The 288,358-nt window shown below is 35.3% G+C and overlaps 2 protein-coding genes across 4 annotated transcripts; one reads left to right on the forward strand and one right to left on the reverse strand.

Moving 5' to 3' along the window:
- Positions 1-3,119: 3,119 nt before the first annotated feature.
- On the forward strand, positions 3,120-4,092 carry LOC149535816 (uncharacterized). Its single transcript, XM_089805225.1, has 3 exons — positions 3,120-3,494; positions 3,585-3,652; positions 3,747-4,092. The coding sequence occupies exons 1-3, from the start codon at positions 3,434-3,436 to the stop codon at positions 3,921-3,923; spliced, it is 306 nt and encodes a 101-aa protein (XP_089661351.1). The 5' UTR covers positions 3,120-3,433; the 3' UTR covers positions 3,924-4,092.
- A 114,257-nt stretch (positions 4,093-118,349) lies between these two features.
- On the reverse strand, positions 118,350-233,878 carry LOC149535817 (HNH endonuclease). Of its 3 annotated transcripts, XR_016356775.1 has the most exons (5): positions 233,439-233,875; positions 233,220-233,257; positions 143,610-143,694; positions 120,462-120,793; positions 118,350-118,604 (listed from the first exon to the last, which is right to left on the reverse strand). XR_016356775.1 is itself a non-coding variant. In XM_089803567.1 (4 exons), the coding sequence occupies exons 1-4, from the start codon at positions 233,806-233,808 to the stop codon at positions 118,522-118,524; spliced, it is 576 nt and encodes a 191-aa protein (XP_089659693.1). In that variant the 5' UTR covers positions 233,809-233,874; the 3' UTR covers positions 118,350-118,521. The 3 variants fall into 3 exon arrangements, 2 of the variants coding, with proteins under 2 accessions (XP_089659693.1, XP_089659692.1); XM_089803567.1 differs by lacking the exon at positions 120,462-120,793 and having other exon boundaries at positions 233,439-233,874; XM_089803566.1 differs by lacking the exons at positions 118,350-118,604; positions 120,462-120,793; positions 143,610-143,694 and adding an exon at positions 203,441-203,769 and having other exon boundaries at positions 233,439-233,878.
- Positions 233,879-288,358: the final 54,480 nt, after the last annotated feature.

Consider the following 288,358-nt stretch of genomic DNA (forward strand, 5'->3'; position numbering starts at 1 on the left):
ATATATTTGTTTGACGAGAAAAAAACTCCGTATTTTCAGCATTTTTAAAAAATTAAAAAATAGACTTTAAAAATTAAAAAATAAATAAAAATTACAGACATAAACTTCATCTAATTTTACACATTTCATTAGTTTACATCATCTTCAAATTCTAAGTGCAAATGCCACTTTTATGTCGTTAAAGTTGAAGACCTTAAATTCTAATATCACTTTTCCTATATAAAAGGTGACACAGGTTTGTGCTTTTACCCTAGAGTTAGGTTGAGAATTAGGGTTAGGGTTAGGGTTATAGCTAGGTTTAGAATTAGTGTTAGGGTCAGGGTTAGAATTTGAGTTAAAGTTGGAGTTAGGGTTCAATTTCAAGTTAGAGTTAGAGTTAGGGTTAGAGTTAGAATTGGAGTTAAAGTTAGTGTTAGAGTTAGGGTTAGGGTTGGAATTAGGGTTAGGGTTAGAATTAGGATTAGAGTTAGGGTTATATTTAGGGTTAGGGTTAGAGTTAGAATTAGAGTTATTTTTAGAGTTAGGGTTAGGGTTAGGGTTAGGGTTAGCATTAGGGTTAGGGTTACAATTAGAGTTAGAGTTAGGGTTAGGATTAGAGTCAAATTTAGGGTTTATGTTATTGTTATAGTTAAAGTTATTTTTGGGATTACTACTATTAGAGTTGACATTAGTGCTATTATTACACACTAAGTTAGTGTTATGGCAATTGTTAGGTTAATTTTTTATGTGGGTTAGTTCTATTAAAATACTCATGCTTAGTGCTACTGTGACACATATTATTATATATTTTTATAATGTACTCACTCCTTTTCCCATCCCTTCCCACTCTCTCTCTAGATTACCTTTAATCACTACTCTCTCTCCATCTATAATCTCTAGATACACCCCATAATCTCTCTTTCTCTCTCTCCTTACTCTCTAGATATAACTCCATCTCTCTCTCTCTCTCTCTCTCTCCGCTCTCTATTTCTCTAACTCTAACTATAAGTCTAACTCTATCTCTAATTCTAACCCTAACCCTAAATTCTAACCCTAACCCTAACCCTAAATTCCAACCCTAACTCTAAATCTAAATCTAACTCTAACCCTAACCCTTACTCTAACTCTAGCACTAACTCTAACTCTAACTCTAACTCTAATTGTAACCCTAACAATAACAATAACCCTAACTCTAGCTCGAATTCTGCCCCTAACCCTAACCTAACCTTATATATAACCCTTTAACCCTACTTCTAATCCTAACCCAAAACCATAAGCCTAACCGTAACTCTAACCCTAACCCTAACTCTAACTCTAACACTAGCTCTAGCTATAACTCGAATCCTAACCATAACTCTAACTCTAACACTAGCTCTAGCTTAACCCTAACTCTAACTCTAATTATAACCCTCATCCTAACCCTAACCCTAATTTTAACCCTAACTCTAACTCTAACTCTATCTCTAACTCTAACTCTAGTTGTAACCCTAACCCTAATGCTAACCCAAACTTTAACTATAGCCTTAATGCTAATGCTAACTCTGGCCCTAACCTTGATTCTAACCCTAACTCTAATTATAACTATAACCCTAACTCTAATTCTAACCCTGACTCTAGTTGTAATCCTAACTCTAATCTTAACTCAAACCCTAATTCTAACCCTAACCCTAACTCTAACTCTAACTTTAACTCTAATCCAAACCCTAACCCTAATCCTAACTCTATCTCCAATTCTAACCCTAACCTTGACCTTGACCCTAATTCTAACTCTAACCCCAATCCTAACCCTAACCCTAACCCTAACGATAATTGTAACTCTATTCTTAACCCTAACCCTAACCTAATTCTAATTCTAACCTTAACTCTCACCCTAACTCTAACTCTAACCCTAGCTCTAATTCTAACTAACTCTAACTCTGATTTTAACACTAACTCTAACTCAAACCCTAACTCTAACTCTAATTCTAACCCTTACCCTAACCCTAATTGTAACCCTAATTCTATCCTTAACTGTAACCCTAATTCTAATCCTAACTCTAACTCTAACCCTAATCCTAACTCTAACTCTAATCCTAAACCTAACCCTAACCCTAACCCTAACCCTAACTCTAACTCTATCTCTAATTCTAACCCTAACCCTAACCCCAACTCTAACTCTATCTCTAACTCTAATTGAACTACACATTTAAGTGTGTGTAAGAGGAAAAGACCAATAAACACATTTAGAAAGTCTAAGAGATGGCATAAGGATTGCAAAAGTCCCTTGTTTGGAGGAAATACAGTAAGTTGATGGAAAATGGTATATTTTGATTTTATTTGAATTTATTTGTCACATGTTTGAGCAAATAATTAGGACTAATTGTTGTAGGAAGATGAAAATTAACCTAATTCACCTTAGTTAAATAGTGGGTAGAATTATTAGATAGAAATAGATGTTAGTAGGGTAGGATCTAGGGATCAATTAGGAGTAAATTAAATAGGAGTTGATTTATGGTGGGTTGGAGAGAATTAAGTTGTGTTAGGGAAATAAATAAATAAAGTTTATTTAAAAGGGAATTTTCAGAGCAAACATGTATTAAATTTAATATAAAACATGAGAGAATAGTATTTGAATTTAAAATCTTGAATGCTTTAAGAAAATGAACATATTTAATTGAACGTATAAATGACCACTCAATGAATAAGCATGCGTCTAAACTCGTGCAATGAGATGCAATTTGTCTAATTCACATGAAGGTTGAACCCAACCAAAAACTTGAAGTATATGAATCTTGATGGATGACTTCAACATCACATACGATCATTCCAACCAATTATACTTGAAAAATTAAACAACAATTGTGACACTTTTCTATCTTTCAAGATAACTTCATCTAATAAATAAGGAAACACTTTTCTATCTTTCAAGATAACTTCATCTAATAAATAAGCTTTCCTGTGAAATTAAATGTTGAATATACCTTAAAAGTTTATTGATATAGTTCCTCTCTTCTACTATTTAGTTGGTTGTCCTCAATGCACCTAGTTTTTGAGCAACTTTACTATGTTCTCCTAGGGTACTCAAACCACGTGTACCAACTAATGCTTTGGGCATTGCAATTTTATTTATTTAATAAGATCACGGTTTTCCTATTGGAATTGTGGCGGTGATAGGTAAGAGCACGGGCTGAGAACTAACGAACCAGAACATTAGCTCCCCTCCTCTCATATGATCGTCAGCCGGTAAACTAAAAGCCCTAAAATCCCTCATCACGCGCCCGCCCTTTATTTGCCACGATTACCACTATTTCTCATGAAGGCATTTATCGCGGGCCTCATTTGCTGTTGCAAAACACGCTTCATTAATTACACATTATCACTGTTTTTCTCCTCATAATCACATTCCTAGCAATAAATTTGCGAAGGAGGAGTTAAATTCTAGCAAAGATTTATCTTTGCTCTACCTGCAGGTCCAATGGCTCGTTTGCTTCTCTTTCTTGTTGCAGCGTATGGAGTATTGTGCACTGCAGCCACAGGTAAGTTCAAATTTATCCTCTTTAGTTGTGAGAATCGATCCTTGACCTCTTAATAACACAGATCCAGCTTGCCTTTTCCTTTCTTAACAGAATCTGCAAATTTAACTGTCAAGGAGTTGTCTCGCTCGGAATATCGGTCTGTTACGGGGTTATTTGAGGTGAGCCTCATAAAAGTCTTCAGTTCGAATCCCGGGAAGTTTCAACGGCTTAAATCTCACCGTTCTTTGGTATTATTTGATTCATCATGTGCAGGAACACGCAAATAAGGAGAATGAGCGTCAAACTACGGAAAGATTTCCGTCGGAAGAAAGGAATGCAAATATACACCGAAAAATTGCTGAATTTTATCTGGACTATGCAGATCCCCAACCTAATAAGGATCACGCCAGCTCTGCACCGCATACTCCTCCACCGGTAAAGCATGCATAGTACTGAAATCTCAATTGTAAATATTTACTGTATGTGTGATTTTGCTCTAGGAGATTCGAACCCTGGCGTTTGTGTTCAGTGTTTGATCTCTGACGATATGTGTATATCTCTTTGGACAAGAGAAACGTGTAAACTATTTAATAAAACAGAAGTTAAATTTAGCGTCAAATTGGTTTTTGATGGGGCTTGTTAGCCAATGCTCAGCTTTTTTTCTTACCGTCTAATTCCAATTTTTCAAATTATATATTAAATTTCGACATTGGAAGAGACTTCTATTATATTATATTACTGGTATTAGTCTCACAGACTACTTTTGATGTGATTTGAATATCCGACTTTTTTCCATCAGCATTTTTAATAATGCTTTATGATGCATTATAATAATAATAATAATAATAATAAAGTTAGGGAAGCAAATATATTATAACTATATGACAAAGAGCGTTCTTATTTTAATAAATTCCAGATTTCAACTCAAAAATATCTTAAAGAGAACGTCTCTGTGAAGAGTAGTTCTTATAAAGAGAATCTACAGCGAGATCTTAGATTTTTTTACTACCATCCACAACATAGATCTTAAAAAGTATTTATAAGAAGAGTAAATATTATAGACTCTTTCTATGGAGGCATTAATAAAATTGTATCGTATTGAATATTATTTGTTTATTTATATTATTATTTTATATAAAGAAATTAAAGGTGAGGAATTTTAGTTAATAAATTATAGTGAACATATATGATTTGTTTTCTATCTTTAGATGCAAGAGTTCTAAATGTCCTTTTTTATATGAACTATCTTACAAACAAATAAGCTATAGTTGTAAGAGGCTTGAATCCTTTTAATCATCACAATTTCATTATTTATGTAAGAAATGAGACTTTGACAGAACATTATATAAACTCCTATATGGTTATCATTTCTTACTTTATTCAGTATTTACTTAAACATTCATTCATCTTAGGATAAGAACAACCACTTTTTAACTTAGATCTCAAGTAAAAAGTAGTCACTTTCATTTATGTTAATCCACATTATAGGAGTTAGGGTAAGAGACCAAACTTTATCCAATCTCTCCTATTCATTTCACTACTAATTCCAAGTGATAACACAATTTCAACATATTATTTTTACCATTTCCAATTTAAAAGATAATGTTGAAATCCATACAAATCAATTGCATTTACTACCCATCTTAATTTTGTATTGATCTATTTTAATTATGTATTAGGTAGGTTTTGTTTAGGGGGAAATGGGAGACCCTTTAATAGGACTGTAGATCTCTCAATTCTGAGGCCCACGAACAAAGGAATTTCCAAATATGATTTCACTTATGATCCAAATTAGATTAGCTAGGACCCAAAAGAAGAAGAGTGTTGATACTAAATTCAAATATAAAGAGGAATGCAATACAAGGAAATGTGCTCTTTAGCCCTTGAAAGGATCATGTGATTGTGGAATTGAACTAATTGCTTAAATAATGTAAATCTAGATGTCATTTGAAGACAATTATCCCAATTAAGATGTAAATCTAGGGTAAAGATATGAAAGGAAATAAAATATAAATGACACCTTGAAATGCGTAGAGGAAGATGTATTTTCACTTCAAAACTAGCAGATCTAAACTGTATCTGAATATCTGACCGCGAATCTCGGTTGGAAACAACGAAAGGAAAAAAAACCCATAAATATCCCCGCAAATGGAGATTAAAGGACTCAATCAACTTGGGAAAATGTCCTACAACCATGTTGATATAGTTCGGTGATCTAAAATTGACTTCTCTAGAAAGCTCTCAAAAAGTAGGTTCCAGATCCGCAATCGTTTCACTGACAACCTGCAAATCAACAAAAAAGAAAGGTTTTGGAGATTGGGTTTGATGAGGACTTGCCTTGGTCAAGCCTTAGGATAAGGAATTAACCATAATTGAGTAATGTAAATGTAAATGACTAAACTTGACAAAATAAATGTTAGGATTCACCTTGTTTGAAACCCTTGTCTGTAAGGATTTTGTATGTAAATGTATTGTAGATCTTGAATTAGGAATGTAGGGTATCTCCACTTTTGCAACGGATTTACCACAATCCCATCATGGTGCCATGGATACAAAAATGCTTCAGTGAAGAAGATGTTGAATGCTTCAATATAGATCTCCTCCCTTGATGGCCAACAATAGCTAGATCTTGAAGAGGAAATGATCTTGAATTAGGAATGTAGGGTATCTCCACTTTTTGCAACGGATCTACCATAATCCCATCATGGTGCCATGGATATAAAAATGCATCAATGAAGAAGATGATGAATGCTTCAATGCAGATCTCCTCCCTTGATGGCCAACAATAGCTAGATCTTGAAGAGGAAATGCTCACAAAGGATCTTTCAACACTAGATAGAAATATCCTTGCTTAAATGCTTGAAAAACTTGAATACTTAAACTCCTTGAATGCAAAAGGTAGAAATCTGGATTTGAGAGCAAGAGTTTAAGTTAATGATCTTGTGTTTATGAGTGAGATATGAATGAAGCCTCCAAGTCTCCTTATATATGAGTTTTCTGGTGGGAAAATAATACAGACTGATTGGATAACAATAAAAAACTAATTAAACCCACGAGGCCTTTCAAGCCTCGAGCTTTGAGACCTCTAGGGACTAGGTTGGGTTGACCTAGTCTAGAATAGGTCAACCTAAGTTGACCTAGTCCTAGAGATTGGGTTTGGAAAGCCACAGACAAAAGGGACAAATACTAGAAGGAAAGAGGTGGAAAGAGGAAGAAGAGGAGAGGGAAATGGAGATTGAGCACATGCATATCAATGGTCCAAAGAGGGTATTATGAAGAGGAAGCTAAAAGGTCGTAGAAGGCAAGTGCATCCATTTTAAGACAGTATAGGTTTAACCCTTAACTTCACATATTTACTAACCATATTCCATTCACTAATTGCTTCCATTCTACCATTCATTCTATAACATCTTATTAACTTTTAGTAAAGCACAATGTTCTTTTATTCACTATAATATATTATTATTATCATCACTTGATCATAAATGTAAAGAAATATACATGTCATAACATCATCATTACTTCATTAAATTTTTGAAATAATACAACATGTTCACTCTTCCCTTCTTTTCTCGTAGAGATAACCTCATCCCGTTTGCATAGCTTTGCATATCCCTTTAACTAATTCAAATTACAAAACATTACACTTATTTGTTCTAATGTAATGCAACATTAGGATGGCATTAGGAATTTTAGACTCAAGGGATAATCTACAGGAAACCATACAAAGCCATTCATGAAATATGAGCAGCACCTCAAAAAAATTACCACCCAATCGCATGGAAACATAAATGGTTCACTCCCCCAAGCTGGCAGATGAGACCATGATCCACATATGTTTTAATGCAATCTAAAGTATAGGTTTAACCCAACCGGACATTCAACATACAAGGGAAAATATTCATACGAACTTCTAGAGGCTACCAAACAAGAGTGAGGGCTTAGAATGCAACTAGGTGAGTGTCATCACACTTTGCTTGATTTTGGGATTAACCTCTTGAATTAATGACACATGTCACATCGCATAACTTCTACATGATGCTATGTAGTTCGAGGACAAGTGTGGCCCAAATATCTCTTATTTTGATCAATGTGTGAATCCCAAACCCTTATAAGTTGTGACTCATTCATTTATTAATGGTTCCACTTTATTACAAACTTACATGTAGAGGCAACCTACGCAAGGCCCTGGTCTTTAGTACAAAGGACCCTCTAGCAATCAATTATGGGCCCTAGCACCTATGGTGAGTCACTCGCCTAGGGAGCCTAACTAACCCTACTCAACATGCAAATGGGATGTATGATCACACAAAGAAGACATCAAAATATCCAACATGAAGGTTTAGAAAGCAATAATGGGTCGCATACTTGTAGGATGAACCCAAACCCTAACCCTAACATGTAGGGTTTCTAAAACAACATAAGAAATATTCATCCTAGCAAAAGCATAATACAAATAATATAGCGAACAACATGATTAACCACTTTAGTACTCATGAGCCTCTAGCAACCTTAAGAAAACTAGGAATTACAACAATTTAGTCAAGGGGGAAGAGGGAGGTCCACACAATTAAAACATTTATATAAATATCCAATATTAAATATCAATATAACAATACCATGTTATTAATCAACAATATTATTGATTAGCCATTAACATTCAACATTTAATAGTAATTAATATTATTTTATTATTGTCTAATGTTAATTGTACTTTCACTAAATATGGTAGAGTTTAATCTAGAAAGGTGTATTAAATTAAAGTGGGAAGAAAATAGGCAAGAGCCTACAACACAATGGTAAATAGTGAGCCTCTATTACAATATTAATAAATTTTTAACTTCTTTTAAATATTATTAAATAATAATTACATCTACATACAAAATTATAATTAACTAAATTTAATGTGTGCAAGCACTAAGCTAATACCTAACACTTGTTTTTACTTATAGGTTCTTATGTTTTATTTATTTATTTACATTTATTTTATATTTGAAAAATAAAGACTTTGTATTTTCATTTAAATTTAATTTTAAAAATGAAACTATCCATTTTCTTACTATAATATTCAAACTTTTTTTTAATCTAGTTTTAATTCAAACGAATTAAATTTGCATATATAATATTTGAATAGATTTATTCTTTTTCCCAAACTTAATTCTTTTACTCTAAAAGGTATTTGTTGCTCTCATTGATTTATTTCATCTATTTACTTTTTCCAGGTCTTAAATTCAACTATGTTTCCAATGTTTATTTTTAATTTATTTCATGGTGAACTATAGCTTTATAATCAGATTTACTATTATTTTTCTTTACACGCACAACATAAAATTTATACAAGTAAATATTTTTTTAAATAACATTAATTATTAAGACAATACAAGACGCCACTGGTCCAACATAAATCTAATATAAAAATCCTATTTAATTGAGCTTGGAGAAGACTCGCATAAGTTGCAACCACCTCCCTCCCTTCATTCCTAATATGACAAAGAATTCTTAAATTGTTTGATCTTCTACCCCTCCACACCCAGATCAAATTTATAATTTCTCATATAATTGTGTTTGTTATGAGAGTTTCCTAACAGTGCAACTACATGGTTGATTTAATAAATGTATGTATTTATTAAATAAACTAATCTGTTTTTGTTTTTGTTTTTTTTGTTGTTGTTGTTGACTTTAATAGATTTTTACTCTTCAACATGATATTCCTGTTTTTGTTGTTGTTGTTGTTGTTGTTGTTGACTTTAATAGATTTTTTCTCTTCAACGTGATATTCCTGTTGTTGTTGTTGTTGTTGTCGTTGTTGTCATTGTTGTTGTTGTTGACTTTAATAGATTTTTACTCTTCAACATGATATTCATAGGGTATTGGTTTCAAGGAATACAAATAGCCTAATAGTTAAGAATAACTCCTTTTAACTCATAGGTCAAGCTTGTGAATCCCTTAACTAAGTTCACACATTTCTTTTTATACTAATTATCACTATACCTACTCCAAAACTAGATTTGCTTACTCATATGCAAGTGGCATGTTGGTAGTTTACTAGCTTAACTATTGGGAAGTTAGTGGTTCAAGTCTCTTGAAGCTAGGATATGTTTTTATTTTGATTATTATTTTTATCTTGCTTTATTTATTTTAGTATTTAACACACTTGTTTAATGCAACCATATAACAATACAATTAACTAATTACCATAGTCACAATAATGTGTATATTTATTTGGACATATATGTGAGCACCCATATATACTCGGTAAATATACGTAAAACATCAATTTAGAATATCATGCAATAACAAAAGGAAACATATATAACTCACATGAAAATCCCAATATCAAGATCATGAACACATAATTCTAGACACCTAATTCCACTAATCAAATCATCAAATGAAATGATAACACATAATCCCCCAAACCAGGTGACTTGACTTCATATCATAGTTCTAGGGATATACGGGTGCCTATATGAATCCTAATGCCATCTCCTTATCAACAACAACATGTTCGAGGATTTTAGCAAGGTGAAGTCGATGTCTAGTATTGCACATACTTACATCACCAACCGACAACGTTCAATGCATATAGATAGTGACAAGCAATGAAGGAGTGTGACATCATGTAAATCTCCCATAGGAGTGACTACGACAACTTCCCCTTATCCAAAAGATATGCCAAATAGAGAATACATATGCATAAGACATGATGGGTGGGTTAGGTTTTAACTTAAAACCAAATCATAATCATTGATTAAAAGAAATCATATCTACTTTGATAACATTCATATAAACAATATCTCCAACCGAGATACTAAAAGTATGGTGTAAATGTGTTCTAATATGACACTTATTGGTAAACAAATTTTTCATTGTGAAATAATCTTCAAAACTCACCCTATTCGCACTATGAACAATGACAATTGTTTCAACAATTTGAAAGATTCCAATCAATCACTATTATATTGCAATCTTTGTCTGCATTTGAGAGAGGCAAATCATTGGTATGATTTGAGTATTTGGGTATTTGGGATTTTTCTATACTTTTCACCTAAAAGCACAGAAGGATAGAAACCATAAAACTAAAACGAGATAAACATAAGAAACCCCAATGATAGAGATATGGATACCAAACAGGATTTCAGAAAAAAGATAATGATTACAAAGGGGTGTTTAGTGCAAGATGCAATGATAATGAAGAAATGGGTAGAAAACCTTGATGTACGAAAAGATGCACTACTCAGTACATTCACATCAACATACCAAGAAGTCAATGTGTTTCATCATATCAAGATAACATATCGATTTCCCCATTACATAAATGATTACCAACTTAACATACAAGAAGCAAGTAATGATAACTAATAAACACATTCAAGATATACAACTAAATGCATTTATCATCATTCCTTTTCAAAGTATACATATTCAAAAGAATTATTGCATATGGTAGAGACCCAGATGAAAATTCTCCATTTTTTTCCCCTTTGATAAATAGTCTCTCCCCACTTTACAATACATACTACCTCATATTTATACGCTCTCAAAGATAGCCACCTAGAAGTTACTCTTTCAGGTTGGTAACTAATTAAGTTTGGTAGTTATCTATGTTTCTATAACCAACCCCAACTTTTTATAAAGTAAAAGTCAAACTCTTAACTTTGGTTACAATAAGTGATTTAAGTCACTTTTACAAAGTGAGAACTCCAGATACCGACTTTTAAAAATGGAAGCAATTCATTAGTTTTGCTAATGTGAACTTAACATGTACATCAATTATTAGATACTAAGAAAATGAATTCCAACTACTTTTGATAGATGTATTTTTCATTCTACAAATTCAATCTTCCAAAGTGTTTGCAAGATTTCACCTTTCCCATTTCATTCCTCAGGAAAGAACTTCCAGCTTAATTTTATTGACTAACAAATGAAAATTTATACAATAGCTTGACTCAACAACATTCCTAAATGATTGCTAATTAGATTGAGCAAGTTACTTCATGATTGACAACACACACATAAACTTGATAGCTAACATAAACTTATGGACACCTAACTCTTAACACATCTACAATAAGAACTTGATTCAAACTAGAACTCTTTGACTCACACCTAAACTAAACTTATGTTGCCAACAACTCAACAAGGTTTGCCACATATGCAACAATTATTATTGACTGGTATTGGAACATTAACTCCAACATCCCCACTTAATGTGACAACTAAAGGAAACATTATGTAGAAACAATACTTTGAAAATATATCATAAAGGATTAAGAATTTTTCATAGCTATTCAGCTATCATCTAGCTCTGAAACACCATTGGACACACCATCTCCACATGAAATATCTCATAACCCTTGTAAAGGTACAATGCCAAGCTTCCAGAGTTTCAGATCTCCCCGAACTATTGGCCACACCATCTCCATATGGAATGCCTCATAACCCTCGTAAAGGTATAGCTTCTCCAATCCTATAGCACCTCAAACTATTTGAGCATTCATCTAGTCTCTACTACATCCTTTCTTCTTTTCAGAGCATAAACTTCTTCAAAATAAAACAAGATCTTCATTTTCAATAATGTCATCATCACTAACCAAATCAGGGATTCAACATGAACAACTATATTTGCTGATTCTTTAATTTTACCTTTGAGACGGTCATTTCCATGAAGTTTACAATTCATTACAATATGTCCTGCCTTTTTACAATAGAAACATTCAGTTTCATTCTAACCATTCTCTTTCTCATATTGTTCTTTGAATATAATGCATGAATGGGTTGAGTATTTTCTCTTGAATCTCTTGTAACTATTCTCTTTTCTTCAAGCAAGAGTGTTGGAATCACATCTTCTAAAGTCTGTGAAGACATTTGACTGAGAGTAAAAAAAACATTACTATGTTTTGAAGCCAAACTATTTAGCAAGATAGCTTTAACATCATATTTATCAATTACAACATCAACTTTAGCAAGTTGTTTGATTAGAGATCTCAAATTACTAATGTGGTTAGACATAGTAATTTCGTCAAACATTTTAAAACTGAATAGCTACAACTTTAATTAAAGTTTTACATTTGTTGTTTTTGCTCCAAAAAACTTAGTTAGTCCATCCCAATTTTTTTTAAAGATGATTTCTCTAAATCAACATGATGTAGTTTTGAATCTAAAAGAGAAAGACCAATAATAGACTTAGCTTTCTCATCTCTGTTTTCCCTATCAATCTTCTTTCTAGCATTTGTAGCTACTATTTTAGTGCCATTAACTATGCCCCATAAACTTTTATTCATCAATTGCATTTGTATTTTCACTTTCCATGTATGAAAATTTTGACCATTATATTTTCTACAGGGGTATCCATTTCAAAATTTCTAAAATAAAAATATGAAGATACCTTCCAATGTTGGACAACAAAAAAAACTGCAATAGCACGAGACTTACATTCTCATAGTAGCAACTTCCTTTGAAATGGAGATGGCTCTAATAACATATTGGAAAATAGAACAAAATAAACAAAACAGAGAAAGAAAGAACTTACAACTTAATTTTATTGAATAATAGATGCAAAATTATACAATAGTTTGACTCAACAACATTCCTAAAGGATTTATAATTAGATTGACTACAAACTACTCCATGATTGACAACACACACATAAACTTGACAATTAATAGAAACTTATGGACACTTAACTCAACACATTTACAATAAGAACTTGATTCAAACTAAAACTCTTTGACTCACACCTAAACTAAACTTGTGTTGCCAGCAACTCAACAAGGTTTGTCACATGTGCAACAATTATTATTGACTTCTATTGGAACATTAACTCTAACATTACATACCGTATAACTTTTGCATTTCATTAGCTGATATTCCTATGATGCTTTTGAGAGATGTCCAAACCTGTTTGAAGTCTTTTAATATGGCACACCCATTGATAATGCTAGCAAACTTTGGAAGATAACTACATATATACCATTTACAATTGCTTGAAATATCTTAGGCCTTTGATCCACATATTCCTTACACCTATGCTGGATACCAACATTAAATTAAAATAGGAATGCTCCTTTATAAACTTGGATTTGGTCAACAAATCCATTTGCAAATAGCTTAAACATCACACACTAAGGCTTCATTCCTAAACTAAAAGTATTAAATAGTCAAAATTGAATTATCTCTTAGAAGGCGTTGTGTCAAACCATTTAGTTGTATTGCCTCTACATTCAGCTTCTCAAGACATTTGTTCAAACAATTGGTACATTGTTTGTGATTCAACATCCTCCATAGATGTCTATGTTGTGATTCAACATCCTCCATGTGTGTCTATGAGAGCTATGTCCATGCTAGATAGAGATCTCAATACCTATGTGCTCTAATGGATGTCTATGCTCTACCTTAATCTCCTTTATGTACCATAAATCTGAATAATCTCATAGTAAAATATTGCCAAACAATTTACCTGTGCTTCAAAGTTTCCATTTGGTGCAACAAGTAAGATCATGAAAGGAGCTATTGAATCTCACCTTTATGCAGTCAACTGATAGAAATTGCTTGAAAGATCTTAAAAAGACATTTCAACTAGTCTGTTTCATGCATATCCTTGCAATTATTGTCATCTATGACACTATCTCTTTGAGGCATCCTATTAAGAAAATATGTATTATGATCGTGGCTCCATAATGTGTATGCCCGTCTACCAGAACACTGTCAATTTCATGTCATCTACTCATTGCATCTTTTTGAAGGCTTCGAGCTCCTAATGTAGATGTTCTCCAATCATTACATCCACATCTTGAAACAATTTTGACTCATTTTGTTAAAGGATTCATCACCACCTTTTTCATCTTTATTGAGAAGGTTGCTTATATGGATGGTGGTTCGAGTTTGACATTTTGTCAAACATGTCACTCGCATGTTATCTAGCTATCATGTTTTGGGTGTATATGTGAAGCCCAACAGTCATTCTTTTATTATGCATATTTTATTATGTTTTTCCCTCCAATTGTTCGTCTCTTCATTTCCTTTGAGACCCTATAAATAAGTATTGGAGGTTCATTATTATGTATTGTATTCGAAGAGTTGAAGCAACAGTTGTAATGTAAAATTCAGATATTCACATTAATAGAGATTTTCCCTGCAGTGTGGACATAGCCACAATTTGTGGTGAGCCATGATAAAATCATGTGTTTGCATTTTCTTTTCTTTTGCTTGTTCTGTTCATTTCCAGTTTTCACTTTTAGCGAACTTCACAATTGGTATCAAAGCTTGGCGTAGGAGCTGAAATTGATTTCGATGTTTGAAAATCTGGAGTCATGGAAGATTTGCGAGTGCAAAAATTCTTGGGACAGAATTTCAGTTTGTGGAAAGTTCAAATGCATTCATTGCTAGTCAAGTAAGACTTGGTGGTAGCAATTGATGGAAAAGCAAAGAAATTGGCTACAATGAAGGATGAAGAGTGGGATAAAATAGATGAGAAAACAAAGGCAACCATATTTCTTTCTTTATCACAAAACATTTTATTCAATGTTCACAACGAATCTTCAACAAAGTAAGTTTGGGATAAACTTCAAAGTATGTACGAAATGGCCTCAGCTACAAATAAATTATTTATTATGAAGAAGCTCTATAAGTTGAAAATGAAGGATGGGACTGCGATGTCAAATCATATAAATGATTTGAACACTTTACTATGCCAAGCAACTTTCGTTGGCATGACACAAAATGATGAATCTAAAGCTATCATCTTGTTGTGTTCATTACCGGACGGCTAGGATCTCATTGTTACAGCAGTTAGTACTTCTAACTCCTCAAAGAGAAAGCTAGTCTATGATGAAGTTATGACAACTCTACTTAGTGAGGATATGAGGAGAAGCAATAAAGAATTCTCATCCGATGAAGCCTTGACAACGGTCAGCACTGAAAATAAAGGAAAAAGCCAAAATAGAGGAAGGAACAATAATCACAAAAGATCAAAATCAGCTAAGTGCTCAAAGTCAAGGGAAAAGAAAGGAGGAGACTGTTGGTTTTGTGGCAAAAGTGGTCATGTAAAAAAGGATTGTATACAAGAATGAGTGCGAGAAAGTCAAGCCAACATCATCTATGACAAAGATGATAGCGTGCTGATTTTATCTACAACCGAGACCACTTCAAGAAGGTAAGTTTGGTGAAGTATACTTGGGTGATAATAAGGCATGTGAAATAATAGGAAAAAGAGATATTTTATTATCTTTGAAAGGAGGCGGTAAATGGCTATTAAAAAATGTGCGTCATGTTCCAAAACTAAAGAGAAATCTGATTTTTGTAAGTCAACTATATGCACAACGTTTTCACACCTCTCTAACGAATTCATGGAAAGTCACAAAAGGATCCATGTTAATTGCAAAAGGAGACAAGATTGGGAGTTTGTATATTGTAGAAAATATCAGTGAAGTGGGGGCTGCCATGTTAGTTGAAGATAGCAATTTAGAATTGTGGCATCAAAGGCTCAGTCACAAGAGCAAAAAGGGCCTTGTTGTTATGCATAAAAAGGAGCAATTACCGGGGCTGAAATTAGTTGACTTACAATTTTGTGAACATTGTCTCTATGGAAAATAGAAGCGAGTCAGCTTCTTGAGGACCCGACATGAAAAGAAAGGTACTCCTTTGGCACTTGTTTATTCTGATGTGTTCGGATCCACCGAGGAAACCTCTATTGGAGGAGAAAACTTCTTCATCACCTTCCTTGATGATTGCACAAGAAATGTATGGATTTACATATTGCATAAGAAATCTGATGTTTTTAGCAAGTTTAAAATCTTTAAGGCTTTAATTGAGAATCAATCTAGCCACAAAATAAAGTGCTTGCAAATGGATAATGGCCGAGAGTTTTGTTCATTGGAGTTTGATTCATTTTGTGCAGATAATGGCATCCGTAGAATTAAGATTATTCCATTCAGCCTGCAAGAAAATGGAGCAGTGGAGAGGATGAATAGAACAATCCTTGAGAAATCTCATTGTATGCTATCTAATGTCAGTTTAGGCAAGGAGTTTTGGGCAGAGGCATGTGATACAGCAGTATATTTAACCAACCAAAGTCCCTCTTCTTAGTTGGACTTTGGCATACCTAAGGAAGAGTGGCTGGGAAAGAAAATCTCATATTCTTACATCTAGGTGTTTGGATGTGAAGCTTATGTACATATTCTGAAAGAGAAAAGACAAAAGCTTGATCCAAAACTACAAAAAGGTATTTTTGTGGGCTATGGTGAAGACCAGTTCGGTTTCAGAATATGGGATCCAGTTGGAAAGAAAATCATCAGAAGTAGAGATGTTGTCTTTAACGAGAAGGTATTTCCAACATTACACAAAGAAGAAAACACAGTGTATGTGATATGCACCTTTTCTCTATTTTTGATAATAATAATGCTGGTAGAAATCAGAATCTTGTCTCTCCAAATGTTCTATCTCCCACCTCAGTCTTAGCCCCTGCCCCTCTGTCCTCTTCTTCTACTAGTATGTGGGATCAAGATCATGAACATGATGGATAAACTTCTGATTATCACAGTCACAGTGACAACATCCTAACTTCAAATTTAAATCAAAGTAGAGATTGCAGTAGTCTGTTTCAACATACAGAATCACTTGGAACAGAGTACAGTTAGACAGAAGGAGACACACAGTTTCACCTAGGAAATGGACTTCAAACCAATGACAATATAGATAATGTTTATGGTGGATGACGTCACTTGTATGAACAGGCATCTAATAACAGTACAGAAAATCGCAGGCATGATTCCCCATTACACTACGATACACATGTTATTTCCAAAGATCCCTGCATTGGAAACGTTGGCCGACGGGATACTTCAACCGCAGACAGGGATGCTATGTCAAGGATGCATAAAGTGGTTTCTACTTGGCCAGGAAATGCCCAAATTGATCTTCAGCAGCTCACCCGCGGCTTCCCTTCTTCCTCCCATGATTCACAATACCATGAACATGAGCAAACAAGAGTTCACTCACGGCACTCCAGTTCCCTGTCATATTTCGCAGGATGCCAGAACAGTTCACAAACCATCGCATGAGGAGGTCTCTGATTGTCAAGCAGAGCACGCAGGGAATATGCAATTGGATCACCGCCAGCATGAGCCAAACCTTCAGATGGTTGAAAGAACACGGCCACAACAAAAAGTTAACACTGGTCATGCAAGAGGACAGAAAAATATTAACTCAGGTTGCCAGCATGATCAAAGCATTGAACTGCACCTACCTGCGGATGGACAACCTAAATACTTTCAACGACGGGTTCATCAATCTCCTATGCACATAGATGAAGTGCATTCTCACTCAAATCAAATCCCTCACGCCGAGCCTGGGCACCACTTTCAATTTGGTCTCCACACATCCAAAGGATCAAGGTCTTTGTAATCTTCCACTGCAGGTTTCTGATATTCAGTAAGGTAGTAGTGTTCCTCACTCACGGCTATTAGCACATGAAGAAAATATCAACAGTAAGCACAACATAGAGGTTTGTGTAAACAATTCATCTGCCAGGGCCCAATTTACAAGTGAGCAGAGTCACTCACACAGCAGTGATTCAAATGTGGGAATTGTGCAAACAAATACTAATCACTGTAATTGAACCTCTTCAAAGGGCAGTGATTTTGAACTCCACACAAACTCTCAGGATAAATAAAAGGGACATGCTGATTATAATGAAAATGCTCAAGGATGGAGGAAATCTACAAGACAGAGAAGGCTTCCTGCCCGATTCTCTGATTATGAACTCCTATACTCTAAAGAAGCAGAGCCGGAACTCTTGCTTTCAGACCAAGTAGAACCAACTAGCTTCAAAGAAGCATGCAAAGCATTGGATTCTCACAAATGGGAGGCAGCGATGCAAGAAGAGATGGATTCTCTGATGCAAAATAATATTTGGGAATTGGTTCCTTCGCCACCAAATTGGAAAGCACTCAAAAATCGATGGATTTATCGGTTGAAAGATGAAGGTAAAAATCAAAAGCGGTATAAAGCCAGGCTGGTTGTTAAAGGTTTCAATCAACAAAAGGGCATAGACTTCAATGAGATCTTTTCTCCCATGGTCAAGATGATTACGATCTGGTCTATTCTTGGTTTAGTTGCGGCTCATGATCTTGAACTTGAGCAGTTGGATGTCAAAACAACATTTCTTCATGGTGATCTGAATGAAGAAATCTACATGATGCAGCCTGAGGGATTTATCAAACGTGGTAAAGAAAACTTATATTGCAGATTGAGGAAGAGCTTGTATGGTCTCAGACAAGCTCCGAGGTAGTGGTATCTCAAGTTTGATTGATTCATGACTAAACATAATCTCATTCAGTGTGAATTTGATCCATATGTCTACTACAAGAAGTTACCTGATTGTTCATTTATTCTTTTATTGCTCTATGTTGATGGCATGCTTGTCACCAGCTCATCTATGAAGCTGATTTCAGAATTGAAAGCAAAGATGTCAAAAAGGTTTGCCATGAAAGACTTAGGGGCAGTGAAACAGAGACTTGGCATGGACATTATCTGTGATAGACACAAGAGGGAACTAAAGCTTTCTCAAGAACACTATGTTCTCAAGGTACTAGAAAGATGTGGCATGGCGGATGCCAAACCGGTCAGCACTCCTCTTGTTGATCATTTCAGATTGTCTTTAGCCATGTGTCCCAAGACACAAGAAGAACAAGATTGCATAAAAAACATCCCTTATTCTTCAGCAGTCAGAAGTCTTATGTATGCAATGGTTTGCACTCGTTCAAATATTGCCCAAGCAATGGGGGTTGTCAGTAGGTTCATGAGCAATTCGAGTAAACAACATTGGGATGCGGTTAAGTGGATCTTAAGATATCTTAAGGGCACTTCTGATTTTGTATTGTGTTTTGGTGGCAAAGACACTTCACTCAGAGGTTATACGGATTTAGATATGGCTGGAAATTTAGACAATAGAAGATCTACTACTAGTTATGTTTTTAACATTTGCTGGAGCAGCGATCAGTTGGGCATCAAAGTTGCAACAAGTGGTCTCACTTTCCACTACTGAGGCTAAATACATTGCTCTCACCGAAGGAGCAAAAGAGTTGATTTGGTTGCAATGTCTATTTGGTGATTTTGATTGTCCTCAACAAGGATAACCTTTTATTGTGATAGCAAAAGTGCCATTGACTTAGCCAAAAATGCAATGTTTCATAGCAGGACTAAGCATATTGAGGTTCGCTATCATTTCATTTGAAGTAAACTTGACGAGGGCAAACTTCGATTCTTGAAGATCAACACCAAGGAGAATCCAGCTGATGCACTTACCAAGGTTGTTCCACAAGAGAAGTTTGAGTTTTGTTGAGCTTCTCTTGGCATTGTAAAGAAATAACAGTAAGGGATTTCTGGGGAGACTCATACATTACCGCTATTGGACTTCAAGTGGGGGTTTGTTGGGTGTATATGTGAAGCCCAACAGTCATTCTTTTATTATGCATATTTTATTATGTTTTTCCCTCCAATTGTTCGTCTCTTCATTTCCTTTGAGACTCTATAAATAAGTATTGGAGGTTCATTATTATGTATTGTATTCGAAGAGCTAAAGCAACAACTATAATGTAAAATTTAGATATTCACATTAATATAGATCTTCCCTACAATGTGGACGTAGCCACAATTTGTGGTGAACCATGATAAAATCATGTGTTTGTGTTTTCTTTTCTTTTGCTTGTTCTATTCATTTCCAGTTTGCACTTCCAGTGAACTTCACATCATGCACTTTGAATTCCTCCTAAGATTCATTAAATTGCAAATGTTCCTTCATCATTTTACATCTTCAATCTTTACATAACATGACTTGCATCATTTCCTCTGAGGTGTACATAGATTGGGTGTCCGATTAACATTTGTTAACTAACTATGGTGACCACTATACACCATCATATCAAATTCATTATCTCCAGCAGCTCTAATTCCACCTTAGATATGCACGAAAGCATTTTTCATCATCATTAGTTGTTAAAATGATTTTGGGACATGTCAATTGTTTTGTGTTGCATTTCATGAGACCCCTGTTCTTGACAGTTGCATGCTTGCAATACCCACTATTTGTGTTTGATCCTCAAGTTTTTGAAGCTTTTCTATAAATCTGTAATGTGCATATTATGCAACTGCACACTCTATGAGACTTATACTTCTCTGAGAAATTATGCATGGCATTTGGGTATCATTTGATTAATTCCTTTGCATTGCTCAATTCCTCCACTTTCAATTGTATTCTTCTTAAAACTTGCAATAAGGTAGTATTTCAAACAAGCTAACTAACAACTTGGATTTTGAAGCCGAGAGGCTTTCTACAGTGGAAGCATTCATCAATGTAAACATTTGGTTGTTCTAATAAAATTTGAGATTTACTTGAATGTTTTATAAAATGGTGAGCTGGTAGAATGATGAGTTGACAGGTCACACTTATTTATATTTTAAAAATTAGTAATAATTCATAGTCTGTCCATGTGTCCATACAACTATAAAGAAGGATGTTTGTGTAACTGCAAATATTGTAGAGCCACTTGCTAGAACTAATAAAGAAAGATACACAGATAAAGAAACTTCTTACTTTTTAAATTGAAATTGAAGATGTTTCTACTTTCTCTTTTTCTAATGCGAATATTAGAAAAATATCTTTTAGTAAATACGTAAATAAAAAATATATAACAACTTATTATTTTCCAATGTCTTATTTTTAAAAAGTTTACAAAAGATCTAAAAAAGCTTATAGGAAAATAAGATATTTCTAAATTTTTCCATTGCATGATATTTCTAAATTATTTATCCTATATACAAGATACAAATTGCTTTAATGTTAAATGAATCTATTGTGCTAAACACATTGCATCGAGAATGCTACTAGCTTATATATATTCAAAGGATATCTCTCAACTTATTTTATATATATAGAACATGTATATAAGCTAGTTTAAATTTAAAATGTAGGACGGAGATGGGAGCGAGTTGGATGACTTCCAATTACAACATGGCCTAAAATTTAATAAATGATTGACCATTTTATCCCTCAAAGTTGTATGTTTTTTTTTTTTAGTATTTTAACTAAAAACAAATTTGAAATTTAGGTAAGGTAAATAAGAGAAACAATACTAAAATAGTAGTCTAAACAACATAAAACACATGATCCATAGTAGAAATATAAACAATATGTTTGATCCCATAAGAGTATCGTTAGAGCATCACAGAAGCATCATATAAAATATGATCCAATGCATGATACAAAAGAAAGATCCAAACATCATATGCAAATTCCAATCACATAGTAGTGTCACAAGGGTGGCATTAAGGATAGAGATATGCCTAAACTATTAAGATTTTTTATTGTATGAATATAAATGTGCTATCTCATATCTATAGTTAATTATTCATTTCGTCAACCTAATCAAATCACACGACTCTTTATCTCACAATAGATACTTTCATTAATAGCAGGTTGCCAAGTAGATAGGAGAATTGGTATAGATTACAAAATATTCTTTTGCACCAAGAATGTTTGAGGGTCTTAATTTTTAAACCTACAATAAACCTTATAGTATCATGCAATCTCATTCCCTTATATAAATATCACTCTCAAGTTATTTACCAAGTAATATAGCAATTAGCAATTAGGAACAAAAATTAAAGGAATACATATCAAGCATTCAAATGATAACTCTAAGCACTACCAATTATATGTCCAAGTTAGAGGGGCATTATATCCCTTGCACCTAGAATTTGACTTACTCTTGGAAGTCATCATTTTGTTTTTATCATTCTTATTGGTTATTGTTGGTTATTTTTGCTCCCATTCATCTTATCAAAGATAACTAGTTTGAGAATTTTTTAAAAGGTTGAAATCTATCACAATAGGTTAACATTACAAATTTGTGGCTAACTTTCTTGTTATGCATATTTTTTCATTTCTCTATTTTGCAAGGTTCCCTTTTTGCCCCTTACTAAATGAATAAATCATTATGCTCTACCACATGTTTCCATTCCATTCAGTGATGGTAATACAGTGCTTTCCAGGGTTTCAATACCCGAAATAATGCTACGCAATAGGTGTAGATAGCTAAATTTGATTACATCACTAGGTAATCTTATTTAGTCATCTTCTAGGGTATTATTGATTAAATATTAAATATTAAATTAATTAATCATCATCCCCTAGTTACTTAATTTATTTAGTTAACTATAGTCCAATTGATAAAACCAAATGACAACCCAAAGTCAAATTATCATTAAATCCCTATTTCTCTATTAAATTAAATAATTGCATAAATCTATTTTATTTAATCAAACATCCCCTTTTATTAAATAAACCATTTAATAAAACAATCCCAAACCCCTAACCATTCCTAAAACCCTATCATTACCCAAATCCAACTCATTCACCCATACTAACCCTGCTTAGCTAGCTAATTAACCTACCCCAATAATGTCAAACCACTTGCATCCTAATACCATCCTATGCCAAGCATGATCCCCCTCCTAAACATACGCACGACTTTAAGTATGGGTTAAGACTTTCTAACTCAAGCCAAAGACAAAGTCCTCCCCATGCTCTTACATGAATTAATGACCCTTTAAATGACTCTTACATCCCTCTTCCACACTCCTCCTTCATAACTCACTTTGACCACCTATATTTTGACCCTCTTCCCCTATCCAATCCCATTGTGACACTTGTCACAAAGCTATGGCTTTGAAGAAGCACAATCCATGTGCTTCCTCTTCCTTTCATTCTAGTGACCCCTCATTAAAATTCCATCTTTACATCTTGGCCCTCCATCTCCCTACCCCTTAGCCTATAAATTAGACCCTTCAACTCTCACAAATCACCCACTTTTTTATGCAAACTTATAATGTCCCTTTGAAGAACAAATCATCAAACTCACCCCATACACCATGTTTTCCCCTTTTAAGGCTCCTATCTAGTGAAGGCTTGAGGCACGTTTGAGCATACATCCATCATCGCTTGGACACATTGAAACATCAAGGTCGCACTTGGGGAGTTCACCATTCTTGGTTTTCCTTCCTATACAGTATTTCCTTTGTCTTATCATGCATACTGTTATTTTATTTAGATGTGTGAATGTTAGATTAGTTTTGATATTCATGGCACACTAATTTCATAGCATATAATCGAATGTTAACATTTTTTTTAATCCCTCCCCATGTTTTCTTCTGCTATTTATCATGGAGAACTATGTTGATCATTTGATTTCAAGGGTTTTCCTCTTCCAACAGGTGTTGTGGGCCCATGCTAATACTACATTTCTCAAGGTTGATGTCATGCATCTTTTTTTATGATCAACAGACATGGTTTATTTCATGTTTTTGCAACATCTTGTTGGAGATTCTTGCAAAATAATGACAGTCAACGAATCGACTCTATAGGTTTGCGTAGGTGGGTTAACATTACATATTATCCCATCCCCAACAATTTTTTTGATAGAAGCATGATTTTATTATTTGCATCCACAACATGTTTCCAAGGTTGGTTCTCTAATGTGAAATCACTTTTTGGGCCTTATATTTATGACACTCTAGTATATTCCATGCTTGTTTACTGACTTTCAAGGATCAAATCTACCAAATTTATCCTTCTATTAGCTAGGTGTATTTATTTGGCTTTTTCCGGTCACTTCCAAGAGCAAGTTGTACAAAGATTGGATTTTATTCTAATATTTCTTAAAATGTCTCCTCTGTAATCTAACTCCACTATGGTTGGAGTCTGAACTTCACGATGTATTTGAGTTATGCATGAACTCTTTAACTGGCAATATATTGTAAATATTATTTATTCTTCTTTATTTTACTCATGACTACATTATTCTCTACATCTTTAACTTCCTTTTACCTTTCATTACTGAAATATCTTCTTTTTTAACCTCTTCTTTCCATTCTACTATCTTGTGCATTTCATTTTCCTTCTTGTTAATATTTCTTTTCTATTTTCTCAGTTTGTATGTCGCATTTGACTTGTTGGCAATTGTTGTGTAGTGAAATTCCTTTTCATTTCACAATCTGATTAGTTCTAACCTACATAAAAAATATTGAAAGGTAGATTAGAGTTAAGATCTGTCTAGTTGGGTGTTTTATTGATGTTTAGTGCACTTATAGGTAGAGAGAGTAACCACATAACAATTTGGTGCATCTCCCTTTTAGCTCTTAATTTCATGCAATCCTTCTCTCTTTTCCTCAAAAATTTTGGTTTAGGTGCATCTTGATTGTAAGGAAGTTGACCCTCTCCAAAGATTCAACCTCAAAGTGCAAGTCCCACACTTGGAGTTTATTTCCATGTTACACAAGGTCGCTCAGGGATAGCTATCAAGCATAGGTGCAAATTTTTGTGTCAATGGTTACTAACCCAAGAAAATGTCTATCACAAATAAACATAGTTTTCTCTTATGAATTGAAAGTGAAAATCCTCTTTCGAGAAGTTATCATAATGTATCATGTCTATACACATATCTATTATCATGTGTTAACTATCAAGACCTATATAATCAAATAGTTTTATTTCTACTTCGTATTTTCTTCGAAAGATACTTTTTTACTTGATATTTCTAAAATTGATTATATGTATTAAAGTATACTTTTTTCCTAGCCTTCATAGTTAAATCAAGAAACTATACCATGAAAAAATTTAAGTTGATATTCCTAAATGATACACAAGATGAACATCCTTGAGATAGATCAATATTTTTATACAACCAATCTTGACCACCAATTAACTTCTATCTTTTATTTAACTAATGTAAGAGACCTAGTACTCAGATACAAATTTTGGGTCCTAAGTTCTTAAGAGAAAATAGAAGTCCTATTAGTAACACTATCACATTAGAAAACATAATAGACATGTTATTTGGAAGACAATAATACAACTTGTTATAGACACTTATTTTACACTATACCCAAAAAAGATCACTACTATTACTTAAATATGTACAAACTTTAGGTTTTTCTCACACACTTCTATTTTACTTCTAGATTCCAAAGTGGCTAAGGAGAAGCCCATTCATGAGTAAGAATAAATTTATTAGGTGAAAGCATATCCTACTTATCTTACCTAATCCTTTGGTTATAATTATTTCCTTAATTAGTTGTCTTAAGTACTCATTTTGAATGAATTTAACTTACCATACCATCTCCTAACAATGTACAAAATTAAAACTTACCTTTCAACATGTGTTCTTACTAAAATGAAGTACAATTTTTACATTATCAATTTTATTTCTAACATACTATTGAATTTACTCTTTTACAAGACATTTTGAGTTTCTTACAACTGAAGTGATAATCATCATCTCTTTTCTATTTGATCTATTTTTTAAAAAGGACACATTTTATGCTATTCTATGGCCCTATATTATTCTTACTTCCATACTTCTATTTGAGCTACCCAATTCTCAATCTCTTCTTAAGTGAAACCCATTTGTTTCCTAAAATATAGGGAGAGAGGGACTTGTTGAATAGAAATAACCTACTGGTGACTACTTTAAAATATTTTAAACCTTTACCTTAGAGAGAGAGAGAGAGAGAGAGGTGATATAGTCTGCATTGCTCTATAGATAATTTCATAGTACTTGAACTTCACTATCTGAAAATTTTGTTTTTGAGTGCATGTGCCCTTAAAACCTTTTCACTACTTGAGGTACTAGTAGATGGTGAGTATTCATCATCATCATCTTACATAGAATCACATGCATATCTTATTATGATTAACCATGGACAAAAATAATAGTTACATGCAAATATAACCAATATCAAAAAACAATAAAGCACATAGAAGAGAACACAAGACACAAAGAATTAATATGGTTCGCCCAATCCCATTTTTCTATTGGATGGCTTATTCTAGCCCTAATTTTGTAAACAGTAAAAAACTTGTACAAAAAGGCTTAGGGTTAGGGTTTTCATAATGTATGGTGATATTATAGCTTCTTACGGTAGTATTAAGCTATAATGGATTGTGGATTGTAATCAATGGATAGTAATAATATTATACTTGTTGTTGGTGGATGTAGCCCAAGGGTTGGGTGAACCACATTAAATATTGGTGTCTTGTGTTCTCTTATGTGTGATCTATGATATTTTGATAGTGGTTATATTTGCACGTAATTGTTATTTATGTTTGTGGTGAATCCTAACAATCTATAGAGAGGGGGGTGAAAGATATACAAGGGGGCGGGGGGTGGGGGTGGGGGGGGTGGTTGGGCGGGGAGGGGGTGGGGGTGGGGGGTAGGGGTGATAGAGTTCACATTTCTCTATGGATAATTTTAAACACTTGTTACTTCTCTATCTAAAAATATGAGTTCATGTGCACTAAGACCTCATGTCACTACTTGAGCTACTAGTAGATGGTGAGTATTCATCATCATCATCATCATCATCATCATCATCATCTGACATAGGCTCATATGCATATCTTACTTCTTTCATTTTTTTCTTTCCCCTTCCTAGCTCTTTGAGTTCTTATCTATAACTTCTTTCATGGGTCCTAGAAGCTCTTCCCACTCTTTTCCATTAACGAGGTGTGATTTGTCTCTTAATCCTAAGTAATTTATTAATAGTTTCATTCTTAACAAAATTCAACTAGGTTCTCCATAGCTAGTTTTCTTCTTAATCGCTACAATATTTTCTCCTCAAATAAACATTTTGCAATTAGATGATATACAGTCAAATTTTTCTCTCAGTCAATCATTTAATCTCGTGATTGACCATATATATGACCAAAGGGTTGAAATATAGATCTAGTGGAAGAATAGTATTATATTTATCAAGTGTACCCTAAGGGGTTGTAAGACCCCTTAAGAAAAACTTGATGGTCGTAATGTGTCCCACAAGGTCATAAGGGTTTATCTAATGTCCCTTCTGAGAAGTTTAAAGACCCCTTATAGCCTCTTTTGACACTTTATGGATCTAATATTATTATTCCACCAAATCTAGATTTCAACCCTTTTGTGAGTCTATAGTCTCAATCACATGCCTAAAGGATTGACCAAGAGAAAATTATGATTGTACATCAATTGATTACAAAATGTTCAATTGAGGAGAATAAATTGTAGCAATCAAGAAAAAAATTGGCTATGGAGAATTTGGTTATGAATTTTATTAAGAATGAAACTATTAATGAACTACTCAGTATTAATTTAAAAATCCCACCTGGTTAATGGAAAAGGGTGGGAAGAGTTTCTTGGACCATAACAAAGGTTACAGATAAGAACCTTAAGAGCTACGAAGGGGAAAGTGGCAAAGGAAAGAAGTAAGATATTCATGTGAGCTTATGTCGAATGATGATGATCGTGATTAATAGTCATCATCTACTAATAGTCCAAGTAGTGATAGAAGATCTTCAAAGAACATGTACTCATAAATAAAAATTTAAGGGATCTTATGGGATCTTATGGGCTCCTAATGTCCCTTTTGATACACTAGGAGCTCTCATGACCCAATTCAATACATTAGAGCCAACAAATCTCTAGAAGCACTTATATTTGTCAATGAAGGAGATACTCCCTTTGGATATGCAATAATCTTACATATCTCACCTCAATTGATGTCACCAATTCTAATTTTTTCTCCCAAATAGACCTTCTTGTCCTTTTATAGTACCTACATGAAAACAAAAATTAGACATCTAATGATAAGCTCGACAGATACTTTGAAAAAGAAGGTGTTCTAAAACACAACTTAACATGATATTATAAAAAGATATAGGGGGATGACAACATATAAAGCATTCTATTTGTCAAAAATCATATCAAATCCAACTTAATTCAAAAATGTTATTTGTATCTTGACTTGATACCTTTGTCCATCTTTACCAATCTAATCTTGTTCTTTCTCTTGACACTTCGAAGAATTTTGTGAATTAGGATTCAATGGTTGTACATAAGCTTCATGAGAAATCCAAAATAAATATTTATCTTATGCAAACAATAGTATTTACAAAAAAAAGATACTAATGACAAAACTATATACACCATTAACATGTGAAGCCATAACTACATACTTAAACCCAAATACTTATACAAACATTTGTTACAATGAAAACAAGCTCATGTATAAAAGTGACAAAATGATTGCAACATATGAAATTAAGTGTACCACATAGGATAATGATGGTTGCATTTCCATGCCCTCCAAATCTAGTGGTGGTGGCATGTTGATAAACTCTAATTATCCTTGAGATTGTTGAGATTGGGAAGATCTAGTTAACACTAACCTTGGTTGCACTTAACACATGATATGCATGTGAGTTTATGTTAGATAATGATGATGATGAATCCTCGACATCTAAAAGTAGCTCAGTTAGTGATAGAAAGTCATCAATGCACATGTACTTAAACAACATTTTAAGGGATCTTATGGGATCTTAATGGGTCCTAAGGTCCCTTTTGACATACTAGGATCCCTCATGACCCCTTTAGACAAATTAGAGCATCTAGAAGCACTTATATTTGTCAATGGAGGAGATACACCCATTAGTGAATTTTCAATAACTTTATATCTAGTGGCAGAGAGGAATGATAGGGGTATGGAAGGAGAGAGATAAAATGGGGGCTAGGGGTATGAGAGAGAGAGAGAGAGAGAGAGAGAGAGAGAGAGAGAGAGAGAGAGAGAGAGATTTTGATGAAGATGACACCTACAACTACTAGACTATCATGGAAAAATTGTGAGAAGATGGCACCTCCAACTACTAGAATGTCATGGAAAACTTATGATAAAGATGGAACCTCCAACTACTCGACTATCATAAAAAAATTGTGATAAAGATGGCACCTACAACTACTAGACTATCATGGAAAACTTGTTATGAAGATAGAATTTACAACTACTAGACTATCATGGAACACGATTTTATCAACAGAGAGAGAGAGAGAGAGAGAGAGAGAGAGAGAGAGAGAGAGAGAGAGAGAGAGAGAGAGAGAGAAATTGGGGAACCTCCACAATTATATCCATACATTCACAAGAGCACTTATCAACATGTTTTATTGTTTCAAGATCTACACTAATTTGCCTATCAATTTTGAGCATCAATTTTTCTAGCATCTCGGCAAGAGCTCCAATCATTTGTCTGGCCATTCAAAAAGGAAATATTGTTGTAGTTTTCCTTTTTCCAATGGAAATGTACCCTTATCTCAATTTCAAACCCTTCTTCCTCCTATTTTTGTCATACACACAAAAACCTACCACTAAATTTTCCTACATGATAAAGATCAAAGAGAAAGTTGACATTTGAATTGGCTTTTGAATGTTTGTATAAAACCCATTGTACGTCATCCCTCCACCACACTCCTTCTCTAGTGAGATTTGGGCATCCTTTGTTTTCCTTACAATATTTTTTCTAATTACTATCAAAAATATTCTTAACTAGATGATGAAGCGATTGAAAAATGTGATAGGTCTGATGTGTCCCATGCATGGCTCATATAAAGTGTGAAACTTAAGATTTAGAAATTTGTTATAGTTCTCTAGTTAATCCAATCATTTATTTGATGAAATCAATCCATTTTTGGGTAGTTGCTTCATTGACTAAGCCTAGTTAGACCTATTAGGCCTCTGAGCAATTGACATTACATTTACATAGACATATTCTAGCCACGTTATTGCTAGTATAGTTTTTCAATAAATAATGTGATCATATTATGTCTAGTATGACAGTTTAGTCATATGAAGCATAACACAATTGTGTTTTTCTAACAAAATATCTTGACCATGTTTAGGCTTGTTAATAGGCCTGTTAAACTATCCAATAGCTTGGGTTTATGTTCTCCCTCCATTTTTTGTTACTTTAAATGCTTTTAATCTTTTAAGATCAATTCTCGTCTTTGACTTCATGATGTTTGCAAATGGTGAATTGGGTATCTCTAAAATTACCATCATAATCTCACAAGTTTTCTTACCTTTTTAACTATATTTTTAAAACAAATTGGAAACGATTAGGATTTTGGAGTTAACTTTTCTATATCAATGTCTTGATAGTCTTCTCAAATACATGTCTACCATTTTTTTAATAACTTTTGATCTACTTAACCAAATGGAAAATAAATTACATATTATTGTTCTATACTTGATTATATACAATTTTTATAAGTTTAAATTATTTTGATGCAAGTTATGCTCAACACACAAAGAGGTACCAGAATTTAAGGATAGTGTCACTTCAAAAAATCATAGAAAAAAAATACTCGTCAAAAAATTGTGAAAAAATTCACAACTTCTAGATCTCACTCTTACCTATCATCGTACCAAAGGCTTTTAAAAATAGTAAATATAACTATAGATTTTTTTGGGCACACAAAAATGACTATGTTATGTTTTTCAGCAAAAAATAAGAATGTTTTTTCATGTGCATGGGGTTGACCCTCTTAATGTTATCTATTTTTTAAAAACCTTAGTATTTTGAAAAATAGATTCAAATTACTACACATTTTGTGTTTTACATATTTTCTCATTTTGAGTGCATGATCCCTAAATGGGTCTTCCAAGATCAAGTTTACCTTATTTTAGAAAAAAAGGTGTCCACTTATTATTAGAATCTGAAAAGATTAATAATCCAGAAAACTAGTGCAAAGAGTAAATATCTAAACTATGAATGCAAATGATACAAAATCAAAATAGCATCATAGAGTTAGTCTCCAAGAGAGTAATGCAAATGCTGGAAGCAAAAATGCATTAAGAGGGTGCAAAAATAAGAGATACAAATACAAGCCAGGTAGCATGCTTATGTAGGCTAGGAAGAGGGAGGAGGTGGCAACACCAACCAATGAGGAGAAACCATCTATTGGACTAAAGATAGCAAGGTATCTTCCTAAGATAGCTAATGGATGGTCACATGTAGGAAGGTGACACCTCACAACCATTCACCTAATAAGACATGCTTTATTAACCTAAGCGAGATTATTAAAAGTGTAGTAAAAACCTAGCAAAATAGGAAAAATAAAAAACTACACTAACACCCCTCCATAAGCGAAGCTTGGGAGGAAGCTAACCTAGCAAAGCTATGAAAGCAGGAAAATGGGTCCCGGCAACAAGGCCTGATCAGGTACCCAATACAAGAAAAAGAACTAGATGAAGGAAACTAAGCCTCCAATCTAGGAAATGTCCCAAAGAGAGGAACAAAAAAGAGCATGAAGCATCTCCGAAGCATGAAGCTGCAAACACTGTCAAAAGAAACTGCTGGAACCCCCACTAAAATAGTGCATGACTAGGTAGAGAAGACAAAGTTTGAAGAGCTGATCAATCAAAGAGGTGACCTCCAAAGGTAGGAATGAATGAGTGTTTATATAGTAGATGAACCATCTCACCGAAATGCATAGGTGCCTAGCCACTGCATCCGCCTAGTACATAGGAACAAAAATTGAATACGTAGATCACTCAACCGAACCAAGGAAGCAATAGAGCCAACAGGTGAACCCCCCCATAATGTTGAATAGGGAGAGGGGTGACACGAACACTGAAATGAAATGCCAAAAACATCTGCAAGAAGAAGAATCAGGAACACCAATAGTGCAACAGAAGTACAAGCACAGGATAAAGGGCGGTGTCACCGACACACTGCATGGGCTAATGTCATGGAAGAAAAATTCACTTGACAAAGGTGGATGAGCACAAAATGGCAAAACATCATGACCCCCCATGGCACTTTATAACTGAGTGCAAGTACAAACAAACATAAGGTGTATAAGATCCCAGATATGCAAAAGCAGGCACTGTATCTCAGTGTGTTTACAGAAAAAGGAATGCAATAGAACAAAAGCATACAATGCTCAGAAGTCAGAAAGAAGAGTGAGCCAAAAGAACAGAAGAAGAGATTCCAAGACCTATAGAATCCAAGTAATCCACCAAAGTGCAAAAGTGCAAAACTCGAAGGAGAAAGAACATGGAGCAGAATCTAGATAAAAGACCTCTGCAACTGAATAACTCATAGAACCATCTTTCCAACGATATCTGGCGAGCCCAAAAAAGAGTCTGAATGAGCGAGATATGGCTCCCGAAAGGCAAAATAGAACATCTGGCTTTGACTACCAAAATAGGCAACCAGACTATAGCAAAAATCAAAAAAACATGTACCATCATCTCCGTCTCAGAACCAGCTTTCCGATGCATTTTTTGGATCGAAAAAATACATCTGTATGCTCAAGTTATGGAAGAAAAACTGACAGGGCCTCCTCATGAAGAGCATATGCTAAAAGTGAAACTTGGGCACAATAATCAAGAAAAAAATAGCACCACTGCGATCTACTCAAAAAATCATGCACTTTCAAAAAAAGAATCGCCTTGATACAAGGTCGTATGAGAAAGTTATGATCCTCTGAAGTTTCCAAAATGAGAACTGTGCACAATCACGACTGAGAATTTGCAATTTCTGAAGAATTCATGCATGAAAATCAAAAAACAACTCCACTAGTGGATAGAGCACAAAAAAATAGCCAAGTTCATAATAAGAATCATCAAAATCGGAGTCTGTATGAGCAAGAACGAGACATTTGAAAACTGCATTCAAATCTGCGATTGCCAACGGAAAGGGGTATGGCTGTAGCTTTGTATGCTCGATTCTGCAAAATATACAGCTTGCATGCAAAATCTAAAAGATACCCAGATAGTTTTTCGGGGCTGCGAACAAAACCCAGAAAGCGTTTTTCTTTTTGATGTATAGAAGATGTTGTTGTAGTGTAAATTGGACGCCTTTAACAGTAAAAAATGGCTCCAAAAATCAAAAACCGACCCCAGTAAAATATGATAAGCAAATGTTGGATCAGCTTCCTAAGTCCATCAATGGCATGTTGAAACCTGCAATACCGATTGAAAACTCCAAATATGCAAGTTGGTTGTCAGATTTGAGATTGAAACCCCAGAGAAAAACCGTTTTTGTCAAAACTTTTCTGATTCTCAGGATCATCCAAAGATGCAAGGGAAGAGCATACTTCATTTTTCAAAAAACTACAATAAAGTTCATTTGCCCCCCCCCGAATCTCTCAAATAAAGAAACTAAAATCTACTCTTGCACATAGAAAAGCTCTAATACCATGTTAGAATCTGAAAAGATTAATAACCCAGAAAACTAGTGTAAAGAGTAAATATCTAAACTATGAATGCAAATGATACAAAATCAAAATAGCATCATAGAGTTAGTCTCCAAGAGAGTAATGCAAATGCTGGAAGCAAAATAGCATTAAGAGGGTGCAAAAATAAGAGATACAAATACAAGCCAGGTAGCATGCTTATGTAGGCTAGGAAGAGGGAGGAGGTGGCAACACCAACCAATGAGGAGCAACCATCTATTGGACTAAAGATAGCAAGGTATCTTCCTATGATAGCTAAGGGATGCTCACATGTAGGAAGGTGACACCTCACAACCATTCACCTAATAAGACATGCTTTATTAACCTAAGTGAGATTATTAAAAGTGTAGTAAAAACTTAGCAAAATAGGAAAAATAAAAAAATACACTAACACTTATACCCCCCCTTTTCACACCATCTTCGTGTACACACCCCATGACGTAATGCTTGAGGAAGGATCTAACCACCTAGGTCCTCCCTTTCTTTCATCCAATCACTCAAAATCTATTTTTCGCACTATGATGACTATGCCTTCAGTTATGTTCCTAATTTTCAAGAGTTGAAACCTATTTTGGGACCTTGAGGGAATCTCGTGGGTTCTAGGCCCTAACTCTTCGGTCCTATGTCTGGATTGATTTGAGATGTTGATTTTCATTTCCAATTGACATGCAAAAGAAATTTAATTTTGACTCTTTTATAAACCCATCTATTTTCTTCATATGGTACCATGCATTCACAATAAACACTCACTCTTAAGTCTTCAAGAATCCAAGTTCTCAAGCACTTAAACATTGAAGAAATTTCTCCATTGAAAATCAAGGATTAAAGCATTCAATTAATTGAAGGAGTGTATCTAGCATTCAAGATCTTCCTCAATCCATTCAAGGTCTTTTGTTTCATCTTCTACATCCATTCATCATCTTATTGATCCAATTCAATTGGTGAAGTTAATTCATTGCATTCAATTTGGGAGATCCTACTGTTGTAAGGTGAATTTGTGAATTTACTTTACATCTCCATTATTTTAATTTAAGTTTATTTCCTAAACTGAGGTTTGACCAAGGAAAACCCCCCATAAAAAAATAAAATTTATTCTTCTTGTAGGTTTCATATCTTGAAAAGGAAAATAAGTTGTAGATCTGAATGCCCTCTTCATGGAACTTTAGCTTTGTGAAATTAGATTTAGGTTTCAACATTGTTGATTAGGTTCATAGTTCTTCCCTACATAGGGAAAATTCATCCCTGCTGAGCAAACTCTACCAAATAGCCAAATATTTTTTGGGTTTGAAAGATCTCATGGTTTCAAGTTTGAGGCTTTGATTGTTTTTTGATTGGTGTTACATAGAAATCAAAAAGTTAGTTTCAAAGTTCCTCATTCCTAAGGTGATTCTTATGATTTCATTCATTACTTTCATATATATATATTTCCTACATCTAGAATCTTATTTTCATAGCTCCTGCTAAATCTAGGGTTTCAAGGACTTTTGTATTCCTTCTCTAATTCTATTACAACTAGATCTTGGCTTGCAGAAGTTCTCCTTTATCCTTTGGTTAGCACTAATCTTCCTTGAACTAGTTACCTTAGAATTGGGATTGAAGGGATCAACTTCCTTGAGTTCCCTCTTGAGTATTTAGGGTTATGTGATGAACTTAGGTTTACCTTCCTTGATTCACATTTTTCCCTATACATATTTGGTGGACCTAGCTTGTGCTCGAGAGAGAGAGAGAGAGAGAGAGAGAGAGAGAGAGTTTGATTGCGTTATCTTGTGATCTATCTTTGTATATTATATGCATTATTTCTCATTATATTGCATTTTATGCTACATGAGTTAGCTCATGTTATAAGGTGAGATTCCATTTGTGTCATCTTTCCTTTCTGTGTGTATGAGCTTTATTTTGTTAATCCCTACCTATAGAATTCTCGTTAGGAGAATTAATAGACTCATGGTTTCCTTTGATCTAGGATCCTATTCTCCTCTCTTTAGGAACCTTCGTCCTATGGTTTTTTATGATCATAATCCTTTGATGGAGCATGACTCATTTCATTCATCTCATGATGAAGCTAAGGTTTTAAGGGTTCCTCCTAAACAAGTTCAAAAGCTTGCTCCTTATATAGATAAAAGTGCATGATTGGATTCTTCAAAGAAATCATAATATTGATGATATTTATACTTTTGATATCCTTAAGAATGTGATATGTAATGATGAACATGGTGTTCCACCCATTTTATTTCCTATCATGAGTCTTCATATTCCTTCTCTACTTATGAGTGTTCCACCCATTTTATTTCCTACCTCACAACCTTCATACAATAGTGTTCCTTGCACTTATCTTAATCCTCTTGTTGTGGTTCCTAGTGTCCCACCTATAATACCCTCTATTCCAACTAATTCATACACTATTCCTAGTTTGTCGAATTTGTCTAGTGTAGGAGCACCTAAGAATTTAAGTATTGAACCTTAATTTTTTTGGACTACTAGGACCTTACAGTGGTCATGGAGTGAATAGAAGTTATTTGAGAATCCCAATAGGTATTTTGATCTTATTTAGTAAGGTATGAATTGATTTGTGCCAAGTTTGGCAAGATGTTTATCATTTGGACAAAAAATTATCAAATGTGCCAAAATGGGGAAAATATGCAAAATAGTGTTGTAATGGCTAGGATGAAATGATTAGGTGTTAGAAACATTAGGATTAGATAAAAATATAAATTTTCACCTTTATTTTGTATGTGAGCAATGTAGGAGGATAAATTGCACAAGTTGCAAAAAGTTGTTATGACAAATTTTACAACTTTCCAAAAGCTCTCGACAACTTTTGGGCAAGAAATTATATTTCATGTCCAGCTGGTTATGGACTCACACTAATAGTTGAGACATGTGAAACTAACATGTTTAATGTCCCCAAAGGTATTTTATTAATATTGGTTTCCATTTTGAGAAAGTTTTGAATTGAAAAGTGATGATAGTTTTTGGTTTTTCTTGTATGGTCACATTGTTCCACAAGCAAATCGTGTGACAATGATTGGAAATAGATTTTTGTTGATGTGCATAGTTATATTAGTGTATTATATTTAATCTAGTATTTTTGGTGTTTGATTTTATATATTTTTCCTTGTTCAAATAAATTAAAAACCTTGCAGTGCATTTAACTAGATTAAATTAGGGTTCTTCTCAAATAATGTCTCATTCTTGAAACTGAGTCGTGGAATTGTCACATACATTGGAGGTCTTTGAGAGAAGAGTATGTACATTATATACTCTTTAATTCTAAGGAAAAAATTTCAATCGTGTATTTTTAATCTCGTGGCTTAGGAAAGCACAGTGAGTGATAGTTAGCTGATTCTTGTAGGGGTGGATTGGTAAACACAAACCAATGATTCAGAAGTATGGAATGAGTATAAAACAAATTGGGTGGAATCTTGGACATTGTTGAATCGATTTTGGTGGAATTTCATTTCTTTGACTAAGTTTCAGCATAAATAAGCCTAAAAGAGCCTAAATGTAACATTCCTCCTTGAATCTAAAGAAAATTTGACTTTCTAACCAAGGAATTTTACCAAATAGTTGGCATGCATGAGACTACTATTAATTAAATGACTCAATGTATTTGAGTTTAACAATCATAATCCAATCTAACCATCACTGAATAGCATATGTGATTTAATGTTTACAAGGTTCATAATATTGATATGTTAGGTACATCAAATCACAACAAACTAATCATGCAACAAAATTAATAAAGACAAAGATACAGTTGGATTTATATATGCATGGAGTATCATAAGGAAACAACTCAGACATTAAAAATGTTATGGAAATATAACACTTAGTCTGGTTTTACCTAATAACTGTCATACAGTAGTATAGATATTCATATCTTAGAAAGTGATAACTCAAAACACACACTCTTATTGCACCATTATTGTAAATATGAGCTTACAATAGTCTTACAGCCTTCCAATTGAAAGATTCAATAGCAAATATTATATTAAATGTAAGGAATGGGGTGTGGCACCTGTAGTTACAATAATCGTAGATTCTTCAAAGCCCTTGCTGAATATGATGTGTTGTTAGGAAATTATCTACAACAATGAATGGTGTTACTACCACCTTAACCGCATTGGATTCTATTTTTGCCCTGCTTGTAGGTGATACTTGTGATGGCACCCTTGTAATCCTAGAGTTAGAATGACACAGCTATGTTGGATCACTACCGAGATCACCCAACAATCTGATAACCCTATCATTTTGTGTATTTCCTACATGTAGTTTATACTAGCTATGAGCTATAGATATGTAGTTGTATGTGATTCTGACTATGGCACACCCGACCTATATGTATTCCCTAATACTTGTAGATCTGCTACCAGGCTACTCCCACTCCTAGACATAAAACAATGCCACTGCAAAAACAAATTTGTTGTTATATTTACCTCTTAACTAGAAGTGCCTGCCAACTTTGTCTATCATCCCAACACCCACATCTACCTGCAAAGAACTATATATGTCAAGCAACTTTACGTTGGAATGTCTTAATGGGAAGAGTGCTTCTGAGAGGGGGGGTAAATCAGAAGTACTGGCCTTTTTGTATATTTTAATTCCTTAATAACATATAACTAAAATTAACATGCATGCATATAAACATTAAACAATCATGAGAAGCAAACATGCATCACCACATAACACTTGAGATTTTGGTGACCTAGAAACCCTCCAGGAATAAGAAGGTAAAATTGGGGTGGGAATGATACCCACGAAATTACTGCAACAATTGATTTCAACCACTTCTGATGATTTGCCATGTTAAAGGCCTACCCTATTAAAGGCTACAACACACTGTTAAATGTGACCCTATTAAAGGATTTCTAAACCCTGTTAGGAGTGTGCCTTGTTAGAGGACTTAAGAACATTCAACTTAGAATGCCACCCTTTTAAAGGATTTCTATAAGGTTGTTAAACCCACCTAACTCAATAGGATTTCCAAATTCCTAATACAATTGTGAGAGAGTATTAGAATAATACACCTGATCTAATGCAATCTCTAATGTTGATCTCAGGCTCTTAATCTTCTCTTCTATCACTAATCTCTACAAGATCTAATCTGCTGATTGTGTTACTTGTTCTATTCTGATCAACTAGATAATCTTTGACACTAATGTTCTGTAACGACCTTAATAATAGGCTTTGCTTTTCCTTCTTCTCTCTACGCTATTCAATGGCGTCAAGACTCCCTTATAAAGATTAGTGGTTCATTATGCATCCTTGATTCAAATGTTCCCACTCAAACCTTTGAAATTCACCCATTGGCTACATGCAATCTCCAATTTTTTGATTGGCTGCATGTGGATCGCATAAGTGGTTGTGAGGATTCAATCTTATCCTTTTATCTTGTCATGAGTCATGCATAACCATTTTACATCTTTGTTTGTGATTGCACAAACTCTTATGCTAATCCTGCGTTGCTCGACACATGAAGTAATACTGATGCTCAGCACCATCTATTCTAGATTTCTTGGCATCCACTGTGTTTCCTACATTACTCAGCACCTATAGAATTACTGTGTCACTTGGCACCTATCAACTTCCTGCATTGCTCGGCTTCTACTGATTCCTGAATCACTCGACTCCTGTTGGATCCTGAGTCACTCAACACATGTTGAATTCTGTATAGCTTAGCATATACTATAATGTGTTCTTCTCGACAGCAACTGTAGTTTGCTCGACACATAAAGAAATTCTAGCTCGGCTTCCATTGTGTACTCGACATGTATAGTGAAGATGGTTAGGTGTTTTGACACTCATTTGTCAATCTTACTTATTTGATCAACAATCTCCCCCTTTGACATGAGTTTCAAAAACACTTAACTGATCATTCATGATCCAATCCTTGTGTGTCCATTCTTTACTTACAAAATTTTTAAAAAAATATTGTGAACAACAATATACCTTATGACTCCCCCTGAGTTGATTATGCCTTATCATGTCATGAATAATGATATCTTGTTCCATTGTGCCTGATGTTCTTTATTTTTGTCTTGTTCTTGCCTTCTGATCCTGTTTGTTTTCTATTTCTGTCCTATTCTTGCCTTTTGATCCTGTTTGTTTTCTATTTATGTACTATTCTTGCCTTCTGATCCTGTTTGTTGTATCAAATTTGTTTGATGACCCTGTCTCCATGTGATTACCAAAATTTGCATGTCCCTTGACTCCTTTATTGCTATTTACAATCAATCAACTTCAAGCTGATCAAAATTTCAAAATTTGGCAATTGAATTGTGCTCCCCTTCAATTTATTCTCCTTTAATATATCTCCCCCTTACAATATTATCTCCTTTATTATCTCCCCCTTTTTGACACTGATGTCAAAGGGTTCTAAATAGTAATGCCATGCTTGGCCAAAAATGTCTTATTTACCTCAAGGAGTATTTTGAGAGCTGCATCCCAGTTATTTAATGCAATATCCAATGATTTGTGTTGGATTGCAAGCTCTGCTACTAGATCAACAACTCCTTCATGTGTAGAAATGTTTGGATCCTTCTTCAGGACTGTTTCAACATACATTTACTCCTTGTGTAATATCTCCAAGTGAGGAGTAATTGAAGCTTGTATTTGCATCAGCTTTTCTTTAATAGTGGCCCGTTCTGCTGATAATGCAGCTAATTCCCTCTGAGTGTGAAGCATTTGAGTAAAATGCTTTTCACTCTGTACAAGATTTGAGGGTAGTTGCATATAGGAGAGCTTAAGTTTACTCTCAAGGTTCAAAATTTTCTGATTTATTTCTTGTGTGAACCTGGAAAAATCACACAATTTGCTATAAAGGGAAAAGATATTCCCCAGTACAATCTTTACCTTATCCAATTTCTTGGCTAGGTCAACCTATCCCAAAATAATATTATTAGCTATCTTTTGGTTGACCTTGCCTAGAAACTTCTTTTCTAACCATTCCATGAGTTTTACATTAGTATCATGGTCTTCATTATTCACTTGGTCAACTATATCAAATAGTTGCTAGAGGATTGGCCTGCTTGAATCTGGAGGTTGTAGGTTGAATGCATCCATTAATATATCTTTGATCTCATTCATTGCCTACTTGTATTTGAAGTCTTTCCTCATTGTCTCTTGCCTCCTTCTTTTATCCAATACACTGTGTATTTCATTCATCTTTTCTTCAGTTAGAGTGCTTAAATCATAATAGGGTATTTGAATTTCTTCATAAGGCTCAGGAATACCATAATGAATGGTCCTAACTACCCTAGTAGAACTTGAGCTTGGTGTACTGACTTGTACAATCAACATGTCAGTGCTCGTCTTTTGAACAAGTTTGCTAGGAGTTCCTATTTTTGGCAATTCAACCAAAGTTTGTATTGCAGACTCCTCCTTATCCTGTGTTTCTTCCTTATCCTCTTCTTGTACCACTACTGCTAGGGATGTACTTGTTATCTGTACTAGTGTACCTGTGACTTCCCCTACTATTGCACTCAGCTCCTAATGAGCTTGCATGGCTATTCTTGGTGGTGATGGAGGTGGTAGAAATGGAAGTATTCTAGTGGTTTGAGTGATTTGAGGTGGTTCTTGTGGTGGTACCTCACCTTTCTTGATTTTATCTACTAAATTTTGGAGCTCATAAACACTAACCATTATGGGACTTGTACACAATTGTTCTTGAAGAGTTGTTTGGTCAAGGATCTTAGTGAGATCCTCTGTAGTTAATGGGTTGATGTTTTGATTTTTGGTGTTAGTAACATCCTTAATCTTTATGATTTTTGCAAGTGTGATGAAAGAGTGAGGAGGACTAGGAGGTGGAAGTTGTGTGTCTTGCACACTTTACTGCTCATCAGTACCCCTGTCTTCATCTTTTCCTTCCTCCTCTTCAACCTTTTTCTCTACTTCTGTCTTCTCTTCTCTCCACTTTCTTCTTTCTTCTAGTTTAGTTGTAGCTTCTTCTTTGTATTCCTCCTCAAGAACATCTTTAGTTTTCTTAAACAAATTCTTCCACGATCTTGTTGTCCTTTGTACAACTTCTTCAATCTTGTTCTGTAAAATGGAGAATGCCCTATACTTAGGTGTAAACCTTTTATTATGCCTTTTGACTGCTTTAATTATTTGTTCCTTTGTCAAATTAGGCAGTATACTTCCTAGGGTTGATTCCCTCATTTCTTTCTCCATTTCCAAATAGAAATGTCATCTGTCTTCTACAATTTTAGATAATTCCTTTGGCAATTGTCCATCTAGTTCAAGAGGTGTATACTTGAACTGTGCCATCATTGCATAGACTGATTCTTCTATCCTATTGTGTTCCTCTTTGGTGAACTTATTGAAATCAATCTTTTTCATGACACTTAAGTCTCCATTCCTTATCTTTTCACATAATATATCAACTGAAGACTTAGGAGGATGACTTACCTTTTCAGATTGATCTTCCTCATTAGTATCTAGTTAAGCCATATATCTTCTTCTTTTCCTTGGCTCTTTCTGTGCTTTCTTGGTTGTGTTCTTCTTTGTGGCTTCCTCTTTGGATTTTTGTGTGGAGGCCCTTGTTGTAGCTCTTGTTGTTGGCTTCTTGGGTGTTTGCATGGTAGCTTTCTTTGGTTTAGGCTGAGGAGCAGGAGGTTTCTTTTCCTTCCTTTTGATGACTTTGCCTTTGATGGGTGCTTCCTTGGCTTCTTCTTCCTCGGCACTCTCATCTTTTTCTTCACCTTGGCCTTGTGTCAATTAAGGTGGCCCTTGTTCTGGCTCATCTTCATCTTTCTCATCATTACCTTCTTCTTCATCACTACTGATCTCCTCTACTTCTCCTGTTGCACTTTTTTCTTCAACACCAAATTTCTTATTTATCTTCTTCACCAACTTTTCTTTCTTCTTCACTATTGTGGTTGTCTTAAGGTCTGTTACCACCCTTGATCTGACAACATCATAGGTTCCAAATGCCTTTGCAGTTTTATCCATTTCCTCTACAAGTAATGTTGTAATAGCTACAGAAGCTTGATCAACATCAAGCTCATATCCCAATGGTCTATGCCATCTTGCTCTTGGAAGGACTGCTTGGATATAAGTATAGAAAATATCAACAAGAAAGCATATGTCATTTATATGTTTTTCTACTAGTGAAATTGGTATCGTTATTCTCCTTTTCATTGTATTCTTGAAATCATCAAAATATACAGTCATTTGATCATTAAAACTGTCTCCCGTTTGTGCAATAAAATCATTTATCTTATCAACAATTGTTTTGTTCTGACTCCAATTGACTTTTCCAAATGAAGGGAAATCCTTCATCACATAAAAGAACATACAAACTAATACTGACACAAATTTGCATTGTGCTGCCTTGGATTTTCTAATAGCTCCAAGATTTTCATTAATCTGTTGCAACATGAGCTCTGCGAGGTCATAGGTGTGGTATTTCTTTACAAGCTTATATGCCACATCCACTGCTATGCAGGGTACACTATTCAACCTGCTAGATTGATAAATTTTTTGTGATATGATCCTCACAGCAAAATCTAGAAGGGGTTCAGTAATGGTCTCAATTGTCAAGCCTCTATTATTCCATTTTTCACCTATGTTTTTCTCAATGTTTTCTCTCTTGTCACTTCTGAGTGTCTTGGGCCGATCTAGGGTTGGAAAACTTGTGACCCTATGAACCATTTTCTTAGTAATTTTAACTGGTCCTTTCTCTAACCAGAATGATCCATCATGGATTCTACTAAGTATTATATGTATCTACTCAGTTTTGAATACGATTGGAAAAACTAGGGCTTTGGTTAAACCCTTCTTCTCTATGATTGAAAATTCATCCTTTAATATACCGTTGTCACAAAGTTTGTCAAAGGCATTAAAGATTTCCAAGTCTCCTATGGCTCCGATTTTGCAGTTATAACACTTTTGCACATCCTGAACCATAACAATTTGTTCAGGGATGGCGGATAGGGCACCAACAGGATCATTTTTCTATGCAACTTTTGGGATTGGCCTAAATTCAGGTTGCTTAACCTCGTTACTAACAAGCTGAATCTCATGGCTTTCCTTCCCTTTGGTGGACTTTGAACTAGACACCATTTTTAACCGACTAGGGTTTGATATTTAAAATAAGTTTCTCAAATTGTACAACTCGGCACCTGAAGGAAATACCTGGTTAAAATGCTTAAATCACTTGGGTAGATGTTGAATCACTTCAAATTGCTGGTTGAATGCCCAAAAATTGCTCAGTCATGCTTCTAGTAATCGCTCTTCATTTGAATGGCTCAAAATGAATCAATTTTCACCTTTATGCATCTCAAAAAACTTGCATTTAATACATTTTTGTACCTTCACCTATCACTCGGCATCCAAAGGTTTTCAACTCGACATCCTCTCCATTTTACTCGATATCGATTCTCACTCAGCATCTACTAACTTTGTTAATAACTCGGCAACCACTGTAGTTTTACTCGGCTTCCAATAAACTTCTTCACTCGGCATCCAAAGCAATCTTACTCGGTAACCAAAGACAGCTCAACATCATCATTCAAATTTTGTCTCGGCATCTTATCTCATGTAGATTTATACTTTGCAGTGATTCTTCACTATTTAGGGCTGATGTATGATACTTCCTTATATGTATTAGCCCCATAGGCTTATCTTGAGATTAGTTGGATGAGATATGATCACTTGACCTCTTGGGTGAAGTGACCCTTCCTTTGGATGTACTATGTCCATCCTTTTTATACCATGTCTTCTTTATGTCTGTTATGATGTGTGCCTCTTCATTAACCTTTTCTGTGCCCTTATTTACTTTAGTCTTAGGTGCCTTGGCCTTTGTTGGACAATTTTTGCTGACAGGTCCAGTTTTCAAGCAACTGAAGCAAGTAGTTTGGTTCATCCATCTTTTATAGTTTCCCTTGAAATGTGTTCTGATGCAATTCTGGGGTATGTGTCCATACTCTTGACAATAGTGAAAGCTTTGCCATGTATTCTAGTCTCAATTTTAATGGTGTACATAGTTTTCCCTCCTTACATGCTAATTTGGTGTCCACATAGGCTTTGATCTACACTCAAAGGTTCTATGTCCATACTTCTTGAAATTATGGCAATTTTCATCAAATCTTTGTGTCCTTGTGACATTAGACCTACAGTCTTGTGTCATGTGTTCTTGCTTATTACACTTGTGACAGTAACCCTTGCTTTTGGGTGTATTTGGCTGATTGATCCTTCTACTCCTGCAAACATTAGCAGTATGACCCTTTTTATTGCAATAATGACAAGAGGGCTTAGAATCCTTACCTTTGCCACTTCTTTGCTCAGCATTCTTTGATGATTCACCAACTTCAGTGCTGGTGTATCCAAGTCCTGATGTATCATGGGCTGATCTTGGGGATTTCAGCAACTGTTCAAAGTACTTGATAGCTTCACTTGACTTGTTGAGATTCTCTATTTTTTCTTTTTCTCTCTCCAATTCATTCTACAGTCGTTCATTCTGCATCCTCAAGGTAGAGATCTCAATATCTTTCAGATTGAGTTCATGATGAAGATTCATCAATTGGGCAAGTGTATCCATCTACATGTTTGAGATCCTTGTTAGTTCAGTAGACTTTTCTTCAAGTATATTTGCAAGATTCCTTTTGTCATCTTCAAGCATGACTCTGTCCTCAACTGTTCTTTTCTTTTGCTCAATGATTTCAAATAACATTATGGCCTGTGATTCATGTTCCATCTTGAGAGATCTTATCTCTTCTGCTTGTACTCTGCTTTTCTCCATTAGTTCTGCTATTGCTGCATAAAATTCTTTAGAATCTCCTTTGGAAAATACTTGTGTGGTGTCAATCTCCTTGTAGTGAATATCATTTTCAGCTATAGCTATTTCCTTCCTTCTTTTTAAGGATTTTCTTAATTCCTCTCTAGCTTCCTCTACCTTGTGTAGAGCGAGATGCACATCAATCACCTGGTTCTCAATGATCTTCCCAAGTTTGAAGACTTCCATCTTCAGATCTTTTCCTCCAAGCTGTTAGTAGGCTTCTTCTTGAGAGAACTTGGCTTTGATACCAATTGTTGGAATGTCTTAATGGAAAGAGTGCTTCTGAGAGGGAGGATGAATCGGAAGTACTGGCCTTTTTGTATATTTTAAATCTTTAATAACATATAACTGAAATTAACATGTATGCATATAAACATTAAACAATTATGAGAAGCAAACATGCATCACCACATAACACTTGAGATTTTGGTGACCCAGAAACCCTCCAGGAATAAGAAGGTAAAATTGGGGTGGGGATGATACCCACGAAATTACTACAACAATTGATTTCAACCACTTCTGATGGTTTTCCCTTTTAAAGGCTACAACACATTGTTAAATGTGACCCTATTAAAGGATTTCTACACCCTATTAGGAGTGTGCCTTGTTAGAGGACTTAAGAACATTAAACTTAGAATGCCACCCTATTAAAAGATTTCTATAAGGCTGTTAAACCCACCTAACTCAATAGGATTTCAAAATTCCTAATACAATTGTGTGAGATTATTAGAATAATACACCTGATCTAATGCAATCTCTAATGTTGATCTCAGGCTCTTGATCTACTCTTCTATCACTGATCTCTGCAAGATCTGATCTGTTGATTGTGTTCCTTGTTCTGTTCTGATCAACTAGATGTGTAAATGTCCTCCTTTCCACTAAATCTTTGACACCAATGTTTTGTAACAACCTTAATAATAGGCTCTACTTTTCCTTCTTCTCTCTACTCTATTTAATGGCATCAAGACTCCCTTATAAAGATTAGTGGTTCGTTATGCATCCTTGATTCAAATGTTCCCATTCAAACCCTTGAAATTCACTCATTGGTTGCATGCAATCTCCAATTTTTTGATTGGCTCCCTGTGGATTGCATAGGTGGTTGTGAGGATTTGATCTTATCCTTTTATCTTATCATGATTCATGTATAACCATTTTACATCTTTGTTTGTAATTGAACAAACTCTTATGCTAATCTTGCTTTGCTCGGCACATGAAGTAATATTGATGCTCAAAACCATCTATTCTGGATTGTTTGACGTCCACTATGTTTCTTGTGTTACTCAGCACCTATAGAATTACTATGTCACTCGGCACCTATTAACTTCCTACATTTCTCGGCTTCTACTGATTCTTGAATCACTCGGCTCCTGTTGGATCCTGAGTCACTTGGCACATGTTGAATTTTGTATAGCTTGGCATATACTGTAATGTGTTCTACTCGATAGCAGCTGTAGTTTTCTCAGCACTATCTATGACTCAGCACATAAAGAAATTTTAGCTCGGCTTCCATTGTGTACTCGGTATGTATAGTGAAGATGGTTAAGTGTGTTGACACTCATTTGTAAATCTTACTTATTTGATCAACACTTTAGGGATTTCATTCACCACTTCTGCTTCATGTCCTGAAACTTCAACAATCAAAAAATAATGCATTAAGGCAACTCATATTTTTGAACCTGTAATGTGAGCATTAGGTTTACGTCTAGACTCACTTTTTCCTTAAGGGATTTCATCCTTAGGAAATACCCAATCACATTTAAGAAACCTTTAGGATTTATAAAATAACATATATTCATTGTGACAATTCCAATGTAGCTCTACGCTTTTATAACTTCTATATGAGGGAAGACACAAACAACTAGGCAATGTGGGATTAAAATCCAATTTCATCTTTTAGTCACTTAAGTGACTTTATAACTTAATAACATTAAAATATTTAAATAAATCACTTAAGTCACTTAAACTTTAATATCTCTTGAAATATTTACTTGATTTTCATACCGTCTGAAATAGGAATCTCTCCTCATAATTCCCCATGTGACCAAATACACTTTCTAAAAATAGAAAGGGTCCATCTCTAATACTCCTAACTTACTATACATAGCAAGTATGGAAAATGGAATCCAAATAACATCGAACAAAGGCCAAATCCATAAGTCGCTGAATGTTGGAGATGAACCAATCCTCAGAAGACCCTCTAACCATCCTCATTAGCCTACGATGATCCAATATTAGGCTAATCCCTAAAATACTGATGCTGGAAACCAATGGGGACATTATAGTCCTCCCTTCTCGAGATTGCTTGCCCCCAAGCAATCCAGCAATAGCAGTGAACTACAACCTCCAGTTGGATCCCAAATGAAGTAGTACATGTCACCCCTGTTAACACTGAACCAACTACATACCACTAACATCATCAGGACCAACAACATAACCTGCAGTATAGCACTCAAAACTTGTGCTAATGATGTAGGAGTTAGAATATCACCAGAAGAATTCCCCACAAGAAATATGATCATCCTAGTTCTCACCCATATAATATAAACTAGAACGGAATTCGGATCAACAATCCCTTGAAGAGACATAGCTACAAGAGAACCATATGCACTTATGCCAACTATATCAACCATAGGTGTAGCCACATCAAAATTTGCAGACATAGGAACATTATTAACTGTTGCAACACAAAAATGAATCTTTAGAGATGGTGAAAATTGAGCCCTACTCCACTCAGGTGAGTGATCAACCTCAAACTCAAACAACAGATTGTCATAAGACAATGTTGCATCCATGTAAAACGTAGGATTATCCATGAAGTGAACATCCACACTTTGTTGATTGATAGTATAACATGACTTTATCACTGCATCACTCACCTCATCAACAATAACAAGTTTATTGTCATCGAAGCACACATATACAATCGCATGCATACTGCTAAACTCCTCAATGGATGGATCAACTGACATAGAAGTGGTTGTTGATATGACAGTATCATCACATGCTCCTACTCCCACAATCGTTGCATTGCCATCAAATACATGATCTGGGGAACTCATGCCAACAACTGCATCATCTAAATTAACCTAACATAAATCCTCATCACATTCCACCTCAAGTGTTCCCAACTCATGCAGTGTCTCATAAGAAATGTCCCACAAATTTGAAGTTGCAACTATATCATCACCTTGCACTCTTAGAAAAAGTGATATCATTCTCTTCTCAAATCTCATCTTTGAAATCAATTAGGTCATCCATTTTTTATTTTGATTCATCTCAGTCACTAGCACATCCAACTATTTCCCAATACCTTGTATCTCATAATCTCCCTCCATTAGTGGAGAAGTACGCCCTCTGTGGGTGTAATGAATACTAAAGCTTCTATCACCATCCATGACACTAAAAACCAAGTTCTCTACTTGTGGGTCAAGAGAAAAGTGATGAGCACTCCTCACAATGTAATGCTGATAAAAACACCCAATCTTTTTCAAGAGCTCATCATTGTCAAACTGGAAATCAAAAGATGGCTCCAATCTCTAACTCTAAACTATTAGTCAGGTAGGATCTTGGGTAACCCCCTCAGCAAGCCCAACCACCAAATCCCTATTGGGAAGCATTGTAGCCAAGGTCTCTACAATCTTCCTCACCAATCGTCAAATAGCGCGTGAGCCTTGAATGAGAGCACTCTCAGATATACTGAATGAAACCTCTCACAAATCTAAGCTCTCAAGAAAATATTCCATGAATGACTCAGTGCAGTAGAAATTATACGTAGAAGCGTCAATTTGCTCCCCCGCAATCCACAGCTGATCTCTTTGAAAATGTGATAATGTGCACTGTCCCATGCTACCAATTGTATGAGAAGAAGAAAATAGATTCACTTCTAGTAGAGGGAAGAAAATGAACATGAGATATTGTCTCCACTGATGCTCTCACTTCCTCTGTACATACTACACTTATATCCTAGATGAAGGTTTTCGCCACATCGTCACATCCCTCATCCTCAACTGTAGAAGAAAACTCACCACCAACCACAATATGTAACTGAACAAGGTTTGGGGTTGGTGTTGGGTGTACCTATTCTAACTCCACAGTAACCTCACCCAACTATGACTGTGACTCTTGAAGAGCCAACTAAGTATACTGAAGAGAGTTCACCATCACCTCAAGCTCCTGGGTGAGCTCAACCACCACCTCCTCTTTCCCTAACAATGCCTCATAGTAGGTGCTACCCCACTTCAGAAGGTAATCTCTATCATCAACCAACTGAGAGTAACTATGCTTCAAGATCCTAACAACCTCTCAAAGCACATGAACCTCTGCTAGGGAAAAACTACTATCACCGTGCTCATTTGACACTAGAGCACCAAAACTAGATGTAGCTAGCATATGCCATATAGTATCATAATGATCAAGAGATCAATAAATGTCACTATCACTCACCTTTAGCTAAGAAGTCACATGATGCCTTTATAACCCCTAACTCTTATGCAAGCTCTATGTGTCACTAACTATACTATGATAGGAAACTAAATTAGAACCATCCACCACAAGATCACTCATATATGTGCTATCATCCTTGCACAAATTTGCATCTGAGATACAACTACTATGTACCTCAAATAACTCCCTCGAAGAAATAGAAGCCCTCGCAATCTCAATAGTAAGATCCTGTAAATATTGATTTCGGGACTCATCCAAAATCTTATAAGAGTCGTCACCCAATATCTAACAAGGGATATCATAACCAGTGCAAATCATAACATCATCCAATGAATCAATAGAGGTGTCCACATTGTCTGCATCCCCATTACCTAATAGAGTCTCAACTGCTATCACCTAACTCTGCACACATGGCTTTATGCTAGGCCATGAAACAATAATGCTAGAGCATGAACCCACATCTACTGACTCTGTTGTAACACCCAATTCACTAGCATCACAGCTAGGTGACTCCACACATGCATCGATCCCACCTGAGGGAGCAACTAACTCTTGCATTGGAGCAACACAATGGAAAATCCCATACAAATTTCCAATAATAATTCCCTCCTCACAAGAGCTTGAAGTATCAGTAGTAATACCTGCATCAATTGTTTCTGCACTAACTGCAACAACTCTAGGGGCCTCAACATGTTGAAGCTTGGTGCCACTATCTACCAAGGGTACTAACACATCGACTGATCTCTGTAAAAAGGGTCCACTATAAATACTACAAATAGGACTAGCAAGTCTTGTACTAAATACGGGTACATCTACATCATGGACACTTGTCAAGGAAGACTGAAACTCCCTTCGTTGCAACCTCAATGTTGACCTTCTAAAGGTAGAAGCTATATACTTCACTGTCCTCTCAACTATCTCTAGATCTGATAAGCTCTCTGTCAACCTCTATTGATGAAGTTTAAGTTTTTCCATACTCTCTTGCAAGGCTTTCATTTTCTTGCTAAATTCCTCATTACTCCACCTGCTTCTAGAACTACCAGTCCTCCTATGTTTGTCCATAGGAAACAAAAATTAGAGTGTTGGTCACTCCAAATGCACAACAAACTAAAAATAAAATAACTTTCCTACTACCACCGCCAGTTCCTAGAAAACATACATGTTATTCCCCTCTAATAGAAAATTGAGAACTATAAACACCATTACTCCATTTATAACTCCACAACTAAACTTTGAATGAACCTTTGACTGTACCCAATAGGATGGCTGAATTTATAATGTCTTTAACTCATTCTCAGTTGACAATTTTTGGATAAAAATCAGTCTATAAATATTCTATTTTCCCACAAGATGGTAGGTCTTGTGGCTCTGATACCACTATAACATTCCTCCTTGAATCTGAAGAAAAATTGACTTTCTAACCAAGGAATTTTACCAAATAGTTGGCATGCATGAGACTATTGTTAATTAAATGACTCAATGTATTCAAATTTAACAATCATAATTCAATCTAAACATCACTGACCAGCATATGTGATTTCGTAATACTGATATGTTAGGTACATCAAATCACAACAAAGTAATCATGCAACTAGCTTAATAAAGACCAAGATATAATCGGATTTATATATGCACGGAGTATCATAAGGAACCAACTCAAACATTAAAAAGTTTATAGAAATATAACACTCAATCTAGTTTCATCAAATAAGTATCATACAACAGTATAGATATTCATATCTCAAAAAGTGATAACTCAAAACACACTCTTATTGCACCAGTATTGAAAATATGAACATACATCAGTCTTATAGCCTTTTGATTGAAAGATTTGATAGCAAATATTATATTATATTTAAGGAAGGGGGTGTGGTACTTGCAGTTACAATGCTCATGGATTCTTCAGAGCCCTTGTTGAATATGATGTACTATCAGGAAGTTATTTGCAGCAACGAATGGTGTTATTGCCACCTTAACCGCATGGGATTCTATTTTTGCCCTACCTTTAGGTGATACTTGTGATGGTGCCCCTACAATCCTAGAGTTAGAATGGCACATCTACATTGGGTCACTGCCGAGATCACCCAACAATCTAACAACCCTGTCACTCTCTGTATTTCCTACGTGGAGTTTATACTGGCTACAAACTATAGATATGTAGTTGTATGTGATTTTGACTATGGCACACCTGACCTGTATGTATTCCCTAACACTTGTAGATCTGTTACCAAGCTACTTCCACTCGTAGATGTGAAATAATGCCACTACAAAATGAATTTACTATTATATTTACCTCTCAACTATAAGTGTCTTCCAACTCTGTCTATCATCCCAGCATCCACATCTGCCTACCAAGAACTATATATGTCAAGTAACTTTAGGGATTTCATTCACCACTTCTACTTCATACCGTGAAACTTCAACAATTAGAAAACCAATGCATTAACCCAACTCATATTTCTGAACCTGCAATGTGAGCACTAGGTTTGCATCTAGACTCCTTTTTTCCTTGAGGGATTTCATCCTTAGCAAATACCCAATCACATTTAAGCAACCTTTAGTATTTATAAAACAACATATATTCATTATGACAAGTCCAATGTAGCTCAATGCTTTTATAACCTCGATATAAGGGAAGACATAAAAAACTAGACAATGTGGGATTAAAAGCCAATTTCATCTTTTAGTCACTTAAGTGACTTTATAACTTAATAACATTAAAATATTTAAATAAATCACTTAAGTCACTTAAACTTTAATATCTCTTGAAATATTTATCTGATTTCCATACCATCTGAAATAGGAACCTCTCCTCATAATTCCCCATGTGACCAAATACACTTTCTAAAAATAGAAAGGGTCCATCTCTAATACCCTTGACTTACTATACATAGTAATTATGGAAAATGGAGTCCAAATGACATTGACCGAAGGCCAAATCCATAAATTGTTGAATGTGGGAGATGAACCAATCCTCAAAAGACCTTCTAACCATCCTCATTAGCCTACGAGGATCCAATATTAGGCTAATCCCTGAAATACTGATGCTGGCAACCAATGGGGACATTACACTAAACTAGGGTTTGGAAGTGTACAGAGAGGTAGAGGCTTGGAACCTACAAAATTTTGCAAAACTCCTAAATGGTTATCATGAATGGGAATTGGTTTAGTATATCCTTTGGTGAAATTTTGAACTAAGGCCCAAAAATCCAAAACAGAGGCCTAATTAGAGACCTAAAAGGCTCGAAGGCCTAATTGACCAAAATAAGATAACTATAGGAAAATGAGAGAAAGAAATAATTTTCTTGGAGTATTTCCAAGTTTTGTACATGGAATTAGTAACTTCTACACTCCTACAAGACACCCTACAAGAAATGGAGGTTTGAGCATGAAGTAACATAGAAGCCTTTGAATACAAGAACAAGTAATCTTTTGAATTGGTAGAACACCCTAGGACTAAGGCTTGTTAAGTAAGGTATTGTACCCATTGAGGGATGGATTCTTGAGGGGATTGACATAGGCTCAGACTAAGGAAAGAGCCTAGAGGACTAAAGAGTGGGGAAAAACCCTAGGGTGACCCTATTAGTGTCATTACCACCTATTTCATCTAATGATTTCATTATAATTATTCTTGCTCACATTTTTCCTTAAACAACTTGCTTCCCTTACTCATTCCAAGTTCAATGTTCCTACATGTGCTATGGATAGTCCTTTTTGCTTTGATTTTATCCATACCACTTCTCCTCAACAAGTTGATATGCCTTGTCTTGATACTTATAATGATAAGGGTGACTCTGTGACTCATCTTAATACTTTTCAAGTTCTATGTATTGATTATTCTCATGATCATAGGATTTTAGCTAATTTTTTTTCCCGCACCTCTTGTGACAAGGATTTGCAACAATATTTCTCTTTTCCAACTTATTGTATTGATTCCTTCCACAAACTTTCCAATGTTTTTATCCAACAGTTTTAGCATAGCATTGGTCCTCAAGTGTCTTTGACTAATTTGATGCATTGTAAACAAGGTCTTGAGGAAAAAGTGATTGATTTTATTGGTAGGTTTAAGCATTTGCATGCTTAGATTTTTTAACATGTGCTTGATATTGATATTCAACATACGTTTATTGCAAATTTATAAAAATACATTAGAGATAAGATTATGCTTACTCAATTTACCTCTTTTTCATAACTTTGTGCAGTGTTTTATCATTATCAATTACAACTGACTCATTCTGAAAGCACTACTCCAGTGACTCTTGAACTTGTTGACAAGAGTGATGTCGCTCCTAGTCTCAACAAATTTCACAAACCTAACAACTATGCCAAGATCAAAAAATCAACATATACACTAGATGAACAAGTAGTTGTTGCATTCAAATATGCCACTTCTTTGTCCCCTCTCTTTTTGAATGAATTGTAAGTTTACTCATCTTTCTAAGTCTTTGAATTCAATTATGGGAACGATAGCTAGTGCTAATATTATTAGACTCCTTATTAGAACACTTCTTCCTTATACTACATCAAGTCCACTTTGATCCTAAAGTATTTTGTCAATATCATCATTAACCTAACCATGATATTGAGGCATGTTTTACTATGAAACATAAGATTCAAGACTTGATTATTTCTAATGCTTTATTTTTTTGATAGTCATGCTAATGGAAATTAATTTTTGGCACCTCTTAATCAAAATCTTCAAATCTGTACTAATCCCTTACCTCAACATACTAATGATATGATTTCTCGATCCTCTTCTCTTATTCCCTTGATCTAGACATTGCTTATGATAACCTATTGGAAGAGAATGATTGTAATTTTAATATTGTTGAACATGTACCTAAACCTCCACCTCCACCCAAGAAAAAAGTTTAACCTAAGACAAAAAGTATCCTTAAGTTTGATAGAGACCTCACTATTTTAGTTTATGATTCTAACCTTTTTCACACTCCTAAAGGTCCTCTTTATATTGCTACTAAGATTTCTAAGTATCTTTCTTATGGTTGTCTTCTTTATCCTACTTTTATGGTTAATGTTATCACTGAAGAACATCTTTTTGCTAAGTAGTTGCACCTTTATTTATATGATTCAACTAATACTTAGATTTAGACTTGCAATGGTTTCTTTTATCCTGCTCATGGTTTCATCTCATTGTATATTGAACTATGTGATAAAGTGGAGAATAATACCTTTTTTTTCATTCCTACTTTCGATCAATTCCAACTGAAGCTTGGTTTACCTTAGTTAACTTCTATGCAATCCATCATTTCTCCTATTCATCAATGTGATAAATTATCTTATGGTGGATACATTAAGATCATCAATCATAGCCTTTATCATCCTTCTAGGCCTCAAAACTATGCTACTCTTGATTTCTTTTGGCCTTCTATCCCTACTTCACCTACTACTTGTCATGATTACCTTTTTCAATCCTATCAAGCTCATAAAATTCAAAAGATTTCTGAGTTAAGTGTGCCTATATAGATTTCTCATGGTCTTTCTTGTTGGTGTTTGAAACTACTAAGCAACAAAATGCCCAATACCAAAATGACAATACTCATATAACCTAAGGATTAGCCAATTCCCATGAACAATTACATGAGTAAACCACTTGGACCCAACTTCAACAAAACCAAGGATGTTTTCCTACGCTTTAGGCTCTACAAGACCAAGGTGGGTATACCTAGGGATGATTCTAATGCGAACTAATGTATTACAACTATCTTAGTTTCATTCTGGTTTTCATCTTTTATCCTCATGCACATATATAGTTTACCAATTTCTTTAATGGTTTCAAGTCTATATACATACCCTATAAGCAAATCTGGTCCTAATTCTCCTAGAATTTACAAGTGTTTTTGAAAATAGTAGCTACCTATGACTCAGAAAACTAAATGTAAATGAGTGGTGACCAGCATTACAAGCTTGAACAAAATAGTATAAGAATGATTTTGAATTTAAAATAGTTTTAACATGTAGAGGCAAAATTTAGTCTCAATCATCTCTGATTTATAAGACCAGTACCTTATCCATTGGGCACAAAGAGTCACTTATTGGTAGGAGAACTTGTTCATTTAACTTGTAACTAAATATATCAACTATAATCACCTATTTCCATTCTTACATGATATCCTCTTCATAAATTCATGAATTCTACGAATTTATAGAAGCATTTACATAATCCATTGAATTAAAAGCAACAATATAACCAATATACACCCCATCCAGGATGCATTGAATCAAATGAACATTATTCAAATGATCTCAAAACTAATAAACTCATAAAATGGAGACAGAAAATGGTGACACAGATTCGGTGTAAATACACCTTTGTATTATCCTTTTTGCTAACTAATACAATAACCAATAGAAACTCAGTAAAGAGCCCAAAAAATCATATTGATTCTACATTTCTATTTGTCATCAAAAAAGGACATGACTAAAAATAAACTCAAAAAAACCACATATGACTGGACTGAATGTACTTTCTTATAAACTAAAAACATACAAAATTTTTGGACCCTCACAATGCCTTGAAAACTCATTTATATAACATGAGTTGCAACAAGCAAAGGGCAATTGTGATTGACAGGTGTCCTTTTACAACAATGAGTATAACAACTTTTTCCAAAATATCTGGACACCTCTTTTCAAAAAGAAACAAAGAAAAACAGTTACAGATGACAGCTGGAGCATAAAATCTTCAATTTTATCTTTTTCTCTAACTGCTTCCTATTGGTAAAGCTTTGATTTCTGTGATTGCTTCCCAAACAATAACTTCTCTTTTGGTGGGCCATTCTCTAGTCTTGGTTGTTGCTAACTCACCAACAGATTTCTACCATCTGGCATTAGTAATCACCTTACCCTCTGTAGTAAACCTATTCATTTCAATTTCAATCTTGAATAGGGTGTCAATAACTTCATTGAAAATACACTCATCAATATAATCTTGGAAAATGGATGCCACATGTGGCAAGTCTACAATATGGTCAAAAGAACTAGACCATTCATTGAAATCCCTCACTTTGCTATCAGAATCAAGAACAAAAAGAATTAAAGAATGAAAACCACTTGTTAATACTTTCATTTTATTTTGTATGGCTGCTAGTTTCCCTGTGAAAAATTTCAATAGGTCTTTCACCTTGTCCATACCCTCTTTTACAGAAATAACTTTATCTGGGAGATCTGGCTTTTTGGCTAACAAGGGTATCAATCTGTCAAAGAATTGCATATATGGTCCCCATTGTTGAAAAATTGGCTCAAGCCATCCAATTGCATCCTTGCATACCAGCTCCATAGATTGTAGACTTATAAATGCATTATAAGCATCTTGAGATATTCTATTCAAAGTGCTTATTTTATGGCTTAACACATTCATCATAACACTTTTCTTAGTTACATTGTTAGATTTAGGAGCCTTTGTTTCCACATTGTCTATAGGTATTGGCACTGATACCCCTATAGGTACCTCCTCTATTTGGGCCTCTGCCTTTGTAGTGTGCCTTTCTTCTTCCACCTACCTGGGTGCATGTTCTGCCTCAGTTCCTACCTTGAGGGATGCTATTTCTATTTCTAAGCTTTGAATTTTCCCCTCCAACTCTTCTATTCTCTGTTTTTGTACATGGCTCATTTTGAGCTCCTCTTCATACAATTTTTTGATGTCAAGACACTCATTGTACACTGCAGCTAGCTTATCCTCAATTTCTTCCACCTTTACCTCATTCATGAGAGCAAAGTGTTTGACCAAGCTAGAAATTTCTTTCCCAGTAGTGTTCTCCAATCTCCACACAATCATGTTGCCCTGTGCAGTTTCCTATATATCCATCATTCTAGGCTTTTTGGTGTCAGGGGCCACACTCCACACTGCTAGGGTTTTTGTGTCTATGTTAAATCCTAACCCTCTCTTTAATCCTTCACTGCTAGTGGCTTCATAACTAATGGCCTTGTCTTTTCTTCTTATTTGGTCCAGAACAAAAGCCCTCTCAATAATCCAATGCAGTATTAGAATCATACCACTCCTATGTACCAACTCCCTGGCTTCTGCAGGGGTCATTGTCTCACTCTCATGATCATAGGCTAATAGTTTGTCAACTAACTCTTTGTTCTTCTATGGATCCTCTCCTAGCATGAGACTCAATGTGAGCTCATTTTATTTTATTTTGTAAAGAAAACTTTTAAACTCTGATGATTTAATGAAATCGTCATCTTCCATGAACTTTTTAGATTGAATGAGTCTGTCATCCAATCTTGATGCTGCAATTTGAAGATCAGTAGAGGCCTTTCCTGCCTCTGTAGCCTTTGATGTAAATAATTTTTCCTAATATCAGCAAAATACTCACTATTTCCTGGCATCACTTGTAAGGCTTTACTTAGCACCCTCTCCGAGATGTGCATTGTCTTTTTCCTTTTATTTCCTTTGGGCATCCAAGCTAAAGTTGATGGTTGCTCCTCTTCCAACTCAATCTCCAACTGCACATCTAGCTTAGGGGATTCTCTATTTATAGTGGCTTCCTCTCCCTCTGGCTCATGTGGCATTTGTGAAATGATGTAATAAAAAATATCCACCATTTTTCTTAGGTTACCAGGGTATGGAAACTCTGTATAAAAACCCTTAAAGTCAGGGTTGGTCCTTTTCAAAGCCTCTTCTACTTTCCTTATCTCCTCATACTTCATTAATAGCTCATCAAGCTCCCCTATTGCTACTATATTGGCAATTAAATCTTCTATAGGGATTGGCTTTCTTGGAGGCAGGATGTATCCCCTAATGGCCTTGACCTCATTAGTAATGTAGTTTTCAGGGTCATACATCCTGTAAGGCCCAGTAGCAAATTTGTACTAGCTTAAGTACTCACTCAACTCCTCATATGCATTCTTTCCTATCTCAAAATCTCTCACTTCAAGGTTCTACAAAAAAAAGTAGGCTTGTGCAGAGAAGGAGGGATCATTTCTTTATTCATCCATAAAAACTACCAAAAGAACTTAATAATGGCCAATCTAGGGGATAAATATTTAGGTAGAAGGTGAAAAGTCTATCAGCATGCATAGACTCTCATCAATGTGCACTCTTTGAATAAAAAGATGCTTCCCAAGTTATGATCTAATTTGGTTTTTTCATCTAAAAATGAGGGCCTAAGAAAAGTCTTCAAAACATTTGGTTCCCTAAAGAAAGTATGGTCTAATTGCCTCATGATAACAGAACTGAATAAATTTAAAAATACAAGTGCATTTGAATAATGAAAGTTTTTATCTCAAATTTGAGTCCATAGTTACATAGGTAACTCACCAAATTCATTAGAGGTTTGATCAATGAAGTCTGGGCTAATGTAACCAATGTTGTGATACAGGATAAGGTGCATCAACAATAACTAATGGTGGACCTTGAAATTCTTCATTTCTCCCTTTTTTGCACTGACAAGCTGATTGTTCATGCTATCCATGATAAAAGACACACAATCATATTCTTTATGGTGGAAGGGATCTTGTATATCACATGCCATCAAGAACAGGGAACCATAGACACAATCCTTTGCACCATCACTTCCTAGAACTTTGTGCAGCCCATATACTGTGTTCTTGAAATAATTCTTGAATCTGCTTAAGGGAAAAAAATCCCCCACCTTCCTTGGAATCATCCCTGCCTTTTTCACATTATAAGGGATGTGGGGAAACATGACATCGTTTAAAAAGGAGGACATATTGCTCCCAAATTTTCTTTACAAGTCTTCAAGATCAATAGGCACATGCATCTACCCTTCCTATCCAAAAGCTTCTATAAAACAAGTTCTATCTAGTGTGTACAAAAAGCTCCCATTATATCTTTGAAATGTTTTGGTGAATTTATCAATGCTTTCAACAGGTCCATGTCAACAAATACTTCTGGAAAAATCAGCTTTTCCATGTTTTTGTTCCATGGGTTGTAGGAATTTATCAATGCTTTCAACAGGTCCACGTCAACAAATACTTCTGGAATAATCAACTTTGCCATGTTTTCTTTCAATGGGTTACAGACTGGCACATTTTCTATTCTGTTCTGATAGAAATATAGAAACAAATTGAGGCCATCAATTCTAGGGAATTGTGCATCCCTAACCAAGAAATAAGGGTCTCTGAATATGTGGTTGTTTGCTAAAATAGTGTTTGACGACCCTAGAAAGAGTTCCAACCAATCTTCAGCATGCTTGTTGGGCTTTCTAACCCTCAATTTTTTCTCAGTTTTGGCAGCACCCTTCTTCCTTTTGCCTTCTATTGTGACTTCTACAACATCATCACCTTCATCTTCAACCTCAACCTCTTCTTCAAGAACCTCTTCAACCTCCTTGTCAGTCATTTTTTCTGCAAATTATACTTTGAATTCTTGCACAACAATAGAGAAATCACAAGGCTATGGATGCTTGGATAAAATTTTCAGAGCAAGAACACAACTTCTTCAGAGTGGCAATATTCTGGACATTCAATCAAATATTTATGTTTTAATCATTCAATCCACCAGCTTTTAATTAATTCTACATGCACGAGTGTTTAATACCACCTTCGTAGGCTGACAACAAGGGATATCAACCATGAAATTTGATCCTAATGTCCTTTTCAATGTTTTATTTTACTTGGCCATGGTGATTTTGTCCTTTTCTGAACTGGCATTACACTTCAGCAGCTTTCTTTTCAAACTCTGGTCTTCCACTCTTACACTAAGTCTAGGTCTTTCAATCTTTGTAACCTCAAAAACACCTTTGGCAAGCATTTATCTTCTTTTGATGATAGTTCAGATCATCCCAAGCATAAAAGTGTAAGGGCCCTTTTTAAAAATGCATTGGAATTTCCTTTACACCTTTACACAACCCTTTACACTGTAGAATTTCGAGCCTTCACAACTGACATCTTCACTCTTACGCATCAAACATTCCTCTTATGAGCATAAAACCCTTGCTATAACCTTCTCTTTACCCTCTATGCTCATACACACACATATTCGCAGAAACCTTTTAAAAATTCCTTTATGTTGTTTCACTAACTTCATTACCCAGGACATCGTAACTCTTTAAACATTCATCCTCCGGTCATATGATCTAGGCTTTACCCATGGCACCGTAATGCCTCTTATCTTTTATTTATTCCTCCTTTATGTTTGCATGAGTTACCTTATCCTTGTAACACCAAAAAAATTTTACAGATAGCATCCCGCTCTTATGTTTCTCCTTTCTCGTAGAAGCGTAAAGCCTTGTCTTCATTCCTTCACCTTTCCTTTTACGCTCATATGCTTAAACCTAATTCGTAACCATTGAGAAAGGATGAAATAGCTCTTCATTCATATGATTACTTTGCAAGCGTAAAGGCATAATGATGAAATTTCATTTTTCACTAATCAATGACCCAGATTTGTAGCATAAACAAATAGAAAATAACATCGTCGTTGATTTTTAGCACATGCAAAATTAAGAACTTAAGTTGTCTGCCACACAGGTTTGGCCCATCTGATGTTTGTGATGTGTCACCATTTGATTCACTTACACCAGGGTCCATTTGACAACTCAACAGGTCCCACTTTAAACAATCACTATTATAATTTGGCTTTACGGTTGTCTGCAAGCCCAAGGAACGTATGCACATAAACACAACCGAATCTCACCTTCACTCTTATGAATTCCTTTTACTCATAAAATCATAAAACACTTTATGCATTCTTACAAACCATTCCTTTACACCATGCCATGGTATTACACTCTTACGCTATTCATTAGAACATAGATGCATTGATGACAACTCAAAACCTTTCCGTCCCTTCTCTCAACTATTTATTTGTAGTCCCATAAAGCAGCACGACACATCTTCTTCAAAACCTTTTATGATCACACGCTCAACACTATATCGTATGACTAGGGATACCTCTTCAAGCTTCTTTCACTCATCTGCTCAACTGTTCACCATAAAGTCGTAAAACCATTTTCAAAGCATAAAAAGCCTTTATGTTTCTTTGCTCAAAGACAAAACGTATGATCGGGGAGACTCTAAATGAATTGTTCCCTTATTACGAAACAAAAAAATGTATGCCCATAAAAAAAAACTTCTTCACACTCTTACGCTGCATTATAAAACACGACCACAGAAACATGAGGAAGAAGGTATTTTTCTCTTACGTGAAACCCTACATTGTAAGACTGTAAAGAGAAAAATTTAAGCACTTTACAAATCTTTTCAAAAATTTGAAAGGAGACCTAGGGTTTTTTCACACTTAGGGTATTTCAATCGCTGTGTTGAGAGACAAAACTTTGAGAATTTAATAGAATTCGACAACACATGAATTAGGGCATGACTAGGGTAACCTAAAAATATGAAAATTATGAGGAATGAAACCCTAATCTGCAAAATAAAATGACCTAATTGATTTTTCACCAAAATTTTAGACTTTTTCTCTAATGTGAAAAATCAAACCAACATTTCCTATACATTCCACACCTATTTCCTCCAATTCTTCCATTTCCATCGACCAACCACATCCTACATGTAATGATCCTTCTAGTTTGGTCCTTTGTGAACTATCTCTCAATGAGATGTTACCTATAATTGTTGATCATTCTTCTAAAAAAAAATGGTCAGACTAAGCATAATTGACATGCTTGTTAACATTGAAAGAATCATCAAGCTTGTGCTAAAGCTCATATGCATGCTTCTCATCATCCCATGTTTGTAGAGGAATTTAATCATACTAATGACATAAATAAATGTGATATTATTATTTTAGATGTTATTGCTATTAATCTTGGTGAAGAAGATACATTAGATGGTGATGAGCATGAGATTATTAATTTTGGTCTTCCTAACATTCTTTCTATGTAGCCTACACTTGCATATAGTCTTGAGCATGGTGACTCCCACGAGGTTCCTTCTTTAGACTTATCTATTGATCCTAATGTGTTGTATCTTTCTCCGCCTACAAGTTTCCCACCTTCTCTACATACTATTCACTTAGATTGGGGAGGATGGAAATGTTCTTCAATGAATTCTCTATCATAGTATCTTTTGTGTGTTTGTCTATTGTGATGTTCTTCCTTTGTTTTGTGTTTGCTATGTTTTTATTTATATTTCTTTAGACAACAGTTGTTTCTTTATTGCCCCAAGATGATAAGGGAACCAAAATGTTGTAGCATTATTCTAGTTGTATATCACTTCTTCTACATGTTGTTATATGTTATGTTAGTCGTCTAGTGTGGAGTCTGATCAGTCCCCAAGTGGGAGATTGCTAGTTTGTGGTGACTAATCAGGGAAGTACTATATATATTTCATAAATTCTTTGGGGTTTGAGGCATCACCCTAAAAAAAAAAATTGGCACTACTCGCCTATTTGCCACTAAATTTTGGGTTAATATTTTCCAATTTATGGCTGATATGTTGTAACCCTAAAGCAAAAAAAAACTTATATAAAAGGGCTTAGGGTTAGGGATTGTTTCATAGTGAGTGATGCAAAAATTGGTTCATGTAGTGGTATTGAGCTATAAGGGATTATGGATTGTAATAACTGGATCATAATAATATTGGACTTGCTATTTGGTGGATGTAGCCCAGGGATTGGGTGAAGCATGTTAAATCTTGGTGTTTTGTATTCTTTTCTACAATCTATTAATTTCTGATATTGTTTATATTTGCATGTAATTTTTATTTATATCTGAGGTTTAATCCTAACAAGTGGTATCAGAGTGAGGTTGTTTTTAGTTATCCTCTATAGGAAAGTCTCACAGTTAAGTAGAAGTGATGGCAGACGAGGGTACGCTGAGGTTTGACAAGTTTAATGGGCAAAACTTTCAGTTATGGAAGATGCAAATGGAAGACTATCTTTATCAGAAAGATTTATCGAAGTCGTTGGAAGGAAAAACCAAGAATTAGGGATCTATGTCAAATAATGACTAGGATCTTCTGGAAAGAAAGGCAGTTGGAAGAATTTGATTATGCCTGACACCATCGATGGCATTTAATATTACAAAACAAAAGATGATAGAAGATTTGATTCAAACCCTAGCAAAACTGTATGAAGAGCCCTCCACTTCAAAAAAGGTATTTCTCATGAAGCATTTATTTAATATGAAAATAGCATAAGGTGGATCTATTGCAGATCATTTAAATGAGTTTAATATTATTACTAATCAGTTAACTTCTATGGATATCAATTTTGATGAAGAAATTAGGGCTCTCTTGATTTTGAGTTCTTTGCCTAAAAGTTGGAATAGCTTGGTAATGGTTGTGAGTAATTATGTTCCTGAATCTAGTACCCTAAAATATGGTGATGTGATCAGTGTTATTTTGAGTGAGGAAACTCGTAGGAAATCCTTAGGTGGATCTACATCAGGAAGTTCTTTGAATGCACAAAGCAGAGGTAGAATGACTAAGAGAGGAAGTAATTGTGAAAATTGTAGGAAATCAAGGGAAAAGTCAAAAGGAAGGAGGTATCAATCGAGAGGACCGAACAACTGTTGGCACCGTGGGAAACCAAGGCATAAAAAGAAAGATTGTTGGAGTCAAAAAAAAATGAGATAAACCAGATGGAGTCAAGGAGGCATATGTGGTAAGTAACAAATCCAAAGAGAATTTTTCGCTTCTACCATTAAAAAGTGTTGATGATTCATGGGTTTTAGATTCTGGTGCTTTATTTCATGCTACAACTCATAGAGGTTATTTCATTGATTATGTCCAAGGGGATTTTGGACTTGTTTATTTGGGGGATAATGAACCTTGTTAGATTGTTGGAAAGGGAAAAGTTAAGATTAAGTTGCAGAATGGGAATCATTGGCTACTACATGAGGTAAGACATGTTCCAGGGATGAGTAGGAATTTAATTTCAGCAAAGCAACTCAGTGATGAGGGTTGTGTAGTTACTTTTAATGATAGAAATTGGAAAGTTTCAAAAGGTTCCCTAGTAATAGCAAAAGGTCTGAAATTAGGCACCTTATATCTTTGTACAGGTCATATTGTTCCTTCTATTTTAATTGTTTCAACAAAAAAAAATGTTTAGGACCAGTTGTTGTAGTTGAGCAGGGAGAACAAATAGCTACTGTGAATTCTGATACAACACTATGGCACAATAGACTTGGGCACATGAGTGAGAAAGGTATGAAAGCACTTCATTTAAAGAAAGTTTTACCAAGTCTGAAATGTGTTAATATGGATTTCTATGAAAGTTGTGTATATGGAAAACAAAAGAGAGTGAGTTTTGTGAAGACTGGGAAGGAAAATGAAAAGGAAAAATTAGAACTTGTGCAAACCAATGCATGGCGACCGACTCAAGTATCTTCCCTTGGTGGCTCTCATTATTATGTTACATTTATTGATGATGCAACTAGAAGAGTATGGGTTTATTTCCTTGGATAAAAATCTGATGTATTTCAAACTTTTAAGAAATGGAAATGCATGGTTGAAAATGAGACTGGTAAGATATTAAAATATCTTAGATCTGATAATGATGGTGATTATTGTAATCATAAATTTGAAGATTATTGCTCCACTAATGGCATTCAGAGATAGAAAACTATTCAGAGGACTCCACAGGAAAATAGAGTGGTTGAACGCATGAACATGACTATAATGGAGTGTGCAAGAAGCATGAGGTTGCATGTTGGGTTGCCCTTACACATGTGGATGGAGGATGTCAATACTACTGTATATTTGATTAATAGAAGTCCCTCTAATCCTTTGGGTTGTGGTATTCCAGAGGAAGCATGAACTAGTAAGAAGGTGAGTTATTCTTTTCTCAAAACCTTCGATTATGAAGCATTTGCTCATATAGATTTCAAAAATAGAACCAAGTTGGACGCTAAGTCAAAGAAATGTATATTTTTTGGATATGGCATTAATGAATTTGGTTATAGGATTTGGGATTTTAAAAATCATAAAATTGTAAGAAGTAGGGATGTCATATTCAATGAGAAAGTGTTGTACAAAGATCTGTTGCAGCAACATGAGAAGAAAGAAAATGATTATGTAGTGTTGGATGATACTCCAAAAGATGATGTTGCATCCATTCCTTATGATGCGACACAACCATAACAAAAAATACCACACACACCAGTAAATGTTACATGGTCAACAATGAAAATTAGACCTCCAAAAATATTTTCTCCCTCTTTGTATTCTATTTTACTTACCGATGCTGGTGAATCTGAATGTTATGATGAAGTTGTGTAGGTGGATACTAAGATTCAGTGGGAGTCTATAATGAAAGAAGAAATAGACTCTTTGCTAAAAAATAAGACTTGGGATTTATGCAAATTGCCTACAGGTAAAAGATCTTTACAAAATAAGTGAGTTTACAGGTTAAAAGAAGAGGATGCAGGTAAGAAAATATTTAAAGCCAAGTTAGTTGTAAAAGGATTTGCACAGAAAAAGAACATTGATTTTGATGAGATATTTTATCTTGTTGTTAAAATGACTTCTATCAGTATTGTTTTTAGTCTTGTGGCTACTAAAGATTTGCATTTAGAATAACTTGATCTTAAAACAACCTTCCTTCATGGTGATTTGGATGAAGAGATATATATGGCTTAGCCACAGGGATTTCAAGTCAAAGGTAAGGAGAACATATTGTGCAGATCGAAGAAAAGTTTATATTGCTTGAAGCAAGCATCTCGGCAATGATATCTGAAATTTGATAGTTTTATGCATGAGCATGGATATAGTAGGTGTCATTCAAATCATTTTGTTTATTTTAAGATGTTGGATGATGATAGCTACATTATTTTATGTTTATATGTTGATCATATGCTTGTAGTTGGGTCTAACATGGATCACATTAAGGGGTTGAAACGCCAGTTAGAACATGCATTTGCTATGAAGGATTTTGGGGAAGAAAAAAAATCCTTAGTATGAAGATTTGCAGAAATGGGAAGAACAGGAAATTGATGCTATCTTAAGCTGATTATGTTGAGAAGGTGTTGCAATGTTTCTCTATGGAGAATGCTAAAGTTTTCAGCACACCTTCACCTGGTCATTTGAAGTTGACTAAGGAGATGTGTCCCAAGACACAAGAAGAGGAGGATAAGATGTCCAAGGTACCCTATTCTTTAGTGGTAGGAAGCTTGATGTATGTTATGGTATGTACAAGGTAAAATATTGCACATGTAGTGGGAGTCATTAGTAGATATGAGTCATCCAGGAATTGACCATTGGAATGTAGTACAATGGATTCTCAAATATTTGAGAGGAACATCCAATAAGTGTTTAGACTTTGGGGGCTCTACTACTGACTTATAGAGCTATGTTGACTCAAATTTGGTAGGAGATATTGATACCAGGTGGAATACTATAGGTTATATATTTACTGTTGGTGGGGCAACGGTGAGCTGAGTTTCTAGGTTATAGAAGATTAATGCTTTATCCACTATAGAGGCAGAGTATGTTGCTACTACAAAGGCAGCCAAGGAGATGATATGGCTTTAGTTCTTAGAAGAATTAGGACACCCTTAGAGGGATAATTATTTGTTTACAAATAGTCAGAGTGCCATTCATCTTGCAAAGAATTTAGCTCTGCATTCAAAGACTAAACACATTCAATTGTGATACCATTTCATTCGGTCAATTTAAGATGATGGGCAGTTAAAGCTGGATAAGATACATACAAATGATAATCTAGCGGATATGTTTACAAAGGTAGTGACAAGGGAGAAGCTGAATTCCTCTTTAGCTTCGGTTGGTCTTCTAGACTAAACTAGAATACAAGAATAGTAGAGTCCAAGGGGGTTTGATCTAGTGGGAGCCTCATGGTGTAGCGGCATAGCTATAGGATTAGTCTCCAAGTGGGACATTGTGGTCTAGTGTGGAGTCTAATCAGTCCTCAAGTGGGAGATTGTTAGTTTGTGGTGACTAATCAGGGAAGTACTGTACATACTTCATATATTCTTTGAAAAAAAAAAATTGGTACTATTCGTCGATTCGCCACTAAAGTTTGGCCTAATATTTGCCAATTTATGGACGATATGTTGTAATCCTAAAGTGGCAAAAATACTTGTATAAAAGGGCTTAGGGTTAGGGGTTTTTTCATAGTGAGTGATGCGAAAATTGGTTCTTGTAGTGGTATAGAGATGTAAGGGATTACGGATTGTAATCAGGTTGTAATCACTGGATCGTATAATATTGGACTTGTTTGGTGGATGTAGCCTAGGGATTGGGTGAACCACATTAAATCTTAGTGTCTTGTGTTATTTTCTATGATTTATTATTTTTAGATATTGTTTATATTTGCATGTAATTGTTATTTATGTCTGAGGTTTAATCCTAACAATGTTGTACATGTGCCATTGTTTGTAACTATATCCTTGTGATAGTATGTTTGGATTTGTGACATGGTAGCACCAAGTCTTTTTTGGTCTCCATGATGGTAGTCCAAAAAGACTCTTCGCCATAACTCTTACATATCTTTCTTCCATTTTTGAAGAATTATGGTATTTCATACTATATAATACTTACATATTATTTGAAGATCATACTAACCCCAAAGTTAGTAGAATCCCTTTGTGCTCTTTAAATGTTATGTGATTATTTCCATTGATTTGTCCTCTCTTGGGGGCATTTCACAATGGAAACATATCTTTGTGAATGTATGTATACTCTATTAAAGTCATTTCTCTTGTTAAATTTTTAGCAAAGACTTTAACATACGGACATACACTCTTCTCATTTTTCTTTCAATCGTGGACTAGTAAATACTTTCAAATTGGACACTTAGTATACCTCCTAGGTTGAAAAACATGTAGTGTGTCCTTGCCCATTTAGGGATTTAGTGCATCCCTTCCCAATTAGATATGTAGTGTGTCTTTGATAGGCTAATCAAGGTTGTAGTACATCCCTGCTTGGCCCTTATCTTGGTTCCACTCTTAGGGTCCCATGATCAAATAGATCTAAAGTGCAATTTTTATGTTTATTCGACCTAAGAGAGATAGTTAATTATGACTCCTTTATAAACTCATCCATTTTCTTCATTCGGTATGATGCATTAACAATATATACTTGTGCTTAAGTCTTCAAGCATTAAAGTCCTTAAGGACTCAAGTAATTCCTCCATTAAATATTAGGGATTCAAGAATTCAAAAAACTGAAGCAGATTATCTAGCATTCAAGATCTCCCTTAATCTATTCAAGGTCATTTATTGCATCTTCTACATCCGTTCATCATCCTCTTGATCTAACTCAATTGGTGAAGTGAGCTCATTGGATTTAATTTTAAAGATCCTTCTATTGTAAGGTGAATTCATGCATTTACTTTACATTTCAACATTTCCATAATTTTAATTCAAGGTTAATTCCTAAGCTAGGGTTTGACCTAGGCAAACCAACCATTAACAAACAAAAACAATTTTTATTATAGGTTATAGATCTTAGAAAGGAAAATGGGTTGTGAATATGAACACCTTTTTTCCAAATATTTGCAAGTGCAAAATAAAATTTAGGTTCAAACACTGTCGATCAGGGTTGTAGTTCTTCCTACACAGGGAAAATTAATCTCTACTAAGAAATGTTGACTCTATCAAACATCTAAATGATTTATGGGTTTCAAAGATATTGTAATTTCAAGTTTGGAGCTTTGATTGTTTGTCAAAAGGAGTTACACTGATATCAGAAAATTAGTTTCAAAGATTCTCGTTCCTAAGGTGAGTCTTCTTATTTCCCTCATTAGTTTGGTATATCTATTTCCTACATCAAGCATCTTGTTTTCATAGCTCTTTCAATATTTAGGGTTTTAACAACTTTCTATATCTTCTCTAATTTTATCACCACAAGATCTTGTCTTGCATTAGTGTTCCTTTATCACTTAGTTGGTACTAATCTTCCTTGACTTAGTTACTTTTGAATTGAGATTGAAAGGATCAACTTCCTTGACTTCCCCCTTTGACTATTTAGGGTTATGTAACAAACTTAGGTTTGCCTTCCTTGACTCACATTTTCCCCTATACAAGTGGCTCATTAATTTGAGTTTTAAATTCTTTGACAAGGTTACTCCTAAAAGGATAAATATCCTTGAAGGGCTAGAGTTAAATCCCTTAACTAGGTAACTCCTAATAGGGTCTTCTCTTGATTGAACCTTATTGTCATCTATTAGGCATTTAGCTAGGCTTACTTTAGAAGAGTAAAAATACTTGTGGGTTTTAATGGTGTACCTTCAATAAGATTAGTTTGATCAAATTATTATTATTTTCAATTGGACATTAACACTGGTTGATTATGTTTAAGTCATACATACATACATATGCATATACATATACATATACATATACATATACATTGTGTGTGTGCGCACCAAGATGGTGTGCAAAAAGGAGGTATAAGTGGACGATTTTTTTTGCAATTAGATAAACCTAATCTTGGAACACTCATTTGAGGTTCATGCACTCAAAATGAGAAAATGTGTAAAATACAAGGAGTGTAATACTCTATATATAGTTTTTAAACTAATAAGGCTTTTAAAAATTTAATAAAATTAAGAAGGTCAAACCTCGCGTGCACAAAAAAATGCTCCTTTTTTTGGCTTAAAAATATAACATAGTTGTTTCCATGTGCTCAAAAAAACATATAGTTATATTTATTATTCTTAAAAACCCTTTGGTAGGATAATGGATAAGAGTGATATCTTGAAGTTGTGTATTTTTTAATAATTTTCAACCGAGTAGTTTTCTTTCTATGATTTTTTGAAGTGACTCCATCCTAAAATTCTGGTACCTCTCCATGCACTGGGCATAGCTTGCATCAAAATAATCTAAAATTGACATTTTTTTATAAATGTGTATAGAATTAAGTGTAGTAAAATAATATGTAATTTATTTTCCATTTGGTTAAGTAGATCAAAATATATTAAGAAAATGGTAGACGCATGTCTAAGAAGACTTTCAAGAAATTAAAATAGAAAAAATAACTTCACAATGTTAATCTTGTGCAAAAATAAATAAAATTATATGGTTAGAAAGGTAAGAAAATGTGTGAGATTATGGTAGTAATTTTAGAGATACCCACTTTACCATTTACAAATTGATGAAGTCAAAGACAAGAATTGATCTTAAAAGATGAAAAAAAATTCTAAACCAAAAAAAATGGAGGGAAAGCATCAACCCAAGCCTTTAGGTAGTTTAACATGCCTATTACCAAGCCTAAACATGATTGTGTTATGCTTCATATGACTAATACTAGACATATTAATGCAATCACATTATATTTTGTAATACTATACTGCCAATAATGTCATCGTGTTATATATATGTAAAAGTAAAGTCAATTGTTCATATGCATAATATGTCTACTTAGGCTCAATTAATGAAGCAACTACCCAAAAATGGATTGATTTCATCAAAGAAAAGATGGGATCAACTAGGGCACTATAAAAAGGTTATAAATCCCGACTTTCACTCTTTTAATGAGCCATGCATGGGATACATTAGAACCATCACATTTTTCAATCAATTCATCATTAGGTTTAGAATATTGTGAAAGTAATCAAAAAAATATTGTAAGGAAAATATCTGTATAGTAGGTTTTATTGTGAGAGTGTGGTGGAGGGATGATGCACAATGGGTTTTATACAAATATTCAAATGTCAATTCTCTTAAGGAAAGTTTAGCTTCTAGAACTAAGACTATGAATCTTTGAATCATTTCATTTGTTGTTCATGTAAATGAAGACTCTTACAAGGTAGACCTAATTGCAATGCAAAAATACAATGTAAGACTAGGATATAGGAGAGAGATTCTTGTGGTTGAACTAGAAGATAAATCATCTTCTAAAGAAATGATAAAGACTTCCTATGAAAGCTCTAAGGTATGTTGATTCATTTTAGTCAACTTTCTCTTTAATTTTTCTCATGTAGGAAAATTCAATGATGAGTTTTTGTGTATGTCAAGAATAGGAGGAAGAAGGGTTTGAAATTGAGTTGAGGGTGCATTACCATGACAAATAAGGAAACCTACAACAATATTCTTCTTGAATGGCCAAACAAATTATTGGATCTCTTATTGAGATGAAAGAAAAATTGATGCTTGGCGTTGATAGCCAATTTAGTTTAGATCTTGAAATAATGAAATCTGTTGATAAGTGATATGGTGAAAGTATGGATATAATTGTACAGGTGGTATCTTCTTTGTAGTTTTTTCATGAAAATCTAGTAAATGTGGGTCTTATCTTCATCACAAGTTTTCCATGTCAATCTTGTAGTTGGAGGTGTCATCTTCATCACAAGTTTTCCATGTCAATCTTGTAGTTGGAGGTGTCATCTTCATCACAAGTTTTCCATGAAAGTATAGTATTTGTAGGTGTCATCTTCATCAAAAAAATTCCTCTATCTCTCTCTCTCTCACACACACACACTCTCTCCCACTCCCCTTATACCCCTATCCCCCATTTTATTTCTCTCCTTCCTGACCCCTATCATTTGTTTCTCTCTCTCTCTAAATATTATCTTATTGCATATCCAATGGTTGTATCTCCACCATTGAAAAATATAAGTACTTCCAATAATTTTTTGGCTCTAATGTGTCATGACGAATCCTAGTGTGTCAAAATGGACATTAGAACCCCTTAAGATCCTATAAGATACATTTAAATGGTGTTTCTAAGTACATGTACACTGAAGAAATTTTGTCACTACTTGAGATACGAGTAGATGGTGAGTATTCATCATCATCATCTAATATAGGCTTGCATGCATATCATGTGTTAAGTGCAACAAAGGTGAATGTTAACTAGTTCTTACCCATCTCAACAATGTAAGAATCAAAACATGCCAATATGCCACCACCACTAGATTTGGAGGGCATGAAAATGCAACCATTATTGTCATATGTGGTACACATAATTTCATATATTGCAATCATTTTGTCACTTGTATACATGATATTTTTTCCATTGTCAAAAATGCTTGTATAAGTATGTAGTTATGACTCTACATGTTGATGGGGTATGTAGTTTTTCATTAGTGTTGGTTTGTTGTAAATATTGTTGTTTCCACAAAATAAATATTTCTTTTAGGTTTCTCATGAAGGTTCTATAAAACCATTGATTCCTAGTTCACAAAAAAATTTAGTAGTGTTGTTATATAGATTTGTCTTTTAATAAAAAGAAATAATTAAAAACTTCTATGCCCAAATTTGCAAGACAAAAATAATTTTCCAACAGTTGAGGAATCTTAACTTCTTTAATTCCTCTTTGAGTTTTGGTAAGGTTCAACTCTCTTATTAGATATTCAATCAAAACTTCCTTCTAAATGGGAATTACTTTTAACCAAAAAGTAGTAAGGCTTCCCATCTATTCTTGGATAGAGGGATAATTGGATAAACACCAATTAAATAAAAAAGAAAGAATAATACGGAGAGAACACATAGTTTCTCTATCAATCACTTCTCAGAAAGGCATACAAAACATAAAACTTATTTAACATATACACAATATATCATCCAACATCAGAAAGATATTTCAACAGTTCGGTATCAATTCAATACTAAATCAACAGCAAACAATCCAAAGCATATAATCTTCAAATAGTCAGATCTTTCTCATTTCAAAAAGAACAATCTTGTTCAAGTACAATGTTGGAAAACTTAAAACATTTGCATAGCTATTCAAAACTAGATTAAAGTTCACAATATGATATCCATCAAATACTCCCAACCCTCAATAGGAATTAATTGATTGCTTAGCACATTGTACCTTTTTCATTACTAAGCAAGAATTGGTCCTTTCAAACACTATATTTGTTCTCTCAAGGAGGTTATCCTCTTCTTTAGAGTCCCAATTAATAATTACTTTGATGATAAATCTGCTTTATCTTCTTTATACTAGAGACATCAATATCCAAATTTAAATGGAAAAGTCTAATCTAGGAAATGGTGAACCTGCTATATTCTCTCCTTCAAACTTCTAGCTCATCTCCACAATCTTCCCAATAGTCCTCAACATTAGGATTATACAAAAATTCCACACGAGAATCAAATAAGCTATGAGCTATCCCTTTGCTATCAAAGTCATGCCTAGTAATAGGATCCAAGATGGAAATTGACTAAATCTAAATTTATGCACATAGCATCCTCCATACTCTTAACGATTAGCTTACCTAGCTTAAGTAGAAAAATAACATCAAAAAATTCATCAGTTGAGAATTTATTTATGATTGAGACAAATTGTTAGGATACCTCAGCCAATATGAAACAATCAAGGGAGAACCTAGGGAGTCTCAAAGGTTCTTCATCAAATCACCCACCCTTACGTAGGTAAACTTGGGAAATTGTGTATAAATGCTACCAAAGGTTTGGACAAATTTTAGAGATTCAGAAGAAAACCTATGGTGAGGAGAACCTTTTAATTTGAAACACAACTTCCTTGAAAAAGTGTCATGAACCCTCTTAAAACTATCCAAAACTTTATCTCTATGCAACATAGGGTAGTAATTATATATTGTGATATTTTCTATCCAAGGTTCATGGGGTAAGTACTACAAATCTTGTGTACTGGCCAGCATATATGTCAAGTAGGAAGACATATAAAAATATTTCTTCATACTTTAAGCTCTTCTAAGCTGACTTCTTAAAGAACTAGCAATCAATTTAGCCCAGTCTAAAAATTGAGATCCTTTCAAAACAATTTGAATTTAAAAATACATCAACTCCTCAAAAGAAGATACATCTAGGGAGCCACAAATTTGATGCAACAAGACCATGACATCATGAACCTGAGGAGTCATCTGACCTTTCTTCAAGACCTTAGGAAATCTAGAGCCACCTTTATCAGCAGTTACAGTCTAGCTCTTCGCAATGGCATTTCTATAAACATCTGCCTTCTCTGAAAATCTAGCCCATGATAAAGGAGGAGTCAAATCTAAAAATTCTTGTTATTCAAGATGGAACAACTTAGACACGATCTCCCTAGAGGTATTTAGCAGTATGCTTTTATCTTTCTTCAAAATATTTCCACTAGGTATATCATATCTTTGAATGTATTCCTGAATAAACTCTGGACATGGGTAGGGTTGTGGGAAATTGGAGGCCATAAGAAAGTTAGCGTCTAAGACTTTGGTAGAGAAGGGTTGTGTTAATTTCTCACACAATCTCTATGTTACCCCACCTAAATCAACCCTAAAAGATCTGTGTCTGATACAATAGGAGATTTACTACACAAACTATAGGTATTCCTAGGAATGTGTAGAGTAGACTTCATGGTTTAAAATTCCCTCCCATTGCTTGAAATTCAAAATAGAAAACATAATTTCTTTTGCTAACAGGTGAAAGGAAAAATCTTGAAGGGTTCAAGAATTATCTAAATAGAAAATATTATCACGACTATGAAGGAAAGTTCCCTTCTTCAGACTCCTATTGTCAACACTCAATCAACTGAAGAAAAATATGTCTTCAAAGAAGGGAAATTTCACTCTTATATAATTTGTAGCTAAATTAGGGCATTAATCATGAGAAGGACATAATTAATTAAACATGCCACAGGAAAAGGAGGATTTGACAAGGTGGCACCTGACAATAAATGTGAAGCGAGTAACACAAATGATATGTTACCTCCACACGTGCCAAACTTCTCTTTCGTCCTTTAAAAATAACTCTCAGTATGATATTTGATGATTGCCTTACTTCAATTTATTAACCATTTGTGATTTATAATGTCACACACAATCCGTGTTAGACCCAAAAAGGCATCTGGCTATAGCACATCTTTTAAGAATCAGACTCTATGGCTCGAAACGATACGGACCATCAACCATATTGCATGTAGACTGAAAATAGTTTGAAGTGATGAACCTTTTGAACTTAGTTCAAATAGTAAAAAGGGTATGAATGGTTCAAGAGCTATCAAAGAAAAATAGATTACCAAGAACTTTCCTTAACCAAAATGTTTACAAGGGAAACTTGGGGGTTAGACTTGATCAACGATGAGCTTGAGGAAAGAAGGAAATGAAAGGATGAGGTTTGTGAATAATTGATGAAAATGTTATCATACCTCGAATTACATTTGACTCTTGGTAGAACTGATGGTTCAACATAAACATTTGAAAACAAGAGTGAACCAAAAATAAAGAATAAAAATGGTAACTCTAAAAGTTACAAACTAACATTGGCTTTGTCTGGGGACTAGTTTTTGACTAATAACTAGAGAAATTAGAAACTCAAGAAGCTAGACCTAAAGCAAGAAAAACAAAAGGTAGAAATGAAAACAAAAAACAGGTTCCTAGGCTAAATATGTGCAAAAAAGAATGACCAACTCCAATACTTGAATAGCTTCAAATCCTACCCATTGTAGGTATGTAGTAGGCTCTCACCATCTAGATATGACAACTTCACAGCATTGGATCCAATCAGTTCAAGCATCTTGAAATGAACTTTCCATAATGATTCAAATTTGCCATGACTCCCTTTCTTCTCATTTCATTTATCCCATAAAAGGACTTCATCACCAGGCATAAACTTCCTTGGCCTTACATTCTGATCAAAAATATTTTTCACCTTTATCTGAAGTTCTATGATTATATCCACCATTTTATTCCTCTCTTCTTCCAGTTTTGTTAAGTACATAATCCTCTTCTCCAAGGATGACTAGAAGAAGGAATCTTCTATTCTCATTTGCAATATTTTAGCAGCAAGATTTGAAGGCAAAGAGACATGTGCATTAATTCCATACACCAGTTCGAATGGAGACATACCTATTTCCCTCGTAGGAGAAGTCATGTCTACCCATAGCACTTCATATAGTTTCTTATGTCAATCCCTACCGTTACTACTTAATAGTTTCTTCATGATGGAGACCAAGTTTTTATTACTTGACTCGACTTGACCATTTCCCTGTGGGAAATAATTTGAAGCATGTGCTAGGGTAACTCCATTTTCATAGAAGAACATAGTGATTTCTTTAGAAGAAAACTAAGAGGTATTATCAGCAACTATCTTTGTAGGCACTCTGAACCTTGTTAGAATATGATTCATAAGAAAGTTGCAAGTTACTTGAATGTTTGCTTTCTTGGTCAGAATAGCTTTGACCAACTTAGTGAAATAGTCAGTTTCCATTAGGATAAACATATGCCCTACACTAGATATCGGATTTATAGGTCCAATGAAATCGATGCCCCATTGTTTAAAAGGTTCATCGATAACCACTGGTCTAAGAGATAATTTTGCTAATTGAGGCTTGCCTATAAATAATAGGCATTTTTCACACTCCTTGACATACAAATAAGCATTTTGGAACATCTTGTGCCAATAAAAGCAATTCCTAAGAATTTTATAGGCTGTAACAGAAGAGAAGAAATGACCTCCACATACTTCTTGGTGAAACAACTTGAGAAATTTCTTTTGTTGAGCTTCATCAACACATCTCAGGTAAGTCCCATTTATCCCTCTTTTCTACAACATGCCTTGAGCAATTACATATTTCATAGCTTTTAATCTCAAATATCTTCTCTCTTTGGGAGTGATTCCTTCAGGATAATCTCCATATGTCAGGAAATATGCTCCTTTGAAAAATCATGAGTCGGTAAGACTTACCAACAAAACTTGTGGTGATTCTTCCTCCTTGGCTGTAATGGAAATGTTTTTAGCAATCAACTTGCATAGGCCCTTTCCTCTTACCAAGTTTTTCAATTTTATATCAATGTCATATTCTTGTAGTTTAACCACCCAAGTAGCCCTTTTATTTAGTCCCACATCCTATTGAGTTAAAATACTTTTCACAAAAGTTTTAGGAACATAAACAACAAAATGAGAACGTAGAATAAAATACCTAAATTGCTTAACTGCCTTTACTACCACAAAGTCATTCTTTTCAATGAGTGGATACTTCAATTTATGCTTTTTCAAAGGTACACTCATGAGTGAAATAGGGGATTCCATAACTTGACTATTTTTCTATGTTAGGATGCCCAACAACGTATGCTCAAATGCATAACAATAAATGATGAAGTCTTTTTTAAAATCAGAAGTCACCAAGGTGGTAGCTAGAGCAATAGATCTATTAATATCCTCAAATGCTTTCTTCCCTTCCCCATTCCACCTAAAGACTTCTTTCTCACTCATCATCTTTATTATGTCTTTGGTGAGTTCATAAAAATCTAGCATGAAAGCTAGAAGAAAGTTAACTTGGCCAAAAAAAGATTTGACTCCACTTTTATTCACCAAAAGACTTAGTTGTCGAATAACCTTCACCCTCTCAGGATCTATCTGAATTCCCTTCTTTGACATAATGTGTCCTAGCAACTTCCCTTCTTCAACAAAGAAAATTGAATTTTTAGGATTCAGGGATATCCCATGTTCCCTGCATCTCTAAAGAACGGTAAGTAAATCTTTAAAGTGATTGTTTCTCTTCTTAGGGAACACAATTAGGTCATCAAAATAGATTAAATGATTTTGACTCTAAGGTCTTTAAAAGAGGAAGTCGTGCCTTGCTAAAAAGTGGCATCAATGTTGATGAGGCCAAAAGGAATTCTATTGTAAGCAAATGTGCCCCAGGGAGTTATGAAAGTTGTTTTGTGTTGATCTACCTCTGCTACACTGATTTGGTAGTAACCTGGAAAACCATCAAGTATTGACATCATTTCTGCTCCTACAAATTTTTGAAGAAAATGGTCCATTATGGGAAGTGCATGGTTATCTTTGAGGCTAGCTTGATACAGGTTGCAAAAATCCATACAAATCCTTATTTCTCCATTTTTCTTCCACATCGAGACAATATTAGCTACCCAAGTAGAGTGGTAGATGGGATAAATGACTCATGCTTTGAGCATCTTTTCTACCTCCCTAAAAATAGCTTCAAAAACTTTAGGGTTGTAACTTCTCAACTTTTGCCTAAAGGGGACAACTTCTGGTTTCAATAGAATAGACTATCCATACTCTCCATTCCTAAAAAATTTCAAATCATCATAATTCCAAAAAAAAAATCCTTAAAATTAGTTAATAATGATTCGAGTTCATCTTTTTCTTCTAAAGAACATGCTTTCCCAATAGTAATCCACTTCTGATCATCACTACTTCTGACATTGATCTTATCATATTCTCTGTTTACTTCAAGGTCTAGCCCCTTTTTTGCTATAAAACCTTCACTCTTCCATGAAAAAATATTTTCAGGATAAACTAACCCATGAGGGATTCAATTTCCTTTTAACTAAACTATCTCCTATCCATTAGAGGTATCTAAGTGATCTTCACTTAGTATTTTCAAGGAACCTTCAAAATAGGAATCAGCAAAACATCTTGTGTAGACCATGAACTATTCAATATGCTTATCATTGTCAAATACCTACCAATGATTTACATTATCGGGCACACTAGGATGGTAAACCATCTCAATCTTGTATTGCTTTTGAACAAATTATGGATGTGGGAGGATTAAGGAAGCTGATACTGCTAAAGAATATGCTTGAGAGTTCTCAGTTCTAGGAATTTCTTTGATATTGAATGCATTAAAGAGCTCAATACTATCCCAGACTAAGTTTCGATACTGTTTAAGCTAGTCATTCTTCATAGCATAAAGACCTTGAATCTTTTTAAAAATTAGTTCAGCATCTCCTTTCATAGTGAGTGATTTTATTCCTTTCACCTTTTCTTCATACAATCCCAAAAGAAGGGCTTTGTACTCTGAAGTATTATTGGTGTTATGAAAATCTAACTTGAAAGAATGTGTTGACATGTATCCTTTAGGGGAAATTAGGAAAACACCGACTCCTGATCCAAAACTATAGCAACTTCCATCAAATTCCATATTCCACATTTCTTCTTCCTCCAACAGATCTATCTCTTCTTTAGATTGAATAAAGTAATTACCAAACTGGCATTCCTAATACAAAATTTGAGATTTTGGATCGTCAGAAGGAAACACTGTGTATTTATTTTTCTCCTTAGGAATTAACTGGACCTTCTTGTTACCAATAAAAATAACTACTTCAGACTAGTCCATCTTTATCTCACCACTCATGTCTCTACAAAATCTTTGACTAAGTAACATACCATAATTCGTTGGTATCTCGACCACCAAGATAGTTTGTTTTAGCCTCTTGTTTGGGCATGCTGCTAAGACTACGTATGCATCTTTCACCTAACCTATTAGAGGTACTTGTTTACCATCCATAGAATAGAATTTCCTATAATTCTTGGTAAGAGTCAATCCTAAGCCTTTGGCAATGGAAGAGGGCATCACATTATCAAATGCACCAGAGTCAGTGATGCAATTACTGAGTTTCCTCCCATTGAGTAACAAAAAGATATAAAAAGGATTAGCTTTCCTGTCTTGATTATTTGTCTCAGGGATCATCAGGATCTCAAGATCTACAGTTTTCTCTGGGGTATGGTAATTAGTTGAGACAAGTGTCTCGACAGAATCAGAAGTTTCTCCAATGAGTTGTAAATTATTACATGGTTTGCCTTTTATAAACTCAACTAGTCTATCTAGTTCCTTAGGATAAGATTTTAAGTAATCAATAGTAGATATGGTAACAGTAGAAGATTTACAAAAATGAACTAAATCAAAGGAAGTAGAAGAACTTGAATTTACAATGCTCTTTGTAGAGGGAACATTTTTAGTACCTTTGGGAGGATCCTTGGTAGGCTACGAAGAATCTTTCACTTTCATACCTTGCGAACTCAAGCTTGCTCCAAGAGTAAATTTGGATGCCCTTTGAGCTCTTGACAATAGAACATGAGGGATCATTTGTGGATAATAGAACATCTCCACTTCGGTCTAATTCAGACTTGAATTCTAGAAAGAATGCATCTGAAGTACTTGTTTCAGATGAATCTGATTCTACCTTAGTAATAATTCCATGTTGACCTTCAGTTTTTTTCATCTGTAAGTGCCTTAGCCAGTATGTACATATTTCACCATCATGATCTGTAGTAAGATGAAAAGAACACATCACTTCTTTACTAGGAGGGGCTTCAATCTATAATTTATTCTATAGACCAGGTAGCTGCTAAGCACCTCTTCCTTACTACACGGGGAAACTATTCCATCTAGGTTGATTCAGATATTGGTTTAGATAAATACCAGGTCTAGCGTATTGTCTCTTCAAGGTGATAACAACATTAACTAACCTTTGGACTACAGGATCTGTACTTGTGGAGGCCTGAGGGTTTGAAATTTGTACATCCCTTCTCCATTTTCCTGTGATTATCAAGTCATCCTCTAATTCAATAGCTAGTCTTTGGGCAGTAGCCAAATCAACTAGTACATTCCTTCTTATATGAAAATAAATATTAGGATTCATCACTCTCATGAAGAATCCTTTCTTATTTTCAGCACTGGGTCTTCAAGCTGTAGGAATTCTTTCTAGAAGTTTTTTATATTTAGACACAAATTCTCTCATAGGCTCATGTATTTCCTTCTTGAGCTGCGACAATTGGATAAGAAGAGAGTTCTTGTCACTAGGGGTTTTGAAACATACTTCAAATGTACAAGTCATGGTATCCCAACTCGTTATTGAGGCATATGGGAGAGGATTAAACCAATCAGCAGCAACATTAGTGAAGGTTTGTACAAAGATTCATACAATGCCATCTTCAGGAGGGACATCTATAGTTCCACAAGCTTCTTTGAAAGAGCTTAAATGATCTTCGGCTAGAACTTTTCCATCTCCTCTAAATTTGGGCAAAAAGTCTTTAGCACCCTTGGGCATGGCTCCAAGGTTCGCCCCAAGTTGGGGAGGTCCATTTTGTTGGCCCCAGAAAGCCATAATTGGAAGGATGATATTCAAAGGTTGGATATTTAAAATAGAGGAGGTAGTAGTACCAGGGATATTAAGGGCTTGTAAAACCTAGGAAGGTTGTGCTGGTGGTGGCGATGTAGGCCTACTAACTAACTAGACTTTCTTCTTTCTTCTGAGAGTGTGATCAGGTTTGAAATCAATCAACCTTAAAGCTTCAAATTCATTGTCAGTTAAACCTCTATTGAGCCAATCTATTTACTATGGTAGCTTCTTGAATTGCAACAACTCCTCTCAATTGCTCACCAATTCCCTCCTCCCTTTCTAGGGTTCTAGCAACTTGTAAGTATTATTGGTTACTTGTCCTTTCCTTCCAAGTTTCTACATTCAAATCAGATATGATATCTTCCTGGGTGTCATTAAAGCCAAGATTGGATTGAAGAATAGGAAAAATATCATAATGTGGCAGTATCATATTGGAGCATAATATCAACTTTTTAAATAGTAAAATACTAGATCTTCTCTGCTCGAATCCCCAGTAGAGTAACCAAAAATTTGTTGGTATATAGATTTGTCTTCTAATAATAATAAAAAATTAAGAACTTCTATGACTAAATTTTCAAAAAAAATACAATTTTCCAACAATTGAGGAATCTTAACTTCTTTAATTCCTCTCTGAATTTTGGTAAGTTTTAGCTCCCTTATTAGATATTCAATCAAAACTTCATTCTAAATGAGAATTACTTTTAACCAGAAAGTAGTAAGGCTTCCCATCTATTCTTGGATAGAGGGATAATCGGATAAACACTAATTAAATAAATAGGAAAGAATAAAACGGAGAGAATGCATAGTTTCTCTAGTAATCACTTCTTAAAAAGGCATATAGAACATAAAACTTATTTAACATATACATAATATATCATCCAACATTAGAAAGATATTTCAACAGTTTGGTATTGATTCAATACTAAATCAACATCGAACAATCCAAAGCATATAATCTTTGAATAATCAGATCTTTCCCATTTCAAAAAAAACAATCATGTTCAAGTACAATGCTAGAAAAATTAAAACATTTACATAGCTATTCAAACCTATATTAAAGTTCATAGTGTGATATCCATCAAAAACTCCCAACCCTCAACACTACTGAGTTTCTAGTTTAAATAAAGATATGTATGAGAATCTCCATCAAAACCTGATTCTTAGATAGTTTTAAAATAGTTAAGAAAACCAAGACTTAAATGGGTACACAGACCCTTCAAGTAACCGATTTAAAACTTAAAAATAAAAAGAGAATAAAGTAAAGATTCCCTAGAGAGAATCATCATTATGTTTCTTTAACATCTCTTCTTCTTCCTTATTGTCATCTTGTGCAGGAGGTCCTTGCGCCAGTTTCCAAACTTTGTACACATCAATGAATTATGACATGGCATTCTTGTTTAGGCTTTTATGCTTTGTCAGACATTCTTCCATGTATCCCTATCCTATTTCATTCTAATGACACTTTCCAAGTGTTTCAGAAGCTACTTGCTACAGCTGATAACCATAGTTTCAATTTTAGCAAGCTTGGTAAGATTTGTCATGGTCCAGTCATCTCCACTTTTGATTGCTTATAATGGTTCTTCATATTGCTTAACTAGTGTTTCTATATCTGAACCTCCTTTGAAAGGGGCCAAGGAGACTAAACTAACAATTTTCATGTTTTTATTCACACCATCTTGAATTTTTTTAATTTTTTCTCAAAAGATTGAACACGGGAAATAGCAGAACCATAATTAGAGATTGGCCAAGCTATGTTCTTCTACAATATATAAATTAGCCCTACATCAACCATCTACAGATTATTTTCCTCTAGGAACTTATCAAGACCATACTCCTCCACATCTGTTAGTTGTGTAACCATAGCAAACAATCTTTCATATTCCGCTTTCCAAACTATCATCTAAATATGAACCTCACCTATTACTACTTCAGCAAGAGTAAATACCTTATGCAGGTCTCATACACACTTAGTAAAGATATTTATCACACAAGCAGTCCAATTATGGATGACAGAGATCAAGGCTTTCACCTTTTAAAAATCATCCATAAGTTATTGGTTTTCAGGTACACTGGATCAAATGTGAGCTAAGATGAACTATCAATCACAACACTTTGCCCTTTTAATGATCTAATGTACTCCACCATCGTATGGATTTCTTCCTTTAGTCTCTTCTTCTCAGCACCATCCTTTTGTGATTGTGGGATAATTTGTTTTGTGGATGATTCCACCCAATGCTCCTTTGTTTCTCTATAAATCACCCCCAGATTAGTACGAGTAATCTCAAATTTACTCAGGTCTAATGTAGCAATATCATCTTTCAAGTTATAAATCATCACTTTAGCAATATTGTTACCTGTTTTTTGGTCAAATACTATCCCAGATGAACTTTTAGTCCTTTTAGATTTAGCAGCTCTAGCGGTGTAGTTACTCACGATGTTATCAATGCGGAAGCACATAGGGACCAAACTCCTTTTCTTATTAACTGAGGCCACTAGCCACTTGGGTGTGGAATTCAAAGCCTTTTGAAGTTCCTTGTCTTTAATTGTAGTGTTCAAGTTCTCCATCCACTGTAGAGAAGTTCCTAATGTCATCTAAGTTCGTTGAAGGTTATCTATCAGGACACCTCCAGAATCATTTCCAGGCTTGCTATCAACCTGAATGGCTTCACTTGACCCAATAGACGTTGCCATATTGCTTCTTCTCTTAGAACGAACCTTTTTCACCAAAGGAGAATTACTACTTTGCACCTTCTTAACTTTTGTGGATCCCCTATTACCTATAGGTTTGAAATGAACATCAAAATAGTAATCAATTGATTGCTCAGCATGTTGTACCTTTTTCATTATTAACCAAGAATTGGTGCTTTCAAACATTGTCTTTGTTCTCTCAAGGAGGTTATCCTATTGTTCAAATTTCCAATTAATAATTACTTTGCTAGAAATTAAAGATTGTGTTATTTGAGTGCCTATTAAATCTGTTTTATCTTCTTTTATACTAGAGACATCAATATCCAAATTTAAATGGAAAAGTCTAATATGGGAAATGGTGAACCTACTATAGTCTCTCCTCCAAACTTTTAGCTCATCTACACAATCTTCTCAATAGTCTTCAACATTAGGATTATGCAAAAACTTCACACGAGAATCAAATAGGCTATGAACTATCCCTTTTCTATCAAAGTCTTGCCTAGTGTAATAGGATTCAAGATGGAAATTGATTAAATCTGAACTTATGCACATATTGTACTCCATACTCTTCACGATTAGCTTACCTAGCTTGAGCGGAAAAATAACATCAAAAACTTCATTAGTTATGAATTTATTTATGATTGAGAAAAGTTGTTGGGATACTTCAATCAATATGAAATAATCAAGGGAGAACATAGGGAGTCTCAAAGATTCTTCATCAAAACCACCCACCCTCACATAGGTAAACTTGGGAAATTGGGTATAAATGCTACCAAAGGTTTGGGCAAATTTTAGAGATTCGAAAGAAAACCTATGGTGGGGAGAAGCTTTTAATTCAAAACCTACGATAGGGAGAACCTTTTAATTCAAAACACAACTTCCCTAAAAAAGTGTCATGAACACTCTTGAAACTATCCAAAACTTTATCCCTATGCAACACAAGGTAATAATTAGATATTGTGATGTTTTATGTCTAGTGTTCATGGGGTAAGTGCCACAAATCTTGTGTACTATTCAGCATATATATCAATTAGGAAGACATATAAAAATCTTTCTTCATACTTAAAAGCTCCTCTGATCTAACTTCTTAAAGAATTGGTAATCAATTTAGCCCAGTCTAAAAATTGAGATCCTTTCAAAATAATTTGAATATAAAAAAAGCATCCATTCCTCAAAAGATGCATCTAGGGAGCCACAAATTTGATGCAACAGTACCATGACATCATGTGTCATGTCCCCTAATTATGGTAATTAAATAGATTTAATTATTATAAATAAATATATATTAAATTATTATAATTTCATGGTGAATAAATACAATTATAAAAATATGTTTAAATGATTTAATATATAATTAAAGAATAAAGAATAATATATTATTGATATAATAAAATATGTAACTAGGTAATAACTGATAAAATGATGTGGTCAAAATTAATAGTAATAATAATATAATAACAATAATGTTATAGTAAAATTTATTATCATATTATGATATTACATTAATCTGAGAATTAAAATATTTGGATTAATAATCTAAATATATAAAGTGAATATATTATGTAGTATAGGAAATAATATTAATATTAATATTATCAATATAATTGATTTTATCTATATTATTAATATAATATAATCATATTGATGATTATCAATATAATACAATTATCATTAGAAAGGACACAACTCTTCTTATTTCAAAATATATAAAGGAGTACAGAATCTCATGAAAGGACATAGAAGAATATATGAGAAGAAAATATTGTAAAATATATGCAGAGTCAGGATTTCTAAACTAATGTCCTAAATGGGGACATTACATCATGAACCTAAGGAGTCATCTGATCTTTCTTTAGGACCTTGGGCAACCTAGAGCCACCTTTATAAAGAGTTGTAGTCTAGCTCTTCATAATGGAATTTCTATAAACATCTACATTCTCTAAAAATCTAGCCCACGATAAAGTAGGAGTCAAATCTACAAATTCTTGTTCTTCAAGATGGAACAACTTAGACACGGTCTTCCTAGAAATATTCAACAGTATGCTTTTATCTTTCTTCTAAATATTTCCACTAGGTATATTGTATCTTTGAATGCATTCCTGAATAAACTCTGGACATGGATAGGTTTGTGGGAAATCGGAGGCAATAAGAATGTTAGTGTCTAAGACTTTGGTAGAGAAGGGTTGTGCTAGTTTCTCACACAATCTTTCATTACTCCACCTAAATCAACACCTAAAAGTGTTGGAATTACAATAGGAAAGATAAAATTCTAAGGTGGGGGAAGGGGGGTGAATTAGTAGTTTAAAATTTGACCAATAAAAATTTTACCACACATCCATCTCATGCATTCAATGAGTAAATTGAAATAACATGTAAAGCACATACATCTAAAACATGTAAGTAAGCATTTACACATATATGAGACCGGAAATGATTACCTAGAAACCCTTCAATGAGAAGGTAAAACTGGGGTGGAAATGACACCCACAAATCTTCACTAATGCAGTAATAAAGTGTATCCAATGAAGGTTACAATGTTTTGATCATGAGACATGATCTACCTTGTGAAAGGTATGCCCTGTTAAAGGCTTACAAAGACTTTTAGGTCTCACTCTATTAAAGGATTTCAACACCCTATTAGAAGTGTGCCTTGTCAAGTCCTTTAACTCAAAATTAAGTAAGCACCTTGTTAGAGGATTTCAATACAGCCTGTTAGGACTACTCTGTTAAGAGATTTTACTAATTCACCTACTAGAATGATTCAGCAATGATCCTATGGTTAGCATTTGATTGCTTGATAATAGATCACCTCTAAACTGATGTCTTCTCAATCCTTCTTGATCAGATGTCTCTCTGTTATATGCTCTTCCTTTCCTTTATTCTCCTTTAACTAATTATGCAATCCAATTTTAGATTATAACTCCTTAGTCACCATGAATGCTCTATTTATGTATGAAAACTTCTCTATACTCTCCTTCATTAACCTTCTTCATACACTAGATAGTTTAAGGTTTGTCCTCCTTAAGAAGACATAGGTGACTTAGGGTTAGGTATGAATCAACGACTATGATTCATCCATTTTTCCACTTAAACCTTCCTTTTTTTTGATTGGATACACGTAATTGCATTGGGAATCCAACTTAAGATTCATCCTTATATCCAAAATATCATAATTCAATCTTTAGTCGACTCAAAAATGGTTTACATAATTGTTTGTGCCGTTACAAAAAACTATCACAAAATTGTGTTATAATATCGTAATTCAATCTTTAGTCAACTAAAAAATGGTTTACATAGTTGTTTGTGCCATTACAAACAACTATAACAAAACTATGTCACTCGGCATCTGAAGTCTCTGATGCTCAACATATACTAAATTCTTTACTAAGACTCAGCATCTATGTCACTTGGCATGCACTGCTTGCTCAACACTTGCATCACTTGACATGCACTATCTTCTCAAAACTTGATTGACTCGGCACATGAGTGGCTCGGCACTCACTGTGGACTCTGCATGCTCTATTATTTGCATGTTGTGCTTGTTATGTATTACTTGTTTGGCATGAACTAAGTAAATGACATAAGTGTGCAGACACTCATTTGTCAAAACCAATCTAAGATCAACAATCTCCCCCTTTGACATGAGTGTCAAAAACACTTGGTCATGCATTAATATCCTTATCCTTACAAGTATAACATATCTCTTATATCTCTTATTCGACATATGTACAAAACCTCAAAATTTCAAAATTTTGCAACAACTTAGATATCTCAAAATCTGATAACTCTCCCTAAGTTGATAGTCTATTTTGTATCCAAAAATTTGTACTCTTGTTGAGTAAGTATGTCTCAACTAATGCTTTTTGACTTCATGTTGTTTCTATATTTGCTCTCCCTTAGCTATATCTCCCCTTTTTGCACATATCTCCCCCTTTTTACACTCTTGCTATATCTCCCCCTTTTTGACACTTATGTCAATGAGTTATAAACTAATAGTGTGTTTTTCCAAAAAGGATTTATGGACATCTAGTATTATCTTGAGAGCTACATCCTAGTTTTCACATGCTACATCCAAAGACTTGATTTGGATGGCTAGCTTGGCAACAAGGTGGACCAGGTCATCTAATGTTGAAAGATTTGGGTCTTTCTTCATGAGTGTTTCAGTGTAGCTTAACTTCTTGTGCAAGATTTCCATTTGTGGGGTGAGTGTTGTTTGAATACTAATTAGTTGTTCCCTTATATTGGCTTCATTTGCTGACAATGTAGCTAACTGACTGAGGGTTTGTAGCAATGTTCTGAAGTGTTTCTCACTTTGAGTTGGATTCATAGGTAGTTTTACACCCAATGAATTAATCTGACTGTCCAAGCTCAAAATGTGACTTTTGATTCTTGTGTGAAGAGTGTTGGATTGCACAATTTAGTGTGTAGTGAGAAGATATTCTCAAGTACCTTCTACACACCCTCAACCTTAGTTGCCAATGCAACTTGTGTTAGTTTATCTCACCTGATATCTTTTCATTTACTTTGCTCTAAAAATTCTTTTCTAACCATTCTAATAACTTAGAATTTGTATCTAGGTCTACATTACTAACCTTCTCCACTATGTTTGTCAATTGTTCAATCAGTGGCTCGGTCTCATCTCGAGTCGGTAGACTGAATGCATCTAAAAAGATGTCTTTGATGTCCAACAATGTTTGCTTCCACTTGTGCTCCCTTCTAAGCATTTATTGATGCTTCTTTCTTTCTATGGCTTGTTGCAAAATGCCCATCTACTCTATAGTCATTGTGTCATAGTCAGATTTCGGTAACACAATCTCTTCATCAAGGCTCACATCTCCATATTGAATCACTTCTTTAGCCTTTGATGAGCTTGGACTCAACACTGAGATCTACAATGATGTTGCATATGTACTCAATTTCTAAAGAGTATGGCTTGAAGGTGTGCCAAATACTGGTAAGGTTACCAGGGCTTGAATAGCTACTTCCTCTTTCACCTTTGGAGTCAACTAGGTCTCTTCAGGCTTGTCCTTGTGTTCCACAATGCCTTGTGATGCACCTTGTACTTGTGTTGTAGGTGCAAATAAGTCTATCTGACCTGTTTGACTCTATTACTATAGTGGCTTGATTCTCCATTATGTTCTTCTCAACTGTATCAACCTTTTCTGATTTAACTTTAGGTACTTTATCCAAAGGTTGTACACTAGTGACTTGAGGGGTGATAGTAGGTGGTTCTTGTGTATTCACCTCTTCCCTTGGAGTATTAGTCATTATTGTATGTAGTTCATCTACACTCAACACAACAAGATTATCACATAATTTTTCCTATAGTGTAGACTGAACTAGTATCTTCTTAAGATATTCCTCTGTAAGGGGACTGATGTTCTAAACTATGACATCAAAAACATCCTTCATTGTTACTATTTCAGTATTCTCACTTGTTACATGTTAAGGACTGACATTATGCAATTGTGTATTTGGTACACTCTGTTCCTCTTGTTGCTCTACCTCAATTGTTGCTTTGTCATCTGTTTGCATTTTTGTCCCTCCCTCAACAGTCTTTTTATCATCTTCCTCATCATCTTTCACCTCTATGGGCTCCTTTTTACCTTCCTTCATTGTAGCAAGCCCATATGTTACTTTCCACATTTGTGTGGACTTCTTAACAACATCTTCGATATTATTTTGCAAAATGCTAAAGGCTCTATATTTAGGTACAACCCTAACTGCATATTTCTCCATAGCCTTACCAATTTGTACCTTATTGAATTCAAGCATGACTTGGGCAAGTGAAGTCTCCTTTATTTGTCTCTCCAAGTTCAAAAAAGAATGCTACTTTTCCTCAACTCTCTCATATAGATTTTTGGCATAGAGTTAGCAATTTCTAGTGGGGCTTTCTTAAAATTTTCCATCATGGCATATATAGCTTCCTCCACTTGATTCTTTTCTACTTTACCAAGATTATCAAAATCAACATGAGAGAATCCTGACAAGTCTACTAGCACAAAAAGATCAATAGAGTATGATTAGAATAACAATATGATATTCAATTCAATTTAATTGATATATTGATACAATAGTACACCAGAGGTGCCTGTATATAAAGGTCTCTATGATGCATGTAGAATGTCTAGGAGTTAGCCATATGATAAGCTCCACAACTAAGCACATGTCTACCACGAATGGGTTATCCTCCATTAAGCACAAGAGTTAGTGCGATGATGAGAGGATAAGCCTACAAAGGTGTGTCACATAAAATTATGTTGTAGACACCATGTGCTAAATTGAGAGTGCGAACAACTATATTGTCAACATGACAACTCAGTTGATTATGAAAACTCTAGTGTTGTAGACACCATGTGTTAAATTAGAGTTTCTTACTCCTATGTTGTCAACATGACAACTCATATAAGTATGCAAACTCCTAGGTGTCTAACCTAATAAATAATAAAATAATGCATTTATCCTAAGTAAACTTAAGTAAAGTGTAAATAATAATTATTTAGACTAACACCCCCCATTAAATGCAACTTAAAAGAACGCACTTAAGCTCACAAAAGCTAAGATGAAATGCAGAATGGGTCCCGGCTACTAGGCCATGTTAGGTACCCAAGTACAATGCAATGTTGAAATGCAATAAAATGCAATCTCTGTGCAATTGGAGAAAGAGTGAAAACCTCATGGGAAAAACCCTCCTCCAAAAAGAGAGATATGTACAATATAGAAAAGATACATGAATGAATGGAGTAATCAAGACCCCCCCATTATGACATACATCAAGCATATATACTAGAGAATCCCTTAATGAAATCCCCCCTTAGTGAAGGATCTCAGAATGATAAGTGTCTAAAGACAAAAGATAATCCAATGCTGGCAAATAATGTTTCTCCCTTTAGGAAGAAGATACACCATGTATAGGTGCAAATATGCTTCCTACTATGGATAGGAAGGTGGAAGAGGGATCTACATGTAGTATGTGTTGGATGCTACCTCTAAAGTAGTCTATCCAAACTAACTTCTATAACCAATTATTCCATCGGATATCTCAAATCTAATATTGTTTTTGTTTCTAGGATTAAATGAATCGTGCATATCATGTACATTCATCTAATTAGAATTCTTAGTTCCTTTGCATCTTTTTCTAACCAGAGGATTAGATAACTTTCTCAAGCCAGCCTATCATTCATCAATTCTAACCTTAAGCACAAGTTCTAGTGTTCACAAATTGGAAGTCCTGAAAACACTTTGATTATTTTCTTTTCCTTCTTTCTCATTATTCAAAGGAATCAAAACAAACTTTCTTCCATCCATCTCAATTGTAATAATACTCTGTATGTAATAATGAATAGCTCCTATGTCAAATTGTCATGGTCTTCCAAGAAAAACATGACAAGCACTCATGTCGACCACATCACCTAAAGCTTGGCCCTTAAAAGCTCCAATACTAAAATTAACTAAGCATTCTTCATTATTGTTCATTCTAGAGATCAAAGATTTATCACCGCCTTCAATAGGATATTCCATGGTTACAACAAAGACAATCTCTTCTTCTTTTCCAACAGAATCTTCATTAGTAACACCTTCTTCTGCAATGTAGCATGTTTTCTTATTTTCTTTGTGGTTCTTTTTCTTATCTTTCTTTCCCTTTTCAAGACATTTGACAAAGAGATGTCCAATATTTTAGTAGTTAAAGCTTTGTACTTCCCACTTCCTCTAGGAAATCTTCTAGGAAGTATCATCTCTGGTTCTAAATCAAAATTTTGTTCATAAGTGGATGAACTACAAGAACCTTCTCTTCATAGATGCAGTGCAAGTAGCTTCTATTTTATACTATTATCAAAGTTATTAAGATCAAAAAAATGCCTATCAACAAATCCAATGTAATAGCACGAGTTCTTAAAGATCTTACCTCTTGAATAGATGAGGCTCTAATAGCATGTTTAGATGTCAAGGATCTTGTAATCTTGTTTACCACATCATCTTTAACAAGTTTTCCACCAACGGCTCTGATAGCAGCAACTACATCCATGATCTTTTGGTTGTATCGTTCAATGTTCACGTCTTCCATCATCCTCTTCTCATCATATTTTCCTTTCAAGTTGTTCACCTTTTTCTTTTGTACATATTCATCTCCTTCATTGATTGTCTTCAGTTTCTCCCATATGTCATGAGTTGTGTCCAGGTCTTTAAGATCAACATATTTTTCATCTGAAAAAGTACTTGCAATGGCATCCATTGTAGTTATAAGTTCTTTTTATACCCTCAACTAGTCATCGTTAAGAGTTCTTGCTATATCCTCAACATGATTCTGGTATTTGTCTCCTATACCTCTGCGATATAGCTTCATACTTCCACATCATAATTGATAGTTTTCTCTTGAGAACTTAGGAGCATCCTTCATCATCTTGGATCTTTACCTCAAGTTGTTAGAATGACACAATAGAGGACCAAATATTTGATAGCAATTGTTGGTCCTAAGTGATTAGATTACTGAGAGGGGGGTGAATTAGATATCAGCAAATCAAATAATTTTTCACCTTTTAAACCATTAATCAATAATCAAACTTAAAGCATCAAATGAAACATCCAACACATAAAATCATTCATGCATTTGACATAGATATTTTGGTTATGAAAAAACCCAACTTGGATCATAATTGTGGTGTGGATTAGTAGCCAAAAATAATGTGTACTCTTTTCAAATACAACCTATTATGAGATTAACCCTATTAGGAGTTTACAAACTCACGATTAAGTACCTTTCTATTAGGAGATTTACCTCTAGCCCTAATAGGAGCAATCTTGTTAAAGGACTTTAAACACTAAGGCCTATTTGGTTGCAGGCATAGCAGTGGATATTGGGAATAGGAATGGCTATTCCAATAACAGTTATTTTTTGAAATGAGTAGAAGCTCATTTTAGAGGCAAAATGGGAATATGTATTCATATTCCCTATTCCAATTGACAAACCAAATGAAAAATAGAAAATTTATTCCAAATTTTATATTCCTATTCCAGCAACCAAACGGGTCCTAAGTAAAGTGCCACCATGTTAAAGGATTTAAATCGCAGTCCTGTTAGGATCCACCCAATTAAGAGATTTCACATGTTGTAAATATTGGAGAACAACTGAAAGATTGATCTATGAAATAGCACTACCTTTGCATGTTTAGATCCATTTAAGCTCTTTTACTCTTTTCTACCCACTTCTCTTCTCTTTGGTTAGATTCACATTCCATTTTTTCACACACCAACTTGACCATGATCAACAACATCAAACATGTCCTTGTTATACTCATTTTTTATGTTTCCACCAACATAAAATAACCCTAAATGTATTACAATTGGGAAATTCAAATATCTCACTCAGATCCAACCGTCATAAGATGTTCTCTTAAGTTACAAGTCACTTTACATGATCACTCCACTAATTCCTAGTATTATGCGCCAAACGTCAAACACATTTTGCCTTGTCATGAGCTTCCTCAAAAAATTGATCTTGATCACTATAATATGTGACACCATTTCCATCTATATAGCTATGTCACGTGATTACAATTGACTCATCCAAGTCATTGCAATCTTGACTACTTTCAATGATTCTACTCAATTGATCATAACTCAAGAACTCTTTCTTTCCTAACCTATTTTTCTCTTCTTTAACATGTCTATCACAACTTCATTGGCCACATGTCTAACCTGAAACTATATTACTTATCATCTTTTAATCTTGGAAATGCTTCACCTATCTTCACAATTAGTTGTTATTGTAACCAAATCAATTTCACTATCTATGGAACATCCTCTTTCGATTGTTCGACTCCACTCATCATATATTTGACAAACCAATCAGATAACATATTAGTTGTCACTAATTGCTCCCAGTACTTGCAATGTTACTTCATCAATCATCTTTTTCTTCTCTTCACTAGCTACATCAACTAAATTATACTTGGAACCATATTATACAATCTTAAATTGGAAGAACTTCAATATAATGATGGTTTAGGACCCATTTAATGTGATTCATCATAAATTGCATTTAATTTGCATTATCCTCTTCTCTTGTCTTCTCAATCCTACTAGAAAAAATTGGGGTAGGAACAAATTAATCCTCCTTGGTATTCCTATTTCATGGCACAAATCTCCAGGTAGGACGTGTTCACTTGGGTCCTCCTTTCCCTTCCTCTAATAACTCGAAATCTATTTTTTGTACTAAAACTAGGTTTTCTCAAGATATGTACCTGATTTCATGATGCCAAGACCTATTTGAGGACCCTAAGGGGATCTAGGGGTTTCTGGACCTGGTTAGTGTTACATAGTGTGTCCCCTACTAGTGTGGATCTATTTTTGGGTCCTCCTTTAGGGCCAGAGTCAAGGTTGTTCTAAGGTGTTATTTTGGTGTCCAGTCGGTCGGTAGGAGAAAGCTTATTCTAAGCTCTTTATAAGACTGTCCATTTGCCTCATTTTGTATCCATACAAAATCAATCCACTACATCCAAAATCAATTCATTGTATATACCAAGCATTCTATCTCAAGCACTCAAGTATTCTTCAAGTATTCAAGGCATTCAAACAAGTTCTCCATTGAAGATCAAGGATTCAAGCAAAAGAAATATTTTATGCAAGATCTAGCATTTTCAAGATTCAAGATCTTCTTGCATACATTTGAGGTCTTTTGTTGCGATTTCTACATCCATCCTTCCATTCATTCCTAAGGCAAATTTCAAGCACATTGATTCAACAAGGTTTTGATCTACTTTGATTTCTTTTCCTATGGTTTTTGAAGTTGAGTGAAGGTTATTATATCTACATACTTGATTACATTCTAAATTTAAAAGAAAAATTGTAGATTTACATTACTTTAAATTAGATCTGCTTCTACTACTTGCTAGAATTCTATTACATCCAAAATTTTGGCTCAATCTAAAACTATTCATATAATTGTTGAGGTTCCTATGAAGTTAATTCATAGGTAAAATTAGTTACTATCATGTGAAAGGGTAAGATGGTCAATCGAATTAAAATTTCATATGAAGTTGGCATGATAGTTAATCGTTTTGATGCTACTATATTGTTATCTTGAAATCTGAGAAAGTTGGTTATTCATCATGGAAATTAGTATGGTGGTTAGCCATTATGATGGTTTATGAATAATAACTTCTTATGGTAAATATGATATAATCATGGAGAATTCCCTTGCAGGAGCACGGCGAAGGTGGCAGCATTTCCAGAAAGGAATTTGGCGTGGGGGGCACCACCATCACTCGGCAAAGAGGTACGAGCCCTGAACCACCATGGCTAAGGGTAAACGACTAGGCAAGCAAGAGTGTACATTGGACAACCATGAGCTAACCTATTAAATTACATCATTTAATAGTAAAAGAGATCACTAAGCATGAATTGAAATTTGAGCAAGTTTTGTACCTTTGTAATTGTGTTGTTGGTTGGAGCCTCTTGATGTATAAACATGCCTTATCATATCAACATCATGATACCTACATATCTATACATGTACATACATGTATATGTACATATGTAAACCAATTTTATATATAAGTACGTATACGCATACTTGATATTTGGCATATACACAAGAAATATATGGTTGGGGTTTACACATGTACATGTATATGCATACATACATATATAGGTATTTGTAGATTCCATGATGTTATATACTAAGACAATATCATTATTTCTTTCACCTTGGCTATTGGTTTAATATTATCTCATGTGTGGCCACCTTTCATATTTCTATATTTTTCTATCAAGCTCCATAGTTTGAGATAGCCATTATAATATTTGTGCAAATGACTTCTTGTGTACATTGTAACTCCTCCACCGCTACCCTCTTCTTGTAATGGAGATAAGGTGTGAGTTATTTATTTATTAGTCCACCGCTACTTGGGAGGCAACCCTTCTCTTCTTGTAGTTTTTCTGAGCTCATATTTCCTTGCAAGAACTCTTTCTCATGCCTCAAGCCGAATGCAATCTTCCTTAGAATAAACTATCATGGATTCTTGCTTATTATAAAGGATATCAAGAGCATGGAAGCATATCAATGATGTTACCAGTAGGTCAGATAACAATCATCGCATGGCAACCTATTATTCACAAGTCGAGCTAGACATGGCACTAATACACTTATAGGTCATGGAATTGTTACTTATGATTTAATGTCATATTTTCTCTGTTCTTGGGTGCTAAAGAATCAATGATGTAAAATTAGTTTTTGGATTTTCATTATCCATCCTTCATCATGAATGAAGCAAAAATGTCATAAATAAGACACATAATGTTGTTAAAGAAGTTAATAGAATTTTATGAATATCTTTGTTTACCCTGCATATCGGGTATTACTGATAATACAAACCCGCAATTATAAATTGTCATCACTTTGAATGATAAGCGATCAAATTGCTAATGGCATAGTTTGTGTATGATTAATTGAAGCAACCATCGATGTATATTACTTTACATGAGACATTGATCTGATTTGTGTAGAGGTATTGACCATATACATCTGAGACAAGATCAGTTTGAATGGAAACAAATCTGAATTACTAAAATGATACTTGCATTGTACATGGTTCAAAATCTCCTAGGATACACCCAAGGTTGGAAGGGTCAAGCATTCATGGATGGGGATGAAAAAAAAACCCTACAAGAACAAACATATGTCAATATATGAAAGTAATAAAATGATAAAATTGTATATACCAAGTCAACTCATGGTAGATCAAAGTTTAGATTTTGGTGCCTAGTCGAGTGGTGGGATTGATACTCTAGTACCAGGATGCTCAGTGGATGGACAAGGTGTTCCATGTCTATTTTCGAGTAGGGAGGGTCTTTCTCGTTAGAGATTGCATGGTGATAAGTAATGTTTGTGGTTGGTGGTTAAGCCCCTAAAAATATTTCCCTCTCTACAAGATGTCAAGGCATGCACTAGACAAAGATTTTTATGCATTGAAACATTTGTTCGTAATAGGTATTTTACTTTTATGATGTTTATACAAGTAGAAGATATGATGGATTGATTTATATCATCGATTTGGTTATTTCCTTTAATGAAAGAAACTTTTCTCGTCAATGTAATTTGTAGCCAGTTAGATCATTTGATCTTCCAAATGAACATGGAATATATCTATATGCAAGAGATGGGTTTATCTGATGGATTGTTATTTCAGTCCTTCATTTATGTGAATAATAAATATGAGCATATTTTCTAACTAAATGTTATTGCCATAGTTAGCAATGGAAGGAAAAGGGATGATATAGTGGTATTTGATGCCCTAAATGATACAATGGTATTTGATGCCCTAAATGATACAGTGGTATTTGATGCCCTAAATAATACTAGTATTTGATGCCCTAAATGATTTCATGGTATTTGATGATAATTATCATTTCAATATAGTGGTATAGCTAATTATTCCTAGGCAGTATTTATGGACTACCCTGGGTTTTGCAGAAGCATCCCTAGACGGATTTCAATTTTGAATACTACAGTATGAAGATTTTAAATTCCTTATTAAATTCATTGATGGTGTCTTCAATTGTTAGTTATGAACTTTTTGTTTAACTGATTATACTCATTAATCTCATTCACATGTACATAATTGATCTAACTAACTTCCTATGAATATGAAGTAATCACAATATTTCTTTGATATGCTAGTTGTTAGTTAAGATCCAAGAAAAGTGGTCATTACAAATTCTCTATTTTTTATTTCAATTTCATGGTTAATTCCTAAACTAGTTTGACGAAGGAAAACCCCCCGTCAACAAAACAACTATTTTTCTTGCATGTTATGGATTTCAGAAGAAAAAAAATAGAGCACAGATTAGGATACCAAATTTCTTAGAACTTTGAAGATTTGAAAATTATTTCATGATCAAACATTATAGAGAAAGGACGCAATGTGGCCCTTCCAAATCGACCTTACTCCTCTAGGTCAACCCCACCAAAACAAATAGACCCTGGCAAAAAGTGTAAAGATTTATGGGTTTTGCAAATCTTGTTGTTATGGGTGTAGCATCTGAGTTTTAGCACTTTTATTCAACATTCAATAGCCCTTTTATATATTTTTATTTTGAGGTGGGTCATCTTCCCTTCTTTATTTCAATGTGCATTTCTATTCATCTATATTTTAGCTTTGCATATTTTCCTTCATAAAAAACCCTCTATTTGTGGGGAGAGGGGGAAGTAATTCCCAACAATTCACCCTCCGTATTAGGCTATGAAATGATACTTTATCTTGTATTAATTAGTCCTACATTAGTAGGTCAATCTTGGTTTTCACCCTTCATTTGTTCTTAAGGTAGTGGGTTCATTTCCCCCTACACATACTAAGAACACTAGGTCGATAATTGACATCAATGAAAACACAAAAACTAATCATCATGTAATCAAATCATCACTTCTTCTTTAAATCATTGCTCATCCTACCAACCTCATCAATTATGCCAAAACAGTTGAAATTATTTCCCCTCTGATCCTAACTACTAATAGCCTCATTACTATTTTTCTAGTCTACATTATAAACTACATAAGATTGTAATTTGGATCTTTCACTACGACCTCTTCCTTCATGCTTTGTTTCAAACACTTTTTTCAATATTTTTTCCTACCTTAATGCAAACTAGTATGTTTATTTAATAATAGTGATTCTAACTAGACTCAACTCCACTTGAATGCTTGGCCTCAACCTATTAAGGTAAAAAAGTAACTTTCCACTTGTCATCTTCTGCATGACCTATTTTGATGACAACTCAATAGAACTCTTTTGTATGCTATTGAATAGATCTTTTCATTAGCTTCAACCTTTGCATTCCCTTCAAAAAATCAAGCTCATAATTGATGCGAATGAATTGTCTCTTCAATTTCTTGACCATCTGATCCTATCTTATGATTTTATCCTTTCCTCTTCTATTTCGCTCCAGTTGAATCTCCTACCACTAAAGTTTTGTATGACCCTTAACTATGGTCTTTCCAAGTTTGACTCTCTCACAATCTTTGATATCTTAAAATGAAAAGTATTATTCCATATCATTGATCAAATTGGTTAATTTGTCTAGATTAATATTTCCCAAAAATGTACGGACTTTGATTTGAGGCCTCTTCTAGATTTACTTCTGGCACTTCTTGTTTTATGTGCCCTTCTTCAAATTCCTCCTCACTTTTCTCTTTTGTTTCAATATTCATTCATCTACAAATATCCTCCTTTAATGCTCTAAATTTTCTCTAGAGGGCTCTAAAACTCTTTTTTGTCATACCTCAAGATATTCAAAGGAAGTTTCTTTGCGAGCCATTTTCGCACTTATCACTCAAATCGGAAACCACAACCATGAAGCAAATTGCCTCACATTTAATGATCTTCTAAACACTCAGAAAAACTTGGCCCAGATACCACTTGAATAAGGGTATTCCTATTAATAACACAAATACACAATAAAAAAAAATAATAATAACAAGAAGTTACATGAACAAAAACTTGGCTTCTTATTATCTCCAAAAGTAAGGAATTTAAAATTTTCAAAAATTTAATATGAAAAGTCACATGGGTATTCCCCTTGCAATATTATGCAGGCCAAAACCACCATATATCTATCCTCAACTAACTTAGACAACCCTATGGGCCTTCCTTATATAGGATATTTTCCACTATCTAAGAAGGTTCTAGAAATATTAGCCCTAGACCCTAAGATCAACCAACCCTAAAATATTTGCATCATTCCTATTTTATTACATTGACTAGGCCCCAGCAACTTTCAGAACTCAAAAAAAATTGAATTTCATTTTTGCCCATTCAATTGTCGTGCCTTCTAAAGTTCATAACTCATCTCTAGTTGCTCTGATTGACTAGTATGACCCCATTTGTAAAATTTTGCAAAGAGCTCTATAGTATCTAATACATGCAAGCTCCAGAGAACTGAGGTTTGAACGCTTTTCTGACCCTCTAAAGCCTTAAAAACTAAGTTTAAAAAATTTATACAATGTTGTCAATGAGAAAAAAACTCAATAAATTCACAAAAAAACTAGATATTACAATAAAACTTTACTAGCAAGCTGATATATCTAAAATAAACCTCTAGGGATGAAATCAGAACATTCAGAGCTTGAACGACCAACTTACTAAAACTATTAAGCTTCAATAAATATTAACATTGCATTGAGATAACCCTTACTGAAAGACAACATAGAAATATTTTTGGGTGATGCAAGATTGATCTCATGCACAGGATGCTCCTGCATCAATTTGATACAATCCCCACAAAAGCCTCTCAAAAGGAACTATTTCTAGGCAACTAGGCCTCCTCAATAGAACTTAACCACTCCTAAATGTCTTATCAGCTTGACATTGACTAAACACTTACTAACTTGTAGCATCAACTTCAAATAGAATCAAGAAAATAAAGTCAATGAATAATCACATACCAACTCCACTAACTTACTCTTACTTTGAATCATGTAAATTATCCTCACTCACATACCTTAGGTGGATCACAAAGGATAACATTTCCCAACGCATGGGAACATCACTACCAAACCATAACTTATGTAATAAACATTCAAATGTATCATTCTTTTGAAATGCAATAATAGACATGACTGCATCAATCAACAACAATACTTCTCCCATGTTTTAGAACATCTTTCATTATTTTCAATGATCCATCACAAGATTCATCAAAAAAATGACAAACATTTTCATGAGGCATTTACTTATAGCTCACTTCAAAGGACACATCAAACCACCTTAAACTCCAACTAATTTGTTCAACCATTGTATCATGTAGATTGATTTCATTCTAATTTTCTTATTTCAATTAGATGCACAAATCATTCATAACCTTTCCAAATTTTCAAATTATTCCAATCTCTCTAGTCAAATTTAGATAACTTTGAGAGTTTTCCCCAATTTTTAGCCCGACCGAAAGGTTGAATTAAAAGTTATGCCCTTTTGTTCCAAAACTAGTAATTGAAAATCACTCAAACACAAATAGTAGACCTAGGGCATTAAATAAATTTCCAAATACATATCCATTCAAATCTGACAAAATGAAATTGAAAGAGCAATAAAATCCCTAAGTAATGGAATTTTCCAACAATTGAATTTAGAGAAATGAATAAATCTTTCCAAAACCCCCTCACCTTTTAGAGTTTCTAGACAATTTTGAAAGAAATGCACCATTCTCTCACCATGCTTAATATCCAAATCGCAAAAAAAAGTTTAAAATGAAGTAAACCTCAATTGATCCAAGAACAAATTCAATCCATTCCAACGATATAATAAGTTTTGATTAGCTAGTTTGGCATGGAAATAATATTAAAAATTAATGTTTTTTATTAAATTGCTTCCTTGAAAACTTTACCAAATGTGTAGCATCAACCCAAAGAGGGCATTTTAAACCTATTACAATCGCTTTCAACCAATTCCAAGTTGGTTGATTTATTTCAACTCAATTTAACAACCTTTAATGCAAACGTTGCAAAAGCAACTTTTGCCAATTTTTTGACAACTTGGTGCCTTCACCACGTTATGGACCTTATAACATCTAAAATGTGCCAAATATGGCATAGAGGAATAAAGAATTGGTTTGTATGTTTTTCCATCACTATTGACCAAGTTGACTAAATTTAACCATTTAGTCTTACAGTGCAATTTTGGCTTATTAGCCTTACAACGTGTCTTAAATGATTACAAGTAAACATCAAAACAATCAAAAAGGCCTTATTACATATTTGATACAAAAACTAGAAGAAAAAATCCTTCATAGGTCCTCTGATCCATGAGTTCTCCTGCACCATACTCTTGGGGAACAAAGGATTCAATTCCTTTGACGAATATCCTTCTTTCTAGTCTTCCAATTCATTTGTGCAAGGATCTTGATTGTTTGCATCCATTCACTTTTGGCTTCTTGTTGTACCTTTTGTCACTCAAGTGGTGCTCGATCTCATGGTTTTGAGATAACATGCATCTCCATGTCCTCAAAGGTATCTTCTACATAGAATCCCTTCACACCTGCAAATAATTGATTATAATTTTGATAACAAAGCCTTCGTTGGTAGGTTCATCATTTGTTCAACTTGTCTCATAGTGGCATCCTTTCTCATTATTTCATTAGCCATCACTATAGCAACTCCTTTGTTACCAGCATCAATCGCCTCATAAGCAATACTACCTTCTTTTTGGTCATTAAGAACAACCGCATCATGAACATCAATAGGGTCAAATATTGACTCTTCAATTAACAAACAACCATATTCATCTTCTTGTCGATATTGGACCATAGGTTCACACTATACTTACTCCTTGTGCCACCATATCTTCGTGTTTTCTCCTTTTAGCAATGATCTTTCTTATAGGCCACTTGATTCTTGGTCTAATTCATAATTACCACGATTGATTAACCCATTTTATGTAGCCATATTTGCATTCTTCCAAACTTTTTTTAAGCCCTTATAATTCCATTATTCATCATCTTTGTTCTTCTTTCCTTTTCCTAATCTATTCTCTCTTCTTCCTCCTTGCTATTGTTCTTTTTCTCATTTCCTTTCTGCATCCCAAAACACTTTCCATTCATCCAAAAAATTTCTCTCTATCAATGTCAACTTCATCCTTGCCCCACCTCGTTCTTTCTCCTCTACCTTGTCATTTCCAAACCATTGACCAGATTCTCTCCTCAACATCTTCAAAGGCTACTAAAATACACAATCTTCATCATAACATAATGTCATATTTCAACTATGTTTGGTAGCAATGCCCATAAAAGGTTATCAAGACAAACTATTTTTAGGCAACTAGGTCTCTTTGATGACACTTAACCACACTCAAATGACTTATCATCTTGAAACTGGATCCTTGCTCAGCAATTAGGTCCATAATGTCTTATCAACTAGTAATATAGTAGTGCATTTCTTTGATGTCACTTAACCACTCCCAAATATCTCATGGTTTTATTTGTCGATTTCAGGGCTTTCAATCTACTCTTTTACAGTTGCATGATTAAATCTCCCAAAATTGGGAGCCAATCCTATTTGGTAAAGTAGAGAATGTTTCAAGACTTGTCATGTTTGTGTTATTGAAAAAGCCTACTTCATGGTACGAGTGTTTCTTCTTAGCATGATATTGTTAGAATGAAAGGTTTATCCCAAGTGGTTGCTCAACATTCGCCCTATGTAGAGACTATTTTTTATGGTTATCCTTCTAGCGAAGCTAAGGTTGATGGCATCTCTATTGATACTTTTGTTTTTGATTATGTTCAGGTGGTAGTTGACGAAAGTCCCTCTTTGGATATTTATGTTTGTGTTTGTCCTGCTAGACCCTCCCAAGTTTCGGGTCTTATTAGGCAATCTACTGAAATTATTCATCTTGTCCCTCCTTGATTGTTTTCATTGTTCAGGCATCGATTGATAGTTACTTGGTTGTCCCGAGTCCTGGATGTGATGTTTATGTTAGACCCACCTCAATATCTTAGGCTTCTTTTGGTCTTACTTTTATATATGTTGTCAATGCTACATACCAACTATTGATCTTCCCTCCCAAGTTGTGGGTACTTTTGTTTTTTCACTATGTTGTTTGGGAATCTGTTGTTCCTAAGGTCAAAGAGAGTTGTATTACTATTAAAAGCAACAAATAAAAATCTACTTGATCCTCCTTTGACATGACCCATTGTTCCCATAAGGGGAAGTCTAAGGTTAAATCTTAATTATGTTTTGCGGGATTAGGTCGATCACCCCTCTTGCCCTTTTCCTTTTCTAGTTACAAGATGGTTATTCATGACAATTCTTCTTCTTGATTTATAGTAGCTTGTCCTAGGGAGTGGGGAGGATTTATGGTTGCTCCCACTTTGTCTTTGGCTCTGGCCTATCCTATTTGGACATGTTTCATGTAGTGTGTAGTCCTGTATATTTTTAGCTCTTGAGTATCTAGACCCCTCTATGATGTAATGGATTTTGAGGTCCCTTCAAACCCTATTTTCACTTAATCAAAAACTTGACATTGGATAAGCAGTTACTAGCTTGTATCAACAACTTCAAATGGAATCAAGAAAGAGTCAATGATTGATCACAAGCCAATTCCAACAACTTACTTTGCATTGTGTAAAGTATCCTAACTCTCATACCTTAGGCTTATACTAAAGGGTAACCTTTCCCAATGCTTAGGAACATCACAACCAAACCATAACATCTACAATACTTATTCAAGGATATCATTCTTTTGAAATGCTATAATAAACATGACTATGCCAATCAACAAGAAGACTTCTTGGATGTTTTATGACATCTTTCATTTCTTTGAATGATTTATCATAGGATTGATGAGAGAAATAGCAAGCATATTAATGAGGAATTTTCGTATACCTCAATTCACGCTTAAACCACTATGGACTTCAAATAATTTGTTCAACCTTTGTATCATGTAGATGGTTCTCATTCTAATTTTCTTATTTTGATTAGCCACACACAGTGAGTAATAGCTTTTACAAAATTGCAATCGTATGGCCAAAGGGAATCTATGGTTAGTTGAATCTAGGGGAGTGATAAGGAATTTCAATGGTTTGTTTTTGCCAATAAGGCCTCTCCTGGGTACCTAGTCAAACCATCTTGTTGAGGCCATGGGAGCTTTTCAAATCCTGAAAGTTGCTAGAGAGGTTAACTTTATGAATATTTGGATTAAAGGGGAATCTAACAATATTATTGAATACTTGAAAGGGGTTGATAAGGGTTATTGTTCCATTGACAATATAATTTATCAATCTAAAGAGATAATCTAATCCTTTACAATATAATTTGTTACTTATGTTGTCCCTTCACAAATTTTGATGAATTTTTTTAATACCATTTTTTTCATTTTATGTTACCTTCATTACTATCTTAAGCTTGGTTTTGCAAATTAGTGTATTATCCTAGGTCTGTTGTTGGTTGCCATGGTGGGTGAATGAAGAAGAATTGAGCCCGCAAGCTAACATAATTCAAGAGATTATCCAACCATTTGATTCAAGCTTAGAAAAGGAGGGGTTGCCCTTTTCCTTGAGGGGTTTCTTGGCTTTGATGCAAAAGTTACTAAATCTTTTGTTGAAGGGTGGGATAATGGAAATCTTTCCCTATTCGATGTGTCAAGTTGGTTGGATAAGAATTGATAGTGAAGGGTACTAGTTTACCTATGGAGGGCATGGAGTTTTATCGTGATAAGAAACTTTTAGACACGGTGAAGAAATTCCTTGAATTCAAGTGGGAATGGAAGAAGTTGGTCGAGGTGCATAAAACCAATTTTGTGCCTGATCAAATCAAGGATACTTGGAGGGAGGTGTTGAAACCAATCATGGAGTACTTTACTTCTAAAAAAAGGTTCACTCACATTTACAATGATCACTTGGTAATGATTAATAATTTTAGGCGCAAACTCTACAATTCCTTTCCATGAGGCATTGATAGTGAAGGGTACTATTTTACCTATGGAGGGCATGGAGTTTAATCATGATAAGAAACTTTTAGAGCCAATGAAGAAATTCCCTGAATTCAAGTGGGAAAGCAAGAAGTTGGTCAAGATGAATAATACCAATTTTGTGCCTAATCAAATCAAGAATACTTGGAGGGAGGTGTTGAAACCAATCATGGAGTACATTACCTCTAACAAAAGGTTCAGTCACATTTACGACTATCACTTGGTAATGCTTAATAATTTTAAGCACAAACTCTGCATTTCCTTTCCTTGTACCTTTTGTCCTCTTTCAATGTCGGTATTATTGACCATAATGTTAGCCCTACCAAGTGCCTTGTGCTTCACCAATGGATAATTCTTCTTACATTTTAACATTTTAGGAATAGGGTTCCCCCTTCTCCTCCTAAGGTTCCACTAGGCCAAAATTTTGGTACTAATAGTAGTTTTAGTGAAGATGAGACTGGGTAGGTAATTGATTGATGCAAAGGATACCCCCCACTGGAAGAAGCCTAAACAACCTCCTAAAATCATTTGCAATCCTAAGGATAAGGTTAAAGGGTTGGTTGTTGATAGTTATTTTAAATTTTTGAAATGTACCCTGGTCAAGGGGAAGAAAGAGAGGTTGAGTCCCCCAGAAGAATCTTGTTTCCATTGATGTTGGCAAGGACACTAGTGTTAGCCTTGCTCTTGTTGATTATGTGTCCTCGAATGAGAAGGAAGCCTCCCTCCCTAGTGATTCTTGTCCTTCCCCTCATAAGATTTGTGTTTATATCTGTAAGAATTCTTTATCAATAGACTTTATCATGGAAAGCCTTGAAGCAAAGGTCAGAGGTATCTTTTGGGTTTTGAAATTGGCCAAGGTGAGCTCCCTCGACTCTTTCAGAGTTATTAGGTGGGTGTACCATGAACTCAAGAGTCTCCTTTTGAAGTATAGAGCTCTCTACTCTAAACTTAAAGAAATGAAATTTAAGGTGGATGACTCGGCTACCCAAAGGGTTACCATTGTGAAACCTTCCTTTGGTTCTAGGGGAAGGAAAGATGATTTTGATAACTATACTCTTTGGAAGAAAATTGACCAGAATATGTCATTAATTTTCTTAAGAAAAATGTGGAGGCCACTGAATCGACCAAGAAGCATTATGATAGCAAGACTGAGGAGTTGAATGAAAAAAGTGTTGAATGTGAGTCAACTCTGAGGAAAATTATAAAGCATACTCACAGATTCGGGAAGTCATCTACGGAGAACATGGACACCTTGGTTTCTAAGCTACAAGGGATCCATTAGTACAAGGTAGTGGTGGACGTTGATTTAGAGAAGGATGCAGGTGCAGAGGAGATCGAAAGTCACAGTAAAAGGACCAACATTAGCTATAGGATGAACACCTATGTTATACACTAAAATGTTGTTAATTTTAGTAAAGCTATGTAGAGTGTGAATATTTTGGAAGAGGAAGCTAGAGAGACTTTGAAGAACCTAGCTCGATTTTGTCTCTCTATCTTTGTTATCTTTTTACTTGTGGTTCTTATGTGTTATCTTTTTTGGTTGTTTTTGGTTGTTCCTTTCCTATGTTATCTAGTTTTAGTCAATTGCTCATACATGGTTGTCTCTTAGTTTTATAATGTTGAGCTTTACTGATTATCTATTGTAATATGATGTAAAGAGTTCTATGGACCCTTCAAAAAATGTTTTTACCATAGTCAAAAATGCTTTTGAAATTCCATTATATTCCAATTGTTATTGTTGGGTTTTAGATAGCCTATTTATGGGGCTTCTCTCTAACTTTTAGCCCAATCCAACAATTAAATTAAAAGTTATGCCATTCTTTTCTAAACTAGTAGTGAAAATTAGCCAAATGCGTAAACAATAGACCTAAGCAATCAAATAATTTCCAAAGACAAATCCATTTAATATGAAACAAAAAGAAATTCAAAGAGCACTAAAGAAACCTTAAGTTACAAAAATCTCCATCAGTTGAATAGGGACAAATGAATAAATCTTTTCAAAATCCTTACATTTGAGGGTTTCTAGACTGTTTTGAAAGAAATGCACCATTCTCTAACCAAGCTTAATGGACAGATGTCAAACAAAGTTTAAACTGAAATAAACTCTTCTTACTTTGATTTTCAGTTGATCCAAGAATAAATTCAATCCATTCCAAGGAGATAATAACTTTTGATTAATGACTTTAGTAAGGAAATGACATAAAAAATTAGTGTTTTTAAAAAATGTATTCCTTCAAACTCAATTAGATGCCTACCCTCGACCCAAAGAGGGCATTTTAAACCTAGTATACTCAGTTTCAACCAAACTCAACCAATTCCAAGCTTGTTTATTTGTTTAAACTCGACAACCTATTATTCAAATGTAACAAAAGCAAGTTTTGCAACATTTTACAATTTTGTTAAAGCTTAATGTCTTGACCACATTATGTACCTAAAGACATCTAAAATGTGTTAAAACTAGCTTAGAAGAATCAAGAACGTGACTTTTATGTTTTTCTATCACCACTGACCATGTTGATAAAGTTTGACCTTTAGGTCTTACAATGTAATTTTGGCTTATCAGCCCTAAGATGACTTCAAATGATTACAAGTAAGCATGAAAATGGTCAAAAAGACCTTATTACATATTTGATTCAAAAACTAAAAGCAAAAATTCTTCATAGGTTCTCTAATTCATGGGTGCTCCTCCACCAAATATCTATAAATGCCTTACATGATCAACCTTGTTTGATTGTCTATGTCATTAGACACATATACAATTGATATAATTCATTATACAATACTATATAGATTGAATTGAACATAGACTCCATTGCAATTCAACCACTTTGATTTTATGGAATAAACTTGAGTGTATCTTAAGCATACCTTTCAAGCCTTTATATGCAACTATGATGCCTTTGTAAACAACCACCATGTGAATGTCAATTCTTTGTACACATCTTAACATTTGTATGCAACTTTCAAACCTTAGACAACAAGTTCGACATTAATGACAACAAAACATTCATATGTACAGCAACACTTTGTTGTTTACTAGAAGTTATTAATCATTATTCTAGTTAAGAGTGTTTGCATCTCTAATGCAAATACGCAGGGAAACTAGGTTGATTTGCCTACAACCTAGAACAAAAACCCAAACTTCTAGCTTCTAGACAACCACTTGTCCCCAAACTTGAACTACTCAATTTTCACTTTGACATTCTCATATATCTCAAACAATTCCCACGTAATTTATTTAACAAGATCTTAAAGTAATGCCTATACTTGGTGCCTACACACTAGGGTTTCAAACTAGGTTTGAGATGATTCACAAATCTAGAGAGCGGATCCAAGGATCTCCTGCTACCTTATAAAATTGCAAATCATTGATTCATAATTGTTTTTGAATGGTTTCAACCCATTTGTGCATTCTTGTCCAAAATAGACCTAGTTGAAAATTAGGTTGACGTAATAGATTTTTTGCATGTATCTCTCCAAATATCCAAAGGATCCTAAAAACTATTTGGATTTTATGATACCATTTTGAAAGAACTTCAAAACTACCAAATTGTAGTTCCCAACTTCAACATTTGATAGGCAAACTATCACAGGGCTAATTAGGTCTACTTTCCAAAGCAAAACAGCTTTAACACTTTGATTTTCTCAAACCAACCTATGTAGAAGTGAAGCCACACTCTATATTCTCCAAATCTACCATTACATATCACATATCTACCCTTCAAAGTTAATTATTAGCCAATCTTTACTCTGTCACTAGTCTGTTAAATAGGGATGCCCAGTTAGGGCTTTATTGTTTGCACTCCAGTCCAAACTTCCCTACCTATATCTCTTTGAAACATGTAATATACATCATCCCCTTGCATTCGTACAAAGTTCATTAGATTCCCAATTTGAAATCCCAAGGGAAGCCCGAATTTAGTTTAAAACTATGGAATAGTGACGGTTTGGGCCCAGAATCGATAAATTTGATGTCTCCCTCAAGGCTCAACCAAATCGATTCAAATAAGTTTTAGGGTGTTCTTACCTCATGTCATTATCTATTCGAATAGTCTACTTAATTAGATCAATACAATTAGATTAAAGGCACATGTAAAAACATTAAATTTGCAAGAAAATTCCAAATGCTTTATTCCTTCAAATCCTCAAATACAACTTTGATATGATTTGACCTAAAAGGCCTTAAATAGACCAAATCTAACACCCCCAACTGAAATTTGAACCTTTTGGTTGTTGGAGAGAGATTGGCAGTAGGATTCAAAACATTGTCTTAGTGCAAAGGTGTTATGTGTGGAGGCTTAGTACTTAGTAAGTCAGTCATACGAACTCGGAATGTCTTAATTTCAAAGGTGGACATTCATGTTGGATATATCAACCTGCCAGTTGAGGCTCAATGCCATATCATGAGTATTTGTGAAGTTATTATGGATTTTTGGTGTAAAATTTGGTATAAAAACTTCAAGCTCGGTTTTGAAGGCTTTAGAGGCTCTGGATGGGCTTTGAAATGAGGTTGACTATAGCTTGCACAAGCTGTGGATCAAAAGATGACAATTTCAAAATGGGGTTATAAAAGCCAATTGGGTGAACAGTTCGCAAGTTATGGTCTTACGAAGTTGGGCCACCTAAAAAGTCCAAAATAAATGTCATTATTGTTTTGAGCCGACTTAGTATGTACTTTTAGGGTTCATTGGCTTAAAGGGTTAGGGTTTGATGTCTAGAAACTTCCTGGAGAGTGCAAAATTCTATATAAGGAAAGCATGTAGATTGTCTAAGACAACTCAGGGTGATAGCTCGCAACTCTATCTTACATATTATTGTAAGAAAAATGTTCATGTGGATTTGCATATTGTATTCCAAAATTATGTAATTCCACATTTGCCACGACAATAAGAAGCTCGTATTTTGTTCTCACAAATTGTTGTTTCTTTGTTTCTATTATTTATGTGGTATTAAAGGGAGCACTCTTCATCACTTTGTGTCATGGTGCTAGAGAAATTATTATGGTTTAGTGCATAGTACTCATTTAGGTGTACACCCCCCCTGTCTCTCTTTGTGGTGATACATTGTTGTCGTTGTAAAGGTTTGTTGATCCATAAAGGGAGAGCCTACACCCAAATCTGGTATCAAGGCTTGAGATGTTATGTTTGGGCATTAATGGAGGAGGTCAAGCAGTGGTTTCTTTCTTCTATAGTCTCAAAATCATACTAGAAACTATTATGGGCAAATGAGAGTAGCCTTACCATTTAAGATGAACATTCTACATATATGCTTTTAGTCACTCAGGCAAAGTGTAGTGGTAGAGAATTCCAAGGAGGCACAAGTATTGAACGATGTTTTTAGAGTAGTGCAAACAAGTGTGAAGTGGAGCAACGAGGTAGTGGCAGCTTGAAGTGTGAGCTATTGTGACTTGAGTCCCCAATCAAGGTAAGGGTCTAGGTCTTGCTCTGAGTTGTCATCTCGAGCTCACCAAAGAGTCAAGGTTGTGTCAAAAATTTCCAACAGCACAAAGTATGAGGTGCATAGGGTGTGTATTGATGTTCCAAGAGTGGATGCAGACCTAGCAGTGAGGACTTGTATAGAGTGTTTGTGTAGTGAAATTGATGTAACCCAAGCTAGGGGCCATTTGTTGAAATCAACAAAGCTACTTATTTGCCCCCTTAACTATTGTGTTCATTGTTGTTGAGAACCATTCTACATGCAAGAAGATATTGTGTTTTTTTAATAAGTGTGTGTGCAGGCGCTTGAGCTTGGATCTTTAATGGAAGGCATAATCTAGGTTCTCTCAAAGCGAGGAGATCGCCAATGTCATGCGGGGTGAAAACCTAGCCCTGTTACTATTAGTATGAGTCAAACTAGGGCAGAAGCATCTTGGGAGTGAACTGAGAACATGTGGAAGTATGAAGACAAGGTTTTGGAGTTCTTAGAAAGGGACTCTAATCTACATCTTTAAACATCCAGACAAGCATTGGGTACCTCCGCAACATTGTATGGATAGTATTGTCGTTGTTGAGGACGTCACATGTTTTAGAGTGGGGGAGGATGGAGGGATTTGTTGATCCGTAAAGGGGGAGGCTACACCCAAATGTTGTGTCTAGGCCCGAGATGCTAAATTTGGGCATTTAAAGCGGACATCAAGCAATCGTTACCATCTTCCATAGTCTCAAAATAACACCATAAACTATTGTGGATGAATAAGAGTAACTGAATTTTTCAAGACTAACATTCTATAGAGTTTCTTTTATTCACTCGGGCAAAGTGTCATGGTGGTGAAATCCAAGGAAGTACAAAATAACATTCAGTGAATGAGGTGTTCAAAGTAGTGTAGAGCAATGTGAAGTGGAGCAACGAGGTATTGGTATTTTTAAGTGTGAAGTAGTCTGACTTGAAGCCCTTAGTCGGGCTAGGGCCAAGGGTCTTGTCCCAAGTAAGTCACCATAAATTCGGTGTTGCGTGCACGAGTTCCAACAACACAAGGTGTTGGGGTTGTGGAATCTATGAGCGGAGCTACAACTAGGGTGTAAGGTGCATAGAGTGTGTTAGAGTTCCAATAGTGGATGCAGACTTAGGGGTGAGAACTTGTATATTGTGCTTGGCTAGTACTTGAGTAGTGATCAATGACATAATTGAAATTGATGTAGTCTAGGCCAAGGGCCATTAGTTGAAATCAATAAAGCTACGTATTTGCCCCAACTACTATGCTCGTTATTGTTGTCAATCAATTTGTCGTGCAAGAAGATATTGTGTGTATTAACAAGTCTTTGTGCAAGTGCTTAAGATTGGATCTTTGGTGGAAGGCATAGTCTAGGTTCTCTTGGAGTGGGGAGATCGTCAATTTCACGCTAGATAAAAATCTAGCCTAGCAACAATCATTTAGGTGTATTCTCCCTCTTCTCAGTTCACCACATTTGATCCATCTCATGATTAGTAAGTCTTTTTTCTTGTGCCACCTAATGTATGCAATAGTAAGGTCATTCCTGTTATATTTACCTTTGTGTCTTCGTGTATTGTAGCACCTATGTGCACTTTCTTGTGCATGTGCAATGTTACATTTTTTATGATGTCTTACTAAAAAAAAAGTCAATTGTCAAACCATTTCCTATGGCTTCAAGCATTACATTGTACAAACAACCAAAAAATTAAATACTCATTTAATCCATCACATTTACCTATACATCATTATCATAGATCATTTTTTTCATGCCTCTCCCTTTGATTCATCGCTCATATTTATATCCTAAACAATTATCCTTGACTAAATCTAGTTGTTGTCACTTATCCCCTCACCAATTGCTAACACCACTACACATCTATTCCTTCATTCATCCATTTCCAAAGTACACTTCTGTCTTTAGTCCAATCTGCCCTTTCAAATGATCATCCCTAAACTAGATCTAAAGCCAACATTAATAATCATTGATCACTAAAGATAAACAATGGAAAGGGATTGGACAAGAGATCAGCCCAAAGGAGAAGACAACAATATAAAGCTAAAATATAAACTAAGAAACTTAAAGAGAAATAAGATAATTAAAAGGAAACAAAAGGGGAGGAAGTGAATATCATTGCAAAAGATCAATTAACAGATTTGACAAGGTTTTATCCAAATATATTTGTATAATTTCATAAAAATGCATGCATATTAACTCAAGCACAAACAATAAACTTAATATAGCTTGAAACACTCCAAAATTTTACACCACATTGCTTCCACAAATGAAGATTTTGTCTCGTAGCCATATTATGACATTTTTTTTGTGACACCCAACCCTAGATGAAGCAATGAAAAGGTCAAGAACAAAAGGGCATCATTTCCATAGTACAAGGATACCCTAGTACACAATTCATGAATGGTCAAGTATTTGGCTAAAACATAAACTAAAACGTAAATCTTATCAAGGGGGACATTTGGGAGTTTTTTTTTTTTTTTTGAAGTGTCCCCATTGGTAAGGTTTGTGTTTTAGTTTACGTTTTACACATATTTGAATGCTCAAGCTTTCATCTTTTTTGATGACACATGCTACATTTCTAGGTTCAATGGAAAAAAACTAAGAATTCCAATTTGATTCTTGATGATTGAAACTTGACTACAGTGAGATAAACAATTTTAGAAGTTAATGTAGTGTCTCCCATTTGATTTATGTAAGTCATCTCGATGGATGCTACCTTGATGATCTTGCTTTGTGAGTGATCGTGATTTGGACCCGTGAGTGGTCTACACCCTTGAAGCGTTTTGTTTATGTTATTGTATCAACTGGATTAGTTTGTGTTTATGCCTAATTCATGAGTTTATGATTTATTTGGTGGTTTTACTAAGGTTTGTGCCAATAGTAACCTAGATTGATATGGCATCACGATGTTGTGTCATAATTACCCTAAGATATGAATAGTGGTTGCACTATGTATTATTTGTCCTACTGCACTAGACTAGGTTCCTATAGCAGAATTTACTCATGTTTGACCATGTTGACTAATGTGTTTATTGTACGTTAATTGTTGTTGAGTAACTAGTATTTATTTCCATTATTAAATGCTTAGAATAATTGAAAATGATCTATCCATATTAGATTTATGGAATTATGTGCTACGATATTTACCTTTTTCATTTCAGTAATTTATACAAAATGGGATATTTAAAAAATTATTTAAATAAAATTGATTAGATGCTTTAATTGCGTGATTTTACGTACTTGTTGCTTCGGCTATGATATATTGTGCATCTATACTTGATTGTGTTAGTTTACCGTGCAGGACTTATATCCCTGGCAGTGGCACATGGAATTAGTGATCAAACCTTTCATGTTGAGTCAATATCGTTCGTGTATGGGAGATGTATCTTTTATTATTATTTTAACCCTCTCATCATTAGTAAATCTGGATTCATAATGCATTATGTGATTACACATATGAGAATGTCTATGCATTTAGAATTCAGCAGTGGTCGTGGAAAAAACGAAATTAAATGATGTTTAATGGGTTAGAGGAATTTTTATTATTTGATTTAGTCTTTATTGTATTGTCAGCTAATTGTCATAGTTGAATTACTTTAATTGGAATCACCTATTTTATTTTGGGCTAAGGGAGCTAATTAGATTATCTAATTTAAATAATATAATTTATATGTCACTTTGCAAAAGTGCATATATTGGCCAAAAAGTGAGTTTATTCTCACTTCTCTCCTCTATTTCATGGTTTTGGAGGAAATTCCTCATAACCCTCTTTGAAAATTCTGAATTTTGCTCGTTGTGGGAGTTTGGCTTGTCGAATCGTCTCAAAATTGATCTTGATGGATTCGTATCAAGATTACTCCACTATGCTAATGATTTCATCTAATTTGGTGTCCCCGTTATTTTATAGTGGTAATTCTTGTTTTTCCCTTTTGGCTGCAAGGTGGAGCTTTTTGGTTTTAATGATTTTACTTTGTAATAGCTTTCTATTCTTGTTGCTAAATGTTAGGGAGTGGAGAACTAGTCATTTCTATCACCCAGTTGGACGGGGGTGAGCATATCTATTTTGTTGGAAATTAAAAATGCAAGTTTAGGCATTGCTATGCTGTCAATTTTTACATGGTTGCTTGGAGGTCAAATTTTATTGATATTCCTTAGTGTGGGCCTATTTTTATCAATGAATTTTTGTTTTCGTCGAATTCCAAGATGCTTTAATTTTGGGTGTTTTTGACATTGTCTCGTTTTGTGTACCAACTGGTTTTCACTCATTTCTCCATTTGGCTTATTTAAAGTCAAAATCTTGTAGCCCTTGCTTTCAAGATTAGGATCATGGAATTGGAATGGTTATAGGACATTCCAAGGCATTTTAATTCCTAATCCAAACTCGTGTTTCCATTGTGGATTTTGTGGACTTGTCTTTTACCATATTCATCGAAATTTGAATTTTGACCCTATTTAGTGAATTGTATTGGACTCTTGGCCTTGTGAGCTCATCCTTGAGTTGGGATTTTAGTTTCATCTCTTTATTATTAGTTTGAATTTTGGGCTTTTTTAATTCTTGCATCGTTTTGTCTGCCACCCATATTTTGTTGGGATTTTGGCATTGTCTCCTTGGATTGTGGAAATGGATTGTATTTCATGTTTCCTTATATGTTATGTTTTTACTTTGTGGGCATTGGGATTCATGTTGACTCCATACTCCCGGATTTAGGCTGGTTGAGTGAGTTCATGATAGTTAGCAATGTATTGCATTATTGGGATTCATGTAGAATCCATAATCCTAGATATAGATCGGTTGAGTGAGATTGTTATGCTTGTTTCATTTGTTGCATTTCTCATATCCAACCCTTGATTGGTATTATGTGATTACATTCGTGAAGTTGGTTGTGCCCCCACACGAGTATGTGCACGTGTGTATGACAGGATCTTGCAAGACCCAAACTCCCAGATATAGGTCGATTGAGGGATTGTTCATTTAGAGGTTTTGGGAACTTGTGTTGCCTTTGGGCACTCATTGTGTGATGAGCACGAGTATGTAGGGTAGGCGATGGAGTGGCTTCTCTCATTACCTAATTCTAGGGTCGACAAGGTTTTGTGAAGAGGTTTTAAATAAGTGATAACTAAATTAACTAACTAGTAATAAACTTAAATAAGATAAGGGCACACCTAAAAGTTCTATGATGCGTCGGTGCAAGGGTGTGGTGTCTACACATTCTATAGTCTTCTGCGAAAGCTGTTGCGAGGACACAGTGTGATGATTTCATGAGGGATTTGTTCCACACCACATTTAGCTTGGGCTTTTTAGTGCCAAGCAACTTACACTCCACTTGAGTCCCTATATAGTTATCCTTTGTGGGTCTGACCAGTGACCTGATGTACTGCATCGTATTCATAATCATATAGTTGTTGGTATTCTTGATTGGCGTGAGTGTTAGTCATGGGTGATTGTGTTTTATGATTGTGGTCAAGTCATTATCTCCATGAGCACAATGGGTGTGGACCTATGGGTACTACGTGGTTGGGAGGTGTAGCTACTTATATCACTGCTAGGGATTGGTGTATAGAGATGGTCTACTTACAATTTGAGGTCAATGCTAGATATTCACTTGGTAATTCAATGTATCTGGAGTATGTTCTCTTGTGATTTATGTTTTACTTTGGATGCATTGATGTCATCTTAGTTTATATTTAGTATGTTACTTGATGCATTGCTTTATAATGATGTTGTATCGTAGTCCTTAGTTGAGACTTCTTACCACTGTTTTGGATTAGTGATGTTATGGGTAGATTAGCATGCTACATATTTCTTATTTCATGTGACGTTAATGGATGGTCTATTGGTAAGAACAATCTCATGAGACAACTCCAACTATCTTGTTAGCAATTTGAGATTCATGGTCAAGGGTATGGTTAAGGCCATTGAGGTCTCATGATGCCATTATCGTAGGGCGGAAACAAGCACGGTTGATTGGATTTGGTTTCATCGTATGTTTGTATTATATCTATGTATTTGTGTTAATCTTGTTATACTTCATTGCGTTATTTATCATGGTTTAGAGTAGCATGTTTTAATTTGAATTATCTTCGTCTTCTCTATGCATTTGATGCTCGAGTGTTTGTTCTAGTACTCCCTAGTGTGGAGGTTCCAAACTTATTTGCATCCTAGTTTAGCCTTTTAACCTTATTGTTGTTCCTGGGCGACACTAGAACAACATCTTGTACGGTACTGGTAAAGTATTGCCCTTAGTTGGAGGAAGTATCATAAGATACTAGTGAAGTATCGCACCACAGTTATATGAAATGTTGTACAATACTGGTAAAGTATCACCCTCAGTTGGAGGAAGTATCATAAGATATTGATGAAGTATCGCACCACAATTATATGAAATGTCGTACAATATTGGTGAAGTATCACATCATAGTATTGAGAAGTATCGCACGATAATTGTGTGAATTATTGCACAAATTCTTTAGGAGGTTGGGTCATATATAAAATATATCATTTAAGTGGCATACTCTTCTTTCTTTACTCTTCAGAAGAGAGAGAATAGTATGCCACTTAAAATATATTTTATATATACGACGATTCATTTCAGATAGGTTTCAGCTCTATAGGAGTTGAGATGAAAATTCCACGCTTTAAAAGTTTACAGGATTTCAAACTTAGCCTAATTTTAGGCTGGCTATTCACGAATTCATTCATGCTCTATGCATTTGGTAAATGAACTTCTATGGTTTAATCATTTAGGAATCTGTGTTTGGGATTTAAAATGAACATCATCACCAAGCTATTATATTAATGGAATGAATCTTGTATGTTTAGCTCATGTAGATGGAAATGAATGATGTGGTAGTAAGTGAAGAACACTTGGGGATCTTTCGTTGACTAGTGAGTTAAGTCTTCCGTTGCAATCTCTTTTATGTTTGTTGTTGCATGTTTCTATGCTTTATCTCTCTTTTTTATTAAATAAATAAATAATAATAATTTTGTTTGTTTTTGCTTATCCTTGTTTCCAAGGATCTCCGGGCGGGACATTACAATTTCAATGTTAATTTAATATAGTTTACAGCTTTTGATCATCTGACAATGGCTACTTAACTGTTTAGAATGTAACATAAGTTTATTTTACATCAGAAATTTTAACTTTGAATTATCCTGAGTACAGGGATGCAGACTGAAATGAAATATTTTTAGCAAAAGAAAATTCAAACGCTCCCCCAAGACACCAATCCTTGCTGACTCCTGCTATAAATACAGATCTACTATTTCTGTACCATCTTAAGCACAAACTCAGACAAATAGTTATTTTAAAATAAATAGAACAAATGAAATTGTAACAAGAATAACCTGAAAATTGTAAACTTTGTATTATTTCTGTAAATGATGAGATTAATCCGACTTCAATTCATCTCATGAAAATGAAGCTGAATAATATAATTGTTGATTGATGGAACAAAAATATCTACTGTATTCTGCAGCCTCCTCGCTCCTGTCCATGATGCACATTGCCATAGGCTGACAGTTCTACGAAGTCCATGTCTCTTCCTGCCAGTTCATATTTTCATGATTAAGTATTAAAGAAAAAATGAATCTAGAAAATCTCAAAAAATGAAATAAAAAACATTCCTCTAATAATCAATTCCAGTATCTACTGAAATAATTAATAAAGCCAGATACCATCTAGAATAATTTCAATATTATTTCAGCTAGATAATAGCAGAACACAAACAACTAAGAAAGACTGGTAAAATCCATTGATGTCTCACTTTTATTGGACTGATTATTAAATATTGAACAAACTCAAATGCAATACTAGTTATGAGGTGTTGATATTGAACTTCCAGCTACCAAATAATCACTACAAAAACAACATTCAATTTTGGAAACAGATTAACTACCATTGAAAAAAAACGGGTATACTTGAAACTAACATACTCAAAATGCAAATCTTGACTATGAATAACAAAGTTATTGTATGTAGAATTATCCAACAATGTGATGCCTACGCATACCAAACTCGTGCAGATATTTCACTTCCACAGGACCACCCTATTTTCCAATCAAGCTTTCTGCAACTACAATCAGCACCTATATTCTTGTTCCTCACACATAAAATGCCATTACATGCTTCTATTTTTATTTTCCAAGCTGAAATGAATATATTACATGGCATTGTGCCCCAAGCTTGGACCAATGGTTTAACAAAAACAAGTATACTGTTTCGAACAACTGCAGCCTACTTAACACACAGACGGTTGTTCCATAACTCTCCATAAGTTGGGCGAGTATCCCAGGTCAGCGAGTAGGGTCAGCCCTGCCGGGTTCAGGTCGGCAAGCAGGGTCAGTCCTGCCAATTTTAATTTATGATAGCGAAAGGGTGAAGGCAAGGGTAAATCTTCATAAAAATTTCACAGGTTTTGTCGCTTTGCCGAGTCACGACCGAGTCCGAGCCGGCTCACTAGTCAAGTTACCCTTGCCGGGTCAAGGCCAGGTCCAAGTCTGGGAACTTTGCACAGAACTATCTAATAAATTATCAAAAACCAACAGATGATATCATGTAGAATTCACTTTGCAACTAACTATTGCTTTCTATAATCCATTACTTCTTAGGATATTTTCTTCTCATTGTCCAGTATTGCTTCATCTTCCTTCAGCTCTTCCAATATGCTTCAAGAAATAGGTCCACTGTCTTGTACCCTACCATAATCCACAAGCGTTGGCCCACCCACCACTGACAGGCACCACCTTCCCCTTCATTCGCCACTCCACCTCAGGTCAGATCTGCTACGCGGCAGCATTACAAGCCCCCCATGTGGCACAATCACAGCCACATCAGTGGGGCCCCTCCACGCAGATGGTTTGCGACAGTTGGCAGCAATTCCACGCCCAAACTGCTTACATAGGCGCCACTTCAGCAGCAAAAAATCCATGTCAGCACCATCTTCACAGTTTGTACATTCCGTCAGACCACTCTTTTCCTGACAAGTGGAATTCGGCAAATATAAAATTGGCAGCTATCTGAACGTCATCTACAGGGGTTATTGGCTTTCCATGACAACCATATCACTTCCAATTTGATCACTTTGTTTGCGGACATCAGTAAATTGTTGAAATTTAGTTTGATTTTGCAGCCTGCCTTTTGAGGCCCATAACTTTTGTATTAGGTATAATAGATCAACAGACATCATTGTTAACTGTGAGTATTCAGCTTGAACATACTGCTCCTATTGCACTATTTGATGTATCTTTATCAGCTAACTGTTCTATCTAATACAAAAAGGGCCTGCAGTGGTCCAATCAGCAAACAAAACAATACCAAGTATGGATGGAATAGACATAGAAAACCTATATACAATGAAAACTACCCACTAAGAAATCATATCTATTGCTGTTTGATCCAACCTGCCCATGCAGTGGTCCATCCGACCATCTGACGACAGCGACATCAGCCACAACTGAATTAGGAGCTACAGTTCCTTCTCGAACTACCACTGCAATGGGTATCAGTGCCTCTGGAGCTGCTGCAACAGGTACTTGTTCTTCTTCCTGTTCTCTCCTCCTTTGTGTCTGTAGCTCTGCCATAAAATTCTCCAAGCCATCTCAAATGGAGAACGCTGAGCTGATCTTCTTGTCCATGTATAGCCATGTGATATCTCATTGACATAAACCCTGACCTGCCCATCGCCCAGTAGTCTTTCAAACTTTTTCCTTGTGATCCTGATAGTAATTGTAACCTGCAATGCAATGTTATCTCTAATGAGTCTCCTCAGAGACTCAATAAGCAATCTATTACATCCATTAAACAATTCATCATTCTTATATTTTCATAATAGCTAAGAAATCCAATTGTTAATATAGACAGAAAAAAATGGCTTCCTTTACGCACTAGATCTTACCCACAGCTATTTCCCATGGATGGATGTTACAACCTAAGTTAAATCCAAACATTTTCCAAACATCTTTAGCAAAATGGAAATAGAAAAAGACATGAACAATAATTTCAGGAATTCCACAAATTGGACACAAATTGGGTTCACCATAGTTGGCAGAGATAGGTAATTTAAGAAGCAAAAAGACCCCGTATGAAACATCATTTTTGGGGCTCTATAGGTCTGGACCAAATGCAAGACAGAGTGGACTGCCAACCTAAGCAGTTAAAGCCAGAGTTCCAGAATGAGATGAGGTGACCCAAGACATTGTTACTGTCAGCAAGGGTGGAATAGATGCTTTTAGCTTTGACGGAGGGAAAGGAAGAGCCATCAGGCCACTGGAAAGTGGTGAATCTATCATCTAATGTCTCAAAGGTTTTTGGTAAGTTTTAAGAGCTGCATGCATCTCTCCACATAGAATATGTTCTCCATTGTGTAGGGGGGATGTTGAATTCTGTACTGAGATCAGTCCATGTGGTCAACTGTTCATTCCTTATGATATAATTCAAGATTCCTACACCTTTATTAGCCCAGGTTCTAGACGAATAGCCTTAGATGAGTTGCAAGTGGTCTGTCTTTGTACTTCACGTTCCACCAGATAGATTGTTCACCACAGATTTTGATGATGAAGTCTATGATGTCATTATGAGTAATATGTGCCCTTACTATTTCCCATGCTTTTGATATTGATTTGAAGAAATCAGAACCTGATGGTTGAATTGACCAGCAATAATATCACAGAATGGGATGCCTGTCCATGCATGGCCTTGACTAGGAACAGACCTAGTAATATTATGTCTGGTCAATACTTTACATGGTTACTTTGCTGCTAAGGAAATCTCGTGTTCTCAGGTTCTTTAAACCCAAAGATCCCTTTTGATTTGCTCAGTGCACCAAGACCATCTGACTGGATGTTTCTTTTTCTTCCCCTTACCATCCGACCACAGAAAATCTCTAATTGTTTTTTTGATGGTATTAAACTGGTACTGGTTGAAAAGCCATGCAGAACAATAGTATATGTTATATGATGAGACGATATTTTGACATACTTTTATTCTGCCAGCCATGGTAAGATAGTGGTTGTTCCAGCTTTCTGTTTTTAAATCCAGTTTCTTTTTAATCCAGTTCCACATATCCCTGAGATTTGGGCTAATGGCAAAGGGTATACCAATGTATCTGACCTGATGTGTGCTTGTCAAACCACTCGGGTGTTTTTTAACTCCATCCTAGCATGACTGATTTGGGGACATAGCGAGATGTGACTGACTTGTGGCATCTTCATCCAAGGGCATGGCGAGACATGAGCGGATTTCAGGGACATCATCATCATACTATATTTGGATTCTACTTCCTCATTCCTATTCAGATTGGGAAGCGTTCTTGCAATTGTACTTGGTTTATCTTCCTCCAAAGGGGACAAATGTTGTTTGTTGGCATTGGATTATGTTTTTCCTTCAAGAACCCACTATCCTTGCAAGAAAATGTTCATAATGGGGTAGGCGGGCAATATTGTCTCCTTGAATTCTTCCTATAAGGGGAACACTTGATTGTATATACATGATGTACATAGTCCTTGGGGGGTTTTTGGGGGGATTTTAGTCCTCCATCCATGCATCTTGTGTGTTTTCAAAGGGGAGTTTTCTCTCATCGGATTTTCTCCGTTTCTCCGCTTTATTAATATTGTATTGCATTTGCATTGTAAATGGGTGCCTAAGATGGCCTAGTAATCGGAACCTATCTTGAATTGTGAGCATAAGTGCATTCCCCTAAGTTGCACTTAACAGGGGGTGTCGATGTAATTCAATATTCACTAATTACACTTCAATTAAGCTTACCTAGGATAATGCAAACATAAAAGTTTGCATATGAGACACTTGAAATTGTGCACTTTAATTGGCACATGGTCTAGAAAAAATTCCACTTTAGGTGGAAATAGTTGTTATCACATCTCTCCTTTATGTATTGTCTCCACCTTTAGTGCATTTATCACTTAATATCCTCACATTGTTGCCAATATTTCATGGTACAATGGACGATGGTCCACCTTTGGTGGACATGTGCTTCCATTTTATGTGGGTGATAAGCTAGCTTCTCCGTATCATGTACTCTTATTGCCTTGCTTCTTTAAAGCAAATGGTCCTACATTGTACTCATCTATTATCATTCATTACAACGATCATATGATGAGAATACAGCTTATTCCTTAGTTACCGATTTGTGAAACGAATCCGATTTGGGCACGTGAATTGGATCCGTGGATTCATAATTTTTTATTTTTCCCAATTATGATTTATGGAGGATTCGTGTATATATATGTGCATTATATATACTAAAAAATGAGAGAAATATACATAATTCTAAAACTAAATCATTTCAAAGTATGAATCTATGATTTTAAATCATATCATAGTATGAATCTATGCTTTTGGTATAAGTATATGGATCAAAACCATTGTGATTATAAGAAAATAATCAAAAAATCAAACTATATATATATATATATATATATATATATATATATATATATATATATATATATATATATATATATATATATATATATATATATATATATATATATATATATATATATATATATATTCTGGAAGAATCCGAACGAGTCCAACCACGGATCCGGATCCAGCCACTAGGGCACGAGTCCAGTAACTAAGGTTTATTCTTGTCCATCTTCTCTTTTGTTTGTCTTACTCATTGGGCTTCTAGATCTTCGCATACTGCCTTAGGGAAATTCTTACAGTACAAAATCCAAAATTGTTGAATACCTACATACTTCAACAATTTAAATTAATCACATTATTTTCTATGGCAAAGAGCAAGCCATAGGTCTCTTCCTATTGAATTTTTATATGGAATCGTTCTCTGGCCAAGGGTAGATTGGATTTAGAACTAACAAAGTATAAACCATTTTTGTGTTTTTTAATATTATTTGCATAACATAGCAAACTGTAGAAAAAATATTTAAAATGTACTTCAATTCTCACAAAACTAACTAGTTGCTTTTTGCACTAAAAGCTCACAATTCACATTACAAAGTTGCTTTTATAACCATGAGCCCATTACAAGAACACAAAGAAGTCTATGATATAAACAAGGGCCAGTAAGGGGCACAAAAGAGCATTTGGCACACAAGGACACGTATAGGCCTAGTATTTTCAGCAAGTAGCAAGTTAGCCTTGCAAAAAACTATGGTCGATACTCAGTGTTGTTAATGTGAGATTTATTCCACTAAAACATGCAGAATCAAACACTTAATGTTTCGAAGTGAAACACCAAATATTCAATCCTCTCTTGATATAAGGTCATCACTCATGCTAAGCTTGCAAAGTAAGATCATGAAATGACTTCAAGGTTCCCGTCAAATGTGATTTGTTGGTAATGAGAGCATCTCAGAAAGCCATCTGAGATCAGTATGTACATCATGTATCCAATGATTTCCTCAATAGCTTCTAATAGGCGAATACAAGTACATACTACTATGCCATAAAAGCATAAACAAACATAGTTGATTTCAAACAATTAAAACCTTAAAGGAAAGTGATTTCAGTTACATATCCAACAAATTTCAGCAGCATTATGACCATATAGAATTAATATTCTAGAAGCATAAAACTAGAAAAATGAGATAGGATATAAAAGACAGATATACATGGGGAAAACTCTTCCAAGTAAAAAAATCCCACACGACAAAAACATTGAGCCAATGTACCATTTAACAACAAGTCACAATAAATTTTTAGGCTCTAAGCCTTCACATGAAGATTTACATCTTGTCCCATCCTAAAGAATATCTAGCAGCACAACCTTGTAAAATAAACTCCTTCACCCTCTCACACTCTATAAATCAGCAAAGGCGCCAATGTAAAGCCTACCCCTAGTTTGTTTTTCATGTTCTATTGCCGAACTCTTTTAGGCCAATTTTATGGTTATGTTTTATGATTGTGGTACTTGGTTACCAAATTTGATTGGATGTTATTTCAAACTCAATTTATATATGTGACGAGTTACTCGGTTATTTCATGTATTCATGATTAATTTTTCGATGATGATATATGTATGCTCATATAGAGATTTCAATTACTTCGTGATTAGTTAGATGAATGATTTATATGTAATTTCTATGGTTTCTTACCCCATACTTGCATGTCTATGGTGTACTTGTATGTTTTACTTTATGACTGATGTTTCTGATGTGGTTGGGGGGGGGAGTAGTAGTCACTTGCTAGTCGGAATTTACACGGTGCACCACTCTTCGCCATTGCCTGTTTAGTTTAGATTTATAGGTATATGTACATGCTCGACTTTTATGCAGATTGCAGGTACCGAGCATCGACTTCCCTGAATTGCCAGGACGAGCGTACCCTATCACAGTATCTCAATAGTAAAAAAGGGGAGATAGTCCTTGAGTCCAAATCCTAACCTTAAGCCAATTGTCCTAGAAAGTAGGACAAGTATCTGAGTTTCACCCTTCTGAATTCGTCAAGTGACATAAATTCATGATTTTGACCCTTAGTTTGAATCTGTGCTCTGTTCCTTATAATGGGTTTTCGTATCTAGTTTTGTGGGTCTGTTGTGATTTTCAGTTATAATTAAATCAAAATCAAAAAAGTATTAAATGATTTGATTTAATGAAAAATTTATAAATAAAAAATTAATATTTAATTAATTGAGAAATTAAAGAAATAAAAGAAATAAATTTAAAAATTCAATTAAAGTTTTAATTTTGGCGTAATTTTATTTATTTAATTTAATAATATTTTATTTAGGAGTTTCATTTTTATAATAAACTCGAAATATTATCATTAGTTAAATTAATAAATATTTTATTAAAGTCATCTTGCGATTTGATAAAAGAGAGAAAAAATAAATAAAGTTTATTTTAATTAAAATGCAAAAAGTTTGCACATGAAATTAAAATATAATAAAATAATTAAGAAAATGTTCTGTGTGATTGCAAAACCAAAACCCTAAGAGGGAGAAAGCTCTTTCTTAAAAAATTAGAGCTCATTTCTCCACACACAAATTTGGAGGAGCCAATTTCCGGGAAGAGGGTTTTCGAAAGCAAGGAAATTTGCTTGCAAGCGCTAAGTATCCAATCATTTATCATCAGATCCAAGTAGGATCTTGTCAATTTTACGCAGTAGTTTCTTCTTTTGAAATCTCTCTCTTCTCCATGTCTGAATTGATTTGTTTTTGGAATTTAATTTCGTTTGAAACCCTTCTTTGAGAAAAGGAATTTAATTTGGTTTGAAACCCTTCTTTGAGAAAAGTTGATTTTCATTATGGAATCGTCTATTAATTAAATCAATTTGAAAACCTTGTTTGTGGATACTCGTTTTGGATAAATGGAATGGATTTAGAAAATTATAATTTGGGTAGGATTTGAAAAAGAGAATCAAGAATTTTATATAAAAAATTCGATTGGTTGTATGTAGTTCTCCTATCAGATCTACATCATAATTTTATCAAAAAAAATACAATAATATAATTAACACAGTAATTAAAAATTACTGTGGTAATATATTATAAAATTGTTTGTATGCTGCAGGGGGTAGTCATTTATTTGGTTTTAATAAAAAAACCAAAATTTAAAAAAAGATTTAATAGTTTAAAGGTGGGCGGGGCCACCAATTCCCCACCCACCCTGCGGTTGCAAATGCAGGCCACACAACAGCCTGCTGTTGTCGTAGCAACAGGTATTGTCGTAAGGTAGTACGTTGCTGCTGTTGCAGTAGTGGCGTATTGCATCATGTACCACCGGTCAGTGGGCCATAAACGCTTAGGGTATTCTAATTTAGTTTTTTTTATTAAATTAAAATTTATAATTTAGTTTATTGAATAATAATTAATTTAATAATATTGTTATTATTAATTTTAATATGCAGTTATTATATTATGAAATTTAAATATTTGGTATTATTAATAATTTAATATTAAAATATTATTTTATTAATAAGATTATAAATATTATAATTAATAATTAATAATTATTATCAAATGTTGATAATAATATTTAATTACAATGATGGTTTAATACTAGTTTTTTATTAAACATTTTATTAATTACTTTATTAATAATATTTTAATGAAGTAAATTGATAATTGTAATTCTACTGGGAAAATCGATTGTTTTAATTAAACTCGGATTTTTGTTTAGATGGTTCAATTTTATATTTAAAACTAATTCCTAATTCTAAGAAACTCTGGATTAATTGTGAATTCGAATACATTAATATTTATGACACTTGGAAAATGAAAACTTGAGCCTATCTATAAATCAAAATCTTATGTTTTTAAAACCAAATGAATTATGAAAAAGACTTGTTATATACTTGATGTGATGTATGGTTTGCTGGTGTTTGATTTGGGTCTGACTTAGTACATTGACCAGTCAGGTTGTTTACCAAAGGCTTGGGGGTTTTTGTTCTATGATGATATACTTGATGTGATGTATGGTTTGCTGGTGTTTGATTCGGGTCTAACTTAGTACGTTGACCAGTCAGGTTGATTACCAAAGACTTGGGGTTTTTTGTTCTATGATGATGTTTTGGTTATTATTTGGTCATGATCTTTTATACCCGACCATGGTGATGTATTCACGTATTTTTTATGATGAGTTTGATCAATTGTTTGCTAATGTTTTCTAGTTTCTTGTATAGAACTGAGGTGAATGGTACGATTTCCCTTGTGTAATCTTTGAATTTCCGATCGGTTATCTTTTGGTGCTTTCCAATTGCTTGCATAGGACTGAGATGAATATTGTGTTTTATCTATAGGTGTTTTCCAATTGCTTGTATAGGACTGAGTTGAATGTTATGATTTTTCTTTAGGTACATTCTAGTTGCTTATAAAGGACTGAGGTGAAAATTGTCATTTTTATGAGTTGTACTTTTCATGAGCTTAGGGTAGGTAATCTATGTGTACGTTGGGAAATGGCTTGCAATGCAGGCCGAAGCCATAAAGAGGTTGCCTAGGTAACCCATTGTAAGTTGTTTTAATAAGTGATAACATTTCATTAAATAAGAGTAAAACAAATTAATAAGAGTCAGTGTTTTCCTCACCCATACCTCGAGTGCTAGTACAGGCTAGGATGGGAGTAGAGAGGATGCTTGGTTGTGACCTCACTTCGTTAGTATGCCTTGTATGTGCGAAAGGATGCTAATGTTGTATAGACACTAAGGGGCCAGAATCCAAAGAGGCTACCGGGGTAACCTTAGAGTTGGCTCATGCGATGACACTTGCCCACTTGCTTAGTAGATTTCCTACGTGTCTTTGTTGCCTCTGGGTTTAGATGTCATTTGTGTCTTGGTACCTTGAGATAGATCGCTATTAGGTTTTCCTTGACCTAGATGTTTGTCATGACTTTTGGGATTGTTATCTATTTGGGACATGAGACTATCTCCTTAGTGCGGTGGGAATGGCTCATTTAGGTTCCACGAGGTTGGGTGGTAGTGTTTTTTCGTATACCATTGAGATCTGACAGTTAGATGCAGATGTTGGGTGTGCATGTGCAATTGTTCCTTTCTTTCTGATCTTGTATTTCTGTTGGATAGTATATTCTGTTGTATTGTACTTGACTATCAAAGATCTTATGAGATGATGTATTTTATTCATGATGTATATTCTTTGAGTTTTTCATACCCTATGACTTATACATCGGATGATTATGCATTATGCTTATGCCAAGTTGCATCTTATGTAATAGTATATTATTTAATTGGATTCATAGTTGTGGTTATTCCATGATGTAGATTTTGGTTATGTGTTAGATTTAATATTAATAAACTTATACATGTTATTCAATGTCATGGAACCCTTAAAAGATGTAATTTGTTTTGGATGGTTATATGTATGTGATTATTGTTTCCGCTATGTTATTTGTTGATGTTATTATTATCTTTCAAAAAAACAAATGTTTGACAAACTTAGTAAAACTTTAGGTTAATTTCTTTTGGGTTCCCTAGTGGGGCGTTACAACCAACATATATAGAGTTTGACACAAGAGGCGAGTTCCCATGGTTTCCAAAACCATCTTCAATGCATATGAGGTAAGTTGTGTCACAACACACGAAACTTGCTAATTCCATGACACATTGCTCATAGCAACTTCCAAGGCAACAACACTTAATCTCATCCATAACAATCATCTTGCTAAATGTAATGAAAATACAACATAGAGATTACTATGATCAGGGTTAGGCAACTTTCTTACCTCACACCAGTTGTCAAAAGTGAACTCTACGATAAATGGTTGTTGCCAAAATACAACTCCGATACACAATAGAAATCGCCAACCAAAACTCTTTAGTTTACATAGGAAATTGCCAAAATAATTTCCACACCGAATGGAAATTCATGACAATATCTTCCCATAGCTTAGCATCTTCCAAGTGAGTAGCAACTTCCTAAAAATAAGGATTATGCCATCTCAGTTGCCATGTAGGATGCCACCTCACCAAGAGGTTTCACAAAGCTAATGGGAACCTAGGAAATTAATAAATTAAGATAAATCATTAAATCAGCATTTTAGGACTCTAATGTTGAGACACCTTAATCCCAACTTTCTCCCACTTGTAGAACACCTGTCAAGAGTCTATAACATTAACTTCAAAGAAGTCAAACTAACGAAACTATATCATCACAACCATCCATGAAACCACGCAAACCTCAACACATGCTCCTATGCTCCATCTAGAAACCTATCCAAACAACACAAGCGTATAATCCTTGTGATAACAAAGACTACAGAATACTGCCACTACTCTATTGCGCTCATGAGCTATATAGAAGCATCAAAAACATCAATTGCTTAGCCCAACACAATTCCGAAGTAATCCTCTGAAAAACAAGTTAAAACATCAACCAAAACAACCAAACAAATTACTCCAGTCCAACGTATAAACCCACGAGATTGAAAATAGCATTCACAGCAAATGCTAACCCATCCAATCACCCTAAGTCACAAGGTTCGAGTTCGAGTTCGAGTTCGACAACTATGAAATTCGGATGAAGTTCGACAAGGATAAAAATTCGAAAAAAAATTCGACATTAAATTTGCCTTATATATATATATATATATATATATATATATATATATATCATTATTTTCTTTTATTGACTCTCACATGTTAAAATAATACTATATTTTATTTATAAAACATTAAACTTTAAAAACAAAATAAAATCACCAATTATATTAACTAAAACATACAAAAGAAATAAATTAGTTTTTTATTTTAACTTTACAAAACAAAATGAAAAATATTAAAAATAATAAAGTTTTAAATTCATTGACACATTATTATAATAATAAATAAGTTATATACTAACTATTAATATTACCATCAATATTAATAAAGATAAATGTTATAATAATAAATAAACTTAAACCTTCTAATATTAAATGTATCTTAAAAATCTAAAAACAAAATGAAAACCTAATATTCTTTGCGTGGCGATAGAAAAGCTCGATCAGGCAAGAGAAAACTGTGTTTGCGGCCAGATGGAAGCGATCACACAATTGTACCATGCGCTACATTCTTTCCCCACTGCATAGATGACAATGGTGGCGTCAAAAGTCTAGGCGGAGAAGAGACGACAACAGTGGCGTTAGAAGTCTAGGTAAAGAATAAACAAAAACAATGGTGACAGAGCCCAAACCAAACGAAGAAGCAAAATCGATCTGTATTCCTGTTAACTAAAGCCAAACCAGAAGTTTTATTTTGTGTTGGACGAACTCAACCCGAATTTAAATGAATTTTTAAAATTCTTTCTAGGTTCGCCGAATTTCGAACCTAAAGCCGAAAATTCGGCGAACCTTGTGACATAGCAATCACCCATTCCTCAAAGATATCCTACATCAACGAACTCATGCCAGCAACATAACCAACCCATAGACTGTAACCTCAAGCTCCATGTGCAAACCAACCGAAGAAGAATAAACACATACAAGAACTCCCACTACATGGATAATGTCAAATCTGAAAGATCAAAGGCATACTGAGTCTACCAATAACAACAAAAAGAAAGTGTAACCATGTAGTATCTAGGACCATCCACAATGAAATGCAACATCCTATAGAAAAATTTGATGCAAGAAACATCTCTCTCGTCCAATCTCCACAACTCTCCCATGTTCTCCACATTCAACAAACAAAACAGATAAAGGAACTGCCATGTCATCATCGAAAAACAATGAAGTACAAGTGATAAAACATGACCACAAAAGAGTGATCACCATAGTTCCAACAGATCTCAAAAACAATGGTATGTTAACCCAAACATCAAAGAAGATATCCAAGACTAACAAGAGAACCTTCAAATCATAAAATATGTAGCATGTCCTTCCACAAACACTTCTAAATGTCAATTGTGCCAAGTATGATCCCCTTCATAGCCCCAAGAGAAAAGCTATCTCAGCATCTAAAATCAATCAACCTCAAGAGATCAAACATAGCATGATCTCATGAATCTACAAGGATGTAAGCCTCTCAAAGAAGATCAACTACTCCATTTCTCATCTCAGGAAATCAGCCCACTACCATCTCCTACTATCATCATTAATGAAAATACACCTCAAGGAGATAACTATGTTATCCATCTCTCACAATGAATCCTCCAAAGTCATTAAACTGCAACTCAAGATCAATGAATATGAAAGAAAACATAAAGCACTTGAAAGTAACATTGGGCAATACCTCTCAAGTGATGAACTGTCGAGTAGACCATTAGTATCAAATTAAAGCGTAAACCACACCTCTACCATGACCCCTTGAAGCCTAAAGATGTCAATATAGGCAGTCAAATGAAGATACCATCTCTAACTAGTGAATCAACAAATGTGAAAGACCCTTCTACAGCAACATGATCTAAGGCATCCTCCAACATGTGCAACACTAAAGAAGGTCATCCATCACCATGTGATGAAAACAAAGTCACTGCTAAATCTCCCACTGAAACGTGATATCAAGCTCTCCAAGCATATAACACACCATCCCCTGAATCTGAAAATCATGCAAGCTTGTACATCACATTGAGTGAAACCAAGATTTCTAAACTAAGGAAATTCACCATGCCATTGGACAACAAAACCGACTAACCAAGTATTCACTTATCATCCATCCTCTCATCCCAAGACAAGCACGCCAATGCACAAGTAACCACAGAGAAGGCCAACTAACTAGTCTGCATCAACATTGAATCAAATTTGGCGGATATAAACAATCCACTCCAAAGTTATCCCACTGCAGTCAAATGGGTGACCTACATACCTAATTACATATTTTGCAAACCCAATCATTGCAACATGCAAGCCCACTATCAGATTAGTATGAGATCAAAGAGAACAATCATGTAGACAACATGACTCAAACACCAAATCAAGAATAGATCCAAGGACCCCTTGAATCCTTAAGATGTTGACATCTTCAATCAAATGAAGATACCATCTCCAACAAGAGAACCAACAAATGTGAAAATGTAATGTCCCCATTTTTAGCAGATTCCTGCAGTTGGCTTGGTTAGTTCACCATCGCGATCCTCATGAGTTGACAATGGGATTTGAGGATCTGAGTTGTGGGGTTATATGCTTTTCAGTTGCCTATGGTGTGCTTTGGCTCCATTTGAGGGAGTTACTATTTATAGTAAGTCAAACTTTTGGTTCTGATGAGCTCAGTTGAGTTAGAGGAGTTGGGTGATGCTCTTAGGTTTTATTTTGCGCTTCCGATTTAGACTCCAAGAATCTTGGAGGGAGTGTCTATTTATAGTAAGTCACCATGTCAGGTTCATTAATCATCTTTCATCATCAAGATCACTTTGGTGTTGTCAAATTTTGATTTTGATGCTTCTTCAATTGTTTTCACAAGACGGGTGAATTATTCTTATTCATCTAAATACGTTGAGGGTGTTATTTTTGTTGGTGTTGTTTGTGATCACCTCAACATCATAGCTCATTGGAACCGGGACGAAAACTTTTAAATCGTGGGAACAAGAAACAGTCGCCTTGCGTGTCAGAATTTTAAGTTATGGTGGAAAAAGTCATTTTTTGGAGCCAAAAGCAATTAATAAAATATATTAATGGCATGGCGCAATCTATTTTTCAAAAATAGATCTCGATTTTGGATATCATCAAATCTGCATGAGGGAGGAAGATGTAGAAAAGACGGCCTTCCATTGTCACTACGGACATTATGAGTTTTTGCTCATGCCATTTGGATTGACAAATGCACCTGCTACATTCCAATCATGCATGAATCGCATCTTCAACAAGCAATTGCGTAAGTAGTTATTGGTATTTTTTGATGATCTTATTTATAGCAGGACATGGGAGGAGCACTTGAAGCATCTGAATGAAGTCCTAAAGATCATGGAGGAGCAGTCTTTGTTCGCCAAGCAATCCAAGTGTAAATTTGGTATGACAGAAATATTGTACCTAGGGCATGTTGTCAGTAAATATGGAGTTCAAGTTCATCAAGAGAAGATTCAACCTATCCTTGATTGGCCTCCCCCAAAATCACTCACGGATTTGCGAGGATTTTTTAGACTGTGCAGTTATTACCGGAGGTTCGTTAAAGGATTCTCTCAGCTCACCGCACCCTTAACGGATCTGACAAGAAAGGGGTCTTTCCAATAGAACGAAAAGGCACAAATCACTTTTGATAAACTAAAAGAGGCAATGAGCACTTGTCCCATACTTGCATTGCCTGATTTCACTCAACCATTCATTTTGGAGTGTGACGCATCCGAAGAAGGCATTGGCGTGGTACTAATGCAAGATAAACACCCCATAGCTTATGAGAGCAGGAAGCTTACACAAATAGAATGCTTATTTTCCATCTACGACAAAGAAATGTTGGCCATCGTACATGCACTAATCAAGTTTCGGCAATATCTGGTGGGTGCCAAGTTTTCCGTCCGTGCGGATCACAACAGTTTGAGATATTTTCTAGAGCAACGAGACTTGAACGAGGCAACAAAAATGGGTAAGCAAGGTTCAGGCTTTTGATTTTGACATTGAATATGTGAAAGGGAAGAACAATGTGGTTGCAGATGCCTTGTGCAAGAAACCCGCCATCTTCGCACTAAACCAAATTTCAGCTGACTGGAAGGCACATCTATTGGTAGGATACTTCAAAAACACATTTGCTTGTGAGTTAATGGATGGCAACACCAAGGATGATCAGTACAGAGTGGTGGATGACATCATCTACTATAAGAATCGGATATTTTTGGTGCCGGAATCCAAATTGAAGCAGAAAATTTTGAAGGAAGTACATGACTCACCCTTGGCAAGACACCCAAGTTTCCTCAAAACTTACAAAAGTCTCTAGGAGAGGTTTTTATGGAAAGGACTCAAAAGGGATGTGTTGCAGTATGTAACAGAGTGTGCGGTCTGTCAATAGAACAAATCCGAACGTACTCTACCTACCGGATTATTGCAACCTTTGCCAATTCCAGAACATAAGTGGGAAAGTATCTCAATGGATTTCATAACAGGGCTTCCCAAGGTGAACGAAAAGGATTGTATTTTCGTGATGGTTGATAGATTGACTAAGTATGCACACTTCTTCACCATCCCCTCAGATTTTCAGGTCGTGCAAGTTGCCGATCTATTTTTTAAATAAGTTTTTCGTCTGCATGGGTTACCCCGAAACATTGTTAGTGATCGAAATGGGGAATTCATTAGTATTTTCTGGACAGAACTGTTTCGATTGACAGGAACAAAATTGTCACCAAGTATTAGTTACCACCCTCAGATAGACAAACAAACAGAGATTGTGAACAAACGGCTTGAAGTTTACCTTCGGACCTACGTTTTGGCACAACAACGGGCATGGGTCAAATGGATACATCTAGGGGAGTATTGCTACAATACCACCTACCACATGTCCATCGGAATGGCACCTTTCAAAGCTCTGTAGGGTACGAACCCCTTTTCTTCATCAACACAATTCTAGGTGACAGTCGTAGACCAAGGGCAAGAGACTAGCTTTAGGAGGGATAGGACATACTGAGATGCTTGAAGGAAAACTTACAGCGGGCACAAAATCAACAGAAGATGTACGCCGACAGATGACTAGAGAGGAGTTTCGAAGTAGGGGACTTGGTCTATCTCAGGCTCCAGCCATATAAGCAATCCTCATTCAAGGAAAAATGAAAAGAAAAATTGAAGCCACAATTTTATGGCTCCTATCATGTAGTTCGTCGCGTTGGTGAAGTCGCGTACGAGTTGGAACTTCCGAAGGGTAGCCGTATTCATAACATCTCTCATGTTTCATGCTTGACGAAGGCCATAGGGCAGAACATCACAGTTGCCACAGATCTTCCACCACTCAATCAAGAAGGCAAGCTCATCTTGAAACCAACCCAGATCATCGAAGTACGTAAGAAGACTCTGCGGAACTGTACGATGAAGGAATATTTGGTGCGTTGGAAACACTTGCCATTTGACGACACGACGTGGGAGGGCAAGCACATTCTCCAGCACCCAACATTGCATTTGCTTGAGGACAAGCAAAATTTAGGACGGGAGGACTATAATGTTACCATTATAAAATAAATAAATTATCAAACTATTGTTAATGGGCCGATTGATTTAATATATCTCGGACCCATTTTTACTTTTGTTTCCGTAGTTTGTGTCGCCATCGACTACCTTTGTACACCCTCGGAAAGTTTCTCAACGAGTATTTAAGCACAGCTTGTAGTTAGTCTTTGGGTATGCATTTTTGGATTATTTCTTTGTACTGCAAATTCCAAATGGGATTCTCTATTGTTCGCCATTTCGAAAGTGAAAGATCTTCCCTACTTGGCTATTCTGGTTTCAGTGAAATTCAACCCTCACCTTATTCCGTTGCTTGTAACACTTTGCTCGGATCTGGCAAATCGGAGCACCATCATATTGCGAATTACCCTGGTATTTCTATTGGTTCTACTCTCTTCTTCTGTGTAATTTCATCTATTGTTTGTCTGCATTGAATCTCATTATTGTTCATACCATCAATTGTTCTGCAATCACTTTCTGTGCCCGTAAGGGCTCCTGCATTCCATTCCACACCACGACCTCACATGTTACGGCCTCCAAGCTTAGTTAAGCTCATCGTACGGCCCTCACAACTACAACCGTATAGCCACTTCTCCACCGTACCACTGGCATTCTCCAGCGTATGGCCTCCATATTTTCCTTTGTACAGCAATCCCGAGTATCTACTCAGTATACGGCTCTTCACTTCCCCACCATACGGCCACACCCCATCCTGTTTGTCCGGCCTTTTACTTCCCCTCCATACAGCTCCATTGCTACCGTATGGATTCTCTAGCGCATTCCCTTGATATCGTACGGCGTTTGCAAATAGACAATAGAGGACCATATAACATTGTTTTGACTATTTCCTCTCCTTTAGGCGAATGGGGGACACTACAAAGCTTAATTGGATCTATTCAAGCAAAGCATTGGTGCTATCTATCAAATCATTTTCACTTGTTGTTCCCTAATAGTTGCCACAGTCTAAATCCCTATAAAAGCTCATGCTCAATAGTGTGAGCGAGATCTTTAATGGAATTTGAATGCTAAAGACTTTAACAAGGTCACACATTGGCTTGTGTTTTGAATCTCTTAGAAGAGAACTCTTAAAGGACTTGTAACTTCTGTCAAGACTAAAAAATACTCTTAACAAGGTATGACTTTAACAAGGTGATTGTAATCAAGTCTTAATAGGCCATATTTCATTAAGGTCGATTAAATATTGTGGGTCTCATCCTCACTGTGGCTTTCCCCTCTAATAAGGGTTTCATGATACCAAAAATCTTTGTGTCTTGTGTTAAATTGTATGGATGTTGGATGTTACAGTATTCTACATTGTTTATAGTTTTGCATGATACTTACTTTGGAAGCTTTTAAGTTCAGTTATCAAATTTAGTATTGCACTGATTCACCCCCCACCCACTCTCGATGTCTATTCAAACTAACAAATTCAGCTAGGTTATTATAGGTTCAGATTTGTTGCAAGGTCTCCCACCTTGGAGACATCTATATTGGGTTTTGTTACTTCCCTTCAACCACTTTTGTGTATGTTGTTCGCATTGGTCCTGAGAGTGACACCTGTTATGACTAGTGTGATAGCTTCTCCTAATTTTTTGTAGCTTGGGAAGCTGTCATTCTTGGAGACTTTAATTCACGGGCCCGTGTTGCTTGGACCCACCTTCATCGCTCCATTAACACTATTGAGGGCATGGACCTAGCCTTTTCAGGGCTTTTGAGATTCTTAAACAATGCTATGGACCTTTCAAGAAGTATAGTTGACACCTCATTCAGTTTTGTGTTTTCTAATCTAGTAGTTCTGCATTTTTATCTTGCTTCCTATTATTCACAATATATAAGCACTAGTGGTTCGATTATTGCGAATCTTCTAATATGGTGGTTTTAAATTGTTTACTTTGCTTCTATTGGTGGTTCTATATGGTTTATCTTGCTTCACAAGTTCCCAAATCTTCGCATACAAGCCTCATTGTGGTGGTACGAGTGCAGAGATCATGTCCTCTCCAGCTAATCATTCATTCCTTCCACTCACCACTTCTTCGTCAGCAGCACTCCTCTTGTTGATCATGCTCTCCTTTTTCTCGTCATTCACTATCTCCCGCTGGTCTACTTCCAACAAGAAATTAATGCTATTTCGAGATCCCTAGCAGAGAACTTTAAAAGGTATTTATCAGTAACTCGTCGTTTTTGAAAATTCAAAATGGATGTACCTAAACTAATTGGAATTTCTAAGATAGATCAAAGTTTAAGAAACATACAAGGAAATCAGAGGAAAGTAGTCCTATGGGTGCTTTATCAAGTGTGCCCCATGGGTTTATGCATACGGAAGATGTAAACGCATACATCCACAGTAAATTCAAATATCTTGGGGCATTTGTAATCCGTGAGCAATTTAAGAAGCTATGTGGTGAGAATAAAATCACTCTAAAGGATGTACATAAAGGTATCACCAGTAAAGGTCTATATCATTTTGTTTACTTTTCGTATGAATTCGAGGACTAGATTAAGTATGTCATAGCAGATTTCATGGTTGATACATATGGTTGGAACCCCTTCTACACTAGGTTGAAACTCTCTTATTGTCCTCTCTTTTGTTAAAAGAAATGCCTCATTTGTTAGAGTAAATGAGCCCTTCATCCCTCTCTCATCCATTCCCCGAAGTCCTTTTGGTGCACCCTCTTCCCCCACCACTTCCTCCCCCTAACAGTGATTAAGTTACACCAGGGCTCTCTACCCACCAATACTTATTCAATTTATGATACTTTCGAACAGCCCCTCATCCATGTCACCTCACCCTCTCATTGTCATCCTTTCAGTCACATTAAATCAAGGAAGCTATTAGAACTTTAAACATCAGAAGGGTTGCTGAAAAAAAAGGGTTTCGGGCTAAATTCTTCAAGCATGGCTTCAGCGCCTTGGGCTTCTACTTATCCAATCTTTTCAACCATGTCATTTACACATGGCTCACCCCTCTTGGTTGAACTACATTACTCATCCAATTCAGAAATCAAACATGGCTTCTAACCCTAGCAATTACAAAACCATCACGGTTGGCCACACTTTCTCTAAATTGTATGTCAAGGTCCTATATAGCATTCTTTGGAGTGAGTTGAATCAGTGTTGCATCCACGCTAGAGGGCATGCGAACTTCAAAGGTGATTATCAGACCATTGACTACATCCAGACTCTTTGAACTATTATTAAGGGGCTCTGCATTGCTACTCAAAGATTTAACATTACTTCATTGCCTTATGAAAAGCTTTTGAATCTACTCTTAGAATGGCCATGTTTTAGAGACTTTGTGACAATGATATTTCTCAGATTATTCTTACAGCTATCATGAGATTTTCTGATTTTTAAGGTGTTTCTTTGGGAGCCATCCCATGTTAAGGAAAGTTGCCTACCTCACCAAGTTTTGATTTCTATTTTTCTTTTTGTTGATGATGTTCTTTTGGCCTCCTCTTATGATGATTTACAAATATAGCTTGATGGTATTGCAACCTTTTGCGATCTATGATAGTTGATGGTTAATTTAGAGAAAACTAAGGTGATTTCAATTGTCTCAAGATTTCATACTTGTATTTTTTCTTTAGAAAGGGGGAAGTTGAGATCTCTTCTTCTTACACATATCTAGGGATTTAGTTCTCAAGTCCCCCCTTCAACAATGCTCGTTCTCTAGTTGAGCATCAACAAGGGGTATGGCCATTGGCCAACCTTGAGAGACTCTGCTTCCAACATCACTTTCAGTATTTACAAATATAGCATGATGGTCTTGCAGCCTTTTGTGATCTCCAATAGTTGACAGTTAAATTAGAGAAAACTAAGGTGATTTCAACTGTCTCAAGAGTTCTCAACTGCATTTTTCCTATAGAAAGCTGGAAGTTGAGATCTCTTCTTCTTACACATATCTAGGGGTTAAGTTCTCAAGTCCCAACTTCAACAATTTCTACGCTCTAGTTGTGCATCAACAAGGGGTACGGGTATTTGGCCATTCTCGAGAGGCCCTGCTTCCAACATCACTTTTAGGACACCACATCCAAGTTGATCATCATGGACTCGTTGATTAGACCTATTGTTCTTTATGGTTTTGTGGTTTGGGGACCTTCCGTATTGGAGCCTAACTGGGCTCCAATTGAGCAGGTTCAGATTCTTCTTCGAAAGCATCAATAAGTGTAAACAGGCCACTTCACATATTATTATTTTGGTAAAGTTTGGGGCACACCCCTTCAAGCTTGGGGCTATCTTTGATCTCATTTGGTTCTTGCATCGCCTTTGTGATTTTGTTGGCTCTCATGAGGGGCGCCACAAGTAACCTACCTTGCCTAATACTCCACCAAGTTTGTTGTTGCTATTGTTTCTTGAGATCAAGCCCATGGTTGGTGCACTAAGGCCTCTACCCTTCTTGGGTCCATAGAGATTGAGATGAATTGTGTTCATCTCTTTCAATATTCTCTTAATGCCCCACGCCACCTCATCCTATCAAGGCAGGAGCTAAACAAGTCTAAAAGAACGGACATATACAAACTGGATATCCACAATACTTGGGTTAACCCCTACAGGGGTTGTCGCCCTAAGATGGTGTTCTATGTTGAAAGCTTCTTAAAGTTAAAGGATGAACTTATTGTCAAGCCTTCTTACTTATCCCACCACTAGTTGCATTTCCTCTAAATCCCCCTCGATTCTTTAAGAGTATGCTCTCGTGGGCTACCTATTGAGAAAGATCATCAACTAGATAAAGGGGAGAAGGATTTCTCCATTATACTGCATTGGAATGCCAAACGAAGGAGCACTTCATATTCAAGTGTCCTATCTATTATGAGATTAGAGAGATGTTCTACTACCCTTTCATGGAATTTAGTCTCTTTCAACCTTTCTCAAGTTCATTGATCAAAGATGTCATGCACTTTATATGTAGGAGGTCGCTAGGCTTTGGGACCATTCACTCCAGTGCCAGCAACCAGCTAGCACACAGTCTTGTCAGCTTATGATCTCCTTCTCCAGGGTTCAATTAGCACACAGTAGTATGCATCAATTCCAAATTTAGCAAACCTTGGAGGAGCTCTTTCCAACAGCGGCTTTCTTCTATTAGAATATTTTGATAATTTTAGCATCTTGCTATATTTAGCTCGTTCTTCTAGAACCGTAGTTAATGGTGATTTAGGCTCTCTTTTCAATTTTCTTATTCAGTTCTAATTATTAGTGTTTGTAAACTCTAATTAAACAACTTTGCATTTTTGTTAACAATATTATTAGTGTTTGTAAACTCTATTTAAAAGTTCATTGGTAATACAATTATCATTTGGTTTTGAGCATAGTTACCCAATTCTCCCCTTGGCCCTTAAAACTGGTTTCCTTTTGAGTTCCACTTGGATTCGAACCCAAGCAGGTGGGTTCCTCCAGGCCGAACCTAGGTTGAACCATGATCAAACCAGAGCAGACCTAGGTAAACTGAGTACAAACCAAGTACAGTTCCATTGGAAACATTCTATAAGTTAGTGCAGAACACAATCATTTAAGAATTTGAATAAAGATTTTTAACATTACAAAACAAAATATGTTGATGTTCAAATATTTATTACATCAAATAAAACTAGCCCTCAAGATTTTTTCCAATAAAATTTTTATATCCAATGTTGATAATGATCGCTGTCTGAAAAAATTGGAAGCTCTATATAGTGATAAATCATATTTGACACATTAAATAACATCTTCAATAGGTAAAGGGAGTTGCAAGCTACTTGTATAACATTTTTCAAGTAGGATGTTAATTATAAACAAAAAAGTTCTTTGCGCAATGAAAAAGTAATAAGCATTGTACAACTTGGAAAACAGGAATGTTATTAATGCACTTGATCTCAATAACATTGACAATGTTTGTGAACCAACTAATGCCTTTGATGAAGAAGAAGAAAATGAAGATTCAGATAACCCATTAGAGATTGAAACTTAGCAAAAAGTTCTAATTGTTGAAAGTCTAAACAATGATGCTTGAACTCAATATTATTTTAATATTTTGTTGTTAAGAATAGATATAATGCTATAATTACAAGTTTATGGTGTTTTTGTTGTTTTATGATACTATGTAGCATTGTAATCTTAATTCATTTTCTAGGCTGCATACATATGTATATATATAATTTTTACCTATTTTTGTATTAACAAACCCACACCCCATTACAAGATTTTGTCGTACCAGCGAACTGGTTCTTTGAACCCGAACTTGAACACTAACTCAAACTAGTAACTTAGGATTTTAACAATTTCATGGTATTAGAGAGGATCCAGTTGTTTTTTTAAATCTCAAAAATTATCTTAGTTACCGATTCGGGATACAAATCTAATTTGGGCATGAGAATCAGATCACTGTTTTTTTTCCCCAATTAGGATTCGTGAATATATATATAACGAGAGCGAAATAAAGAGAAAATTTGAGGTGAATTGTTTTTGGATGTAAAATAAAAAGGCCTTTATAGAGTTAGAAAGCAAAAAAATAATTGAAAAAGTCATATTAAATAAGTTAGACCCACATAAAACCTTGGCCTGCTGGTCGATTCTTGAGGATTCATGTTGGATTTGGTAGGATCCTTGTTTTACACCGTGGATTCGTTCCTATGAAAATTATTTGTTGGATTTTAATAAGTCTTTCCTCAAAAACTATCCATTGGGTTTTAATTGATTTTTGCTCAAAAATTATTTGATAGGTTTTCATAATATTTTCCTTTAAAAAGATTGTAGGATTTTACTGTTTTCCCTTAAAAACTAAGTTATGTATTCTACAATCCGTGTCCCAGATTCTGCATTTAATTTGATTGATTTTTTCACCTCAACAATTGTGTTTGTTTTTTATTGATTTTTCCCCTCAATTTATTTTTGGTTTCTATAATTCTCGAAGTTCGCTTGGGATTTTTTGTCAGTTGTTCCTATTTAAGGTTTATACCAATTTTTCCGAAAAATCAATGTTTTGTTTATTCAAATCATGGTACCTTGCTGTTAGTTTTGGGGCATCCAGCTCATCTACAAAAGTTTGGAGCAACATGTCATAGTTGATAGAATGATCAAAGGGAGGGTCTTAGAATATTTGTAATATTTTTAGTGTCTTGCTATATTTAGCTCATTATTCTAGAATCGTAGTTAATATGCATTTAGGCTTTCTTTTAAGTTTGCTTATTCAGTTCTATTTATAGACAGTCTTTATTACAACTTTCCTTTTTTGTTCATGTTATTATTAGCATTTGTAAACTATATTTAAGAGTTCATTGTTACAACAATTATCATACCCTTTCTAACAATTCAATCCTCCTCTTCTAGGAAGTCTCAGAGGTGTTCTATGCACAGTGCCAGTCCTTTAGCTTACCTTAATATCTCAGGTTTTTCTCTGCTATTCCAGTTTTGTATGAGGGCTTTGGGGTTTTCTTTTGTTGATTCTAGTTTGCTCTCATTGTTGTTTCTGTTTTTGTTCAGGCAACATATCATGTCCCTGTTATGGGCTGGCCCTTTGTTTTGTGCTTGGCAGTCCCTTGGACCCTCTTTGTGGTCTTTTATTGGACATTAATAAATTTATCTTACCTTATTACTTGGGCGAATACAAAAGTTGCAAAGTACATTGAGTCATTGCTGAATTTATGATATGGATAGTTGATCTAATAGTTTCCTTGACAACTGTACTGCTATTAGATAGTTTACTGTGGGCAATTCTGTTAGATATGAGCATTTATATTTTCCTGATATGGATCAAAGAGATATGGTGTTACTCTCAGGATTATACAATATTTCCTTAGAAACCATCTCCATGCTGATCCAACCTGTTGGGAGGCCTCAACAAAGTTATTATGTTTTTGTTTCTATTTTTTTAAATATATAAATTCTGCTTCTTTTTTCTTTTTCTCAAAATTTAGTGATAGACAAACATTATCTTACATCCAGCTGAATCCTTTTAAAATTCACTGACCATTGTGAAGACAAATTATTTTCAGTTACTGTAAACAGATTGTCACAAACAAATATAACAAAAACAAATCCACATAGAAGTTCAAATTGGAAAGAAATGAAAAGAAAAAACCAAAATACCTGCAATTCGACAGTAAGCACTCTTTTGAATCAACTCTGTAGTCGACATATCAGTCCGGTTACTTTTGGCCCGATTTGCTGTAGCCTGCATTCAATTGTTCATAGTTCTCATCTGTCAGTATTATTCAAACTCCCACAGTTTGCAAAGCAAAGATTTTCATTTTCATTTTCCATAGTTTACCTCAAATTGACACATTGACTTTTCATCCCCACCTCTTTTAAGAAATTATGTAATCGATGTGTGATTCCATATGTAAAGGGATCATAGACCAAAAGGTATATGGATTTTGTTTCATTTATATAACAATGTAATTAGACCTACTTAGAATGATTTTGCTTTCTTTGAACCCTCTCTTCTCATATGTACAGTTGGCCCAGTAAATAAGCCAACCGGATGCATTAGTTTGGGGTACTAATTCATTGATCATATCTATTGTGGACAAGTATTAGATTATACTTTCTGATTCCATTGAATCACTTCCCATGGTTCAAAATGATTGTTGAAAAATTTTGGGGATAGCTGGTGCATGCCTTCTTTTATATATACACAAAATCTTCAAATTTGTCAAAGCATAAACATTAAAGATATCTCAAAATAATTTATATCAAAGTACTGTTACTTAACTTTTCCAGATCAAGTGCACAAACAAAATGTACAAATGAAATGTAATTAAAATTTAAAAATAAAATCTGCTTTCCATCAAGTACAATATAAAACAATTACATTTGAAATTACAAGGTGTTCTATCAAAGCATAAATGTTAAAGATATCTCAAAATAATTTATATACCCTTTTTGTTTGTCATCATGGCAGAAGCACTTGGAAGAGCTATTCATAAATCACATCAAGAAGGGAAGATTCAAGGGATCAAAGTCACAGAAAATACAGATGACATAACGCACCAGCAATTTGCTGACGACACTATCCTACCAAGTGTCAGCGCTAAAGAAGAAGCTCAACATTTCAAAGATATCCTAAATAGGTACACATCAGCATCAGGACAAGTGGTCAATGCAAACAAATCTGAAGTTTTCTTTCTAAACACTAATTCCAAAAAAGAAGTAGATATTTGCATAATTCTGGGCTTTAAAACAGGAAAGTTCCCATGTAAATACTTAAGAACTTTCCATTAGATAAAAGAAAGAAAAGCAATAAGCTGTGGGAACCAATAATTACTAAGATCCAGAACAAAATGTATAGCTGGAACAGAAGGTGGCTATCCAAGGTTGGCAGATCCACAATGATTAAATCGGTTCTGGCATTTACAACCACATATCAAATGTCCATCCTACCTTTTCCTACTAGCATATCCAAGAAAACTGAATCTAAAATCAAGAACTTTTTCCAGCAAGGAACCTCAAAAAATAAGAAATTGCCAATGATGAAGTGGGAACACATTTGCAAACCACTAGACAAAAGGGGGCTAGGAGTTAAAAATTTGGCCTCTCAAAACCTAGCTCTAGGCACAAAACTAGCGTGGAATATGCTTCAGGAACCTAATAGGAAATGGGCTTCCATTCTACTCAATAAGTATATACTAAATGCGGAAACCTTAAACTTGTTTGGATACAGGAATCATCCTAGTGGATCACGAATTTGAAATTTCATACTATCATGGAAAGATATCATTAACAATAAGCTAACATGAGATATTGGTAATGGAGAAAATGCACTATTCTGGGAAGATTCATGGGATGGATATGAACCGCTAACCTCATCATGAATGAACCCAAACATCACAAATATTATAAAACAAGAATGGGGAGATAAAATTAGACACTATATCGTAATAAATGACTATTTGCCTACTTTGGGATGGAAATGGCAAAGTACTACAAGTACATAAACTTTCGAAAGAACAAAGAATAGAATTTAACGAATATCTGAAGGATAGAACCTTTGTGTATAAGGCAAGAACTGACAGAATGATACGGTGTGGATCTAACAATGGGAAATATAAGGTTAAAGAGGGGTACTGAGTATCTTAATCTTCAAAATTCTGAATTCCCATTACAACTTTGTTGAAACAAAGCTTGCTTACCCAAAGCTGGCACCTTTTTATGGGCAGCAATGCAGAATCCTATCTTCACAGCAGAATGGTTTCAGAAGATAGGTTTCAAAGTACCTTCAAGATGTGTACCATGCAAACAAGAAAAATAAATTGCAGATCACATTCTTCTAAATTGCCCCTATGCATCAGAGTCTTGGCAAAACACCTTCCACAAATTAAATTGGTTAGCAACACACTCCAATTATTATGATAATAGATGGTTTCTATATCTATTTAATGGTTATCTATTGTAATCTATTATAAATATTAAAAAAATTCTCATATTTAGTTAGTTGTTAAATATTTGCTAGCTAAATAGAATGTTTCTATTCTTGACGACTATTTCCTAAGGAAACATCATCTATTCATTTGTATATATTGATCCTTTGATCTCAGTTAATATCAATCAAGTTTTTTACCAGTTACTTCCCATAATATGGTATCAAAGAAAAAAAAACTGTAAATATTTTCGAAAAAAATATAATTTCCCATAGAAATTATCCGATCAAATTTTTCAAAATTATTTTCTGCAAATCGATATGGAAGACTTATCTGTCAATTGGCCATTTGTCCCGCAGATTTTTGATTTTTTCTTAACCAATTAAGGTTTCTATAGATTTTTTGTATCGGTTCCGAAATTTTGTTGCAAATTATTGTTGGGTTTTTTGAGAGCTCAACTAGCTTATCGTTCATTTTTCTCGGTGCCTTGATTTTTGTGCCTCAATTTTCAAGCCAGCGGATCCTAAATCTAAAAGCTAATTCCTTTTAGGTTTTTTGAGCTCTTTTATGGGTACCTCTTCATTTTTCTGTCTTCCAACATTTTATCTCAAAGTACGTGCCTTCACATATTTTCACGTTTTTCACTAAAAAATGCACCATGGCATCAATGACAAATATTATGCTCGAGGGAAATAAAAAATCAATCGTCGGAATTATGGCACTTGGAAGCAGCAAATGCTAACCATCTTTGAATATCAAGGCAGCGATCAAGTGGTTTTGGGTACTACAATTCATCCCATCCAAGCTAGTCCTAATCAAACTACCTATGATCAACATAATTGAGAGGCAGTGATGCTTCTCAAATTATAAGTAGCTAATGAACAACTACCTCAGATTCCATCCAGCAAAATAGTTGCCGAGATATGAGAGCACCTAAAGAAACTACATAAGACTTCCGATAAAAGCAAAGCTTTCTCTCTCAAAAACACTTTGTTTTCTATTGTCATGGATGAACAGAAATCGCTCCAAAAACACCTGAATAGGATTCAAGAAATCCGTGATCAATTGCTTGCCATTGGATGCAAGATGGAGCAAAAGGAGATTATGGTTGTCATCACACCCCAATTATTACGATAGTAGATGGTTTCTATATCTATTACATGGTTATCTATTGTAAATATTAGAATTTTTCTCATATTTAGTTAGTTGCTAGTTATTTGCTAGCTAGAATAGAATGTTTCTATTCTTGACAACTATTTCCCAAGGAATCATCGTTTATTCATTTGTAATGATTTGATGTCTATTAATATGGATCAAGTTTTTTACCAGTGACTTACGATAATCTGGTATCTAAGCATAAACATTTAACAAATTCAAAAAATTTATAATTTCCCGCAAAAATTATCTGAGCAAATTTTTTGAAATTATTTTCTGCAAATCAATCTGGAAAACTTATCTGTCAATCTGTCATTTTTCCCACAAATTTTTTATTTTTTAACCAATACGGGGTTTTTTACAAAAACCCCAATTTTTAATATCAGTTCTGAATTTTTTTAACAGATTATTGGTGGATTTTTTGAGAGCTCAACTGGGTGGTCATCCATTTATCTTTGTGCCTCAATTTTTGTGCCACAAATTTTGAGCCAGTGGATCCTGAATCTGACAGCAGATTCCTTTTGAGTTTCTTGAGTTCTTTTATGGGTACCTCTTCATTTTTCTAGGTCTTTCGACATTTTGCCTCAAAGTATGTGACTTCGCATATCTTCACATTTTTCACTAAAACCATGTCATGGCATCACTAACAAATATTTTGCTTAAGGGAAATCAAAAATTCAATAGTCAGAATTATGGCACTTGGAAGAAACGAATGCTAACCATCTTTGAATATCAAAGTAGCGATCAAGTGGTTTTGGGTACTACAACTCGTCCTGCCCAAGCTCGTCCTGATCAAACTACCTATGATCAGCATAATCAGGAGGCAGTGATGCTTCTCAAATTATAAGTAGTTAATGAATAGCTCCCTCAGATTCCATCCGGCAAAATAATTGTCAAGATATGAGAGCACCCAAAGGAACTACATGAGACTTCTGATAAAAGAAGAGCTTTATTTCTCAAGAACACTTTGTTTTCTATTGCAACGGATGAACAGAAATCGCTCCAAGAACATCTGAATAGGATTCAGGAAATCCGTGATCAATTGCTTGCCACTGGACGCAAGATGGAGGAAGAGGACATTGTGATTATCACTCTCAAAAGTTTACCCAAGTCCTATGAGCATTTCATCAAGACTCTCAACATCACTTCTACTACTATAGATCTCTGCACACTTCTACTTCAGCAAGAACAACGGAAATAGTAATTCGATAATAGTAATAGCTCCACCTCCAAAGAACAAGCCTTTGTTGTTAAATCATTTCAGAAGAATAAGGGCAAGTTTCATTCATGGCAGTCTTCTCAGCAAAAGTCCTCTACTCCAACATCGGAAAGCTCTAAGATAATGAACATTTAGTGCAACTACTACCACAAGTATGGTCACATGAAGGTTGAATGTCAAAAACACTTAGCTGCATTTTCTAAGCACTTTGGTTCGCAGCCCAAAGTGAATAGTGCATAGCACACTAAGCATACAGAATCTGCCTTTAATGCCTTCATGGCTAAAAGACCTGCACGTAGTGTCAAGTCATCTGTCAAGTACATTGATTCAAGTTCCTCTTGTCATTTCACCCCACCACGGAGACTAGTTCACTAACTGCAAGCCTTATTCAGATTTAGTTATTTGTGGTGAAGGGGAAGAGTACAATGTTGTCGACAAAAGCAACATTCAGATTCAGGCTACTGGGAGGAATCTCATTTTCCTCAATGTGTACTACATTCTAGGGATGGAATTAAATCTACTCCCAATTAGTCAGTTGTTGTGACACTCTCCACAGTTGGATGTCACTTTCAGTTCACATTAGTGTAGCATCACTGATAGGGAGACTTAGTCTGTTGTTGCAGTTGACCTTCAAGATCATGGTCATTTCACACTTGTTCATTCTGGCGATTATCACGAAATGGCTATGGCTTCTCTAAGGTCTTCTGTCAATTCAGTTTGGCATCAGCGTTATAGGCACTTAAATGTGTGTTTTCTCACTCATCTTGCTCAAGAAGAGCTTGTCCTCAGATTGCTAGAGATTCAGACTTAGCAGCTAGGATTTTGCGATGCATGCTAGACTAGGAAGCAACATCACACAACTTTCAAAAGTTGTGATTCATGGTTGGCTTCTCAGGTGCTTCATCTTTTTCATGTCAATATCTATGGCCCTACAGTCATTCTTAATGTCCTTGGATCTAGGTATTTTCTATTGTTTCTTGATGATTTCAATAGAAAGATGTGGGTCTATTTTCTTAAAAAGAAATCAAATGTGTTTACTATATTTCAGAAGTTTGAACCTCAGTTGAAAAAGAGTATGGGAAATCTATTATTGTTCTTAGGACAGATAATGGGGGGAATTTTGTTCTAAAGAGTTCTCTAGCTTCTATGATACTCATGGCATCAAACGCCAATTAACCACACCCCACACACCTCAACAAAACACTATAGTTGAACGTCAAAATAGAACAATCACCAAGATGACTCGATCCATGCTTTGACCAAAGACAGGTTCCAAAAATGTTTTGGGCAAAAGAAGTTCACACTGCAGTCTACCTTTTGAACCGATCACCCACTGTGGCAGTCAAAGGCAAGACTCTGAAAGAGGCCTAATCAAGTTGCAAGCACAAAATCGGTCAACTAAAGGTTTTTGACTCTCTTGCCTATACTTGGATCCTCAACGCATCACACACCAAGTTGTATGCCAAGAGTCAAAAATTCATGCTTGTTGGATACAGCAGTCTTCGCAAAGCCTACCACTTGATCGAAACTGAGACATCTAGTCTCTTGTACAAACATGTAGTCTTTGATCAGTAGCAAGGACCATTCATGCATGTTTCTCATGTTTCTGATCCAACAGATCAGTCTATGAAGGCTCATGATTTGGGAGTTCGACTTCCATTAGGCCCACCTAATGTGAGGGCTTTAGCAGCTCTAGTAATACCAGTGATTTTTGTATAGACACCTCTAGCTTCTCTTGCAAGATCACCCAAATATACAGATGCTTCACCTGATTTTGATCCAAATTCTTCTAATGAGAAACCTGATCATAGAACACCTCCTAATACTAATGTTGGTCCTTCTCCTCTCCAACCTAAGTGGTGGGCTAAGACACTTGCTAATCTTTGAAATGATGAGCTCATCGCTGGGAGAACTGCTTGGAAAAAGAGCAAACCTACAAAGACAATCAACTTTGTTTTGATGGCAACATTCACAATGTATTTGAACCTTGGACAAACTTCGAGGCTAAAGGAATTCCAGAGTCGGAACATGCCATGAAGTCCAAACTAAAGCCTGTTGAGGAATCACACCTGGGTCCTTTATTAAATACAAGTCAGTTGGTACTTTGGATAAGTACAAAGCTCATTTAGTTGCAAAGAGCTTTTCTCAGCATCAAGGTTTTGATTACAAGGAGACCTTTGCTCCTACACCAAAGATGAGCGCAATTAGATTAGTCCTAGCCATGACAGCACAGTTTGGCTAGAAGGTCCATCCAAAAGACATCAAGAGTGCTTTCCTGAATGGTGACCTACACGAAGAGGTCAACATGATGAAGTCTCTTGGCTTCAAGGTTGTTGGCAAAGAACACCAGGTTTGTAGACTAGTGAAAGCTCTCTGTGGTTTAAAGCAAGCCCCTAGGACATGGTACATTAAAATAGATAAGTACCTTAGTGATCTAGGCTTTACGAGGAGTTCTTCAAACTCAAATTTGTACATCAAGACTACAGATAATGACATTATCCTTCTGGTCATTTATGTGGATGATTTGATCATCACTAGAAATTCGGCATCTTTGATCCAAGGAATCAAACAGATCTTATGCCAATCTTTTGATATGAATGACCTTGGTCTCATGCATTATTGCCTAGGTGTTGAGGTTTGGTAGCAATCTTCTAGTATCTTCATTTCTCAATCCAAATATGTCAGGGCTCTATTAGACAAGTTTCGTATGCACGATTGCAAGCTTGCATCTACACCCATGGAGAAAGGCATGAAGATATCAGCCAAGTCTCGTTCTCTTCCAGTTGATGACAATACATACAAGCAACTAGTAGGCAACCTCATGTACCTTTGTTACTAGACCTGATATCAACTTCACAATCAACTACATCTCACGCTTTATGACAACTCCTAAGGCTAATCTTTGGATGGCAACAAAGTGTGTGCTTCACTATGTGAAGAGCACTACTGATTATGGGCTTCTTTACTCTTGGAGACCTAATCCTAGACCCAATGGGTTCACAGATTTAGATTTGGCAAGTTTTTTAGATGATAAAAAATCAACTTTTGGATGTGTTCAGTTGGGTCTCTAGTGCCCTCACATTGACCAATAAAAAGCAACGAGCACTTTCTCTCTCCTCTACATAGGTTGAATACAGAGGGGCAGTTAAGGCTAGTTGTGAAGCTTTTTGGCTTCGTCGAATGCTTAGGGATATGTAGATGTCACAAGTAGGCCCGACAAATTTGTCTGTTGATAATGAAGGCATTATCAAGTTAGCACGAAATACAATCTTCCATGAAAAAACCAAGCATGTGGATATTCATTGTCACTACATTTGGCAGCTAGTTGAAGACACGACAATAGAGTTGCAGTATATTCCTACATCGGATCAAATTGTAGACATTCTCACCCAGTCACTTGGTCCAAATAAGTTTGACAACTTTAGAGGACAACTTGGTGTGGTGGATAGATTATCCATTAAGGGAGGGTATTATGATAATAGTTTCTATATCTATTTAACGGTGTTACTCCAATACTGGGGTACGCTGGGACAAGAGACTGGGACGTGGGGAAAATGGGCCTCATTTCTAGGACAGTTGGGGGCTGGTAGGGGGACGGCAACAAGGGGAGGACAGGATAGGGAGGGGTGTTGTATAGCATACACAAAACTTGAATTGCTAGTTATGAAATGATGTTTCAGTAGCACATAGCAAAATTGCAACGTGAGCTAGAACTATTGAACTTTCCATATAGTAAGATATTATAAACCCAATAGTAACATTCAAAAATAAAAATAAAAATAAAAATTCAAGTACCCATCCTAGTGGCGGCATGGTTGCAGAATGGCAGAGGTGGGGGTACTTGGGTACTCAAGCACCAGGTGCGGGGACGTCTCGGGGACGGGTACTTCAAGGTTTGGGAGGGGAGTGTGAGTCCCCGAGTTACACTACTATTTAATCATTATCTACTATAATCTATTGTAAATATTAGAATATTTCTAATATTTAGTTAGTTGTTAGTTATCTATTAACTAGGATAGAATGTTTCTATTCTTGACGACTATTTCCTAAAGACACATCATTTATTCATTCGTATATATTAATCATCTGATCTCTGTTAATAGCAATCAAGTTTTTACCAATTACCTCCCTTAATACCAATGACCTTAAAAACTTATAACAATGGCCTTCCAGGATAAAGAATTGCTTGTACAAAGATATATGGATCATCACCCTTTCAATAGTCGCTAGGGAACTTTGAAAGAAAGAAATAGAAGACTATTTCAAGATAAGTTGATGTCAATAGACTCTCTCAGTAATACAAATGAGGCAAGTACGGTAGAACTTTAAACAATAGACTTAAAAATACCAATTGCATTGAAAGATCCTTCTCCCATTGGGATAGCCTAATCCAGAAGAATTAAGTGGGCCTGATTATTCCACCCCAATATGGTAAATGAGGTAAGCAGAGCAACCAGGGTATGACCCAATGTAGATGGGAACCTCCAAAAGAAGGATGATTTAAACTGAACTTTGACAAGGCTTCAAGAAGTAATCCCAGAATAGCCAGTATTAGCAAAATTAGTGAAGCCGTTGAATAATACTACCAATAATTTGCCAGAAATAGAAGTGGTGACTGAAGGTCTTCAACTAAGGAACTTGGTATTACACAATTAGTAGTGCAGGAAGACTCTCAAATAGTGATTAATGCAATAAGGACAGGAAACACACCTAATTGGAAATTGAATTCTTTATAGGAACATAGTCTTCAAATTCTCAATACCTTCACAGAGGTTGAAATAAAGCATATATATAGGGAGCGAAATTGGCTGGCTAACGAATTAGTTAATATAGGTGTTATGGCATAGTCATTAGGAATATCTCACATTCAGAAACTCGTATTTAGCCTAGGTTTATAACTCAACACCAAAGACATAATTTATGTGTATCACCCATCTTGTAGGAACCCATTAGATCACTATATTTTCCTTTACCCAATTTCATTTTAGTCATGTTGTCAACGGCATATAATTTTAACCAGAAAGGTATGTAGCATATCTATTTTCAACCACAACTTTTCAATTAAATAGGAGCACTATGATTTTTCTTATTTAATGCTTGTTTTGTAGAGTTGCCCTAGTTTCCCTTCATAGTTTATGTTGATAGATAGGGGTTAAACGCATTCCATTGTTTAGTTAGAGTTCATTTTTAAGCTATCTATATTTCAAATAGATGTTATTTAAGCTTTTAGGCCTCCGCAACTTTAAACTTCAAGATACGCAATTATAACTATATAACCTTAATCACACAAAGATTAATATGGTTATCACCTTATACAATCATTTCCTTTCATTTTGTACCTATCTATAAAAGATATGATTGTTGTCGATTATTAGGAGTCAAGCTTCTTATCTTATTTCAGGAGGCCTCTAAAAGCTTCTGGCAATTACTAGAAGTCCCCCTTCCTTTAAAGCATGTTTCCTAGTTTGATTTCGCTCGAAATCTTCACATGTTTGATTTCATTTGAGTCTTGTCGTGCTTCCCGCTAAGGGAAGTAGATCTCGGCTAGAATTAGGCTCTTTCCAAATATGGATACAATTGTCCTCTATCACTCATCCAAAGAGAGGATTGTCTTTCCATGGCCCTATTAAGCCCAAACGTTGGAGCAAGATCCTTACAAAATGTTGAGGACATGACCTGGTTTGCAGTGGGTAGGGCACTGGGTGACAAACATTTCAATTACAATCACACCTAGTGCTCCAAAAAGCAGGTGATTGGATGTTTCATTGCTTGCCACATTTGAGCCAAGGTAAACCTTTGGGATATTGTTTACCTTTGTGAACCATTTTTTATCAGACATGGCTAAAAGGCCTCCATAATGTTGTGTTAAGTATTAACAATAGATTGAAAAATGCTCAACCCTGAAGAATACATGACCTGGCCGGTAAGAAGTCTAAAGCATTCCAAATTTCTTAGGCGCTTGATCCTCTACATTAGGGACCCACATGCTTTTGGACATGTCTGCCCAGAAATGGAAAGGTTCATCCATTTTCTTCTGCATTGGTGCAACATCACCAAAGAAGATAACAGTCTCTGGCTTGAAACCTTTCTCAAAAATGTAATGTTTAACATCTCTCCTAATTTTGGCCTTTGATATCATAATTAGCTCAGGTTCATTCTTCCCAAGCTCAGTTGGTCAAGCAGGACAAGGAAAAGCAAGTGGTCAAGGCCTTCAACTGATCAAGGTAGTATTCCCTCTAACAAAGAATCAGATGAAGAAACCATCATAGTGAGGTGTCCGGAAATCTCCACTTTGTTTCCTACTATCCTGACCTTTCTTAGAAGAGTTAAGAGGATTTTTGCAGTTATGTTTGTAACTAGATATGAGTATTTTGGATACATTATCAGCAGCTATAAGTGTTTTTGGTAGGAATTCTTATAGTTTCTTGTCATAGTAGTATCTGTTGTTACCCTAAGCAATTCTGGCAATGCTCAAATTAAATATGTAATGATATATTGTGGACTTTTATTAGCTCTGTAAGAATTTTCAATATATAATATGAAGTTGGTGTTTTAATGTATTATCTTTAATTATGGTGCTTCAATATTTGCAATTTTAGCTATGTTGTCTCTTTATTTATTCTTCAGCTAGTTCAAATTAATCTCAGGAATATGAAGACGCAGCAGCCAATTTCTGCAGCCACCTTGTTCTCAATTTAATAAACTTATCAATATTAGCAATCAGTTAAACATTAAGATTATACACTCAAGATTTCGTTATCCTTTGTTTTGCATTTACAAATTCAAAGTTTTGAATCTCGGATGATGGTAGGTCTATGAGTCGAGGAATTCATCTTTAATTAATATGGGTATTTCGAAATTCTGTTTAAGTAGGCTATTATTATAGCACTAAACATACTCTGTTTAAAGATGGCCGGTATGAGATTTGGTGTAGCAATGCCTTGCTTTAACTCAATTTTCCATGGATTGTCTGATCGGGTCTCTGTTGGTATTCATGTATCTTTACCCTTTATGACAGATTGTCCCTGTAACCTATTTGTCCCCAAGCTATCTTAATAAGGGATTCCTTTTTATTAGTTAGGTGGTTTTCGTGCCTTATTTTTTCTTAAAGCCCTGAGTGACTTCTCATACCCTCTCGCCATGTTGAGGATTCACTCAAGGAGTTGGTTCGTGGTGTGGTCACCTGTAACATCAATATCTCAATGTAGGGGTAGCCATTAGCAGTCTCACAGGCAGTCTGATTCAATTCAGTAAGTGGCTTTTTAGTAAGTATTCTAGTCTTGATTCTTTTCATGACTGAATGCTCAATTGATCATTTTTTAGCGGGATAACTCATTCTTACAGATCCTGTAAAAAAAAAAAATTAATGAGACATCTCTCACTGCCGAGTGGAGGAAAGCAGGTTTCTCACTTTAATCAGTATAAGGGCAATCTTAATGTGACTATAGAAATTATTAAGGTAAGTAAATAACACAAGGTCATTATAAACAAATATGATGATGGAATGAGTTTTGTTTTACACACAAACCCTTAGCCCATGAATCATTCATGGTAAAGTTCACCCATGAATAAAGATTTAATTAAACTTGGGATACTAGTCACTGTCAGTCTTGAACTAATATTAATTAATTAGCTCAGTCCAATCACTTGAGTCAAATATCTGCTACCACACCTCCGAGCTAAAAGGATTCGAACTGTTGAGATTGAGTTTCTTGTATCAAGTTAATAATTGTAACATACCATTAATTTAATCCTTAGTATTACTGAGTAACTGAAGGCTAACATTCTCGTGATATACTAAACAATCCAAAAGTAACATTTATTTTAATTTGATGCCAAAGTAAGACATGATTTATGATTTTTTACTTTTCAATTTACATATCATTAATGTTTCTACAATCCTCTGTGTGAATTAACAATGATATTTAGTCATAAGGGAATATGCAGGATAAAAATATCAGCTTGAAGCAGACATAACCCTCTGAAGAACTGAGATACAACCAATCAGAAATGAAGTCCGCAAATATGATGCAAAATTGTTTAGTCAAATTGTAAGTATCATGACTATCACGAATGTAAGGCAAGAATTGTATTTCCAAGCCTTCTAGAGAAATGTAGAGGCAAATTATCAAATTTGATGTAATAAATTGACTTATCATGTAAGAGAAGGAATGCCTTTTCGAAAGTCCTCTTCTATATACAAAAGGTAACTGTAAGCACAAATAGACAGGGCGCATGCATCCCAGGCTAGACTAGGGGTTTTCTTCCCCGTTCTTTTTCCCCCAATGCCTGCACTTTGAACGGGGAAAAACAGAATTGTAAACATTTTAAAATTTAATAAAATATTGGCAATAGCCTATTATCGATCAAAAAGAGAAATTCAGATCAAGTCAACAAACAAAATGTACAAGTGAAATATAATTAATCAAGCATTAATCTAAAAAATTAAAAAATTAAAACTGTTTTCCATACACTGCAGCATAAAACAATTTTATTTTGTTCCTTTTTTCGTTTTTAAAACCACAGCAAAGCCTTTAGGGCCACTACAAACAGTTGGGGCATTTATTATTCTTTTTTCTTTTATCCTTTCTTCATTTCACATATGCTGATGGATGGGTACATTCTGAAGTCCCTAGGACATCACTAGCACATCAGGGAATGCTGGCTGTTACCAAAACCATACACCAAAGGAAGGACATCCCGGAAAATGTCCCTCGAATTTGGAAACATGTCTTGGGTATGGAACCTACATTTAACCTAAATGTTTTGTAGGATGGGACCATCAGCCCCTATTCCCTGTTAGCAAAACATCCCTAACCCAAGGATGCATTCCAAGGATGCACTGGCTTTGCCCAATACAATGTCTGAACAACATACCAAAAACACCAAATGAAAACAACATGTGGGCTTCATTCTTTAAGATGATGGCTAGTGCACCAAATACAAAAGATTATCATAAGTCAAACTACATCCTTTCAGCAAAGAAATTTCCCCATACTTCCAATATAAGCTTTCCTTTGTTTACATGCCCGTTTTCTATGGAGCTATCAGCCTAACTCCCTCAAGGCAGCCTCCTAAAGCTTATTTCGATGAAGCTAAATTTTCAGTCCCTGATTAGGTTTTATTATGGACTAAACAAGAGCAATCCTGCACACTCAAATTTGAATAATCCAACTTTCATTGGCTAATTCAATGCAGAAGCATCCTAGGGATTTAGAGATCTTGTCACACCAAAAAGAGTGTCATTCATTCTGATTTTTTTGCGTGGCTTTGGTTTTCTGTGTTCAAGGTCCTTAAGGATATACTAGTTCAGCATGAATTATAATGACTATGAGAATAGTGTGGCATGGGGCACACAAGCTGAAATACTCTTGCCTTGATTAGGACAAAGTAAAACCTGATGAAACCACACAGAACAGTTGTCACAAGGTTACCTATCTTGTGAGAGCTTAGGGAAGCCATGTAGGATATAGCCCAAGTACCCAAGACTGGAACTGTTGAGAATCCATTCACTCAGTGACAGGTGGAAAATGATAGACTTATTTGTTGGTTATGTCAAGCTGCCTAGAATCGTCAGAAGTATTCTAATGGCATTCAAAGCCATAAAAGAAAAGGACACTGCATCATGACAAATTGAAAGCTGAAGCATCAATTTTCTTTTCACTATAACTTCAGACATCATGTGGCAAAGACCTTTCAATTCCAATATATGTGGGGAAGATCACTTATTTTGATGTTACTAATAAAAGCCAAAAGTTAAACTGAAATGAGTGAAAAGTTCGTACAGAATTCAAGCTAAAGGACTGCAGATTTGAGAGAAGAGTGAAAATAGAGTTGATCATAAGAATAGCTAAGTTTATTAAAAAATGAGATTGTATTGTAGAGTCTTTGCAACATGACTAAATATTCATTGGGTTGGGAAGTATAAGTCGTTTAGGCTCCATAGAATTTTGGAGTGCCCATTAGTTGAACAAATCTTCTATAAATATGTAAGTCCCCTATTTTAAGCTACAAAGAGAATGCAGGGGCTGTGAAATATCCCCAATATATATTTACCCGATTTCTTCTCTAAATAATATTCAGAACATAAAAATATGAAGTTGCATTATAGCCCAATAATATAAAACTGTAGATTCTCATAAAATACCTTAAAATATGTTATTGCATTATACATCAGCAATACAATAACCAGCATTCAAAAATCCAATCTTTAAACACAGTTTTACAGCCAGATTGGAAAACTAAGAAAGAAGTTGTGAGCACACGCGAGACACCTGATGCGACGTCTCCATGAACAATGGGTTTGCATCCATTGCCTACCGACACAAGGGTTTTCATCCTCCCGCTGGATGAAAGCTAAAGCTTTCCAAATAACTCTCGCAAGAGAGAAACTAAAATCTGAATCATAAACCAAGCATATCCAAATGAATGAGTTTCTCTCCTTTTTAATTCCCAAAGTTGTGACTCTTCGACTCCCTTCCAGTCTTTTCATCTTATCCCTCCTTTCACCTTTAGCCCACCTTATAATATTAAATTGACCCTTTTCATTTTAATTCACACTTTCATAGTCTATTTTAATATTATATGAATGTCTTAAATCTTCTAATGTCCCAAAAAGGGGAGATTACAAATCTTCCCTCCTTGAGATTGCTTGTCCTCAGGCAATCAATACCAGGATCCCATATGAATCTGCAGGTAGCTTGGTAGCCCAATCTGAAAAACAAATCCTACCACACTGTGAAGCAAGGTGCCAAACTGCAACCCATCCATCAACCAGATCCCTGGATTCCATGTTACTCTATGAAGTATCGCTGCATTTGTAAGCTATACAATGCTGATCATAATTGCATCCAGTCTCAAAGTGTGAAGAACAACAACAAAATCCTCAAAATGCCATATATACCTATGATCAACACCTGGATCCCAAACCCTGTTGTTTGTAAGAATCCTTGCCTAATTCGATTAAAAAATTTAAACTTGTGCTAATGGGATTTTGTCAAACAGTTGGTGTATGATCTTTGCATTAACTATGAAGGCATTGGAATAGGTCGACTATAATAATGCATGCCAAAGGTCTAAGAAAGTTTGAATAATGCGGAACTCAATTACAATAGCAATACTTGGAACAATGATATCAAATTAACATTGTATACGAAAAACTATCTAAAAGTATGATAAGGATAATGGAATGAGTTCAATATCATTACTTGCAACAGTTGATTATAGTCTCACAAATATAAACAAGAAATCATGAACCTAGAGTTAGTCGCTGAGGTGAATTGTCCATGTGACCTGATATGTGTGAACTATCGCAGGCTACACTTCCAATACTAGTTGACAACCCAAGACCATCTTTCCTTGACGTGGGACATAAGATATTGTTGTTGTATGTTGCCAAGGTTTTGTGCTCCCTGATGCGAATGGTGGGACTCCAACAATGTCGTTAGTCTTCAGCCGGCAGACTTGATACCACCGATTTCTGATAGTTAGACTGTCATCAGTTAGTAGTGAGGAGACCCGTAAACTACCCGTGAGCTACTATGCGAGTACTTAGGTGCCTTTGCAACCACCTCTGGCTTCCGTGTACGGTTCCAGCTATCAATTTCTTGCTCGTCACTACTAGGGAAAGGTATTCACGTGTTGCATTTCCAGTGGTGTGATTCTAGACTGCTGACCATCTAGTCCACTTATTACGAGCTCAAATATTGCAGGATTGATGCTAGGGAAAAACACTGGCAAAGCACAACAGTTATAATGAAAATAATACTCACGCAAGGCACTATTACTGTGATAATATCTTCTGCTACAGGCTGACTATTCTCCTTGTCTTCTTACTATCCAAAGCAAATATCTACTCAATGGTGACCTGTGCATGCAATCCTCAAATACTAACCTGTTTTACTCACTACCATCTAAAGAACTCCAGCTTCCTATCAACCTCCAATGTATTCAATCGAACTCCAGTACTGAAAGTGCAAATGTGAGTGCCAGGTTTGCATCCAGTCACATTTAAGAAACCTTTAGGATTTTGTATAAAAACATGTATACGTGGAAACAATCCCAACGCAAAAGCTTTCTTTTGTAACCTCGAAGTGAGGTGAGATATGAACAACTTAGCAATGTGGGATAAAAGACTTTCATCTTTTAGTCACTTAAGTCATTTTGTCAGAAAGTGAATTTAAATAATAAAGTACTTTATAGTTCAACTTAATAAAAAAATGTGACTTTAACCTTAGAATATCCCTTTTAAAATCTCCTCAACTGAAACCGAAACTCCTGTGACTAGCTGGCATCCTAAATCATATGTCGTTAGCCTATCTAGATGGAAAGATAGACAAACTAGGCACCATTAAGGCTAGCGCAGAGAAGGGGACATTACATTGTCATGACCAGCTGATATGATGAGGTTGAAATGAATCAAGGAGCTATGTATAACCCAGTAGATGGTGACGACCCAAACTAAATAGTTGATGTAAGAAACAAGCTGCTCAAAAGCTGAAAACAACCCAAAGGGCACATCAAATATTCTCATCAATCTGGAGAACCCCTAAGTTAGGTGCTATGAATAAGAATGAAGCTGAAAAACCATCTTGTATGATTGAAACATAACTCTGATCAATACTCCACCAAGATCTATTCAATGGTTGATGTATGAAATCCATCCAACTCCTATATGGGTTGAATTTAGGAACCATATTTGGGTTGATCAAATGACGAGCGACCGTAATCAATTCACCACACCAATCCTATGACCAAGATTCACCGCTAGGAACTATATATGGATCCAAAATTCTTAAGTCAAGATCATCCTCTTCGTGACAGTCAAAAAGAGATCCCTCGTTTGTCTAAAAAAGTGGATTATCGGAAGTCTAATCAGCATCCACTTCAAACATGGGGTTGTCTACAAGCTGAATGTGATCTAAAATTTTGGTACTTGGACTTTTGAGACAACTATCCAAGTCATAAGTCTGTTGAATGCTATCAAGTTCATCAATTACTTCTTGGAAAAACTCATGCCTCTCTTTACCCTCATGCTCCCAAAAATGATTTGTGGTCCTAACCTGATTTTCTACTTCATGAAGAGAAATCTGAGTATCAGCCAGTGCCTCAAGAGCATACTTAAGCTCCCTGTTGAGCTCCATAAGCTCATTCCTTCCTTTATTCAACTATTCAACATATATTCCAGCAACCTTAAAAATATAATCCCTGTTGGAAAGCAAACATAAATAATCTGATTTCATAGATTCAAGGGTTGTTTTGACTACCTGCAAATCAGCAACAAGCAAATCTCCTTTCACTCCCTTTTGAGCCTTCCTATGGAGATCCTCCACCATCCTATGAGTGATGTCGTAATGTACCAAAGATGCCACAACCATGTCTTTACTAACCTTCAGTTAGTTCTTTAAGACATGTATTCATTATTGTCATGTTAAAGCGGTTCATCATCTTATAGTGTCATCTTGGTTTGTTCCTCTAAATTTATATCATGTGTATAAGAAACATATGGTTCATCACACAAGGACTCCAACCTTCTATTACTTCAAGTACAACCGGCCTCATCAACATGTTTTTCAAAGCTACCCTCCAAATCACCAATATAGAAACTTGTATGTTCCTTATCCAAAGTTGAAATCATCTTATTTACATTTTTCCCTGTGCTGGTCTGAATTTCTTTTGCCTCTCTATTATTACAATTCCCACAAACAGGATTGGGTGTACTAGTGTCCTCACATGTCGAGCAAATTTGTTCCTGCCTCATAGGGGTTCCTTTAACTTGTAAAACATTCAAGTTCTTCACTATTAGCTACGAAAATTTCTTCAATACCACATCATTGTAAGCTGATGTAGGAGATGTTATTCGCATAATCTCATTGAGACAAGAAGCAACCACAAGGTTAACCCGTTTATCTGGATGCTTCATAAACTTGGGCTGCACCAAGGTCACTATTGAGGGTTGTAAGGCCCAATTTAAGAGTCTACAATCCACCTGCTCTACATTGGTCAAATATGCTATATTTCTTCCAATTTGGAGAGAACATCATTTTAAGATTTCATTTATTTTAATTGCAACACAAGTACGTATAGCTGACCTACTTTTTTTTCTTTCTACAAGTTTCTTAGTTGTTCACCATTAAGTCTGTCATTAAAACCCTTTGAAAATACTGTATGTTTCAGATTTTCCATTGTCTAAACTGATCTAGACCGAATCAGGCACTCTCACAAGCGTAAAATGTTAATGTAATATGTTGTGCCTGTTTATTTATCTACACACTTTTCAGTTAACTTCCCAACTCAAAATGCTTAGGAATTTTGTTCAATTACAGTAGTACTCTTGCAATTGCAATTAGGCCCTCGAATGTAATTCATAGCATGATATGAATATCAACTAGTAATGCCTGCTTGAAATTAAAGAATAGCCTCGCGATAAAGGGAACGCATGTTACTTAGACCCTCCAACCACAAAGCTGATTTTTAAAAACTATTCTACTACTTAATTTCCCAAAAAATACACTGTCAGACTCCTTCATAAAAGGGTTCAGATTATATATGCTTGTCTGTATCTTCTTGAACAACCATGACAGATTATATATGCTACCTGCACAATATTTCCTCCACAACCTCCAACAATATCATTTTGTGAGACTTCGTTATTTTGGGCAAACCTCAAAATTGCATTTCAATGTTCAATCATAAATTTGAAATCACCGAAATCAAAGACTTATTTCTCGAAATTCCACGCTTTCAGAAAGTCTTCCACAACAAAAATGTGGACCTAAATATTGCACTGTGATAATATTTGTAATGTCACAATTAATCCCTGCCGCAAACTGAAGAACTATGTCCTTCCACGAGCTAATACAACTCTGCACAACTCCTGACGATATTTCTGGCCCATGAATAGCTAACCGAGAATCATTACCTCAGGCAAGATGTCTAATAGAACCTCTAAGCATATAATCTACAACCTCAATATATCCCAACTAGTACTCCTTCGATGAAATTCTGCAACAACTGGGGTCTCATCCAATGCGTTGGGTTAGAGAGGATTGTCTCCCTCGCTTTGTCTCAGGAACATAAACAAGTCTCTCTAATCTTTCTTTGCAAATTTTTTCTTCTCCTATCTTTAACATTAGCACAAAGATGAATTCTGCAGATATCATTATATATCCATTCACTTTCCTCCTTTCAAACTTAATCCATGCCTCTTAGAAGATTCCTGATGATGCTCGACAAATTCTTGGTCTTCCAGTCTGAAAATCATGACAGAATATTTCTTTTTGAACCAATAGGATTAATCCATCGAAATGAGCCTGTGTAATAAGATCATCATAATTGTTAATGCCAAAACGTCACACATCTCCTCCTGTCGTCGATGGCCGCTCAAAATTTTCTACTTCGTGACAAAACTCTTCCACTCGTAAACAATTTTATTGACTTGCAAACACTTGTTTCGTTGCTCAATTACCCAATAATAGCTAGTGTTTCAAATTCTTCATGGCGGTTAATTCTACTCCAAAATTTCCAGTATATTGGAATACGAGCAAACTTCAACAAACACCCTTGCCATTACAACACTCCAACTCATCACAGTTTCTCTATCCTCCCACACACAAGTGTCATTTCCAACTTGTACTAAGTTTTTTGTCTAAGACCATCTTACGACACCTTTGGGTATCGAATTAATTCAATACTCTATAAAAAATGAACTCAAGCAATATCTAATTACCCGGTTCAAGCTTAACGCGATTAAGGAATTTCTTGCAATGACGAGCTTATATGAAGATTTTCAAAGCAATAGACCCCACGGCTCTTTCTCTTTCCTAGATGATAAATTTATTCACGGCAAATAACTTCTATAGTCTTGAGGACACTGAAGGTGCTTTAATTGCGTGATATGAACAGCACACTGGAAATGTTCGTGGTCAGGAATTCAATCCAATTGCTCCAAATATTTTGGCATCTAGTGTTGGAGACGAGGAGCTTTGTATCTGGGATTTTCAAAAACCTTTAGAACATTCACTTTCCCCACCACTTGGGAGTACGAACTTAAGTGCTAGAGGAGAAATGTCATTTTTATCTTGGAATTGAAAGAATACATCTGTATTGGCTTCGACTTTTTTATAATGGAGCCACAGTGGTTTGGGATCTAAGATGGAAGAAAGTTGTTATGGGCTTTTCTAATTCAACTCGAAGACGTGGCTCTGTGTTACAATGGAATTCCAAAATAGGACAGCAGCTTATTGTAGCATTAGATGATGATTTGTCTCCAAGTTTATAGCTCTAGGATATGTGAAATACAATTTCTGTAGTTAAGGAGTTTACAGGGCATAGCAAAAGAATTATGGGTATGTCATGGTGTATTATCTTGTGCAAAGATTCCCATACTCTTTGTTGGGACACTATATCTGATGAGATTGTTTGCCAATTACCAGTTGGGCCCAATTGGAATTTTGATGTTCAGTGGTGAATTTTCCACAACTGCAATATACATCTTCATTAGAAGTCTTTCAAAGGTTGTCGCTACCCAATCTTTGAAAGACGCAGACACAACTAGTTCCTCGCCATTACAAAGAAAGTGTCGTTCACAGCCACCACCATTCTTAGATCAGATTCAACCCTAGCAGGAAGTCTCCTGTGTCTGAGTAATCCAATCTCTTGAAAGAAAAACTCCTCTATTCACAAATGGTTACGTTTTCTAGATAAGAAATATGACTTAGAACAAGAGGAAGTAATTGCTTGTGTATTTAGATGCTTCATTGGATTTGACATTACTATTCTTCTTGTTTCCTGAAATTTTCTCTGATAAAACCCCTATGCTAAAACTATCTCTAATAGAAATTTCAGAACTACGTAACCTCATACACTCTTTGTATATCTGCAACTAAGTTTTGATCAAAATTCTAGCTATACCCAACAGGATCGCAGGTTCGGAGCTCTGATATCACTGAAATATCCCCCATAGATATTTACCCGATTTCTTCTCAAAATAATATTCAGAACATAAACATATGAAGTTGCATTATAGCCCAATACTATAAAACCGTAGATTCTCATAAATACCTTAAAATATGCTATTGCATCATACATCAGCAATACAATAACCAGCATTCAAAAATCCAATCTTTAAACACAATTTTACAGTTAGATTGGAAAACTAAAAAAGAAGTTGTGAGCACACGTGAGACACCTGAGGTGATGTCTCCACGAACAATGGGTTTGCGTCCGCTGCTGACCAGCACGAGGGTTTCCATCCTCCCACCGAATGAAAGCTGAAGCTTTTCAAATAACTCTTGCAAGAGAGAAACTGAAATCTATATCATAAACCAAGCATATCCGAATGAATGAGTTTCTCTCATTTTTAATTCCCAAAGTTGTGACTCTTCAACTCCCTTCCTGTCTTTTCGTCTAATCCCTCCTTGTCACCTTTAGCCCACCTTATAATATTAAATTGACCCTTTTAATTTTAATTCACGCTTTCATAGTCTATTTTAATATTATATGAATATGAATAAATATTTGAAAAACATTTTACGGCAAGACTGGTGCGCGATAGTGAGTCGTGGATGGCGCTGCGTGTATTCCTGCTGAGAGCTTGGGCTGTTGCATGTTGGGGCCTGCGTGTTGGCACACCGTAGCATCAATCTCCTGCTCCTCCTCGCGGCTTTCGCCTGCGTCCACTACATGCACGGGGTCTCTCTGGCGCTACAGGGTGTGTTGACGAACAAGCGGGTCCATTGTTGGTGGGGGTGTAAGCTTTTCTACATTTTGATTTGTCTGCAACATTATTGGTCGGGATTTAGGTCTAGGATCGGAGGCCGTGGGTTTCCTATCCCAAGTTTTACTAGTGGGATTGTTGAGCCTGCCCCATGGTGAATCGATGTTTAGGGTTATCTCATATTGCCTCTGAGGATATGGAGATGGCTGACCCGTCCTCTCCAACACATGCTAACGGTGGAAATCAGATGAGTAAACCTATAATGGGAGATGGGGTCTCATCCTCAAATGGGATGCCTCGAATTAAAAAAGTAAATGGTTGTTTGGAAAAATCTAAGGACCGCCTTGTTCTGGTTATTCAACCTGAGCAGATTTCAGAGGATGTTGAATACTGGCAGAATCATGCCCTTATCAGCAAATTTTTGGGCCTTTGTCTCTCCTTACCTGTGCTGGATTCCTAGGCTCATCAGGTTTGGAACCCCGAAAGCGATATGGAGATCATTTCGGCAGCGAATAATTATTTTTTGGTTATCTTCTCTTGCATGGCAGATTGGAATAGGGCATTTAAAGGAGGCCCTTACTTCTTTAACCAGGTGGGGCTTTTCATCAAGCCTTGGCACATGAGCTTCACTTCAGCCGAAGAGATTCCATCACGTGTCCCTGTGTGGGTTCATTTGTTGAGGCTTCCGTTGGAGTTTTGGAGGGATGATATTCTTCATTCAATCTCACTACTTCTTGGAAAACCTGTGGGAGCGGCTATACAAACTCAGGATCGTAAGGTAATTTCTTATGCTCGTATTTGTGTTGAGGTAGATTTAACTAATCCATTACCAGATTCTATGGAAATACGCTTGGGATCCTCTTCCTGGATCCAACAACTGGATTATGGGACTCTCCCTTTTAGATGTCGAATTTGCCATGAATATAGTCACTTGCTCCGCAAATGTCCTAGATTTAAGCCTGCTACTTTGGATGCCTCCGGACCTCTTAAGGGGGACAAGGGGAAGGCTCCTGCATGTACTGGACCTATGGAAAATGAGGGCTTTACTCAAGTTAAAACTCAGAACAAAGGCAAGGGTAAGAAGAGAACCTGGCAGGAGAGACACAATGATGGTACATTTAACAGATTTGATGTTCTTGAAGACCTAATACAGGAGGAAGGTATTCCAGTTGAGCTTTCTTCTAGGGATAAAGGTTTGCATGAAGTTTAGGAAGAAAAGGCAAAGGGGGAGGATCAATTACTATCGCCAGAGGATCCTCAGAGTGTACAAATTGATATGGATCTACCTCCTCAAGTTCAGGATACCAGAGAGCCCCAGGGATCAGAGGTTCTGATGAATTCAATTATGGTGGTTCCAGATCCCCCTACTCCTAGGGGGGCCTCAAATTTGGCCAAGGGCGGCAAAGCCCATCCTACTTTAGGTTACAACAGAAATCCTTTAAAAAGGGGTCTCTGGAGAAACCGTCAAGGAGTGGCAGAAAGACTGATCAAGATAGGGTCAAGATTATGGGGGATACTTTGGTTAAGTCTGGGTTTGTGAAACCCATTGATTCCCATTTCACCCACCCCCATAAATGATTGTTTTATCATGGAATGTATGGGGGTTGAATAGCATCCCTAAACAAAAGGTTGTTCGTAGATTAATTGATTCTCAGTTACCTGATGTGGTTTTTATTCAGGAAACTAAGCTTACAGTGGATGGTTTGGCCAGTTGTGCTTTGCATACCTGGCCCCAGGGCAATGGGCAGGGGGTGGGAGCTCAGAACAATTCAGGTGGGGTTGCTTGCTTTTGGAACCCAAGAAAAGTTCTTCCCTTATGGTGGATTTCTAGTTGATCCTTTATCTCTTTGGTTGCATCTTGTTTGGTGACTGGGGAAAGGTGCCTTCTATCTAATATTTATGCTCCTATTGATATTTCAGGAAAGTCAAATCTTTGGGCTCATATTAGCTACATTCGAGCCATGGACCCATTTCTCCCATGGATCTTGGCTGGTGATTTTAACTCTGTTATTAGCTTAGATGAAAAACATGGAGGAGTTGCTAGGTTGGACCCCTCTGCAAATCTTTTCAAGGATAGGATTGACTCCTTGAACCTCATTGATGTAAAGCCAACTAATGGTGTCTTTACATGGAATAATAGGAGGTGTGGTGCTGAGGCTATCACAAAAAGGCTAGATAGATTTTTGCTTTCCTGTTATTGGATGAACAGCAGGTTGATCACTAATTCAAAAATTCTCGATTGGAGAGGCTCTGATCATTGGCCTATCAAGCTATTGATTACTGCTTATGGAGTCACCAAGAACCCTTCTTTTAAATTTCAGTTAATGTGGTTACGGAACCAGTCTTTGCAGGATCTTATGATGGATTGGTGGTATGAGGGGATGCCTACCCATGGGACGGCAATGTTTACTTTCTGTAAGAGGCTTCAGCATGTTAAGTACAGGCTTAAGAAGTGGAATAAACAATGTTTTGGGAACCTACAAGCTCAAAGGATAGCTGCTCAGGCTAAGTTAGACAACATCACTCGGTTGATTTGGGATCAAGGGAGGACCTTTGATCTAAGTGAAGCGGAGTCCTTGGCTCTTAAAGGATTAGAAGAGTGGGAGCTTCGGGAGGAGATCTTTTGGAAGCAAAAATCTCGTACTGACTAGCTTCAGGAGGGGGGCAGGAACACTGCATTCTTTCATAACTCGGTCAAGGCTCGAAGACAGGGGAATTCTTTATCCTCCTAGATCTCGCCTAAAGGGATTCATCTTTCTTCCAATGTTGATATTTCCAGGGCAGCAGCCAACAATTTTTCAAATCTCTTTTCTAAGGAGGATCTTGATGCTAAGGCTGAGGAGAGGGCAATCTTGGATTGCATTCCTCACCTGGTCTCTGCGGAGATGAATGAGGCCCTTTTACATCCTATTCTGCTATCTGAAGTGGAGAAAGTAGTGTTTAACATGAAAAAAGGTAAGGCTCCAGGCCCTGATGGATTTCTGATTGAGTTCTTTCAGGAATTCTAGGAAATAATTAAGTTAGATCTCCTAGAGGTAGTACAAGAGTCCCATAGGAATAAGCAGATGCTCAGGTCCATGAATTCTACTTTTTTGGTTCTCATACCTAAGCAAGAGGAGGCTAATCAGTTGGCTCATTTTAGACCTATTGCACTTTGTAATGTTGTCTATAAGATCATCACCAAGCTGATTGCAGAGAGACTTAGCCGCTCCTCAGCACTCTAATCTCCCCAGAGCAGGGGAGTTTTGTTGAGGGAAGACAAATTTTGGATGGTGTTGTGGTTGCAATGGAAGCTATTCATTCTATGGCTAATTCAAAGGAGAGGGCTATGTTCATGAAGCTTGACATGGCTAAAGCTTATGATCAGGTGAGTTGGGAATTCTTACAGAATGTTCTCTAGGCGTTTGGCTTTGCTGAGGAATGGGTTAATTGGATTCTGAGTTGTGTGACCTCCTCTTCCTTTTCTGCCATTATAAATGGGGAACCATCAGATTTGTTTAGTGCTTCTCAAGGACTTCGGCAAGGGGATCCTTTATCTCCTTATTTATTCATTATTATGACAGAGGGTCTTGGAAGATTTATTAAAGCTCAAGTGGGACAGGGCCTTATTCAAGGTTGGAGTTGGAATGACTCTCTTCCTTCCTATTCTCACCTTCAGTTTGTGGATGATACTGCGTTGATGGGCATGGCCAGAGTTAGTGAAGCCATAGATTTTAGGAGAGCCTTAGACATTTATCTGAAGGCTTCAGGTCAGTGTATTAATGATGACAAATCTTCCATTTTCTTCTTCAATACCCCTCAACCTATTCAAAACAAGATTGCTAGGATCCTTAGATTTCAGATTGGTTCTCTTCCCCTGTTATACCTTGGAGTCCCCTTGGTTGTGGGATCTCAGTATAGAGTGTATTGGCAGGGGATTTTGGATAAATTCCAAAGTAAAGTCGATCATTGGACTTAGAGGTGGCTTTCTTCTGCTAGCAAAGTGATTCTTCTTAAGACTGTGGTGCAGTCTCTCCCTATTTACAAGTGTTGTGTGCAAGTTCCCCCTTCCACCTTTGTAAGGGATTTTGATGCTCTTTCTCGGCAATTTCTTTGGTCTGGTACCCTTCTCTCATCGAAGTGGAGTTTAGTTAAGTGGGAGTGTGTTTGCAGGCCAAAGTATGCTGGGGACCTGGGTCTTAGGTCCATGGCACTTGTCACAGCTCTAGCTACCAAGCTGTATTGGAGGTGGTGCAACAATCAGCACTCAGATTGGGCCAAGATTCTTACTCACAAGTACTTTCCTGGAGTGGATAGTTCAGATGTGTCACACCTTGCTTTGTTGGGTAAAGGTTCTTGTGTTTGGAATACCCTTAAGAAGGGCGCTCAGCTGATTAAGGAAGGACTCTTTTGGATTTGTAATGTAGGCTCGGATGCTCTATTTTGGCAGGATTCTTGGGATGGCCATCCACCCATGACCTCTAGCTTTCCCCAACTTCAACCTCTCTACCACACTTTCACTAATGCTGGCTGGTTTAAGGTGGAGCATTTTAAGACTGTCAAGGTTTTGGGACAGGTGGAGGTGACTTGCTAAAAGGATTCTCAGGAGTGGCCTGTAGGTGGCTCTGATGAGGATCGCGCTCTTCTTGCTCAGGTGTTGGAGAATAGGTTTTGTAGCTCTCTTAAGGGGAGGGATGTTCTGGCTTAGGATCCCAGTCCAAAAGGCAAATTCTCTGTGGCTCAAGGCTATTCTGTGTTAGACAAGAACCTACATGGTACAGCTGAAGTGCACTGGTGGAAGAAGGTTTGGAATAACTTTTCGGCCCAAATGTAATTTCTTCTTATGGTTGCTGGCCCAGAAGAAATGTCTTACATGGGAGAATCTTCGCAAAAGAGGCTTTCGGGGACCTTCTGTTTGTTTCTTATGTTCACATAATGAGGAGTGTATCTCTCACTTTTTTTTTCTTTGCCCCTTTTCGAAGGAAATTTGGCATATATGGTGGGAGGCTTGGAGTCGTGGTTGTATTCATGCAACTTCTCACATTGACTTTTGGGAAAGTTTGGGCAGACCTCCAACGAAGACTTCTTTCTTGCAATGTGCCTGGATGGTTGGGCCAATTTTTATTGTCTGGAACCTTTGGTTGGAGAGGAATCACAGGATTTTTTGTGACTCTTAAGTTAGATAGCCTGCAATTGTGGAGGAAGATTCTTAGTAAGTTGCAGGAGACTATTTTTGCTAAGTGTGACATGTCCAAAAGTATAGATCCTGGGGAACAAACTATTGTGAGGAATTTGAACTTGGATGGCAATAATCGAGGATGCACTCTTGGCCGTGCCATGTCAAGCAACGAGTGTGTAGGGATGGGTGATGGACCCCTCCCCCAGCTGGGATCTTGAAGATTAATACTGATGGGTCTTCTTGAGGAAATCCTAGTCATGTTGATATTGGAGCTATAGGTAGAGGTAATGATGGTGGTGCGGTTTTTACGTTGTCCATTTATAAGGGTCAACATTCTAATAATCTGATGGAGGCCCTTGCTATTAAGATTTATGTGAAGAGAGGATGTTCTTTAGGCTGGAAAAAGATCATATGTGAGTCTGACTTGCAGATTGTTGTTGATATGTTGAATAACCAAAGCTTGGAGAATGCTAATTGGAGATTAGCCTCTTTGGCCAGACAAATTCTGAGCTTATGTAGTTCCTTGGACTCTGTCTCCTTTCGTCATATCCCTCGCGAATGGAACAGAGTTACGGATTGTTTGGCAAAGTGGGCTTCAGAGAACGTGGATAGTTGGGATATTAATGGAAGGGATGAGTTACCTTGGGAATACCGTGAGATTGTTGATCAGCTGATATTGGAAGATAGGAATATATAGTCCTATTGTGGGCCTCTGGCCTTTGCTTTGTAATCTGGAATTGATTGAATAAATTTTTACCTCTTTTCCCAAAAAATATATATATATATATATATATTATATGAATGTGTTTAAATCTTCGAATGAACCAAAAAGGGGACATTACAGGCTGTTACTTCAATTGCCACCCCTTCTAATGCTAATTGATAATGTTTAAGCAAATGTTGACTGTCTAAGTGCTCTCTGTAATGAAATTACTGATTCTGATATATATATATATATATATATATATATATATATATATATATATATATTATGAACTTTACCATATTGCAATAGCAATAACAGATATACTGAAAATCGTTGTAATGTGAGAACTGAATTCTACCACTGATAACAACAAATATATAACACTGTTCTGATGTACAAATGACACTACACAATCCGCAATGTTATGGTTTATCTCTGGTCTGTGGCTATGTCCTCACAACAATAATACTAAGTCTGATCTTACCAACAGATTCAAACACTGTGGAGGATGCCTCTCTGATTAAGACTATAAGTACTTGCATATTGATGGAGAATATGTGTTGGATACCACTGCATTGAATCTTGAAGTCGGTATTGCTGTTTGGAAATTAGTCTGAGATATCATATACAAAAATCCCCTCTAATTCATGTCGTGATTGTTGCCTGGGGCCCTTTCTCAGGAGTTAGCTGGAGATATCAAATAGGGAGTGCAGTTACGCACGGAAGCCTATTAGCATTCCTATTTCAAATATGACAAAACTATGGTGAAAGTGAAATCATGTGGTTATGCTGCATTAAAAAAACAAGAGGCAGAAACACAGGAAAAAGTTACCAGACAGGCTGCAATATTTCAGTGGCCTAATTGTAATCAGAGCTCGTGCTTCTGAGTATTTTCTGAGTAAATTCTTATCTCCTAAGGTGTTTGGGCATTGAGAAGGCATACTAAAGATCTTCTGGCAGTCTAGGGTAAGATTGGTGCCTTTGCTGGCCGACAATATTCATTTGGCTAACAATACAGAGGAATGGATCTTCTGGTGACAATTTCAGACCTTTATTTGGGATTTGTAAGGTATCAGGGCAAGATTTAGTTGGTAAAACTCAAGGACCAGTTTGCAGTTTTTTCGGGGAAGGAGAAAGGGAATTCCTACAGTATTTCAGAATTTTCTGTCATTGTTTCCAGCATTAAGTGCCGAACAACAAACATCTGCACAAGGTTTGAATCAGAAGTTCATTAATATGTTTAGACAGCTACCAAAATTTATTGTCAAAGACAAGGAACAAATCCTTCAAGAAACACTCTTCAATATAGAAAGGAGGCTTGCATGTTTGCCCCAATCAAAGTATGGGTTAGTTTGTGAGCTGGAAGCAATATAGAATTGTTTATCCACGATAGAACAGCTGGGTTCTTAGAGTAAACAAGTAGACATCCTTTTTGCTGTGATTCCTTTGGTTAAGCGGATGTTGTTGAAACATCCCAATAGAGAGAGAAGACCTGCAGTCACTCAATGTATTGTTCATATTATGAGGATAACAGCACCACATGATCTGTACAGTAGGGAAGTGGTGAAAAAGGTATTCTGATTGATCATAGAAAGTTTTCAAGGTTTGAGTGATAACCCATCCTTTGGTAAGGTAGTCCAAATCTGAATCAATTGCAAGCCTTAGAGCTGGTGTGATTATGTTAGATCTTGGTTGTTGTATGATTTATATTATCTATGCAAGCAAAATGTGATATAATTTATGCAGTCCATTATGTCTTTGATCATTGAGGAGAGTGAGGATTTACAACGTTTCTTATCTACTATATCGGCTTATCTGAAATAGACACGTTACTTCTTCTGATGCGCGTAGATTGATTACCAATGTCATCAAACAATATATGCAAAAACTGAGGGAGGAAGGAAAGAAGATTTGTTTCAGGCTATAGAGATGTATAAAAAGAAAGACAAAACTCGGTCATATGGACAGCTTAGTAGGGACGAAGCTGATGGAATTCAAAGCACCTACAAGGCTGAAAAAGACACAACCAAGGATCAGCGACCTGGGAATTCAAAGGATTCTTCTTGCATTATGATATCAAGTTCATTGGTTGATGACTATAGGATTGATGAAGCATCGTTTGGATCAGCTATCTGTGTAACAACAACGAAGGGTAGCCATGAAGATATTTATTCTTATGATGATAATACTTTCAGCCAGCCTAATGATTGGACGAAGCATAGTAATTTACTTTTTGAGATGGATGCTGATTGGATATTAGAGAATCCACTATTTGAATTTGATGATGGAACACCTCTTCATATTGATCAAGAGTCCCAGATTGATATGGACTGCAGCCAGTAGGTGGTTGCCATACTGCATTTAATGTTGATTATAAATCAGTCTTGGATAGAGACTTAGCTAACAGTAGAGGCAAGGAGCATATAAGGAGAAAGAATAGTACAGATGGGTATTCATTGATTGGTTCTTCTCCTCATACAACTAGTGAATATGGCTATGCTACCATCACAGAGGTTGAGCATGATGATAGCACTTGGTTGGGTACGCTCCCATTATGAAGGAGGAAGCCAAGTCCAACAGTGTTGTTAGTTTGCTTCTTCAACAGAAACCCCATTTCGGGATACTTGTTAGAGGGGCAGCTTTATGGCAGTTGGGTATTCCAGATAACTCTAAGGGTGGATGGTGTTGATGATTTGTTGCTTCAATTGGATAAAATAATTGACTAATTTCTATTTATATATCTATTGATATATGTGTGTAATCAGATATAATAGAAAGTGATTCTTTATTATTATAAGTATATTTAAATTGAGAAATTTAAAATAGCTTGTATATTTAAGTTTAAATAGTAAAGAAATTAATATGAAATTATAATTCTGAGATTATATATACATGTATGTATGTATGTATGTATTAATCATATTAATTTATTTATTTAAAATGAAATCAAATCACATCAAATCTTGTCTGTTTTGAGTGACCACAACTCTATTATTGGTAGACTGTTTTTATTGTGTGGAGACTTGTCAACGAGGCACATGACTCCGCGTGAACTGGAATCATGTCTCCCCGTGTGCATTTCCCCACGCCTTTCCTTACTAATACGAAGAGACCAATGAGTGTTGAAAGTACAAACACATCAATTACAGCAGTCTTCAAATTTCATACACCGTCAGTTCATATTATATTTTGGGCAAATACAATCTGCATTTTTGCAGAATATGTATATACAAATTTGGGACAAATAAGATCAGTGTTCACTTTAGAAAACAAAGACTCGATTAGGAGTATTATATATAAAAGTTTCTGAGATTATTTACTCTGATAAATATCATCAGCAACTCACCATTAAAGTAATCTGATCAAAATTTTAACAGATGGTCATTTTACTGTGTGACCCATGAGGATCAATTAAATGATCCGTATTGGGACAAAGCAGTGACTGAATTAGGAGTATTATATATATTAGTTTCTGAGATTATTAACTCTGATAAATATCAACAATTCACAATTAAATTAATCTGATCAAATTTTAACATAGTATCAGAGCTGGTTTGAGAAAAGATCAGATCAGATTTTCTATATTGAGATAATTATCATAAATATTTTCTAGAGAATATTACACCTATCAAGATGGTGAATGGAATTAGACTTGAAGGCGCTTCAAATTTTGACGTTTGGAAATTATGAATGATGCTAGCACTAAAAGAGCATGAGTTAAAAACAATTGCCGAAAATCACTCGGCTAAGTTGTCAATTCAGGTTGAGGGACAGATTTGGGTTCAAGTTCGGGTTCGTGGGTTCGTGTGTGTGTGCCGCTATATATATATGGATACGTACATGTACATGCATATGAATTATATATACAAGAAAAATAAGGAAAATGTGCATAATTGCAAAACTAAGTCATTTCATAGTATGAATATATGTTGCTTGATCATTGATCAATGCCAAATGTCAAAGATAATCATTAAATACTCACTCATTAATCTATGTTCATGACTGTAAAGAAAATCATACATTGAATTACTAAATTGCAAAATGAAATTTCAAAACATAGACTAGTTCATCAAAAAATAAAGTTTGAAACATAATAATAAATGACAAGTGTTCAATAGTTTATCAATGATCATAATATCAAATGTCCTTCAAGGGTCAAACGGGTCATCCAAAAATGAGGGATCAATAGCTTCATCCTCGGCTGCAAACTATATCTAGAGCCTCATCATTGGAACCCAAACCAATTCCACTAGCCCCAGATGTTGGTGTATCATCCTCCTCCTTAATATCTAGCAAGGTAATTCTAGCTAGATCATGGACGATCATATCCAAGTCAACAGACACGGGTAATGCATCCCACAACTTCTCTGGCCCCTTCTTGTATTTGGGATCCTTGCGTGACATGAGGCACCAATTATTGTGAATATATATCGAGTCCTTTGTTTTATTGGAACCTAACCAGTTACGCTTCACTAAGTGGATAAAGGAGTATGCACTCGAACTCCACTTAGCAGTACAAGAGTTCGCAACCTAGAGAGATGACCAACAAAAAAAATTTAAAATAGAAATTGTAATACAATAGGAATTTAAGAGTGCTAATTCTACAAGCTAAGTGGCCAAAAACAGAATTAATAATTTAAAAAAATAAAAATAAAAACTTAAAAACTTACTTGTGACAGGATCTTAATGGCAAGAAGCCAAATGTGCATATAATCTTGCCCATATAGGTACCACTATCCAATGGCATTCATTATACTTTGGTCACTAATTGCATCAGTGTTTACATTTTTTTCTAAGACAAACTCTCTCCTAACATTTGATGCCACCTCAGGATAGTGCCTTCTTATACCCACTAGCAAGTTCAAGATCTTTGTATGGTGACATTCTACCAAGAATAACAAGTATCTCGCCACTATAATATCTGGGAGAAAGCGCATATGATAGGAGGCATAAAGGTGTCGTCATCTTGTTCCAAAGATGTAGAACAATTGGCTTTGCCTTTCTATACAAGATGCCTTCAAGACTCTACTCTCTCCTATGAATGGCCTAAGATGTCAAATGAAGTTCATGTAAGTTATCTTGATGTAGTGTTAATTAAAATTAAAAATCAAAATATCTCAATAAACAAGGATAAAGTATTGTATAGAAATTTGAACTTATCATTTTCACTGTCTCTAGCATGGAGTTCGTGGCATCATAGATGTCCCCCAAACAAGGCTCATTAGTGATGGCAAACCAAAGCATAGACATGAAGGACTCAAGGAATTCTAATACAAAACCCACCCAACCCCACCAATCATCATCCACGATCATTGCCTTTACCTTTTGAGCCCCTGTTTCCATACACTCCATTGGTTGCTAATAACCATCAAGGACAATGCATTTTTCACCACCATAAGTCATCTAAGGTTGTGCGAAGCAAACTGAGTTCAACAACCTATTACCCATACTAGCTGTAAGTTAACAACACATTTCAATTACGGATACAACACAAAAAATATTTTATTCAATTACGTAAAGTATGACACAAAATGATAAATGAAACTAAATAATGTTTAAAATTTACAATCAATAATTTCAAGCAAGAGAAAGTTATAAAAATTGCTTGTGACATATGGTGATGTTTCACAAACATTTGGATATCCTCACTCTCCTCATACACTTTGTTCACCCATTTAATTTGGGTGCCAGTTGCTTTCATCACCAAGTTCAAAGAGTGGACGGTGCATGGTCTCCAAAAGAAATGATCATATCATGCTTCTACCAAAGCACCCGCAACCCTACAAACTTTAGCATTGTCTATTACTAATTGGACAACATTGTCATTTCCCACAAACTCTATGGATTCAATGAAAATTCAAGCAATAAAATCTGCATCCTTTACCTTCCCTTCACAATCAACCACCTTCAAAAACATTACCACCTTGGGGAAAACAGCCATCACAATTATTAATGGACAGTTTTTGCAATCTTTCCATTCATCAGAGACAATAGTCACCCCTATTTGTACCCAAGAATCTCTTATTGGTTTTAAGAGGGTGTCACATTCTTTCTCTCACTATGTAATAAGGTGGTTCTCACCTTTTCATATCAAGGACCTCGGTAACCACAAGGTGCTTCATTTATTGCTTCAACCATCTCTCTCCAATAAGGTGATCTCGCTAAATTGAATAAAAGACCCTTCACAAAGAGGAAACACCCGAACTTTACATCAACAATTTCTTTCAATTTATTTTAAAATGCCCTATCTAATGGGCCTCTCTTGTAGTTGGTGGTTTGGGGTGTTTCTACTGCTTCTTCATACGTAGAAGGGTTGATGTCTAGTGGTTGTTTGAGAGGGTGGTGTTGGTGGTTTGTGCTTTGATTTTTTTTGTTTCCCCTTTGACACTAACCTATCAACATCTTCTTGTTCTTTTAACATGGTTGTTATTTAAGCAGCTGGCAACGCCTTCTTATCTCCTTTTGAGCGCTCACACATGATGATCCCTTTATCCCAATCCCTATTAAATGATGTTTAACTTGGTAAGGAGCTTCTATATTGGGTTTTGCAAATACTGCATTTCCATATATATCCCCCCATCTCTCCAACACATTGTTCAATTCTTGTCGTATACTTCCACGAAGGCAAACTTTTATCAATTTTAAATTTTTGAAAACCCTCCCCACCCACTAAGCTATGACAATGCATTCTTGTAATTTATAAAAATAATAATAATAAAACATATTTAGAACTTATACAAAAACTTGATAAAATTTAGAACAATAAAAAAAACTTATAACAAACTATCAACTAAGCAAAAGGAAGGATCAGATGCGTAGCTGGAACACTCAACACTGATTATTGGAAGGATTTGAGACTCCATAAACAATCTCTACAACCTTGTCTTCAAACTTGCAAAATGAGCACACCAAAATGAGAAAGCAGATGAGAGTGAAATATTTTTCATTAGGTTCCTTTTACGGTTACATAAAAAAAAAAATTTAAAAACATTCTTTTAAGTTGTTTTATTTCACTTTTTGTACCATGGGTTTATCGTGGGTCCACCTAGGTTTGCAACAAGTTTGAGCAAGGTCCAAATTTTGGATTTTGGGTCTATCCAGGTTCAGTGCAGACCTGGACAAACCCACAGTCCAAAATCTGGACCCTGCCCAAATCCATCGCGTTCCCAAGCGCAAACCCGAACCCAGATTCGGGCTACCAAGTTCAAGCCCGATAACTTTGGCAAAATGTTGTCGCTGAATCTAATGAGAAAGATGAAAAGAGTCAATGGGAAATAAACAACACCAGAGAAATGAAATTACTGGTAGATGAAGTGAGAGATCAAATGTTACCTATTATCATAAAGTTAGACTCAGCATATGCTATGCTCAAAGCCCTATAAGACATGTTAGAGATCAACAACACTAGCAGACTTCTTGCTCTTAAAAATCAACTCAGATAAAAATGAATCAAGGAGAGTCCATTACCTCGCACTTTATGAAGATAATAGATATGAGAAGCCAACTCTCCACAATTTGTCATACCTATGATAGTAAAGAAGTAACAATGATAGCCCTAAATGGACTTCCTACCTCATGGGAAACATTTATTAGAGAAATAAGTGCTCGCTCCAAACACCCCAAATTTGACCAATGGAAAGCCAACTACATTCAAGAAAAGTCTAAATTAATAATTAGAGGAATTGATATGGAATCCACGAAAGAAGACATCCAGATTCTCACTGCTAATCTCAAACGGAAAAAGGGCATGTGTACAAATGGAGAACAATCATTCAAGAAAAGGAGGGACTTATCTAAAGTGCAATGCTATAGATGTTACAAATACAATTATCTTGCAATGAATTGTTCTAATAGACCCAAACCCCAAGCCTCCTTCGCTAAAGTTAGTAAAACAAGCATGGATATAAATTCAGAGAAACTTGTATTCTACTCCACCCTATCGATTTATGTTTCAAACAAACTAAACACTTGGGTGATAGCCAGTGGAGCTTCCTGGTACATAACATGATTCAAAGAACATCTAGACTCTATAGAAGAAGATTATGATGACAAAGAGACTAGTGGAGACAATACAAATTATCTTGTAAAGGAAATTGGGACTTGCACTATCAATCTCAAATCAAGCATCTCACTCAAACTCGCAAGAGTACTATATGTACCCGGGATCAAAAGAAATTTAGATTCTATTTCAGCCTTGAAGACGGGGAATACAGAATCACCTTCATGGAAGGAAAAATACTAGCTTGACCATATACCTCAATTATCAAGGATGCTCATGCCATTGGAATAAGGCATGGATGTCCTTGCAAGCTATGTACTTCTCCCTCTTCAGCATTAATCCATGAAAGAGATCTGATTTCCACAATCCATTGAAATTATAGGTAATGGTTTCTAGATTAGATTGTGTTGAACTTTCACCATCAATGTTTTGAATCACACTACGTGATTTATCATCAGGATGAGAGAGCAAGAGCTGCATAACAAAGTGAGACATAGATGGGGACTAACTCAAAAGATAAAAAGACAAAGGAAACATAGATTGCAGCTCAATTGTCTCTTTATCTTTTGAGTTAGTCTCTTTATCTCTCCTTATCTATCTTTCCTTTGTCTCTTTATCTTTTGAGTTAGTCCCCATCTACGGCTCACTTTGTTTTGCAGCTCTTGCTCTCTCATCCTAATGATGAATCACCTAGTGTGATTCGAAACGTTGATGGTAAAGAATTCAACACAATCTAATCCAGAAACCATTACCAATAATTAATCCATGAGTGAACTAATGCAAGTGAAATATGGCTTACCCTCTTTAGAGAAGATGGTAACAGGACTACCTAAACTCAAAACTGAACATGAAGAGACATGCAAAGGGTGTGCATAAGGGATGAATTTCTAAAAGCATTTTTTCACAATAGTGAAAGTAAATCGTACTAGAACTTGTTCATTCTGATTGTTGTGGACCTATGTCTATTCCCTCCATAGGAGGATTTTTTTAATTATATTATCTTTTTAGATAACTACTCTAGGAAAACTTGCATATACTTTCTAAATGTAAAGAATCTGAAGAAATTCTTACAAGGCTCAAAGAATTTAAGGCTCTAGAGGAAAATATATCAGGAAAGAAAATTAAAACTCTAAGAATTGACAATGAGAGGGAATACACTTCAAAATATCTCAATTTTTTTGTGAAATCATGGGATTAAGAGGGAGTTCATTGTTTCTTACAATCCTCAACACAATGGAGTTGCGGATCAAAAGAACATAACTATTATTGAAGCTACCAATCCCATAATGCATGATCAAAACTTAGAAAACTTATCATTGAGCTGAAGCTTCTTGTGCTAACATATACATCCAAAATAGATGCCCACACACTCATCTAGAAAACAAAACCTCAAAAGAAGCATTCACTAGAATTAAACCAAAGATAAGTCATCTAAGAATGTTTGGCTATCCAATTCACATTCACATTCCTAAAGAGAAAAGATCTAAATTAGAACCTTCTAGGAAGAAGGAGGGAATTCTTGTTAGGTATAGTGAAACTTCTAAAGCTTACAAAATTTACATACCTAGACAAATACATTTTGAACTAAGTAATGATGTGATATTTGAAGAAGATATTACATTAAAAGATCAAAAGATGAAAAAGAAATAAATGATGAAGATCCTCAAAAGGATCCCTCTCTTGAGATTCAGGAGACTAAAGAGAATTGTTATGCACTGAGTGCACTTAGTCAGCTCATGTGTGAGCCCAAGCAATTACACTTGAGAGAAGGTCTAAACATGTTAAGATACCATATCACTACATCAAAGACATGGTGGAATAAAATGTAGTCGAGCTTAAGTATGTCAGCACAAATAACTAGATGACAAACATCCTCACCAAATCTCTTGTGAAAACAAAGGTCAAATACTTCAAAGGTAAACCTAGTATGGTTGTAGCTATTGAGAATGAGGCTCAGCATCATTGATTATTATACTAATAAAATAACTCCATTTTATCAATGAGTATTATTTCACGATTCCTTGAGGCTTTTGTATATCATGAAGAAGTGACGCTTCTAATGAATATCACTTGTATTTTGAGAGGTTATTGCAAGGTGATAATATTACAACTTAATCTTCTATCATATTGGATATCATATGATTGATATCTAAGTAGATCGTGATAGATCGTATCTTTTAGATCTACATCAATTAAGAGATGTTTGTCATCAAATAGATATCTATAAGTTGTTTTGTATAGATATATCATGGGGGATTGTTACATCCCAAAATTTTGACCTAATTAAAAATAAATTATAGTCGTTGAGATGATTAGTTAAAAACTATTGTTTTCCTTGATCATGTGAAAATGGTAGTTATTATTAACCGTTGTTTCATATGAACTTGATTGTTAACAATTGTAATGTATAATTGCTTAATGATGATGGTAGTTAGTCGTTACTTGTCATATGTTTGATGATGGCAGTTAGCAATTGCTTGTTTACTAGATGATGGTAGTTAACTATTGTTACAACTATCCATGCTATATTTTGGTATTGATTTATTATAGTAGAACTTGTTATTATTGTGGAAATGTTGCACAGACGGTTGCAGGACCAGACAAGGGGGAGAAAGCATTGTTAAACGGAGTCTATGGAATGGCGCACTGCTTTGGTCCATTGATCCAATCAACAGGTATGGCCTCTAACTACCTTGGTAAGGACCTAGCAACTTCATAATAGGATACATACAATGGACATGCATGAACTAATTGGGTTTTTCTATGTTGGCATCTTCATCATTTACATTTATATATATATATATGCACATATGTATAAAGGTATGATGCCACCATGATATTAAATCTCCAAGCTTGTCTCTATTAACATATGTATAAATATATACATGCATATATATACATTAAGAGGATATGAAGTTAAGATAAATCATAATTCTCTGAATTATGCACATATATAGATATGCGTATATTAATAGGTATGACCTTGGACATAATAATAGTATGATGACATCATTTAGAAAATAATCTATATATATAATTATAAATTTCTTCTTCTTAGTAACTCTTCTAAGGAGCCCTTTTGATATTTGTTTTTAAATTATAAGTCTCTATGAGAGGTTGAGTACACTTGGTGCCCCTTTTCAAATTTTTGAATCGGTGAACCAAGAAACCGATAATCTTGTTTTAACTGCCACCTTGGGTCACGGCTTAAGTTTAAGTCTTCTCTCTTTGCCAAGAAATATATATGACTCCATTCTTCTTTCCATTCGGCTCTTTCTTTCCATCCGGCTCCTTTCTATTCGTTTTTATTCATTTCACTCGGCTCCCATCACTACATAGCATTGTTGTGAGACATCCGCTTTGGCCTTCTACTGTTCAGAACATTGTAAGCCGGCCAGTCGGGACTACCCGAGTCATATTACCATTGATCAAGTTACATATATACCTTTGCTCTTATCTTATATCTATGTTAAAAAATCGATGCAAGTATTGGTTTAAATATGCTAGCGTTCTTCATCAACGAATATCTATGATACAAATCAATTAATAATGTTCAGTTCATTACAGCCAAACTTTCTTATTTTATTCAATATCTATGGCGAACTGTTTTGTATCAAAATCAAATCAAATATGCAATGTATCTCTTATATTTGAACGGTTTGTCCTTTACTTCTGATGATACAAATTTCTAATTAAATGAGAGTGAGGTCTTTGAGTCACAAAGACGACTTAATGCCAATAATGAACTATCATCTTTGCATCAGTTAAGTATCAGCAATGAACGGCTAATGGAAGGATTCCATTAATGATCAAATACCAAGGACTCACTCTGGTTGGATGGCCAATGAAAGAGGGTGAAGAGGTGGAAGGGATTCCTGCAAAATGAAAAAACATCAAAACTATCATGATAGCTTACTTACTTAAACTTAAAGAACTTTCCAGTAAGCTCATGTTTGTCCAATTCATATACCCTGTTGTCAAGTCAAGTGGTGGTGATCAGGTATTATAAACCCATCTAAAACCTTGGCCAAGGTCGTTAAAGGTATGCTCGCCTTCTATAGATCACATGATGTCAGTGGCGCCAGTTAATCAGGCATGTTCATCTATCACTGAGCGGACATTCTAAACACCGGTATTGCTCAGATGGCTGGACTAATAGTGCCCCAAGCCTAGCCCCGGGGTAGGAAGGGCCTTTCTTGTTAAAAAATTGTGTGGGAATTGATAAGGTCCGTGGTTGGGAGGTTAAGCCTAAGCTAATGCTTCTCCTCTTATCTGAAAGCCAAGGCTTGCACAACATTATGAGACTCATCAGCTAGATTATGTATGTTCCTCTTCAATTCTTTATTATGCATTACTTTTTCTTGTAATTGTTAAATATCATAGAATTGATGGTAATGATTTAAGTTCTTTTGTAATTGCTATAAAAATCAATTATTTAGTTGTTATTTTAGTTAATTTCACATGAAATGGATTAAAGATGTTCACTTCGGTACTTTGGTTTCAAGTATTACTTTCATATCTGCTTTATTTCAAAATATAGTTCTTTTTTTCTAGACTAGAAAATTCATTTGTTATAGGGATTCATATCCGTGAACAAACCACAATTATAAAGTCCCTATGTTAAGTATCAATGAGTTATATGTATCCACATACCTTATAGGCATATTGAGTACTTGGTGAATATCATGAGACATGATATTCGCAGGCCATTACTTTGAGTACTTGGCAAATATCATGAGACTTGATATTTGCAGACCATTACTATTAATATCATGAGATGATATCACTATGGTGGATATCTCCTAAAAAGATATATGTGGAGATGCCATTAAACATGATATTACATTGAGGTAATCTATCCGTGTGTTAACAAATAAATTATCCTCCCTAGCTAAGAGTGAGTGTTGATGATTTGTAGCTTCAATCGAATAAAATAAGTGATTGAATTATATTTATATATCTATTAATATATGTGAATACAATTGCGTCTAATAGAAAGTGATTCTTTTATTATAAATATATTTAAATTGAGAAATTTAAAATACTTTCTATATTAAAGTTTAAATAGTGAAGAAGTTATTATGAAATTATAATTCAAAGATTAAATATATGTAAATTAATCATATTAATTTAATTATTTAAACTGAAACCAAAACATTTCATATCTTGTCTATTTTGAGCGACCTTGACTCTATTATCGGAAGATTGTGTTTATTGTGTGGAGACTTGTCCATAGGGATGCATGATGGTCAATTATATGATTAGTGTTATTTCAAGGAGTTGGTTGGCATAATGTTGAGCTCCCACCTTAATTTCACTTTGCTAGTGCTTACAATCTCAGTTGGAGTGAGGTTCTCAATTGGATTGAGGATTTTCCCACATCCAATAAAAGCACATAGTAAGTTAGATTCAATATATTATGCATATGGAGTGATCTAGGACCTGGTATTAATATGATGGATGCATTGTTTTTGTGAGAATTGATGAGCATCTTCACAATTCTAGACATGATAGTTGTATCAGAGTAGTGCAGTGGCTTGGTGGAGCAGCTTCGTTGAAATCGATATGGGATCCAAGCATTTTGGCTACAACATGCAGATACCAATTACTTGAGGGCAAACAATGTTTGGGAAGGGAGGATGTAATGTCCCATTTTCTAGCCAATAACCTACGATGCGTCATTTGCCTTTTCCATCATGGTCTCCAGAGCTAACCAAGTCTTAGTCTGGGAATAGTGTGAGTTTCGACATAGGCATCTTCCCTTTCTGGCAAATTGGAGTTGAGATAGCAAGGGTTCCTGATATTTACTCATTATAGTAAAAGTCATCTAGGGTTCGTATTTCCGGTTTTGCAATAGTGGACTTTGAGCGTCTTGTTGAGAGCTTTTTGGCCAGTTGTTATACATGGTTTTTTGAGATTGAAAGGATATTTATTTTAATGTCTAAAGATTAAATTGTTCTAATAATGTGACTTTAAAATTAAAAGGGGGAATTGATAAGTCACTTTACCTTATAAAGTTATATTATTCTCTTAAGTGAAAGAAAGACAATTAAAAGGGAAAAGGGAAAATAAAAAATGAAGAAACGGGCAAGGGAATATGAAAAGTCATCTTGTTGTACTTAAATGGGGAAGAGGGAGCTCATTTTTAGCATGTTTGGATTTGTGATTTGATTTTAGATATCTTAGTGAGATTATGGGAAGCTAAACTACAAAATCTCGAGGATGGAAACCTTCAAGCTCTTGTTGTGAATCGGACGCAAACTTGGTTCAACTTGTGGTGCATTCAAGATAGAATTCACACTACGCATACTCAATATTTTACAATCTAAATGTATTACAATATAGATTGGACTTTGATGTTATTGTATTGCTCATCAATATAATACAATAGCTTTGAATATTTGAATCCAAAAATATTTGTGGTTTTGTTGGTTCATTTAATGATTTTTTACTACATAAAATCACCTGCTTGTATTTCTAGAAATTTCTAGGAGTTTTTGGGAACAACATCCATCTAGGATATTATAACATTATGATTGTATAAACTATTACATGTTATTTTAAAATTGATGTGTTAATAATTCATATTCATTGTTTATAGTTATCATCGGTAATATTATTATTTAGTAAAATAACTGCTCATAATACATTATTATATATATTGAAATTATTTTATATCATATCATTTTTACCATTAATGTTTATTATTGAAACTTTCTTTTAACATTGAGTAGAGCAGGAGGTTCTGCAAGTGCAAGTGTTTTCTAGGAATGATACGCCATCCCACGGCTACACCTAAAACTTTCCTTGTTCTGGGGCTTTGTGTGTTGCCATGTCTATCCTTGATTTAATCTGGGTGTCCTATGTGGTTTTATTGTGTTCATTTGGTTGATTGATTTGTTTTATTGTCATGTTTGTCTCCCGTACTCTTGGCTCTACCGTAGTGCCCTAGGAAAATTTAATCCAAGTGTGCTTGCATTAATGGGAACAAAACATGGCAATACTAAGGGAGATGATGATAATTATGATACACAACAATGTGAAAAAAAAATGCATTGAAGGAAGGTGAAATTTCAAAACCGTCTTACAAAGTCGTTTTGTTTATCGAAGAAGTTACACTAGTGTGACCATTGCAGCTAAATTCGATGGAAGAATCATGATCGTCAAGAGAATGGGACCAAAGTGCATATTGGGGGCCAACGGACATGGACGTGGAAACGAAAGCATTGTCGGTAATGGAGACTCCATAGGGGGAGAAGATGGTAAGTCACTGCTCTCTATGTTGAAAATTTTGTCTTTATCTCCAATCATGGACATGGTTAAGGCCATCCAAAGTGAAGAAAGTAAATTGAAAATTATTGCTATTTTCTTTTCTTGTATGGATTCCAATTCACTGCCTTCTCGTAATTTTTTTGGTGAGCGGCAAGACAGTGTTTGGAGAAAGAAGCTAAGAATTTATGTCATTTTTTGTAGAATGACGTACAAAGTAATGTTTGTTATTGTTTTTAAAAGCTATAGTATGCAGGAAAGAATTTGAAAAAAGGGCTTTTGGAATGTAGGGGAATCCCTATTTAGGTCTTTCCCTTGGCCTCCAAAAGGGGTATATAAGCCAAGTCATAGCTATGGCAGCACCGAACTAGTTAGAAATTAAAAATCTCCCAACATAATTTCAGTTGTTTCTCCCCCAAATTCTAAAACCTTTGGGTAATGTGTTACACATTGATGACTCCAGGCTTACACTAGCACACCTTAATGCTAGGGTACTAATAGCCTAACAACCTAAAGTAGATATTCCTACGAAAATTGAGGTTAATTTTGAAGATGAGATAATGTGTAAGGATGTTGAGCTGCTTGGAAACCTTAACACTTGCTTCCATTCAAGCATAATGCGCATAATCATAAGGATTGTCCCTCACTTGAAAAATCCCACAACAAATCTTTTAATGTTTTTATAATGGCCAAACCATAAATTCTAGGGAGAATCCTGTGAATGTCTTTGAGCCTGTAAAGACGGGCCTGAAGCCTAAGAGGAGAGTTAATTCTCTTGCTAGTGAGAAAGATCTAAATTCTTGTCAAATGAAAAACATTTCAAAAGGATGCACCATTTCCTTGAGTAATCCCCTTTTCGAAGACGAATTGGAGGATATTCCTACCAAGTCCAGCAAAAACAGAGTACCAAAGGATGCTCAACATGATGCCAACAAGGAGAATAATGACACATTGAGACTCAACATTGAACAACTTGCTCTAAATACTATAAAGGAATGGGCAGAATAATATTTTAAAAAAAGTAAACACCTAATAATGATGGTGACAGTCATTGGGTAATAGGCAATGAGCTTGACACGATAACACAAAAGTAGATATGGTTGATGATCCCCCAAAAGAGGAGACTCCAACATTTATTGAAGTCCAAAAAAAGACCTCAAATGGGCCATTAATTTCAAGAGGGAACAAGAAGGATAGTTACCTACCTGACTGCTTTAATAGACTCTACAGACAGGAGAAAAACCCCTCTAATAAAATTCAATGATTGTGAATCTTGCTAGTTGGAATGTTAGGGGGGTCAAAGATGAAAACAAATGGTTGCTCAGAACTAGTGCAATAAGTTGAAACAAAAAGATATAATATGCCTGCAAGAGATTACAATCACTAGATATCAAGTTAGTACAGTAAATGTTATATAAAAGGATGACAAACAATTTGTGACCAACCATGAAAGAGGTAAGGTGGAGTTGTTATCTTAATAGCCCATCATAGATGGACATGGTGGTCAAGTCTGGCGATTCACCTTGCAATAGGACCTATTAGGTTGTGTTTAAGTTCCAAGACTATCATTTCGGTTTCTAACATATATGCTCCCAATGACTATCACTTCCTAAAGCACACTAGACTGTGGTTGGAGATTTCAACATGGTAGAATACATATAGGATAGACTTGATGGCATCAGAGCAAAATGGAAAGGAAACGAGCAGTTTTTCTAGACCAAATGTAAGAGATGTCTCAATCTTACAGACCCTCTAGAGATAAAGAAGAAGACCTCTAAGGGTATTTGGTTCTCATGGTGCAATAATCAATCCCACACACAAAGAATTTATTGCAGACTTGATCATTTTTATGTTGATGGTTCAGTTTTTTCATTTGATGTTGCAAATAATTGTAATCCTTTGGTGGTTACTCCAGCCACTATTTCTGACCATTCACCTATTTCAGCAAGAAGTCTCCTTGAGAATCAGCAACCAATCCACAAAAATTCCAATCAGCTATGTTAATGCAACACTTCTCTTCTCTTGGATGAGGACAATTTAGTTGTTGTCAAAATGACTGCCTTCCTAGTTAAGGTGGTTTGACAAAGGTGGATTATGTTAAGAAATGGGAGGGGCTCATTAAGGTTTCGACAAAATGTTTCAATTATAGGAGACAAGGCTGCAAAAGATAGAAATAGGATTAGAGGCTCTACAATCTAAACTAACTGGACTGAGGAGACATTACAAAAAGAACCTCAACATGAGGCAACCAAAGAAGAACTCGTTGAGATTGAGGCTGATCTCAAAAAAATACAAAGCTACAAATTCAAAGGGCAGAGCATCTGAGCAAAAATGAACTGGATCAGGGAAGAAAACAGAGGATCGAAATATTTCTCTAACATTATCAGATATAAGCAAAAGAAAATTAGAATTGATGAAATTGATGTGAATAGCAACATTTCTAAAGATCGGGATGTCATTAGCACAGCCTTTTAGGAGTTGTATTCAAAGTTGTTTACGTCTGAATTCAGTCATGGCAATCAAGATATACTGCAAAAAAGTTTGAAGCTTGTACCCCTAAAAGTCAGGGAGGCTATTAGCAAGGCCTGTTGGGAGTTCTATTCAAAGTTGTTAACCTCTGAGTTCAGTCATGGCAATCAAGAAATACTGTACAAATGTTTGAAGCTCATACCCAAAAATGTCAAGGAGGCAGGTGTTGAACTCTTGCCTAAGGAAATCACAGCTGCAGAAATTAAAAATAGCATAAGTTCCTTGGCCAGTGATAAGTCTCCCAGGTTGGATGGTATTCCTGTGATATTCTGTAAAGCAAACTCTAAGTTGGTCACAATTGAATCAGTCGATTTTGTTGTTTTCTTAGGATCACTGCAAATGTAATAGCACTGCCATAATGTTTGGTATGTGCTTTCCAAATGGCAGCCATCTCTCTAATATAGGATGAAGTATAGTTAGACATGTCCCTTCACAGGACATGCCTATTCATTAGAATTTAATTAATATAATGACAAATAAATATCCCATATATTTCATACATTAAAATATATATTATATCTCACACTTATATATATGTATATGTATATGTATATGTATATTTATATGTATATGTATATGTATATATATATATATATATATATATATATATATGTATGTATGTATGTATGTATGTATGTATGTATGTATGTATGTGTGTGTGTGTGTGTGTGTGTGTGTGTGTGTGTGTGTGTGTGTGTGTGTATATATATATAAACTATAATTTATCCAACTAAAGCTAACTATCATTAAGACTCCCTCTTAGCTAGGGAGGATACACAAGATTCGTACACTATATGAATAACATATTATCTCAACATAAAAAATGGTTTCTACAATGTCTACTCATTTGACTTCTCGGTTTATTGAATGCCAACTCATTTGACATTTGAAAGTCAACTCAATTAACTTTCTAGTTTCTTGAACATCAACTCATTTGATATTTGAATGTCAACTCATTCGATATTTGAATGTCAGCTCATTTGACATTTAAATGTCAGCTCATTCGACATTTGAATGTCAGCTCATTCGCCATTTGAATGAAGTTATTATAAGATCGTCACCTTACAATAACTTCTGCAAATACAAGTGATAATCATTTGGAAGTCACCACTTCCTCATGACGTACACAGGGGATAGGCCCATATAGTTACGAACAATATTTATAAATCGTAGTCCTCTTAATTGTTTACAATTTATTGATCATTACAGAATCCTTCTCAACATGATCTAGTCCCTTTGAGTCAATACGTCCCAGATCACTGAAGTTTGACGAAACCATATCCTCTATCTGCTCCCTCTCCTTCAAGGTTGCCTCTTAATGAAATGTCAGGCTCTCTCTGAATCTCAATCTCCCTTTTCCTTAATGTTTATCGTAGTATCTTGTTAACACAACATAAGTTAAAATTTTGTTGGAGGTACTTGTACGTACGATGCCCAAACTAAATGGCTCATGCATTCAAACGATAATAATTGTTTTCTACACAGCACGTCTTTACTTGCTAGCCTTCAATATCAACATGTTCCATTTGTCTCGGTGGGAATCAACGATACCTTCCAAGTGTCTAACATCAATTCTTTGAGCTAAATCAGAAGCAACTGAGACACTACCTGTGTGGTGTACATTGGTCTCCTTCATTGCTCCTTTTCTTATTTATTTCTTGTTGACTTATCTTTTGATTTTTCCGCAATATATAAAGCATAAGTGGGCATATCATTCTTGGGTCAATAACAATCTCTAAATTAACATGTAATGCTTCCTCATAAAAATCTAACGTCTAATAAAGATTTAGATTGGGCAGCGAATATATCACACAAAAGAATCGATACGCATGACTATTTCTAAGTGCTCAATATTTCGAGTTTTAAAACCAATGAGAACAATACAAAACGGAAGTCATTTAAAAGATATGCATTAGATCGCAATAACCAAAATGAAGAAGTTTAAGAGTTATTTCTATTTACAGATCAGAGAGCTGACATTTTTCTCATGGGCATTAAAGCAAACGGAATTCTTAAAAGAGAATATATACAAACACAATGAGCCTGTTTTCTTGACAAGCCGCATAGCCATTGGTTCTGGCATATTCAATCAGATTATCTTAAGCCAGAGGAGTGGATATCAATTATCCTAATATAAGCATTCCTATGATGACTCCTTCAAAAGGAGGATCTAACTTAGGCTTTAAAATTCAGTCTTTACTTGGAGTACATTTACAATCAACTAGGCTCTAATACCATGTTGTTTTCTTAGGATCGCTGCAAATATAATAGCACTACCATAATGTACGGTATGTGCTTTCCAAATGGCAGCCATCTCTCTAATATAGGATGAAGTATGGATAGACATGTCCCTTCATGGGACATGCCTATTCATTAGAATTTTAATTTTAATTAATATAATGACAAATAAATATCTCATATATTTCATACATTAATATATATATATATTATATCTCACACTTATATATATAATATATATATTATATCTCACTTATATATATAATATATATATATGCAATATAGTTTATCCAAGTAAAGCTACCAATCATTAACAGATTTATATAATGAAGCATTTAAAAATGGGTCCTTGGGGAAACATATAAATAGAGGTGTTATAAAGCTCTTGCCAAAAAAAGGGTACAAGAAACAGGTGCAAAATTGGAGACCTATTACTTTATTGAAATTGTCATATAAGATTATTGCAAAACTATTAGCCAATAGGCTAACAGGAATATTGGACACAATTGTTTCTATCACTCAAACTGGTTTCATTCAAGGAAGATTTATACTTGAGAATCTCATCACAAGTTGGGAGGCCATTTACTGGGCCAAGGAAGACAGTCAGCAATAGTGCTATGATTCTACTAGATTTCGAGAAGGCCTATGATAGACTAGAGGCCCTTTAATATAGGCATGTTGAAAGAATTTGGGTTCCCTGAATTATTTGGTCAATGGATTGAAGTTCTCTTTTAAGATTCCTCCATTATAAGTGCTATAAGTGGTGAATTATCAGATCCTATTGTACTGCAGAGGTCTATTAGACAAGGATGCCTAATAGCCCCTGCACTCTTTGTCCTTGTTGTTGATACTTTGTTTTATATTCTCAAAATATCAGAGTCTTAGTCCACCAGTGAGGAGCATCAAATTACCTAATAATGATGACCTCATTAATGCACAGTTTGCAGATGATATTGCCTTGTTCATTGAACTAAATGAGAAGAATTTTTATTTGGTAGTTGTTAAACTATAAGTTTTTGCAGGGACTTGGGTGCCCATGTTGCTCCTCACAAATCTATGGTTATTTGATGGTTCGATGGCCCTCTTGTTTGGGTTAGAATCTAAAGGTTGGGGATGGGTCATTCCTCATACTAATAGATATCTGGGCATACCCTTCGCTCTGAGTCCTTCCACTAAAGACATGTGGAATTGGCTTTTTGCTAAAATTGAGAAGAAACACTAGAAATGGCAAACTCGTCTACTCTCCTTGAATGGGAGAATACAGGTAGTACAGAAGGTCCTATTATCTCATGCTATCTATGTTTTATCAACTTGGCAATTTTTCTAATTATCAAGTGAATAGATTGGAAATGATTCTGAGAGACTTCTTATAGTTGGATAGACAAAGGATTCAGAGGAGGGATAATATTTCATGGGATTGGTGTTGCATCCCTAAACACAAGGATTGGGCTTGAGGGATTTGAAGGCACACAGTATGGCTCTAGCTTCTAAAGATCTATAAGGCTCTACATGGTAATGAGCTATGGAAGATTTTAATCAGAAACTATATACTTGTACAATCCTAAAAGGGCAAGCATTGGAAGGATATTGGTTTCTACAACGAAGTATTTGGTGAATATGAAATGAGAGTCTTTTTGCTTCTATTTACAAAGCATGGTCCAGATTAAAAAACTAATGGTTCCTAAGGAGGTAGTGTACAATTCCCATCATATGTTGTGTTGGATAGATCTATCTAGTGGAGTAGTATGTTGCAATTATACCACTGGCCCATACACAGTGTTGATCATAAAAGGCTTGGTCAGCAATGGGCATCAATCTCATTGAAGACATCATGAATGACAATAAACTTTGTTCTTGGGTGGAGTTGAGAAATAAGTTTGGCATCCCCTCATCTCATAAGAAAATGTACTCTCTCATCAACAAGACAGTTGTCCCCTTCTTCCCTGGAAAGATTATTTGTTCTAAATAGTTGTGGACCAATTAAAATGGAAGGATGGCACTCCTTTTGGAGACATTAAAATTAAACAGATCTATAACATAAGAGAAGAAGCTCATATTAGTGCTTGGATTAAGTCGCCATGGGGTTGTCATTGGTCCAAGTCAAGGTGGTCTTTTGTTTTAGATAGGTTGTGGAAGAGTCATTGTGAACCAAAAAAAAAAGTGTCTTAAATGGCAGTTGTTATTAGAAAGAGTTGTTCTTGGGGATGTTCTTTCTTTCTTGGGGATTGGTCTTGTTTGTTGCTCAGTTTGTAAAACCAAAGTGTCAGGGAGACACATTTTCTTTGAGTATGCTTTTGCATCCCGTGTGTGGGCTATCTGTCATTGTCAACCTATGCTATGGAATAGTTCTCCTAGTTTGTCTTGGTTTGAAGTCTTGGCCAGATTTGCATAGTGTTTTTACGACAAAATGATTTTCAGTTTACTCTTATTTTGTGAAATTCTATAGTTTTTATGGTCCAAAATGAATGCAGATGTTTTTCAACGCAAAAAGAGGTTACTAACTAAGTTTAATGATAAACTCATAGCTTTGTTTGTTATGAAACAGGTTTCTACAATTATTGAAATTCCTACGGACGAGTACATGATCTTGGCATAGAAAGCAGTGATGTTCCTGTACAAGTCAGATATTCAATCAACCCATTTCTTCCATGCATACAAAGGATGTTAAACCAATAAGAGATAATGGCTTTAGATCAGGTCTTGCAGCCGAATCAAATTAAAACGGAAAGATTGAAGCAAAGAAAGTTGGGCAAAAGCAACTCGATGCTCCAAGTTGGGACCATGTGGCCAATACATAGATTGATTCTCCATTGGGGGCTTTTGAAACAGATCAAGCGAAAAGCAATAATAATATTGTGGGTTCCTCGGACTGATGGAGGCAATACCTCCTTGTTTTTGTTGTTACATATATATGATGTAAACCAATGACTGGATATGTCCTTGTTGTTTATGTGGATAGATCTTTAGGCTTCTAAGAGTACACTGATACAATTCGTTGAGATCATAATTGTTTGATTGATCTTGATGGGTAATTTTTGATTTTATAGATACTATGTATTTGTGAACTATCTTTAATTTTTTTTTAAATAACTTTCTTTCAAGGGGAACATATAATTAAGGGACGTGACAAAATATTATCAAATGTGTGTTTTCTTGATTCCCATTATTTCTAGTTCTTGTACTATCATTGTGTAACCATAGGAAACAATTAGCTGGCTGCTCATTTTAACCATTAGCAGTTTGCATACTTGATATCAGAGCCAAGTTGTTACGCCCTATGAATGAGAATTGTGTAAGATCAATAGTATGCATATTTGTGAGAGTCGCCATCAAAGTGAGATTAGAGAGCTATGGCTCATAGAGGAATAAGAGTAGGGAACAATTGATGTGATAGAGCATCATATGTGGTCGTTCTTGTTGAATATGAATCTATGAACCCACTGAGTCGAGGATTAGAATTTCGAGAGTAAAGAAGTCCATTATCTAAAGTGACCCTCACATAACGAAGCACATGCTTTGTTGCCATCCAATAATCAGCCTTGGGAGCTGTCATAAAGCGCGAGATATAGCTGAGTGCAAAGCTGATATCAGACCTAATAGCAAAGAGGTAGTTGAGGTTGCCTACTAGTTGCTTGTATGTAGTTTCATCAACGGGAAGAGAATCAGACTTGACTGATAACTGTTCAGTTTAATAGACCATCTTTGGTGTAGACTTATCAAAGTGTTTGATATGTATTTTGATACATAACAGACTGTTGACTTCTTGTTGATAAACTTAATGTACTTGCTGTAAAATATGATTTCCTTGTCTGAGATCAATATTGTCGATTTTATTGATATGATCTGCAGTTGTAAATGATGTACATTACATATGTGTTGAGACATGAATACATAGGAGCATCACCCTACATAGTCATGCCTTAACACATATTCATTATATTTCAAGAATACACCGATTGGAGACTATCAGTGATTAACATAACAAAGTTAATGACTGGCATAACCATAATGCCCGATCATGAGAAGTGCTTGATCATATATTATAAGAAATGCCTGATCATATATTATATGTAATGCCTGCTCATATATTGTATCACAAATACAATTGGTGATAATTATAAACAGAACTGATACATATAAAATATGATCGATCTCATTATATGATGCTCAGAAATCAGTTTATATATTAACTACAATTTAAGGCAGACGTTACAATACTCAACTGCTAACTTTCTTAACACTCCCTCTTTAGCAATGAGGGATTGAAACTTTTGTATGCAATTGTGTAGACTTGATTATATCTGATGAAATATGGTGTCCGACAAAGATCCAGTCTAAATAACCATAATAATTGATTTTCATGATGTTTGGACAAAATCCGACGTATAACCATGATGGATAACAATGTATCCGGCAGGATCCAGCCTATAACAATGACACCGATAATTTTCATGATGTCCGGACAAGATCCGGCCTATAATCATGATGGATATCAATGTGTCCGGCAGAATCCGGCCTATAACAATGACACCAATAATTTTCATGATGTCCGAACAAGATCCGACCTATAATGATAATGGATATCAATGTGTCCGGCAAAATCCGGCCTATAACAATGACACCAATAATTTTCATGGTGTCCGGACAAGATCCGACCTATAATTATGATGGATATCAATGTGTCCGGTAGAATCCGGCCTATAACAATGACACCAATAACCTTCAATACTTTTGGTATTTAAAGGTTGGTCATCTATTGATAATATCATCACCTTATAATAGAGACCTTTAACAAAGAATAAGAAAGATCGTCAACTTTCATTTAACAAGTTTGGAAACAATAATTTAATATAATATTCACGACTAAATTTACAAAAATGTAATTACATATTTGTCATACTAAGTTTAGATCTAAAATACTCTATTTTCACTCTTGCAAGAGGTTTAGTGAAAATGTCAGCATTTTGATCACTTGTGTTAACATAAATCAGCTTGATCACATTCCTGTCAACTATGTCTTTGATGTAATGGTAAGGAGTCTCAATGTGCTTTGACCGATTGTGGAACACTGGATTTGCTGAAAGTTTGATGCAACTCTAATTGTCACAATGGAATCTAACTTCTTCCCAAATAATCCAAATAATAGCTTCCTTAACCAAACTGCTTCACGTGCTCCCATGGAGGCTGTCATATATTCTGCTTCAGTGGAACTCAAGGCAACTATAGGTTGTTTTCTACTTAACCATGACACCATTGCTGATCCGAGACTAAAGCAACATCCTATTGTACTCTTTCGATTTAAGGAACAACTAGCCCAATCCGAATCTATGTAGCCTTCAAGTTTGATTTCAACATTTCTATACTTTAGTCCAAGACCAATAGTGCCACATAGATATCTCAAAACATGTTTAGCCGCCATCAAGTGTATTTTCTTAGGTTCACACATAAAGTGACTTAGTACATTCATAGCATAGCATACGTCAAGTCTAGTGTTTACCAAAAACATGAGAGATCCAATAATCTGTCTGTAGAGGGTAGGATCAATAGATTTTGAATGTGTTGCTTCCTCTTTTAGCTTGTGTAGATTAGTTTCCATTAGAATTGCAAGTGGCTTATTGTCCATCATCCCAAATCTATTCAAAATATCCTGAGTATATTTTTCCTGATTTAAGAATATGTAATCTTCCTTTTGACATACTTCTAGGCCCAAAAAATAATGTAGCAAACCTAGGACTTTCATGTCAAATTCAGCAGCAAGGTCTTGTTTGCATTTAGCAATCAGATGATCTTCACCTGTTATTAAGAGATCATCAACATAAAAAACCAATATAATCATATCTCCATTAGATATCTTGAAATGGATGTTAAGATCAGCTTCATTTTTAGAGCATCCTAATTTGATGAGATAACTGTCAATTCTTTCATACCAAGCTCGAGGGGCTTGTTTCAAGCCATACAATGCTTTCTTTAGTTTACATACATAAAGATTTTCATTTTTTATCACACAACCTTCAAGCTGTTCAACATAAACTTCTTCAATCATGACTCCATTTAAGAATGTAGTTTCACATCCACTTGATGCACCTTCCATCCTTTTGCTATTGCTAAGGCAAGAATTGTTCTGACTGAAGTAAAACAAGCAACTACGGCAAAAGTTTCTTCATAATCAATACCTGCTTTCTATGAAAAACCTCGCTTTATGTTTCTCAATGCTCCCATCTGCTGCATTATTGATTTTATATAACCATTTAGATGAAACAACAGACTTGACTTTAGGTCTAGGTACACTGTCCCAAACATCATTTTGAAGTATTGATTGATATTCTTCAACCATAGTATTTTTCCATTCTTGGCAAGTTAGAGCTTCTTCAATAGATGTAAGTTCAGATTTAGTGAGCTCAATTACTAATGCAGTATAACATGATTTGTTTCTAGTTTTCTTGACTTCCTTAGTAATTTCATCTAGTTCAATATTATTTTCTTCAATCATTTTTCTTGTCCACAATGGTCTCTTTTTGGTATTTGAGATGTTTCTATTTTCTGTATCTAGTATTGAACTCATTTCTTCGGATATATCCTCCCTCTGAATTTCAGATTGTGGACTTTCATCTAAGTTTGTTGAAGGCTCATCATTTGTGCTTATGGATAGTTTTAGAGCAGTGTTTTCCTCAAATATGACAACTTTGCTTACTTCTACTAATCTTTGTCCGGGAACATAGATTATGTATCCTTTTGAATTTTCACTATACCCAACAAATATTCCTTTCTTTCCTGAAGGTTCTAACTTGGTTCTTTTGTATATGTATATACACAGGTCAACCAAAGATCCTGAGATGACTTAAGTTAGGTTTATTCCCTGTGAAAACTTCTTCAAGTGTTATATTTTCTAGGATAGAGTGCGGACATCTGTTTTGAATGTATACAGCAGTATTAGTGGCTTCGGCCCAAAATAAAAAGTGTAGGTTTTGATCATGAAGCATAGCTTTAGCTGCCTCAACAATAGTTCTATTTTTTCTTTCTGCTACACTATTTTGTTGAGGATTATAAGGTACTGTATACTCCCTCGTAATCCCAACAAATGTAGAAAAAGCTTTGAAATTCTCAAAAGTATATTCTCCCCCATTGTCTAATCTTGGAGTCTTAATTTTCTTTGACACTTGATTTTCTACCAATTCTTTGAATTCTTTGAATTTTGATAACACTTAATTTAATTCCTTTACTTTTAGAAAGAAAAACCAAGTCTTCCTAGAGTAATCATCGATGAAGATTATGTAGTAGGAGTAACCTCCTAGGGAGAGAGTTGGCATGGGCCCACATATATCAGAGTGAATCAGTTCCAAAATTGATTTAGACTTTGTGTTCACTAGTAGGAAAAGGTATTTTAATGTTCTTTCCTAGAGCACAACCTTTACATATATTTGTATGGGTAGAATTTAAGTTTGGAATTCCAGAGGTGATTTTGACTATCTTTGGTAGTGAACTGAAACCAATATGTCCAAGTCTCCTATGCCATATTTCATTAGAATTTGTTATTTCATGATTAAGAGCTTGGTTTTGAATATTACATAGTTTATACAAGGTCCCATCTCTAGTCCCGATAGTGATAGCATTTTTAAGACATAGTTTATACAAGGTCCCATCTCTAGCCAGTACAAGACTTTGTCTTCATTGAAAATAACTTGAAAACCTTCATCCGTTAATCCAAAAATTGAGATTAGGTTTCTTTTAATTCTAGGTACAAATAGAACATCTTTCAACTTTAATATAACTCCAGTCCTTAATTGAATAGAGCAAATCCCAATGCCTCTGACTGGATGAGTGGAGTTGTCTCTAAGAATAACTCCTTCAGATCTGTAATTTTCAAGTGTTTCAAATTTGTCTCTAAATCCTGTTATATGTCAGGAAGCACCACTATCTATTATCCACACACTTTCATTAGAGTTTATCTCACTTGACAAAGCGGAGAAGAAAACTAGATTTTCATCTTTCTTACTTTCGGCTAATGAGGCTAAGATTCTTTCCCTTTCAAGACATTTGCTGAAGATATGTCCGAATTTCTCACATTTAAAGCATTTAACTTTAGAGAGATTAGTATTGTTGACCTTATTATGCTTTTTCTTATAGTCATGTTTGTTTCCTTTAAATTTCCTTTTCTTTCCTTAATGGTTTGGAGTTGAGAAAAGAGCTTGATTTTCTCCCTCTTGATTTGATACAATACCTTTGGAAATTAATCTTGACTCTTCTAATGTACAATAAGTTTTTAGTTGATCAAAAGAAGGGATTGAAGGTCTACTGACAACTTGAATGAATGCTTCCCATGATAGTGGTAATCCTCTGAGTGCTAATATAGAGAGTTCTTGATCTTCTACTTTGTTTCCAATGGAATTTAAGTGTTTCTTAATTTCAGAGATCCTTCCAAAATAAGATGAGATTGATTCTCCCTTATTCATTTTAGTATTCATCAATTGATTCTTCAGAGTGATCAATCTGCTTAAATTGTTTATTTCAAATGCATTTTTTATTGTTGTGAATACTTCAAAGGCTTTCTTGAAATTTGAAATGGACGGAAGAATGTGATCCTTTACAGAATCTATTATGATTTTCTTGGCTTTATTTTTTGCCTTCTCCAAGTGATTTTTTCGGTTTCATCTTCAGGAATTGGATTATCACATTCAATGAATGATTCTAGTTCTAGTCCTTCAAGGATTGTGGTAATCTGGATTTTCCATGAAAAGAAATTCACAGCACCTTCGAGTTTGTCTTCTACTCTCACATTATTTGACATATTTGCAGTACTTTTGATAGTCTCTACCAAGTAGGCTCTAATACCATGTAAAGTTTAAGAGACCGTGTTTGGTGTAGATTTATCAAAGTGTTTGATATGTATTCTGATATATAACAGACTGGTGACTTCTTGTTGATAAACTTAGTGTACTTGCTGTAAAATATGATTTCCTTGTTTGAGATCAGTATTGTCGATTTTATTGATATGATCTGCAGTTGTAAATGATGTATTTTATATATGTGTTGAGACATGAATACATAGGGCATGACCCTACGTAGTCATGCCTTAACACATATTCATTATATTTCACGAATAAACTAATTCGAGACTATCGGTGATTAACATAACAAAGTTAATGACCGGCATAACCATAATGCCCGATCATGAGAAGTGCTCAATCATATATTATAAGAAATGCCCAATCATATATTCTAAGTAATGCCTGATCATATATTGTATCACAAATACAATCGGTGATAATTACAAACAAAACCCGATACATATAAAATATGATCGGTATCATTATATGATGCTCAGAAATTAGTTTATATATTAATTACAGTTTAAGGCAGACGTTACAATACTCAACTGCTAACTTTCTTAACAATAACTTGAGACCTTTCTCCATGGGTGCAAATGCACGCTTGCAATCTTGCATACGGAATTTGTGTAACAAAGCCCTAGATATTTGCCCTAAGAGATGAATATTCCAGAAGACTATTGCCAAACCTCAACAACTAGGCAATAATGCATGAGCCCAAGGTCAGTCATATCAAAAGACTGGCACAAATTATGTTTGATTCCTTGAATCAAAGATGTCGAACCGCCAATGATAATCAAATCATCCACATAAATAACCAGAAGGATGATGTCACTGTCAATAATCTTGATGTACAAATTTGAGTCTAAAGAACTCCTCTGGAAGCCTTGATCACTGAGGTACTTGTCAACTTTCATGTACCATGCCCGAAGGGCCTACTTCAAGCCATAGAGATCTTTTACTAATCTAAGAACCTGATGTTCTTTACCAGCAACTTTGAAACCAGGAGGTTGTGTCATGTAAACCTCTTCGTGGAGATCATCATTCAGAAAAGCACTCTTGACGTCCATCTGATGGACCTTCCAACCAAACTATGCTGCCATGTCTAGGACTAATCTAATTGTGCTCATCTTGGCAGTAAGAGCAAAGGTCTCCTCATAATCAATGCCCTGATGCTGAGCAAAGCCCTTTGCAACTAAACGAGCTTTGTACTTATCCAAAGTACCAACAAATTTGTATTTGATTTTGTAAACCCATTTGCAGCCAATGGGTTCCTTCCCTAGTGGAAGATCAAAAAGGACACAGGTGTTATTCTTCAATAGGCTTTCGTGTTCAGATGTCATAGCATGTTCCCACTCTGGAATTCCTTTAGCCTCAGAATATGTTTGAGATTCAAACACACTATGAATGTTGGTTGTGAGAGCAAAGTTAACAAACTGAGTAGGTTTGTTCTTTTTCCGAGCAGTTCTCCCCTCAATGAGCTCATCATCACGAAGATCAACAAGTGTCTTAGCCCACCACTTAGGTTGGACAAGAGAATGACCAACATTACTATTAGGAGATGTGTTGGTTCCCGAAACCGCAAATTGGAATCCTATAAGTTTTGCCAACTCGATGCTGAGATATACAATCGGTTATGGCCAGCTTGACGGAACCGAATAATATAATCCGAGTTCCTTGCACTTTTGGCTCTGCAAGACCCAAGGCAAGTATACCTATCCTAAACAAATCACTTAAGTCCAAGATAATTATAACAGATCGATTTGAATATGAATGCAGTTGAAGTTTCCAATATGGCAAGGATTATAGAAAACTTTAAAATTGTAAATTATGAACTTGAGAATAATAAATGAATATATGAATTTTTTAAAATTAGAATAAGTATAGATTAATGCAACAAATGAATATATTAATTCTTCAAAGGAAACATATGAAACCATTGCCAGCATATGGATTATGGATCAAGAGAAATATAAAGACCAGTGCTTAATTGAAATGGGCAAATAGGGTCAATATTATAAGTTGAAAGTACAACTTTATAAAGTTCAATGTACTTAAACTATAAACAGATTAATAATCCAAACATATCTAATCAATTATACGAACACAATTTTAAACTAGTCTAGAATGTAATTTAACTCCTGTGATATAGAGACAAACTAGACATAAATACGGAAATAATTAAATATTTCACAATATCTATATTTATCAAGTTTAAAATGCAATAATGATCCAATCCACTTGTCCAGATATTAAAATATTTTTAGAAATTAATAAAAATATTTATACAAGACACAACTTAATAATATTTCAACTCCAAAAAAATTATGCGAATAAGTAAAATAAAATACGCTTACTGGTTATGCCAAAATTAAAATTGCAAAATGGAGACAAACTACACATAAATACGGAAACAATTAAATATTTCACAATATCTATGTTTATCAAGTTTAAAATGCAATAACGATCCAATCCACTTGTCTGAATATTAAAATATTTTTAGAAATTAATAAAAATATTTATACAAGACACAACTTAATAATATTTCAACTCCAAAAAATTTATGTGAATAAGTAAAATAAAATACGCTTACTAGTTATGCCAAAATTAAAATTGCAATGAAGACACTCCTTACAAATGATCCATCCAATGCAATTAGGTTCCTAGATAGCATAGAAAAATTATACTCAACGATCCAAATCCACGAGCTTAGTTCAAAAATTCATTCTTTCCCAATAGACAAATCATATATCAAGAGTGCATATCTCCTTAATATATAAAAATTTGTAAGAATGTATATGAATGATTTGTTTTGTTTTTTATCATATATTTATAAGAAGCCAAAAGGTGTCGGTTGCTTTTCCAAGCACCACACCTTTTTGTAACAAATAACCAAACGTATAACTTCATAATGTAATTTTGATTTAATATAATTGGTAGTTTCATAACTTTGGCATGAACTATAATCCTCCACTCCATTTTTATGTATGTCTTTTCTTCTCGAATATTCTTCCGCTTGAGACCCAAGGGTGCATTTGTTTGTACACAGGATATCCTTTTCCAACGTACCATGGACCTGCATCAAACACAAAATACCGTTAGCTATAAATCATTGAAAAACATCCACTTAAAAATTATGAATACAGGTCATGGCTTCTATTAATTGCAGGATGATTCTTTGACGGCATTCAAGAATTGCCAAATTAGAACCAACATGCATAGTTAGGAATGATCTTTTTGCCATGTCGATTCCTCTGTGCACGTATTCCTTAGACCTGTCTAGGCTGATTGTTATGCGGATACATCTCGTATTTGGTATTGGATTTTTTATGCCTTTGATAATAATATCCTTCAGCGTGGTTTGCATAGCAATTTGTATGATGTCTTCTCCTAGATTGTGAACTCCTGACGGTAAAATTCTTTGACTACTCATATGGTTTTTGGGCTCCCGCATACTCCAAATGTCATATTTATCTTTCATCAAGATTATATTTCTATTAAAATACACCTGCATTCCTCATAGGGTCAGATTACTGGTTATCAACAATGGTATAATGTTTACGCTGCTAGGAAATTCATCTCTTCGTTAACAGTTATCCTCTTATTATTGTTTGATAGACATAATTGTTGCCTTGTCTACAATTGTTTTGCCAAGGCTATCGAAACTTACAAGGAACTTCATTGGTGTTTGCAATGTACATATTCTTGATGCATTTATCAGGTTCTCTCATTGGCTTCTTCATACATATTATTGTATTCTATCCGAGCAGTGATTCCAGATTTTTGGTGATGTGGTAAGATGGGTCCATCATATTATCATCTCTTGACATGTAGAAAGCTTCCTCTTTTAACTAAATGATGCATCACCATTCTAATCATTCCCATACTGATATGCTAAGATACAATGAAGGCGGCTGCTCAATAAAATGAAAATCTAATTATTTAGGAACTGATCATTCAGAGACCCTCCTCCAGTTTTGCAAATTCATCATCAAATACATTCTTCTTAGCATCTTGTTCATTCCTTTGATCCATTAGTAAGTCAGCAATCAAGCCAATAACGCTGGGCAAATTCAGAGCTCTTAGCATAGATAACCATTGGCTGCTCATAAGATTAATATATCATTGGTGCACACTCCATTACTGTAACCATCAGCCGAAGCTATAAATGCAATAACATCTGCAACCTTTGCCATGTCTAGCATGTCAGGATATTGCTATGCAGAGCTTTGCAAAAAATTGATCTTAGCTTTGCAGGCAAAAGAACAAAGAACATCTGTTATAGCACATGTTTTCCATTATCTAATATATCAATCTGCATTGTATCTGCTGGAACAATTAGAAATGAGTTATCAGCTAAGCACTGCAATCCTCTGAAAATAATGGCAATGTCTTATTGTGGAAAAGATGTAATTTTGATGTTTGTCATCTCTATGATTAAAACACACAATGATTGAATCTTTCGTATATTCTAAATGCAAATCCTATGTATTTTCCTCATGATGAATCGCTGATACACTGTATACCAACAGAATAGATTTGGACATTGAAAAGATTTAACATAAAATGGCTCACTTCAGTGCTTAATTAATATCATGTGCCAATGAAAAGTTCAAATCTAAGGGAAATGAATTGATAATTTTAAGAGATAAGACCTCAGTAAAATTAAAAGAATGATCCATAAATAAAATCATGCTTTTATAAATTTGTGCTCCACCAAGATGCTCTATGATCAGGTTCCTCATCTAAAGAATGTGGATCAAACTCAAGTGAAGCATCTACAAATCTTGTTGAACCTCTAAGAGAAGCTGGAGGTATCTGAACAGGGATCACTGGTATAACTAGAGCTACAAGAGCTACTGGGGCCCTCCCATCAAGTGGACCTAATGGAAGCCTAACTCCCAAATCAGAAGCCTTCATAGGCTGGTCTACTGGATCAGGAATAGAAGAAACAGGCATGAATGGTCCTCACTGCTCATCAAAGACTACATCAGGACTGTAGAGGAGACAAGATGTCTCAATGTCAATCAAGTGGTAGGCTTTGTGAAGACTACTGTATCCAGCAAGCATGAGTTTCTAACTCTTGGCATCCAATTGGGTGTGTGACACATCAAGGATCCAAACATAAGCAAGGGAGCCAAAAACCTTCAAGTGATTGATTTTGGGCTTGCTGCCTACCCAGGCCTCTTCCAAATTTTTACCTTTGATTGCCACTGTGGGTGACCGGTTCAAAAGATAAACTGCTTCTACCCAGAATTTCTTCGGAACGTGTTTGTATTTGCGCATGGAATAAGCCATCTCGGTGATTGTTTTGTTCCGACATTCAACTACACTGTAATAATCTGGGATGTAATTTTTAACCAATGGTGACTGTATAGCTAAGATGTAATTTTGTCAAACAGTTCTCAGACCTCCTGAAACATTTCTAATACCACTGTACGTATGTTCTACCAATTCTAAGCATTAAAATCCCAACTACCTTGATGTATTTTGATAATAGTTGTTATGGAAAAACTCAGTTTCTCAGCAAATGATCAGTTACACTAGTATAAACCACTATTTACTAAAGCAAGATTATGAAATATAATAACAGAGAACCCAACCCAAACACAGTCATTCTAAGATTACAAATTTGGTAATATTAAACATTTCATACATAACCATATGTAAAGAAGTCCATATGTATGTTGTGAGCAAACAGTTCGCAACTTAATCAACCACGTTTCAATATGAAAAGCAAAATGGTGGTTGGGAACAGACCCGTATAGTTGCAGATGTATCTCCTGGTGTCCACGTTGGCTCACAGACACCGGCTGGTCATGGCGCCCGACTCCCATCCAATATGCCGACTGTACCCATGTCCCATCCGAACCGTGTGTAGTGGAAAACGCAGCTTATCCCGAGTGTGATAGAGACGCTTGTTGATGCTAACTCGACTGTCCGAGGTAACTACCAGACCTCTACTCAAACGCTCGACTGGTGAGAAATCGTCAACCCCCCCCCCCTCACGCAAAATGCACTCCCAATTGGATTTCCAGCCGCGGCAAATCTCTATGCTTTACCTTTCAAAGATGTTACGTGTCGCGCTGCCAAGAGATATTCCTTGCAACATATGGTTGGAGGTATTACGTTCTTGGAAGCTCTACCAGCATTAAAAATTGTGCAGACTAAGATAGTTTATAGACCCTCAGAACTTAGTTCCCAATACCAACAACTAGTGTATTTTTGTTCTATCCGCCTATTCAGCAATCTTGGCATTTTTCTTTTACTGTAGACCAACTAATTCATTCACTTCATAAATAAACAAATGCACTTACTCCATTTGCCAATTATCCTGCCCAATACCAATGCAATACTGAATGAAGGAAGATTTGGGTGACGTCCAACTCCCTTAGAATCACCAGACTTGAGGGGTTTCGTCCTCACAGTCTCAGACCAGTCACATCAAAGCAACCAGAACTCATAATATTTCTATTCATAAATTCTTGTGTGTGTCCAAATCCCAATACAAGCTCTTCTTTTATAACCTCGAAGTGAGGGACACAAGGAGCAAGGAATGTGGGATAAAAACACCATTTTGGTCCTATAGTCACTTAAAGCCACTTTATAAAGTAGATAACTTTATAACATAAAGTGACTTTATTCCACACACTTTAATAAAGTTCTGAAGTATATAAAATTAAACCTCCATTGTGACTAGTAGGCAACCTGTTAGATAATGTCCTAATCTATCTGGATGTGGAGATAGATTAACCTGGTGCCAAAACACTAGCGCTTAGAAGGGGACATGACATACATTATTATGTTGTGGTGTGTGGGGTGTAGCTAACTGGCGTTTGATGTCATGAGTATCCAAGAAGCTAAAGAATTCATTAGAACAAAATTCCCCCCATTGTCTGACCTAAGAGTAATAATAAATTTCGCAAACTCTTTTTCAATTAAAGGTTTAAACTTCTGAAAGGCAGGAAATGCATCTGATTTCTTTTTAAGAAAATATACCCACATTTTTCTACTAAAATCATCAACGAACAACGGAAAATAACCAAACCCAAGAATAGGAGTGGCCATAGGCCGCAAATATCAACATGGACAAGCTGAAGTACCTAAGAAGCTCACCATGAATCGCCATTGGTGAAAAGTGTGCAATGTTGCTTCCCAACCTGGCATGCATCAAAAACTCCAAGCTAATGAGTCTAAATCTTTGGCAAAGTGAAGACAAGCTCTTCCCGAGGAAGCTAAGAGAGAATGCACATTTAAGTGGTCATACTGTTGATGCCAAAGTGTGCTAACAGAAGACCGCCGAGCAGTCATAGCTATGTCCCGAGAATCACCAAAATTAGTAAGTCGATAAAAACAATGATCCTCAAGACCCACTACAACAGTAGACTGTGTTGCCCTATTAGTGATGAATTGAAGGTGACATCCAACTATGGAAAATATCGCACTAACTGACTAACTGAGAGTAGATTTAGTTCCATCCCTGGAACGTAGTACACATCATGGAAAATGAGATTCCTCCCAACGGATTGAATCTAAATGTTGCCTTCACCGACAACGATGTACTCTTCTCTGCCACCAAAAATAACAGAATTTGAGTAAGACTAGCAATCAATGAACCTGTCTCAGCAATGGGTAAAATGAAAAGAGGCACTTGAATCAATGTGCCATGCAAACGACTTCATAGGATCTGCAAGTCTTTTAGACATGAAGACATAAAAGGCAAATTATGTATGCTCAATGTGCTCTACACTATTCACTTTGGGTTGCGAACCTAATTGCTTAGATTGGACAGCTAAGCGTTTCCAACATTCAACCTTCATGTGACCAAATTTGTAGCAATAATTGCATTGAATGTTCTTCTTCCGAGAGCCTTCTAAAGCTGGAGCAGAGGACTTATGCTGAGAAGACTGTCAAGACTTGCCTTTATCCTTCTAAAAGGATTTAGCAACAAAGGCTTGCTCTGTTGTGGTGGAGTTGGAATTACTACCAAACTATTGTTTCCACCGATCTTGCTAAAGTAGAAGTGTGCAAAGATCGGTGAACTTCAGATCAACACCAGAAGCCGTGATGTTGAGAGTCTTGATAGAATGCTCGAAGGACTTGAGTAAACTTCGGAGAGTGATAACCACAATGTCCTCTTCCTCCATCTTGAGACCAATGGCAAGCAACTGATCACGGATTTCTTGAATCCTATTCAAGTGAGCCTGGAGCGATGTTCGCTCATCCATGATAATAGAAAACATAGTGTTCTTCAAGAAGAAAGCTCTGCCTTTGTCAGAAGTGTCATGAAGATTTTTGAAATGTGCCCATATCTCAAAAGTTGTCTTGCCGAATGGAATCTGAGAGAGTTGATCATCAGCTACGAATAATATGAGAAGCATCCTCGTCTCCTGATTATTTAGATCCAATTTATCCTTATCAGTACCAGGGTCAACCGGACAGTGTATAACACCCAAAACAATTTGAACAGTATTTTGATATTCAAATTGCTATTATCCGCTACTTCCAAGTGCCATAATTCCGACCATTGGATTTTGAATTGCTCTCAACCAGAATATTAATCAAAGATGTCATAGCATGTTTTTCAACGAAAAAGCATGAAAATCTTTGAAAGTACGTTCTTCGAGGCAAAAAACGGAAGACCCAAAAAAATTGGAGTACCTAGAAGAGAGCTCAAAAAACCCAAAAAGAATATGTTGTTGATTTCGGTGGCTCAAAAATTGAGGCACAAAAATCAAGGCACTTACAAATATCTAACGACAACCCAGTTGAGCTCTTGAAAAACCCACCAACAAATTTAGAATCAAAAAATTATACAAGCTCAAAATTTAGAAGCAAAACCCTACCTAGCGGCCATTGACGGTCGGATTAGCAAAAAAAATACGGTGATTTCTTGGAGAAAAATGGTCAATTTTGTCACAAAGTACGACTTACAAGCAGAGACAATGTTGAAGATCAGAGGTTGAACTCCAAACAATTGCAAATTTGGCAATCACGACAAGTTTTTCTTGAGTATTTGGTCACGAGCAAAGGAGCTTGGGGTAGAAACGACCATGGAGATCTTGAGTTCAGAGAGGGAGATAAAGACCCAAGAAAAGACGAATATGACGATTGAAATTTTCTGGAAAAAACACCCAAGAGAAAAACACAAGTTTTGCAAACAAACTTGCAGATATTTGTCTTTGAAATCCTAGCCGAAACTAGGTATTAAAAATGGGTAAAATCAGGAAAAGATTAATTTTGAAAATAAAAAACCAAAAATTTCACTAAGAAATTATTATTTTCAAAAAAAATCAACTAGGCTCTAATACCATATTACGAAGTAATTTATAAAATAGTTGCTTATTATTAACAGAGACCAAGAGGTCTATATAAAAAAAGAAATGAAACAATGTTTCCTTAAGAAACGATCGTAAAGAATAGAAACTTTCTATTTCAGCTAAAAGCAAACTTACACTGATCTACAGACTAACTAAACATTAGAAACATTCTAATATAGACAATAGATTACAAACAAATAACCATTAACTAGATTACAAACCGATAACCATTAACTAATAATAGAAGCTTATCTATTATCATAATACTTGATGAATATCATGTGTTGGTATTTTGTAGGCCATTACTCAGAGTATTTGGTGAATATCATATGTTGATATTCTAGAGGCCAATGGTCGCGATATCATATGTTATATCAAAATGGTAGATATCTTCTAATTAAAGATATTCTTAAATATTGTCATTTTGTGTATTACCAATGGTGCAATATCTGTTTTTATCCTCCATAGCTAAGAGTGAGTGTTAATGTTTGGTAGCTTCAGTTGGATAAACACGAGACTAAACTAAAGATATATGTGTGTGTAATATATATGTATATATAGTTAAATAATTAGTTGTTATATTAATTAAATAATAATCAATAGACATGTCCCATGAATGAACATGTCTCTCCATGTGTTTTCCACAATATAAGAGAGAGATCGCTGCTCTTGGAAAACATATAACAAAGAGGCAATGTTAATACATTCACAGCAATCCTGATTAATCAATAGATAATCCTATAGAAAATTGATTAGATGTCGAGCAGCAATCTTACACAAGTGTTGAGAGTTTAGAATGATTCATGTAACGATAAAAATAATCAACCATGTCATGCATTGAACCCTCCTAAAGTTGCTATCTACAAATATTAATAAAATCTTTATATTAGTAAATGTTAAGGACAATAATTTGTTAAATACAAGGATTGGGATAAGACGATGCAACTATAATCAGAATGGGTTTAATTTATTTTTCAAAAGACGTAACCTTTGGATTTGAAAAGCACATCCTCTTATGAGTAGGATATAAAAGATATAATTCAAAGATTGTGGTAAAGTGAAACTAAATATTCTAAGTTTGGAATAATTATAGAAGAAAATAATTTGGAGGTTGATGCATGCACTTGAAGCTTCAGAAGGGAACCACATTATCCTTAATGTCTAGCATTGCCAAGCCTGAAGACAAATCCACAAGTTTAGTACATTCACTCATGTTACTACGAAGCAAGGTATGTTTTCGTGATAGAGGGAGCAAAAAGAGTAAATGATTCGATCAACTTTTGATGATCTTGGTCATATTTCAGAGGGAGTAGACCATGCTGAGATTAATTCTCCAATGATCTAGAAATCGTAGCAATCAAAGAACTATGATTCTATCCCCTTGCCAATGTGAAGTTTACACACTATTGAAGACATGTTTGGAGTTATTAAGGAGATCCCTTTAGTGAGAGAGAGCCTCAGCATCAATGATCACCTAACATGTACTATAATGCATCCTTCTCTATGAGAGAAGTTTGAGATGAAACCCATATTCTCTAATATGGTTCATGGTGGATGTCATGACAACACCACATGAGAGTATATGTAGTGTATTCGTGTAAACTTTTGATGTCATGTGTGTATGGGCCCGCCCCCTGTGTACATCACGAGGAAGTGATGACTTCCAAATAATTGTCACTTGTATTTCTTAAAGTTATTGGAAGGTGATGATCTTACAATAATTTAATCTTCTATTATGATGAATATCTTATGACATCTATGCAAATCATGAGAGATTATATCTTGCATGGTGGATTAACATCCTTAAACAAACCCTGAATATAATGTTCATATGGTAAGTATTATTGAGGATACGTGCGCACATACCTTATGGACATTTTAAATATTTGATGAATATCATGCAACTTGATATTCAGAAGGCCATTACTTAGAGTACATTGTAAATATCATGTGATGATGTTCTGAGACTATTACTCTTGATATCACGAGATGATATCTAATGGTGAATATCTTTTGATTAAGGTCATTCTTGATACTATGCTGAGGTAATATTATATCTTATGTTTATCCTCCCTAGCTAAGTAGAAGCGTTGATGTTTTGTAGCTTGTTGAATAAATTCTATGAAACTAAACAACTAGGATATAGATATATAGCTACATAATCAATTGTTATTATATTAATTTCATAATAATGAATAGACATGTCCTATGAAGGCATGTGTCTCTCCTTGCCTCATTCTCAATATAAATGCAAGAGAGATTGCTGCATTTGAAACAAACAAAAATTAGAAACAGTGCTATTATATTTGCAGCAATCTTACTTTAACAACCTCGTAAGACCCAAGTGTTGTACAAAATTAAATGCAATCAATTGTGATTTATTCACGATTTTGCTTATATGCCCCAAATATGTCGACGGGTTGCCACCAGTTGTTGCCATGAAGTGGCAGTTCTTGTCACCAAAGTTGTTTTGACTTGTGGAGGGTTTATTTACATAGTTGCATTCATAACCACTTATCTCACAACTTTTACCCTTTCAAAACATATAGCCCTGACACCTTTCATAATATTGAATTGACATGTATAGACCAAACTGAATTTCATTGTTAAACATCAAGTATTATTGCATTCCTTACCCTAGTGGTTGTCTATCACCATCCACTTTGAAGGCAATGAGAAGGTAAGAGTAACTAACCAACACAAGCTATGGTTTGGATTTCTTTGATGAGGTTCTCTATTAAATGGTTCCATGATTCTATTGGACATTTGTGGTGTGATACTTGTGAATTCATGAAAATGTTGTGATTAATTATGAATAAAGACCCAATAATAATTAGGTTCGAAGAGAAAAGGGTATTACTTGAGCTCTTGCCATGGTAATCAAAGATTTGCTTTGGCTAGTCCTTTTGAAGGGAACAATTCAATGGATGCAATGGAATCTAGACTTTGTGCCTGATAGTACTTTTGATAGAGCTGATACACAATTTTGTGTGTATAAGAGTAGTAAGTCTATTGGAGGCAAAAAAGTATCAAGTTTCAGGTGTTGTTCATCATCTTCTGGCACAAGGTAGTATGGCAACTTGGAGAGGTGAAGTGTAATGTGCCCTATTCAATCAATTTGTGATAGTGGAAAGAAAGGCCAATTCCTATCTTTGAGCTGAATAAAGACTTGAGTAAAATTCATCGTCATTCCCTAGGCACTTGCCCATGTGTTTGAAGTTACAAAGATCTCAAAAATTCCATGTTTGGGGTTTTTTAATTGTATCTGTAAGTGTTTGTAGGTTGGCATGCTTTCAATGTTCTGGAGTTCCTCCTTCCAAAATGCATTTGAACCTAACTCCAACCTTTTTCACTAGCGTTTGTCTGACCTTCAAACTTATCGATCCCAGCGCACATGTCCACCAACATTCATTTTCCCTTATGCTTATTGAGTTGTAGAACTTTATCTTGCCCACATAATTCACTTCTGAACCCTACTCTTTCTTTTTCCCTTATTGAAGTTTTGGAATTTTCCTAAAAGCATGCCTTCCCCAAACTACTTGACTCTTATCCTGTACCATGCTTCAAGTGGTATTCCCAACCCTTGAACTCTAACATCCCTGTATCTTTGCACTATCGTTCCTACCTACCTGATGCATGATTGAGAGAGGCATTTGTGACTAGTTTCATGCTACAACTACCACAAAAGGTTTTTCCTGCCCAAAAACAGTAGTCAACTCTCAATGTCATAGAATCACAAGAAATATCAAGAAAGGGATGGGGACAAATTTAAATCTTAAGTAGGAAAACTAGAAGCCATTTAGCTTGCATGCCTCGATTAAACAGTTACTTCTTGGCAGCATTAATGTGAAGGTTGCATCCACAGCCAGCCATGATCTTGATGTAGATCTTTGTCATTGTTTTGGCAAGATCTCATATCTGATGTGGATCTCCTCCTTAAGACATTTAAGTGCACTAAAGAATATATCTTGCAGGATTTTCATAATGGAGATTATGCATAATTACTCTACACAAAATCCCCACTGAATTCTGCTCAGGGCTGGTGTCAAATCTGAGAATGAAAACCATTGGATTTAGAGGGATCCAAAGGACAAAAAACCTTTGGTTTCCTACCTTGGAGGAAAATATTGTTTTAGCCAATTGAAAAATCCCACCCAAAGGTCAGCAAAGAGCTCCATGGTTATAAACCTTATCCACAATGCATCTATATAACTAGCAAACCCCTATACACTTGGCAGTGTTATTTTCAATGTTGTTTGCTGAGGTTGCAGCCATTGTTTCATGTTATTATCTGCTATGTATTTGAATATAACATTTAAATTTATTTCTAGCCTGACAATTTTGTACAAGTTTCCTCGTCACTTTGCCAAATCAGGGTTATTGGAAGCTATCAGGAATTTAATAGCTCCTAATAATATATATTAAAGTCAAATTAATGGTGGAGGTTAATATTAGGTTTTTGGTGAAGAAAAAATCAAGTTTCTATTAAATCAGATTAAAAATAATTAAACTCTCATTTACTGGCTTAAAATAAATATTAGGGTTATTTCAAAGGTTAATGTGTAAATTGCGGAAGGGAAATCAGGGCTCTTTGTTAGAACTGGTTAAAGTACATGTCTCCAGTTTAAATAAAGTCTGCTAAAGAAGTCTAAAATTTTACATCCTTCTTTCCCTATCAAGCAGTTTGTTTACATGATATTTTGGGCGTGTTACTACATAACGGGATCCTCACCCTTCTCCAATAATTCTAAAGTTTTTTGAGACCAAATGCTCCATGGTTAAAGAGCTACAATCCAAAAAATGCTAAATTAATGGAGGACCAAGATCAAGCTACAAGTGTGCAAATTCACTTGCAGCAAAGCAATGGATGATTTAGTCTGCTGCAAGTTCACCTGTAATAGCGTTGCAGGTTTAAAATTCACTAACACCAATGTTGCAGGCTTCCCAGTTAAGGCCCTAAACACTTTGGTGACCGTATGTCTGCCAATCTCAAACTCAAATGAGGAAAGGGGAAATGTTATTTAGTATAAGGAACACATCATGTGAACTCATAAATTGCAGATCTGTTGCAGACCAGAAAACAAACATCAGATGGTGTCAAATTTTGAAAATGTTTGCATATTTGGATTCGTCTTGAAAAGCGATCTAATTCTGAAAAAGGGCCACTATGTTAGAAATCTGTATGCAAAAGTTATGGCACCAAAAGATGGAGGTTACTGCTAGTGATGAAAATGCTACAAGCAACAATTTTAAACTATTTGAGAGCATTTTTACACTTCCTAAAGGTATGGCAAGGGCATTATTTTACTTCCATGGGTTGTGTTAGAACTTTGACCCATAGGCAATGATTAGCTCTGTTTGGAGGATTCTTGAACTGATTTTCTTTTTCCACCTAATCTAACTGGAATGCAGTAGAAGGTCCCAGCAGTTGCTAAGATAATTTAAAAGGCATCATTAAAAATGTCTGGGAAAGTGTCTTCTGGGCTTATTTTCTGATGTTCCACATTCCCATAGAAATGTAATGCAATATTATTCTATTTTTTTTTTCTGTAAAACAAGTAAGACAGAGAATAAGGAAAGGGCGCTCCGGTTTTTGGTGCTTTAGTTGCCACGTTTAATGTGGCATAGTTGCTAAAAAGGAATAAATAAATTAGGAGTATATCACTTCAATGTCCCCACTTTCAGGTCCTCTAGCAGTGCAGTTGTTGCAGATAATCTGAGTTTGTGTCAGCGTGATTCAAGGGGTGTTTTGATATTTCCAATGAACTTGGATGGTTTAGAAAAGTTAAATGATATTTTCAACTTTCAGTTTGGCTCGAAGATTCTTGCAAGAAGTGTCTATTTTTGGTGAGTCACCCAGTGAGGCTTGTTTACCATCTTTCATCATTATGATCACTCTTGTGCTGTCAGATTTTTATTCCAATGCTCTTCGGTCATTTTTGCAAGTCGAGTGTACTTATTGGCTATAATTTACTTAAATTTACTAAGGTTGCTATTTTAATGAAAATTATCTAATAAGAACCTTAGTGTTATAGCTCATTGGAACTAGTTTGAAAATTTTTCAATCTTGGGCACATAAAACAAGGGCCTTGTATGTCAAATTATCATAATTTTAATGAAGAGGTCAGGTTTGGAGCAATGAGGGAGTTTAAAACAAAGTAACTTTATTATATGTCAACTTTAAATTGTAACATAAAATTGATTTTGGAGAGCAAAAATAGATAAAAGTAAGTAGAGTGGAGGCTCACCAATGGTTTGGTAAGCCTTTAAAAGGGGCCCCATCCTTCTCCAGAGATATTATATATGGAGATTTTCTTTGTTTCACTTGTTTTGGAGAGTTTTTTCTTGGATCATCTTCTAGGACAAAAACCCTTGGAGATGTTGATGTTTGGTAGCTTCAGTCAGATAAGCTTGTGAACATATATAATTATAATGAGATATAAATTATATATATTTGTTATATTTGAGATATGAGTTTATTATTATGTGAGATATATATATATATATAATGTGAGAAATTATATATTGTTATTATATTGGAGAATTTAATACAATGATATATATATTTATCATTATGTTAATGAATGGACATGTCCCATGGGACATGTCTACCCTTGATCCTTTCTCTATTATAAATATAAGATCATTGTCTTTGGAAAGAATATACCAAGAAGGCAATTCAATTACATCTGCAGTGATCCTATTAAAATCAACATGGTATCAGAGAAGGAGACCCTCGGGCTTGTTTACACTGAGTCATATGCAATCACAACAGATTTCGGATATGAATTTATAAATCAAATGAAAACTATGTGATATAAGAGAGAAGTATGAGTAAATTTTTTATTGGTTGTTCTTGTGTGGATAGTACAGAAAATAATATGAAACAAAAGAAGGGATTTTATGCAAACATATAACCCACGTGGCTATCATACACGCCTACACTAAAGGTTTTCTTTTTGAGAACAAATATGTTATTTGCATCGATTGTAAATTGCCATGACGATTGACTCTGCCTTTAACATAATTCCTACAAAATATTTTTTGTAGCCTTGCAAGGACTTATCCTATAAGGAGAAAAGTTCAAATGAAGCGGCCTGAATATCCACATGGTTGGTAAACGATCCTACTTCTACCAACAATGAATGATCATGACTTAGAATATTACGTTATAGTTATATGGGGCTTCAATACTACTAAGGAAAGAACAACATTTAAATTTTATTATTTTGAGCATGCTTTCCACTGATAATCTCCAAAAGGACTTGACTGAGATGCACTGGATTAGCGTCGTCTCCTGGAAAATGTTGAAGCAATGTTTATTCTTATGGTTGGGAAATGACTTCTTACGATCTTGAAAGTTGATAGGGAGGCAACTCATCAATGTCGTAGAGATGATCTTGTTGCAACCAATATCCCTACGATATCATAGTTTGCACTATCAAATGCCTATAGTCCTTCATTCCAATGTTGGACATGTGAGATAAATGACAATGTTTGTGGAATACATGGTACAGGATTGGTCAATGTTGCATTAGATTGACTACCTCACATATAGATTTACTTGACTGTGAGGTATTGAGGCTTCCTAACCTTGAAGAATATAGTGACTTCAAAATTTATTGCCCACAATGTTGTTTTGAGATGATCAAAGGTCGCTACTAAAGATCAAAGAAAGCAAAACCATTAACGTGTTTAGGAATGAGGAATTGAAGGTCATGAGATAGAATATAAAAACAATAATTCAAACCAAAGATACTACACACTCAAAATCAACAATAAGAAGAACAAAGACATTCATTAAGGAGGACGCCATAATAATACATCTGCTAAGGCTTGAGAATTTATGAGATAAGGTGTAGTAACAAATAAGATAACAAATGAAACAACATGTTTAAAATAGACAAGCATAATTTATGAATGAATACAATTTGCAAAGAATGAGACACCGACCCATGCATAATTATAGAGCACTCTTCAACAAAGATTGAGGGGTAAACATAAAAAATGAAGAAGTTATGTTAGGCATGCAAACACAAGGGTCCTCAAGAAGTCAAAGGAGAAATGAAAGAAATCCCTTTACTATTTAAGATTCTCATAGAAATAAAAACTAATGGCTTGTCCACACTCTCACTCCCTATCATGCAGATCAAGTATCTCTATTTGTAGGAGCTTATCTTAGAGAGATAGAGATAGAGGAAGAAAGAAGGGTGATTTTGCTTCAGATTCATAGTAGCTATAATACCTATAGGTTTTGATGTCACGATCCTTGAATTGTCTCGAATTGTATCTGTAAGGAGGGAGATTACATATGTCGTAAAGAACCAAGGGACCCACCATAATGTATGTAGGAGTATACATTAAATATGTTAAATAATATAAATCTCCAATATTGTTATTTAAGAATATTTGAATAGGATGAAATTAAAGATATAATTAATAAATATTGAATTTCTAGGAGCATATATGTCATCTAAAAGGAATTCATATATACTGAAATTAAGTATTATGTTATCTTAATCCTATTATTGAAGATAAAGAGAGATGTTATAATCATTTATGTTGTTAGTAATGGACATAAGTTAAATTAACAACATTTTGATTAATATTATTATTCTATATAAGCATTTGCCTTGATCTTCTCCTTCGAGAATGTTATTGCAGGAAGAGGGAGATTGAGATTCAGAAGGGGCCTGAGATTGAGATTGATCTCAGTCATATTGATTCAAAGGGAGTGAACCATGTTGAGATGGATTCTCCAGTAATCAATAAATTGTAACAATCAAGAGGACTGTGATTGATGAATATACCTCGTGACTATGCGATTTTAATGGGCCTACCCTCTGTGTAGATCATGAGGAAGTGATGACTTCCAAATGATGTCACTTGTATTTGTAGAAGTTATTAAAAGGTGACGATCTTACAATAACTTAATTTTCTATTATGATGGATATCTGACGATGTCTATGTAGATCATGATAGATTATACTTTGCATGGTGGATGTTTATATGGTAAGCATTGTGAGAATGCGTGTGCACATACCTTATAAACATTTTTTTTGAGTACATGGTAAACATTATGCAAACTAATGTTCTAGAGGCATTACACAGAGTACATGGTGAATATCATATGACTTAATGTTCTAGAGACCATTACTCACAGTACTTGGTGAACATCTTGCATCTCATTTTGGAGACCTTTACCCAAAGAGAATTTAGTGAATATCATATGTTGATATTAAGTAGACCAATACTCAAATGTGATATCAAAATGGTGAATATCATATGTTGATAATCTGTAGACCATTACCTTATTGAGTACATGGTGAGTATCAAGTGTTGATATTCTGAAGATCATTACTCAGAGTATTCGGTGAATATTGTTTACCGCATAGATTAATTAAGGAACACACACGGACAAAGAATACGAACATGAACAGCAACCAACAGAACTCTTATTATTATTCGCATATGCCCACAGTACATTATGCTTCCATGGTAAGATCTGATGATTACAATGCTTCCCGAAGGGGTTATAAATATCTTCTGAAGAACTTTCCCGAAGGAGTCCGTCGGCCAGATACATTATGCCTGCTACAAACTATTTACCCGTCGGCTACATAACAAGACTTTTTCCAAAGGGACCCATCGGCCGATGCAGAATTTCTCTTCCGAAGGGACCCATCGGTCGATACACAATTTCTACCGACGACATCATCCCCCCCAAAAAGAAAAGTCGTCTCCTGACGACTAACAAAATTAGGAGACAACCCACAATCAAGAAAAAGAAATACTAGAGAGAAGAAGGAGGTGTTCCAGAAGAGTGTTGTTGACGACGTAACTCATACACCTGGTCAGTCCGGATGCGCAGATCTGTCTGAATCTGTGAATTAACCTCTACGGCCTCCTTCAGTAGAAGCGCAGCATCCATAGCCTGCCTCTTGGCCAACTGCAACTCATGCTCTGCCGCATCTTTATCCTGGATAGCCGCGTACTTCTCCTGCACCACTGCTGCCATGTCCTTCAATAGTTTTGCCCGCTCTGCTGCCCATGCTGCCTGCTTGTCGGCCAAATCAGTGGCTAACTTTTCTGTTGCCTCTCTTTCAACCGCTAGAGATCTCTGAGCTGCAACACTGTCTGCTGCCCTATCCGCCTCCGCGCGTTGCCGCGCATAGTAAACCTCTTTGTACAGTCCCACGATCTTATGTGCCAACTTCATCATCGGAGTGTCACTCGGTCCCAACTCTGGCTCAGTGGCCCAATCCGCCAACATCTTTGGTGTCTCAACTGTCGGCCAACCTCTATCCACAAAACAAGTTTGAAATCGCTTAGGACAAATCCCACGAATATACGCTCGAATCAAATGCCACTCCCTTCGCCGAGTGAGAGCCTGAATCGCCACATCATGCCCCTTCTTCAATGCAGACTTCATAGTCCTGAGGTAGTCCCTACACCTGTCCTCATCCGACCCGTAATCCTCCTTAGCGAAGTCCTCGAATGACCATTCGACATCACTATTGTCCTCCTCATCAGCGGGAGCCATGCCCACATCCGGTGTCACCTCTTCTGCTGTTGGCACAATCACGGCAGGTGGCATTCCCTCCTCTTGAGACTGAGGCTCTAGTACAGGTGCTACTCCGGAATAGCTGGGGGACTGAATGGACAAGCCACACCTGTCAGGGACGAGTCGGAACTGCTGCCTTAGAAAAACACTGGCTCTATCCATGAACTCTGGTTGTCCGGGCTGCGCTAGGTCCGTACGCTCCTGTACTCCTCCGTCTGGTACGTTCTCTACTGGAAGTGCCTGAGCTTCTGCTGACTGTGCTACGGTAACAACTGTTGTTGGCTGACTTATGGCAGGCGCTACGAGTGCTGCTACCGGAAGTGCTTCAGGAGCTGAAGAAGTCTCTCGGTTGACGGGTGATGTCAGGTGGGCAAAGCCGACCGCAAATCCTGCCCCTGGCCGGACAGGAGAAGGTCGCACCCCGTGTTGCCATGGTGCGGCTGGTGTGACTGCCTGGTGGGATCCTCCAGTCATTAATATCGGTCGCCAAGTTTGTCCAAACCCTGGAATGTGAGCCATGTGTAGACCTCGGGGTAACAACTCGGAAGTCATAGGAACTGTAGTACGCGGAAATAGCAAGGGGGCAGCCGTGACAATCTGAACCTCTTCATCATCCTCGCCCTCCCCTTCATCTTCCTCCACATTATCTCGCTCAGAAGATGTCTCCTGTCGACCGCTGTCAGTATCATCTGCCATGTCCATCCGGGGCCTCTTTTGACCTGCTGAACCCTTCTGCCCAGAGATTATGTCCAAGTGCTTCCATTGCATGATAGGAGGTTCTCCTGGAGCCAGTGGTCTAGGCTTTGCCTCTAACTCCTCCGCTGGAATCATTCATGCTATGACGTCAAGGAATAGACCAATGGCGTAATGGGGCATATAGAAGGTCTTGTGCTGGAGAGTCATGAATTCATGCATCCGTTCAGCCAGCACAGACACCCAATCATACACTTTCCCAGTCATTATGCCGTTCATCATGGACACCTGCGAAAATGTGATATCCGATGCCCTAGAGGATCCCGTGAGCCTGCTTTTGACCAAGTCCATCAGACACCGCCATGGCCCTTCCGGAATGTCGATTTTCTTTAAACCCCTTCCCTTCGATGTCTCGGCTAATGCCGCCTGTTCTACTTCAGTCAAATCTCCACATACTAATCTGATTAGAAATAGCTTTCCATCCTTTAGAATTTTCTTCGGCTGAATCTTTCTGCCCTGCTGCCTTGGAATGCCAAAAACCCGTGTGAAATCTGCTACTTTGAATGATACCACTAAGTTCCGTCCCAGATACTGAAATGTGCTCCTGCGAGAAGCTCTGCCATATGTCTCAATCATGGTACACAGATACCCTTCATAATCTCCAATGCAAAAAACCGGCATCTGAATGGCCCATTCAACCTGCGCTCTTCTGATGCTTGCTTTAATTGGATGGTCATCAAGGGTTTCATGCCACCATTTTCGGCAATCCGTTCCATTTAATCCCTCAAATTGGATAGTTTGTGGTGTGACTTCAGCTGTTGCAGGTGCTGTAGTCTTACGCTTCTCCTTGCTGCTGCTCGAGCCTTCATTCCAATTACCTGTACCTGCCATGCTCCTTCCCACAACTTTAGACTGTGCTAATTGTTTTTTCCATTGCCGTTTACCTGCAGACTCCATTAATTATATCTTTGTCTTTCCCTAACAGTCTCCCCAATTCGTACAGTGAAGAATTCTTTCAAATACGTACGGTGAATTACAACCTTTGGAATGAGAAATCCGTACGCTGAAAAATTTGGAAGGAAAATCAAATTTCACAAAAAAAAACCGTCCCATCAGAAGATCACAATAGCGTACCACAATGTGCTTCCCCAAATCCGTACGGCGGTATTTTCAATGCATCATGGTATACCGCCTTGCTTACTGGTGAACTCCGTACCTTAACCTGGAAGACCTTGCATTCAATAATCTGTAACCTAATCTTCAAAAGGAAACTGTACGCTTGAAATGTTGGAAGCCTTCTGCTGATGCTTTAACAAGCCGTACAGTGCCCTGCAAGGTGCATATGGTAACTTGACCCTTCTGTCATGAAATCCATACGGTTTCTAACTTGACACAATCTGGATTTCAATCTTCTTGGAAAAGCCGTACTTGCAATATCCCACCCAGTCTTGAAAATCCGTACAATGGAAATTACAACTTTTGGCTCCAAATGTCGTACGTTAATCTTCTGGGGCTTGTCTTAAAACCATACGGTGGTCCAGTGCTAGAAAATGCAACTTTTAAAAACCGTACAGTGCAAGGAAAAGTCGTACCACAGGAAAATCGTACAGCAACTTTCAAGATGGAAACCGTACCTTGTCTTAAAACCATACTACAAATATGGAATCCGTACATTCTTAAAAAACCGTACTACAACCATGAAATTTGTACATTCTTAAAAAATCGTACTACAACCATGAAATCCGTACATTCTTAAAAAACTGTACTACAACATGAAATTTGTACATTGTTAAAAAAACCATACTATAATTTGAATTGTTTGGAAAACCATACGCCCTCCTTCAGATATGAAAAAACCGTACGTATTTGCTTTTCCCTTCAGACGAAAACCCTGTACGGTGCTATCTCCTGCAAATATGGAACCGTACGGTACTTTCCAGAATCCGTACAGTACTTCCCAGAAATCGTACGGTGCTTCCCAGAAACCGTACGGTGCTTTCCAGAAACCATATGGTGCTTTACTTTACTTTTTTCTTTTTTTTACATCTTTTTTTTTTTTTTTTTTTGGTTTGTATGACAGAATAGCAAAGTCAGTTTACCCTTCAACCGTCGTCACCGACGGTCTGCAATGACGAAAGGGTCTCCCGAAGGCCACTTTCTGACGCAGAAGTCTTCCACTCGTGATATATCTTCAACTTCGACCCATTCACCGCCTGAGGCACTTCGTGTCCATCCAAAGTCCATAATTTGATTGCTCCATTGTCCCCTACTTCCCGAATCTAATACGGCCCGACCCACTTAACCTTGAACTTGCCCGGTTTGATCTCATTCCGGCTGTCGTACTTCAATACCCATTGTCCGGGCTAAAACCTGTTTAGCTTCAGGTGCTTATCGTGCCATGCCTTCCGCCTATTCTGCGTTACTTCAGTTGCCCACTGTGCTAATAATCGCTTCTCCTCTAACCTGTTCAGTTTATACAGCCGCTCCCTTAAGCTTTCCATGTCGCCCAACTTGTTTTCTAGTGCTATCCGCAAGCTTGGTATCATAAATTCCGTTGGTACTACGGCCTCTTGTCCAAACATCAGTTGAAACGGCGTGTGTCTTGTTGTGACTTTGTATGCCATGCGGTAAGCCCACAAAGCAAAAGGTAATTTCTCCTCCCAATCCTCCCCTTCGACTACGCAAGATTTGTATATAATTGATACCAAGATTTTGTTGGTAGCCTCAGCCTGTCCGTTTGCACTTGGGTAGTACGGACTTGATAGCGAATGATAAATTTTGAACTCCGTGGTAAGCAGTCGGATCACATGATTTACAAAATGTCCGCCTCTATCACTTGTTAATTGTAACGGAATGCCGTATCTAGTAATTATTTGTTCATAAATAAACTTTGTTGTACTTACCGCTGAATTGTCCGGTAGTGCACGCGCCTCCACCCATTTAGTCAAATATTCTGTTGCAACAACAATGTAACAGCACCTTCTGATTCTGCTTGTCTTCAGCGGTCCTATGAAGTCCAAACCCCACCGTTCAAAAAGCTCCTAGCATGAGAAGGATTCAGAGGCATGAAATCTCTTTTCAAAGGTTTTCCAGCTCGCTGACATGTATCGCAGGCAACAACCCATTCCCTGGCATCATTGTATACTGTTGGCCACCATAATCCTGCTAGAAGTATTTTTCGTGCAGTTGTGTCCGGCCCCATGTGTCCTCCTGCTGGTCCTTCGTGCACTTCCTTCAGTACCCGTGGAATTTCTTCCTTCAGGATACAATGCCTCAGGATCTGATTGGGTCCCATTTTATACAACAATCCATTAATCAGCTGGAATGTTCCACTCTGTATCACCAACTTTCGTTTTTCATTCGGTGGCATGGTATTTGGGAATTGTCCTGTTGACAAGTATTCGCCGATGCTTGTATACCACTCCGGTAGTGCAGCAATCTGAAACAGCTGTGCGTCAGGAAAGTCATCATTTACACCATCTGCCGGTTCTCCTGTTCTAATACGTGATAAATGATCCGCGCTTACATGTTTCTTTCCTGGCCGTACAATAATCTTGAAAGTAAACTCCTACAATAGAAGTAACCATCGGCTGATTCTTCCTTGAATGACTAGTTTGTTGATCATATACAACAAGGCCTGATGATCAACGTAGAATACAAATGGAGTGGCCAACAAGTAATGTCGGAATTTCTGTACAACATAGACCATCCCCAATGCCTCCCGTTTGGTGGTACTATAATTTTGTTCAGCTTTTGATAGCAACCGGTTGGCGAAATAGATCGAATGATCCAACCCATGGCTTCCCATCTGCGCTAGAGTTGCTCCGATTGCATAGTTCGATGCATCCACATGCACATGAAACTCCTTCTTCCAATCCGAGTATGCCAAAATAGGTGTTGTAGCCAGTCGTACCTTGAGTCCTTCAAATGCTTCATCCTGTTCCTTATCCCATCGGAACGATTCTGTCTTGGAAGTTAACCTATCCAACGGATATGCTATCTTGGCAAAAATTTTGATAAAACGCCTGTAATACCCTATATGCCCAAGGAAAGATCTTACCTCTGTTACATTGGTGGACGGCTGCATCTCTAATATGACTCGTACTTTGTCCGGATCTGTCTTCAGTCCCTCCTTACAGACTATGTGTCCGAGCAACCTTCCGTGTGGGACCATAAATCTGCACTTCTTCAGGTTCAGGGCCAAACGCGCACGGCAACACCTTTCCATACACTCACCTAAGGCTGCCAGATGTTTGTCCTCCACACTGAGCACTGACCAATCATCCAAAAATGCCTTGAAGTTTCCGACAGACATCTTGTGAAAAATGTGTAGTATGATCCGCTGAAATGTCGCAAGCGCATTGCACAGACTGAACGGCATCCGATTATAGGCATAGACCCCATCTTCTACGACAAATGTTGTCTTCAGTTTATCCTCCTCTGCGATTGAGATCTGATTGTAGCCGAAAAAACCATCCATAAATGAGTAGATCTCGTGTCCCGCTACCTCCTCCAGGATGTTGTCCGTGAATGGGATCAGGAACGGATCCTTGATGGTGATTGCATTCAGGCATCGGAAATCAACACATATTCGGATCTGAATGGAGTCCTTCTTTAGGGAGATTACGATCGGGGATACCCATTCACTGGTCTGCACCTTGAAAATAATTTCGGCTTCTAGCATCCGATTGATTTCCTCCGTAACCCAGGCCGCATAATTTTTGTTCATTCTGTAGGGCCTCTTCCGTACGAGTATTGCTCCTTCGATCAATGGAATGCGATGCACACACAATTCAGGTGGTACGCCCTTCAGGTCCTTGTATGTCCATACAAAGACATCCTTATACTCTAAAAATATCTTGAATGCTGCTGTCTTCAGTACTGGGTCCCAATTGTCTCCTACCAGTATGTTTCGTGGTTTGGCTTCGTCTCCCAAATTCATGGTCTGCAACGCGACTTCATTGTATTTGATGGGTTCTCCTTTAGTGAACTGATGTGCCGAGGTCACAGTGAGTGACGCATCCCCTTCCTTTATTTTAGTGAATTCCTTTGGAAAGGCATCGGTATTGTTTTCTTCTATTGTCAGTACGTTGCAGGTTGGAAACAATTCATAATCCTCTATCTGCCAATGGTAAAGACCATTTACTGAATCCAAATCATCATCTCCTTCCAGTCGTAAAACTCCCTCCTGATCCGGTTCCATAGTTTGCCCATTTTCATCCTCTTCTCCCTCAGAATCTGACGATAGGGCTTCTTCCCCAACTATCTGAGTGTGCAGATCGATGACATACTTTCGGCCTTTGCTTTCGAGTGATAAAGTATTTTTCTTCCAATCGTGCTTTGCTTTTGCTTGTATCAGCCACCCCCGACCCAAAATAGCATCGTACCCCTTCCGCCTGAGAGGAATCACAACGAAGTCCAACAGGAATGGTTGTGTTCCGATTGTTACTGGTTGCGCTATGAGTATTCCCAATGGCTTGATTCCATGTTGATCGACCGTTAGCAGCTGGAAGTTAGGTGGCGATAATGTCGGTCGTCCCAACTTTTTCCAAGTATCCTCTGGTAGCACATTGACACCGAATCCTCCGTCGACGATCGTGTCCGTTAGCACAGTCCCGAGAATGCCCATTTCAACAACCGCCAGATAGCGTCCAGAGGAAAGAGCTAACAACATCGGATCTTCTGCACTTGTACCCCCCTGTTTCTCGTTGTCTTGCTCTACGAGTTGCTTAGCACTTGGGACTATATTTGTGAGGGCCGTACAGAGTTAAAGCATAGTGAGCAACAGATCATTTATCCTGACGGGTATCTCAGCTTGCAATATTTGCCGTACAATGTTCTGTTCTGCACAGTTCCGGAATGAGGTACTTGGCGAGTCCTTCAGGTGTGCCGTTTCTACCTGTGTTGCTTTCTGGATCTCTGCCCTTGCTTCCTCCAGTCTCTTTTTTTCTTCCGCTGGGTCAGGATATAGCTTCGCCTGCTTCCAAGTGATTGCCAGAACTTCTTCTTCGTCTGTCCCTACGGTAATCAAGTTTACTCCGAACTTCGAGCACTTAGTATCATCATGATCTCCAGGTCCACACCATCAACATAGCAACTTCGGTGTGTTCGTCGTTGTGCACTCGCGGGCAAAGTGACCCCACAGATTGCATGCGCGGCATTGAACAATTGGTCGACCATTCGCATCGTACTGAATTCGACTCCTTCCTCCATTGTTGTTGTTGCCACCATTGTTGTTGTTGTTGTTGTTGTTTGGACTGCACCAGTTGTTTCTGTATCCGCCTGATGTGGCACCTTCCGTACTGGTGTTCCCGTTCCCTCCTGACGGGGATGCCTCCTGTGACAGGAACACTTGCTGTGGTGTCCTTGTTTTTAAATTGAAAGGGCATTCCTTTACCGAGTGTCCCAGGATCTGGCAGATTTCACAAAATTGATCTTTCGGGCAGGATCCCTTTGTATGGCCTTCTTTCTTACACTCCGTGCACCATAGGTCATTGCCCTTAGTCTCCTTGTTCATGTTTTTGAATTCCTTCATCATCCGCATCATATCCTTCTAGAGGGCATGGACCTTCCTGTTGCTTCCCTCATCATCGTCGCTGCTATCTTCTCCTGAGGGTCATTGTCATCTGAATCCGATGAGCTGGTCTTCTTCTTCTTCTTTGTCTTCTGGTCACTTTCGAGGTTCATTGCCCGATTGTACGCTTCAATGTATGTCGATGGTGGCACGATCTTCATCTTCTTCCGCAGCTTCGGGTGAAGGCCTTCAATGAACCATCTTTTCTGGAGCCCATCTACTGGTTTATTCTCCATTTTACTAATTAAGTCCTTCAATCTCCTAGCAAAGACCCGTACTGTTTCATTCTTCTTTTGCTCGGTATTGAATATCTCAGCTACAATTTCATTATCATCACGCAAAAGTTGAAATTCTGCGATGAACTCCTTCTTAATGTTATCCCAACTATTTAATTTCTGTGGATCAGCATCAGTAAACCAATCAATCGCAACACCCCGTAGGGTAGTGGGAAATTGTTGGATCCATTCGTTTGTATCTGTTATGCCATTTGCCCTCCAGATCGTTTCACATGTTTTACAATGTCAAATGGGATCAGCTGCTTCATCACCATCAAATTTAGGCAACTTTTCCTTCGGACCTGCCATTATCACTGTATGTTGAGGGTTTTGTTGTGTACCTGTGCTGTTTTGCACTCCTGCACTGTTTTGAGCACCCGCGCTGTTTTCTACACCCGCATTGTTTTCTGCTTCCGCGTTGTTTGGTGAAGAAGAGGGTTCGGCAACCGAAGTTGTTCGTTCCAGAAGTATATCTCGGACGAAGAGGTCACTCCACACTCGTGCTCCCTCGGCACTCCGAGCCGTGCGAGTCGATCTCCTTCCGTCAGGATTCTCTTCCCATGGCGTATGCAAGTTCAAAAACTCCTCCCTCGCTTCTTCCACCAACTCAAGCCGTCGTCGAGTCTCCTTCAACAATCCTTCCGCGCTTTTGTTTCCGTCGGCAATTTTTTGAAATCTCCTTCGACACTCTGTCTGTTGAGCCAGAATTAAATTTTCTTATGCAACACGTATGTCATCTTTTTCCTTCAACTTATTCTTATCTTTGTTCAACTGATTCAGCATTTAATTCATATCCGCCTGTCTGCGTACGAGGTTCATCGGGCAACGGCGCCAAATGTTTACCGCATAGATTAATTAAGGAATGCACACGGACAAAGAATACGAACATGAACAGCAACCAGCAGAACTCTTATTATTATTCGCATATGCCCACAATACATTATGCTTCCATGGTAAGATCTGATGATTACAATGCTTCCCGAAGGGGTTATAAATATCTTCCGAAGAACTTTCCCGAAGGAGTCCGTCGGCCAGATACATTATGCCCGCTACAAACTATTTACCCGTCGGCTACATAACAAGACTTTTTTCCGAAGGGACCCGTCGGCCGATGCAGAATTTCTCTTCCGAAGGGACCCATCGGTCAATACACAATTTCTACCAACGACAAATATCATATATTCTGAAGGCCAATACTCATCATATCAAATGTGATATCAAAAAAGTAGATATCTTCTAATCAAAGATATCCTTAAAATTTGTCATGCCTAATTTTACCTATGGTGTAATATATCTCTTGTGTTTATCCTCCCTAGTTAAGAGGGAGTGTTGATGTTTGGTAGCTTTAGTTGGATAAGCCTATGAATATATATAATTACATATGAGATATGAGTTTATTATTATGCGAGATATGCATATATATAGATATATATAGGGTATAATAACAATATATAATTTCTCACATTATATATATATATATATATATTATGTGAGAAATTATATATTGTTATTATATTGTAGAATTTAATACAATGATATATATATATATATATATCATTATGTTAATGAATGGACATGTCCCATGGGACGTTTCTACTCTTGATCCTTTCTCTATTATAAATATAAGATCATTGTCTTTGGAAAGAATATACCAAGAAGGCAATTCAACTACATCTGCACTGATCCTACTAAAATCAACAGGAGATATTGCATAACTTGGATAGAAACCAAAGATCACTTTGGGAGGGATTCATGATAGAATTCCATTGGAGCTACATTGCATTTCAAAACAAGTTTGGAGCTTCATTGCACCGTAGATTTTCAAATCAATTTGGAGGCATTCATTGGTGACAAGGTGACTTGAAGACTTGGAATTTTGTCATATCTCCATTTTAAGATAGAATTTTAATAATAATTAGATAATAAAATGCTATTAAAATAAATAATGATAATAAAGCTATATTTATAAAACTAGGAAATAATAATTATTTAATCTATATTATTAATGAAATAATATTTAGTATGATATTTTAAATAATTAAAAAATAATAAATTTTCAAAAAGTAAATAAAGAAATAAAATCAAATACAAGAGACAATATTGTAGAAAGTATGTTAACTTTCTAAATAGAATTTCATAATAAATAATAATAAACACAAATAAGTAAGTAAATAAATAATATAACATAGAATAATATAAATTAACTAAATCTAATTGAAAATCAAGAGAGCTTTAACAAATAGACATGACTCCTTAAAATTAAGATATAAAAAGGAGGAGAGTTTATTTTAGAAAGGGAAAAAAAGGAAGAGAAGAGAAGAGGAGTTCAAAAAGAAAAATGGAAGAGGAAAGTAATATGAAGAAAATATGAAAGTGAATTTCTGAAAAGGTATTAATGATATTGAAAGGATGCAAACCTTTGAAAGGGTCATAATTATGAACAGTTGCGACTCTTCAAAAATATTTTAATTATAAAGTATTGGGACTTTTCCAATGGATTTTAGCTATGAAGTGTTGTGACTTTTCGAAATGATTATAACTATGAAGTGTTGTGACTTTTCAAAAGATTTGTATTATGAAAGGTTGTGACTCTTGAAAAAGAAGAAATAAAAAAGTATATGTTTTTTCTTTCCTTATAATTAGAAAATGAAGAATTTTGGAAAGTAAATATAGAGTTGAGATAATCTAGAAGGAATAATTCATTGAAGGGCTGACTAAGGAGAGCCACATGGACCAAGAAAGAAGAAGGTAAGAAATGTATGTTTATGTATTATATTTATTTAATTATGTTTATGACTTTATTTATATTAATGAATCATACTTGTGGATAATATTGTGTCAACCTATGGGGTTAGCACTATGGATATTAATGAGACTTGAAGCATGGACCATGTCAGATATTAAGATCTCCATTGTCTGCCATGGCCGAGAATCAATGCGAACTCGAAGCATGGAGCATGTGAGATATTAAGATCTGCATTGTTCGCCATGGCTGAGAATCGATATCGAAGAATGGAGCATGGAGATATTAAGATCTCCATTGTCCGCCATGGCCAATAATCAATGTGTTGGAGTACTCTGATGTTGTCAAACATATGCCTATGTCGTTGGCCTTGGATAGAGAATGCCCGTTCAAGAAGAATCTTAAGGGGTGCGCTCCCGAGATGACAGCGAGATAGCTATGAGCTAAGAAGCCCAATCTGGAGACGTTCTTAAGATTGGGGTTAACTTAAAGGGTGGCATAATATAGTTAGTTTTATTATTATTGTGATTCTAACATTTATTTTGCGGGTATTACTTGTCCCTAACTAACCCTATTAGTGGGGACATTACAAATTTCAAACCCTAACCTTAGCACCACTCGTAGAGGAAGGGAATGACTTGATTGTAGAAGGGTTCTTATGCATATGTTGGTTGCTAGGGTTTGGTTGGCATTCTGCTATTTAGAGCAGACCTTTGGAACAGTCCTCCTACATTTAGATCAGCATTCTAATCCCTTTTGGGGATAGCCTTGCATATCTCACTTCAGCAAATCTGACTATTGCCATTAGGAGGCATTTTTTGGACCTGATTTGTATGTCATTTGATTATAATACATCTTTTTTGTTTGGAGGGATGAGTTTGCCCAGCTAGGGCATGTTTATAACATCTTTCTGGCATACTTCATGACACTTGACGGACTCAAATATATAACAGCACTATTTTGAGTTTGATTCAGGAAATAAGGTCAGGTATTCTCATTATTGATTTGTAATCTGCATGTATGTTATATCTGCAATCACTGTTATTTCATTATGTTTATGTTCTCTCTTAAAATATTGTGTAGGCAACGACGTTTCCACGAAATATTAAGGCTGTTGATTGTGGACAGCATAATATCCCTTTTCTATGCATCTCTATCTGAATTGGCAATAGTTATAAATGCAAAAAACATAAACTATAATCAGATATCATATAACAATGAGTTCTGTGCCAAGTGTTTGACAGAATGTCAAACATCCATAAGAAAATAGATTACAATTAGAAGGGGATCTTACAATTGCAGGTGTTTCTGTAGCTGTAAGAACATAAGTGGGAGCTTGTTGCAGTAAAACTAACACGTGCAACCATCTGTAATTAGTTTCCAACAGTGAAGCAGAGAGTAGTTGCTCTGTAGGTCGAGGTTTTCTCCAGGTAAAATCTGTGTTTGCTGACTTGGGAGTGTTCAAAATACTTATTCGGCATATATACATGTCCATATCTCTGTTTATGTGACTTGCACTTAACGTAGTTGCTAAGACAGCCAATATTGAATGGATTTAGTGCAATTCATTGTTTTATTGAGCTCTCTATATTAAGTAATAACGTTTATGTAAAGTAGAGATGGGCATAGACACCCTGTTCATAGATAAAACAAACCCCGATGTTTTTGAGTGATAATTCAAATTCAAATGTTGAAAATGCATGAGACTGATTCATTGTGATCAAAGGAAATATCCATTATAAAATTCAATATCCTATGTTCGAGAAACTATGGTGTAAGGGGGAAACGGGTCGTTCATATGAGCATAACCCAATATATTCAAAATTCAGGAGACTGGTTCACTGTACCACGAGGAAATATCCATTATAAAATCCGATACCATGTGTCCTCTTGCAATGGTGTAAGGGAAAATGGGTCATTCATATGAGCATAATCCAACATACGCAAAATTCATAAGTCTGGTTCATTGTGATCAAAGGAAATGTCCGTTAATAAATTCAATACCCTGTGTCCAAGAAGCAATGGTGTAAAGTGAAAATGGGTCATTTAAATGAGGATAACCCATAATATTCAAAATTCATGAGACGGGTTCATTGTGATCAAAGGAAATATCCGTTACAAAATTCAATACTCTGTATCCACGAAGCCATGGTATAATGGAAAAGTGGATCGTTCATGTGAGAGTAACCCAGTATATTCAAATTCAAATGCAGCTCCATGAAAGGATTCAGATGCAATAATACCGCATCATTTCAGAGACTCTATCTTTAAAATTCAAAATTCGTCTTAAAATATCAGACACTGAAAATCTATCCCTACAAAATTGAAAAGGGTGAAATAGAAATTCAAATTCTTACCTGCAGAACTTGACAATTGTCTACGGTGCTTTTCCCACCCTGCACCAATGAATAAATATTTAATAAAATTGAAATATACTCCTGCCGTTTCCCAGCGTATTCAATCTCAAAACAAATATGTTATTGAGTTTTTCAGCTAGTGATGATTATAATCACACAAAAAGGAAAACAAGAAAATTCTGCGTAACAGAAGGTGTGGGAAACGAAAAGGAATGCATTCCTTAGAATAGGGAACAATGTGATCATAGTCATGGCATAGGCAGCCGGGGCAGCCAACGAGCTTCCGGAAAATAATATTGCCAAGTGGATCACGGCGCCACCTGTCGGGGTCTCTGCCCTTCACTTTATCTGCCTTTTCCCAGCACGCCTGTTTTACATGGAATGGAAAGGCCCTCGGGTTGTACTCGGATTCCTCTGCGCCCTCTCCGTCCAATGTTTCAATTACCGTGCGTTGGCTTGCAACAACAGCAGTAGCGCTACTTTTTCTTGAGGATTTCCGTGGGGATCGAGGTTTCCGGGATTCGAAACCCTGATTAGATTCCCGGGAAGAGGAATGAGCGGCCACAGTTGTGGACCTCGCTGAGGCCATATCGGTTTTCAGCGGCGGCAGGCTCCGAATGGAGGCCCATTCGAATTCGTCAACTACATTTTAAATGGTCATATGGGAGGGAGAAAATGATGAATGAATGAAAAAACAATCGATTAATAATATGTGGTGAAGCTTTTTTCTATAAGATTTCAAAACCGTCAAAGGTTAAGAGATCAATTAGGCGTGCTTGAGTACTTTTGTCAATAAGTGGAGATGCACGTGAACGTTACCAAAATAGAAATTATGATTTTTTGCGAAGAGGAAGAAAAAAACATATTTTCTTCATGTTATTTTTTAAGGCTGTTAGAAATTATAAAAAAACATAGATATTTGGGGATGGATTTCTATTATAGATTCATTTAGAGAGAGAGATTTATGGAAGGTGGAAAGTAACATATCTACTTTAGAGTAGATGCAAAGATGTTGAGCTTTGGGATTGGAGAACTAAGAAAGTTTTTTTTTTTTTTTTAGTGTTCACATCAATTGTTTCTTATTTGCTATTAAGTTTGGAGAGATTGCATGACAAAATGTGGTTAGAGGTAGGTAGAGAGGATTTAGACACACTTAATCACGAGTTATCTCAAAATCAAGTATTTGGTGCCATATAAAATTCTATTAACAAAAGCAAATAGCTTTTTGTTGGAGGTGGCTGCAATAACCCAATTAATAAGTTATTTAAAGAAACTTGGAAACATGGATAACCAAAGATGGCCCATAATTGTGATTGGTCTGCAAGAAGAAAGCATGGATGAAACACAACATAAAGTGGTTGAGTAAGTGGAACATCAAAGAATGCCCTAATACCAATGTGGAAATAAAAAAGATTTTCTAGGAAAAATTCCAGACTATTATGTGGACCAGTAACATGGGTTGAAAAAAGGCTCATTATATCAAAGTGTTCGACCCAATCCGAGAACATGGTGATAAGGCTTAACTAGGGACATTTATTAAAGGGAAAGCTAGATAGATAGTGACTCAACTGGAGATGAGTTCTCATCACCTCAAATACGAGACAGGTAGATGTAAAAGGCCCAAAAAGGAGTAGAAAGAAAACATTTGCAAGTTTTGTGAGATAGGTGTAACTGAGATTGAATGACACTTTGTCATAGAGTACACAACATATAATGACATCTGGGCTCAAAATGAAATCAATTTGAAGGAAGACAACATGCACAGTTTATATGGTGAGGATAAGATCAACCAAACTGCTAGTTTGATTGTCAAGATTCATAGTGGGAGGTTAGGCGTGGAAAGGAATTTGTAGTTAGCTTAAGGTTGTGATTGTATGGTCCCTTTGACTGTTTGGTCTTGCGGACATCATTAAAATCATTCATTCATTCATGAAACCATGAGAGTTTGGAGATCCAAAAAAATAATACAATAACACTTTTAAGGACATTGAATTAGCTATTAATGTAACTATGAGAGTTTAAAGGTCCAAATTAATTCCTTAGAGAATATATCATAAAATTGAATACAAAGTAACTGCCAGAAAGTTGAGAGACTGCTACATTCTCAACTTTAGTGTTTTTGAAGTTGCTTAGAACAAAAGGTATCATATGGTGAAGTTGCTTAGAACAAAAGGTATCATACGGTGAAGTTGCAATAGCTAGTATTTAATTATGTCAAGTTAGTTATTGATCTTCTAATGCACTTTTGAATCAACTAGCAATTGAGAGCATCAAAAAAAATATGAAAGATAATCTCAAAGTAAAATTGTAGAAGCTTTTGCTTATGGGTCTCGATCTCACTTACAAAAGACAAGACCCATATCCCTATCAAAGACTGGCTTCTTGATGAAAGATTATAATAATGTCCATGAGGCTATATAACTTATGCGCCCTACAAAAATGGAAATGAAAGAGAAAATAAATGGTAGTGAAAATTTTACCTATATCCATGAGACTACAATATGTCGCCAAGATTGATGATAGTACAATAATTTTGAGAGATTCAAGGAGGAAATGATAGAAAATCCTTTGATGTGAGGCAAAACTCTAAGAGTCACTTTGGTCATCTATTTTGAATGAACGGTAGACTTTTAATGATTTTTTTTGTAGTTCATATTTCTCTTATATAAGATGATCATGAGTTTCCTAATTTCAAAATATATTTTCTTTTTGTAAAGGCTATATCAAAAAGCAGATGTGAAGATATTAAAATAGTTATTTTTTATATCTTTGTAAGAATCACATACTAAAATAAAATGTCTATTGGATTCAACTACCTCTAGAGTGAAAAAAAAATGTACACCCTTTTTGTTAAGCTTCTTTTGGCCTTTTCCATTGCCATGTTTCACACCAGAGTTAATGAGAACTAATTGAATAGTAGGTATTTTGGCTCTCCACGAAATGCAAAACTTTATATGTGCTTTCAAAAAAAGATCACACCAAACTCCAACTCCTACATGAGTAATATTTTTCTTGTCGATCAATTATTCTTTTGATGTGGATTTGACCATGTAATGTATCAACTTTAAAACATGTTCCTCCTTGAACAAAATAGTTGGATGCTTGACTTTTAGAGTATTGACATCAACATTATGTGATATAGTGTCATTTCATTTCCACCAACCTTCGATTGTATAAATGATAAATAATGTCACCTTTTTACACGACTATTTTCCACCTTCATATTTTGCATCTAAAATGGTGGAAACTAATTATTAAGGAGCTATTAAAACTTAGCTTTTCATTTTATATTGACCTTTATACAATGTTTAAGCTCATAGTCACACTTGGGATTGAAATGCTTGAGATAATATTTCATTTTTCATCCAAGATGCTTTGTCTACATTCTTACTTTGAATTTCTCATATGTACCTTTTCATTTATGCATTTACATTTAGGTAATGTTGCATATCAATTCTCCATATATTCATCCACTTGATATTTGTTTACCATCCAAGTGTTTATTTGCTTTTCTTCAATTGTTTTGCTGCTATGATTTTGAGCTAAAGATGACTTCCATATTATTTATTCTCTTCAAATATCATAACCGCCAAATCATTAGAGTCTCCTCAATCCCAAATATTCTTGCCTCGATTAGGATGATCTCAATAGGACCATGACTTTGGTTTGAAAACTACTTGTAATGAAATCTCTGTGTTTTTTTCTATTTTCTATCCATCTTGATAAGTATGTTTCTTTCCTCATGCTTCATAACCATACAACAACACCAATGTAACAAGCATCGCACATAATGTCATTTTTATCCTCCAATATCGTGTCTCAATCAATATGCATCTATTCCAAAGCATATATAATATTTTCATCCCTCTTTATCATGTATCTCTCTATAGACCTTCCAAGTAGGGTTGTTATTCACATCAAATCCAAAATATTTAATTTATTTACCATTTGCAAGGGGATTCCTTCAAACTCAAAAAATTCTAGTCCTTAAATTCTTGTACAAATAAATATCATTGCATTTATTTTTGGCAATATTCACTTGCATTCCCACTTTTTAACAAAATAGCTTTAGGACTCTTAGACACTCTTGTAGATAATGTGTTGTTTTAGCCAACAATTTAAGGTTATCAATGTAGAGTATTAACTTTATCACAAACTTGGCCAAATGCACATCCTTGTTGAGTGGCACGTCTATGTAATCATCTAAAATATCTATGTAAGGCCATCACAAAGTGGATGAGAAAACATAACCACATTTAACACCAATGTCACTCCCAAACTGCTCTAATAAACCTTTTCTTATTTCATATTTTGACTAAAACATACTCATAAATGTTATGGATTTCTAACCTATATTGATTTGGAACTCTTAACTTTTCCATTATGTGCTAGATATTGATTTTAGCGATTGTGCCAAATGCCTTTTTGAAATGAACAAAGCAACAACAAAAAATCTCTTTGTTTTTCCCATACCATTTCAATAAGTCTTTAAGAGTGATGGAATGACAATAGCAATGTCCCTTGCCTAAAACCACTATGGACTTTTATCTTGATCCCTTCCTTTTCATCCCAAAGGTTGTTATTCTATTTCACCATACTTTTACAGAGTTCTCCAAAAGAAGATTTATCAATATAGTATGATAATTTGTTGGATCATTAACATCACCACTTTTGTGAGGAATGGCAATAATAGTCGTACAATTTATCAAAATCCATCCTATACAACTTAATTAAGTATTCTTTGATGTGTGGTGTAAGAACATCTATGCTTTGCTTTAAGAAATTGACTTATAAACTATCTATGTCTTGATCTTTGTCTCTAGCCAAAAAATTTATTTATTTATTTACATCCTTAATAGAGAAGAGTTTGACCTTTTTGTCAATTACTGAGGAAGGATCCTTATTTGGGTCTCTTTAATACAATTCTTTAATGACGTGTAGTGCAAGAACATCTATGCTTTACTTTAAGAAATTAACTTATAAACTATCTATGTCTTGATCTTTGTCTCTAGCCAAAATTTTAACTTTTTTCTCTATGTTCTTAATAGAGAAGATTTTGACCTTTGTGTCAATTATTGAGGAAGGATCCTTATTTGGGTCTCTTCAATACAATTCTTTAATGTAAGCAAGTCATTGGACACCCAAGATGTTATTTCAAAAAAAATTAAACATATTATAATTCATTTTGAAATCTTCTAGGATGATGTTTTCCTAAAGAGATTAGCTCCCTTCACCTTATTTTCATACACCCTCTTTTTATGTTTTCGCGTGGTTTTTTCTACTCTTTTCCCTTCTTAATATTTTCAAACATTAGTTTTATGGCCTCATACTATGTCTCAAATGAAGGGTTTGCCAAGAAACTATTTTGGGTACTTCTTCTTGTATGCAATGAAAACTAGTAATGTAAAGAACACAAAGATAAACCAAGCATTCAAATTACTAAGATCAAAACAACATATAGATTAGATAAAGAAAGTATGAAATGAGTGTTAAAACAAGAAAGAAAACACTCTAAAGAGTCTCCTGGATGTGTCCAAGATGGTGTATGTGTGTTCAATAGGATCTTAAATCTCAAATGTAGATTCAACAATGGTGGATGAAGGGATGATTATTGAGTGATTTTGGAATAACAAGGGTATTATAGTGATATTTTGGGGCTCAAATGGGCATGGTAACTTTAGCATAAAATGTGGATGAATTGTAAAGGGTAGAGGATTCAATTCATAGGAAAATGGGCGAGTAAATGGATGGTTAAATGGAGAGATTGTTAAGAGTGGCTAAGATGCATGGAGAGGGAAGCACATGGATGGTGCTTTCTCAAGTCCATAGTCTTGTGACAAGTGTCACTAAGAGAATTAATGTGAGGGGATTAAGACTAAGTTATGAAATGTAACCATTTTATGGAATGTGAGGGGACAAAAGAGTAATCAGGAGGATGTGCATCTAAAAAATGTGTAAGGGACATTTAAGGTTAATATTAATGCATTTATGCAGGGGTGTAATAGATGTGACATGGGGGTTGACTTGATTTGGGTTGGGATTTCTTAATCCACATGTCTAAAGTTGTGCAAATGATTAGGGGGTGATTAGGCTTAGATTAGAGGGTGATTAGTAGGCAAGTGGTCATGTTAGAGAAACACAAGTGGGTGACTTAGGTAAATTGGCGTAATTAATAATTGAGATTAATTAGTATGGGTGAGTGGGTTGGATTAGGCTGAACCACTAGGTCAAGGGTTAGACTAAAGGTTGAGGATTTTGATTAATTGGTTTATTTAATCAAAAGGAGAAAATGAAAATTTAATTTAATAGGTTTGTGCAATTAATCATTTTAATAAAAGAATAGGGATTTAATTAATAAATTAGACTATTATTTGTCTGTTGATTATTTTATTTTATTTTGATTGGTAAAAGGCCAAGGGAATATAATTTTTATATATATTAAAAGAAGAAAAATTGCGTTGTATTGTCTATATTCAAACGGGCACTAGTAGGAAAGAATGGAGAAGAAAACCTTTTTGTCTTGCCCAAGACTTTCCTCCTACACATTTTTAAATATTAAAAGGGGCATACCCTAGCTTACAAGTTATTTGGCTGAAATTTAATAGCTTAGTAGATATCAACATTCTTCTTTTTCATCAATTGGTACAATGAAACTGGATAAATCTTAAATCGTAAATAGAATTGGAGATCAGGAACAAAGGTGCTCAGAAACTCCATATTTTGAAAGATATGATGTTAGTCTTCCGCCTCTTGTTTGATATCATGAATCTCAAATCATTTAAATCATTAGCAATGTTAGAAATCCAAAATATGTTTTCTTTCTTAACACTAATATATTGGTATTTTTATACATATCTCTTACTGAAATAGTTATTTCTGAGGTTAAGATGGGGAAAAAGAAAGCCACTTATGGCAAGTATGGAATGAGGGAAAGAATGAAAAAGAAGGATAAAGAACATAGGGGGCTAAAGTAATATCTATTCCTAATACGCCATTATTAGCCAATAAGTATGCATCATTATTTCGTTCTCGAAAGATATGATGGAATCTTATTTCTTCGAATGAATCTAGTAGAGGTAATACCTTTTCAAGTTTAGAATTGATCTGCCAATTTGGGGTAGACCTTTTTGTTAATGCATTGATGAAAATTTGTGAGTCACCTTCGATAATAAGTTTCCTAATGTTTCAATCCTTACTTAGCTTTAGTCCTTCTTTAAGGGCTTCTAATTCTGTTATATTGTTTGTTGCTTGACCAATGGGTTTTGATCTTTTAACTATCCAATTTCCACTATCTACATGTATGATACATCTTATTCCTACTTTTCCTAGATTTCCTTTCAATGCTCCGTTGGAGTTCATTTTTGTTCATCCTAATGGTGGAGGTTCCCATCTACATTCCTTATGTTCTTGGAGGTTTTTCTTAGAATACTATAATGGGGAATTGATAAGGTTTATCCAATTTTTCCTCATTTTTGCATCCCAATCTATGAATGATCCTTCTTCTTGTGTTGATTTCCTTAGACGATTATTCATAACTTCTTGTATGCTTGCTTCCACTTTGTTGAGGAGTGAGGGTATATCCAGTTCTAGATTGTTGAAGAGTCTTCTATTTCTTTCTTTCCAGATTTCCCATAATAGTATGGATGGAAAAATGTTCCACAATTTACTATATACATTTTTTTATTGATATTAAGTTAACTTTTTAGATGTAGTTCAAGGTTGTTGTGAAGGGGTGCATACAAGTTGTGATTTTGTTGCAGTCATTCCCATGATCGAATAGAATATGGGCATTGAAAGAGTAAGTGTTGTGCATCTTATATGTGGGATTTGAAAAGCATGCATCTGGAGGGCCCTTCAAAGCCTAATTTGGTAAATCTATCTACGATAAGTATCCTAATTTGTATGGCTACCCATAAGAAAAAATGTTCTTTATGAAGGTAGGCTAGATCCCAACATAGATTGAGAGGGATATAGGTTTCTGCTTCAAGATGAGTAAGCCTAAAGGTCTCATAACCTATCTTGACTTTGTATATATCATCTTTTTATGGCCCCCAAATTAATTTATCATGCCTATCCCTGTAGCAAGCTGACCCTCAATTTAAAAAGTTTGAGAATTCTTCTATTTCAGATAAGGATAATCTTGAGTTTTCTAAGGATCTCCACTCAGATATGGTGACTCCATTTAGGGTTGAAGTACAAATTTATAATTGGCTACCTTCAATCCCCATGATTGGGATAAAGTATTTTCATATTGGCTGATAAATGATAGCTATCAGGGGGGAAGGCCATCCCATGAGTCTTCCCAAAATAAAGCCTCTTCTCCATTCCCGATGTCCCAAGTTAAATTATTGCTAATCAAAGGCTAACAACTAAGCATGAAATTCCATGTGTTGGAACCACATGGAGGATCTTTGAATCAGAAAAGCAAGTATAGGTCTACTCCTCCTAAATATTTTTGGTAAAGGGTCTTAGCCTATTTACTATCCTTTTCTTGAAACATGCGCCATATGATTTTTGCCCCAAAGGCTTTGTTTTCCCAATTTAGATTTTTGAAGCCTAAGCCTCCTTGTTCTTTAGGTTTGCAAAGGTTATCCCATTTAATTAGGGCTAGTTTCTTTTGTTCATCTGTGCTGCTCCAAAATAATTTTTTGAATTTACTTTCAAGTTTTTTATTAACTCTTATAGGAAGGGGTAGACATGAGATTTGGTAGGAAGGTATAGCTAAGAGGACAACCTTAATTTTTGGGGCTCTACCTACTTTGGTAATTAGTCATTTCCCTTTCCAAGTGTCAATATGATAGTCTAATTTGTCTAATAATTGTTCCCATGCTATGGGGTTTCTGTTATTTTTTCCTAAATGGATACCTAAATATTTACATGGGAAGTCACCTTTCTTATATCCCATAATGTTGTAGATATTGGTTTATATATTAGATGAAGTATTGAGGAAGAATATTTTTGATTTTTCAGCATTTACCTTCTAGCGAGAAGCTTCTATATATTTTAAGATAACTCATTTAAAATTAAGGGCTTTTGTAACAAAGCTAGTGCCTAGAAAGATAATATCATCTACAAATTGTTAATGATTGATATTAGGGGTGTTTTATGTTACCTTTATTCCTATAATACTACCCTCCTCTTGAGGGTTTTTTATGGATCTCCCAAAGGCTTTCGTGTTAGTTTGTGGTGACTGATCAAGGAAGTACTGTAAATAAAAATAAAAATTGGGCCATGGTCAACGTTGTGGCTAATGTATGGCTGACATGTTGTAACCCTAAAAAAACATAAGAATACTTGTATAAAAGGGCTTAGGGTTAGGAATTGTTTTTAGTGTTGTAATGCAAAATTGGTTCTTGCAGCGGTATTGAGTTGTAAGGGAATACAAACTGTAATCAGGTTGTAATCACTGGATTGTAATAATTCAGACTTGTTGTTTGGTGGATGTAGCCCAAGGATTGGGTGAACCATGTTAAATCTTGGTGTTGTGTTCTTTTCTATGTGATCTATTATTTTTTGTTATTGGTTATATTTGCATGTAATTTTTATTTCTATCTATGGTTTAATCCTAACAAGTGGTATCAAAACGAGGTTGTTTTTTAGTTATCCTCTGCTGAAAAGTCTCATGGTTGAGTGGAAGTCTCATGGTCAAGTGGGAGCAATGGCAGACGAGGGTAAGCTGAGGGTTGATAGGTTTAATGGGTAGAACTTTCAGCTATGGAAGATTCAAATGGAAGACTATCTTTATCAGAAGGATTTATGGAAGTCATTGGAAGGCAAAACCAAGAATCAAGGATCTATGTCAAATGATGACAAGGATCTTTTGGACAGAAAGGCACTTGGAAGCATTTGATTATGCCTAGCACCATCGATGGCATTTAATATTACAAAAGCGAAGACAACGGAAGAGTTGATGCAAACCTTATCGAAACTGTATGAAAAGCCCTCTGCTTCAAACAAGGTATTTCTCATGAAGCATTTATTTAATATGAAAGTAGTAGAAGGTGGATCTATTGTGGATCATTTAAATGAGTTTAATACTATTACTACTCAATTATCTTCTGTGGGTATAAATTTTGATGAAGAAATTAGGGCTTTCTTGATTTTGTGTTCTTTGCTTGAAAGCTGGAATGGCTTGGTAATGGCTATGACTAATTATGTTCCTGGATCTAGTACTCTAAAATATGATGATGTGATCGATGTTATTTTGAGTGAAGAAACCTGTAGGAAATCCTTAGGTGGATCTACATCTGGAAGTGCTTTGAATGCACAAAGTTGAGGTAGAATAATTGAGAGAGGAAGTAATTTCAAAAATCATAGAAAATCAAGAGGAAAGTCAAAGGGGAGAAGGTCTCAATCGAGAGGACCAAATGACTGCTAGTATTGTGGGAAACTAGGGCATAAAAGAAAGATTGTTGGAATCGAAAGAAAAATGAAGGAGATAAACTAGATGGAGACAAGGAGGAAAATGTGGTAAGTAACAAATCCGAAGAGGATGCTTTGCTTCTATCTTTAGAAAGTGTTGATGATTCATGGGTTTTAGATTCTGGTACTTCATTTCATGCCACACCTCATAGAGGTTATTTCATTGATTATGTCCAAGGGGATTTTGGACTTGTTTATTTGGGGGATAATGAACCCTGTCAGATTGTTGGAAAGGGAAATGTTAAGATTAAGTTGCAGAATGGGAATCATTGGCTACTAAATAAGGTAAGACATGTTCCAAGACTGAGTAGGAATTTAATTTTAGCAGGGCAACTTAGTGATGAGGGTTGTGTAGTTACTTTTAATGATAAAACTAGAAGGTTTCAAAAGGTTCCCTTGTAGTAGCAAAAGGTGTGAATTTAGGCACCTTATATCTTTGTACAGGTCATATTGTTCCTTTTGCTTTAATTATTTCAGAGAAAAATGAATCTTCAGGAATAGTTGTTGTAGTTGAGCAGGGAGAACAAATAGCTGATGTAAATTCTGATACAGCGCTATGGCACAATAGACTTGGGCACATGAGTGAGAAAGGTATGAAATTACTTCATTCAAAGAATGCTTTATTAGGTTTGAAATGTGTTAATATGGATTTCTATGAAAGTTGTGTGTATGGAAAACAAAAGAGAGTGTGTTTTGTGAAGACTAGGAAAGAAAACAAAAAGGAGAAATTAGAGCTTGTGCATACCAATGTATGGGGATTGGCTCAGGTATCTTCCCTTGGAGGCTCTCATTATTATGTTATATTTATTGATGATGCAAATAGAAAGGTATGGATTTATTTCCTTAAACATAAATTTGATGTATTTCAAACTTTTAAGAAATGGAAATGCTTGGTTGAAAATGAGACTAGTAAGAAATTAAAATGTCTTAGATCTGATAATGGTGGTGAGTATTACAGTCATAAATTTGAAGATTATTGCTCCACTAATGGTATTCAATGACATAAAACTATTCCAGGGACTCCATAGGATAATGGAGTGGTTGAACGCATGAACAGGACTATAATGGAGCATACAAGGAGCATGAGGTTGCATGATGGGTTGCCCTTACACATGTGGGTGGAAGCTGTCAATACTATTGTATATTTGATTAATAGAGGTCCCTCTACTCCTTTGGGTTGTGGTATTCTAGAGGAAGCATGGATTGGTAAGAAGGTGAGTTATTCTTTTCTCAAAACCTTCAGTTGTGAAGCATTTTCTCACATAGATTCTAAAAATAGAACCCAGCTATAAGCTAAGTCAAAGAAATGTGTATTTTTTGGATATAGCATTAATAAATTTGATTTTAGGCTTTGGGATTTTAAAAATCATAAAATTGTAGAAGTAGGGATGTCATATTCAATGAGAAAGTGTTATACAAAGATCTGTTGCAACAACATGAGAAGAATGAAGATGATTATGTAGTGTTGGATGATACTACAAAAGATGATGTTCCAGCCATTCCTTGTAATATGTAACAACTACAACAACAACTACCACACACACTAGTGAAAGTTAGACAGTCAACAAGGCAAAGTAGACCTCCACAAAGATTTTCTCCCTCTCTATATTCTATTTTACTTATTGATGCTAGTGAACCTGAATGTTATGATGAATTTGTGCAAGTGGATACTGAGATTTAGTGGGAGTCTACAATGAAAGATGAAATGGACTCTTTGTTGAAGAATAAGACATGGGATTTATGCAAGTTGCCTGCATGTAAAAGAGCTTTGTAGAATAAGTAGGTTTACAAGTTTAAAGAAGAGGATGGAGGTAAGAAAAGATTTAAAGCTAAGTTAGTTGCAAAAGGATTTGCACAGAAAAAGGGCATTGATTTGATGAGATATTTTCTCCTAGTGTTAAGATGAATTCTATCCATATTGTTTTAAGTATTGTGGCTACTAAAGATTTTCATTTAGAGTAGCTTGATGTTAAAACAACCTTCCTTCATGATGATTTGGATGAATAGATATATATGGCTCAGCCACAGGGTTTTGAGGTTAAAGGTAAGGAGAACTTAGTGTGCAAATTAAAGAAAAGTTTATATGGCTTGAAGCAAGCACCTTGGCAATGGTATCTAAAATTTGATAGTTTTATGCATAAGCATGGATACAATAGGTGTCATTTAGATCATTGTGTTTATTTAAGAGGTTGGATGATGAAAACTACATTGTTTTATGTTTATATGTTGATGATATGCTTGTAGTTGGGTCTACCATGGTTAAGGGGCTAAAACGCCAGTTAGCACATGTATTTGCTATGAAGGATTTGGGGGCACCAAAACAAATCCTTGGTATGAAGATTTGCAGAGATAGGAAGAATAAGAAATTGATGCTATCTCAGGCTATTAATGTCGAGAAGGTGTTGCAATGTTTCTCTATGTAGAATGCTAAAGTTGTCAGCACACCTTTACCTGGTCATTTGAAGTTGACTAAGGATATGTGTCCCAAGACACAAGAAGAGGTGGGTAAGATGTCCAAGGTACCCTATGCTTATGTTGTCGAAAGCTTGATGTATGTTATGGTATGTACAAGGCCATATATTGCACATGCAATGGGAGTCGTTAGCAGGTATATGAGTCATCCTAGAATTGAGCATTGGAATGTAGTTAAATGGATTCTCAGATATTTGAGAGGAACATCCAATAAGTGTTTATACTTTGGGGGCTCTACTAATAATTTACAAGGCTATGTTGACTCAAATTTGGTAGGGGATATTGATACCAGATGAAGTACTACAAGTTATGCCTTTACTATTGGTGGGGCAACCGTGAGCTAGGTTTCTAGGTTACAGAAGGTTAATGCTTTATTCACTATAGACGCAGAGTATGTTTCTGCTACAGAGGAAACTAAGGAGATGATATGGCTTTAGTTCTTCTTAAAAGAATTGGGACACCCTTAGAGGGATAATTATTCGTTTATAGATAGTAAGAGTGCCATTCATCTTACAAATAATTCAACTCTGCATTCAAAGACCAATCACATACAGTTGTAGTACCATTTCATTTGGTTAGTTTTGGAGGATAACAGTTAAAGCTAGACAAGATACATACAGATGAAAATCCAGTAGATATGTTTACAAAGGTAGTAATAAGGGAGAATTTGAACTCCTCTTCAGCTTCAGTTAGCCTTCTAGATTGAACATGAATAAAAGAACAACAAAGTCCAGGGTGGTTTGATCCAGTGGGAGCCCCATGTGGTAGCGGTATTGCTACAACATCAGTCTCCAAGTGGGAGATTGTTGTCTAATGTGGAGTCTAATCAGTCCCCAAGTGGGAGATTGTTAGTTTGTGGTGATTGATCAGGGAAGTATTGTACATCATAAATTCTTTGAAAAAAAAATTGGGTCATGGCCGACGTATGGTTGACATGTTGTAACCCTGAAACATCATAAAAATACTTGTATAAAAGGGCTCAGGGTTAGGGATTTTTTAAAGTGTTGTGATGCAAAATTGGTTCTTGTGATGGTATTTTTTTGTAAGGGATTACAGATTGTAATCAGGTTGTAATCACTAGATCGTAATAATTCATACTTGCTTTTTGGTGGACGTAGCCTAGGGATTGGGTGAACCATATTAAATCTTGGTGTCTTGTGTTCTTTTCTATGTGATTTATTATTTTTTGTTATTGATTATATTTGCATGTAATTGTTATTTCTGTCTGTGGTTTAATCCTAACATTTTTCAATTATGATGAATACGATGGAAGAGATGGGGTCCCCTATCTTATGCCTCTAGATATGGTGAAGAAGCCTTATGGAGTACCATTAATTAGGACAAAGATCTTTGGAGTCAAAATGCAATTAAAATGAGATTAACCCATTGGTATGAAAAACTTAAACCTTCTAAGGATTTACATAAGAATCTCCAATCTACCATATCATAAGCTTTTTGTATGTATAATTTCATAAGCATGCATGCTTCTTTATTATTAATGAATGAATAGTTTCTTGAAGAGTAATAATATCATCTAGGATAGATCTACCAGGTACAGAACATGTTTTCTCTTGTAATATTAATTTGGAGAGTACTTGTTTCAATCAAAGGGCCAGGGCTTTCGATAAGATTTTGTATATAGTATTGCATAGGGCTATAGGTCTAAATCGGCCTGGTTCCTCAGCATCCTCTTTTTTGGGAATGAGATTTAGGAAAGTATGATTGATTTTGGTTAATAATGTGGTCGCATTTCTTGTTGCTTCTAATTCTTTCCATAGATCTTCTCCTTTTAAGTCCCAACCTTTTTGAAAGAAGAATGCCTGAAACCATCCGGGCCTAGAGATTTGTCCAGGCTCATTTTAAATAGGGCTATTTCAACTTCTCTATTGTTAATGGTTTGTTTAACATTTTGTTATCTATTGTTGTGATGATGTTAAGTATGTTGTTGAGCATCTTGTTTTGGGTTGTCCACTTGGAGTATTCATAGTTATTTAGGATAATTTTGTAGAAATCCACCAAAATTTCTAAAATTCTTCTTGGTTCTTCTTCAATGATCCCTTGAGTGTTTTATTTTAGAGATTTTGTCGATGTTACAATTGTTTAATGTACTCTTGTGGAAAAATATGGTGTTACAATCTCTTTAAGATAACCAAGTTTCTCAAGATTTTTGTTTCCAAAATATCTCTTCTTTAGCTAGTATATTCTCTTATTTTCCTAGAAGCTCTTTTTCTTTTAGGTATTTGTCATTATCCATTTCATTCAATAATTTCTTCATTTAGTGTATTAAGTTCTTTTTTGTTAACTAATTATTCTTTGAAAATGTTGTTGAAATGTTCATTATTCCATTTTAGAATGTTTTCTTTCAGTCTTTTTAATTTTGACACAAAAAAAAATATTTTGGATCCTTTGAATGTTGATTAATTCTACCATTTTTTTATGTTTTACATAAATTTATTATCTAAAAACCACATTTTTCACATTTAAAAGGATTTTTGGATGGCTTTTCAAGGGACAAAAATTCTAGCCTAATTGGATAGAGGTTTGATCCAACAAAGGGGAGAATTTGAGCTTGAAAGGCTAAGTCTAATGTGCTAAGGTCACCTTTGAATAAGAATCTGTCTAATCTTTCAACTATGTTGCAGAAGCCTACTCTTTTATTGTTCCATGTAAACAAACCATTGTTGGTTTGGATATCCATAAGATTGTTATTTTCCATCCATTGCTTAAAATCAAAAGTTGCTCGAGAAATGAATTTAGATCCTCCTTATTTTTCTTTTGGGCTAATAATTGCATTGAAATCCCCTCTTAAAATGAAGTTCCCTCCTTGTATACTATTCATAATATGCTAATATCTATCCATACTTCTTTTTTGTCCATTGTGCTTGTAGGTTCATACACATTGATAAATATTGCTTGGAAATTATGTCCGAGACTTTTGATTTTACCTCCCACCCAATTTTTGTTCAAGGTAATTTTGTTGAATTTAATTTTCCTAGGATTCCAAAGGATCCCAAGACCACTTGATGCTCCTACTACTTCTGAAAACTTTTCTTTCCAATTTCGTAGTTTCTTTTCTAGTTTTATTCCTTCTTCTTTAGTAAGTTTTGTTTCCTGAATTAAGATTAGTTTCAATTCGAATAAGGTGATATTACACTTTAACAGATACTTCTTACTGGGGGCATTGAGGCCCCTAGTATTCAATGATGTGATTTTTGTTTATTCTTATTTGGACTATAATTAATTAATTAGGGGATAACATGAATTAACCAAATATTAAATACTTAATTAATAATGCCTTAGAAGATGACTAAATGGGATAACTAAATAATATAATCAATTTAGGTGTTTATATTTTGTCCCTCTTTGACATGTGTTGGGATAAAACTATTTTGAAGAATTTTGAAGATAGATGATGCAAAGAAGATATTTAAAGAAACAAAATTTCTCTAGTCTTGAAAAGAGAGAGGAAAGACTGGACTAGGGGATGCCCCTCGAGAAGGCGAGGGGGAGAGAAAATGAGGCCTAATAACATCTCAAAAGTAAGAAAATTGGGGCAAGAAAGAGGATGTAGAGAGGCTACGAGAAGGTTAAAATTGCGATCAAGATGCAAAAATAAAAGGGGGATGACAAAAAAGGGGTCACCTAGGAGGGGGAATAGGGAAGACATGCTCATAAGGGGTCCTATGTAAGCATTGGGAGGGATAGAAGCGATTTAGCTGCTCTTATTGTGTTGTTGAGTTATTGCAATTTTTGAGCTCTAATTTGTATTACAGAGATGTTGGGATGAGGATCACTGGATCATTGGGAAAACATGGTGATATGTGTATGGGAATGTAGGGTGGTGGACCAAGTGGTAAGCATAAAAATTTTCTTTTGTATTTTGTAAATTTTAATTTAATTTATTTTTTGTATTGCAAAAGCACGTTCCCACAGGCTTCAGTCTCACAGGAACGCTAGGGAGGTCAACGAGATTGTAATCCCATAAAAAGCTTTGGGAAAGGGGGAAAATGGGCTAGGTCAAATATATTTTGCGGGATCATGAGAGATATGGCAAGCTAAAGGATTAGACACAAGAATGTGGTCTTGTAAATAAGTTTTTGTGGGTTCGTAGATTGCGAGGGTTTTTTAGCAAGAATGTGTTCCTACATATGGGATACCTTCTTGCACAGTCAACAGGATGTCAGGGTCAATACAAGGCTAAGGTTAAGGGGACAATTAGGGTTTAGGGTCAGGTTCACATTCCCATAATAGTGGGAATGCAAGGTCTAGAGATGCTTGTAGAATCACAGTCCTTAGCCATTAAGATCATGGATAGTGGGGAGAAGTAAAACTAGGATAGGAAAAGGGGACTAGAATGGGTTGTGGTGGGTTGGGGATGGGTTAATAGGTAAATTTTAAGGGCTAGGGGTAGTTAGTATGGATACTTAGCAATATAACTTAAGGGTGACACATGTTTTTTAGTTTGATGTAATGGCCCATAGATCATCTATCATCATAGGAGAAGTATGTAGTAGTGTTGTAGGTGACTAACCAATTTGGGGATGCAAATTGGGTGAGGGTTGATGTGATCGAGCTTGGCTACTTAGCGCTTATGCCCCACAAGAGGATATACATGGTGATGGTTACATTGTTGTGTGAGCAGTGACACAACATGACAACTACTTTTGATCTCTTGAAAGGGGAGATGATAATGACTCTAGAGGATGTGTACAAGATATTTTGTTTGTCTATATGAGGGATAGCGATTATGGCTACTATAGGTGTGACAACACAATGGGAGATGTGGATGTTATTTGGTTTGGATGGTCATTTTAGGATATGGTAGGGTCAATTTGCACTTGGTCAGCACTTGGACATTACTCCACGCAAGCATGCATATTTCTATGTTTACAGATTGGTGTCATAGGATATTGCCCCAAATACAAGAGGTATGAGTATCAAATGATTGATGTCAATGTGTTAGTAGCATGGGGGCACTAGTGCTAATGGAGTTATATAGGGATATACACCATATAGTATATCATGGACAAGGATCTCAAGAGCGAAGCAAAGGCTTTTCCTTGCTTTTAGAGGTTGGAACTTGGGAGCACATTGTAGTTCTCAAGCCAGTTAGGAGACATAAAAATTGTGCATAGGAACTTGTGGCATACAGGTGGGTGAAGCCACTGACCTATCATCATATGGATGATTTGGACTACTTGAGAGTGACATCGGATAGGATTAGAGAGGACATCACTTGGAGGCTGTACATAGAAATACGAAAGTAGCGAGTAGTAACTACTATATACTATTACTCATGGCTTTCTTTTTGGGCAATGCGAGTACATTGTCAAGTAGTGCCACTTAGGTTGAGTTTTGAGGTAGTTTGGATGGCCTTAGGATGTGCCAACTACACAAGTCTAGTATCAATGTGTTACCCATGAGAGGACTATAGAGTTCAAGCAAAGGTTACCATAGGATGGCCTATTGGCAATGTGGAGGGATATACAACCTATGGACTAGAACTGGAGAGGAGGGGTAGTTGATGCTCAATCTACTCAAGGATAAATGGACTAGTTTAGGAGGTCATGATTGGTGAGGAGGTTGGAGACACTTAGGGGACATCAAGGAGGTAACAACAATGATGAAACAAGATCACTATGTGGCCAAGGTAGCAAGATAGATGGTGACACTGATCCAAGATCCACCTAGATGAGGGGAGAAGGATTAGAGATAGGAGGATAGAGGCCCTCAACAAATGGATGTGGATGGTAGACAAGGGCTACAAGAGTTTTTGTTAATTCCAACTAATAATGTTGTTAATATATGTGTAATACTAGAGACTACATCTTGACTGATATTTTCTATTGTGTAGGTCTTTGTGAGATTCACATGATGTTAGGCATATAATAGTTATAGTTACTTGGTAGGCACATGCAATATTTTAGGAGGACAAAGTTAGAGTTCATGGAAGATGGTCAGAAGGTTGTAAAGGCTCTTTTTTATGTAAGTCCTACAATGGTTTCAACACATAGGGTCGATTTTATCTTTAGGAATGAAGATGTTTCTTGGGTGATATGGTGTGTCATTCCATCCAAGTTATCTTATTCAAAAGATGATCAACTATTCCAAATTGATGTCCATATATGTTGGGCAATCATGGAGTTGTATTTGGTGATATTTCTCTTGGTAGGCCTAATGACTAGGGATTTGATAAAGTGATAGATTTTTTTTAAGGTACTAATATTGTGACTACTATTCCCTTTTTTTATTCTAATAGAATTAAGGATGTGACAAAGATGACTATTTGTGAGCTACTAGATATAGGAAAAATCAAGCCTAGTTCTACATCCTTTTTTTGTGAAATTTGTGAGGAATAATTTTATTTCCAATTCACTTTACAAGAGGACTATATGTGCTACACTTTTCTCTAAGTGATATTTCAATAGGTTTGAAATATTAGATATTAGTTGAGTATTCCAAGGATCAGTTTGCATGCAAGATTACAGATTTTTAGATTCAAGATGATAGATATACATGTTGGAATAACTAGTTAATAAGTTGATTTATAAAGCTATTTAATGAATATGTTTATTGGATAAATATATTTCTAAGTAATATTGTTAGCATGGATGATGTTGATTATTATAAGGTTGACCCAATGAGGACAATAAGTTATATTATTGTCATTGATGTTGGCATGTTGTTTTAACTTGTTACCCTAATTCATAAAAAGAAAGAATAAGTTACACAACAAGTTATAGTAGAAAGATGTTTTGTAAAGGTTTGTGAAGAGTTATAAATATAGAAATCAAATAAGGTAACAATTGGAATTTGAAAATGAGAATAATTGAATGATTTTAATGGTTTGTCAAATCTATTAAGATATTTTTAATGTGATCATTCAATATTATTTATGAATATGTTGAGATGATTTAGTTAAGGATAGATTCTGTAATGAGTACAGGTGATGATGATTCAATCAACTGGAAGATATAAGAGCTTATAGTTAAATTGGACATGCTTATAGACAAGAGTATTCTTTTGTCAGTGAACTAAGTTCTTATCAAAGCAAAGGATGAGTAATTTTATTAGAACAAAGAAGCTTATCAGAATAAAAGATAAAGTAATTGAAAAATAGGCAAGTCTTATCAACATACAAGGACCCTTCATCAAGCTTTGAGGCATTATTGTGAAGTTGAGTTGTTGTTGAAGAATGTAAAATATATTGGACAACTGGGAGTCTAAAGAAAGGATTTATAGAGAAGTTTGTACAAGGTCAAAATGACTTATGGGAAAAAAGAAATGTGAGGTTGATTAAATGATTGCATTTGCTAAAGTCAATTTGGATCATTGGATTTAGGTTTAGGATTTATGATTGAAGATTTTCTACTTAAGATAGAAATAAAGAAGAAGTTTTTTATCATGACAAGGTGAAAGATCAGCGTGGCTGAATATCAAAGAAAATAAGGAAAGGGGAAGTTGTGATTATGGATGAGGATGAAAAATTAGAATAGTTGATTAGTGAATGGTATGCTAATTCATTGAAGAACAGTATTGGATCTTATTTACCAGTGATAGTGTAAACTAAAAATCATTTTGTTAGTTGTCACTCTTTAACAATTGTGATGGTAAAATCCCTAATCAGTCACATCTAGTTCTAGATCCTTTGTTTTTTGTGAAATTTGTGAGGAATAATTTTGTTTCCAATGCACTATATAGGAGTACTACAGGTACTACACTTTTCTTTAAGTGATATTTCAATAGGTTTGAAATATTAGATATTAGTTGAGTATTCCAAGAATTAGTTTGTATGTAGGATTATGGATTACTAGATTCAAAATAATAGATACATGTGTTGTAAATAACTAATTAATAAGTCAACCAATGAAGCTAATTGTTTTTATTAAGTAAAAGCATGTTTTAAAGGACCCAAAACCTTTAACAAAGTATCAAGAAATTATAACAATAGTACATGAGTGGTCTAACACAGAAAGTCTAACAACATAGTACATGAACTAAAGGCCTCATAGAGATCAAATACAAACAAAAAATAGAAGGCCAACTATAAACAAAGCTAGAAAAAATAGCAAAAAGACAACAAAAAGCCAGCACCTGAACGACTACGTAGTCTGCAGCAAGTCAGCAACTTGATTCGATAAGATGTTCATGTTCTTCATAATAGTCTTCATTTTTGCCATCTTATTCACATCACCAACCTTCTTGGAATGAGCCCTTGTGTGTTTACTTGGTCCCTAGTTCTCAGTCATAGTAGGTGAATTATGCCCTTTATCCTACTCCACATTTTTCATATGTTTGCTAACACTATCCTCCACTGTCTTTAAAATGTTACTCTTTTGATCAACCATCTTCTCAATCATTTTTTCAATATTACCCATTCTAACCTCCAAACTCTCCAGTCTCTTCTTGAAATCAGTGTTAGCCTTCTCCAAGACCGTATTTTTATCTTCAACCATTGGGACCTTTTTCATTAATTTTTTCACCTCTTCAGCATTACCTATCACTTTCGAAAGCTGGTCAATATGTTGACCCAATGTGCGCTCCCCTCTGGTTGTCTTACTAATCTACTCAAAATCCTTGGAAATACTCTACATTTGTTGTTTTAGATTAACAATTTCCTTTAGAATGGTCCCAAGATTGCCCATAAGCCCTTTTGTAATACCCATCTCCTCTTCACTCATGTTATTATCAGGGGATTGATCCTTCTCCCCATAATTCTCTTTTTCCAAAGCCATATTCTTGGAGAACTTCTCAGCTCCTTTCTCCTAAGCCATCATCATTTTTCTTTTCCTTTCCATTCTGTGAATTAGAATTTCCTCATCTAAGGGAACCAAAACCCTATCCTCACTCTGGCCCCTTTTTCTTGAACCCGTCCTCTACTTCCTTTCTCCTCAGAGCCCCTCCTTCATCCCTCATCAAAATCACTATCTCTGTCAGAGTCACTCCCCTTGGCTTTCTTATTCTTCTTCTACGAACTGCATCCATTACCCCCTTTAAAACTCAAACTACTTCCCTCCACCTCATCCTCAGTATCTAAATCATAGCCTTTCTCCAGGACACTACCCTCAGTTTCATACTCAATCGCCTTCAAACTATGTCTGAGTTTTTCTACCCTCTTTGATTTTAGTAAATTCATTGATTACCATTAAACCCTCACGGCGTACATGATCACCATCCAGGTCTTTTTGAATTTCCCTTATGGAATTATCCAGTGACTGTCTAAGATAGAAGGGCAAATTGAGCCTAATACTATGTCTAAAATGGTTACCCAACATAAAATGATAACCATAAAGCTTCATGAAATGACCATCCAAAGTAAGGTATTCAATGATCACATACAACAAAAATCTCCAAGGCCACGAAATGGAGGCAAGATTGTAGTAAGAGTTACCATTTTTCACCAATAAATTAAGTTCTTTGTCAGAGTCCATGAATTCCTCAATCGCCCTATCTGAGAGCTTCCTGTCCCGATAGAAATTGATGCCCTCCATTTCCAGCCCCATGGCTTTTGCAATAATCTCTTCTGATACCTCCATTCTTTGATTTCCAACAAGGATAGAACCATCCTTCCAAGTCTTAATAAATTTTTGAGTGATAATAGGGTTATTCCCTCTGAGCTTTTCCATAAAACTGGTGAAATTCTCGCACTTCAGAATTTCCAACACCTTTTTTTGCTTCCACCCTTGCAACTGACAGGTTCAACTTTCTTCTATTTCCCTCCCATATTCTTCTCACCAATGCCACTACACTAATCTCTCAGAAATACCCTATACCGAAAAACTCCCAAATTGATATCACAGTCGATAGTCGCAATGGTAACTAAAACCCACAATCTGTGTGGCATAAAGCACTCCATTCTATAAATCATAACTCGCCACTTCCCAAATGTGTCTGAAGCATAAATGCTAATTACTGACATGATCATCATTATTATAACATCTTTGCCTACTACTCATTTTATCATAATTAGTAAATATGTGACCTTCAATAGGTAAAAGATCATTATTATTCCAAATGATCTATTGTTCACTCAAACAAGCCACATTAGCTGCCCAGTCAACAACTTGATTTACTTCCCTAAAGTTATGGGAAACAATACATATTTCAAAAGACTTAATAATATCAATGGCTTGAAAGATAATATTACTAATAGTCCATGAGGGTTTAGTGACTTTATTAAGGAAATTTATTATATTGAGAGAATCTCCTTCCACCCAAACCTTCCTCAAATTTAGACTCTTTGCAAAAATGAGACCATGTAGGGCAGCACTAGCTTCAACAACATGATTAGTTTGGTTACCAATAGGAATAGCCATACAAACCACTTTCTCTCCATAAGCATCCCTAATAACAACACCACAACCAACAGTTCCCAAATTACCTTTGGAAGCCCCATCAAAGTTTGTCTTATATCAATCCACTAGTGGGAAATCCCATCTCGTATTATCCCTAGGATTAGGATCCTTCTTGTTCATACTCAAGCCACTAAGGTTCCAGTTTTGAATCATCTTCTCTTCCCAATCATTGTGATGTTGTTGTCCCAAACCATTGGTTTTGATATTCTCTATCATTATAGCCTTAATTTTACAGAACATTTGATTAGAGTTAGATTCAACACCTCTAAACACCCTATCATTATGTTCCTTCCATATACCCCAGCAAAGGTATGGAAGAATAAAATTTCACAATCTTAAAATTGAAGAATTATTAGAGGGAGGCTTCCAACTAAAGAAGAACATTTGGATAGTAGCAGGGAAGACCCAATCAATGTTCATCATACCACACACCCTTTCCCAAATCTTTTTAGTAGAAGACCTGTTACTAAAATTTTGCACATGTGTAAAATTTTAAGTATACATGCAATGAAAGTACAGAATTGCCATTTATTTCATTTTTTTTAAAAACAATAGAAATGTCCTTGTATTAATTACCTTCAAATATACATTGAGGTTTTGCAAAACAATGAAATGAAATGATATGTTGAATAGAAAAAATCTCACACAAGCCGTGAGTATAGCTCACTGTACTAAGTTTCTTTCATATGGAAATACACAAATAGATACATATGAATGAAAGAAAATAAGAGTAGAGATAACCAGTCATTGCCTGTTGCTTTGATTGGTTATGAACTCTTTCCCTGGCGCACTCATCCAGCTCCAAACTCCATGCTCTCCAGTAGCTACAAAAAACATGCAAGAAACTGATGTTAGATCCTGAAGGATCTAAGCAATGACTGCCTATCTCTACAACTACACATACTCTATATGTTGATGCATTTCACTACTAAAGAAAACAAGCTTGAAAAAGTTATTTGTGAGTGTCACGAGCCCGTGCTCGAACTTTATAGAATATTATGCTACAGGATTACAACAAATAAATAATGATTTGCCATCACAGATTGCAAACATGTGTACCACTGTAAGAAAGCATGAGAGAAAATCAATAAGTTTCAATACTGTAAGTTATGCTGCTATTATAGATTTTGAGACTTCTTAATTGGTTGGTCCATCAATTATGGTATACAGATCAACTAAGCTATTGGTGCCTCAAAGATGGTTGACGTGGAATAAAATATGGATGATTTTATGTACAAAATAAGAAATAAACCCACATGCAGCAAACACTCCAGAATGTCAAACTGAAGAGAGTTAGATTACAACATGTTCTCGGGCAACTGTTGCAATATTAATGCTCCAAGAGAGAAAGGATAGCTTTGACCTGGTTATTAGTGATCTATATATGCCTGACATGAATGGTTTCAAACTCTTGAACCTTCCTGTCATCGTAATGTTAGTAGATGAACAAGCAAGTGTAGCAATGAAAGGAATCAAATATGGTGTATGTGACCACTTATTAAACCCTTGACGCATATATGGAAACATGTAATGAGGAATTGGAGACCTTTGGAAATGTAGAAGTATACAATAGTGACAAGCTTATAAAGGTTTCAGATGATGCTGAATATGCATCCTCAGTGAATGAGGGTACAGAGTGTAATTCAAAGACATCAAAAAGAAGAAAGGAACCCAGGGTATAGGAGGATGATTTTGATGAGAACAAAGATGATCCTACGTCCCTAAAGAAACCAAGGATAGTTTGGTCTGTGAAGTTCCATCAATAATTTGTTAATGTTGTAAAGCAGTTTTACATTGACACAGGACTAAAGCTTTCCTTGATAGGAGCTATAAAAGATTCTATTGTTGGTGAGGATCAACTTGCTCAGTATTTACTTGCAATCCTAAACACCCGCCAAATACCTTTACATTGGAAAGACTTGGAGGGTAAAGGCTATGAAGATTCCATTCATACATTTTCAGAGGATCTGACAAGTGATGGACCTGAAGTCTCCCTACATCTTAACAGTTTTAGAAAGTGAATAACACTTGAATATGTTAAAATATGGATTAGGAAGTTTTCATATAGCTTTTTCTCTTCATATCATAAGATTCTTTCACAACGGCTTGAATATAGAGATGGTGACATCAATTTAAAATGCCCCACAAAACTATATGGTGAAACCCCATACAGGTTTAAGATCCTCATGGCGGGTTCAAGCGAAGGTGGCATTTTAAACCAGCAACATTTAACACTTCCCTATTAACAACAGTAGCAACAAGTGTATGTAAAGCTCAAAATATAGAGAGCCTAAAAATATAAAGCTGAAACATACATTTTTTTTTAGTATGAGAAACTTGAACAGCAAGAAATCACAGTCAATGAATGTCAAAACCCAAAAAACATAATAGTAAGGAACTCAAAAATATTTAGCAACTCAAATATAGAGGCAAGCAACAAATCCCATTCGAGTTTTTTCTTAAAAACACTTGCAAATTCATTCAAAGGGAGAAACCCCATTTGGGTTCTATAATATCAAGTTACAACAGGAAGCCCAATGATGGCAAGAAAAGGGAAAAGCTATTAGATTATGTTATTTGTGAAACAATACAACACCCAACAAGAAATTGCTTTCATGGAAAATGTCTTTAAAACATACCTTCAAGCAACCATGGTGACTGAAATAAGCATACTCAAGAAGGAAAAGTTCGTATGCTCACAGATTTTTGTTGGAAGAACGAAGAAATTCAAGCTTTATCTCTGATTTTAGCAAATACGAGGATGGTGGCTTCAAGATTTCTCTTCATTGAAGAATAACAAGATATAAATAAAAAAGACAGAGAAGCATTCAAGCATCAAGCAAAATCCTCTCATGGCGGTTGAAACCCTTATTTTTCTCTTCATCTTTTTTTCGAATTCATCCAGAATGAGCAGACAGCCAAAATGAATACCTTTTAGGGTTGAAGAAGGATATAATATCCTTTATCATTCTTGATTTACATTTGAAATTTGTGGGTAATGTGATAGGGTTTTATTCTTTTTTCATTTGTTGATAACGAAAATAGAATTTGTATAAGGTTTCTTTATTTTGCATTTAGCTTCATTGGAAATGGAATATTAAAATGATTTATCATTTTAATGTATTTGTTTATTCTGAATGCAAAATGAAAAGGATGGTTTTAATTATTCTCTTTTGCATTAAATCTAAAAATGTAAATGAAAACTATGTTAATGATGACCTTTATAAATCATTAAATAGTTTCCTATTTGTCATGCAAAAGAAAATGAGTCATTTTTTTCCCATGCTATGGTCTTTACGTTTGAAGTTAGTTGGGAACATCTGGATGAAATATAGGCTTTCTGAGGTCGAGTTTGGCTTTACCATTACAGTTAAGAGACATTTGCTAACTGTTAGAGCATTTTTAGAGATGTTTTGAGTGAGTCATAAGGTTCTTTATGACTTGATGGAGCTTTTTGAGGGCAAAAATCATCATTTTAGAAGTTTCTAAGCCCTGATTTAGAGGCTATTATTTTGCATATGACCCAAGGAGTTGGGCATTTTGTACTTATTGAGTTTTGTAACTCATTTAGAAGGGGTTTTGATTTTATAATAGAGTTTTTTGAGACTTCTTTTCTGAGTCCTAAAATTTATTACAGGGTATATAATTCATCATTTTGGAGATATAATACAAGTGACAGCAGTGTGATCATGTGTTGTGGAGTTCATTGTTAAGCCTTTTCCTTTCTGCAAATTCAGTGTGCATTTTTTTGGATGATTTGATGGGTTAACTTGTGAATGTTTCACTATTCCTTGTCTTTTTGTCTCATTCCAGCACCTATTTGTAGAAAATTAAGTTTGCTTGCAAGTTATGATATGTGTTTATAGGTGAAATTAATCAAAGTGAGGTGTTAGTTTGTCCTCCTTTTGTTGTTTTAGTACTAGAACCTTATCATAAACTAGTTATGCAAGTCTTTACAGGAAGATGTGCTTTATTTTCATTTCATATAGCTATATAATCATCTCTATTAAGTGTTTTTTACATCTTCATAATCACTTTTGGTGTATCACCTCCTCTTCTTAGTTTAGACTTTAGGTTTTAAGTTTACTTTCAGCAATTTCTTACCTTTTCCCTGCAAGTTTTCATTAAGTTTTTAGAGATTTTCACCAAAAGATTAAATAGGAGCTAGCCTAGAACCCGAAGGTTTCATTTCATTAACCAGTCTCACATAGTGAAATGACTCCCATGTTAAGTAAGGGTTACTGATTTTTTTTTTCAGTTCAGTTAAGGGTGCAAATCTTGAAACTTAACAAGAACAATGTAGCATTAAATGATTAGCTAACTCAACATCATTCTTGCAAAGGTAACAACTATTAACAATGTTGAACCCTCTTTTTATTAAATTATCATTAGTCAAGATCTTATCCTGCAGAAGAATCCAAAAGAAAAATGTTAATTTTAGGTGTCATACCTTTCACCCAAGCCTTGGCCCAACAAGGTTCAAGATACATATCAAAAGATTTGATATAGACCGAAGAAACATAGTACATCCCACTAGGATCATGCTTCCATATCAATTCATCCTCGTCTTGACTTAAAAAGACAACATTCATAAACTTGTTAAGTTCAGTCATGTTCTTGTCCAGCCTTTTGAGATCCCGCCAAGAATTATTCTCCCAGTAATCCAACACAAAAATACCAAAGATATTCTTACATTGATCCATATAATTATTCCACCTTTGATCAACACAAAGTGGATGATCTAGGATCCAAGAGTCTTCCCAAAAGTGAACAATCCTTCCATTTCCCACTTTCCATCTTGTCCCCTTCTTGATGATGTGTTTCCATTTCTGAGTATTTTTCCATATCATGGAACCCCCTTGCACCAAGTCATGATTAAGAAATTTATTAAAATTATGGTTATCCCTATTATATTTATCATTCCAAATGTTTCTCCATTCTCCTTCCTCCTTGTGCCATCTCCATAATAACTTAACCCATAGAAATTCATTTATAGCAGTTACTCTTCTCAATCTCAATCCACCCTTATTGATAGGCATGCAAAATTTCTCCTAAGCAATCAAAGGCAACCTTTTCTTTTTCTCTGTACCTGTCCATAAAAAGAGCTTCTAAATTTTTTTAATAGCTTGAGCAAACTTTCTAAGGATCTTGAACACACTCAAAGCATAAAGCGGAACACTCTAAAGGATGGATTTCAAGACAATAATCTTCCTTCCTTGACTAAGAAGGGAGCCTTTCTATCCTGCTAGTTTCAAGTGAATCTTATCAATCAACAAACTCCAAAAACTCTCAGGAGGGTCCAAACAAAGAGGTAACCCCAAATAAGAACCCGGTAGGGAACCAATCTCACAACCCATAATCTTTTTAATTCTGTTTTGCCTAGAAACATTAACATTAATAAAATAAATCACGTTTTATTCTAATGAAGCTAATTGTTGAAGATATTGATTTGATAACAATAGTTTTGAGTAAGATTGTTAGCATGGATGATGTTAATTGTTATAAGGTTCACACAATCAGGATAATTTGTTATATTGTTGTCATTGATGTTAGACTATTCAACATATTATTTTAACTTGTTACCACACATTCATAAGAAGGAGGAGTAAGTTACATGATGACTTATAGTACAATGATGGTTTGTAAAGGTTTGTTAAGAGTTATAAAGATAGGAATCAAATAGGTTAATAGTTGGAACAAGATAGTTAGAACAATTGAATGATTTAAATGGTTTCAAATCTATTAAGGTATTTTTAATATGATTTATGAATATTTTGAAATGATTTAGTTAAGAATATATTATATAATGAGTATAGGTGATGATGACTCAATCAGTTGGGAGATATAAGAGCTTATAGGTAAATTGGATAGGCTTATAGATAAGAGTATTCTCTTTTCAATGAACTAAGTTCTTATAAGAGAAAAGGATGAGTGATCTTATCAAAACAACGAAACTTATCAGAAAAAAAGATAAAGTAATAAAAAAAAGGCAAGTCTTATCAACATACAAGGAACCTTCATCAAATTTTGAGGCATGATCTTAAAGTTTTAATTGTTGTTGAAGAGTGTGAGATGTATTGGAAAACTAGAAGTCTAAAGAACAATTTAAGGTATAAGGCGATGGAACAAAGATCAAGGTAATACATTTAAGGAAGGATTCATTGAGAAGTTTCTACAAGGTCAAAACTACTTATGGAAAAGATGAAATGTGAGGGTGATTGAATTATTAGATTTGTTAAGTCAATTTGGATTGTTGGATTTAGGTTTTGGATTAATGATCGAATATTTCCTACTAAAAGAAGAAACAAAGAAGAAGTTTGTTATTATGACAAGGTGAAAGATCAATGTGGCTGAATATTAGAGCAAAGAAGGAAAGATGGAATTTTGATAAAAAAAGATGATGCATAATTAGAATAGAGGATCAATGAATGGTATGTTGATGTATTGAGGAAAAATATTGGATCTAATTTAGTCATGATAGTATAAACTACATATCATTTCAAGTTAGTTGTCACTCTCTAACAATTGTGATAGTAAAATTCCTAATCAGGTGACCCTAATAGGTCTATTGTAAAATCCTCTAAAAATGTGGAATTCTAAAAATAGTGTATAAAATCCTTTATCTAGGTTACTCCTAATAGAGTAAATACTTAAAAAAGGCTCCAAGGAAATCCCTTAACCATGTAGCATTTAATAGTCCTTTTATAACCCTTAACTAAGAAAGATCTTAACAAGGAGTATTCCAGAATAGTACACATATTAGTGGGCATCATTACCACACTATGGTTTTCACTCTAATCAAGTTTCTACAAGATATATCTGGTGTTACAATTGTGTGGATGTTATTCTGTGTGTTTCATGTTAGTTGAATGTTCATATAACCAATAATACTATTATAGGTTAAAGAAGTTCTAATCGGTGAATCTACTTGATTAAGTTTAATTAGGCTTGAAAGTTTCATTAGGTTGGTGATTACTAATTCACCCCCCTTCTCCCTCTTATTAATCATTCATATATCTATAACATAGTGCTTTAAGATGTTATCTTTATAAGAACATGATTTATTTGGTACCAAGATATAAAAATTGAAGGAGAATATATTATACACTATTGATGACACTCACTCAAAAATCATCCAAGATATTTCAATAAGTACATGCAAGTTAGAGAGATATATTTTTCATTTTTCATTCTTGCACTCTCTCATCTTGATGATGGATCACAGAGTGTGATCCAAAATGTTGATGATAAAAAAATACACACAATCGAATCAAGAAATAAACTAGCTCACATCAAATGGATTGTGGAAATATGATACTATTAATTAGAGAGATATTCTCATAGAAGGATCTCAAGTTTAATGTTCTAAACCATGTTTTTGAGTGTGTGACTTATCATCAGAATAATCTAGAACATACTTTTCTAGCACATCTTTTGCAACCACTGCATATTCCACATAAGAAGTATGAGATTATATTGAGGACTTCATTATTGGTCTTTCATGAGTTCAAGGGAAGAGTTGTACATATGTTATTGTGGATATATCAAAAAAAATTCACACTTTTTCTCTATTGCAATGACTTTATGAAATCTCAAGTGGTTTAGCTATTCTTTTGTGAGGTGTTTGTACTCCATGGAATCCCTAATACCATTTTTAGTAATTGAGATATTAGATTTATGAGCATATTTTGGAAGGAGCTATTGATTAGTAGGTAAAAAGTTGATCAATAACACTAGTTACCACCCTCAAATGGATGGACATACAAAGATATTTAGTAAATAGGTAGAGGGTTAATTCTATAGCTATGTTTTGGGTCAGTAGAAGGCATTAGTGATTTGGTTCTATTAGGGAAACATTTTTAATAATTCTACATACCACATGTTTATTAGTATGTGTACACTAGGAAAAGAGAAGCAATGAAAATAGGTAGACGACCTCTCATTTTCTAAAGTGCATAGTCATAAGGAATGTCCCTCCAATAGTCCCAACAAGTGACACAAACAATAAATGGGAATAACAACCCCTCTCTAATATGTGTGACTAATGAAATGGATACAACAAATGAATGAAATGTAAATATATAATTAGAAAAATGACTACAAATTTGTCAAAAACATAATAATAAAGACATATAGTGAGTGGAAAATTATATAAATCAAAATTATATCTCAGATATGACTTATGGGTGAAATCTAGGTAGCAAATGTAGGGTATAGTGGAAAACTCACTTTGTACATAGGTACAAAAATCCAAAGGCATTACGTACCAAACATATTTGACTACAAATTTCTTAATTCAAACTATACACTATCCTTATAGTTCTCATCTAGTTGCTTCACAACATGTTCCTACACACAAAAAATGTTGAAGTTGATGAAAGATGAACCCCATAGCTCCGAAGAATCACCTGCATGCAAACACCTGTCATAGAAAGAGAGAAGCAAAAGTTATGGAGGTGAAATTACCAAATCCATAGGTGAGACATTCTTGATGAGAAAAAAAGAGATTGCTATTATAAAAAATGAACTAGATAAGAATTACAAAGAGATATTGTCCTTATAAAGGAGATCAAACTCCTCAAAAGGTCTAACCTAGGTTGCATCATAATAATTAATAAAAGAATTAATTATTTAGATGCCTAAAGTTTAGCTTAAGAAAACTAGAAGTAATTAGGAAATATCTAAATACTCTAACATTGCCCTTAAGATAAACTTAGGGAGTAGCTAAAAACCTAGAAACTACTACAAAAAGTACATTTGGGTCCTAACAACAAAGCCTGATGAGGTACCCAAGCACAACCAAATCTTTGAAAAGAGGAGAAATAGAGAAAACCACATGGGGAAAACCCTACTCCAAAAAGAGATGGAAATAATGCTAAAAAGAACTAGTGAAGGACCGAAGAAGCCTCCAAATTAGGGAATGTCCTAGAAGATAGGAACAAAAGATGATCATGAAGAACACCACTAAAGCATGTAGAAGCTATAAAGCTCTGTCAAAAGTAACTGCTGATTTGAAGAACCTCCATTGAAATAGAACCTGACCAGGTAGAGAAGACTATAATCTGCATCGAATCAAGAGGCACACGAAGGCAAACAACTAAACTCAAAGATATAGATGACATGAAACACCAAAGCCTAAAGAGTTGATCAATCGAACATGGAAGGTTGCAACCAAAGTAGGAACGAAAAGAAGAGTGTCTATATGGTAAATAATCCACTCACCAAAATGCATAGGTACCCAGCCATTGCATCCACTTTGTTTAGTTCTGCAAATTCTTCGGTCTTGAATCAAATTTAATATTTTAGTTACTGCAGGTCCAGTTCTCTATGCTCAAACTTGTGTGATTGTAAATATCTCTGCTATGTATTCGTGGGAAGGAGAATGCTTGGAAGATCAGACTGTTGTGTATTGTGTGTCATCCAATCTACATTCACAACCCATAGATATATCCTTCTAGATGGTATGTCCCTCAAGGGACATGACCCTTAGTTTAGCATTAAAAAATTATTATCCCTAAATTGGTGACTTCATTAATTTTTTTTAGTATTAACAAAAATTAATACTAGTTTTAGTTAAATATAAAACAAGAATGTCTATTTGGAATCGTTGGCTCATATAGGAAATGCATAAAATGTATTACTGCCATTTAAAGGATATATCAACCATGCTAAGAAGGTACAGTCTCTACTTATCATACTTGTAGAATTATTTAGGTTATATTCTTAACACTCCCTCTCAACCTGATAATCCTACAGAGAGATATCATATATAGCAACATCAATACAAATGTTTAAGCAAGAATAAATACTCTATATCTGTCTGTCTCTTCTTAGTATGTGGTATCATAGAACACATGATATAATGTCATATTGCTAAACTTGTGATATGACAAATCACTGCTACTAGTGATAAGACACATGTTGTGACTCAGAGAGACTGGTATTTCTAAATCACAACAAGATCCCGAGTTTAAGATCTACCAGAATACAGGATAAACCCAAAGAATTCTAAGATTCTCTCTTTATCCAATTATGTCACAAGATGATCTAAAAATCATCTAGATCTTATAGTAAAATCTATTAAATGGACATGTCCCTCTCTAAGTTGGCCTATTTAATGACATAATTGTTTCCTCAAGATTGGTGCCCATTCCAAGAGTTACTAATGATTAGTAACTAACTAACCACATTAGTAAATAAGAAGGATTATAAAAGCCACAAGGAAAATGCCAAACTGTCTAGAGGGGACAATATGTTCTAGTGACCAATACTTAAGGGAACTCATGCATCCAGATCAAACAAATTTGAAAATTAGAACACTTGTCTTGTCAAAGTTACAAGGAATTAACACTTCCTCTTAACTTGATAAGATAAGTGATAGAGACATATCTAGCAACAATAATAGAGATGACTAAGCATAGATATACACTCTATACCTTTCTAAAATTCAAGCATGATGTATCATTATACAAATGATACCTGAAAACACATCATATTACAAATCTTGTAATATAAGTTATCACTGGAGCTTGTGATCAAATCACTAAGCATTGTTCGTAATACAAACTATCAAGTCGCCTAGGCTTGTAACACAGGGTGTTTGACAAGGCTTGTGATATGAAGTATTACCTGAACTTGTGATAACAATATTGCATAAAATGCAATACTCAGGATAAAGACTAGAGAATAATTAAATTCTCCCTTTACCCAAGTTGTGACTTATAGGTACACAGCATGATTTTGAATTAAGATTTGCCTATACACTGGATAAAATTTGGAGAATAATAAAATTCTTCCTTTATCCAAGTTGTGATTCATAGGCGTATAAATGCCTCTATCAAAACACGATCTTAAATTCATCCAAATCTGCCAGTAGTTCTCTATTGGTCAAAACATTATCTTGGAGATCATCACCTCTTATAATGTCTTTATACAAGTGTTCATTATTTTAGAGATCACCACCTCTTAAATAAAAAAAACAAATGTTGAAGCCCCATAATAGTCAATATCCTGATAATAATATAAATTATAAGAATACAAAAAAATCCAATCATACCTAGATCTTTCTTGAGATGATCACTCTCAAAGAGGTTTAATAAGAATATATGCTTTCTAATTTCTAGTACTTAAGGATGAAGTCTAGAGAATAATTAAATTCTCTCTTTATTGTGATTTATAGACATTGAAATGTCTCTCCACAACACAATCTTGAATCTATTCAAGATTTTCTAGTGGTCCTCTACTAATTTAAAACACCATAAGATCATTTGCTATCACGACAAATTCGTGTTGGAAGATTCTTTTCTGTTACTACAAACTGATGTTGAGAAATGCTTCCACACCATGATGTTTATAAAGGTAGGCCCATTAGATGGTTGCTCACTTTAGATTTTCAATACTTCCATTGGATATCAAATCTTTCAAGCTCCTTATTCAAGGTTGCCTTGATGAGATTTCAGACTCCCTTTGAATCCAAAATTCTTTCCTACAAGAACATTCTTTCAGAAAAGAAAAAATCAAAGCATATACTCTTCTTATATATAAAAATACAAATGAAAGATATTATAGACATAAGGTAAAAGAAGAGCTCAAGTACAATAGATACTTATCTTTCCATCATGACCTTGATCAAAAATTTTGTACTTTATGATTATACACCATCTTGACATGGTATACTTAGTCTAAGTTTGTATAACCTAGATCCTGGGGAGTCAACTTTATCTTGTAGGTACTCTTCCTGACATATAACCTTCTTATAAGATGATACTTATGATTCTCTACTACAAATTCTTTATTACTCGGGAATCAATAAAGCATGGTCTACTCCTTCTGAGTCAAGATTCACCTTTGCAAATCATTTAGCTTCTCCTTTTGTCAGGAAGGCATACCATGTTAATGATCTTAGTGTCACAACATGGTGTCACTTTATTCCCTCCTTTCTAAGAGAACCAATACTAATAATCTGAATAGTCATAAGGTTATATAGAATGCATCTTTTCTAAGTCTCCAGCAGCCTGATGTATCCTCCTTTAATGTTTCCCACCTGACAAAATCTTACCAAATGTATCTCCCATCTAGAGATCACAACCTTCATTTCTGGCCAATACCATAGAATTAAATATGATAGAATCTGATTTAGCTAGTTTCAATACTCCCTCTTAGCTAGGGAGGATTCAAAATAAAAATATTCACATAATCACTATGGCATTCTCAGAGGGTGATATTGAACATCATGGACTTTCTATAATACCATCTTGCATACTCGCAAAGGATGGATCTACCTAGCATTGCCCACAGAGGGTGGGAGATACAACTAAATGTATCAATGAAGCAGTCTACATATCTCTCATCTTCCCATTGTATTCCTCTTATGAAAAGTAATTTCTCCTTGGTAGAAGAATACTTAGATACATCTAGTACTCCATCTTGAAAGCTTTTCACAGAGATTAATAATAGTCCAAGAGAAATATCAATGCTTGAATCATTCATGATTCATTATCCAAATAATATAGCATGAATTACTAACAACATGAAGGATTGAAGAGCATTATTCAACCATAAAAAATACTTATCTCTTTGTACTTCTTGGTTCATCCGCAGTCAACAGATATAAGCATTCAACAACATAGAATTTAGACTAGATCACATACTCAAGTCCATAGTATATTCTGAAATCCTTTACTCATATTGATCTTGAAGTAATTTCAAGTACAGACCCATCTCAGTTCATTATGTTTCCATTAAAATGTAAACTGTTGCTAGTCAGAGTACTAAGACTTCCAAGAATATCGAAGGTACGCCTCATTTGTGACCCCTGCTGCCTGTTGACATTCAAAACTTGCAAACTACTGCTATTCTGAGATTGTTTGTGAATTTACAAATGTAACAATCAAAACATATGGTTCAAAGGGTTTCATGTTAGCTGCTTCAAGAGTCTCTAATATTTCATAAGCCAAAGGAATCCTTCCATCCAAATGAATTCAACTTTGAGGTTAATTTGAATCCAGATTGGATTAGGATAGGGAAACTAGAAATTGTTCCTTATCAACCACAAGCAATATTTTTCTTGACCAATGATTTCTCAAATATAGCTTCCTAGTTGTCTAGTCATTTCCAAATATGGAACTTATTCAAAGAAAATTATCAAGTGCATCAAGAATGGTCTTTTCCTTCAACTTGCTTCCTTTCAACGTGTAATGTAAAAGCCAAGGCACTTTCTTAATACATTTGTATCCCCTACTACATGATAAAGTCATTTTGCATATTCAACATCGTGTGGTCATTATCTTCATATTTATTAAGAGCATCTATTTCAGAGAATAGTGGAGGATCCCTTCCCAACAAAAGTTTGCATGACTGCACATCCGTTTATTTTGTTTTCCTTATACGATGTGCCCCATATATTTCTTCGTTGGTTTGTACTGTATGCACTTTGATGGGTCTTCTTCTATAGCCAATAATTTGGCACAAAGAATTCATTCTGACATATCTCATTAATCTCACATATTGCCTTTATCCCTTTATAAGACTCCAACGTGAACGTGATACTCATTTTTTCACATCAGAATATTTCTCTGAATTAATGTTTGCAATAAAGTATTTCAAATATTTCTCTATAGTTTACAAAAATATTTGTTCCCAAATATTACTATTTCAAGCATTAATATCTTCAAATATTATATCACAGACATCATGCTACTCCACAATTTTATTACCCAATGTCAATGAAGGCAATAATTAGACCCTGCAACAAATGATTCCATTCAATCTTCTATAACTGAACATTTCACTTTGAACCTCGATACAAATTTTGGTCAAGTGAATAAGTTGTGTACTCCACTTCTATTTTCATCGCTAGAATTTTACCAAAGTACATTTTCCATTAATATATCACAGTTAAATTTTGCAGAGCCCTAGATCTGATAATAGGGCTCTGATACCATGTTCAGTTTTGCAAATTCTTCAGTCTTGAATTAGATTTAATATTTCAGTTACTGTAGGTCCACTTCTCTATGCTCGAACTTGTGTAATTGTAAATATCTCTGCTATGCATTCGTGGGAAGGAGAATGCTTGGAAGATCATAATATTGTGTATTGTGTGTCATCTAATCTACATTCAAAACCCGTAGATATATCCTTCTAGATGGTATGTCCCTCAAGGGACATGACCCTTAGTTTAGCATTAAAACATTATTATCCCTAAATTGGTGACTTCATTAATTTTGTTTAGTATTAACAAAACTTAATAGTAGTTTTAGTTAAATATAAAACAAGAATGTCTATTTGGAATCGTCGGCTCATATAGGAAATGTATAAAATGTTTTACTTCCATTCAAAGGATATATCAAACATGCTAAGAAGGTATGGTCTCTACTTATCAGACCTGTAGAATTATTTAGGTTATATTCTTAACACACTTAGCACATAGGAACAAAAATTGAATACTCCATCAAACCAAGGAAGCATGAGAAACAATAGAAGAACCCCCCTAATGTAGACAAGGGTGAGGTGATAGGCAAATGGGAAAGTGGGTTAGAAGAACTGCATGTCAAGGAACCATGATCAAGATGCACAAAAGAGTGCATATGTGTGTATTGAGGTGATCAATCTCAGATACATCATGAGGGTAATATTATAGGAGGGAAGCTCACTAGACAAAGGAAGATGGCAAACAAAGGCAAAACATCAACCCCCATGACACTTTAATCATGAGTAGTGCATGTACAATAAGGCACAAGATACAATGAATCCAAAGAATAAAATAATTTGCATGAGTATCCTCAGATGATATTGTTTGAATTAGAAGGCAAAACAAGGCAAAACAACTGAAATGAAAATACAGATGCAGTATCACACTTTATCTCAGTGCGTTTGCAAGAATGCATACAAATGATGTCTAAATAAACCAAAAGAAACATAAGACTAATACAATAGATAGTACAAGTCATGAAAAATCATTTGAAGTAATGAAATTTATCCTTAGACCCGAAACAAGCAAGATATCTACCAAAATGCAAAAATGCAAAAGACTAAATAGAATGTGCCTGGAGCAGAATTTGGAAAAACAACCAACATCACTAAAAAGAGCTCAGAAAGACCTTTCCAAAAATATAAAGAATTCCCAAATTGAAGATTAGATGCTCAATATATGTCTCTTAGAGTGCAAAATTGAAAACTAACTGTACCACTGAGATGGGCTTGGAACTAGCTTTTCGACGATATCTTGTTTTCAAAAAAAAAAGTTTGTATGCCTGAGATATGAGCACAAATGTGAAGGTAGGTCCAAATAGAGCCTGAAGAGGTGACAGGAACTCTAATGCAATGCTAAAATGGCACTGATGTCAGCAAGTGACGAGGCTAAATTTGACAAGCAAATGGTCGTCAAGGTAAAAAAATGCCATAAAAATGACCCCAAAATCCATGCTAGACACAAATAAAAGAATGTGGTGAGAAAAATGCCAAAATACAATATCATTTAAAAAAAACAAAACACCACTACAAAGGGGTGTTAAAACCAAGAAAGAACTTATGTTCTCTAATAAATACCAATGACACCAAAAAACTATGTAGATGGCTTTAACTCTGGTGTTGTGGGTCAATCCCAAAGCATGGATAGAGGCACACAAATTGTGAAACCACTCTTTGTCCATTCACCAAAAACATGAGTTCAACCAAAAAAATATTGTGCCATGTGTAAATAGTAAAGCTGCATACAACTGTTGCTCAAACACGCAAAAGAAAATGGCAAACTATAGTCACTCCATCGACAAGAAAAGTCTCAAACCATTAATAATTTTTGGAGATACTATCGATGATGAGAAGCCACATAGTGACAAGCTTCACCTTAATGGGAGTAGAACATGGCACTTATCCAAGAAAGAACAAGCTCAGGTCACCTAAGACACATGCATATTGGCAAAATGGAAAAAAATTGTGTCTCCCAATCAACCGCAAACTGCCCCCAAAAAATGTGCATTGCTCTCCTAAAACATTGCATCCATCCATAGCTTTGGAAGTGCAAGTCAAGCCTACAAAGGTAGGCCAATCATGCCCTCCAAAACCAAAAAAATGTGACAGCCAAAAAATCCCACCAATCGTGCTGAAATTTCCTTGAGCTCTGTTTGTCCTCCAAACATCGTGGTCACAGAGTAAGAAGGGTGGGTGGATCATAAAGTCCATTACTTTCTTCAAAAAACAAAGGCCTCCAATGAACGTGATGCATTAAAAATTTGCACTGAAGGCTTGGTCCAATGAGTGGAGGACATGGCCCAAGGTATTATATTAGTGGGGGTTGATAAGTATTTGGCATGGGGGATATGGTAGGAGGAACTCACTGTTTGAAAGGAGGATTCACAGAGCAACTTCTAAAAGTTTTGGTATATTTACAAAAAAACAAGAACCCTTGTGTGGGATGGTACAAGGAAGCACAGGGGGGTACTAAAAATAGAGTACAAGTAGGGACAAGGTTTAGCACAGGTACAAGATAGTGGCCCCCCCAAAAAAAACTTGTTTCTCTCTTTAAAAAAAAATCAATGCCTCCTCTTATTCAAAAAACAGAGATTCAAACAAAAAACAATTGGCCACGCATTTACATCAATCACCGACGCAAAGAAACAAACCACCATCCATAACTCCCAATCACATGTAAGATTCCATAAAGGCCCCCCTTCAAATTTTTAAAAAGAAATGTTATGATATATAAAATCAAAAAATTGTTGCCTCATAAAGCGTGCCTAGGTCAATATGGCTTAGGTACAATTTTTTTTTGCCTCAAAAGTCAAAAGTGTCCAAACTAGATGTATTTCATATGGAAATAGGGGTTTTAGAGTGCTCTAAGGTCAACGATGATGTTTGCTTGAGCTCAAAGTGCTCCAAAAAAAGCCTGCCCCCCTACCCAACACAAATCCAATACAAAATCCTTTAAAAGCCACAGATCTAAAAATCAATGTGAAATCTCTCAAGAACAGAACAAGGGTATGAAGATCTAGAGCTTTGATACCATGTTGAAGTTGATGAAAGATCAACCCCACATCTCCCAATAATCACCTGCATGCAAACACCTGTCACAGAAAGAGAGAAACAAAAGCTATGGAGGCTGAAATTGCCAAATCCATAGGTGAGACATTCTTGATGAGAAAAAAAGAGAGCTATTATAAAAAACAAATTGGTTGATAATTATAAATAGAGATCATCCATATAAAGGAGACTAAAACCCTAAAAAGGTCTAACCTAGGTTGTATCATAATAATTAATAAACTAATTAGACAAGAGCCTACAACACAACGGTATATTGTGAGCCTCTTATCAAAGAGGTCTTGGGTTCGAATCTACCTGTGCTTAATACAATAATAATTAATAACAATACATAATAATTAATCTTGGCTTCGGCCTCTTACTGATCAATTTTTTTTTAATAAACTAATCAATTATTTAAATGCCTAAAGTTTAGCTTAAGAAAACTAGAAGTAATTAGGAAATATCTAATTACTCTAACAAAAAATTCAAGAAAATGGCTTTCTACAGGCTTTGCCTCAATCAAACCCATGTTTAAATTGGCCTCAAAATAAAAAAAAAGAAAAAAGAAAAGAAAAAGAAAAATGCAATGTCATGTAGTAGAGGCTAGATATAGAAAAAAAAAAGAAGAGTATATCATACCTTGATAATGAAAAATATCCTTTAAATGAGATCAAATATGTTGATGCAATAACTTTTACTAAACATAAAAACCCAAAACAAAATCATGAAAGATAAAACATTATAGAATGGGTGTAAAAATTCACCATAGTGTTTAATCTAGGAGATAAAAGAAATATTAGATGAAGGAAGGTGGATGTGAATCTCCTTTTTTGATATAAAACTCATTTTCTTGCCCTCCAATGGAGAAGGAAGCTAGATTTATGGAAGAAAAGAACTCAAAAAGCTTGAAAGAATACTATATCTCAAATTCTTCTACTTGATTTGATTTCTTGCACTTGATAGCTCAAATGCATAATCATTGGAACACTTTGACAAAAATCAACGTGATTTGATAATATTGGTCATGGTTAACAAGATGAGGATATATAGGGTGTCTATATACATATCACATTGTTAAGGAAAGTCAAAATGAACCAAGCCAACCACATGACTAGATTTTCACCAAAGCCATGAAATAGACTTTTAGGCCAATTTTGGGCCCTGGTCCTTGGAGAAAAAATGCTAATGGAATTATATTTAGTAGAGAATGATCGCAAATTTTGTGTAGATGCCAAATATATAGGGTTAATGTGGGCCTTTTGAGCGTAGATCAATCTAAAGACAAGATAGGTCATGACAACCACAAGTAGAGATATATGGCCTAGGTGTTCAAATGAATTATGGGATTGGATGAAAAATAGAGGAGCACACCTTGAAATAAAAACAACCTCAATTTTGAACAAGATTCAAAGGAATGGGGGACCTTTAATTGAATTTAGCCCTCAAACTAGTAGGAATATAAGACAAATCCATGATCACAATAAAGGAAGAAAGAGAGATGAAAAGAGTTAGTTAGATATGATCGTAGGTGAATTGTAAAGATATAAGATATCACTAAGGTTGAGGGTAATGCCCCCCAAAATAAGTATCTCAACCTGACATCCATACACAACTACACAAAAGAAAAATAAAACAGAAGTTAAAACAAAGAAAAAAAAAACACCAAACACATATAGGGGTTAGTACTAAAACTAAAACTCCAAATCAACTAGTAAAATAGAAATCAATCAAAAACATCACAATCACTAATATTATGTTTGAAAATATATTCTAAGGGAATAGACGAGTACATAGAAAGTGAAATAGCATTACAAAATAGAAATTAAGACTTTGTGATCCAAACCCCTAAAATAATTAGGGCATGGAAAAAATGAGAGAAAAAAATAAATCCGACAGGTTGACAAGTTGTGTTACGCTAGCTTATCCATGTAAGAGGAGGAGTAGGAGAAAAGTAGAAAGGCTAGAAAATTACAATATGTTATTTCGCTCATCCCAGATAAGGAATAATAATTGTTAGTATAGAAAGTTATGTTATGTTTAGAGTTAATTCTACCTTGAAATTTTTGCTAATGAAGTGGCTTAAGAAGTTCTTATGCACAAAGGTGACTTAAGGACTAATATTTAAAAAAGTGTTGTATCTATGTGGATCCATAAAAATTATTAGGCCAGAGTAAAGAATTATTTCCAAATGGATCAATGCCAAGAAAAATATTGTATCCTTAGAGATCCAAAAAGAAAGAAAGAAGATGACCAGTCCAAAGGAAAATATTATCTCCTTAGGGATCAATAACCCAAAAGGTTGCATAAGACACAAGGGAGGTTGCATGTATGCCCCTATATAGCCTTATGATGGAAACATAGGTGACAGAAAAAGGAAAGAGAACATAGACACCTACTTCCAAAAATAAGAGTATATCCTCAAGACAATATTGAATGATGTAGCCTTAATAAGTAGTAAAAATTATTGTAGGCTAAGGAAAAAAAATCATAAAAGGATGTTTTGCAAGTGGGAAGAGACCCTTGAAATGAAGAGATTTTGGTTTCAAGACATCTACCTTCAATAGGAGTTATTAAAGAAAGAAAACATATTCAAAACCGAGAGGGGGTGAGTGTTGTACCAAACCAATACTGAGGGTGAGGGGTGAATCAATTTCTACTTTAAAACTAGCTAGTTAATCTATTGTCTTAAATAATTTAAATACTAGTTACATAAACAATAATGCAATGATAAAAGAAATACAATCAAAACATGTAAGATAATAAAAGAAAGCATACATCAATGCCACATAGATTTTTGTACGTAGAAACCTTAGTGAGAGGATGAAAACCATAGTGAGAGTAATATACTCACTATAGATGAAAACTATAGATAGCCTAAATAAAGGCTACAATTGTTTTTTTTAAAAACTCATTTGATTAAGAATGCAAGTAATCTGTTAGAGTTACAATAAGCCTGTGAAAGCTAACTTGTGAGAGGATTTACAACACTCCTTCTAGGAGGTACCTTGCTAGAGGATTTATGAATGCTTATAATAAAGCATACTCAATTAAGGGTTACAAATAGTTACAAGTGTCAGAAAGCAAACTAAATGGTTTTCCTTTCACCTACTCTTTTTTCTCTCCAAGTCTGTGACCATGTCACACCTATTTTTAGAATGTGATTTCACCAAAGAGATCTAGAACTAGTTCGACATCCATATCAAACCTAAGCTTCTTTCTTTCCTTGCCATTACTAGGAACATCCCTAGACTTCCCAAACCCTTGAATATATTTTGGGCCATCTTTTCTTCTCATTTGCTTTGGTCTATTTGGTTAATTAGGAATGATGATGTATTTAAAGATAGGAGTAGAATCCTTATTGAGTCCTTGCAGAGACTCATGCATAAAATTTGTGTGCAGATCACTATCAACTATAAAGTATAAGAAAAACAAGTGGTGAAGATAACCAATACATGTTCTAAAGTACCAAAAGATGGAGAAATTCAGTTTGATATAAAGACAAAGACATTATGAACCAAACACCTTTTAGGGTACCCTCAAGGAAATGGTAGAGAAAATCAAGTTGAGGAAATTAATTAAAAATCTGGATGGACAAGGTGATAGTGGAGGTCAAGCAAGTAATAATGATAGTGTGATAGGACTGAGCTCTAGCAAAACCAGGTTGGGAAAAATGGTAAACAGACTAGCTAAAAGTTGTGATGCTCTAAATATGATATTGGTTACTAAAAACATAGAAGAATTCAATGACGGGAGAACTCCATGCATCTTGATTAGTGTTTTTCCCTGTGCACCAACACTACCTTGAAAAAAACTCATAAGGGATTCAAATACAATGATTAGAGATGTCTCCATGAAGCTCAAGTAGTCAGATGGGTTGTTACCATGGATGGCTTGGATGGAAATTTAAGTTGATAGTTGTTATGAAACAAGTTGTTAGTCTTTTCTTCGATGAACAATTCATAATTTTTTGATTTTTTTTTTGGTTTGATGTTTAATGAAGATCTATATGGACCACGTATCAGTTACATACTTTTTCCTTGATTTTTTTGGTAAAAAAGGTGGTAATCAGACATTGAAATGACTTTACCTTATATTTAATAGAAAAAAAGTAAATGGTTGATCCAATGAATGATATAACTTGCCATGTAGATATATTGTTCAATCCTTAAAGATCCTCTAATCTCCTTCCTTTGCCTTGGCTTTCCCTATGAACACCCTTGTATTACCTATCAATCTTTCACATTCCTTGTTGCTTTAGATAACCTATTTTTTGTTTGACTCTTTTGCTCTACTACTACTCTTCTTTGAATTCACTATTTTTTTCAACAACAATAATTAAGTGTACAAAACCTATTTACACTCTTCAATATCTAGGCAAAAAAACCATAATAAAAATTCTGGCTCAAAATGATGTATTCAAAATTAAATAGCATTAATAGGTTAGTCATATAACACCCATAACTACCTATGAGTAGGTACCTAGATTGGTAGGCCTGCAAGTCTACCTAGAGTCCTATGATGTAGCTTTTTTACCTCTTTTGCCTGTGAACACTCTATCATGAAATCTCTTTGCATCACACTTCACCTTTGTCCTTCTATCATTTTACATCAATAGTGACTCATCATACTTTCTTTTTGCTTGTGACTATTCATTACACCTTTGTGACTTTTTAACTCACCACAACTACTCACATTGACTAGACTAGTATAAGGCTCTATTGGTGATCATTTTGACTTCACGTCTTTTACCACTCTTTATTAGACATTTCCAATCAATGATAACTCTGAGTGTGTGATGTAAATTAGTATCCATCACCTTTCTCCAATCATTGTGCCAATTTGACTAATGGGTCCAACAATCTCCTTTGGCATTAATGAAAAAATCTTTTGGCATCTTTGACTTGATTTCACAAAACATTTTTACTTAGTTATTTTTTTATTCTTCTCTTTGACTAAACCAGTAGAAGTCTTTATGTTGGTGTGGAATTAGTCAAAAAATAGTGAGACTTCCCCTAAGTGTAGTCTCTTCATCCTTATATATTCTAAACTTCTTTATTCAACTCACCTTATTGGGCTTGGTGGTATCTCTCTATTTGTTTCTACATAAACTCTCCCTTTTTCTATTTTCCTTACCTTACCTTTAGCCTCAATGTTTAAAAAAAAAAAATTCTGCCCCTCTACTCCTTACTCTCTCCTCCTCCTTTACTTTATGTCTTCTCCCTCTTTTTATCAACAATGACAAAGGGTAAAATGTTGTATTGCGACCTATCAACCACCTCTTTAAATGGAGCATTATAAATCTCAAGTTGCACCTACTATGTAGTGCCTGCCCCTAGTTCGCATTTCTGTTATCATTGTCAAATTCCTTAGGCTGATTTTATGCATTGATTAGTTTTAGATGTACTAGATTTTCAATATTATGATATTATTTCATGATTTTGATTACAAATGTATCAATTATTATTGCTTAGTTGATTTTATTCATGTGTCGTTAATGATATTTTGATAATCCTAGTTAGTAAATGCGGTTTCTTTCATAAAAAATGTTAACATGATGTCTTTAATGATGATTATGTTGTATTGCTAGGGATGCATTATTATATGTACGCATTTGATGTTAGACTTGTGATTTTTACGATACTTACCCCATACTTGCATGTGTATGGTGCACATGTTTATTTTATCTTTCTGTCTGAAGTGTTTGATGTGGTTAAGGGAGGGAGTCGTAGTCACCTGCTAGTCGGGATCTACACGATGAACCACTCCCCGCCATTGTCTATTTAGTTTAGATATATTATATACATGTACATGCTCGCCTTTTATGCAGGATGCAGGTACCGGGCATCGACTTCCCTGAATTGCCAGGATGAGCGTGCCCTATTACAAATACTCAAATGGTGAGAATGGGAAGATAATGATCAGGTCCAATCCTAGCCATAAGCCTATAATACTTGTCCTGCAAGGAGGACTCGTAATAGACCGCCTACCCTTTTTAAACCCGTGAGTATTTTTGGTGCGTATGTTGTTTTGTGAGTCCTTGATGAATTTCTATTAATTAAGTCTAATTAAAAGATTAAATTAATGATTTAATTTAATGGAGAATTATTATGAATTTTTGAATATTTAATTATATTTAATTAATTGAGAAATTAATTAAATATAAAGAATTGAATTGGAAGATAAAAGTTTTAAGATTAAATTTAGAACATGATAATATTTATTTAATTTAATAATAATATATTTAGAGTTCATTTTTAAATAAATGCTAAATATTATTGTTATTTAAGTTAATAAATATTTATCAAATTAAACGTTCAAAATATATTAAAAAGGAAAAAGATATTAAATTATAAAAATGATTTAAGTTCGCATGAATGAGTTTTAAATATAAGAGATTAATTTAAAAGATAAAATATGTGAACTTGATTAAGATATTTTATTATAGTGCGCATGAGATTTAAGTTAATAAATTAATTTAAAGTAAAGTAAAGTGGAAAGTTAAATAAAGTAATTTAATAATTCACTTAAAGTGCATGAAGGAATAATAAAAGAATATTTTAATTTAAAAAGGAAATTAGTTGTGCATGAATGAATTAATTAAATAAGAGAGAATTAAATATTGGAGATAAAAGTTAAAGTTTAAATTTAGAACGTGATTATATTTATTTAATTTAATAATAATATATTTAGAGTGCATTTTTAAATAAATGCTAAATATTATTGTTATTTAAGTTAATAAATATTTTATCAATTAAGTTTCTAAAAATGAAATTAAAAGTGAAAAGATATTTAATTATGATAAAGATTATAGTTCGCATGAATTATGCATGAGTTGAAAATAAAAGAAATTAATTGAAAAGATTAATCATGTGAAATTAATAAAGATATTTAATCGCATTAAGTGCGCATGAGATTTATAAGTTATAAATTGATTAAAATAGAAGTTGAGTGGAAATTAAATAAAGAGATTTAATAATCCATTTAACGTGCATGAAAATATGAAAGATAAGATAAATAAAGGTGGATTTTAGAGTTAACGAAATTGAAAAAGAGACCTCTTGGGTAAATGCGCAATGAGTGCCCCGATTGTAGGAAGAGAACTCCTTATCAAAATTTGAGGGTTCATTTTTCAAGGGGGAGTTTTTCAGACACAGATTTTAGGACACACACAGGTTTTGGGGAGCAACTCGGAGGGTTTGGAAAAGAAAGGAATTTTTCGTGGCTTGAAGGATTTTGCTTAAGAATTTTCATCCAGCTGTCAGAGTTTAGCATCAATACGAGGTAGGATTTGAAATCCCGTGAATGCATTTCAATTGGAAAATATCTGTTTGCTCCGTGTTTGTTTGGGTGGTTGAAATTCTGTTTGTCATCTTGATTGTTTTTCCAAATCTGATTGATTGGAATTAGTCTCTCATCATATTTATATTTACAGAACAAAACAGTAGAGAAAATTAATTTAAATCACGTAAGATTTGAAAGAAAAGAAAATTCTAATATAGAAAAATTCGATCATTGCCCATATTTGTCCTTTCAGGTTAAGATGACAATTGTTCATTTAATATAAAAATAAATAAATAAATAAATTTAAATAAAATAAAAATTATTCATTTATTAAAAATATTATAAAACATTGTATTAGTTATTTTTATTAATTATGGAATTAATATAAAATAAATTAATATTAAAAAGAAAAGAAAAACGTTTTATGCAAAATGTAATAAAAAAAAAAAAAAAAAACAAAATTTATTAAAAAAGAAAGAAAAGAAAAGATAATATTAAATATTGGGGAGTCCCCCAACTTACCTCATACCCCACATACTTGTCGGCGATTGCACTGCATTAATCGCAGTGTACAGCAATGAGATGGCCGCCCTTTCTTTTATTAAGAGTTGGCGCTGGCAATAAAGTACAGTGCCTGCGATCTTATTTTTTACAAATGTCCTTGTTATGTATATGTTAAATTGGAATGTTAAAAAAAGTTTAATTCTAATGTTAAATCCCAATCGCCCCCTCCAAATTTGTAGGCATGTCACGTAATCTTTTAATCGAAAAACATGCTTTATTTATACTCCTTTATCTTATACTTTTCTTTTAGTATTACTCTAGTCTATACTAAGTAATTGGTGAGTTCCTGAAGATAGCCCTTTTCCTTCATTTATAAGCATTTAGAATAACTTTAGGAAAAAGGTATATAAAACATTTTATATTTAGTTTTATTAAGATGTTTTTTATTGGGTCTTTATATTATTTTTTAATTTGTTTTAAGTGAATGTTATTATTTAAATGAATTTTATTAATATTTATTATTTTAATAAATAATTAATAAATGAGTAAAATTATTTTAATTCAATATTATTAATTAGTTTAATTAAATGGAATTTAATTAATATTAATTAATATAAGAGAATACTTAGTGGAATTTAGATTTATTTTAATATTAATGATATTGACTTTAATGAAATTGAAATTATTTTTATTGGAAGAACAATCGTTATTATTTTACTAATTATTTGTTATAATATAGATGGGGGTAATTTTATAGTTTATCCAAATATAATGAATGAGTTGACTTGTAGAATAAACTGAGAATCTTATAACTTGAAATGTACATTAAAACATAAACTGAAAACTTTACTTGTAACCCAATTGTGTATTTTCAAATCAAATGCAAACTATGAAACTGTATTGTTTTCTTGTACTATCTATGCTTTTGGATTTTGGGGTTGTTTAGATCTTGACCAGTCTAGGATGTACACCAGAGGCTTTGTGAGATTTCTTTTATACCATTTATGTGACAAGATGTCATGATGTTTTCTGTGATTCAAATTGAAATTATATTTATGAGATTGACTTTGTGGAGCATCTATATTTACTTGGGTTGGGAGTACCAGCTTATTATCAGGTTGCCTATTAGGAACCAAGCTTGATCATTATGGGTGTTGTGGTATGGGACACAACTGTATTTTTATGTGCTTAGGAGAGGTTGTCTAGGTACATGACTTTGGGAGTGGCTTGCATAGGGGTCCGGGACCCAAAGTGGTCAGTGCTAGGGTAACCTAATGCAAGTTATGTAATAAGTGATAATCTAGTAATTAAAATTTATGGGGGGAAAACACACTAAAAAGATAAGTTAGAGATATTTGATCTACCCATGCCTTTAGTGCTTGTATAGACTAAGGATGGGAATGAGATGAGTGCCTCGTCTTCTTGAGAGGGCTTTCTAGTTTCCATATGTGTGATGTTGAGGGTCCGGGGTTCATAGTAACTAGTCTAGGGTAACTCAACGCTTGAGGGTCCAGGGTCTCTTAAGAGATCAGTCCAGGGTAACTCAAGCAACCATGTGATGACACTCCCTAGTATGTAGTCTGAGTCTCCTCTGTAGATTTTGTGTATCTCTGGTGGTGTACTTATTGTTGGTGGTCTATCTATTGTCAGATGTGTTTATTATGGTTATTTACTTTCATTGATGATGATTGGTGATTCATGGATGATGTACTTTTGACATGTGGCTTTTGACTTGAGGTGATTGTCTTTTGTTGACTTTATCTTATGATCTTGGTATTTGGTTTATACTTGGTTCATGTATGATGTTTGATTATGTGGTGTCGGTATTGGATTGAGTGTTCTTACTTTTGGATTATTTTATCTTCTTGAGTAGCATGTGTTACCTTTGAGGTAGTTTTGGCTATTAGGAATTCCATGCCTAGGAATGTTTTATGTTTGATAGCCGTATGTGGATCGTACGTTGGGAGTGGAAGCCTGACTAGGTAACCACGTGGTCGGGAGGTAGTGTCTTCTTACCATTTGGGTTCCCCTCACATTACCAGCTGTTGGATGTTCGTTGCAGAAGATGTACCTTTATCATTCTTATTTCTTATCTTAGAGACTTCTTTTCAGATGATGTATATATGTTATCATGTATTCTGATGTATTGTATCTTTTCTCACATACCCTGCGACATGTGCAGTAGATGTTATTGATTGGATGTACTTTCATTGTATTTTTTTATACTTATGCATTTGCTTATGTGATTATGTATCTGTTATTTCTTTATAATCTTGAGACATTGTACTTGGAACTTAAACTAATTAATTAAAAAATTATTAAATGTGACTCAACGTAAAGGAATCCTTGAGGAATTGAAACTGTATTGGTAATTGCAAATGTGTATTTGATATGTATGTTCTTATTGCTTCCGCATTAATGTTATCTTGATGTTGTTTAAACTTTAAAAAAAAAAATAGTTCAGTAAACATTGTAACATGTTAGGTTTAATTCTCTTGGGTTCCCAAGCGGGGCGTCACATACTACAATTCCTTGAGATTAGTGAGAGCAAGTATCTCACTGCAAATGTATGCCATATGTTCTTCTATACCATCCAAGGTACTAATGAGTAAATTTGGAATTAATACATCTACATAATTTAGATGTTATTGAATGATACCTACTAGGGGTGATAGGAAACATGAATTTCTAGGAGTTTTAGAGCTTTTTTTCTTGTTAATGCTTATCTTATGAGCCAAGAAATGGTTTCTTTAACATTTGTTGTATATTTTGATGTTGAACCTATGAGTGGATCAAAAGTCCTAATGACTTGTTGAAGCTCTTGTTTAACTATTTCATACTTCTTCTCATGGTCATTTGTGAACATACTTAGGTCAAAGACCTTTTGTAACACATGGGTGATAGGTTTTAAAGCTTCAGTTAGTTCCTCCTTGACTTGTTCTCAAGTAACCTTTTTGAGATCAATAAGATTCATGAGATTTTCCATTTTGTTTCCTTTGGCTTTCTTCTACACAACCTTTTCTATGTTTTCAACCCTTCTTTCAATATTGTTAACTATTTATTTAAGTTAAATAATCAAATTTGTGTTGGGTTCATAGGCGACCTTTGATATGAGCTCAATAATTAAATCTGTAGTTTAACCAATGTCCTTTCTAGTTGCTTTTTTTTCTTACTTGATTTAGCATTTCACACTATCAGACCAGTTTTGAGTATTTCTTTAGTTCTTTGGAATTCATTTGTCCAAAATTCTCCTTTATTTTCTCAATTCCTTCCTTGATTGAGTTGTTCTCAAAATCTATTTTTGCATCTTGTTCAAATAATGTCCATCTTCTAAGATAGAGGATCAGGATGTGGGAGGTGTCATTTGTTAGTCCTTCCATTTTTTCTTCTTTCCATTTCCTCTTCCAAGCTTAACTTTGACTTGGTTGACTCAAAATTTCTAACACTTTATTTTCCTCTAGACATGCTTTCTGACACTTTGGACTTTGTCAATGTTTTATCTTTCTTAGAGGATTTGAATTCCTCTTTTTAATCCTCTTACTCCAATTCTGGACCATTTTTTTTCTTTGGAGTATCTTTCCTCCCCGGTATTTTCTCCTTTTTAGGGATATTCTCCTTTTATGGAGCTATCTCTTTCTTAGGGATTTTCTACCTCTTGAGAGTGTATTCTCTTTTCAATAACTACTTCATCTCCAGAGTTCCTTCCTATTGAGTAGTCCCTTTACATGATGATGACAGCATAAATTCTTATGAATCTCTCTCTTGAAAAGTTGATCAAATAACCAACTCCAAGGTTTTAGATGATTATTTTTTAACCAATTGGGTAGCTCAATCAAAGATAAATATTTCTGTTCACAAAGAGGCTTTTGTTGGTATTTGTTGTCACAGAGGTTTTCACCCTTGTCCAAAGTCTTACCTAAGGACAACCTTGTGAAACATGGAAACAACCTCCAAGTTGTGGGACTTGAACTGTGAGGTTGAATCTCTAGAGAAGGTCAGCTTCCTCTTACTATCAGGGTGCACCTAACTACTCTTGGAGAGGAAAAGGGAGAAGGAATGCATGGAAAGAAAATCTACCTATTCTAGTCTAAGGGGGTGATGCACCAAAATAGAGTGTTCAAACCAATCTCTGCCTATACATGCACTATTGAACCATCATGACACCAAAAGATATACACATTAAGACTTGTTTTAATCTAACAACCACATGCAGATCAGAAACCCAGATGAATGACACAAGGAAAGAGAAGATTCACTTATATATCATTCATAGGCCAAAAGAGATACAGTCATGCAGATTGCAGACCTCTATAAAACATCAATGAGAGGGAAAGGATTCTTGCACTTTACATCAATGGCTAAAGGAGATAGGCAGAATTCCATACAGTTTAGAGGCAAAGGGAATTTACACTCAAGATTTGCAGAGCAATATCAGAGAAATCAGAGAAGGTTCGACCCTTACAAAAATTACAAAATTTGCCTTTATAGTTTAGGCATAACTGAGATGTCCTCTAACTGAAGTTACTTTACAACTACTTGCCATTAAGTCCTTCAAAGAACAATCATGCAGATTCGAAGGAAATTCGATCTGTGTACAGATCTAGACACAATGATATTTGATCATCATTGGAATAGGGCCCTGAGAAGACAGAAATGATGCCATTAAGTAGTTTTGACCAGGTAGATAGATAGGATAAGAGGTGGTAGAGTGTTCCTCTTTGTTTTGCATTCACTCCAGAGTGGTTGGAATCGATCATGAGGATTAGATTAGTGCAAAAACCCTATTTTTCCTTTATTTTTGTCTCATGAATCAGCAGGGTCAGCAAGTCAACATAACCCAGGCACCGAGATGAGCCATGTGGACCAATGATTTTTTTTTATTTTTCCACTCTGCTAGTCTCCACGTGGTTGACCATATCTTTCTTTACTAACCACGCCAACTCCTCAAACCCTGACCGTGATGTAACTACCAACTACCAGCGTTAACTGCACTATCCTCATTGTTAATACCTTGGACGAGCCCACAAGGACACATGTCGTTTAGGTGCTTTCTTGCATTATATAAAATCCTCGTAGCTTCATAATACAGGAAAGCCCTGATCGTTGATGTCTACGAGATCATCGATCGGGAAGGACTCTCCATAATACTGTGCTTGCCCCCTCAAAATTTTGGATCCACAAAACACTTGGCAGCCGACTCAGCCTGACCCGGCCCCATCATCACCTTGGCACACAACTAGCACCACCTTGTGGCTTATGAAACTAGCTTGGCCCCACAAGGACACATAGCAACAAGGCATTTTCTCGCATTTCTTAAAGTCTTCGCATCTTGATAATGCGGGGAAGCCTCAATTGTGGATTTGTGAAGATCTGACGATGATCAAAACTCATGTCTTGTGACTCATCGAGGGAAAAGGACCCACCATGATGTCATTCGGACACGCGTCACCAAAACGCTTCCCCGCATTGTTTAATCTTCTTGCAACTTCATCTTGCGAGGAAGTGCCAACCCTTGATTAGCTTGCATCGGACAGTGCACATAACTCGTACCTTCTAAACCTCTGTGAACACCCACCATGATGTCACATGGATGCGTGTCAAAAAGGGGCTTTCCCGCAATGTCAAAAAGTCTGATGAAGCTCAAAATGTGGGGAAGCGAGCACTAATCGAATCGCCAGCTCATCAGCCACCATGTCTACGATGGCTAAGAGAAAATGGACCCACCTGAACAACAAGGACCCACCAAACCATGTGTTGGCAAGGGGCTTCCCCATATTGTTTAAAGATTGCTTGTTTTGATAATGCGGGAAAGCGCCCACCATAGATCGCCAGAGATCTAACGACGCGAAAAGTTGCGGGCTAGAGGAAGGAAATATCATGAGGTTTTGTCGTTCATTTTTGATATTTCCTGGGCATTTAAATAATGTAAAGATGGAAGTAGCCATTGGGTGGGGTCAAACATTTGAATTTAAATTTTTCAGTGCGAGGCAAAATAAGCAACAGTATTTGTAAAATCTACAAAGCTCGAAAAATGTGACCTCAAACTAATGTATTTTTTTTTTCTATTTTCAAATTTTATAATGAATGCAAATTTTTAACAATGCAACTATATGAATTTCTATTTTAACCAAGTTTTTTGAAAAGAAAATAGCTAAGATAGGGTAACAATAAATTAAAGAAAAATTCTGAAAATCAAATTCCTAAGTGGACTTAAGTCATATTAACAATGCATTTGTGATTTTTTTTAAAGGATCAAGTAGAGAACCAATGAAATTAGGAGCAATGCATCCTTAACTCTGCCAATGCCATCGTCAAAGGAACTTACAACTGATTGATGTTTCATGATTCATCAAATCATGCAACCATAGAAAGTGCACATACATGAGATAAAATGTTAAGTAAAAATTGAAGAATGATCCTTTCTCTAATTTCTCGCAATAAAGGAATTATTCTACTGAATAAGACAAACACCCAAAACTTTTTGATTGCACAAGAATTAAAACACAATAAAGACTATTGGCTCCATCACTATTGATGAACATAAAATTCACAAAGGAAATGCACATGCTATCAAGAAACATTACTCATAAAATGAGAGCACTAATAACATACTTTATTGCATCAAAATATTGAGCTTGAATACATATTACATCTCTGTATTTATAAGAAACCCTATCCTTCATGAAATTTTAGATCTAGGAATTTTTTCTTGTAAAAAACATGCAAAAAACACTAATTTCATGAAAATTGTGCACAAATAGACTCTTAACTAGGTGCTTAGTAGGCCTGCACTCTTATTTTTATTCATTAAATGGTGCATGAGCCTTAACAATGACTTAAAATTGAAGGAGGAGATAAGAAGAAATAATAATTTAGATGTAACTTGAGCTTCTAGGACTTCTAAAAAAGATAATTCAACTTTCTCCATGTATTTCCATCATTCAAACTATCATCAAACTTGCAAAAATGCGGTTTTGGCATGAAAATGCCCCAAAACTAAAACTAGTAGTTAACTATCGGTGGAATTGAAAGTCGTCAAAAATTATCACACGTATGCACCTTGGGAAGTTATGCACCTATGCACATTTG

This window comes from Cupressus sempervirens, chromosome 10 (genome assembly GCF_028749045.1).
Source record: "Cupressus sempervirens isolate cs-2001-9-10 chromosome 10, ASM2874904v1, whole genome shotgun sequence".
NCBI classification, from domain to species: Eukaryota; Viridiplantae; Streptophyta; class Pinopsida; order Cupressales; family Cupressaceae; genus Cupressus; species Cupressus sempervirens.

Excerpts from the sequence above, each read along its gene's own strand:
- LOC149535816 (XM_089805225.1), top strand. The coding sequence starts at position 3,434 with ATGGCTCGTTTGCTTCTCTTTCTTGTTGCAGCGTATGGAGTATTGTGC. Across the intron at positions 3,495-3,584 it reads ATTGTGCACTGCAGCCACAG|AATCTGCAAATTTAACTGTC; the intron begins GTAAGTTCAAAT and ends CTTTCTTAACAG. Across the intron at positions 3,653-3,746 it reads CTGTTACGGGGTTATTTGAG|GAACACGCAAATAAGGAGAA; the intron begins GTGAGCCTCATA and ends CATCATGTGCAG.
- LOC149535817 (XM_089803566.1), bottom strand. The coding sequence starts at position 233,808 with ATGGCCTCAGCGAGGTCCACAACTGTGGCCGCTCATTCCTCTTCCCGG. Across the intron at positions 233,258-233,438 it reads CATTGTTCCCTATTCTAAGG|GTGGGAAAAGCACCGTAGAC; the intron begins AATGCATTCCTT and ends CATTGGTGCAGG. Across the intron at positions 203,770-233,219 it reads ACAATTGTCAAGTTCTGCAG|GTCCATGGTACGTTGGAAAA; the intron begins GTAAGAATTTGA and ends TGTTTGATGCAG.